General features: G+C 42.7%; 1 protein-coding gene across 1 annotated transcript; it reads right to left on the reverse strand.

Annotated features, from left to right (window-relative positions):
* Positions 1–105,179: 105,179 nt before the first annotated feature.
* Positions 105,180–228,862, reverse strand: LOC124802814 (astakine-like). The gene is made up of 3 exons (XM_047263819.1): positions 228,739–228,862; positions 128,080–128,234; positions 105,180–106,494 (listed from the first exon to the last, which is right to left on the reverse strand). Exons 2-3 carry the CDS (start codon positions 128,228–128,230, stop codon positions 106,259–106,261), a joined length of 387 nt encoding a protein of 128 aa, XP_047119775.1. The 5' UTR covers positions 128,231–128,234; positions 228,739–228,862; the 3' UTR covers positions 105,180–106,258.
* Positions 228,863–288,358: the final 59,496 nt, after the last annotated feature.

Below are 288,358 nucleotides of genomic sequence, written 5' to 3' on the forward strand. Positions count from 1 at the left end.
CAAACCACTTCCTAGAACGCCTCAAATCCATTCCCACTCCTCTCCCACCTGAAACCTTTCTTGTCACCATAGATGCTACATCCCTTTACACAAACATCCCACATACCCATGGTCTCTCTGCCCTTGAGCACTACCTCTCCCAACGCCCACCCGAAGATCTTCCAAAAACCTCGTTCCTTATCACACTTACCAACTTCATCCTCACCCATAATTACATCACTTTTGAAGGCCAGACCTACAAACAAACCAGGGGAGCGGCCATGGGAACCAGGATGGCTCCCTCCTATGCCAACCTCTTCATGGGCCGCATGGAGGAGGCTTTCCTGAAGACCCAACAGCTGCTTCCCCTGGCCTGGTATAGGTTTATAGATGACATCTTTGTGGTCTGGACTCATGGTGAAGAAACACTCCTTAATTTCCTCCATAACCTCAACTCCTTTTCGAATCTGAATTTCACCTGGTCCTTCTACAAAACCCAAGCCACCTTCCTGGATGTTGACCTTCATCTTGTTGAAGCTCACATCCACACCTCTGTCCATATCAAACCCACAAACAAACAACAGTACCTTCACTTTGATAGCTGCCATCCTTTCCACATCAAACGCTCCCTTCCCTACAGCCTAGGTATTCGTGGCAAACGTATCTGCTCCAGTGACGAATCCCTCAACAACTACACCAATAACCTGACCAGTGCTTTCCTCTCCCGCAACTATCCTGCAGACCTTGTCCACAAACAGATTTCCCGAGCAATACATTCCTCCCCGTCCAACAACAATGTTCCTACCCCCGGACCACACAGAAGCATCCCCCTTGTCACCCAATATTATCCTGGCCTCGAAAACATCAACAAATTACTCCGCCAGGGATATGACTTTCTCAAGTCAACCCCTGAAATGAGATCATCCCTTGACAAAATTCTCCCCACTCCACCCAGAGTTGCCTTTCGTCGCCCCCCTAACCTCCGTAACATCCTTGTTAAACCCTACAATATTCCCAGACTACCTTCTCTACCCAGCGGTTCCTACCCTTGTAACCGACCCCGCTGCAAAACCTGCCCCATGCATCCCCCCACAACCACCTATTCCAGCCCCGCTACTGGTAAAACATACACAATTCAAGGCAGGGCTACGTGTGAAACTACACGTCATTTATCAACTGACATGCCTGCACTGCACAGCCTTTTACATCGGCATGACAACAACCAAACTGGCTGAGCGCATGAACGGACACAGACGAACTGTCCGCCTAGGAGATGCCCAATACCCAGTAGCGGAGCATGCCCTCCAGCATAATTCTAGGGACCTAGGAACCTGCTACACCGTATGTGCCATTTGGCTTCTCCCACCCAACACCAGTCCCTCTGAACTGCGGAGATGAGAACTTGCACTCCAACACATCCTTTCATCCCGCCATCCCCCTGGACTGAACCTACGTTAAACAACCTCACTCCCATTCACTCTTCAGTCTTCTCCTCTTTCCCTTTCCTCTTTAGCCATTCACGCATCTTTTCATCCTACATAGTTGTGTTTATCTTTATACTATATACCTCTTTACTTCTGTATGCATCCTCTTTGGTTTGAAGCTGGTACAGTACTTACAGTAGAATATCTTTGGCTTCCCTCTGACAACCATACCTCCATCCTTGCTACCCTCCCTGTTTACCTTTCCCTGTTGCTTCATAACCTGGGTTGTGAGTAACTGAATCCACTTTCCCTTCTTCCCTTTTTTCCCCTCTCTCCTCCCTGATGAAGGAACAAAGTTCCGAAAGCTAGGAATGTAAATTTTCAGTTCTGTTTTATGTGTATCTATCGGCTGTACTGAGCTGAGGTAAGTACTGGCCAGCCCCTCTATCTCTTTGTTAGTATTTGTTTCACATCTTATATGAGATTTTCCATTAATCATTTGGAATACTTTTTTGCACACACATGTATAAATGCTTAACTGCAATTGTATATTAATTACATATGTTTACGTATTAATTATCAACATTCATAGTTTACAGTTACTTACAGCTACATGAAGCTCAGATAATAGTATACATATTTACAAGTATATAAATGCATAATTTTAATTATATGATTGTTAGGTACCATTTTACTGCCAAGTCCAGCTACTCAAAACACAACTACTCAAATCACTCTTCATGAATTTGTGGAAGCTATCAACATTGAACCTAACTTTGATAAAGGAATGGAAGACCTTTAATTTTATTTTGCTTTGGATCTTTTCTGTACACAAGTGTGCTTGCTTGTAGTGTGTGTGAGATAAAAATATATAATTGAGTTACATCAACTAGTTGGGTTTGTGTGTCTATCCAAATCTACATCTGTACTCTGCAAATCACCATGAGATGCTTGGCAGAGGTTACAACCCACTGTACCAGGTATTAGGGTTTCTTCCATTCCATTCACATATGGAGCTTGGGAAGAAAGATTGTTCAAGTGCCTCTGTGCAGTAATTATTGTAATCTTATTTTCATGATCCGTATGTGAGCAATTTGAAGGGGATTGGTGTATATTTCTAGTTATCAATTAAAGCCACTTCTTGAAGCTTTGTCAAAAGACTTCCTCAAGAGTGTTCCAGGTCAGTTCCTTCAGTATCTCTGGGGCACTCTCCCATGGATTAAACAAACCTGTGACCATTTATGCTGCCCTTCTCTGCATATGTTCAATATCCCATGCTAGTCCCATTTGATATTGACCCCACATGCCTGAGCAGTATTCAAGAGCCAGTCGCAAGAGTGATTTACATCCAAAATCTACCACCCGCCTTACCCACAATTGACCCTATGTGATTATTCCTTTTCATATCCCTACAAAGTGTCAGGTATTTGTATGAGTTGGCTGATTACAAGAGTGACTCACTGATATTACAGTCATAGGATATTACATTATCTTCATTTTGTAAAGTGTACAGTTTTACATACCTGAACATTTAACGCAAGTTGGCAATCTTTGCACCACTTTGAAATCTTATCCAGATCTGAGTGAATATTTATGCAGCATCTTTCAGATAGTACTTCATTGCAGATAACTTCATCATCTGTGAAAAGCCTGATGTTACTATTAATATTGTGTGCAAGAGCATGAATGTACAATATGTACAGCGAGGATCCCAACACATTTCTCTGGGGCACATATGAAGTTACTTCTACATCTGATGATGACTCTCCATCCAAGATAAAATGCTGTGTCCTCCCTATCAAAAAGTCCTCAATCCAGTCACAAGATTCAACTGATATAGTATATGTTCATACTTTTGACTATAAGTGTAGGTACACAATTGAGTCAAATGCTTTTTGAAAATCAAGAAATACTGCATCTACCAGACTTCCTTCATCCAAATCTTTCAGTGTGTAATGTGGGAAAAGTGCAGCTGGGCTTCACATGATCGATATTTGCAGAATCCATGCTGGCTGCCGCTGAGGAGGTTATTCTGCTCAAGGTACCTCATTATGTTTCAGCCCAAAATATGTTCTAGGATTCTACAACAAATCAAAAACAAGGGTATTAGATGGAAGTGTTGTGGATCTTTCTTGTAGAAGGATATGACTTGCACCTTTTTCCAAGAACAGGGCACAGTTTTTTGTTCATGGGATCTCCAGTAGATGATTGTAGTTAGAAGAGCAGCTAACTCAGCCGCAAATTCGGTATAGGATCTGACAGGGATTGCATCGAACCCTGGAGCTTTGTTCAGTTTTAACAGTTGCAGGCGTTTCTCAACACTGCTGGCACTAATACTTATTTCTTTCATCTTTTCATTGGTACGAGGATTAAATTGGGACAATTCTGCTGAGTTTTCCTACATAAAGGAACATTTGAAAATGGAGTTCAGCATTTTAGCTAGGGACTGGACAGTAACTTTGGTGCCACTAACAATCTTAACAGATGACCAGAATTTATTTGGGTTTAGTGAAAGGTCATTTGACAATATTCTGCTAAGGCTGCTGTCAATGAAGGCATAATTCTGTTGACAGCCAAACAAATTTTATTCAGGATATCTCTCTCTCTCTCTCTCTCTCTCTCTCTCTCTCTCTCTCTCTCTCTCTCTCTCTGTCTCTGTCTCTGTCTCTCTCTAGCCCGACACTTTTTTTACACCTTTTACGCAGTAATCTCTGTTTTTTCAGAAGCTTCTTTACGGTGACTGTATACCAAGGGGGATCCCTTCCATTATAAATTGTTATACTGGGTACATATCTATCCAGTGCATGGTGGCTCATGCTCCCACTGTGTGCCAAAAGTTTCAAGTTCCTCAGTGTAGATATGCCACTAGTTTACTGAACATATCTTTCTGCTTGTTTTGTTTGGACTTTATATGCTTTGGTAATCACTGTTGCCACACTCACATCATGGTCATTTATACAAGTACCGAGCGAGGTGGCGCAGTGGTTAGACACTGGACTCGCATTCGGGAGGGCGACGGCTGAATCCCGCGTCCGGCCATCCTGATTTGGGTTTTCCGTGATTTCCCTAAATCGCTCCAGGCAAATGCCGGGATGGTTCCTTTGAAAGGGCACGGCCGACTTCCTTCCCCGTCCTTCCTTAATCCCATGAGACCGATGACCTCGCTGTCTGGTCTCCTTCCCCAAAGTACCCCCCTACTTATACAAGTTTCAATGTGGACATCCTCAAAGAGGTCAGGTCTATTCGTTGTCATTAGATTCAATATATTTCTACAATGAGTGGGGTTCCCAAGTATCTGTTCTAGGTAGACTCCAGAGAAGGCTTTTCGCAATGTTTCATAGGATGTCTTATTATGCTCAGTGCTAACAAAACTGTAATTTTACCAACTGACTGTTGGATGATTAAAGTCTCCATCAATGATTACAGTATGATTGAGGAATTTGCATACAAGTGAACTGAGGTTTTCTCTAAAGTTTTCGGTTATGTCAGGAGATGATTCTGGTGGAAAACAAGATGATCAATTATTATTTTATGCCCACCCCTAAACTAAATCTTACCCAAACAATCTTACATATAGCTTCAATTTCTATTTCAGTGGATTTGAATTTCAAAAATGGTTCAAATGGCTCTGAGCACTATGGGACTTAACTTCTGTGGTCATCACTACCCTAGAACTTAGAACTACTTAAACCTAAAGACATCACACACATCCATGCCCGAGGCAGGATTCGAACCTGCGACCACAGTGGTCGCGCAGTTCCAGACTGTAGCGCCTAGAACCGCTCGGCCACCCTGGCTGGCGGATTTGAATTTATCGTCTATTGTGACAAATATACCACCTCCATTTCCCATTTCCCTATTCTTTTGATATACAATTAAATTTTTCCAAAAATGTCACTGCTATTAATTTCAAGTTTCAACCAGCTTTCTGTACCTAGTACTCTGTGAGCTGCTCTGGTTTTCATGACCACTTCAAACTCTTGCAATTTGTTGCGAATGCTTTGGCAGTTTACCACTAGGATTTTAATACTCTCGCCTATGGCAGGCGTTTCTTTTGATCTTACATTGAGACTTCTGGGTTTCCTACAGCTATTGTTATCTGGATTAGATGGAAGTCACCTAATCTAAAAAACCCTTGTGTTCACTACCTGAGTAGCAACCTCTGATGTGTGGTACACACCTGACCCATTTAGGGGGACCCTGTAGCTCTCAACCCTCTGGCACAGGTCCAGGAAATTGCATCCTAGCTTGTCACAGAACTTTCAAACTCTCTGGCTCAGTCCTTTTACTCGACTCAGAACCAAAGCACCTCAATCGGTACTGGGGACAATGCTGCAAATTGTGAGCTCTGTAGAAACTCTACGTGCAAGGCTGGTCTTCTCAACATTCTCTGCCAGTCGCTGCGAAGACCAAACAACAGACATCATTTATTGTAATGTGTGAAGAAGACTCCCAGGCATACACACTGAGTGAACCTGTTGTCCTTTCCTGTAACTTGTTGTCATATCTTTAGTATGTACCTTCATTCGCCGTATGTTTGAACTGCCGATGATTAATAGACCCCCCCCTATCCTTCTGTGTTTTCTTAACACCGGACAAAAGAGGATTCCCCAAAACAGGTGAAGCGAGTCTCACTGGTTCAGTTTCAGTTCCAGTTAATTGTTGGATAGGGGGATTGGTACAATACCCCGAGTCCTTCCTGGCCCCATCCACCCTGTACAGGATGCCTATATCTGCCATTGACACACCACTCGCAGTCAAGTGAACTAGTAGGGACAGATATTGGACTCCACAGTTACACGGCTTTCACAGTGGGGCTGCATTTGGCAGGTGCAGTGTATTACAAGGCCGTGAACAAACAGCTTTAAGTTAAGCCCAGTGATTATCTTTTAATCTGTTCAGTTAAAATGTTGCAAATTTCCCATAAGAATTGAAGCAAATACACTAAACATGATTTCTGTTAAGGCAACACAAAAACCTCTGGTAAAAATCACTAGTTTCCTAAAACATTTTGACGTTAAATCTAGTTGTTAGCAAACTAAAAAACAGTTAACTTATGATAAATGCAGATAATATATAGGGCTAATCCTCTTCAAGGAAAAAACTAGATTTAACACAGTATGTTAGAATATCTACTACAGTAGCTAAATCAGAACACCGATTTACTATGAATTGTTTGTAAATTGTGCAATGGACAATGATAGCTTCCAAAAATTCTCAAAAATGCATGTTTATTTGCATTGAATTACAGTGAAATTCAGGGTTGATGTATTCTTTGGTAGAACTGTGAACCACAAATGCTAATTTTCTATGAAATAAATTACGTATCCAAAGCACTTGTACTGGTAACTTACGGCAACATAGTTTCGTAAGCATCTGAAAATTCTCAAAAAGAATCTGTTTCTCACGTAACTGTACAATGAAATGATTGTTTTGAATGAGGATAGGCCTAGTGTTCTAAAAAATTTTAAAAGAGTGCTGTGTTTAGTAGCTGACACCCACATTGGTCACCCCGAGTCTTTTTCATCCTCGATTTATCAGTTCTGTGTGTTGTTCAGTGTTCATCAATGGAAACAATGGATCACCTACTATGGGGTGTATCGAACTCTGTGCTCCCTGCATATTCACACAGGTGCCATCAACGATTCAAGTGGCTGTTGCAAGTAAACAACTACTTTTGTATTCTATCAGGCCATACCTGGCCGGCCTAACCTCCACCAGAGATGCAATGGTGGGAAATTCATGGACATACACACATGCGCGTGCGTGTGCCCTCTCCCCCTTGCCCCCTCCCCCCCACCCACCCACCCACCCATGCACACAGAAAAAAAGGGTGCATCAGCCTCCAAGTTTCACCAGCTGCACCAGATTGCGGATTACTCCCTTCAAAGCTAGATATCACCTCATTACACCTCACCACCATGCCACCCAACCTCTGTTGGTTATTAACCCTCAGCAGACAGTTATTCTCTGAATGTGTTGCTGTGCTCTGTTAAGCCACCCATTTCATATTTTGCACCTTGATCACCTCGCTATTTGACAACCACAGTCACCTCACCCACATATGTCGACTTTGTGGCCATGTTTCTCACACCTTGCATAACCTATAGCCACCATTTGCACCCTCCTCCCACAGTGACCTCTGGTGACACAGCACATCAACTCCTGCTCCACATGGCATTTTCATTCCAGATCTTGCTCCTGCCAATGGGGAAACATTATTGGCATCCCTCTACATTGTTGCCTAAATCTTACTGTATGTTGTCTCAGCACAATGTGGTGGGCAGATTCCTCAACTTACCTCATTCATAAGAGTACAGCCCCAAAATGTAATTCACACTGGTAAACACTCTACTTGACATATATGGCATTCTCAATGACGAAGCTAGATTCATCTGCCTTGTCAGCAATCTCCATAATTCCACTGACCACATCAGTGACTTATTTCTGTGCCCCCAGTCACACCATAAACATACCACAGTGATCTGTCATCATTGAGCACCTGTCATGTCCACCAGCTGAAGCAATCCACCACATTATTCATGAGGAAAATCTTGCTTCAAGATCTGTGCCATCTATGTGCACAAGTGCATCTAGAGGTCATGGACACTTTGATTAGAGAAATTTCCATATAAACTACAATTCCAGCTTCTCTAGAATTTATCAGCTGCATTGGAAACCAAACTTTGGCTTGAAGACCAGGCCCACAGAATTGTTTACCGTAGACAGGTACTCTTGATTTACAAGTACGCTGGCAGATGACAAAGTTGGCAGCAGTGTACAACCACCACCTCTGATAAGTGTGATGTCCAGTGATGGAATGCATGGTTGCAATGGCTAACATCATAATAAAACAGACACTAAAAAAAGTGAAATATTTATTTACTTAAACTGCAGTGAAGTGCATATGTGCATTTAGTAGCATTTTTGGTATCTTTAATAGCATTCCCCCCCCTCCCGCAAGAACCATGGACCTTGCCATTGGTGGGGAGGCTTGCGTGCCTCAGCGATACAGATAGCCATACCGTAGGTGCAACCACAACAGAGGGATATCTGTTGAGAGGCCAGACAAACGTGTGGTTCCTGAAGAGGGGCAGCAGCCTTTTCAGTAGCTGCAGGGGCAACAGTCTGGATGATTGACTGATCTGGCCTTGTAACACTAACCAAAACGGCCTTGCTGTGCTGGTACTGCGAATGGCTGAAAGCAAGGGGAAACTACAGCCGTAATTTTTCCCGAGGGCATGCAGCTTTACTGTATGATTAAATGATGATGGCGTCCTCTTGGGTAAAACATTCCGGAGGTAAAATAGTCCCCCATTCGCATCTCCGGGCGGTGACTACTCAAGAGCATGTCGTTATCAGGAGAAAGAAAACTGGTGTTCTATGGATCGGAGCGTGGAATGTCAGATCCCTTAATCGAGCAGGTAGGTTAGAAAATTTAAAAAGGGAAATGGGTAGGTTGAAGTTAGATGTAGTAGGAATTAGTGAAGTTCAGTGGCAGGAGGAACAAGACTTTTGGTCATGCGAATACAGTGTTATAAATACAAAATCAAATAGGGGTAATGCAGGAGTCAATTTAATAATGAATAAAAAAAATAGGAGTGTGGAGAAGCTGTTATGAACAGCATAGTGAATGCATTATTGTAGCAAAGATAGACACAAAGCCCATACTTACCACAGTACTAAAAGTTCATATGCCAACTAGCTCTGCAGATGACGAAGAAATTGAAGAAATGTATGATGAAATAAAAGAAATTATTCAGATAGTGAAGGGAGACGAAAATTTAATAGTCATGGGTGACTGGAATTCAGTAGTAGGAAAAGAGAGAGAGGGGAAACATAGTAGGTGAATATGGATTGGGGCTAAGAAATGAAAGAGGAAGCCGCCTGGTAGAATTTTTCACAGAGCACAACTTAATCATAGCTAACACTTGGTTCAAGAATCATAAAAGAAGGCTGTATACATGGAAGAAGCCTGGAGATACTGATAGGTTTCAGATAGATTATATAATGGTAAGACAGAGATTTGGGAACCAGGTTTTAAATTGTAAGACATTTCCAGGGGCAGATGTGGACTCTGACCACAATCTATTGATTATGAACTGTAGATTAAAACTGAAGAAACTGAAAAAAGGTGAGAATTTAAGGCAATGGAACCTGGATAAACTGACTAAACCAGAGGTTGTACAGTGTTTCACGGAGAGCATAAGGGAACAATTGACAGGAATGGGGGAAAGAAATACTGTAGAAGAAGAATGGGTAGCTTTGAGAGATGAAGTAGTGAAGGCAGCAGAGGATCAAGTAGGTAAAAAGACGATGCTAGTAGAAATCCTTGGGTAACAGAAGAAATATTGAATTTAACTGATGAAAGGAGAAAATATAAAAATGCAGTAAATAAAGCAGGCAAAACGGAATACAAACGTCTCAAAAATGAGATCGACAGGAAGTGCAAAATGGCTAAGCAGGGCTGGCTAGAGGACAAATGTAAGGATGTAGAGGCTTATCTCACTAGGGGTAAGATAGATACTGCCTACAGGAAAATTAAAGAGACCTTTGGAGGAAAGAGAACCACTTGTATGAATATCAAGAGCTCAGATGGAAACCCAGTTCTAAGCAAAGAAGGGAAAGTAGAAAGGTGGAATGAGTATATAGAGGGTCTATACAAGGGCGATGTACTTGAGGACAATATTATGGAAATGGAAGAGGATGTAGATCAAGATGAAGTGGGAGATACAATACTGCGTGAAGAGTTTGACAGAGCACTGAAACACCTGAGTCGAAACAAGGCCCCGGGAGTAGACAACATTCCATTAGAGCTACTGACGGTTTTGGGAGAGCCAGTCCTGACAAAACGCTACCATCTGGTGAGCAAGATGTATGAGAAAGGCGAAATACCCTCAGACTTCAAGAAGAATATAATAATTCCAATCCCAAAGAAAGCAGGTGTTGACAGATGTGAAAATTACCGAACTATCAGTTTAATAAGTCACAGCTGCAAAATACTAACGCGAATTCTGTACAGACGAATGGAAAAACTGGTAGAAGCGGACCTCGGGGAAGATCAGTTTGGATTCCGTAGAAATATTGGAACATGTGAGGCAATACTGACCCTACGACTTATCTAAGAAGCTAGATTAAGGAATGGAAAACCTACGTTTCTAGCAGTTGTAGACTTGGAGAAAGCTTTTGGCAATGTTGACTGGAATACTCTGTTTCAAATTCTGAAGGTGGCAGGGGTAACATACAGGGAACGAAAGGCTATTTACAATTTGCACAGAAACCAGATGGCAGTTATAAGAGTCGAGGGGCATAAAAGGGAAGCAGTGGTTGGGAAGAGAGTGAGACAGGGTTGTAGCCTCTCCCCGATGTTATTCAATCTGTATATTGGACAAGTAGTGAAGGAAACAAAAGAAAAATTCAGAGTAGGTATTAAAATCCATGGAGAAGAAATAAAAACTTTGACATTCGCCAATGACATTGTAATTGTGTCAGAGACAGGAAAGGACTTAGAAGAACAGTTGAACGGAATGGATAGTGTCTTGAAAGGAGGATATAAGATGAACATCAACAAAAACAAAACGAGGATAATGGAATGTAGTCAAACTAAGTTGGGTGATGCTGAGGGAATTAGATTAGGAAATGAGACACTTAAAATATCAAAGGAGTTTTGTTATTTGGGGAGCAAAGTAACTGATGATGGTCGAAGTAGGGAGGATATAAAATGTAGACAGGCAATGGCAAGGAAAGCATTTCTGAAGAAGAGAAATTTGTTAACATCGAGTACAGATTTAAGCGTCAGGAGGTCGTTTCTGAAAGTATTTGTATGGAGTGTAGCCATGTATGGAAGTGAAACATGGACGATAACTAGTTTGGACAAGAAGAGAATAGAAGCTTTCAAAATGTGGTGCTACAGAAGAATGCTGAAGATTAGATGGGTAGATCATATACCTAATGAGGAGGTATTGAATAGGATTGGGGAGAAGAGAAGTTTGTGGCACAATTGACTGAGGCATCAAGGGATCACCAATTTAGTATTAGAGGGCAGCGTGGATGGTAAAAATCGTAGAGGGAGACCAAGAGATGAATACACTAAACAGATACAGAAGGCTGTAGGTTGCAGTAAGTACTGGGAAATGAAGAAGCTTGCGCAGGATAGAGTAGCATGGAGAGCTGCATCAAACCAGTCTCAGGACTGAAGACCACCACAACAACAACAACAACAACAATAGCATTCCACTTAAACAAGGTAATGGAAGAGTACCATCCATTTCAGAAGTGATTTTATATAAGTATCCTAATACTGGGAGGGAAATTTTTCAGCAAATTTCTTTTTTATTATTTATTTATTCATCCAAGGATCATCTTAGATTGACATCAGATTTCTCATATTAATAGATTGAATAACAATAGCTCAAAAAATATACAAACAATGTAAACTCCAGGTTGGAAAGATGACCCACTGAGTTGTAGACAGGCACGACAAAAAGACAGTCACATATTACAGGTTTTTGCCAAAGCTTTATTCTGCAAAGAAAAAAAAAACAAACAAACACACACACACACACACACACACACACACACACACACACACACACACACATATTCTGGTGAAAAGTTAGTAGAAATTCATATGTTTGTAAAAAGATTGATGCACGAAGGATACAACAACTACAATCACATACCTCAGCAAAAGATCTTGCCGAGGAACCCAAGAAAATTCTGGTCCTACCTAAAATCACTAAGCTGGTTCAAGGCTTATATCCAGTCAGCAACCTGGTGTGGCAATAGAAGACAGCTAAATGAAAGCCGAAGTTTGAAATTCCACATTTAAGAAATCATTCATGCAGAGGGACATACCACTGTCTGACCATGCACAGACGCTCTTACTGAGGATATAGTAATAGGGATCCCAGGTGCAGAAAAGCAATGAAAAGTGTTAAAAAAAATAAGTCACTGATTCAGTTTTACAAAGAATTCTCTATGGCATTGGCCCCCTACTTAGCTTGTATTTATCACAAATCTCTCACCCAGTATAAAGTACCAAGTGACTGGAAAAAGGTGCAGGTAAAATGGTACAAGAAAAGACCCGTAAAATTACAGACCAATATCTTTAATGTTGGTTTGATGCAAAATTCTTGAACAGATTGTCAGTTCAAATATAATAAATTTCCTTGAGATGGAAAAGTTTCTGTTCACAAATCAGCATGAATTTAGAAAGCATAATTTTTGCAAACCTCAGCTTGCCATTTCTTGCATATCCTGCAACCCATGGATGAAAGACAACAGGCATATTCCTATTCCTAGATTTACAGAAAGCATTTGACATGGTACCCCATTGCAGACTATTGATGAAGGTACGAGCATGAGGAATAGGTTCCCAGATATGCGAGTTGATCAAAGACTTCTTAAGTAACAGAACCCTATAGGTTGTACTCAATGGCAAGTATGCATCAGAGAGAAGTGTATTGTCAGGAGTGCTCCAGGGAAGTGGGGTAGGACTGCTCGTATTCTCTATATACATAAATGATCTGATGAACAGAGTGAGTAGCAATTTGCAGATGTTTGCTGATGACAGAGTGTTGTACGGGACGATGTTGTCATTGAGTAATTGCAAGAGGATGCAAAATGACACACAAAATTCCTAGTTGGTGTGATGAATTTCAGCTTCTTCTACATATAGAAAAATGTATGTTCATGTGGATGAATAGGGAACACAATTCCGTTGTTGTTGTTGTCTTCAGTCGAGAGACTGGTTTGATGCAGCTCTCCATGCAATCCCATAATGTTTAAATACAGCACTAGTAATGTGCTGCTTAACACAGTTATGCCAATTAAATATCAAGGTGTACTGATACACAGTGATATGAAATGGAATATGCATATGATAGTAGCAGGGATGGCGAATGGTTGACTTCCATTTATTTGGAATAGTTTTAGTAAAAGAGACGGCAAATAGAACCCTAGTGCAAGCAATTCCTGAGTGCTGATTGAGTATTTGGGATCCCCACCAGATCGGAATAAAGGAAAACATCAAGACAATTCAGAGGCAGGCTGCTATATATTTTACCAGTATCTTCAATCAACATGCGAATATTAAGCCTAGCAATACCAATGCATTTTTCATAATGTGTAATACCAAGGGAGGATGGGGGTACTTTATGCCCACCATAAAAATAAATAAATAAACTACATTAACTGTTGTTAACTTTTATTAAAAATGTGGTTTTTAAATAGTCACTGACATGTAAGTAGGGTCCATGACTTGTAACTGACTTTTACCACAATTTTAGCAATATCAGCATATTTTCTGTAATCTGTACTCTGAACTAGGGGCATCTTATGACTGCCACCAAAAATTAAAAATACAAATTTCAATAGTTGTTATTGATTTTCATTCACAAAAGACTTGTTAAATATGAATAGCTGTGTAAGAAGAGCCCTGAAACTGAAAATATGAATATGACATTTGTTGCAAAAATTCACAGTCACTAGTCTACTAAGACTTAAATTTTTGGGTTGTATTTTACTCAAAAATTTAAAATAGTAGGGTATCTGGTATGAGAAATCATCAAAATCAATAAAAATTATTTTCAAAATTTTAAAATATGAAGCGTATGACTAGATTACAATATTTTCAAAAGGTACCCCTATCCTCCCTTTGGTATTGCGAGGGTTGAGATGCTTCATGAACTCAGATGGGAATCCCCTGCGGAGAAAACGACATTCTTTTCCCAAAACACTATGAATAAAATTTAGGAAACTGGCATTTAAAGTTGGCTGCAGAATGATTCTACTGCCAGCAATGCACATTTTGTGTAAGGGCTGTGATGCAGATGTAAATGAATTGAATGTACATACGAATAGTATGGCACCACAAGATACTGACTGTTACAAGCTGATGACAGAACTATAACAACAAAACGTGGTGATGACATTCTCTTTCCTAGTATCTTTGGGTGTTCATTCTATGTTAACTGACAACAGTATTCACCCCTAAACACTTTTGTGTTTTTTATACAATCTATAAATGTAATATCTGGATTTAATGCAATAGAATTGTGTTTCCTCTATGTGCTGAAGTGCCTACTTTTTTCCTTCTCCTTTATGCTCAAACCTAATTTATTACATACTACGAAACATAAATACTGATGAGAGTTTCAATTGCTTTTTTCCATCATGACTTTTGGCATTTTGTCAGTGACACTGATATTTCCAACAACCTCAACAAGGATAAAGATAATTTTTATCCATATCTTATACTGTCTGGAAAGCCAGTGATATATACACCTGTGGCAACAAGATTTTTCACTTGCGATATATAGTCACTGATTCAGACAGTGCATATCTTTGAATTTTGTAACTTACCTTTTGTTCTCTTTGGCACCGGCCTGCATTTAGACACTATAATGGCATGAAGCAGTTATCAATGTATATTTTATAAATATTTAATACAAATTAATTTTTCACTGGCCTCATTATATGAATATCTTTTATTGTGGTTAACATTCTCAAAGACTCGCTACGCTATCCCAAGGAAGACCCACCAGTACATTTCTCATCTTATAATTGTTTTACTACAAATTTATCATCAGCAGATGTGTGAATGATCACTACCTTCTGCACTGATTCCCAACTAAGACTGGAACCAACTGTTAGCTATTCCTATTACACATTGTTGTCCTTTTTTAGATTTTATTACGCAAATCCAGATTTGCGCTTAGTAGCTACTAGCCACAAATCTGGATTTGCGTATAAAATCTAAGAAAGGATGACTGACTGCTGCACTTTATAATTTATAAACCTAAAAATATGCCTGTAACACAATCATCTTCATCATGACATTCAGGTACCACTTTTGGGGAGTCAGTAACGGCTGATACAGTACACTGGCCTGTCATGACTCACTGGAACTGGGAGAATCATGACTGGTTGTGATAGTTGCACAAATGAATCCTTAAACAAAATGACTGAGTTGATTATGCACAACTTTGTCTTCAGAAGATTGAGTTACTCAACTGTCTCTTTGCTTTACTACCAACACAACAGTTGTTAACAGTGCTATTTTCAGGAGAAGCTAGTTGTCCTCGAAGCTTACTGGTAAGTGAATAAGTTCCATATTTTTACCAAGACTGATGTGTCCCTAAAAGAATATATTATTACTATTTGAGTAACTTGAAAATTGGCCAACATTACAATACCTTACATCACATTTCTATTTCATGAATATATCTTTTGTATGCTGTACTGCAGCTACAAATTGTATAAAATGCATTGTAATGATACGCTCGCCATACAAAGAAATTAGTCAGCCCTAGAGAAATCATTACAAGCATCATTTAATACCATTTAATTCTGCCTCTGGACTTCATAAGCATCTGGATTTGCTTAGGAAATGAAGCCACAAGTTTGTGCACGTATATCACATCCAGATTAAGCCATTCACTGAGGATTTGGCTGCACAATTCCACCAAATTGGTGTTTTACCTGTTGTTCCAACATAACCCACAAATTTTATATGGGGTCAAAGCACGTGATTTTGCAGGCGAGTTGAGTGATGGGGGAGTGTTCAGAAATCGAGTTGCATATTCTTCCAGTCTGATGAACTTTCCTGTTACAGTCTTGAAAAATAGGGACGAGCACGGGCCTCATTCGTAGTGTTTGTGCATGTAGTTCCTGGCTGACCTTTATTCCCTACCTGCAGCAGTTACTGTATGCTTTGGAAGCGATTTTGACTCACAGGCCATGAAATGCGTCTCTAGTTCCTCTCAGTCAGGATCTTTTTCTAACCAAGATTCTGAGGTCGTGTTTTGTGGTCAAGTGTGTTACACCACTGCTTAAAGGCACACTGGACAGTACACCACGAAACACAGACATACACAGCAACTTCACACCATGTAAGGTCATGCGGAATGACCAAATAAGGTTGCCCATTTTTGCCACTCTGTCACGTCCTTACATTTCGCTTGAAACATTGATGTCTCACTGATTGCTACTGGTCAAATGCCTTCTGCTCACATAAATGCAGTGTGCAAGCAGTTGAAATATGGCTCTACCGCTGTACCAACTGGTAAAAACTTAACAGTTCATCTGGTTGTCTGCAATGGGGTAAATCATTTTTTGTGCAATGATCTTAATACACCAGAACTGCTTCTTTTAATCATGCTATTATCATTACATATTTACCCAGTTACGATCCTAGCAAACAAAGCTGTAACAGAAGAAAACCATTTTGTTACAGTGACCACTGAAGATGCTTTAGAACAAAGCGAAACGTGTTTGATCTTAATAAAATTTTCATTACAGCTGTAAAAGACGGCATTTAACCGTACAAGAAACAAGGACCCCCCCCCCCCCCCCCCCCCACACACACACACAACACACACACACAGTATACCCGTCCTTTTTTCCCCCTAAGGTAAGTCTTTCCGCTCCCGGCCCTTAAAACCCACATCCTTTTGTCTTTCCCTCTCCTTCCCTCTTTCCTGATGAGGCAACAGTTTGTTGCGAAAGAGATATATATATATATATATATATATATATATATATATATGACCCCAGAAGGTGAGGCCATAGGTAATAGCAGAATGTATATAAGCAAAGTAAACAGTTCTGCTACATTCCCTACTACATACAAAGCTAATAACACGTAATCCAAAGCAAGCAGAGCTTAACTTATGAGAGAGATACAGGATGTGGGATTTCCAGTCTAAATTTTTGTCTATATGTACACCCAAGAATTTTGTGGCAGCAACTCTCACTATTTCTTTATTTTGTATTCTGAGATCCAGATCAGAGTGTGACTTTGTTTTCCTGTAATGGATATAATTAGTTTTAGAGATATTTATGGTTAATTTGTTCATTTAAAACCAATTTTGCAAATATTCTATAACTCTGGTTGCAGATGTTGGCAATACCCGGTTTATGTCAGTTACTACAATGTTTGTGTCATCCACAAACAGGGTTGTGTGAATACCATTTACTGGAATCTTGATATCATTTATGTAAAGAAGAAATAGGAGAGGTCCTAGAACACTTCCCTGCACTACCCCAATTGACACAGTCTGAATATCCGATCTGTAAACAATACTTCGGTTTTTACTGTTTGTTTTTGCAATTTCTACTACCTGTTTCCAATATTCTAATCTGTCTAGCAGGATATCATGTTGGACAGTGTCACTACTTCATGTTTACACTTCATCATTGCTTGTAAGGTAAGAATTTTACATATTCTTATAAAATCTCCTTTGCTTGTGGAAGTGTGAAGAATTGCAGGTGGCTGAAACATAAAATTTTAACTACCATTTATTACGGATGCTAAGTGTAATAAATGGTAGTTTTAAATTTTATGTTCCAACCAACTGCAATTCTTTTGCTCGTTTACCAAATAGGGAACTGATTTTCTTCATGTGACGAGGAGCTGGAAAAGTGTTACATCTTACCAAAGGGCAAAAGCACGAAAATTATTTAGTGAATTTGGTGCCACAGTATAGCGACACAGAATGCACGCAACATTTTCGTATGCGGCGCCTTGTGGCAGATTAATTCAAAGAAAAATTTGGGAATTCTAGTCATTATAAGTATCAGGCAGTGGGAAATGGGAAGCTGCTTCCACAACAACATATTCTGATCATCTTGTAGTTTGCTGGCAAGTTTAAGAAACTTGGCAAACAGATTTAACACCTGTATTTGTTCTTTGCATCCTGTCATAGAAAGAGTGACTTCCTTCCTTGAGCGTTACGAGTCGACGTTAGCAAGCGACCTTCTGCCGAGAAAAGTGCACGAAGTGAGGCCAATTTCCGAGGAAATAGGATGCCTGGTGAGACTAGGGCAATCGACGGGACACAAATTAGAACAGACAGTTCTCTAAAGTGTATCCAGTCGTATTTGAGCCGGCAGACTATTTTTCCACGTAACTACAAACAGGCTTATAAAATCAATCGTCGGATTCGGGACTTATTTGTCGATTATTCGGGTTCTGTCCATAAAGAGAGAGTGGTCATGACCTCAACACTTAATAAAAACCCTCGAGAAAAATTGCGATGATTTTCATCTTTTGACAGTGCTATCCCTACATTAGAAATTTGTGAACCTCTTCTCAAAAAGACTTCAACATGACCCACTCTTGAAAAGCAAGTGTGTTGTTGAGAATGAGAACTGGTTTGGATCGTTCAAACAGCGTTTTGGACAGCTGTAACATCTAAGATTGAAGAAAGTCGAAGACAACTCACTTCATTCGAGCCTGCTACGTTCTGCGCAGTCTCGCTGCGGAAGGTAATTTGGTATTCGAAGAAGACGGAGGTACAAGATGCAATAGCTGTATTACTGTTTCGTAGACTGTTTCACAAAATTCCAGATTTTTAAAACCTATTGATATAAGCTACACACATCACCACTAAGAGGTGGAGTCCAACCAGAAACGGGACAAGAAGCGTTCAAGCAGAGAAAACACCAACGATGGGTTTGAAACACTAGGTTCGTTTGAGCAGTTACCAGAAAGCGCCAGAGAACAGGCTGTACTGCGCATGCGCAGCAACGATGACGTAGGCAGCCCGTGCTTGGTGCTTGCTCTGCTCATACGCTTTTCGTCGTATTTCTGGTGGGGCATCACGTGACCATGTGTAGCCGTGCCGCCCGTGTGGCATGTTGTTGGGAGGACAACTGAGTTGTACTTAGAGCAATTGTTTTATCATATCCCGCACAGATAAAGGATGCAAATAAGGAAGCAGTTCTTGGCAAAACATCATTTCAAAATTAGACTCCACAGCTCGAAGCACGATAAAATTTTGCTAAGAGGTGACTGACAGATATATATATATATTTTTTAATTCGTACTCTCCAATATTGTTATGCAGCATTTCCAACAGGTTTACATCTACACAGCACTGCAAAAAGCTACTAGTATGGAATACAAGTTACTTGCAACAAAAAAAGAGACAGTTTCTTGTGTAGCTTATACCGGAATAAAGGACAATAAATTTCATGACTATTTCAAAATGTGAAAAAATTAACATGGTTGTCTGTGAGGCAAAGAAACTGTACAACTGACAGTTTATATTCTACCCTAGGAATAAATATGAAGCCATGTGGGGAGTTAGAACGATAAAACATGGTATGCTGCCAGTCTAAAATTTAGCATAGAATGGCATTCTATAAATTTAAGACGTAAACACAAATTAAGAAATAACTTCAGGCCCAGAGGAAGTACTAGACAAGTGCCTTGTGATCGAAAAACACTTTCACAGAAGGCAGATCTATAAAATTCTGCTACAGCTGTCATTATATTTGAAACAAAATATTTAGTTCAAAAATACTGACCAAATTTGCCTACTTAGCTTCAAGTCAATGTTTATGTATGTTCGTACGTATATAGCATTAAGAGATCTTACAGTGTCATAAAAGTAACAGGACATCAGAGACTACTCCAGCAGCATCGGAATTTCATAAACCATTCTAAAATACTTCATTCCGCTCTAATTGCACGTTTCTATGTCCAGATGGACTCTGAAGTACCTGATATTCAGCTTTTCATGTAGTTCTCGTGATACCAATTTTCTTGGAGGTCCCGTACTGTATTCTCATGTTTGGTTCTTTGTTATGGTATAACGTCATTCGTCCCAGAAAATGAAAATTTGCACTTTAAACTGAACGAGGTTGAAAGTAGCCAATAGCGCGGAATGAAACACTTCGTTTCAAATAAACTAACTGCCTCAGCGCAAAAAAAATTAACTGAAGCAAATTTCTCTGTAAAACAGAGAGAAATAGCTTCATTAAGACATTAATGGTTGATTGCTAATAACGTGGAAATAATATAAAATCAGAAAATTGAAACTTCTAACTTATTTTGGTCTTTCATGGTTATGAGAATGTATATTAATTCACTTGATGGCTACCGGCCACAGAAATCTGTTTTGTTTTCATTTGACGTGGGAGCTGTAAACGAAGACACGAAACATATACACGGGTACGGGTCACGTGGGGAAGGACCCCCCACTATAACTCAGCTTGCTCTGCGCATGCGCGAATCTGGCAGCTTGGGCGCGCCAGGAAAATTTTTCCGGGTAGCTTCTGGCTACTTGCTGCTACTGCTCATACACCAAACAACCACGCTCCAAGTAGCCAGAAGCGGGAGGAAGGCACTGCTCATACACGAATTCGGCTCTGCGCATGCGCACGAGCCCGCTGGCAACTGCTCGTACGAAGCTACTTTCTACACTATAGTAGCTGCGCATGCGCAATAACGCCTGCTGTTAAGCGCTAGGAAGTAGCGCTCTGGCAATTGCTTGAAATCACGAACGATTGTAACCACCTGCCTCAATTGCGCATGCGTGACTCCACGACAGTTGCAACCATCAGAACGCATATTTCACTTGCTTCGTTCATTCGTTGTTTCATCTTTGGCCACATGTCGGCAGCAGTAATTGACACATTTGCTGGCTTTACATTGTTCAAACATTTCCGATTTCCGTCGTGCAACACTACACCTGGCACATATTTTTATCATGCTTAGCACTACTCGTTTCGAGAATATATTCTCATTGTGAAGTGCAAATATTTACTTATGTATTATGCCTGACGTTGGTGTGTGTTGTGTTCTCTTGCACTGTACTGTCATATTTTTGAGGTTATAAGGTACTGTGTCTCCTCCATTATACAGGAAACCACCCAAAATGTGAAATCTCATGGACTGTGTCAGTGATGGTTTGCGTGTATGTGTGCTTTTCTGCTTAATGGAGGAGACATAGTACCTTAAAACCTCTTCAAGACGACCACAGCGCAAGAGGGCAGCACAACACGCAAAATATTAATATAGGTAGATAGAAATTTTCGAAGCGCGTCGTGCTTAGCAAGAATAAAGTACTTAAGTGGCACACTGTTTCATTACTTAAATAAAGAATGACACAATTGCAGCCTTTCCAAAAATCATAGATTGTGACGACTGTCGAACGTTTCTGCGCCTCACTTATTGGGGGAACAGTGATACAAAATGTTAACTGAAGGGTCATTCCATGTCAAATCAACCAATTGTACTACATGATTTGAACCGTTACCTCTCAGATTTGGATGAATTTTTTTTTCAGGTAATGTACCCACTAACACTAGTTTAAATTTAAAATTTTTCTGACCTTTTGTTTTTGAGTTTCAAGGGTTTAAAAATAAAAAAAAACCTCTGTTTTGGATCAATCGATGATTGTTTTTTAAAATGCAGTAGCTCAAAAACTATACAACCTAGAGAGCTCAAACTTGCTCCATTGTTTTCCTCTAAGAATTCCCTTATATTTGATATGTAACATGACTATGCTACCTAAATCTGAAAATTTTAAACTATTCCAAAAAACATTTTTTTTTTAAAATTTCCAAAATACGTACCCTCGGATTTTTTTATAGAAACTATATATGTTGTCCAGTCTAACTGACTACATGCATGCAAAATTTCAAGATGGGATCCCAATGGGTATATAAATAATATTTTACTACCGCAATACGCACTAGTGAGGTGAAAAGCAGACTATTTCTAGGCTATGAATACCAAGGTAGGCCTATGTAATTCTAACAAACTTTAATTATTATGTTAGCCTTTTTATGCAACATTACCCTCTTATTGTTTGTTAATTCATTAAATGATGTAGTGTTGTTTTAATTTAATGTTCATGATTCTTTTAACTGTGCATCAGAAGGAAGTGAACACATTTTAAGTGGTAATATATGTGCTACAAGTTAAAATTTTGAATAAAGCCACTCACCTTCATCCTTAGTTGTAAATGGCAGAGATCATCTTTTTCTTGGTTTTCCAGTGTTATTTGTAATCATTTAAAAGTTCCTTATATCAGAAATTGGCATATAAGTAATTTCACTTGGGAAAAAGATTAACTTGTTGATATTTGCATGGATATAACTGTATTTATAATACTAGTTGGTATTTGTAAATTTTATACACATGGTATTCATACAACTTAGTGTTTAGTGACGGTAGGTGCAACATAATTTAAACGTGCTTCTTTTATAATCTTTTAAGATTTTTTTCCAAAGCAAGAGAAGACAACTTTATTTCTTTAGCACTTAAAGTGTAGGTTCTTCCCATAGCTGTTGTTGGATTCGCTGTTTGTAAAAGAGTATTTCCTGGGACATCTAGTATATCTCTTGTTTGTGGATAGTAAAAGACTGGGCTGGACCCTTTGGGTGTAAAAAATTTATTCGGTGCATGTTATTGTATTTTTCTTCAATGCATCCTAGCCACTAAGAGTCATCATATGCTACTGTCAAAAAACTAGCAGCAATATTTTCCATATGTGACCGTATTATTTGGTTCAGTGTTGTCACATATTCAAGAGACTCATCCAGACTAAAATGATAAGGCTTGACAGTAATTTGACACTTTGTGCAGGGATTATATGAGTGAAACGTTTGTGTTCCCACAATCGCTTTTGATTCACTAAACCGAGGAAGTAAGTATTCTTTGGTCAGTTGATAGTCCTCTGTTGTGCAATATTCAAAGTCAACGTTTTATATGTTTTCCATGGCAAATACCCAGATATCTTCTGGTAAACCTTGCGGGATGTAAGGTCGTGGTCCATGAAACTCTTCAGCTCCTAACGTTTCCCAGATAGCACAGTAAGCCGGTTTCAAACTTGTTTCCAGATGTAAAGTTCAAGTATATAAGCTTGATCAAAGCTGGAATATTCAGGCCTGTTAGTTGGATTCAAGCTTGAAACAAACATCAAAGTTGGCAGAGTTCAAGCTATATTTCAAGCTTGACTTATCAAATTTGGCTCCAGATGTATCTACACACGTGGAATACAGCCTGGTATTTACAGCTTGTTTTAAGCTACATAATTATTAATCTGAATTTATTGAACCTAATTAATTAAATAAATATCAGAATGGAAATGGTGTGAAAAAAATTTTCAAGACATGCATGCTTAAAAAAATTATTTTCAAAGTGTTTAAAATTGTTTTATTTTAAAATTTAATTATTCTGAAGCCTCTCCAGCCCCAGCACACAGACCAGAGCAGGATCAAATATTGCTGACTTCTGCTGGTATAATGATCCTGTAACAGGTAAAAGAAAATGTTAGCCACACCTAAACATAAAAAATGTAAAAAGTTGAAACTAATCAACCTAAATATAATTTATGCCTCAGATTAGCAAAATAAATTCAAACTCACTGATGTAGTAAGAATCATTAACTAGTGTAAACATCACTGAGTAAGCAGCTGCTTCTGGTGACTTCATTCCAAAGAGTTTTTAAAGTAATTTGAAATAACTTTTTCTTTGAAATTTTGAAAGTAAAGATGACATTTGGGTAATTTTGCAATGACTTCATGAACAAGCCACACATCACTATTTCTAACAGTTTCAGGGCCATTTAATCTGAATTATAAAGAAACAATTACTTGAAATCATATACACCTCATACTGTAAGCTTATAAGGAAACTACCGTTTGGAAAAATGTAGACATTTTATTCTATCAACAATTATATTTTGGTGAGTAAAACTGAATCAAAATGAAATAAAAGATGAAATCGAAATGAATTTAAGAAATTACCAGTTCAGTGGAACTGAAATGTAAAAGAACAAAAAATGTTCTCCTTGTCATATTTTAATATTGCCTTTTATAAGATTTCAGCCACATTACAAATAACAATAAAAGTAAGAAGTACCAGTAGGCCTTGCAGTATTATTTCACCTAGGGAACAACAAAATTAAGAGCAATTGAAGACCAGTCAAAGCTACGTAAATAAAAAAGACTGACACCTATGTAGTGACTGGTTCTTGATGCACTTTTCCCGTTCACCATGTCATTACTATTTGTATTAGCAAAGAAACTTTTCATACTTCACGATTATTCATTCATGGTGTGACACGCGCGAGTATTTACTAGTAAACAAATGTAATAGGGAGATATATATAAAAAGGCGAGATTTTAAAAAGGGAAAATAACATTAAGTTTTAATTTATTGGTGCCACGTACTAGAGAGCTAGTTTAAAATGACCTCTTTTTGCTGAACAACTTGTAATATGTTTTCTTAGCTGGTAATCCATTTCACTTTCATCCAGATTCAATTTTTCTACGTAAAAGAATATGATATTTTTTTACGTTACGTAATAATATTTAACATTTGTAATATTAACGTACCACTAGAGAAAAAATGCACCAGCGTACCTGTAATACACTATATATCTTGTTCAGACCCGATGTAGCAGTAAGGCAGGGGACGCCACACACTTTCTGAACTGTTTTCCAGTATAAAACAAACTTCACAACAGTCAACAATCATTAACGCACGTCACAAAAATAAAATGGCCGTAAACCTAGCAGAGTCAGTGCAACTGCAAGGCTTATAAACGCTTGTGGCGCTTCCCGTGGACGTCTATGGAAGCTATGCTGCGCGCGCATCTGCTGTACAGCCTTCCAGGGAAATTACAGTTTATTTCAAGCTTGGGAAAATTATTTTAATTCAAGCCAAATTTTTACAGCTTGACGAAAACTGTGTAACAGGTTGATTTTTCAATCTTGAATTTTCAACTGAACTTAAACTCAATATCCACCTTGAAATAAGCTGTGTAACAGGTTGATTTTTCAATCTTGAATTTTCAACCGGACCTAAACTCAATATCCACCTTGAAATAAGCTTGAGTGCTAGCTGGGTACATAAAGTGATGTTGGTGTTAAGATTTGTTTGTCATACGGCCTTTGTAAGCTGGCTTCAGCAGCTAGCTGCTTAACAGTTCCGCCAAGGCCATCGCATGCACTCTTGCCATGGAATGTTGCAAAGAACTCCCACTCTGCCTCAACTTCAAAATCAGTTTTATGCAAACACAAATTACGGAAGTTTTTCTTATTTTTATATTGTGCAGCACTGCCATCAGCAAAGTAAGTAATCTTTTTAAGTGCAAAAGGCAAAGTTTGCTTTATGATTTCTAGCAGTTTTTTCTGGAATACATAGAAAGCGACTGTATTATGTTTCAGGCAATCTGATATGAAGACATACTGCAGATGTTTTAGTTTTCCCTCCCATTTATAATATATGATGAAAGGATGCAGTGTGGCTGAGGTGGTAGTCCAGTAGAATGATTGTATTTCATCTTGTGCTACGAAAGAGCAGTTTTCTGCAAAATCACAGTTGACTACTACATGGCCTTCAGTTAAATTGTCCTTGATTTCACTGTAGTATTCTTCCTGCTGACCAGCTATAAATGAATGATTTTTTACCTTCATTAGTGTGTCCAAAAACTCATCAATAAAGTCATCAGTACTTTTAAAATTGCTTACAATTGCACCCGTTACATCAAGGTGGCCATAAGTGGGGTAGTGGCCAAAACTAGAGCCTTGACCCTATACGAACATCTCACGTTTTTTAAAAATAAATAGTGAATGTCATATAAAATCGTAAGATTCTTAAGTTATTATTTTTTAATATATTTTATTCTCGCATTAAAATATTATTTAATGAATTAACAAACAATTAGAGGGCAATGTTGCATAAAAAGGCTAACTTAATTTAAGTTTGTTAGAATTACATAGGCCTACCTTAGTATTCATAGCCAAGAAATAGTCTGCTTTTCACCTCACTAGTGTGTTTTGCGGTAGTAAAATATTATTTTATACAAGAACTCATTGAGATCCCATCTTGAAATTTTGCATGCATGTAGTCAGTTAGACTGGACAACACATACAATTTTTATAAAAAAATCCGAGGGTACGTATTTTGGAAATTTCAAAAAAATGTTTTTTGGAATAGTTTAAAATTTTCAGATTTAGGTAGCATAGTCATGTTACATATCAAATTGAAGGGGATTTTTAGAGGAAAACAATTGTGCAAGTTTGAGCTCTCTAGGTTGTATAGTTTTTGAGCTACAGCATTTTAAAACAATCGTCACTTGATCAAAAACAGAGGTTTTTTTGATATTTTAACCCTTGAAACTCAAAAACCAAAGGTTAGAAAAATTTGAAATTTCAAACTTAAACTAGTGTTCGTGGGTACATTACCTGAGAAAAAAATTCATCCAAATCTGAGATATGAAGGTTCAGACTGTTACTTGATTTGAGATGGAATGACCCTGAAGTAGTTCGGACATATTCCTGACACCACTTTCCCTGATCAACATCCTGTTTTGTTTTACAAATTTTGATTATAATGACAAATTTGATAGCTTCTGTCATTGATTTTGACAAATTTTGCTGCTGACTGACAATATATAGCAGATAATTAGCGCCAATATCAATAAAATAAATGTAGGAAATGCCGATACATTTCAAATGTTGGAAATTACATTTAGGTACCACTTGAAAATGAACCATGCTCATTACCGGTAGCAATAAATAAAAAAACGTAAAAAGGCAGCTCTGGTGGAATATAGGATTTTATACATTTCTGTTTAAGTTGTTTAAATTGCTGGTGATATTTTCAGCTCACATAGCCACTATAGATACTTTTATTTCGTTAGTAATACACATTTGTTCCTACAGAAGTATCCAGATACACTGTTATAAGGATGTGTGCTTGTGCAATTTGCGGTCCGCAAAGTGTCCTTGAAGCGCGTGTTACATTGCTTTTACAACTATGACCATCATAAAAAACAAAACAAAATACAAATTTCGTTAACTGTCGACTTATGTTTACAACATAAGTACTTTTTAAAGTTATGTACTAATTTGTTAAGTACAGTACAGGACCTGCAAAATATTGAATGAGATGCTCATTGTGAAAAGTCACATCTGTTAGTAAGACTTAAATGTTTGGTTAAGTTTAACTGAAAAACTTGGAACAGTAGTGGAACCTGGTAAAAAAATTCATGAATAACATTAAAGTAGTAAGAGATTTTTCAGAATTTTGAAATGTAAGATAGAGGAATAGGTTACAATACCGGTATGTTAAAAAGGTGGGCATAAGGAACACAGAGCACACCCCTCCATTGGTAATAATATGGCTAATGTTTGTTGCTAACGATCATTTGTCGTCGAGTAGGGTACTTTCAAAAGAAAAGGTAACATTATTCTATGAGGACTGCATAGACAGCTACTTGTACACAAAACTATTACTGCAAGTCAGAATTTGGTGCAGCTGAATCCCTGTTCTTTGTGTTTCAAATCTTTTTACATATTTCCAAGTGGATTAGTTTGTCATCCTGTTGTCGATGCAGTAGAAGGCGTTTCTTGTTAGTGTTACTATGCGTATGAAATGTAGCAGTAATAATTTTTAAGTGCTTGCTTTTGGTTACATTTTATGAGAAACTGTGGAATTTAAATTCACCCATATATCCTATTCTGAAATAGCTGATATCATAAAGTCCTTGAAGAATTTAGGCTTAAATTCTGTAGGCTGGGATGAAATTCCTACAAAAATAATAAAGCCAGTCACCCATAGTATTGCACATCCTCATTGTCCCTTACAATGAATCAATCTTTCGAGGAAGGATGTTTTTCCGATATTATCCAGAACAATCAGCATGGTTTCCAAAGAGTACACTGCACTGTGTAAGCTGGTAATGAACTTGTTACAAAAATTAGTAGTAGTCTACATAAAAATATGAATGTATTGGGCATCTTTTGTGACCTAAGTAAAGCCTTTGACACAGTAGATCACAAACTACTACTTCACAAGCTACAAGCATATGATTTTTGCTGAGAAGGATGTCATTTTACCTATTAAACAGGAACAAAGAATAGTAATAGAAGAAACTGCTAAGAGATTCTTCTCAAGTTGGAAAAAAAAGACAGAACAAGATGTGCCACAAGGATCTATCCTTGGGCCAATATTGTTCTTGTATTATATAAATGACCTGCCGACTAACATAAATTCAGACACTATTCTTTATGCAGGTGACTACAGCAATAGTCTGTTGCAAGAAAAGTGAAAATTTAATTAGTCATTTTCATCAGTCTCTGGCTGAAATTGAGGCTTGGTTGAGAGATAATGGTCTGAAATTAAATCTAACAAAGATAAAAATCATTCACTTTACCACAAAAGAAGCTGTACAGGATATACTAGAAATATCATATGAGAGACACCTTGCCACCACGAACTGTACCAAATTTCTGGGTATAATGCTGCACAAGAATTTATCATGGACAGACCATGTAAATGCCATGTGTCACCGTCTAAATAGTCTAATATTTGCAATGAATGTTATAAGCAGTATAATAGAAGCACCAGTCAAAAATCTTGTATATCATGCATATTTTGTATCTGTGATTAGATATGGTACAATTTTTTGGGGATCAGAGAAAACAAACTTACAGAGAGTCTTTAGGCTACAGAAAAAAATCATTAGAGCCATGGCAGGTGCAGAAAACAGACAATCGTGCAAACCTCTGTTTCAGGCCCTTGATCTTATGATTGTTCCTGGCCTCGATATATATGAGACAATTCAGTTTTCTAAACAAAACCCACAACTTTTCGAGGATAAGCTGTTTAAGCATGATTATGAAACAAGAAACAAATATCAGTATAAGTTACCAACTCATAGGCTAAAACTGCTGGAGAAGACACTTTACCATATGGGTATGAGGCTGGGAAATAAAAGTCTGTTAAAAATTTAAAAATTTTGAACCAGAAGAATTTGCACATTTAAAAAAATACCTAGCAAGTAAATAATATTACAGTGTAGAATTTATGACTGACTGTCACAAACAACTATGCTTGATGTTACATTTTATTCTATCATGCTAAAAAAGCATTTTAAGTAAATACTTATTCTTAATTTTATTTTATTTTCAATTTGACTATTTTAAATAATTTTGTGGTACTTAAAATTACAAAATACCTGTAATTATTCTGTATGCTTACAATTAGAAGTAGCTTTAAACTGACAAGTCACCTGCCGGCCACGGTGGCTGAGCGGTTCTAGGCGTTGTAGTCCGGAACCGCGCGACTGCTACGGTCGCAGGTTCAAATCCTGCCTCGGGCATGGATGTGTGTGATGTCCTTAGGTTAGTTAGGTTTAAGTAGTTCTAAGTTCTAGGGGACTGATGACCTCGGATGTTAAGTCCCATAGTGCTCAGAGCCATTTGACAAGTCACCTATGTCCCAATCATCTGATTGTACAAGACATGTTATATGACAATAAAGTTTCTGTTCTATTCTATTCTAAACATTTTTATAGGCCCTAATACTGAATCACACTTTAACTCACTTCTTTTAAGCATGTTGTTACTTTTTTATGCCACAGTCATCGGTTAATGTTTTCATTTGCAAGTGGGGATAGTAAAACATTGCAGGTAACGCATGTTGTGATTTATCATAGTTGCATGTAATCAGATATCTTGGTTAACTGATAGTTGCATCTAAGCTCCATATAGTCAACTGAGGTAAATTGGCACCAGTCGTACAAAGTTCGAAATGTGTGTATTATTTCACATGTACCTGATAAACTCGTGTTTGATAATTTTGAATCGTTGAATTATATTTTTGCTCCCATCATCAAACAGTTTTGTAAGCTTCATTTCCATAGCTGTGGAGGTACCTGCCCTATATTACATTATGTAGCTTCCGTAGAACTATTACTGACAAAAACATGTATCATACTTTGCTTGGATTACATAAAATATACCTAGTTGAAGGTATTTAGTGCATTTTTTGAACAATCATGCATTCATTAACATTTTGTCATTCAGCCTCATCTTTATAAAGGATTCTCAGTCTCTTTTTTTTATTTATTTTTATCATAGCCCACTGTCAGATTGAGAAAGTGGTAGTATTTTTCTTTAATCAGGCACTGTTGTACATTTATTGTTTTTGTATGGTGGAACTTGATGTTTTTGGCTACCATTCCAAACAGTAGGAGAAAAAAAAGTTTCCACTGGAAAGCATTTTGGCAGCGTATGATTCCTTATCAATTAGATTGTGCTCTTTAAGTGCTTACAAATGCCATAGGTATTTTTCAGCTGAGTTGACTGTACCAATGACAAATTGTACAAACTCCATTGTAGGAACACAGAAATAACAACACAGTTCACAAATAATCATGTTTTCCACTCAATACAGCTACACATAGTGCAGTGGTTGGGGAAACAAAGTGATAGATCAGATCTACGAGGAATGCAGTCCAGTTTATTTTGCACTGGAGCTAACGACCGAGTGAGGTGGTGTGTTTGGGAGGATGGTGGTTCAAACGTGGGTCTGGCCACCCTGATTTAGGTTTTCCATGATTTCTCAAAATCGCTTCAGGCAAATGACGGGATGGTTCTCTTGAAAGGGCACAGCTGACTTCCTTCCCTATCCTTCCCTAATCCAAGGAGACCGATGACCTTGCTGTTCGGTCCCCTCCCCCTAATCAGCCAACAACCTACAGGTCATTAATGAATGTAAACTGTACCATTGATCAGAAACTAAAAGACTAGCAATTTTGTGTATGTAGTTAAATTTAGTTCTCTTATTACTATCGTTGATCTCACCCCATTGCATTGATAAGTATTCATTAACACTATTTTATACTTGTGCTTTGTGAATGAAAGATATCATTGCACTTCTGCCTGAAAAACTTTAGGCGTGCTATAGTGCTGCAAAATTCAGGGCAGATGATAAATCCAGAAACATAAATTCTTATATACAGTGCCATCAGCTTATTTGTTGATTGTAAGAGTAGATGTTACAAGTGAAATGTGAAAACTCTGAGACTGATGTTAATAATCTAACAGACTTGTGCCAAAATCGTGACAAGTAACATTTAAAATGAATTTAAGAGTTTCAGTCCTTAGACAGTATTAATACCTTTACAGATAAAATGAACTTCATGGTACCAACCAAACATGAAACAATAATAATTGAGAAATAAAAAACCATTTACAACTTAAGACCTGTATTGTTATATGCACTTACATTGTGGTGACAAGTTGTGGGATACCTCCTGATATTTTTGCCTGGCATAGTGTGGCATCTCAACATGGCACGGACTTAACAGATTGCTGGGAGTTCCCTGCAGAAATATTGAGCCATGATGGATGTGTAGCTATTGACAATAGTGAAAATGTTGCTGGTGTAGGACTTTTGGGCATGAACTGACCTCTCGATTATGTCCCATAAATGTCCGAAGAGATTTGTGTCAGGTGATCTGGGTGGCCAAATCATTAACTTGAATTGTTCAAAATTTCTTCAAACCAGTCATAAATAGTTGTAGCCCAATGACATGGCACACTGTAATCACAAAATTACATCATTGTTAGGGAACATGAAGTTGATGAATGGCTCCAAATCGTTTTGATACGTAGCTGAACATAACCAGTGCCAATCAGTGACTGGTTCAGTCGGCCCAGAGGACCCAGTCCATTCCATGTAAACACAGCCCACACCTTTAAGCTTGCACAGTGCCCCTTGTTGACAATTTCTGGCTGTGGCTTCGTGGGGTCTGCGCCACACTCGAACCCTATCATCAGCTCTTACCAAGTGAAACGGGGACGTAGCTGGCCAGATCACAGTTTTCCAATCATCTAGTGTCCAACCGATACAGCCAGGAGAGGTGCTGCAGGTGTTGTTGTCTCTCAGCAAAGGCACTTATGCCTCTCATCTGCTGCCAGAGCCCATTAATGGCAAATTCCACAGCACTGTGCTAATGGATACATTTGCCGTATGCCTCTCATTGGTTATTTGACACAATGTTGCTGTCTATTAGCACAGACAACTCTACACAAATGCTGCTGCTCACATTTGTTAAGTGAAACTGTCACCCTCTGTGTTGCCTGTGGTGAGAGGTAATGCCTTGAAATTTGGTATTCTCACACACACTATTGACACTGTGGGTCTCTGAATATTGACTTCCCTAACAATTTCTGAAACAGAATGTCCTGTGCTTCTAGCTCCAACTACAATTCTACATTCAAATTCTGTTAACTCCCATTGTGCAGCCATAACCACTTTGAAAACCTTTTCACAAAAATCACCTGAGTAAAAGTGAAAACTCCGCCAATGCATTGCCCTTTAAACGTTGTGTACACAATACTACCAACATTTGTATATAAGCGTATCTCTACCCCATAACTTTTGTCACCTCAATGTAATACAAATAGCTAAAATGACTGCCACATAACCACCAAAGAACAGTATTTACAAAGAAACAAAATAACATGCCAGTTTTATAAATCCGCATTATGGTATTATTTTGCACCCAATTAGCCCGTCTAGGGTCAGAATGTGGTAATTTCTACATATGGTATCATGAACTTCAATTTTTTTATGTATAGGGACAATAATGCGCCCACAAATTGTGTCTGATGTCAGTTTGCAACAAGCACTCACAGGTGACAGAAGGCAGCACTAGCAGTGGAGAGTGTATAAGGTGCGTTGGAGGGATGCGAGAATGGATCGATTTATCTGGTGTCCAAAAGAGCATCACCATTGGCTTTTGGGCCAAGGGAGCAACCATTTCAGAAAAGGCTAATTTTGTAAACTGTCTGAATGCTGCCATGGTCAAAATATACCATGCTATCTAAAACTGGTGCTGCGAAAACTGCGATGCACTACGAGGCACAGATGACAGGGGTGAACACCTGTGGAGATGTGTATTAGCAAATAGATGTGCAACTTTTGAGCAACTGATTGCTCAGATCTATATGTACATCTACATCTATACACTGCAAACCAACGTGAAGTGAATGGCGGAGGGCACATCTTATTGTAACGGTTTTGCAGTTTCTTCCTGTTCCATTCATGTGTGGACCATGGAAAGAATGATTGTTTGATTGCCTCTGTGTGCTGTAATTATTCTAATTTTATCCTCATGATTCGAATGTGAGGGATACATAGGAAATTGTAGTGTATTCCTAGAGTCATCATTTAAAGCTGGTTCTTGAAACTTTGTTAGCAACCTTTCTCGGTATAGTTTACGTCTGTCTTCAAGAGTCTGACAATTCAGTTTTTTCAGTATCTCTGTGACACTGTACCAAGGTTCAGATAAACCTTTGACTATTCAGGCTGACCTTCTCTGTATGCATTCAATATCTGCTGTTAGTCCTGTTTGGTGCAGGTCACACACACTGGAGCTATATTCTATAACCAGTTGCACGGATAATTTGTAAGTGATATCCTTTGTAGACTGATATACCTTCCTCAGTGTTCTATAAATAAATTGAAGTTGACAACCTGCTTTACCCATGAATTTGCCTATATGATCATTGAATTTCATATCCCTACAAAGTGTTTGACCCAGGTATTTATGTGAGTAGGCCGATTCCAACAGTGACTCATTGATGTTATAGCCATAGGATACCACATATTTTTCATTTTTTGAAGGGCACAATTTTAATTTTTGGATATTTATAGCAAGTTGGCAGTCTTTGCACCACTTTGAAGCCTTATCAAGATTGACTGAATTTTTTTGCAGCTTCTTTCAGACCTGGTACTTCATTACAGGTAACTGCATCATTGCTAAAAAGCCTGAGGTTACTATTAATATTGTCTGCAAGGTCATTAATATACAACATAAACAACAAGGGTGCCCACACTCTTCACTAGGGCGCACCTGAAGTTACTTCTACATCTGATAACGACTTCCATCCACAGTAACATGCTGTGTCCTCCCTTCCAAAAAGCCCTGAATGAAGTCTCAAGTTTCACTTGATACCCCATGTAATCGTACTTTTGACAGTAAGTGTAGGCATGGTACTGAGTCAAATGATTTCCAGAAATCAAGAAATACTACATCTACTTGTGTGCCTTGATCCAAATCTTCCAGTATGTCATCTGAGAAAAGTGCAAGTTTGTTTCACATGATTGATGTTTTCAGAAACTTTGCTGGTTCGAATGGAGGAAGTCATTCTGTTTGAGATATCTCACTTATGATTGAGCTCAGTATATGTTCTAAGATTCTACGACAAATCAATGTCAAGGTTATTGGATGGCATTCTTGGGGATCACTTCTATTACCTTTCTTGTACGCTGTTGTGACCTGTGCTTTTTTCCAGGGGGGGGGGGGGGGGCACAGTTTTTGTTCAAGTGATCTGTGATAGATTATAGTTAGAAGAGGGGCAACCTCTGCCTCAGATTCAGTATAGAATTTCACAGAGAGTCCACCTGTCCCAGGAGCTTTGTTCAGTTTTAACGATTTGAACTGTTTCTGAACACCATTGACACTAATACTTATTTCATTCGTCTTTTCAGTGGTATGAGGATTTAATTGGGGAGTGTTCTCCTGGTTTTCCCTTTGTAAGGGAACATTTGAAATTGGAATTAAGCATTTCAGCTTTTGCTTTGATGCTCTCAGTTTCAGTTCCTGTTTCATTTGCTAGGGGCTGGACACCAACTTTGGTGCCACTAACAGCCTTTATATGTGATCAGAATTTTTTGTCTTCTGTGGAAGATCATTTGACAGTATTCTGCTGCGGTAGTCATTGAAGCCATCACGCAACTCTCTCTTGACAGCCAAACACATTTCATTCAACATCTCTTTATCTATAGCCCTACACTTTGTTTTACAGCTATTATGCAGTAATCTCTGTTTCTTCAGAAGTTTCTTTATGGTGACTGTATACCATGGAGGTTCTCTCTCATTATGAACTGTTCTACTGGGTACATATCCATTCATTGTATGGTCAACTATTCTTTTAAACTGGAGCCATAGCTCCTCTACATGCTCCTGCCCTGTGCTGAAAGTTTCAATTTCCTCATTGAGATATGATACTACTGATTTTTTACCTAGTTTACTGATAAAAATCATACCCATTATTGCCACAACCGCATCATGGTCACTGATACCATTTTCGACTTGGGCATTCTCAAAGAGGTCAGGTCTATTTTTTTGCCATTAGATCCATTTCCCCCAAAAATCTCACTGCTGTCAATTTCAGGTTTCAACCCACTTTCTGTACCTAGTATTATGCAACCTTCACTGCTTTTCATGAGCTCTTCAAACTCTGGCACTTTGTTGTGAATGCTTTTGGCAGTCAACCATTAGGATGTTAATATTCTCACCTGTGGGGGGTACTTCTTCTGACCTTACACTGATACAAGGTCTGTTCAAAAAATTCCTAAACATTCATAATTTCATGCAGTGGCGTGTTTGGAATGACATCGGTTGGCACCTCTGCACACATCTGTGTTTAAATATATAGCTGTTGGAAGTTTCATTGTTGTAGAGCAATTTGCAGATGATGATTGCATATTTCAACATGATCGAGCACCTGTTCATAATGCACGGCCTGTGGCGCAGTGGTTACACGATAATAACATCCCTGTAATGGACTGGTCTGCAAAGAGTCCTGACCTGAATCCTACAGAACACCTCTCGGATGTTTTGGAGCACAGACTTCGTGCCAGGCCACACTGACCAACATCAATACCTGTCCTCAGTGCAGCACTCCATGAAGAAAGGGCTGCCATTTCCCAAGTAATCTTCCAGCACCTATTGAACGTATGCCTGTGAGAGTGGAATCTGTCATCAAGGCCAAGGGTGGGCCAACACCATATTGAATTCTATCATTACTGATGGAGGGCACCACGAGCTTATAAATCATTTTCAGCCAGGTGTTCGGATACTTTTGATCACATAGGGTATATACACACTTAAAGTACCAGGAACGAGCGTCGTTTTTTAAAGCTACTGGCCAGTGTGCACTCTACCTGCTTAAGCGCTGATGGGTCAGTATGCCCACAGACTTGTGACCAGAAGGTTCCCCCGAACATCAAAGGGAGAAACGTCAAAGGTCATGTCGGTACTGGTTACAGAAACAACTTTGCAAAGTACAAGTGAAGGCTAGTTCACAAGATAAAGAAACTGAAAGTGACTGTTCAACAGACAACTTCCAAGTTATAAAACTTGTAACAACAAAAACAGAGAGGTTTGGAGGAATGTGTGGGATATTTGATTCTGACTGACTGATAACTGGACTAAAAAGAGGATGTGCCAGCCACTTTGCAACCCACTAAAGCCACCAGCCTGAAAACTTAAGGTGCAGCCCCATACACAAAATTTTAAAAGTTTTACTACGTTGTGGCGGTTCCACCTGCTTTTTATTTATTCGTCGATTGATGATTGTCCTCGATGTCGACGTACTGCGTTGCTACACTGGCTGAAAAATATGGGTTGTGGATTCTGACACAGACTACTGTAAATTATGTAGCTGACACAGTTGTGTGTCGCAGTACTTTAATTTCACTATTCACAACCCACCAATAATACACAGTTATATCGCCAGCGCACTGTTGTTTAATCTTCGATAAGCCTCATTAATAGTTTGCAGGAGGAACTCCACATAGTCCTATGATAGCTTACTGTTGAACAGCTACGAGCAGTAAAACCTAATCACAAAGTTCACAGTTCTTGAAGAATAATCAGGTACGTATGGAGCAGACACTGTCACTGTTTTTGTCTCGTGACCCAAAATAGGGCCCTTATATATCATCACAATGATAGGTGCTGAAACTACACATTGTTCGAAGTTTAACTCACAGAAATTACAATTAAAACTTAACTCATTCAATTAACTGAATACATCAAAAAATTGCGTCTTTTTAACAGTTTCTTCTACTACGAGGTGTAGGCCGAATTATGTGTTTAAATCATGAAATTAACAAATATAGTTAAGCAAACAATAATTTTGACAAAAATGTTAATTACTTTGGAATTAATGAAGGGCTGGTTTTGCTAACATGTTTTTGAATAGAGCTAAATAGATATTTTAAGATTACTAGTAATTTGTCTTCCAAATATTTACAATTATTACAGAATTCATACTTGTTTATATGTCAACAATAGAATTTAAGTTACGATACAATCACTGATTTCGCCCTATAACAAACGATACTAACTAGGAATAGTCAAAATAAATTAGAAAATCAATTACATACATAAAACTAAGCACAAAATAAGGTCTGGTGTTATTTACTTTAAAACTGAGGGCCAAGCTTTTTCTTTTATGGAAATGCAGATTATATTCACGCATGTTAATGATAATTAGTTAAAAGTAACAAAACGAATTTGAGGAGGCTGATGGCAATACAAGAGGGGAATTAAAATTATCCCAGCTTGCTTCGTCGCAATGTATGTATCATCGTGAGCTGTAGAGGCCGGATACACGCTTAAATTTTCTTCCCTCCCTTCATAATACAGCACATAGTCAGTTACAATGTGATGAACAGTGATTTGTAGGCCACATGCATCACAGATCAAGGGCCCTCTCCCAGGATTATGAAGCCACGAGCTGCTGAACTGGGCTCCATTCAGAGGAGGGTCAGGATGATTTCAGCACATCAGAGTGTGAGGTACGCCACGGCCAGCTGGCTGCTTCTTCAACTGCAGCTTGTTGCTCATTGCCAGCCACTCCTCCCAGGGTCACGGCTCTCTGACTCAACAGCGAGGAAACTGCCGGCAGGGGAGTGGCATGTTGTGTCTCATCACGTTCCTTGCAGGCCTCCTTGGCTGCTTGGTCTGCAACCTCGTTTCCCCAGATTCCCACATGCCCTGGTACCCAGCAGAACGATGCATATTTTCTTCCATGTTGAAGAAGGAGCAGTTTGTCCTGTACTGTCGCTAACATTCCTTTCGCTGGGCACATTTGCTGCAATGCTTGTAGGGTACTAACAGAATTGGAGCAGATGAGAGTCTTTGATAATATCTCATTGGGATCGCATGTAATTCTATGGTAAACATAGTGTTGTGATTGGGAAGATGAATCTGGGGGATGTGGAAGGAAGAAGCGGATGAACAGCTAAGGAGTTTCCGTGCTTTTAACCTTCAGTGTGTACTATATTAAAACCGCGGGGGCTTTCTAGAATGCTACAAAACAAGGACTTCAATACAGCACGATTCCTTCTCAAAGTCTGTCTAATCTGAAGTACCCCTAGGCCTCTGTAGCAGCTAATAGAGATCAGCTCCAGTCCTTCCAAATGTCGCCGACTACAGGCCGGAGCACCGTTCATAGAGCATGCAGCTTAGCGCCACCTGACAACTGGAACTGAATTCAGAAAGCGACATCGGGCCTCCCTCAGGACATTTTGTAGAGTACAGTGGCAGTACCTCAGCAGCACCTCTTGAGGGTCTCGCCTATGGGGCCGAACATCACCTGATCTGATCCCAGTTTTAATAGCAACGTGTCATACTCACTATGCACCGTTGCCATTCCTTTAGACCTATTCATTTACACAACTGGCCATTAAAATTGCTACACCACGAAGATGACGTGCTACAGACGCGTAATTTTACCAACAGGAAGGAGATGCTGTGATATGCAAATGATTAGCTTTTCAGAGCATTCACACAAGGTTGGCGCCGGTGGCGACACCTACAACGTGTTGACATGAGGAAAGTTTCCAACCGATTTCTCATACACAAACAGCAGTTGATCGGCGTTGCCTGGTGAAACGTCATTGTGATGCCTTGTGTAAGGAGGAGAAATGCGTACCATCACGTTTCCGACTTTGATAAAGGTCGGATTGTAGCCTATCGCGATTGTGATTTATCGTATCACGACATTGTTGCTCGCGTTGGTCGAGATCCAATGACTATTAGCAGAATATGGAATCGGTGGGTTCAGGAGGGTAATACGGAACGCCGTGCTGGATCCCAACGGCCTCGTATCTCTAGCAGTCGAGATGACAGGCATCTTATCCGAATGGCTGTAACGGATCTTTCAGCCACGTCTCGATCCCTGAGTCAACAGATGGGCTCGTTTGCAAGACGACAACCATCTGCACAAACAGTTCGACGACGTTTGCAGCAGCATGGACTATCAGCTCGGAGACCATGGCTGCGGTTACCCTTGACGCTGCATCACAGACAGGAGCGTCTGCGATGGTGTACTCAACGACGAACCTGGGTGCACGAATGGCAAAATGTCATTTTTTCGGATGAATCCAGGTTCTGTTTACAGAATCATAATGGTCGCATCCGAGTTTGGCGACATCGCGGTGAAAGCACATTGGAAGTGTGCATTCGTCATCGCCATACTGGCGTATCACCCGGCATGATGGCATTGGATGCCATTGGTTACACGTCTATTGTTCGCATTGACGGCACGTTGAACAATGGACGTTACATTTCAGATTTGTTACGACCCGTGACTCTACCCTTCATTCGATCCCTGCGAAACCGTACATCTCAGCAGGATAATGCACAACCACATGTTGCAGGTTCTGTACGGGCCTTTCTGGATACAGGAAATGTTCGACTGCTGCTCTGGCCAGCACATTCTCCAGATCTCTCACCAATTGAAAACGTCTGGTCAATGGGTAGCCGAACAACTGGCTCGTCACAATACGCCAGTCACTACTCTTGATGAACTGTGGTATCGTGTTGAAGCTGCATGGGCAGCTGTACCTGTAAACGCCATCCAAGCTCTGTTTGACTCAATGTCCAGGCGTATCAAGGCCGTTGGTACGACCAGAGGTGGTTGTTCTGGGTTCTAATTTCTCAGGATCTATGCACCCAAATTGCGTGAAAATGTAATCACATGTCAGTTCTAGTATAATATATTTATCCAATGAATACCCGTTTATCATCTGCATTTCTTCTTGGTGTAGCAATTTTAATGGCCAATAGTGTACTTGCTGTATTCTTTCACCTTCTAGTCTTGCAGTTTATAATCCTCCTTCGGTTTTTCTTTGTCAGTTTACGTGCTTAACTAGCTTTCCAGTCTCCAGAGTTGTTCTTCCCCCTGTTTTATTCTCATAGACGAACCAGCTGCTCAAGCAGACTTGGTAGACATGTTTAGCTGTTAAATTAATCATAGCCGCAAGATCTATTTATTTCTTTCCTTAATGTTCTTATATGAGGGTCAGTCAGAAAGCAATGCCTCATTTATTTTCTCTTTATATTAAGTTTGTTTAATGAGTGCCAGTATTGCAGTCGCTTGCAAAATGGCTGACATCGATGGTTGTATTAGAGGGGATCTGAGCACTATGGGACTTAACATCTATGGTCATCAGTCCCCTAGAACTTAGAACTACTTAAACCTAGCTAACCTAAGGACAGCACACAACACCCAGCCATCACGAGGCAGAGAAAATCTCTGACCCCGCCGGGAATCGAACCCGGGAACCCGGGCGTGGGAAGCGAGAACGCTACCGCACGACCGCGAGATGCGGGCGTTGTATTAGACAGCGTGCTGTGACAGATTTCTTGACTTGAGAAAATTAAACGCCCATTCGTATTCAAGAAAGACTGAAAACTGTGTATGGTGATGGACCAGTGGGCATCAGCACTTTTAGGCAATGGCTTCGTCGTTGTAACGAAGCTGAAGGCCAAACACCGTTGGCTGACGAAACGCGGAATGGGGGGTGGGCCAGTGACGGCACTGACTCCAATGGGTTTGATTATGATTGATTTTTTTTTTTGAGCAGGGACGGGCAGTAAATTCTGTACAATTCATCAGAACCCTCAAACAGCTTAAAGCACGTCTTCAGCGAGCTCGCCCAATAAAAGCTACGTCAGATGTTCTTTTGCATGACACTGCAAGACCACACACCAGTCGTCACGCCATTAAGGTGCATTAATGGTTTGGAAAGTAGGACCATGCATTGTACCAAACTGGAATGCACTCTCTTGTTAAAAGATGGACAAAAGCTGTGGAAAAGGATGGAGATTACATTGAAAGGTCATACATTAATTGTCAGTGTTGTGGTTTTCAACCTGATTAGTAGTAGGCATTGCTTTTTGACTGACCCTTGTATCTGTAGGAAAATATTCTTTCCTGATAATATCCGAGGCCCTTCTTGACATTTTTCTTCCTCTTCTACTTTTGCAAGACCTTAGCTTGCACTGCAAATATTCAGGCTCCTTTCAAGCTTTTAAAAAAGAAAACCACAATCCTCAGGTAATTAAGTTCAGACATTCTCTACTCTCTCACTTCAAAACCCATCAACTAAGGCTCCAAGGGTTCCCTGGGCTCTGGCCACACAAATCTTGTATAATCATATATGACGCAGAAACATACAGTTGTACGCCCACAACTTCGCCATTTGCTACAATAAAAACACTGCAAGATACCTGGATTCTCATTTCACATCGAAAGAGAGGCAAATTTCAACTACGACCAGTTCGAACAAAATTAGTGAGCCTCTGCACTAACTGAGTCATTCCCAGTGAAACTCGATCATAAATAATGTTTGACCTCTAAAAAGAAAAAGTACTTTTGAATATCCGCCGAAGACCACTTTCCTTCAACATTCACAAGTCACTCACTCATCTGACAACCTTAGTCCACCTATACCTGCAATAACTTAATTAACGTCTTCTGGTTTCAAAGGAAACGAGCTCCATAGAGCCTAGGTATTGGACAAGATATCACACTTAAAGGAGAAGACTTGACGTAGAGTCAACAACAATGACATTACAGACACCTTCAGAGTACACAAGGAAACAACACATTACGCATTACACAGTGAATCATGAGTACACTTAAGAGAAATTTTCTAATCTTAAAGACAAACTATAATTACTATAGGGGATCCACGTGCTCAGTCTTCAGCAGAAACTTATTGTTCAAATGGCTTAATATTTGAAACATGAAGAATTGCACACGACTTCCTTACCTTCAACATCTCGACTTCCACCGCATTTGTGTGGGAGAATCGTTTTAATCTCAAAGGACACGAGTTGACGAATATACACTACTGGCAGACTGCCTTCACTCTACAAGAAGAGATAGGTGGCGCCACAAGGAGAAAAACTATGAAGCTTATCACTAACCTAGCTTGTGGAACGTTTTTCAGTCGGAAAGTTAGAGTAGAAAGCAGCGTGAATGTGTGTAACTCCCCAAACGCTGCTTACATATTTACCACCGGTAAAATTTTGAGCTACTGAAACGTTATGGCTTGATTGCCGTACAGAGACAATAGTTATAATTCGGCGTAAGTTGATCCCTGACAGTTGCAGTGGGCTGGGCACGGCAGCTTCGCGCGCCTACCTCAACCAAAAACATAACGTGATTTTGTAACACTCTACGGCAACGCCTCAGAGTTGTCACAGGTCTGTAGGCGGCTTCTGTTTTCGCCTGCAGCCTTGAGTGCTTCGCAGTTGAAAGCTCGCAACAGTACTGCGAACTGTCAGGGATCTTCTTACGCTGCCTCGACTATAGGTTTGGTACCTGCTGAAAGCTATAAACTATTCCTGGCAACGACTCACCATCGGCTGCATATCGTCAAATGACCAAGAGACCGTGAACGCCGCCTGTTCAGTCACTCAGGAACGCACACTATGTTGCTCACGTTCACAGCTGCTTATAAATTTACGTTAAAAGGACATTATTTAACTAGTTTTTCTTAGTACCCCACATATTGGAATGAGCAGCTCCGATACTAGTCGCTTCCCGACCTTACAAACATTACGATAAATGTTAATAAAAACGTGACATGGGGCCATCCTGCACAGTTGTTGAAAATAGGAAACACAAATTACATTTTAATGTACATAAGTTTTGTACATCAAATCAGAGCATACTTTCCTGCTGGTTTACATTCTCATTTTGAAATGTATTACTCAAGGAAAGAAGTTCTTGAAATAAGGATTTTCAGAAAATTAATGTTAGGAAGTAGACTTACCCTTCTCTGATGCTATTTGATTTTAATGGCAATAGATGTATTCGAATGAGCGTGGTATTCCAGCAAACTTATGAAAATAAAGAAATCTGAGATTGAACATCTGCAGAAAAAATTTGATGAGGCGTATACTCCCGAACGAGAATTATCTACTGAAAGAGTCCCTTTTTAGTGTGGAAAGGGCGGCACTCTAAACAACCTATACCAATGAAACGTGCTCGTTTTGGGATAGAATCATTCTATTTGTGCGAATCAAACAGTCGCTACTTATGTTGCTTTATAATATACACGGGAAAAGACACTGCATTAGAACCATAGTATATTGAATGTGCTCTTGTAGCTAAATTTGTGTTGTCTTTGCTTGAAGGATATTTTGACAAAGGGTATACCATTTTTACCGACAGATTTCATGTAAATCCCAGTTACTTCATTTCCTTATCTCTGAAAACAGACTGTATTGGCACAGTTATGAGTAACTGGAAGGAAATACCGGCTCCTTTGAGGGAAACAAAACTCTAGAATTTTTACAGAAGTTGATGGTGATTTCATAGTGGCGATTTCATAAATTTTAGAATATAAAAAATTAGCGGGAAGTTGCATCTTAGTTAAAATTCTAGAAATTGAAATTGGCTGAAAATTGCTTTTAAGTGACATCGACTTCAACACTGCCCATCAACTCAGAATGCTTCCGGCTTGTTCAGATGATTGGCAGCGGCAGGAGTGACTCTTAGAAGTGCCTTCCTGCTCGGCACTTAGGCGTAGAATTGGAGTTTGTCGTTGGTCGCCCAGTCTTCACCAAAGTCTTCACCAAAGCTTTTCGACGTCTCCGAGTTTGGCTTCTGAAAGTTCTACACCTGCTGTGATTGGTGTTGAGCCGTTTCCTTTGCTGAAATCCCCTCCCCCCCCCCTCTCCCCCCTTTCAGGCTGCTCTTCCAGCCTCCAGCTTCAAAGTTACAGAAGGGCTCTCCACGAACTAGACAAATCTTCTTGATTTTGCTTTTCGTGAGCACAATTTTTTAGGTTTTTTGAATCTGGAAATGCCAGTTGCCAATATCTTTCAATAATTCTTCCAGTTAGTGTCAATACTGTATTGATTGCATAACACTGCGTTAATAATACTTTTCATGTTCTTACCTTTCTGTTTTGGAAACATTTCTTTTCCACTGATCAGGACACCTCTTGCTTTTCCGGGAAGGACTTTCGCTCTAAGTTTCGTTCTGGTCATCGCCAACTAGAACGATGGGTTCGACTTCTTGCAGAATTCGTGCTATTTCAATTACTCCCACTTTTTACCATCTTCTGCATTTAAACCGTCCACAAAATCATTTATTTTCTACAAAACACTCACGAAAATACGTCAATGTCAACAAACATCCTGATCAGTTGAACTGTACTTACCGGGGTATATTTCGACAACGCATCGGCAGCGAGAGCTTAATTGTTGCGTACGCGTTCGCTACAGCGCAACCATCCTAACTCTCAATAAGAAAAATAACCCTTCGAATCGTAACAAACTTAAAGGTAGCTTTGAATGTCTAGATTGGTAAGTCTGATTCCAGTTGGCATACTTTGCATCCGGAGATGGCACGGCAACTGCCATGACGTTGAACTTGGCGGGTTTTGCAAAAGTTGGATATCTAGCGTGCTTTGCACCCGGAGGCAACGTGCAATTAGCGGCTGTTTCAACCGAACACGATATTCGACAGCCAATTTCAACGGTTTTGCACTCTGAAACATGTCATCGTGTCGGCACTGAAAAAATTATTACGGTATTGTTCTCAACTAAAAGTCGACAAAGAATGTATTTAGCTGCTTTTGTATCTGGGCTACTCAAATATGCAAAGGTACCCTCCTCAACAATAAACAGGGAAACTTATGACTATTAAATGAGATACAAATTACAATTACTTTGATTTATTCCGATAAAATGATCCTTAAACCAATGGAAACCCGTTACAACATTAATCTTCACAGAACAAAATTATAGGTAAATAATTGGCAACCTGTGGCATTATTAATCTAATAAAAGCCTTGGCGTATCTGACTCGGGGGGGGGGGGGGGGGAGGGGGAGGGAGGAGAGATACTAATAATCGTGCAAGTAAATTATTTACAATCGTAAAGTTCCCAGCGATTGTCATAATGTTAACAGAAAATCGATTGTATTACAGGAGGGAATATGTCACACATGTGGTTGGAGTTGAAAGCAACTATTCATGTTGGTAAAAATGGGAGTCTTCAGAGTGAAGCTTGGAACCAACGACCTTCATTAGCGGCTAAGTTCCTAACACATCAGTTCAGGTGACTAGGCAGCCGGCGACAGCTTTCAACATACCTGTAGAAGTCGGCCGGCGGAGACTCCCGAAGATGCTGTCAGTGGCTGGAGATGAAGTGAAAGTTCAATTTCTGATGGAGTGTCAATTAAAAGGAAACTTCACATTGCCGCGTCTTGCCTCTCTCATTGACTTTTGTTTGGCTCGGCTCTGAATCTTCCGAGCACTGACCGATCAAACCGCTTCTTACAAAACACGTATCCTCTTTCTCTGGCTGGTTTACCAATAACTTGCGTCCTACCATCCTCTACAGAAAAAAGCCGTGTAACTTTCTCTGTCTTTTTCTTTGACCAATGAGGTTCTTGCGTCGTCTCCATCCAGCGTCTCTTTCTGACTTACAATTTATTTGCGTGAAACAATGCTGACACACCTTACATTGTGTAAATATTTTATTTTTATTTTTTTAAATTTTTATTTTTATTTTTTTTACAGAGTCAAAACGCTCGGCGATATCTCACACTTTCGAAGGTTGAGGACTGTGGGTCCTCTATCTGTCTTCGAGATATCTTCTTCTAGCTTTCAGTGCTTTCTGGGGAGACGGCCAGCTTTGTGCATTTCGGATACATTGCTTGTGCTAAAAAGGGCGATCGTTCTCCCTCCATTTCCAGGTGGCAAATGTTTTCGACATCAGTTTGCTCCAAGAAGAATGCTATCTGTGGTTTTATGCAAAGTCAGACGTCCTGCAGCTGTGCTCCAACGCAGTAACCATTAGCCGGTGGGCCATTGAGCCTTGGCCTCCCGAAGAACTGGCGCGGAGAGGTAGCTGACTTCCCTGCTTCTGGCGATCTGCATGCCTTTTCACAGTTCGCTTGCTTTCAACGCTTTCACACTTCTGCAGGGTATGAAAAATATTAATTAAGAGTAAAAGAATAGTAAGGCTGCATTAGTTATTTACCAAAAATCATTTACACTGCTGTCTACCATATCCTACGGTGTCAATTATTTATTCCAATCAACACAACACTATTTCTGGAAATACAGTCACGTAATATTGTACTTGCTAAGAAATCTGATAGCTTTAATAATTTAATAGCTATAAAGCCTATTTCATTCCATGGTAGGCTGTTTGGTACAGAAACTGGTTTTCACAATTATATGACAGTCTCAGTTGCATAGTAATTTTTTATTACAAATAACGCATTTCTACATTTACATCTACATCCATACTCCGCAAGCCACCTGAAGGTGTGTGGCGGAGGGTATCTTGAGTACCTCTATCGGTTCTCCCTTCTATTCCAGTCTCGTATTGTTCGTGGAAAGAAGGATTGTCGATATGCTTCTGTGTGGGCGCTAATCTCTTTGATCTTATCCTACTGGTCTCTTCGCGAGATATACGTAGGAGGGAGCAATATATTGCTTGACTCTTCGGTGAAGGTATGTTCTCGAAACTTTAACAAAAGCCCGTACCGAGCTACTGAGCGTCTCTCCTGCAGAGTCTTCTACTGGAGTTTATCTATCATCTCCGTAACGCTTTCGCGATTACTAAATGATCCTGTAACGAAGCCCGCTGATCTCCGTTGCATCTTCTTTATCTCTTCTATCAACCCTATCTGGTACGGATCCCACACTGCTGAGCAGTATTCAAGCAGTGGGCGAACAAGCGTACTGTAACCTACTTCCTTTGTTTTCGGATTGCATTTCTTTAGGATTCTTCCAATGAATCTCAGTCTGGCATCTGCTTTACCGACGATCAACTTTATATGATCATTCCATTTTAAATCACTCCTAATGCGTACTCCCAGATAATTTATGGAATTAACTGCTTCCAGTTGCTGATCTGCTATTTTGTAGCTAAATGATAAGGGATCTATCTTTCTGTGTATTCGCAGCACATTACACTTGTCTACATTGAGATTCAATTGCCATTCCCTGCACCATGCGTCAATTCGCTGCCGGTCCTCCTGCATTTCAGTACAATTTTCCATTGTTACAACCTCTCGATATACCACAGCATCATCTGCAAAAAGCCTCAGTGAACTTCCGATGTCATCCACAAGGTCATTTATGTATATTGTGAATAGCAACGGTCCTATGACACTCCCCTGTGGCACACCTGAAATCACTCTTACTTCGGAAGACTTCTCTCGATTTAGAATGACATGCTGCGTTCTGTTATCTAGGAACTCTTCAATCCAATCACACAATTGGTCACCTGGTTAAGGCTTCCTGAGATTTCCTAAAAGAAAAGGAAAAGGATGCTACTATACAAAATTAGAAGTTAAGGGGCATTCTTCTAAACTACGCTAAACTTCTAAAAATAGTTTAAACATTTAAAAAAGCAAATTAACACTTACGAAAGGCTATTGCATTTCACCAGCTGGTAGGGCAATTAGTCAGAACGATAGTAACAAATCATCTAAAGGAAAAACCGTCGAACAAAATACGCTGGAACAAAACGAAGTGTGCAAACGTAAAAGGATAAAAATCGGGGATAAATGTGGGTAGGTAAACATAAAGGGGAGGAAAGGGCAGAGACAAATAAAGTACCGGAAAATATCTTAAAATAGTCAGAGCCGCCAGATCAAACGCAAGTGCATCGGGTGACCTGGATATCAGGTGACTAGACGGTCTAATAAGCGACCACATCGAATCTGCAAAACAAATGTTTGAATCATTGCATTCAACCAAATTAGATAGAAGACTTACTGCATCCCTTACAGTGGACTTGAAAACATCCATCAACGCTTGTCCAAATCTAAAAATGTTTATCATTTTGCATTAAAAACTATTAATGATAAGTTAAAATCGGAGAAGACTGTTATAGCACGAGCTGTTATAGGAAGTACTTCCATAGTCTTGTACAAAACCGACTTCTTTGCCAAAACGCTACAGGTCTTCAATGTGAATAACATTCAGGAGATTGGAACTCACCCAACAAAACAATTTTCGAAAAAGCTAAATTCTTGTTTAGGTAAGTGTACATACTCTGACTGCAAAATTGAAAATAATAAACCCTAAAGCCCCACCGTTGCGTACCCAAATAGAGAGTCGTAAGGAGAATCATGTGATCCACCCCACGTCTAATGTTATCAATAACCCGGGTGAACTAATCTCAAAATACGTCTCGAGACTTTTGCAGGAAAGTTTTCTGTTCGAGGAGAGCTTCCCAATATGTAACCGGAATGAGTTAGTTGATTCATTCTCTAATAATGTCTTCCCACCTAATTGTCTTCTACTCTTACTGAATATAAAAAGCTTTACACCAATATTCCAGTCAATGAATAGATCGCCCTTATACGAGAAAACTTTATGCAATACAGCCGATTTACATCAGGTGGAAACAAGGAGATTTGTTCTACCCCTTCGCTACTGACGGCTTATAATTACTTTTCGTTTGCCGACAAATACTATAGGCAAACCGACGGCTTGGTTGTTAGCTCCTTAGAAGGTTTCATAGCCTACGTTTTTGTTAACAATCTTGAATGCAGCTACTTTAATAATAAAAAACAGAATACCGAACAAGTCCTTTTTTATCGTCGATATGTCGATGGCATTTTCATCATCTTTAGTGGACCGAGGGAAGAGATCAAAGTGCTAGTAGAATGCTTCAAAAAACTGCATCCCAAATCGGGATTCACCCACGGCTTGATGGACAAATATAATGTACTTAACTACTTAGGTCTGCAGCTGCAACTCAATGGACGTAGTATACAGTTTGATATTTACTGGAAACCTGCTACGAGAGACATTCGTGAACCATTAAAATACGACATTACCAACTTACTTCCTCTAAGGCTATGATTCAACGGATTTGTGAGCAGCCATTATCTCCAGCCTCCACAGAAAAAGAGCTGTCTAATGTTAGGTACATTACCATTCATAACGGCTGTAATCCGATGGTAGTTTGAGACGGATCAAAATAATTTTGATCGATTTTCGCGTCGTCAAGACATAGTTTCAACGTTTCAGTCTACTGTAATAGCAACCAAGAAGTAAGATAAGCCAAGCAAAAAGGATGTGATATTTCTCATTTCATTGTAAATAAAGTCTATGTTGATGCATATGTTCTAAAAACTCCGTACTGTGTACAGCCATGCAACTAATCGTACAGAGAAGACAAAGATAATCCGTGCGTCGTTGGCCGACAGCAGAGCTTGGGTGCGCCAGAGATCATCCTGGGTGAGCTGGCCTGTAGAGGAACAACCGGCGGCCACAAGATTCTTTTTTTTTTAATTGTTGAGAAATAATGGTAGCGGCCTACATTCGTTTGAGCTAATGTTTCAGCTGTGATATTGAAGGGGCTTTCAGTTAGTCACCATAGAGGAGTTGCGAAGAGAGAGAGAGAGAGAGAGCTTGGATCGGTAAGACAACATATTAGTTACTACACGTGAGTTAAGACAAGTTTACATGTGTCGTCGCCGACCTGGTGCAGATTATATCGATCATTCTGTCAATGTGGGATTTTCCGCGATTTTACTGAAAGAGTTCAGGAAGCTGTTTTGTGGATGAATTGTGTTTAAAACACAAGTTTTGAAGAGTGCAGTAGGCCTAACTGCTCTAGGACACGAAAAGTGTGATTATTTTCTGAATTTTGTGAACGGGGGTCTCACATTGCGTAACATTTGATGAAAAGTCAAGTGATTTTAACTTGTTATGGGCTTAGTCAAGAGTAGCTTGTACAGTGTTTGACATTCGTGAGCCCTTAAAATACGACGATACTAAAGTTTAGACCTTAGTAATTTTGTCTGAAGTGGTCTGTGTTGTGTTGTCTGTGATACTAATTGGTGCATAGGCCAATGGATTTTGGTCTTGCAAATGGTTATGGGACGTTTATGAAGGCACTTTCTAAGATAGCTGAGTGTGAGCCACGAGCGTATTTTTTTTTTTTTTTTAATATTGAATCGCACTACGGAGTAATAAAGTTGTTGCGTATGTGAAGTAATTGCTTACCGAGCATTATACTTGAAGTTTTTCTGGATCGGCGATTCAAGCACAGGAAAACACGAATCGAAGGTGAGTTATCATAGACAGCGTATTTTGCCCGTACGTATTGTTAGTGCCGTAACCATTGAGACTACGGTGCCCTAGTTGAACCCCTTAGAATCGTAAATTTCAACTGCTACCATTATTAAGGAATTGCTAATGGATACACGAGAGTCGAACACCTAAAGAGGCTTATGTCCTGAAGGTCTGGAAGTTAAGTTGAGATATAAAGTGGTGGTGGTACCTAGGTTTTATTTTGTGTTTTTTTGTATTTTTCATTTGTTAGTGTGGTGCTGCCAGATTTTTTGCAGTCACTAGTTCACATTTGGTCATTGTAAAGCACTTACATTTCAAAGGAAAAAATAAACTTTCATTAGTAAAAAATAAATTTTAGTCCCTGAATTATCATTTACCCACGACTAAAATAAAAGATCTACCAATAATTGATTTTGGAAAGGAAGGAATTTAAAAGGAAAGCAAAAGTTACAGATCCGATATTTAACAAGTAGCGTAAGTGCACTCAAGTCAGTGATTAGATCTGAACAATTGAATCGAGAACAATTAGACTAAAGAGGGAAATTTTTAAAGACTTGCGCCCTCTGGCTTAAGACATTTAAGAAATTCCATAAGAGGTTTGCCCTGAAATGCTACGGTTAATTAACTACTGGAATTGGCGAAGATATTTCTAAAAGGTTTACCAATGAAATGAACTGATATGTATCTAATGATTAGGCTGAATATTTATTAGTAGCACAACAAATAACCTGAGATAGTCCCTAAAGAAGTTTATTTACGTTGTCTTAATAATAACTTGTATCTCTGGAATTGGATGTCAGCATATGTTACGAAAATAATTTGATTTTGAAACTTTTGAACACTTACGAATTTGTAACTAATTGATGGTATGTAAAGGTTAAAGTCTTAACTATCATGGTACTGAAGGTCGTATTTTAGTATTATTTGGTGGAATAGCGCTACGTGGTAGCTTATGTATCCATATGACACATGTCTTGAGTGAATTCTTCACAAAAGCTGAATAGATACTCAAGAGTCTGCATACACCTGAGGAGTAATGCAAAGTATAATCAAACATCACTGATGAAAATTATAATGAAGCAGACACTTCATTAGTAGTGAGTTAGTTTGTGCAAGCTCTGCATTGTACATTATTTTTTCTTTTTTTGTGAATAAGCTTAAACTAAATAAGATCCATTTAACTGAACGTATGATACAGTGCTGTGAGGAAGAATTACCAATTCGATAAAATATGTGATAATCTATTGGTCATATCATTGTTCATGCACTGTTTCTAGGAATCTGTGTTCGTATGAGATGCTGGATAGAATTCTATTGCGCCTCCCCACAAGTAATTATCAATTTTATTTAACTTATATTTTTTTCTCAGTTTCCTCGTGGACTGAGATGGCGTAGTGCCTGAACGTTTCAACAGGTGTTAGTTACATAAACACTTGTCGGCTGCAATTCTGGCACAGTGTTAGTTGACAATCTGTACAGAAAGCAGACTACGCCAAATGAGGAAATCCCCCTTACATCCCCAGGTGCTGTCTCCAAATTCGTGAGAATCCCCTACACAGAAAATCGTTTGTATGACTTAGCAAATCTCTTTCAAGAATACGATAATAATGTTGTATATGCCTCGATTAACAAATTACAATATCGATATATTCATAACGAAAAACCATATAAAGCCAGATTTAACGGTTCTGGGCTATGCATGATTAACTGGAAGGAATGTGACGCATCATACATGGGGCAAACAGGTAGGATGTTCAACACAAAATTCCATGGACATTTATTGCACAAAATAGGTCATGCCACACATCGCTCAGCATTTGACGACCACTTGAAAGTCAACCTTCACCTTCATCCAACCTTAAACAATTTAAGTATACTTCATTAAAGACAAGAGGAAAAATTGAACTTACTCGAAGCGATGAAATTTTCTCTACGTTTAACTACCAGCAGTGGTGGACTTCTGAATGATTAGTTAGTCAGTTAGAAACAGACTGTTTATGAAATGATGATACCTGTTCTAAAAGCTAAAAGCTGTTTAATTTTTTTTCTAGTTTTCTCCTTATATTGTACAGTCTGCTATTACAAGTTTAGTACTGTGATTACTTTCATGCTTTTAGTTACTTTGATAATATTTTATATTTCGTATTTTACGTACAAATATGTATAACCTCTTTCGATCCCTTATTTTTAAGGCAATATTGGTTTTATTATGTTTCTTAATCTTAGATTCTTTTAATTTCCAAAAATTTTGAATTTTTTATCATACAAGCTATCAAATACTTTAGTTATGGTGCTATCACTTTTACTTATTGCCTATACCCACTTTTCTTCTACAAACATCAAAAAAAGTTTTGCATCACCTCGGTTTCGAGAGTTCCCGAACCTGTAAGGAAAACTGGAATAGACATCTACATAAACATCATTTCCAACCTTTTTACTGCTCATGAAAACCACAGGGTGGTCGGTAGGTCATGTCGTCCATAAACAGTCATTTTCAATCTATCCCAGGCATGATCGATAGAGTTCATGTCTAGTCAAGCGATGTCGTTGTCCTGAAGGAAGTCATTCACAAGACGTGCACGATGGAGGCGCGAATTGTCGTCCATGAAGACGAATGCCTCGCCAATATGCTGCCGATATATTTGCAGTATCGGTCGGAGGATGGCATTCACGTATCGTCCAGCCATTATAGCGCCGTCCATGACCACTAGCGGCGAACGTCGGCCCCACATAGTGCCACCCCAAAATAGCAGAGATCCTCCACCTTGCTGCACTCGCTGGACAGTATGTATAAGTCGTTCAGCTTGACCGGGTTGCCTCCAAACGCGTCTCGGACGATTGTCTGGTTGAAGGAATATGCGTCACTCATCAGTGAAGAGAACGTGATGCAATCCTGAGTAGTCCATTTGGTATGTTGTTGGACCTATCTGTACCGCAATGCATGGTGTCGTGGTTGGAAAGATGGACATCGCCATGGACGTCGGGAGTGAAGTTGCGCATTATGCAGTCTATTGTGCACAGTTTGAGTCATAACACGACTCCTGTGTCTGCACGAAAAGCATTATTCAACACGGTGGCGTTGTTGTCTGAGTTCCTCCGAGCCATAATCCGTAGGTAACGGTCATCCACTGCAGTAGTAGCCCTTGGGCGGCCTGAGCGAGGCCTGTCATCCACAGTTACTGTCTCTCTGTGTCTCCTCCGCTTCCGAACAACATCGCTTTGGTTCACTCCTAGATGCCTGGACATTTCCCTTGTTGAGAGCCCTTCCCGGCACAAAGTAACAAAGCAGGCACGATCGAACCGCAGTATTGACCATCTAGACATGGTTGAACTACAGACAAGACGTGGACCTCCTTCTTGGTGGAATGACTGGAACTAATCAGCTATCGGACCCCCTCCGTCTAATAGGCGCTGCTCATGTGCGGTTGCTTACATCTTTGGGCGGATTTAGTGACATCTCTGAACAGTTAAAGGGACTGTGTCTGTGATACAATATCCACAGTCAACGACAATCTTCAGGATTTCTGGGAACCAGGGTGATGCAAAACTTTTTTTGATGTGTGTAGTTTTACACTTTGGTGAGTTTAAGTTTGACGAACACTAGCTCTTTCTGTTGTACCACTCTACTAGTGTGGGGAACACAGTTTTTCTCTGATTCTAGTTTCAATGAGGTCATGTATTAGACCGTTTAGTCACTTTATATCCAAGTCATTTGATGTGCCTGTGGCTCTATGCTGCAGTTCCCCTGGCAGCTCTGACTATATTGTGATATTTTCTGTTACTTTGTCTGTTCTCTTTCATCTCCTTTATGTTTGCCTACATAAATTTATCCAATGTTTTTATCTTTTTAAGTTTATATATTTGGTTTTGTTACAGTGTATTTTGTTTGATGGTTCTTCTTTTAGATGGTTTATTACCATCTTTCTAAGTAACCTTGCTACCAGTCAGTGATATGTATAGCTTTTTATGAGTGTTAATTTGCGTATTTAAATTTTTAAAATAATTTTTAAAAGTTCAGTGCAGCTTACAACCATGCTCTTGAGCATGTAATTTGTATAATTATATCCATGCTTTTCCTTTTCTTTTCGAAAATCTGAGGAAGCTTTAACCAAGTGAAACTCGTTATTTGTAATAAAAATAACTTTGCAACCAAGATTATCTCTTTATATACTGTACTTTAATAGTTATTACAGATCTTGCTAATATTACTTGTACTACATAGTGTAACATTCTACTGAAAAACTTTTAAAGTGCGTGCACTTTGCACCCAATTGACTTTACACAACATTGTTAAGACAACTTTGTAGTTAATATGTTGTTGAAAATTGTAGAAGGTGAAGTATTGCAATAGGTAACCAAAATTTTTATGTTGTCATCTCTTATTCAGGATTTGAAAAAGCGCTCTTGTATAAGTTCTGGTCAGAAACAAAACAGACCAGAACAACAAGTAAATTTTTGAGTGGACCAAATTATAGGGAGGGTCATGGTAGCATGGAAGAATTTTGTAAGGATCAGATAAAGAAGTTGGCAGACTTAAACAAGCCATTTGATGAATTAACGCTGAAACATGCTTTGAAAAGAGGTTGCCAGCTGAAATACAATGGGACTTAGTGTATGGGCCAGATGACTATAGATAACTTTGAAAATATGTGGATAAACTATGTAGAATTATTGAAAAGATGGGGAGACAACACCATAACAATCCCAGTTATAAACAAAGCCCAAAGTTGGGGAAATACTAATTATCACAGGAAGGAACACAATAATTACAACAGTGATTGCTTCATTCAAGGAACCATAATAACTATAACAATAATAATTTTCATTCAAGGGGACACTATAGAAATGGTTGGAAGAAAAATAGGAATAGGGACTTTGACAACAGAAGTAGGAGCTGGCACAATGACACAACAAGACAAGATAATGCTAACTATTCAGGAAATAAAGAAACAACATGTGCTCCATTATCAGTCCATGAGGTTGGAGCAAATGAAGTAAATAATAAATGAATCAACTGTAATAGTAAATAACACAAAGATTCATGTGAAGTAATTATTAATTAGTATAAAGATGTGTACTTCCAATCAATATAATGTCTGTTGAAAAAGTGGTGTATTGTTAAGTTAAACTGAAGGATGGAGGAAAGGAACATTGATATGTTGGTGAACAGAATTTTTAATTAATTAGAAACTAGTCAAATGTCAGAAAATGAGCAGGTTATTGATTTGAATGATGATTTAGGAACTGAAAAGCTGATGAAAGAACCAGGTAAGGAAGACTTTAACACTGTTTAATTGAAAATTATTTAGATGTAACTTGGTGTGCGAGCGATCTTCAAAAAGTAGGATGATGTTCGTGATAGCAGTAGGGATTAGAAGCACTAGGAATTGATGAGGATATTGATGCCTGAAAGAATGTTGTCGAGATATCCATGAATGTTGTTGAGATACCTATATACATTATTAAAGAACTGTATAATATTAATGACAGTGCAACAGCTAATGAGTTTCTTCATTTGATTTCTTGTGAAAGAGCATGTGTGGATTACGCAAATATTTCAGTTATCAAACAAAGCAGGGAAGGAAGGGTACCTGCTGAAATAGGAAAAGGTGAATAATTTCTTTACGATTTTTGGCTAAATAGTGATGGTATTAGAAAAGATCAAAACTTCAGGAAAATGATTATCAGTGTGTATGTAGCTTTATATCCAGACTGGTCACATAATATTAAGTACACTATTGCCGATGTACTGAAAGATAACTACCACAGTGAAAAACAGTATCAAACAAATGAGTGTAGTTGGATTAATAACATTATTAATGAAAATAGTAATAATGATGTTTGTGTTAGTATAATGAAAGTGTGTCATACAAAGACAGTAAAAATAACAGTAAATCTGGAGGAAATAGTTTTCAATAAATTGAAGGTGACTTATTACATGCAGATTGTAGTGTCCTGCGGTCAGAAGGAAAGAACTAACGATCAAGTTTGAACACACTTTATTGAACTAAAACGCCTTCTTGACGTGCACTAATTTCCAGACACAAGAACAACAAGAAATAAAATCATTCTTGTGATGGCCAAAGCCAGATAAAAGTTACATGACAATGAAAAGAAATAATAACAACCAAAATACACTCCTGGAAATGGAAAAAAGAACACATTGACACCGGTGTGTCAGACCCGCCATACTTGCTCCGGACACTGCGAGAGGGCTGTACAAGCAATGATCACACGCACGGCACAGCGGACACACCAGGAACCGCGGTGTTGGCCGTCGAATGGCGCTAGCTGCGCAGCATTTGTGCACCGCCGCCGTCAGTGTCAGCCAGTTTGCCGTGGCATACGGAGCTCCATCGCAGTCTTTAACACTGGTAGCATGCCGCGACAGCGTGGACGTGAACCGTATGTGCAGTTGACGGACTTTGAGCGAGGGCGTATAGTGGGCATGCGGGAGGCCGGGTGGACGTACCGCCGAATTGCTCAACACGTGGGGCGTGAGGTCTCCACAGTACATCGATGTTGTCGCCAGTGGTCGGCGGAAGGTGCACGTGCCCGTCGACCTGGGACCGGACCGCAGCGACGCACGGATGCACGCCAAGACCGTAGGATCCTACGCAGTGCCGTAGGGGACCGCACCGCCACTTCCCAGCAAATTAGGGACACTGTTGCTCCTGGGGTATCGGCGAGGACCATTCGCAACCGTCTCCATGAAGCTGGGCTACGGTCCCGCACACCGTTAGGCCGTCTTCCGCTCACGCCCCAACATCGTGCAGCCCGCCTCCAGTGGTGTCGCGACAGGCGTGAATGAAGGGACGAATGGAGACGTGTCGTCTTCAGCGATGAGAGTCGCTTCTGCCTTGGTGCCAATGATGGTCGTATGCGTGTTTGGCGCCGTGCAGGTGAGCGTCACAATCAGGACTGCATACGACCGAGGCACACAGGGCCAACACCCGGCATCATGGTGTGGGGAGCGATCTCCTACACTGGCCGTACACCACTGGTGATCGTCGAGGGGACACTGAATAGTGCACGGTACATCCAAACCGTCATCGAACCTATCGTTCTACCATTCCTAGACCGGCAAGGGAACTTGCTGTTCCAACAGGACAATGCACGTCCGCATGTATCCCGTGCCACCCAACGTGCTCTAGAAGGTGTAAGTCAACTACCCTGGCCAGCAAGATCTCCGGATCTGTCCCCCATTGAGCATGTTTGGGACTGGATGAAGCGTCGTCTCACGTCCAGCACGAACGCTGGTCCAACTGAGGCGCCAGGTGGAAATGGCATGGCAAGCCGTTCCACAGGACTACATCCAGTATCTCTACGATCGTCTCCATGGGAGAATAGCAGCCTGCATTGCTGCGAAAGGTGGATATACACTGTACTAGTGTCGACATTGTGCATGCTCTGTTGCCTGTGTCTATGTGCCTGTGGTTCTGTCAGTGTGATCATGTGATGTATCTGACCCCAGGAATGTGTCAATAAAGTTTCCCCTTCCTGGGACAATGAATTCACGGTGTTCTTATTTCAATTTCCAGGAGTGTACTATGCTACATAATTCCAAAGTGGCATTATGCCCACCAAGATACAAATTTCTACAGAGGAGTACGGCGAGTGTCTACTGTACTAGAGCTGGCATAGGTATTGGCCAGAGCTGTCCTACTTGTAGGCACACACTGCTGGTCTGACTGCTGGCATGCTTATAACACCGATTCTGCAGAATGCTTCACATAGTCACATTAGTTCCAATTGGTGGATCCCTGCCACATGGCTTTTCATGAAGAAGTGCCATGTTTATGCAGAAGGTCTGTTGATGTTTACATTCACTGGCGGTGTTTTGATATGAGCTCTTGAAGGGAGGTTGGCACCCCACTTTGCTTTTCTGTTGTGTGGGCCCTCTAACTGATAAGGGGCCACTATGACATTTTTCCCTCTGGAAAAAGAATGCACAGCACCACAAACGTCCATAGAAGTGGTCGATGTCCATAGGTTTGTGGTCTTCAGGGGCTCAAGGTGGCAACACAGCAGGGGCACCTGGTGGTGGAGGCAGCAGGTGAGGTGGAGGCAGAAGCAAAGTTTCCACCACAGGGCAGCCGTCAGCAGGCACCGTCAGCTCCCCTGGAAGTTGTGGTCCACCAAACGGGAGCAGAGCTGTTTGAGGTGCTGGTGGGTAGAAGAACCATCAGCCCTCCAGAGAGATGCCATTGCCTAGCAACAGAGCTTGGTGAAGACGGCAGGCGCCCAGTGCACCCATGGATGAGAGAAGATCTGCACACATGCACCCAGACCTCCTGCCCAACGTGGAAGGAGTGCGCCGTAGTGCAGGCAGGATGGTGAGAAGTCTTGGGAACAAGGACAGATAAGGGAGAGCAGAATGGTCGACCATGAAGAATCTCCACTCTACTTTTACCAGCATGCAAGTCAGTGTGGTATGTAGCCAAAAAAAGAAGCATGGCCTCCTTCAGTGGTTGATGGCTCAGCAGCTTAACGAGTTGGGTCTTGAACGTCCACACAAAACGTTCTGCCTGGCCGTTTGACACACGGTGAAACTGGGACAGTGTGGATGATGGAAATCCCATTAGCAGCACAGAATTGCTTAAACTAGGTCAAAGTAAACTGTGGACCATTATCGGTAACGATCGTTTTGGGGAGTCCCTCGACAGCAAAGAGGCACCAGAGAATTTTGATAGTCTCAGCAGAAATGGCATTTCATCGTGCGGGATATGTAAGGGTATCCTAACCTGGAGTCGATCAGAATGAGCCACTAGGATCCATGAAATGGCTCTGTGTAATCCAAGTGAAGATGTTCCCACAGAGCAGCTGCATCTGCCCATGGAAATTACTGGCGCGGGGGTGCTGCCTGACGTGTTTGGCGTGTGGTGAGGGCTGACATGAGGGAGGCAATGTCTTTATCCAATCCGCGCCAGTAAAAGTGTCAATGGGTCAGCTGTTTGGTGTGGACGATTCACCAGTGGCCAGCATGTAGGAGGTAGAGGACACTGCACAATGCATGCGGTATGACCACCCAGGGAACGCCCGAATCAGTATGCAAAAGGATGACGCCACTGCGGAAAAAGAGACTGCCGATGATCCCAAAAATGCTGGACTTCCGCATCACGGACGCTACGACTGCTATTCGGACAACCTGCAGTGATTTGGCGGCAGAGAGCTGGCAGTGCCTGATCCTGAGCGGTGGCCCACTGGACCGCAATGGCACCCAACGGAAGCGCGTCAAGAGCTGCGTCCGTGTTAGTTTCCACATGGAAACAAATCAAGGGGGAGGTGTCAAATTCATGGTCTGCTCCGTGAGGCAGCCGGGAAAAGGAAATCGACGTTTGCGTGCCTTGCAGAGGTGCGATAGACAATACCAAGGTCGAACATCGCCAAAAAGAGCGCCCAACACTGGAGGCAGCGTGCTGTCCAGGTAGGCACTGCGGCACCCGTCTGAAACAAAGAAACCAAAGTTTTGTAGTCGGTCTGCAGAGTGAAATGATATCCATACACGAAATCGTAGAATTCTGTTAGGGCGAAAACCAACGCCAAAGCTTCCTTTTCAATTAGATTATATTTGATTTGAGTGTCAGTCAATTTTTTGGATGCAAATGACACTGGCCTCTCAACGACGTTTACCACTTGTGCGAGAACTGCATCCAGGCCATAATCCGATGCACTGGCAGCAACGATGGGCAGGGAAGGATCATAAGCGGCTAGACAAGGAGTTCAGGAGAGAGCCGACTTGAGACTTGTAAAAGCCTGCTCACATGCCACATCCCAAACCCTTGTGCAACAACCCAGTCAGGGGCACCAGAATCTCGGCGGCGTGGTGTATAAAACGTTGATAATAGTTAATTTGACCAAAGATGGGTTACAGTTACTTCTCGTTGGTGGGAGGAGGCAGGTTTTGTATCACCTTGACATACTCCTTAGAGGCGTGTAGGCTGCGGGCATCGAGAACTGACCTCGCTTGCAAAAAAGTCACACTTTCCTTTCTGGCAATGTAGGTCAGCTTTAGAAAAAACCTGAAACAGCCTATCCAGCTTGTCCGCGAGGTTCACCGCTGACGAGACCAACGACGATGACATCGTCCAGATAATTTGCCGCACTGGGCACCTGACTTGTGAGGTGTTCCAAATAACGTTGGAAAATGGCGAGGGCGCTGCCAATGCCAAATGGGAGGCGGTTGTACCGGAAAAGGCCACACGGGATATTGGTGACTAGGACCTGCTGCAGTTCCTTGTCCAACGGCAGTTATAAATAAGCATTGCACTAATTAATTTTGGCGAAAACGGTTGGGCCTGCAAGACTTGTGAGTGTGTCATCCACCGATGGGACAGGATATGCATCGATGACGGACTGAGAATTTACCGTGACCTTAAAATCGCCACAGATGCGTAAAGCACCGTTCAGATTCTCGACTAACGCGACAGGCGTCGCCCAGTGACTGTGTGAGTCAGGAGAAAGGATGCCTTCGTCTTGTAAGCGGCGAGGTTCCACTTAGAGCCTGTCTTGGAAATCAAAGGGGACTAGGCGGGGAGGGGATCGAAACCGCCTGTACGTCGTCCTGCACCAACAAACCCAGACGACCAAAAATGTCCAAACCCAGAAGGTTAGTAGCGCTGAGGGAGCAGACTACCAAAAACTGAGCAGTGAAGGAACGACCGTTGTAGGAGATTTGTATTGAAAAAATGCTGTCGACTAAGATATGGTGATTACTAAAACTAGGCAAGTCGCAAGTGTACGGAGACAAAGCTGGCGAGCCCAATCTTGGTATGTAGCACCATCCACAATAGAAACGGAAGATATCACGTCAATTTGGAAGACCACAGGAATATGCACGCCCTCCAAGGTAAGGAGGAAACGGGGTCCCGACTGGGGAACGATGGAGAATACGTGTCCGTCAATGGAATGTGAGGCGTCCAGGTCCTGTGGTGACGATTCGTGACGAGCCTGTGCGTCCGCAGTAAGCGTGTTTCCGCGAAGCCTGACACACAACGGCGATATAGCCCATTCGGCTGCAAGCCGTGCACCTTGCTCGCCGGTGGGGGCACTCCGGCCGTTGGTGAGTCCAGAAACAGTCTGGACATGATGGAAAACGTGCAAAGGACTTTCCGTCGCGGAGTGTACTAACGGGCCGACAAGACTCCCGCTCGGCGCTAGGCAACTGGCGACCCACGAAAACAGCCGGATCAAAACGCGGTGGTTGTAGCTGGTGGGACTGTTCAAATGCTCGAATGATCGACAGACAGGCATCAAGGGACGGTTCCTGTAACTTCAAAATATCAGTCCGAAGACCGTCTGGTGCGTGAAACACCAACACATCGCAAATCAACGAAGAGGCAAAAGACTGCTTGCAGGCAACGTTGGCCCACCGGAATTTGCAATCGCGGGAGAGACCCTGGAGCGTCGTAATCCACTCCTAATATATCTGACCTGGCGCTTTCGACAAGAAAAGAAAGTCTGGGTGGACGTGACGTGTATTTGTGCATCAAAGTACTCAAAAAGGTAACCCTTAATATGGGTAAACGAGAGATCTCGAGGTGACTGCTCAGGGTTCAATTGTTGAATTAAACGATACACCTGTGGACCGACTGTTGCTAAATAAAAAGCCCGACTCCGATTTTCGTCGTGGATCCCATGTGCTAGTAAATGTCGTTCTGACAATTCGACGTAATTTGACCTTGGTTCGACAGACCTATCGAAAGCCGGAAACGTCGGTGGAGCCACGTGCAAAGTGTTCAATTTACCCGCGATGTAATCAACTCTATGAGCTACATCTTGCAAAGCTGGGGAGTGAGGGCGATGTTCTGACTTTGTGAGCGCTGCCTGAATCTGCTGTAGAGTTTTCGTCAAGGACTGAAGAAATTCCTCTAAGGTAGCCATTTTGAGCGAAAATGGAAGTTTTAGCCTCGTCGCCAATAACTGTAGTGTCCTGCGGCAGCAGGAAAGAACTAACGATCAAGTTTGAACACACTTTACTTAAGTAAAATGCCTTCTTGGAGTGCACTAATTTCCAAACTCAAGAACAACGAGAAACACAATAATACTTGTGAAGGCCAATGTCAGATAAAAGTTACAAGACAATTAAAAGAAATAATAACAACCAAAATACTACGCTACACAATTGCAAAGTGGCGTTACGCCCAACAAGATACAAATTTCTGCAGAAGATTACGGCAAGTATCAACTGGGCTAGAGCGGGTGTAGGTACTGGCCGGAGATATACTACCTGTGAGTACACACTGCCAGTCTGACTCTGCTGGCGTGCTTAAAACACCGATTCCGCAGAGTGCTGCACTTACATTAGTTCCGATTGGTGGATCTTTGTCACACGGCTTTTCACGAAGTAGCGCCGTGTTTATGTCGAAGGACTGTTGACGTTTACATTCACTGGCGATATTTTGATATGAGTTCTTGAAGGGAAGTCGGCAGCCCACCTTGCTTGTCTGTTGTGTGGGCCCTCTAACTGATAAGAGGCCGCTACGATACAGATTATAAATTCTGATAAAAGCTACGAAATTCGTAGCCTTTTTAGTAAAGTGAAGATTGGTTTTTGAGAAGGCAGATGCCTTAGAGACAAGACAGTCAGGTTCCTGGAATATCAGAGGCATTAAATAGAAAATTGAAACATGGAAAGGATTATATTAGGTTGTCTGTAATTAGTGTAAAAATAAAAGGTGTAACATGAATTCATAGTTAGCAAGTAAAAAAATCAGATTTTATTAGGTTTTACTATTGAAGGTGTAACTTTTACACATGGATGTTTAATTATACCTGACCCCAATGAGGACTTTATTTGGGTAAGACCTGGATAGGAAGTGTGAGCGCGGGTTTTGACTATAGAGAACAAAAGCTGTGCATAACAACGCCAGATGGGAAATATAATTGCACTAATTTTATCAAATCAGATATACCTTGTAATGACGAAATTAATAGCATAAAAGTTTTATAAGAGGGAGGACTTGTAGACAAAGATATACCAGGATTAGATGCAGATGAACTGGAGTTTAAAAGAATTTAACACAAAGTTTTCTGGAGGAGGTGGACTTGTTGACAATCAAAACCATGAGTTGTAATCTTTACTGAGTGAATGCTTTACAGTTACGACCACATCGGCCATTTTTTCATAAAACCATATGGGGTACCATTAGCCAAGCGAACATCAGTTGAAAAGGAGCTACAGAAAATGGAAGTTTTTTTTTTGAGATTATTGAGAGAAGTGTTACTCCATATAACAATCTACTTTTCATTGTTCCAAAAAGTGATGGAAAAATGAGTTTAGTTTTGGACTCTAGACATATGAATAAATTTTAGTACAGAGAAAGAGACCATTCTGAGAACATTGATGAAATTGTACATAAATTTAAAAATCTTCAGACTGTATCAAGCTTAGAGTTAACATCAGGCTTTAGCCTGGTTTCTTTAACACCAGAATCCAAAAAGTAAACTGCTTTTCTTTACAGTGAACGATGTTATAAATATTTTGAGCTACATATACTTAGCTTTAAAAAGTACACATAATTTGAACTATATTTGTTCCATGTTTATTGAACGTTAGAGGGGAATGTACGTCAACTGTTTTCTTCCATCCTTTATTTACCAAACTCTTCAACACTTCTGCTGGAAAGTTATCGATTCTACACACCTTCCAATCCTTCAACTCCATCAGCACATTTTCTACTTCTGCTTCCAAGATGCTGTACGTCTTTCCATTTTCTGGCACACAATCCCGTCATCAACCTTGATTTCACTTCGTATTTGATCCATCTTGTACAGACATTCTGTATATTCTTGCCACCTGCTAGAAACCTCCTGTGGCTCTTCGATTAACGTGCTGTCCAGTGTTTGGTATTTTCGTTTTAGTTTCCCTTCATTTACTTTCATAACCTATCCCACTAGACAATCTGTACAGCATTTCATACATTCCCTCTCTCCATTGTCTCTATTTCCTCGAACTTCTTCACTTTTTCTTCTTAGTCCATTGTTCAGTTTACTGTATCTCTTTTTCCCTTCTTCATTCTCCACATTTTTCCAGTTTCTCTCGATCCTTCATGTTTTTCAACATGGTTTTCGCTATCCACCCTTTCCTGCTACTTATGGACTCTCTAATTCCTAGTACTTCTTTGGCAGAGTCCATGACTCGTTCTTGCATTTTTTTTTCTATTTGTTATCTATGCATTCTTCAACTCTACCTCTTTCCCATTTTTCCATAATCCTCTCTTCCAACTCTGAACCCTTACCCACCTCTTTGAGTGTCTCCAAGTTTAACCTTTCTTTTGCTTTACCTTTCCACACTTTCTTTCGCTTCACTTGTATTTCTCCCACTAGAAGGTTGCGGTCTGAATTTACTTCTGCTTCTGATTAAACTTTGGCGTTATTCAGACAGTTCCTAAATCTTTTCTCCATCAAGATATAGTCCAATGGATACCTTCCTCCATTCAAATTTGAGATCCAAGTATGATTTTTGTAGTTTTCAAATAGTATCTTGCCTAACACTAGCGAGTTTTCTTTGCAAAAGCTAGCCATTCATTTTTCTGGCTCTTATACCTAACTAATTTCCCTACTGTATTTTCTTCTCTTCCTTCGTCCACCACTGCATTCCAGTTCCTATAATGATAATGCAGGCATTTCTATTTTCTTTCTCGATGAGTTATTGAATCTTCTCATAATATTCTTCCGCCTCCTCTTCTCAGTGCTGGCTGGTTGCCACGTATACCTCTACTAATACCACATCTTTCGAACTACCCTCTACTCACGTCATCATCAATTTTCCGTCAATGTACTGCACCTTATTTGGTGTATGCAGGGCTGCCCACTGCATATTTCGGCCATCACAATTATTTGTACGTTTCGTGGGGCCAGGTACTGACTGTGTCTCACCTGGGAGGTTGCTTGTAAGTAGAGCCTCCTGCAGCCACCACATCGTTCGGGGGCTGCAATCGCGCCTCTAGATGGGTACAGATCGCTGTGTACAGCATATCATCGCAGGACCCTACTTACGTCCTCACAATCACGTGTCCTCTTGACACGCTGATGTATCCCTCCGCCAGTTACTTAGATCAGCGATCCACCTCTGAAGCTAATCACTTTGCTGGCTGCAGAGGATCAAGAGCTCCAGGTCTCCACGACGGACCCCGCCTGCCACGGCCATTGCCGCTGCTCGCTAAGTAGTCGTGCTGCCTTGGCCTTGAGCCTCATCCACGGCTGCTCCACAGGGCACGCTTCCCCTTGGTTACCATTGGCTGCCACAATCATATAGTTCTCCCCTCCCCGCTCCTCGAGGCATTGTCCAGCACAGAGAATTTTCTATTATCAATTTTTGAAGTTATTCACTCTCAGAAGTGTACTCTGTTGAGTGTCTGTAATAAACAGTTCGTATTTCGACGAGTGCATTTCGCTACATCCAGCCACACCACCCAGTGAAGGACAGAACACCTTCATTGCTTTATTTTTCACTTTATGCCCTGCAAATATTCCCACTAAGTTTTCATCGTTTTGATTTTCCCTGGATGGAAGAGTTCATAATCTCTACTTTCTACCTCCCAGTTCCCACCTCGTATCACTTCACAGTCTTCTTTCTTATGTCCTGTTTTGCAAAGGAAGCAAGACAGGAGATATTAGGCCCTGTAGGTAGACAAGGAAATCGCTGGCTCGAGAGGTCAAGAGGCTTTGGTTGCGAAGTTCGCATGGAGTTACGTGTTTTGTGGTGATCGTTGAGAACTGGCGAACTGTGGGCACAGGTGAGAAAGCTGCAGAGAGAAAGAACGGAGACAATCTCTGGTTCTGGGCTGGTCAGGGCAACACGAGCTAGGTAAGTTGTGCTGATGCGCTGCGCTTCATAACAGTTGGGATGGGCAAGGTGTATTTGACGGCTTTCTAGTCACTTCAGCGTTCACATTGTTTAATTAGTGCTTTAAATTATTCTTCTGACATTCCACTGTTATATTTGTTCTTATTCTTTAACTTACTTGATGTATCTTTATGATTACGACCACATGTGGCTATCGGGCCTTTGTGAGGTATTGTGGTCTCGGAAAGACTTCTACAAATGGTTCAAATGGCTCTCAGCACTATGGGACTTAACAACTGAGGTCATCAGTCCCCTAGAACTTAAAACTACTTAAACCTAACTAACCTAAGGACATCACACACATCGATGCCCGAGGCAGGATTCGAACCTGCGACCGTAGCGTCGCGCGGTTCAATACTGAAGCGCCTAGAACCGCTCGGCCACCGCGGCCGGCAGACTTTTACAATGGTGTATCAGCTGAAATAATGTTTTCCCATATTCTCTGATAATTCGTGCACTTAATTTTTCGTAATTATGCACGCTTTCTTTGTGACTGATTCCACGTGGTACGAGACAGTGCTTCAGGCAGATAATGATTTCAGTAAACCCCCGCGGTGTCTCTTCTTTTTCATTAATTGTATCAATTGTGTTTTCTAACAGTTGCCTTGAGTCACGTATGTGAGTTTTAGTAATGCAGCAAGCTTTCTCTGTGATTAAATCCACCTGGTGCTTGACAGTGCTTGTTGTAGCTTGTGAATTTCTTCTGTTCTTAAATTATACTCTGATCTGATTTTACTCCATCATTTTTGCCTGTGTCATTTCTTAAATTTTACCGAGTTTTCTTTGTTAACCAACACACGTGTTGCGAGGTAGACTTGAGAATACCACGTGGCTTGTGGATGGGGTTTCACTGTGCACCTTTTTTGTAACCTTTTTCAATAGTTCTAGAAAATCATTTCCGATCTTCCGAAAGCTGAACTGACGCGATTTAACTATCGTTCCTTTATGAAAGCCGCACGGTATGCATGCACGTCGCTGGCCAAACTTGTGGTACATACCTCCTGCGGGTTTCTATTATACGTATAGTATGAGCAGATCGGTCATTTCTCCACGAATACCTCAGACTACTATATAACCAAAGATCCTTTTATCAACCGTGTCCTCCAGTCCCAAACAGGGGAAATCAGCTGAATTATTTTTTCATTCATTTCATGACGTTGCATAACCCATTACGATATTTGGAATGCTACATGTTTGGACACCAAGGTACTTAAAGAACAAGTTTAGTTGTAACGAGTTACAATAGTATGTATGAAAAACATTCACAATGAAAACTTCTCTAAGACTGATATAAGGTTTTCATGCAGAATATGACGAAAAGTATGCTATTAATTATATTCACAACAGTAAAATTCTGTATGATCGATACAAGATTTTCAGGTAGATCATTTTGTAAAACTATTTGTAACGTAATTCGTCATATTCAGTTGAAGTATTGTAAATAAAAGTATGTTCCCTTGTGACAACATGTGTAGGGCATCACTATTTTAATTTTGTGAATGAGATTAATTTGTGCATGAAAAGCTATGTGTAACGTAAAAGGAAATGGTAGCTCAGGGTTGAGCTGAGAGTGAGGGTACTTTTCAAATTCTTATTTAACATAATGGCAGATATTTTACATTACGAGCAATGTTTAAAAAAAGCCTTAAGAGCAATACGTTAAAATTCAGCAAGTGGCTGAATAACAACAAATATTTGGTAATTATATATTTTTAAAAAAAGCTTGTACAATGTGTTAAAATTCAACAAGTGGCTGAACAACTAAAATGGAAGAACCACTACAAGTAATTAAAATCTAGTACTAGGTAACAGGCCCCGAAGATAATAACCGTAATAGCAAAAGCAAATAGCGTAATAAAATTAAACTGGAACAACCTGCAGAACGACAATAATTTAAAAATACATATCACGTGCCCACTGGTCTCGCCAAATAAGTTACTGATAAGAAATTAGAAATATAATGAGGAGAATGGAATTTCAATTCCTAATTACAGCAGGAGGAGAGAACATTTACAAATAACCTTCCATAAACATATTTATGCCTTGTACTCAAAACAGGTGTTATGGGCAACAACAGTAACAAGAATATACAATATTCGTAACTCACTCATTTCAAAGGGAACCACAGCGGTAATTACCACAACACTAAATCGAAGGCACCAAAATATGCCAAGGATTTGCTATACTTAGACGTGCTTTCATCACCTGGCAAAAGGCACAATAACAGAACCCGGTGTTTCACTCAGTACCAGTGCACAACTGACTGAAATGATTATGACACTAGCTCTCAGAATCAGGGATAATCTGTTACAAAAATGCTTAACAGCCACGGAATAATAAACAGTCACTCTTGCACAGACTAAGAACCTGTGTACACAAACCAATAACACTGACTGTTCTTTCCTATGAGCACGATACCAGTCGTATAAGGGAGAGAGTTAACAACTTCTCCCGGAAATGGGGATGGTGCTGTATGAAAACACACATGCTCAAAACGCTGCCCCCAATTCGTTGCATGACTGATGTTCACTGTAGTTTTCTACAGACGTCTCTCTAACGCTTCCCTACTGATGCTTTACTTTCAACTGAAATGCTGCAATCCAGTCGAGAGCGGCGTTCTGCGCGTAGGAAGCACTCAATGGTACCTGTGTGTATGTTAGCAAACGTCAGTGGTGACCTTCCGATAGGTACGGGAACAGACAGAACAGCTACGCACCAGCAGGACATGTAGGGGTGATGCAATACTTTTGATGATGCGTACATAACTGCCGGAAGTTGTGCTTTCATAAAGCAGCCTGGTCTTCGATCCATGAAATTTTACTGGATCATTTAGTGGATTATTCTTTAAATATCTTGTTAATACTGTGTTTCGCTGTAAAATACGACATGTTAGTTTCGCCAAGATGTTCAGTTTTTGCGCCCTTTTTGTGCTAGAAAATCTTCTTTGTCATTATAATCTGTGTCACAGTGGGATGGTCCCACTGAATTGCATTTGTCATATTCTTCTGTTGTAGTAATTTAATTACTTATCAGACTACTCTAACTTCGATGATCTTTGGATCTTGTGTGTTGATAACTGCTGACATTGCTGCTGCTCTGGAATCGCAAAAAGTACTGATTTGTCGAGGATGTGTAAAAGTTATTTATCTGACTTATTGCTATTCTGATGCCTTTAGTTTCACCTTCAAAACTCGAGCGATGTGTCCCCAAAGTTTGATAGAAGAAGAGCAGTCTGTGTACATGTGGAGTAGCTGATACTCAGGGTATGCCAGCTGTATTACTTCTAGTGCTCTTGTTCTGATGGCTAATTGATCTGTTTCCCTTTTTTATGTTATCCATTATGTCTAGTATGTATTGCAAGTAAGGAAGCATAAACTGGAGCGAGTGCCAAAGTGAAGTCTTCAATATCAACTTTCATTAGCTTCAGTTGAGATCTTATGTCTTCTGTTTCTTGCCTAGAGCCAACCTGTATTTTCAGGTGTCTACTGTTTCTGTTATAAGATTTTTACATTTCACTCATTTAATACGATCGAGTAGACGAATCAGTTTCTCATTCAGAAGCATTGCCCTTTTATTACTTATTTCAGTAGGTTCTAATTGAACCAGAATTATCACAGAACATTCAAGATGTTATTCTGTGCATCTCACACACCGAGTAGAGCTGCACAGTGAATATTACGTTCTCAAGATGTAAAGTCAAATAATTCACATGTCACTTCCCCTTTGCATTCCAATGTGGTTTGCCCAAAATGTTGGAATTTAAAATGAAACACGTCCGCCAAATCTTGGCTGACTCATTTCATACTTCTAAAGATTAAAATCTTCAACTTGTCTAAAAGAGAGCAAAAGTATGAAAAATACTCGAAATAACTGGTATCTACTAGCCGATAGCACCTTCATCCCACCCGCTTTCTGTTTTGCAGTATCCAACCTCTTAACAATGGGTGTAAGGACATGACAGATCTTTTGTTAGCTATCACTGAAGAGAGGGATCGCGCGCCTTTTCTCTGGAGAGCAGAGGTTGACGGGGGTCACGTGTTTTGCGATGACGGATAGGAAACTGGCGCGTTGTCGCTATGGGAGAGCGATCAGCGAGGAAAAATGAGCAGGCACTCTCGCTTCAGGCTTGCTTGAGATCGAAACAAGTAGGCAAGTTATTGCTTCATCAAAGTTGAGATTGTTAGGATGTGAGGTTAGGCAGGAGTAGTTAACGATTTGACAGTCTTCTCTGCTTTAAATTTCCTTTCTCAGTGCTTCTGCGTAATTTTTCGGTATTTCGCGATTATAATTCTCTACTTTTTGTCATTCTATGTGACTGCAGCCGCATGTTGTCAAATGGCTTTGTAACGTCTGGTTGTTTCAAACAAGATTTTGGAGTACTTCACACTCGACATGTTCATTTAATTAATCCTGAACAATTTTTCTGATATTTCGTGATCTAAATTTTTGGCTTTTAAACTAAGGTTCCCTTTCGTATGAGTGCACATAGTGCCAGCTAGTGTCTCTCACAGTTCAGGTCGACCATCCCACCGATTTCATACCTCAATTTAAATGATTTCAGTGGTGCTTTCCAACTTTCCCAGACATTTCTGCTCTTAAAGTTTTGCAATGAGGTTTCCTTCCTTATGAGTTACATGGCATTAGATAGTATTTCAATTGACTTATACCATACAGACCCGCATTGTTCTTTTGCTTACTTAAATTGATTAAAAAATCTAAATTGTTTCTAAGTACCTTTTCCTGCACTATTTTAAATTTTACTGAATGTCTTCTGTCAAACAGGCTATGCAGTCTGCAATTAATTTTTTTGGGTATAACTCTAATCCCTCCCCCTCCCCTCCTTGCAGAATGAGCAGAACAGTTATTGCAATATAAATGTTGAATAGCTGTGCAGAGTGGCTGCATGGCTAGAGATGCCATGTCATGGATTGCGCGGCTTCTCCCCCTGGAGGTTCGAGTCCTTCATCGGGCATGGGTGTGTGTGTGTGTGTTGTTCTTAGCGTCAGTTAGTTTAACTTAGTTTATGTAGTGTGTAAATGTAGGGACTGATGACCTCAGCAGTCTGCTCCCTTAGGATTTCACACAATAACGTAACATAAACGTTGAATAATCGAAGGGTATAGCGAAATTTCCGTAATCTGTGATCCTTTGTCTCACATGTGAACGATTAGTAGCTTTATTGTGTTAAGCCTCGTGTTACCTTGCTTAGTGAATAGGGAGAATGGAGATTATTATATCAAAAATGAGGTGTAGGGCATGTAACCCGGATAAGTGTTGAATTATTTGGATTTATACATTTTCATTAAATTACAGACATATACGCTTGATTTGATGAGTAAATTGAATGTGTATTAAAGCGGAACTAAGAATAACACATATACACCACATACGCCCATGTCCGAGGGAGGACTCGAACGGGGCCGCGCAGTCCGTGACGTTGCGCCTCAAACCACGCTGCCATTCCGTGCGGCATCGCACGAAGTGTTGAGTGCTATTGACAAGAGATTTCAAATTAATTCCGTATTTCTGAATTTCCAGAAGGCTTTTGACATTGTACCACACAAGCGGCTCGTGGTGAAATTGTGTGCATATGGAATATCGCTTCAATTACGTGACTGAATTCATGATTTCCTGTCAGATAGGTCACAGTTCGTAGTAATTGACGGAAGGTCATCGAGTAAAACAGAGGTGATTTCTGGCGTTCCCCAAGGTAGTGTTATAGACCCTTTGCTGTTCCTTATATATATAAACGATTTGGGAGACAATCTGAGCAGCCGTCTTAGGTTGTTTGCAGATGGTTCAAAAATGGCTCTGAGCACTATGGGACTTAACTTCTGAGGTCAGCAGTCCCCTAGAGCTTAGAACTACTTAAACCTAACTAACCTAAGGACGTCACACACATCCATGCCCGAGGCAGGATTCGAACCTGCGACCGTAACGGTCGCGCAGTTACAGACTGAAATCATTCTGGCATAATAGGGTCTATGTGGTTACAAAGATTGTTAGTAGTTTTATAGTTGAATTGTTGTTTCTGACTTCTTGGACATTTAGGTGGCTAGTAATAATAGAGTTAATTAGAACACTCTCAACAAGTAATACTTTATTAATCACAACAAAACTTAGCTCGCCAGGCTGGGCTGCAGCTACGAAACTACACACGTAGACTTGCGGCTCAGAACAGACTAAATGAGCTACAATTACTGAGTGGCGAATTGGTACCAGTTCAGAATCGCTATACTGTGGCTTCACTACACTCACTAGAAAACGCATGTTCGTAGACACTTGCTGACACAGTTCTGACTGCGTAGGTGTGTACCCACAGTTCACAGGAGACGGAATTTTCTTCACTCCCCGACGGTTGACACAGGCTGTGTCATCGCGAGTAGACAGCACAGCGACGTTGCTAGGACAGGAACTTCCTGGAAATGTGCGGGATCCGATCTCAAACAGTCCTGCACTCCTGACCTCTGGCGGCGCAGAGGCGCGGCGGTGGCGGCACGGAACTACGGGAGGCATGCCTCCTTCCCAGCATCTCATTGGTGCCTCGTGATACCGCTTTGCTGTGCTGTATCTCTGCGGTGGACGATACTTCTCGCGCCGCTCTCGATACTCGACGACACCGCAGTAATAGTGAGGACCATGCTTTTTATTGCTCAATTCAACCAGCATCATGCACGAAATGGCAAAGCTCAACCAATCTCTTGCATAATATCTGTCTAACCTTGAGGCAGATGAAACATGCTGCAATGCGCTTTCCTAATTTAGGAACATTAGCTGTTGAGTAACGGCAGCCGTCTTTTTTAGCTCACCGTTAACTCTTTCGATAACTTACACTACTGGCCATTAAAATTGCTACACCAAGAACAAATGCAGATGATAAACAGGTATTCATTGGACAAATATATTATTCTAAAAGTGACATGTGATTACATTTTCACGCAATTTGGGTGCATAGAGCCTGAGAAATCAGTACCCAGAACAACCACCTCTGGCCGTAATAACGGCCTTGATACGCCTGGCATTGAGTCAAACAGAGCTTGGATGGCGTGTACAGGTACAGCGGCCCATGCAGCTTCAACACGATACCACATTTCATCATGAGTAGTGACTGGCGTATTGTGACGAGCCAGTTGCTCGGCCACCATTGACCGGACGTTTTCAGTTGGTGAGAGATCTGGAGAATGTGATGGCCAGGGCAGCAGTCGAACATTTTCTGTATCCAGAAAGGCCCGTACAGGACCTGCAACATGCGGTTGTGCATTATCCTGCTGAAATGTAGGGTTTCGCAGGGATCGTATGAAGGGTAGAGCCAAGGGTCGTAACACATCTCAAATGTAACGTCCACTGTTCAAAGTGCCGTCAATGCGAACAAGAGGTGATCGAGACGTGTAACCGATGGCACCCCATACTATCACGCCGGGTGATATGCCAGTATGGCGATGACGAATACACGCTTCCAATGTGCGTTCACCGTGATGACACCAAACACGGATGCGACCATCATGATGGTGTAAACAGAACCTGGATTCATCCGAAAAAATGGCGTTTTGCCATTCGTGCACCCACGTTCGTCGTTGAGTACACCATCGCAGGCGCTCCTGTCTGTGATGCAGCGTCAAGGCTAACCGCAGCTATGGTCTCCGAGCTGATAGTCCATGCTGGTGCAAACGTCGTCGAACTGTTCGTGCAGATGGTTATTGTCTTGCAAACGTCCCCGTCTGTTGACTCAGGGATCGAGACGTGGCTGCACTATCCGTTACAGCCGTGCGGATAAGATGCTTATCATCTAGACTGCTTGTGATACGAGGCCGTTGGGATCCAGCACGGCGTTCCGAATTACCCTCCTGAACCCACCGATTCCATATTCTTCTAACAGTCATTGGATCTCGACCAACGCGAGCAGCAATGTCGCGACACGATAAACTGCAATCGCGATAGGCTACAATCCGACCTTTATCGAAGTCGGAAACGTCATGGTACGCATTTCTCCACCTTACACGAGGCATCACAACAATGATTCACCAAGCAACGCCGCTCAACTGCTGTTTGTGTGTGAGAAATCGGTTGGAAACTTTCCTCATGTCAGCACGTTGTAGGTGTCGCCACCGGCGCCAACCTTGTGTGAATGCTCTGAAAAGTTAATCATTTGCCTATCACAGCATCTTCTTCTTGTCGGTTAATTGTCGCGTCTGTAGCACGTCATCTTCGTAGTGTAGCAATTCTAATGGCCGGTAGTGTATATGAAGATGGTATCTGTTCTTTCGGACATCTTCATATAATGAAGGCTTACCGGCCAACGATCTTCTTCAGTGCAGATGCACTCACATTGCTCAAACTCTTACGGGAATCGTTAGATTGACTGCTGCGAGTAATAAGTATAGTAGGCAGGGGCATTACAAATGTAGTGTGTGGACAGTAAGTTGGAAGTGTGGGTCTCATGGGTACAGTGCCATAGATAAGTCCCTGCAGTCGCACTATCTTCTGTGTCCTCGATGGCTCAGTCGGATAGAGCGTCTGCCATGTAAGCGGGAGATCCCGGTCGTGGCACACATTTTCAACTGTCCCCGTTGATATTTATCAACGTCTGTAAGCAGCCAAAGGCCTGGATTTCAATGTAATTTCACTTTCCATAACGTTTCTTACTTCAGTCACATCTTCATTGACTATTGTACGAGGGTTGACTGAAAAGTAATGCCTCCACCTTTTATTTCTTCAACAGTTGGCAGCATTGCTATGGGGCAGGCACTGGCTTGTTCCGTAGCCTCTTCTCTACAGCTCCAGTTGGTGGGAAGCCTTAGCATTGAACGGTTGTGTTGTTACAATGTAAAGTATGGAACCATACACAGACCGTCGGTCAATGCGAATTAAGCAAAGTGCAGTCATTGAATTCTTGACAGCAGAAGGTGTCATCTCAAAGGAGATTCGTTAGAGAATGAAAGCAGTTTATGGTGATTGTGTTGATGTGGGTACTGTGCGTCGTTGGGCGAGTAAGTTTGAAGATGTTGAGGCGGGAACATCTGTCCTGCGTGACAAACAAAGAGTTGGACGTCCTGTGGCAGCAACCACCGAGTTTCACAAGCATAATGTTGACAGATTGATTCAGGACGATCGTCGTATCATTCAGGGAGGAATTGCAAGCACAATCGACATTTCACAAGCACATGTGGGTCGCGTTATTGCTTTGTTTGGCTATCGGAAGGTCTGTGCACTATGGGTACTCCGGATGCTGACTCCTGAAATGAAAGCGTACAGACCTGAAATTTGCCAGGAACTAATCTAGAATTACGAGAATGAAGGTGACGCCTTTCTGCATTAAATTGTGACAAGAGACGAAACATAGGTACACCATTACGATCCGGAGACGAAACGTCAGTCTATGGATTATCGACACAAAGAAATTCAAGACGCAGCCCTCAGCTGGAAAAGTCATGACAACAATAAATTCAGAGAGTTACATCACAACGCTGCGAGCTCTGAACCGACGGCTAACAAGGGTCGGAAAGAAAAAGGGAAAATGTTTTCCTGCAGTAAAATGCCAGACCACACCCTTCACGTGCCACCACAGCAGAACTTCAGAGACAATCTCACTACCGTACGGCATCCTCCATGCAGTCCAGATTTAGCACCGTATGACTTCTTTCTGTTCCCGACAGTAAAAGACGATCTGTGAGGACATCGTTATGCTTCTGATACTCTGAGACTGTTGTTGCGGAAAAAGAGTGTCGACTTCTTCCGTGACGGCTTCAGAAAACGTGTTCATCGTTGTTAGAAATGTATCCAATTGGTTGGTAATTATGTGGAAAAGTGAATACTGGTAATTAAAGGTCACACTGTAAAGATTATTTCTGCGTTTTATTTATTAAAATATTCCAAGCCAAACCCTATTAACGAAACTGGATGCATTACTTTTATTACTGGTGTCGAGGAGCATGTCTCCTCAGTTGTCTCAACAATTGTTACAGTTTAGGGATGTGTGTTAGCATTTAGATCTTGGGATCAACAAGAAATAACTTACTTTAAGTTTGGCTCAGCATTTAATTTACGACATAATTGCGGAGGTGTCGAGAGTAAACAATTAATTGATTAGTGGAATGTGGATGATACAGGTAAGTATTAGCATCCTTTTTATTTATGTTGAGATGGTTCACGAACGATACTGTTGTATATGGCAAAGCTGCAATGGCGGAAAACAATACCTAAAAACAAAAACAAAAAAGCTGGAGAGGATCAATGCTTGATACAGGTTTGGTTCAAAAATGGTTCAAATGGCTCTGAGCACTATGGGACTCAACATCTGAGGTCATAAGTCACCTAGAACTTAGAACTACTTAAACCTAACCTAAGGACATTACACACATCCATGCCCGAGGCAGGATTCGAACCTGCGACCGTAGCGGTCGCGCGGCTCCAGACTGTAGCGCCAGAACCGCTCGGCCACTCCGGCCGGTTACAGGTTTGGCATTTGATCTTCCATGTCAGTAAACATAACTAATTGTGCATAAATAAACAGAGAGAGTACTATTATTCGATAACACAGTTAACTATAAATCACCGGAAATGGTAAAGGGTAAAGGTACAGCCAATCCTAAGGGTGGTTTGATTACAGCAGAGCTTCGCTGGGCATAGTCCTAAATGTCATACCCTGGCGTCGGGCAATCTTAGAGTTGGCTTACCCAGCCAATTCTGGGGGAACCTACAGTGTAACATGGATTCAGAACATGTGTGCAACTTGTTTCAGAAAGGTCGCGACTGTCAAGTACCCTGGTCTATGCGTCATGATTGACCTAAAGCGAAACGGATTCGTAAAAATACATGCATGATAGAAGATACCAGAACGAGATCCATTGAAAGAATCCGAAGGAAGCGTAATTTATCCACGAAAGTGACTAACAAAATAATTGTTCGGCCGATTATTCACCATTAACTTGTTTGCTTGAGCAGCTCTTGCCGTTTCGCCTATGTGAGGGCTGTTTGACAGCTTCTTAATACATATTGGAGACCCTACGAGCCCCTATAATCCTTGTTTATGTAGAAAGTTGACATTTTTAGAAGCTCCTTTCACTCTCTGAATAACAATAAATACCTTGCCACTGAACTTGGTAAGTTACTTAAGTTATTTACACTTGCTTTCAAATACTTCTCTGGTAATCTATCAACACTTGGGCTTACTGCCCAATGGACCACGGTAGGGTATATTGTTATTTCAGGTTTCAGTGACATCCCATGCGCAGCGTGGAAACTAGAAGTCTACCCAATTGCTGCGTAAGCCTTGTACACTGCCCGGTCACATTAATATGACCACCTGGCAAGAGCCTAAATAACCACCTTTTGCAGCGCGAACCACTCCGTAACGCGCAGAAAGAGTGTCAATGAGGTTCCGGAAGGTTGCCAGCTGCGCTAGGTTTTCCATGGTGCGAAAAGCCCGATCGAAGTGGTCCCACAGATTCTCGATTGACTTTAAATCCCGGGAGTCTGGTGGCCAGTTGAGTACAATAAACTCATGCTGGTGTTCTTAGAATCATGCATTGTCGCTCCGAGCCGTGTGAACTGAAACATGTGAATTGGGAGTTTGTCATTTGCAATTTTGGAATTTGCACATACAATAGATGTCTCAGGCGCTAAGCGACAATTTTGAATCGCTTATTATTCGTGCGCAGTCGTTGGTCAGAGTAGATGTGTCGCTGGAAGATGTGTTTGTTTTGTCATCGCTGCTTGGCAGCGAGGAGCGCGGGAGTTCTATCGTTAGAGGAATAGTGAGAAAGACGCCGAGCAGAAGTCGCGTGGCAATGTAGAAGTTAAGTGCGTCTGTGTTTAAGTAACATGATGTGTGTTTTACTATTGTGAAACGGAGGAGAAAGATTTGTTTAGTGATTTAGAGTGAAAAGAGTATGAAGGCAATATTTTTTATTTAGTGGCACTGCAGTCGCGCGTAGTTAGGATTCATTGTTGAATGAGACATCCATATCAGGGAACTTAAGATTTTTGATTAAAGATTGTGTAATTTTCAGTGTAAGGTATTTTTCATATTCGTTAATGATTTGTCTAACATTTGAGAGAGTAAGAGTTTGGTATCGGCGTTGCCCTTTGTCAGTATTAATGAGTGTTGTAACATGAATTGCACGCAGGTAATCATGTACCAGATAATTAAAAAACAGTTTGTTATAGAAGTAGTAGCCAGCTATGGTGGCCGAGAAGGTCTAGTCGCTTCAGTCTGGAACCACGTGGCTGCTGCGGTCGCAGGTTCGAATCCTGCCTCGGGCATGGATGTGTGTGATGTCCTTAGGTTAGTTTGGTTTAAGTAGTTCTAAGTCTAGGGGTCTGATGTCTTCAGATGTTAAATCCCGTAGTGCTCAGAGCCATTTGAACCATTTGAACAGCGTCATAACGCAGCAAATTCTGCATTTCCGTCAAGTCATGCGGAACTCATCGTGATGCAATTTTTCACATGCCCAGGCGTTCCTTCAGGATGTGAAGCACAGTCGTATGCGCTAATCCGGTTTCGTGGGTGAGTTCACGAATCGTATGGCGTCGATCACTGTCCACTAACGCAGCAACAGCATACACTACTTCTTCAGGGACGTTAGGACGACCTGCCCGATGCATATCTGCCACAGTGTGCCGACCTTCGTTAAAGGTTTTTGTCCAACGTGCTTCTGTTCTCTACGGCAATGCCGATTCCCCGCACGCCTCTTGAAGACCTTGATCACACTGTCGCGCTGTGCGACCTCTGGCACATTCAATCTTGATCCAACTCCTTTGTTCCTGTTTCGGAAACATAGTGACACCGTTACGTTAGACTGCATGCTCACAAGTGGCTGTGTTTCCCTCGACTGCGCGCACGCCGGTGACGTGGGAGGGGCGAGTCCATTTGCTCGGAGGTAAGGTAGGTATGTCAACAACGTGTGCGATCAGCGACAATAGTAGATTCCATTGCATAGTGTCTCCACTACAGTGTTGCCATTATTTGAGTTCCTACCTACGTATATCTCTTCAGCCGTCGTTTACCCCTGTCATCTATGGCCATTGATGCATCGCAGTTGCATTGGCGCCTCTTTTGGACAGCGCTATTTCGCCATGCTCGGTATACTTTAACTTCGGCGGCAGGCGAACAGTTTAAAGACCTAGCCGTTTCGGGGAAACTTCCACCATTGGCCCGGAAGCCACTGATCGCGTTTTGGGCACTCCGTTCCCACACTGCAGCAACGACTGCTCTGTTTCTGTATCCCCGCCCCGGTTTATATATCCTCCACTGCTAGTGCTGCCACCTGACTTCTGTGAGAGTGGTGTTGCTCTTTGACGTCAAACGTAGGTGGCGGTCACATGAATCTGACTGGACCACGTGGAACCGAGGTGAGGCAGGTGCCATAGAGTTTTCACGCTAACGACTGAGCTACTGGCCATTAAAATTGCTACACCAAGAAGAAATGGAGACGATAAACGAGTATTCATTGGACAAATACATTATACTAGAACTGACATGTGATTACATTATCTCGCAATTTGGGTGCATGGAACCTGTGAAATCAGTACCCAGAACAGCCACCTCTGGCCGTAATAACGGCCTTGATACGCCTGGACATTGAGTCAAACAGAGCTTGGATGGCGTGTACAGGTACAGCGGCCCATGCAGCTTCAACACGATACCACATTTCATCATGAGTAGTGACTGGCGTATTGTGACGAGCCAGTTGCTCGGCCACCATTGACCGGACGTTTTCAGTTGGTGAGAGATCTGGAGAATGTGCTGGCCAGGGCAGCAGTCGAACATTTTCTACGCAGAAAGGCCCGTACAGGACCTGCGACGTGCTGTCGTGCATTATCCTGCTGAAATGTAGGGTTTCGCAGGGATCGAATGAAGGATAGAGCCACGGGTCGTAACACATCTGAAATGTAACGTCCACTGTTCAAAGTGCCGTCAATGCGAACAAGAGGTGATCGAGACGTGTAACCGATGGCACCCCATACTATCACGCCGGGTGATACGCCAGTATGGCGATGACGAATACACGCTTCCAATGTGCGTTCACCGTGATGACACCAAACACGGATGCGACCATCATGATGGTGTAAACAGAACCTGGATTCATCCGAAAAAATGGCGTTTTGCCATTCGTGCACCCAGGTTCGTCGTTGAGTACACCATCGCAGGCGCTCCTGTCTGTGATGCAGCGTGAAGGCTAACCGCAGCTATGGTCTCCGAGCTGATAGTCCATGCTGGTGCAAACGTCGTCGAACTGTTCGTGCAGATGGTTATTGTCTTGCAAACGTCCCCGTCTATTGACTCAGGGATCGAGACGCGGCTGCACTATCCGTTACAGCCGTGCGGATAAGATGCTTGTCATCTAGACTGCTTGTGATACGAGGCCGTTGGGATCCAGCACGGCGTTCCGAATTACCCTCCTGAACCCACCGATTCCATATTCTTCTAACAGTCATTGGATCTCGACCAACGCGAGCAGCAATGTCGCGACACGATAAACTGCAATCGCGATAGGCTACAATCCGACCTTTATCAAAGTCGGAAACGTGACGGTACGCATTTCTCCTCCTTACACGAGGCATCACAGCAACGTTTCACCAAGCAACGTCGTTCAACTGCTGTTTGTGTATGTGAAATCAGTTGGAAACTTTCCTCATGTCAGCAGGTTGTAGGTGTCGCCATCGGCGGCAACCTTGTGTGAATGCCCTGAAAAGCAAATCATTTGCATATCACAGCATCTTCTTCCTGTCGGTTAAATTTCGCATCTGTAGCACGTCATCTTCGTAGTATAGCAATTTTAATGGCCAGTAGTGTATTTTGCCTCAACAGGCAGCCAAGCAATCGACACACAGCTACCACGGGGCAGTCATTTATAGAGATTTTTACAATTTTCGTCGTTCAGTCCAGATCACCGTTCCGTGTGACGCAATGTTTGTCCCCCGCACTGTGCGGGGGTCACTGAAACATGCGCAGAACTTAGGACTGGCGGCGCTCAACTGTGCCCAGCTTAAGAAACCTGGGTTCGCTGAAGCCGAGCTTAGCCACCGAGGAGTGGACTCGCAGGTGTGCTTGCTATTTGGAAATACCCCGGAGGCACACGTGGCTCTTCGAATGCCACGAACGTTGAGAGCGTTTCTCTTCTTCAGCATTTTCCAGGGCGTGCAGAGCTCCGCTGTTGGTAGGCAGGTAGACGCCAGTGATTTGGTAACTACTTAGCTTTACACGTGTAGTCGTATCTCCTTCCTGTCACTGCATGTCACCAGTTGCTGCAAGGGAGAAAATCTATGCACAGCTTTTCCTTGTAACCGATGTAGACAATTTGTTTTGGGTGCTGATATTTTGTTTTGTGTATTACGCGTAGCTGCGACAGTCATTTCTCCGTTTTCGTTATGACTGTCGCAAATTCCCCAGTAGATAAATTCACAAGGGGAGGCCGCCAATTGTGAAATTCAGATTCGATTCACACTACGCATAATAAAAGCTCATGGCCAGAGGTGTAATGTGGCAAAGCACCGAGATGCACTTCTCAGCCGTTGTCGAGGAAATCGATTGTCGAAAAAATCGACAGTTAAAAGTAACCGTTGCGGTGAAATACTCTCTACGATTAATAACTTTTACAGCGTCGTGGCGCAGCGGTAAGCGCTCGGGTTCGTAATCCGAACGTCGCCGGATCGAATCTCGCGCCATGCAACTTTTTTTATTATTATTTTTTTGTAATTATATATATATATATATATATATATATATATATTTTAATAATTGCTTATGCAACTTGTTTTTTTTTTTAATCTTATTTTGTTCTATATTGTTCGTTGGATTTGTTCGTGGCGGATGTTTTCCGCAAGCAAAGTTGTATTTCACAAATGTTATTAATTGTCTTCATAGTGTTAAACACGTATAGTTAACGGAAGACGTAGAAACGATATTCCGAAACGAATACGTATAGCGTAAGTCAAACGTTCGAATTAGAACAGAGACCCCACGAACACAAATTTGCTGTGGCAGGTATGAAATATTAACTCCGTTACTCGCTCGTTACACTTGAAGGACAGATGTTGAATGGGCCGAAACGAGCCGCCGCATAACAACGTAGTTGCCTGCTAACTTCGAAAGAAGGTAGATGCGGTCCCTAGCGCAACTTATAACATCGTCGAAAATCAGTGCGGATGTGAGAGCTTTGGTACACCCTGTTAAACAAACGGAAAAATGGTGGCGGTACAATTGGAGAGCGATCCGCCTTCACCAACGTGCATAAGCAATTCATTAATGTTTGAATTACAAAAAAAGTAATAATAAAAAAAATTTTGCATGGCGCGAGATTCGATCCGGCGACCTTCGGATTACGAACCCAAGGGCTTACCGCTGCGCCACGACGCTATAGAAAATTATTAATCGTAGAGATTATTTCACCGCAACGGTTTCTTTTAACTGTCGATTTTCTCGACAACGGCTGAGAAGTGCATCTTGGTGCTTTGCGACATTACACCTCTGGCCATGAGCTTTTATTATGCGCAGTATGAATCGAATCTGAATTTCACAATTGGCGGCCTCCCCTTGTCAGTGTGATAGGTGTACCACACACGAGGTTGTAAATATGGTGCGCAGACTGGAACACTCTTTATACGTTCACTCAGTGCAAGCCTTACATAATAATACGTCGCCTATTGGTATTTTTTATGATCTCTTCAAGGCCTTCGATTGTGTAGATCATGACACTCTCTTAGAAAAACTCAAGTTTCAAGGAATCGATGTCTTTTCACACAGCTGGTTTAAATCATACTTGACAAACAGAATGCAAAATGTTGCGCTGAATCATTCACACAATGGCGGAGAGGGAGAAAATTTTGGTGACTCGGGTAAAGTTACTGAGGGATTCTCTTACTTGAATCTTGAGCACAGTAATATGATCAATGTAGTGTTGTAAATTTCTCTCTGTAGCTAAAATAGTCTAAGAGTGGTCTAAGAGCTATCTCTTACTTGAACCTTCAGTACCGTATTGTGGCAAATGTAGTGTTATAAGACTGAATACCCCAATGTCCAGATTCACCAAACATAAACCAAAATGCCTGTATAAAAATGCAGATAAGAATCCTCTCGATGCATTCCTAAGAGGGTGGCCTCCACCCCTTCCACACTAACTATGTAAGAGTAGACAATATGCAAAGTTTTTTTTAAAAATTACCACTACCAGTCATAAACTTTGTCAACTACTGTATTACTTATTTATTTAGCGACATGTTTCGAGGGTTATACCTTATCTTCAGGCTAAATGGCATTACAAAAACAACTTTACAATAAGGTCATATTGATGTTACATAGTCTTTTCGTAAATGTTGTGGTCATCCTGTGGAAGAAGAGAAAACTTAGTAGGAGGCGATTCCACATCGTTTCAGTTGTGTGGCTGGATTTGTGATTTACTGTCCGAAAGGTCACAGTTCGTAGTAATTGATGGGAAGAATTTGAGTAAAACAAGAGTAACAAGTCATTTGGTATGAGGGGTAACCACAGCTGTGATGATGCATCTCAAATGATGAAAATCACTACAGTTGCAGCAAAATGATTTATTAATCATGACTAATTTCTTGACATTATAGTCACAACTTCAGGTAACAAACTTGACCTAAAGAAGATACAAGAGGCGTAATTAGAGCTATCGTAATTAATACAATATTGATTAGCAAATGACGTACACGGATCTTTCGCTACATAATGTCCTTAAAATCTTTGTAAGGGTACATAACAGACATCCCCTATTTTTCTGCACAAAATTGGCATCAAAAGTATGCAAATGTCATGAATAAAGTAGCCAGTGGAAACAGAAAAAAACCGCAATCCTTGAAACAACAAAAATTTTGAGTGGGAATCAGCACCATAAAGCATGTAAAAGACCCACCAACCAATGTGCGAAAACCATATCGTTAAACATAAAAAATATGCTACTATTAAATTTGTTGAACAACTGAAGAGAGTGCTAAAAGACACTAAGTTTTTTTAGTAAATTCCTACCTATGAATCTTAGTGCACCAGTACCAGGAGTTACCTTAAACATTCATAAACCAAAAACACCAGCGAGGTCCATTGTTAATGCACCATCGTGGAGTGGGATAGGTTACTGAAAAAATTTTGGGTCAATACAGTAAACTTTCGATTACCCGTGGTAATCTGGGACTTGAAATTTGCGGATAATCGAATTTCGCTGACAATCTGCAATAAAGTAGACAGTAACGTATCAGACTTGTTAAAAAACAAGATCATAGTTAAAATCATTAATGTTTACAATAAATTATACTTTACTCACATAATACATGTGAAAATTCGGTTCTTCCAACGAATACAGTACAATCGTATTTCAAAGCACCTTACACTACTTTGAAACAAACTGAGCGAAGTGGTGCAGCGATTAGCACCCTGGACTCTTATTCGGGGCGACGGCGTTTCAAACCCGCGTCTGACCATACAGATTTAGGTTTTTCGTGATTTCACCATGTCGCTCTAGACAGATGCCGGGATGGATCTTTTGGAAGGGCATGGTTGATTTCCTTCCTCGTCCTTGCCACAATCGGAGCTTGTGCTCCGTCTCTAATGACTTCGAAGACGATGGAGCGTTAAACCCAAATTTCCTTCCTCCTTCCTTTTGAAACAGAATACAGACCAGCTCCTTTAGTGTTCAAGCAACGCGTTGTTTACTACACTCGTATTGTAAAATGAGACTACTGCTCACCTGCGACCACACCGAAATAAATGGAAACTTTTCAGCAGAAAAAACGGGAGAAATAGGCCGTAGCTAATCGGAAAAGTGGATAATCCGCTCGTGGATAAACGAGAGTTTATTGTATTTGATTCGACGTTACTTATGTCCCATTTATCATAATTGCAAGAAAAGGGACCGTCTTATCCCATATTGTGTCTCTTGACATTAAGAATGTGTGTACCAGTATCCCCAAAGGTGAAGTGTTTAACATGGTTGCACTGAATCTTCACACGCACAGTGGTATACCAAGCGATAAAATAAAAGATGATGTACTACAATTACTTGAGGAATTCCTGGATCACCATTATTTTAGATTTGGTGACCTGTATTACTGGCAGCAGGAGGGTGTTTGTAACACCTCCGTTTTATTATCCCGACCTGATCTGATCGAATAGGAGCCCAATATTTATTATTAACATGACCGTGAACCTAATGGGGCTGGTAATCGGAATTGACTGCTACGGAAGTTGTTACTTTCCAGTTCGTCCTGTTCAATACTATAATACTGAATGTCTAGTAATAAGGAACACCAACACAGCTTTACTAATTACGAACTTATATTCTTCTCAAAACACAAAAAAGGAGACAGCCACTGCCTTCATCATATATATCTAATTACGGCTAATCTCAGCACAGGCTTTCTTCATTTTCCATTATCGTCACACGCTAATCCATCACTGCATCCCACACTGCAATCCAAGGTTAGGCCGGCGCGGTAGACGCGAAACCAAATATCGGCACTAGTAACGTCACTGATCACTTTCATAATGACACTTTTTCACTTTCCCGGTATTAACCTATTACATAGGGGTCTAACCACGGCGATGGCGACATCCTTCTCCGTCAAAGACCCTATTTCAACAATGGCCTTCACACACACATATACCCGCCAACCACACTGGCGCATCTCGACACTCGCTCTCTCAACACGTCACAATCGATTGTTCGCCCTATCGACCTGTGCCAAGTGCAAAGTTATAGTAAGGGCCTATGGACTCCCTACATGTTGCTGTGGGATCGCCGCTAGCGTATTCTGCGGCTAATATTTTTATCAGATTAAGACAAGGCTTCCTCAATATTCCAAAATATAGTAAGCTGGAACTGCTACATGGTTAACCTATTATTGCTCTACTGGGTTCCCAAGGAAGATTGTATGCGTGTAGTAGATGCTTTAAAAATCCAACACTCCTGTATTCAGTTCCCGGTGCAAAATACTAATCAAGGGAAAATCCCTTATTTAGATTTGCTTGTTAAATTAAACAGGAACCAAATTAGATACTATACCGAAAAGAGACTACTACTGACTATGTCATCCACAATGATTCGAACCATCCCCACACGAGCTAGAGCATACGAGATACCATAGCGCCCCATGTACCGCCAAAATATCGGTAAGGGATGGCAAAGTATTAGGTGCTAATAATGTTATATCTGCTTTTTTTCGTACCCAAGTGTTTTGCCCCTCTATTAGACCTGAAGAGATGTCGGGATCAGACCCCTTTAATGATCTGGCTGTTGATAGTATTTGTTGTGATTGTTGTCAAGTAAAATGTGTTGGTCAGACAGGGAAAAGTTCTAATGTTGGGTTTAAAGAACGTACTTACAAGACAAAATAGAAAACGGCACTCAGTGCACACCTTCACGCCAAGGGGTTCTCCACTATTAATGTTTTCAAAAATCGAAAAACTGAGTAAACTGCGTAGGGGATATTTGCTTAACATTTTAGAAGAGGTAGAAATATTGAGATGTACCCTAAAACTATTCCTGAGTTTACCCTCAATCGGAAAGTAAGATTAGTCACCATACCTTTTCCGCAAATCGAGTTTGGCAATTCAAAACACGCAAGGGGCCTGTGAGGAGGAAGGCGAGGGGGCGTGGCGCATAATAAATAAGTTACCCCTATTCCTATGCCTTTTGTGACATTATTTCCATCCTCCTTCTCTGGTTAAGATTTTCACGTCACTGTAATATCTGAGCCGTGTGCAGCTCGCGTTAGTGCCGTTGGTAGGTTGGCATCGGGTAATAGGGATTGTTGCCTCTCGTTTTCTTCTTGTATTTACTGGCGCCACTACGTTTGCTAGCGTTGTCTCTCCAGCAGCGTTTATCGATATCAGTGCCGAACTTAAACAATGTGAGGCATTGGCCGTCTTGTTCGCGCTGGAGAAGTATCGCTTTGATCTCGAGCATAAAGTATTTCAGCTAGAAACCGACAATCAAGCAATAAGCTGGGTGCTAGCAGGCTGCGTAAAACTGGCCGTATCGCCAGGTGGGTAGTACGCACTTCAGCGTTTCAGTTCGAGGGTAAACACGTTAAAGGGTCTGAGAATGTGCTCGTGGACGTCCTCAGCCGTATGTTCAGTCAACATCCATCTAGTGAGCGCGTCCAAGAAATGGAAGAAGGCAATGTTAGTTGTGTCGTGTTAGGCGGTATTCCTCATTTGTTTAGTGACGTTGCTGACCATAAGGATCAGGACCCCACTTGGGGACCGGTTAAGGAACGGCTGTCGGAGGGGGAACCTTTGGATGGATACGTCATCAGGAAAGGCATTTTGTGTAAAAGGGTGGGACGTGCCAAGGAGTCTAAGATCTGTCTACCAGCCACCCTGGTATGCCCCGTTTTCCATTACTTTCCCAACTCGTTGATTGGCGGGCATTTGGGAAACTATAAGAAAAAATGGCTCTGAACCCTATGGGACTTAATATCTGAGGTCATCAGTCCCCTAGAACTTAGAACTACTTAAACCTAACGAACCTAAGGACATCACACACATCCATGCCTGAGGCAGGATTCGAACCTTCGACAGGATTTTTGGAAGGATGTCACGTGTTTTCCGGGTCGGGTGTGTCGGCAGTTCTGTTGGGACAGAGCAACAGAGAGGTCCGGCAGCGCTAGGACAGCCCGGGACTGCTGGCGGCACTCGGGCATTGCTGGATTGCGGGGCTGTAGTTGCGAGGACCACAACCTCATTGTCCACCCACCCAGGACGTTGAGTTGAGTGAACATTAACCCAGTAGTGAAACCTCCACTATTTTGAGATCATTCCGTTTGTTCGTGCGTTGCTGCCTGCAGGGTCGCTGTGACGAAGAGCAATGAGTGGAGTGTTTGGAGTTGGCAAAACTAATTAGCAATCCTCCACTTCTTATTATTAATCATTGAATTCCTTGTGTTTATTCATCAAGTTCAATCAGTGGTATTTTTCTGCCTAGTGGCCACTAACGCTCCACTTCCATGCCCTGGAGGTTAGCGTATTTTCGCGGCAGTGTACTTTTCTTCACCTTGCTGCTGCTGTCTGGTAATGCGTGTAGTTCGACAGCCTCCTTGAATGTGGTTCGGAATTTTTGTTCTTTTGGACTACCTTGGTCATAGTGGTTCCTTCTGCTTCTGAATGTTCTAAACACCGGATTCTGAAGACGCAGTGTTGTCCGCCGGTTCCGCCTTGCCTGGGTTATTCCATTGTTGTGTTGGTTACCAGACGTTAGGTAGATTTTGCAAGAGTGTTGGTCTGTGTTTAAACTGTCACTAGTTTGAGCTGCCATCCGGGTAAGTGAATACAACTCTTGGCTGCCTGTCTCGTCAGTTATGATGTTAGGTGACTTTTCCCAGGCCAATCCTTCAAGCAGTGTCTGAGACCTACTTCTCTCTTGTTTGATCAGATTGTGACGATTGTGTTTTTCTTTTTTAAAAATTTTTTTTACTGTGTCTTGGAGAAGTAAACTGTTCTTAAAAATATGTTATCCAGGCCTTCAGCCCTTAAATTGTTTTTGAATTATTACTATTGGGGCCTTCAGCCAACAAATAATTTGAATTTCTGGTCAATAAGGCCTTCAGCCGTGAGTGCAACTTGTTTACGAATTTCTTATTAGACATTGTGTCTTAACACTCAGATCTGATGCTTGTTCCTTATTGTTAACCTTATTTGCAATTGGTTCCAAATAAAGTGTAAGTAAAAATAAAAATAAAAATAAAAACTGAGCAAACAACGGTAACTGAGTAAGACCCCATCCATACCGAATCCTCCCTTCCCTAAGTCCCATGTATCAATATCGAACCCATGGGGAAAATGGTTTAGACAAGCTATCTATATGATGTGAAAAGTGGCAATTTCTTCCAAAAAATGAGTGGTGTGAAGTCGTCCACATGAGTATTTAAAGGAAACCGCTAAGTTTCGGTTACACGATAAATCGCACAAATCTCGGGAGTGTCAACTGAATTGCAACGATCGGATAGATAATGTCGTGGGAAAGCGAACCAGAGACTTCATTTTATTGGGAGAACACTTAACATAGAATGAAGGCTTTCACGACCGGATGACATATCTTCTGGTAAACCTTCCGGGATGTAAGGTCGTGGTCCATGAAACTCTTCACTCCTAACGTTTCGTCCAGAGCTGCGCTGGACATCTTCAGAGGGGTGTTTCTCCTCCGGTGAGTCTTGCCGACTGACGGGTCGGACGTCTGAGAGCGGCTTATATATCATAGAAAGTGGGCGTGACCGTGACGAGATTACGATCGATAGTTAAGTTTATCTCTGACAAAGATTATCTCTGCATATCACGTGTAACTCTGGTCACGCCCACTTTCTACGATATATAAGTCGCTCTCAGACGTCCGACCCGTCAGTCGGCAAGATTCACCGGAGGAGAAACACCCCTCTGAAGATGTCCAGCGCAGCTCTGGATGAAACGTTAGGAGCTGAAGAGTTTCATGGACCACGACCTTACTTACATCCCGGAAGGTTTACCAGAAGATAGAACACTTAACAGTTGCAGCAGGTCTATTAAAGAGACTGCATACATTACGCTTGCCCGTGCTCTTCTAGAGTATTGCTGCGCCTATATGAGATCCACATCTGACGGAGGACATAGAAAAATTTCAAAGAAGTGCAGTTAGTTTTGTATTATTGCGATATAGGAAAGTATCACTGGTATGATACTCGCGTTGAGTGTGCCAAGTATTAAAAAAAAAAAAGGCGTTTTTGGTTGCGGCGGCATAGTTTTACGGAATTCCAATCTCCAGCATTCATTCCTGTACACGAAAATATTTTTTAACGTCCGCTTTCAGAGGGAGTAACGCTTATCGTAATGAAATAAGAAAGATCAAAAGATTTAAGTGTTCGTTTCTGCCGCGCGCTGTTCTAGAGTGGAACGGTAGAGAAAGAGCTTGAAGGAGGTTCGATGAATCCTCTGCCGGCAACTTAAGTGTGAATTGCAGAATAGTCATGCAGATGTAAAATGGTTCAAATGACTCTGAGCTCTATGGGACTTAACATCTGGGGTCATCAGTCCCCTAGAACTTAGAACTACTTAAACCTAACTAACCTAAGGACATCACACACATCCATGTCCGAGGCAGGATTCGAACCTGCGACCGTAGCGGTCGCACGGTTCCGGACTGAAGCGCCTAGAACCGCTCGGTCATACCGGCCGGCCATGCAGATGGAGATGAATTCCGTTAACGATACCACGGCACCTACAAAAGTGTCACATTAGAACTAGATGATCTGAGTAAAAGGGGCTTGGTAGCAAAGTAATTGGAGATTTGTGGTAAGGTCTTATGTGACCAAACTACTGAGGACATCGGTCCCTAAGCTTACTTAATCTAACTTAAACTTACTTACGCCTAAGACCGCAAGGCTACCCCGCGCGGCGACTTGGGAGCATGGATCGAAGTGCAGCGTGCTATTTTCCGAGACATGTGTGGCCGCGAGTGTGGTTTTTGTTTTTCAAGCTCTTCTACGCTATTACTTGGCTAGTACCCAATCTCCACCTCAGAAAATGTAAAACACCAGCAGATAAAAATACGATAACATACAGAACAAAGTGCCGACTGGAATACATGCTTTGAAAACATGAAGGTAACAGGGTAAAATACCACTTGTCAGAAAAGAAACTCCACTCGTACGTGTAAAGAAATCAGTAGATGGAAAAGGATTGTAGCCCCTCCTCGACGTTATGGCTCAAATGGCTCTGAGCACTATGGGACTTAACAGCTGTGGTCATCAGTCCCCTAGAACTTAGAACTACTTAAACCTAACTAACCTAAGGACATCACACACATCCATGCCCGAGGCAGGATTCGAACCTGCGACCGTAGCAGTCGCGCGGTTCCGAACTGCGCGCCTAGAACCGCGAGACCACCGCGGCCGGCTCCTCGACGTTACTTAACCTGTACATTGAGCAAACAGTAAAGGAAACCAAGGGAAAATTTGGAAGGAGTATTTGCAGTTTAAGGAGAAGATACAAAAACTTAGAGTTTTGCCGATGGCATTTCAGTTCTGTCAGAGACGGCAAAGTACACAGAAGACAGTTGAACGGAACAGACAGTATCTTGAAAAGAGTTTATAAGGTGAACATCAACAAAAGTAAAACAGGGGTAATATAATGTATTCGAATTCAAACAGCGGATACTGATAGATCAGGAAAAGAGACGCCAAAATTAGTAGATGAGCTTTCGTGTTTGAGCTACTAAATAACTGATGACGATGGAAGCAGAGAGGATGTAAAATTTAAACTAACAACAGCAATAAAAGCGTTTATGAAAAAGGGAAGTCTGTTAATATTGAATATAAATTTAAATATCGGGAAATATTTTCTGATGGTATTTACATGGGCTGTTGCCTTTCTTTTATTTTCTATTATCAGAGTGACTTGGTATTATCATAAAACTTCAGAATACCGTAGCCAAATCAACGTGTAATATAAGCTGCAAATGTGATAAAAGATTAATTATGACAACAGAATAATAAATAAAAGGAGAAAGGAAAAACAAAAACCTCGAGAATATACCTGAAAAACCACTGCACAGTTCTCATGCTACGTATCAACATAATTTTAGATTTAATTTTTATATTTTATTACTTTTTTAAAATTTTCATTTATTTTGTACTTTTTATATCTATTTTTTTACAGAGAATTTAAAAGCAGGAAGACAGCGAAATAAGATTATAGTCTAAGCCGCAAACTAAGCCTTCAGTCTAGAGAAAAATTTCAAATTTATTGCAAGGATTATACACGCTCATGTGTGTATGTACTTCATCTACACCCGTAACACAACAGAATTGGAGCGATGCTGAGGCAAAACACGAAACAAAACGACAGGGAAACTAGGAGAGAACAAGCCGAAGCAAAACAGATAGGAGCATACATAACAAGGCAAATATCTATAATCAAGAAGACGAAATTAATCAACACATTGGCGACGAAACACAAGATTCAACATGTTGGTTAAGAGGTCTCGATATCTAGGCAGATGCAAGCGTGTCCAATAAGCCGTGATCATGTATGCGCCTAAAGGACATGTGATCTTCCCCCATGCCTTCTACGACGTATTGAGCGAAGTGTTCTGGCAACCGCATTTTGGTATGGCTTTTCGACCGTGGAAAGAAGGAAGAATCTGGGCGCAATATGATGTCCGTAGTGTATACAGTCTCAGATGATCGAGTAAGAAAGGCCAATTGTGTCCTCATCCAAGACCAGTTTACCATATGATCTCGACAAGTAAAACGATGTTGTATCGTGTCTGTACACGTTTAACGACTGCATGAATCTGAGTCGCTAAGCCCAATACTGAAAAGTCGCTCGATATCACGAGGACGCTACGCATATAGGCAAAATCGGAAGGCTGATATTGGTCCAAATTGTCATCCAGTTTGTTTTCGGCGATCCTCTTTCAACGAGATTCGGGCAATAAACTCCTTCTCAATGAGTCTCTATGAGTTTCATGGTAAGGACGGGTCTCCATGAAATGTCAGCCCCTAAATAGCTCGCCGCAATATAGTATTCACGAATGTGTTTTAACTTGAAATTTATGCGACCAACATCAATAAGGGGGAGGGGGGTCACAACTAGCAGAACGATAACAGAGAAATGAACGGGACATGAATGTGTAAGTTTCTTGAGTTATCGTCAAAACATACGTACCACATATAGCATCGGGGTCTTCCTTCGTATATCAGACAGGCACAACTCCCCCCCCCCCCCCCCCCCCCCCTACTGGAGCGAGGCTTCGACACCACCTCATACCATAAGCGAAAGATATGACGTTTCCATAAGAAACGACCAGACATTTGTTGTAATTTCTTCGCTATCATCGAGGAAAACGGATAAATTTGGGCTACGTAATAAGCTTTGCATAAGGCATATGTATCCAGTATTCGGACTTTGTGGAGCAGAAGAATGCCTTTCATGTTCTAGTATCGCTTCCAGAATTTTGTGCGTAACAGACTTCAAGCTGACGCGTCGCCATTTTGAATGGACAATGATCAATGATGATTCCGAGAGACGTATGCCAATCCATTGCAGTAGCCCATGGAACAGCCACGTCATAAAGGATGGAACTGAAACATGGACGATAAACAGCACAAACAAGAAGAGTATAGAATCAACTGAAATGTGTTGCTGCAGAAGAATACTAAAGTCTAGACTGGTATATTGAATAACTAGTAATTAGGTACTTAATCGAATTGCGGAAAAAAGAAATTTGTGGCATAACTTGACCAAAAGAAGGGTAGGTTCACAGGACGCATCTTGTGTCACCAAGGAATCGTCAATTTGCTAATGGAAGGAAGTATGAAGGAGGGAAAGGAAGATAAAAGTTGTATGGGGAGACTGCGGCTTCACTGCAGTAAACGCCTAGAAATGGACATAGCTTGCAATAGTTCTGCAGAGATGAAGAGGTTTACACAGAACGGACCATTGTGGAGGTGGACAGCTAAAACGAACCTGTCTTCAGACTGAAGACCACAACTATAACAACAACAACATAAACAGATATCCGCAATAACAATGACTATGAGGATAAATGTTAAAGGACGGTGTCATTATTACGATTTTCGTGAATTTGTGCATTACAAGCGACCAATAACAATTATTATTGTGTGAGTCATCATTATTACACATTCGGGACGGAATGCCTATATACTGGCATGAATGCGCAGTATCCTGGAGACGGTAGTTGTGTAGTTGAAATCTGCAAAGGCGATCTTCCTGATTTTGCACAAAATGCGAAAAATCAGCAGGACTACCGTGTCGCCATCCCGCTTCAGTCGTACTAGCAGCAGTCTTACGACTGATTCATTCCTGTTTCATCAACATTAACAGCGGTCACATTCATAATTATTGAAAGGCGCCACAAAGTAACATGAAGGATGTTCTAGGATACTTAATCCATTGAAATCTTCGCTTAATGGTGTGACTTCCGTTTGTGTATCACAAAATAATGTTCGGTATAAAATCAGTGACACTATCATCGTTTCTCTTAAAAGTATTCACAAGCACACGTTGCAGGGTTTATTATATTGAGAAGTTTCTCATGTCAACATGATTAATACTACAGACAGCTGACCGAGCGAGGTGGCGTAGTGGTTAGACACTGGACCCGCATTCGGGAGGACGACGGTTCAATCTCGCGTCCGGCCATCCTGTTTTAGGTTTTCCGTGATTTCCCTAAATCGCTCCAGGCAAATGCTGGGATGGTTCCTTTGAAAGGGCACGGCCGACTTCCTTCCCCATCCTTCCCTAATCCGATGAGACCGATGACCTCGCTGTCTGGTCTCCTTCCCCAAAACAACCAACCAACCAACAGATAGCTGATCTATGTTTGATTCAGCAACTATGTAGCAGTGTGCTAGATGTGGTCACAGCTTGTAACAGGATTAAATTTTAGATCGGAGTGATGAGGAAATATCTCGAGAAAATCTCCAAAATATGTTATAGTTATTATAAATAGAAATCTGTAACTTAATAAACGTATCATTAGTATCTGTTAAAATTCTATTAATACGTGGTCATGAGCGGCCTATGAAATGTGTATCACAAGGTCAGACTTCAGCAGACAAAATTCGGGCCAGGCGCAATCCTGCCGTCACTACTCCAGTACATCCATTACATTATCGTAATTTCCGCGGATGCTGTTAAAAGACATGTGGATACGGTATGGATACGGATAGCATTTTTCTTCTCTGCAAACCTCTTCCTACAGCAATTGCAGACATTGTAAATCAAATTCAGGCGAACTCTGAACAGCAACTGGCCTCTGCTGTTTCCCGCAATGCCCAATCTCTGAGCCGCAGTGCAAGTAATTCGGTTTACTACCAGCGAGGGTACTGTTCATTGCTTACGTTGGTAGAACACTTCTGGGAAGCCGGCCAGATTAGAGTTCAAAGCCCTGTATCACTCCGCATTAATCAGGTAGACGGAAGAGCCTTATCGGCTTAGGAGACTTCTGGCCGCACAGGGAATATCTTAGCCCCTTACGAGCCTCGCTGTGTTCATGAAACTTAACTCCTGTGTAAGCCTTCGCTGTTGTGTGTGGAGCCTGGTAATGGAAGCTTACTCAGTTATTGCCTGTGAGAAAATCTCTTGCTTTGACTCCTACCTAGCTCTTTCTACCGCGTTTCCCTGCATATAGACTGTTCCGATCTATAAGATTCACCGAATTTCAGGCTAAAAATTTGAGCATTTGAAATGCCACATTTCTTAAATGACGTAGCAACAATCTCAACCTTGATATTATACAGATACATGCTTCTCCAGTAGCTCGTTTGTTCACTCTACCTATTTGTGTCATATTGTGCTCTCAAGGCACTATCCATTGGTTCCCCTCGTCCCTCATGGCAACTTTGAAGGATCTGTTAATGTGTAATCTCCCCCCTCACTTATCGACCTTAATGACAGTGAAAAATTAAACCGCGTGTACCTAATGGAAATTTGGGAAAAGCAATCGTCACCGAAGTTAATCTGTCGGCAAAGAGGGAGGAAAGGGTTACATCTAAATGAAAGGAAAAATGCAAATGAAACTGGTGGAAATTAATTTTGAAAAGGGGTAAAGTTAATAAAGAAAGTAAATGTGCGGCCGTTACGTTAACAATTAACTAGCGGTAATTAGATATTTGAGATTTGGAAGAAATTACGCTCGCCAGTCCTATGGACAATTACTATAGTAACTGAAAAAGAAAGGTTATTACACATATAATTAGCACTAGAAGCGTGGCAACTGAAGGTTGACACGTGTAGTGTGAAAACTGAAAGTTTGTCAGAAGTAATAAATTTCGCTATACTCTGACTTAATTTAGCAAAAGAATGAATAAAACCGGAAAATTGAAAGTTAATTTAGTGACTGAAATTAATAGTGAGCTTTGTTTCTGAAGCACATCGAAATTCAGTAAAATACGGTTAGTCTTGGGCTACCTCAACAATCATTTCAAAAGCTACTTGAACCTACGCAATTTAGAAATAAGAGATTTAACTTTGAACTTGAATTAAATGATTCTGAACAATTAACAATAGTAAAATTTAGTACGTACCAAGCTGAGCTGCAGTCACAGGTAAGCTAAAATACGGTAACAAAACTCGCACTCTTAATTTGTGCTTGTGTAATCTAAATATTGTAGTCAGCTTTGAATACCTTAACTGAACTTTGAAATTAAAGCAGTGAAATCGAATGATATTACTTTAATGCTGGCGTTTGAATTTCAACGACACTCGGGTTCATTCCGGAAAAGAAAGGGACCCTGCTAGGTAATGCAATTGGGACAATGAGCAACAAAGGTTCGTGCTACATTGCTGTAATTTAGTGAGAAAAATTTAACAGTTTGAAAAGCTGAGGTCTGCCATACAGTTCTAAAACTTTACGTGCTACCAGTCTTCCTTGTTGGTTGATTGAAGGTTTGAAGTCGTCGATCGAAGAGGTGGCGACAGTAACCCATTGTCGGCCGTCACTGTTGCAGAAGCTGGATGTTGGCGCGCCTTCTTCTCGACACGGTCTCCAGCCGAAATGGGCTCTTGATGTGTGCCAGCTAACGCTTCCCGTCCGCGACACCATGTCAGACACTAACATAGCAAGTCGAGCGCAATTACATGCTGCCAAACCCCGAAAGCGCGGCAACTTGCGGGAGCGTCACACAACACACCTGCTCCACTGCACTGCTCCAGCCAGTCCCTCTCTGTCCGCGCTCCACGCGGCAGAGTTAACACTACCAAAGATCCTAAACACTTTGGTTCTCCACACGACCTATCGATGCATTCGTTCGATAGCATAGTTTTCCCTAGGCAAGACCCAGCGTAAAAATACAAATAATATTCACAAAACAAACCAATTATACATCGACATAAATACATATATATACAAATAGTAGAACAATTACAATATACACTCCTGGAAATGGAAAAAAGAACACATTGACACCGGTGTGTCAGACCCACCATACTTGCTCCGGACACTGCGAGAGGGCTGTACAAGCAATGATCACACGCACGGCACAGCGGACACACCAGGAACCGCGGTGTTGGCCGTCGAATGGCGCTAGCTGCGCAGTATTTGTGCACCGCCGCCGTCAGTGTCAGCCAGTTTGCCGTGGCATACGGAGCTCCATCGCAGTCTTTAACACTGGCAGCATGCCGCGACAGCGTGGACGTGAACCGTATGTGCAGTTGACGGACTTTGAGCGTGGGCGTATAGTGGGCATGCGGGAGGCCGGGTGGACGTACCGCCGAATTGCTCAACACGTGGGGCGTGAGGTCTCCACAGCACATCGATGTTGTCGCCAGTGGTCGGCGGAAGGTGCACGTGCTCGTCGACCTGGGACCGGACCGCAGCGACGCACGGATGCACGCCAAGACCGTAGGATCCTACGCAGTGCCGTAGGGGACCGCACCGCCACTTCACAGCAAATTAGGGACACTGTTGCTCCTGGGGTGTCGGCGAGGACCATTCGCAACCGTCTCCATGAAGCTGGGCTACGGTCCCGCACACCGTTAGGCCGTCTTCCGCTCACGCCCCAACATCGTGCAGCCCGCCTCCAGTGGTGTCGCGACAGGCGTGAATGGAGGGACGAATGGAGACGTGTCGTCTTCAGCGATGAGAGTCGCTTCTGTCTTGGTGCCAATGATGGTCGTATGCGTGTTTGGCGCCGTGCAGGTGAGCGCCACAATCAGGACTGCATACGACCGAGGCACACAGGGCCAACACCCGGCATCATGGTGTGGGGAGCGATCTCCTACACTGGCCGTACACCACTGGTGATCGTCGAGGGGACACTGAATAGTGCACGGTACATCCAAACCGTCATCGAACCCATCGTTCTACCATTCCTAGACCGGCAAGGGAACTTGCTGTTCCAACAGGACAATGCACGTCCACATGTATCCCGTGCCACCCAACGTGCTCTAGAAAGTGTAAGTCAACTACCCTGGCCAGCAAGATCTCCGGATCTGTCCCCCATTGAGCATGTTTGGGACTGGATGAAGCGGCGTCTCACGCGGTCTGCACGTCCAGCACGAACGCTGGTCCAACTGAGGCGCCAGGTGGAAATGGCATGGCAAGCCGTTCCACAGGACTACATCCAGCATCTCTACGATCGTCTCCATGGGAGAATAGCAGCCTGCATTGCTGTGAATGGTGGATATACACTGTACTAGTGCCGACATTGCGCATGCTCTGTTGCCTGTGTCTATGTGCCTGTGGTTCTGTCAGTGTGATCATGTGATGTATCTGACCCCAGGAATGTGTCAATAAAGTTTCCCCTTCCTGGGACAATGAATTCACGGTGTTCTTATTTCAATTTCCAGGAGTGTACAAAGACACAGAAACGTTATATCTTCAGGTAACAAAATAAGGAAAAAAATTTGCAGTGCAATAGATGGAAATAGGAGGATATGCATTTCCAGCGTTACAAATGCCGACATCAAATCATTTGAGCTGAGATATCAAGACTCGAGGTATACTTCATTATGCTCCCAACTGATGAATAATGTACGTTTGCGTGAGATTCTACCTGGTCTCCCCTTCAAACTGTCTTAAACCAAGTCTTCATCCGATCTTGCCCAATCAGTCCATGCATGAACGGTGATAAACTTTCCTCGCATTTTCCTTTTTCTTTTTTTTTTTTTATTTCTCGCATTGGAAAACTAGCTCAGCAGGAATCTTGATTTCGTCTGAAAATCAAGTTAGTTAATCTGTGAATTAAAATTCAAGACTGCGTGCCTGTACAATCACAATTTTCACTCCCCTTCTTATCAACAGCTCAGTTACTTGGGACATCTGGTTGTAATATATTGTCCATATTTTTAATGTGTCTCACGTCAAACTGACTTGTTTTCCGTCACTGAACAGCAAGACGATGAAATTTAAGGAAATTCTGTCCACAGTTTTAGGCATCTTTGGACATGTCTTATATTCATTTACAAGTTACATTCCATTTTATGTACTTGAACGGCCAGTTATATATTTTCTTTGAAATCATTACGTTCTTTTCTACATCTGTATCATTACTCTGCAATTCACAGTTAAGTGCCTGGCGAAGGGTTCATCGAACCACATTCAAGCTATATCTTTCACTCTTGAAAGGCGCGCGAGAAAAACGAGCACTTAAATGTTTGTGTGTGAACTTAATTTGTCTTATTTTATCGTGATGATCATTTCTCCCTATATGGGTGGGCACCAACAAAATATTTTCGCAAACTCAGGAGAAAGTTGGTGATTGAAATTTCACGAGAAGATACGCCGCAATGAAAAACGCTTATGTTTTAATAATTGTCAGACCCAGTCACTTACCATGTCCATGGCACTCTCTCCTCTATTTCGCGATAATACGAAATGAGGTACCCATCTTTGGACGTTTTTGCCGTCAGATGCGGATCCCTCACTGCACTGTAGTAATCCAGAGGAGGCCAGACAAGCTCTTTAATGGGCCCACTGCATTTTCTAAGCGTTCTGCTAATAAATCGCAGTCTTTGGTTTACTTTCCCCACAACGTAATCTACGTGACTGTTCCAAATTAACGTATTCACAATTGTAATCCCAAAGTACCTAGTTGAATTTACAGCCTTTACATTAGTGTGATTTATCATGTAACCGAAATTTAGCGAATTCCTTTCGGTACTCATGTGGATGACTTCACACTTTTCATTATTTAGAGACAATTGTTACTTTTCTCACCATACAGATATCTTGTCTAAATTGTTTTTGCAATTTGTTTCGATTTTCCGATGTCTTTTTTAGATGATAAGTGACAGCGTCATCTGCATACCATCAATGAGGGGTGCGCAAATTGTCTTCTATGTCATTTAGACCATGAACAGCAGAGGTCGATAACACTTCCTTGGGGAAAGCCAGATATTACTGCGAGGTGCCGGGGCTAGCAGTGTATTTAACACTAAATTCTAGAATCTACATATGTAAATGATGCTCTAAGCCCCCCTATTCTAACTCCGACTTTTGCTGTTGCACAAGGATTCAAAAATATACGCGAACTGCATGTAATCAACCCCGCAAGTGGAGTAGAAAAGAGTTTGGCACCTGCAATAATTTAATTTGATAAATAAGTTAAATAAAGGAAGGTTTCATTAACGAAGTGAGAAATGATGGGTTGCTCTACCGATTAACAGAATGAAAGTTCTGTCCAAAATAACAATATGATTTATTAAGACTAAACACAAAATAATAAACAAAAACACATGAAACATTTATAATACATCAAATTGGCTCAAACTGGATATACAAACAAACGCTGTGAAGGTGAAGTTGTCCCTACTCTAGATTGTGAGGTTTATGACGAAGTGGTATGTGGAGCCAATTCCTTGCCACTCAAATCTTAAGAGAGACACACAGCTAACCCAACATTAATTGCTGCTACTCAAGACAGAACAAAGTTAGAAAAAAACGAACAGGCGCGCTCTGCTGAGCTCTGATTATCACCTAGGAAAATCCCTATCTGCCGGTGCTGCGGACATACATTACCAAACTGTCTTCTTAACTGCCAGAACACGATCTGGCGTACCGGAGGCGATGACTGGTTGCTTCGACGTCCTCGACCGAAAGGCGAGAGCCGACTCCCAGAGCACCCGTACAGGCCGAACACCGAACATTCCCGCCCCCACCACAGTGGCCATGGTTAAACGTTCCAATCAGCAACTCGAAAACTGGCGGAAAATTCCACTCCATTGCCGGAGCACTACCATTCCACCAATGGAGATTCTTGGCGCCAATTTCTGCGCTGATTTTGCTACGTCACGGAGCTATGCCCTGAGCAAGCCAATCACAATTACTATTTTGCAGAAAGCGCGGGAATTTTCCCGCCACAACTGCCTGGGTACAAAAGTCATTCCCACGCCTCGCTGGTAGCCCGCCAGAAAGTGTTTTCGCTAAGATTCTGCGAAGTAACGGAACCTCTAGCCCAGCCGCTACTCCAGAACCCTCCGGGCGTGTCTTTTGACAATGTCGGCGTCTGCAAAGCATTCACTCGACTTCCTCACGCCTGTCGGCTTAACCCTCTCCAGATCAGCTTAGCCCGCCTGTCACCGGACCACCCGGGTGACGAGAGACGCTGCGTGGGAAGTCCGCGTGTGAAGGAATAGCAACTTCTCACCGCATGCAATTAGAGACGAAAATCGTAAGATAGAAATATCAGAGGGGGCTCATACCACCTCTCATTACTTCTGTTTTACTCGATGACGTTCCGTCAATTACTACGAACTGTGACAGCAGTTCTTATTTTGTCTTTTTGAACCATCAGCTCTTACCAACTGACATCGGAATTCATCTGACCAGGTCACTGTTATCTAGTCGTCTATGATCCAACATTTATGCTCACGAGCGTAGGAGAGGCGCTGCAGGCGATGTCGTGCTGTTAACAAAGACACTCGCGTCGGTCGTCTGCTGCCATAGCCCATAGATGCCAAATTTCGCAGCACTGTCCTAAGGGATACATTCTTCGTACGTCCCACATTGATATCTGTGGTTATTTCAAGCAGCGTTGCATGTCTGTTAGCACTCACAACTTGTAGCATTACATGGGTAATCGTCCGAGTAGCCCACGAAATCTTTAAGCAATAATCTTGTCGGGATGTACATTAAAGTGAGATATACGAGGGTAATTCCAAAAGTAAGGTCTCCTATTTTTTTATAGGTACAGAACTCTGTTTGTGTCGCAGTTGGTCGCACTGTTATGAAGAGTGCTTCACGCGCTGTGAGTAAACATGCGCACGCCGCGCTGAGGCGCTCAGTCTTGGCTTCGCAGCCGTTGAGAATGGAGCTCTCGTTGGATGCAGCCGCCAAGTGCGAATTGCGCGCAGTTATTCGGTTTTTAAATGCAAAGGGCACTGCGATGATTGAAATCCATCGCCAATTGACGGAAGTGTATGGTGAGTCGTGCATGGATGCCAAAAATGTTCGTAAGTGGTGTAGAGACTTTGCAACTGATCGGACCGAAATTTACGACGAACAAAGGAACGGGAGACCGTCAATTTCTGAGGAGACCGTGTTGAAGGTTGAGCAAAGCATGCGTGAAGATCGGCGGATCACCCCGAATGATCTCTGCAAGTTGGTTCCTGAGGTTTCCCGAAGCACCGCTCACAGAATTTTAACGGAAACATTGAACTACCGGAAGGTGTGAGCAACATGGGTGCCACGCATGCTGACTGAGGACCACATGCGGCAACGAGTTGATGCTTCCCGCGCATTTCTTCAACGTCTTTCAGCCGAACAGGACAAATTTCTTGACTCAATTGTCATGGGTGACGAAACCTGGGCATACCACTTTACACCTGAGACCAAGCAACAATCACGCCAGTTCATAACTTTCTGAACAGCATGGCGGCGAGCTGGTATGACTTGGGGCATACAAAAACTGCCACAGCGTCTACAAAAATGCATCGAAAGAAATGGTGATTATGTCAAAAATAGCTAAATGTTCAAGGTGTAAACTGATGTAAACCATTGTATAAATAAACAGGTCTATGTACTTATAAAAAAATAGGAGACCTTACTTTTGGGATTACACTCGTACTTTGAGTCACGTGAGAGGAGGAGAGTGAAAACAAGTAGTAACGCGTGACGTCATCTCTAGTCGAGATTTTTTTGTAGTGAAATATTTGCTGGGCGATTGACACCGTATAAGAATCAATAGGTATTTTTTTTTTAGACATAGCAGATAACAATGCTGCGTTATGAGTGATTTATTTTTTCTTTGAAAAAGATAATAATTTCTGAGTTGCTCAAGTGCGTGGACAAGTTGTAATCGAGTGCGGGTCCTCTTTAATTTTAAAGAATTGACCTAAAACTGATAATCCATAATCCGGAGTTGGTTTGGAAAACATTCTAGAGAGCCACGGGCAAACTTGGTTATAAACAGATCGCGCGCGGACTTTGAAATAACGGCGCGAAGTTCGAGATACGCGGTAGGCTATCGCGCGTTATAGTCGCGTGAAGGGTTAACTGATACTCCCCGTAATTTCTTGACATTAACTTGGTAATAATTGTTAAAGAATTATTAGAGGTTATAGTAATCTTTCTTGGTGCTTACAGTAAATGGGGTTTGATTTACTGTTTCAATACGACATATATTAATCACGGAATAGTCTATTGGTCGATACGTTGGTTAGCAACCAATAAACAGATTGTAATGGAATTGCCGGAACGATAATTTCAAACATTGGTGACTACTACTACGCACACTCCATAAAACTAACTACTCCCGTTGTGAATGACATTTGGAACGGATGAGTTTTGTTTCAGCTCCTTGGGATCAATAAACTTCATCCGAAGTTGGAATTTTATAAACTGTGTCGTGTCCCTTTAATTTAGTAGATCGATAAACATTGTAGTCTACACTACAATTTTCACCTTTTGAAAAAGAGAGCTGTTGTGTCTAGACAAGACAGCCTAGACACAATGAGAGGAAGCCGAAAGGCACGCGCTAAGTTAAAAGGATGGCATGAGGTCTGAAACAGGATACGTAATGAATGCTATAATGAAAAGTACGTAGCTTCTGGAATACTTAACTTTAATCCATCCTTTTGGTACATCTGGAGATTGTGGCATACCAGTGAGACTCTTTAGATACATGCAATGTTACTAATGGCGCCTTGCTAGGTCGTAGCCATTGACTTAGCTGAAGGCTATTCTAACTATCTGCTCTGCAAATGAGCGAGACTTCGTCAGTGTGCATCGCTAGCTACGTCGTCCGTACAACTGGGGCGAGTGCTAGTCCGTATCTCGAGACCTACATGTGGTGGCGCTCGGTCTGCGATCACACAGTGGCGACACGCGGGTCCGACATGTACTAATGGACCGCGGCCGATTTAAAGCTACCATCTAGCAAGTGTGGTGTCTGGCGGTGACACCACAAGAGCACTTACCTTTTTAGAGAAATGTTTCAGCTTTAGTCATCAATCTTCCCAAAACGGAGATAAGGGTGACACTCACACACAGCACTACGTCAGCGTGATCAACCACATATGTGGCCCCTTCTCCCACCCTTTTGTCGAAAACCCTGAGATATAGCCGCGGTACGACGAAGGAAGAGGGTTTGGACAGCCGATGAGAAAGGAAGAAAATGACGACGACGGAGCAAGAGAGAGAAAGAAAGAGAGAGGAGGTCACAAAACCTACATAAACGCCACTTCTCTCGGTCGTTAAGTGAAGACCGTCGGCCACTGCGTGTTCAGTGGTGAAGGTAATGCCGGAAATATGGTATTTTCAGCACAGTCTTGGCAATGTGGACCTCGGAATATTGAATTCGCTAACGGTTTCAGAAACGGCATGTCCCAAGCGTCTAGCTCCAACTACCATTCCGCGTTCAGAGTCCCGTCGTGCGGCCATAATCACGGTGGAAACCTTTTCACGTGGATCATCTGCTCACAAATGACAGCTCCGCTAGTGTACTGCCCTTTCAAAACTTGTGTGCGCGATGCCACTGCTTTCTGCGTATGTGCGTATCAGTATCCGATGACTTTGGTCACCCCATTGTAAAGTGCCTGTATCAATATCTTTGGTGACTCATAAGCAGATTTTGTCAATAGTTTTCATCTTTATTTTGTAAGAAAGTAAGTTTCGTTTCATATATCCCTCGCTTTACCATCACAGTACTAAGAATTGTCCTCTATCCTACCCCCACCACTTCCCCTTTAGAGCAAGGATAGAATTTTAATTGGTGCCCTCTGCCTGAACCAATGGGATAAACTAAGAATGTTGTATGATTATTGGCACTGACCTGGTCTCATCTCCTTGAATGACCAAGTGTACAGAAACCATTCAAATCTGAGGTGAACAGCGACAGAAAACATTCGTCGTCTTTAGGGCAACAGATAACTGCGCAAAATACGATAAAAATTTTATACCTGAAGTATGTCACTCCTTGTTGAAACACTCCTTGTTAGGTATGTACTAAAACAGTGTAGAACGAATTGAAGTAAAACTTAAACCCTTGCGTATCACTCCGCAGCTGCGCACAGGAATGTTAATAAGAGATAGGGAAACAATATAGGTTCTTTCATCTTAAATGAAATCAGGAAGAACATAGCCCCCTTCTGTAACTTGCCTCCACAAGCGCGCGCGCGCGCGCACACACACACACACACACACACACACACACACACACACACACACACACATTTTTGATAAGCAGAGAAAAGTACTGAAGTAGGATGTAGCAAATAATTCCAAACTACGTGTAACTCATCATTTCTATTTGTAGAGTCCAACTACAAAAGTACATAAAAAGTACATGACATATTTACAATAAAATAATATCAATATTAAGCAGAACTATATAAGAAAAAATGGACTTATAATTCGTTACGTTACATATTATGTATGTTCATTAGTGAACGAGCAATGGACGTTGTCAAATAGACATCCATCATGGAATTAGAAGTGTATGGTGAGGAGACAAGTTTAATATTTTCGCGAGATTACTTTGAGTGTAAAAATCTGTATACATTCAGCATACCGAATAGAGATATTTCTTAGTCAGCGATACATTCGCTTTATAGATATCAGAAGCAGCGAAAAATTTACAAGCAGTAGGAGAAGTTTCAACGATAGTGAATAAGGTAACTAGAGAATTTATAAAAAAAGAGATGCATAAATCCTTTCATTTGCAAAATAAAATCACAAAAGATAAGTATAGAGAAACGAAGCACAAAATCAGCGACTGAATAGAAACCTAGGATCAAACATAGAATAAAACAGAGATTGAATGTTGTGGATCTTGGAATGTGGCTACATTTCAAAAAAGGGTAGTTGACGGAGAAAGGAGAACTAGAGTGATTTAGTCTTTTTTGTGGTATAAAATTGCTGAATTAGGTTAGTTACGAAGTAGGATTCAGGAGAAGTTAAAGAAGAAGTTTTTTTAATCATTTACACGAAAGATAAAAGTTTTGATATCAACGGGATCATTATAAACAGTAACATAGGAAACATTAGAGATCAGTGTCAAAGAAAAAAGTGAGAATGCACATTAATGTCAAGAGTGTGTTATAATATCAAGGATACAACATGAAATACAAGAATGAGGTTTTGAGGACATCTAATGTCAGGAATGTGTTATTATGTCACGGATACAACATGAAATTTAACAATGAGATTCACGTGAAATTAGTCGAAGGATACGGCCCAGAGTTTCTTTAAACAACTCTCAAAGGCTTGTGCGGTACTGTATCAAGCGAATAAAAAGCCAAGGCCTTTTTTCTTTCAGACGTATTATGAAATCGTAGACTCTGTGTCGACAACTGTCCAAGGAGCATCAATCGTCGAGTTCGTTGAGAGACTGCTTGGCGACCGGGTCGGCGCACGTGGCTGAGTCCGGACTGCACAGCAGCCCCGGCGCGCATGCGCAGACGACGCTGTACACGTCGACCAGTTGGACGACGCTCCCGTCCAGGTAGCTGACGGACATGTTGCGCGGCTGGCTGATGGGGCTGCACGGGTCGCCGACCTCGCCGCGGATCTGGCACGAGGGGATGCTGAAGCGCGCAGTGCCTGCGACAGAAAAGCGAGCCCTGTGGAGGAACGGCCGGGTAAAATGTCAGTCCGTCAAGGCGGGTGGAGACGACCTCAGCAGCATTTCTACCGAGTTGCATTTATTTTTGAAGGCAGAGTTGGGAGGGGGAGGGGGGGGGGGTGTGAGGTTCGTCATGCTTCTGAGGTGTTTCACGTGGCACGCCACGATTTCTGGTATTGTATTCAGTGCGAGACAAATGGTCTCCCGCTAGCAACTGACGAAAATTACAAGGCCGTTCTACAACTCAAATGGTTCAAATGGCTCTGAGCACTATGCGGCTTAGATTCTGAGGTCATCAGTCGCCTAGAACATAGAACTAATTAAACCTAACTAACCTAGGCACATCACACACATCCATGCCCGAGGCAGGATTCGAACCTGCGACCGTAGCGGTCGCTCGGCTCCAGACTGTAGCGCCTAGAACCGCATGGTCACTCCAGCCGGCTGTTCTACAACTATTGTGTTTATATGTTTCCATGGGAATCTTACTTCACACTACACACCACGCATGAGGAAGTTCATCTGTAATTACACTCCTGGAAATGGAAAAAAGAACACATTGACACCGGTCTGTCAGACCCACCATACTTGCTCCGGACACTGCGAGAGGGCTGTACAAGCAATGATCACACGCACGGCACAGCGGACACACCAGGAACCGCGGTGTTGGCCGTCGAATGGCGCTAGCTGCGCAGCATTTGTGCACCGCCGCCGTCAGTGTGAGCCAGATTGCCGTGGCATACGGAGCTCCATCGCAGTCTTTAACACTGGTAGCATGCCGCGACAGCGTGGACGTGAACCGTATGTGCAGTTGACGGACTTTGAGCGAGGGCGTATAGTGGGCATGCGGGAGGCCGGGTGGACGTACCGCCGAATTGCTCAACACGTGGGGCGTGAGGTCTCCACAGTACATCGATGTTGTCGCCAGTGGTCGGCGGAAGGTGCACGTGCCCGTCGACCTGGGACCGGACCGCAGCGACGCACGGATGCACGCCAAGACCGTAGGATCCTACGCAGTGCCGTAGGGGACCGCACCGCCACTTCCCAGCAAATTAGGGACACTGTTGCTCCTGGGGTATCGGCGAGGACCATTCGCAACCGTCTCCATGAAGCTGGGCCACGGTCCCGGACACCTTTAGGCCGTCTTCCGCTCACGCCCCAACATCGTGCAGCCCGCCTCCAGTGGTGTCGCGACAGGCGTGAATGGAGGGACGAATGGAGACGTGTCGTCTTCAGCGATGAGAGTCGCTTCTGCCTTGGTGCCAATGATGGTCATATGCGTGTTTGGCGCCGTGCAGGTGAGCGCCACAATCAGGACTGCATACGACCGAGGCACACAGGGCCAACACAATCGGGATCATGGTGTGGGGAGCGATCTCCTACACTGGCCGTACACCACTGGTGATCGTCGAGGGGACACTGAATAGTGCACGGTACATCCAAACCGTCATCGAACCCATCGTTCTACCATTCCTAGACCGGCAAGGGAACTTGCTGTTCCAACAGGACAATGCACGTCCGCATGTATCCCGTGCCACCCAACGTGCTCTAGAAGGTGTAAGTCAACTACCCTGGCCAGCAAGATCTCCGGATCTGTCCCCCATTGAGCATGTTTGGGACTGGATGAAGCATCGTCCCACGCGGTCTGCACGTCCAGCACGAACGCTGGTCCAACTGAGGCGCCAGGTGGAAATGGCATGCCAAGCCGTTCCACAGGACTACATCCAGCATCTCTACGATCGTCTCCATGGGAGAATAGCAGCCTGCATTGCTGCGAAAGGTGGATATACACTGTACTAGTGCCGACATTGTGCATGCTCTGTTGCCTGTGTCTATGTGCCTGTGGTTCTGTCAGTGTGATCATGTGATGTATCTGACCCCAGGAATGTGTCAATAAAGTTTCCCCTTCCTGGGACAATGAATTCACGGTGTTCTTATTTCAATTTCCAGGAGTGTATATATGTGTACATAGAGGAGTGTTGAATGTCCACAACTACTTGTGAAAATATCTGACTTGGTTCTTCTGGTCGTGTCTTCTCGGCTCTGATAAAGCTAATCTAAAATTCAGTTGTATTCGACCGCGACTCGGACACAAGCACTTTTCAGCCTGAGGTGAGGTAGCAAGGAATATGTAGGGTGCGTGTATACAGTTCGTCGACTAGTGGTTCAAATGCATCTGAGCGCAATGGGACTTAACATCTGATGTCATCAGTCCCCTAGAACTTAGAACTACTTAAACCTAACTAACCTAAGGACATCACACACATCCATGCCCGAGGCAGGATTCGAACTTGCGACCGTAGCGCCTAGAACCGCTCGGCCACTCCGGCCGGCGTCGACTAGTGGATAAGATGTGTCAAAAACTGTGTTGTAATTAAGTGGAAGTTAAGTCGGATATTATTGTCTTCCACATGAAATGGGTAAGCAGTTATGGGTCCTGTCTCTCATCCAGCTAATTGTCGATCCTTCCGATTTGACAACAAGCCAATGTATGTAATGCCGTAATATTGATTATATAATGAGGACACGAACACACATCTTTTATAAATCATCTCTTCTCAAAAAGAGTACCACAGGTTCCTAAAACCTTTATTGTAACTTCGGTGATTATTCTGTCCATTTACGAACTCCTTTCTACACTTCCATAAATCAATGTAAGATGGTGCATGTGTAACAACTACCGATAACTGCAGTGCCCAGCATTGCCCGGGATGTTTAATATCTGTTACACAAGGTGATTGGCCCTGTGCCTTCTTGATATTAACTGGTGTTTGAGCCGTGTATCGACTCGTGCTACACCTTGTGTTTAGATTCCATTGGTTTTCCTTTTCTTCCCCTGACATATTTGTTTGATATGTTGTCTGTCATTAAGTGGCTGCTTTGTTGTCTTTTCCCTCTGCTATCGATATCTGCGTTTTTGCTTCCGGGAAACTGCTACGGAGGAAGTGAGATCTTTGACCGGTTGTAACCTCGTGTGGTGGCGCGGAAGTAGGGGGTTGCGCGCAAAGAGAGTGTGGTGGACGTGGTAGGGCAGTGTGGCTCTCCAGCGCGAAGCAGGCGTGGTCGGTTGTACCGAGTCGCCACGTGATGTATGTCGGTTGTGTGTAACGAGCGGGTCGAGTTGATGGAAGAGCTCCCCGCGTGTCGTTTGTATACAGAATCGCCCCACGAGCAGTTGCTGTTCATTTCGCCTTGGTGGGACGTTAACAAGCTTCTTTAAATCCTCCGTTTCAACACTGGAGTTCAAAAGGAGACACGCAACATGAAGGAGCGGTCACTACCCGTCAACGTTGCAGAGAAGACGTGAACTGCGGTGACAGAGCGTGTTGTCGCGTGACCGTGGCGTGTTGGGTACGCTGGCGACGCGTGCGCGGTCGGATGTGTGGATCCTTGCCATCGGAGGTCGCGTACTGCCTGTTCTAGCATAATCGCAAGTTAAGTTCGTGGGAGGTTTAATCATTAAGTAATAATTTTGTGTAACCAGCGTCTCTTCTGCCTTGTGGCCTCCGGCGCCCGTGTTTCCTGTCCCTGGCACCGGTGTAATTGAAGACAGTGATCTTTCCTCCTCCTCTCGTTACTGTCCGATGGGAGGTGTAGTTTTGGCAGTTTAATTGTTTCGCTATTCTGTCGTGGGTTATGAGTAAATTCATGCTTCTTGTTGGTTGATCATGTGGTCGCTCTTTCAGGACTGTGTGGCGTAACGTTTCCTTGCTAAAGGTTAGCTCTAATTCTGTCAGCAAGTTAAGCTATCTTATAACAAGTTTTCTCTGGCTAAAAATCGGTGCAGTGACCAGCCTGAGAGTGGCAATTGTGTTTACGGGCGTATTTAAATTGGTCAGTATTCTGTCTAGTCCGAGCATCCCTGAGTGGGTGATTTGTGGCTGTCTTACACGGTCCGTCATATCTGTTATGTTCTAATTATATTCCAGGACACATTTGTTTAAAATTTTTTTAAATTCCTCCAAGTTTTTAAATTCTTTTCATTGCTGAGACCTGTTTAATTTTTTTAATGGCGGTGTTGGTAGCTTCACTACCTCACCGTATTTTATTAACAAAGTTTTGTATTTATTTTAGTAGCCTGTTTACTAATGTTCTTTAAATTTTTTAAAATTGTTGTATTGCTATAAATTATTTTGATTGGCGTTAGCGGCGTGTTTTAAAAGGTAGTTTATAGCCGTACTGCTAGCGTCTGTGTTGTTTTAATTTTTTTAAACTGTTGTATTGCTATAAATTACTTGATTGCCGTTAGCGGCGTGTTTTAAAATGTTATTTATTGCCGTAATTTGTTTTTAAATTTTTTTTATTGTTGTATTGCTATAAATTACTTGATTGCCGTTAGCGGCGTGTTTAAAAGGCTGTTTATTGCCGTATTGCTAGTTTCTGTAAGATATGAATAAAAGATTTGTGAAAATCTCAACTCGACAGTAAACTACTAGAAATTCGGCCCCGTTTCCCAACTTGTGGTGTGGCTTGTAGTAACCGTAACCACATAGAGGAGTTTAAAAGTTTATTGTCTGTAAGCATACAGTATCTATCGTTGTTTATCATCAGAGGTCGCTACAGACGCCTGCTCAAAAATCACCATGGAGCCCAGGTAACCGAAGCCAATACACATTACCACAACTGATGGAAAAAATGCGTCACAGTTCTAATCACACTTCGAAACTGTCGTGAAAAACCGATTGGTCACAATGAACGAGTCATAATGCAACACACGTAATGGGGAAAATCATCGTTCTTAAGACTGCAGAGGGGGCGGTAGTTGAACGTGCGTTCTCCTCTATGTACAACCACAAACTGCCGAAAATCGAGGCCCTCTCACCTCCCCCATGTCCTACCCCACTCCGTGCCTCCATCCACCTACAGGGAGGACACACACGTTTTTAAACGGCCAGCTGTTCCGCCAAACGCCTCGCAGCAGGTGCTGGCCGCTGTCCGTACTAGGCTTTCCGCCCTATGCCGCTTTTCTGAGCCCCCACTGTCACTCTTCTGCGCAGGCTAGCCTCACCAACGCCCTCCCCCATCTTCCGCAGTATGCGGCATGCCTTGGCGTGATGGTTTTAGTCAGCAAAGAAGGAAATTTTAGCATACCCACACTGCCCCTCCAGAGAATGCTTGAGATGGCTTTTTCAAAGTCAGCTGCTTGTAAAGCAGGAAGCCTTCCGCCTAAAGCAACCGCAGCCACACACTGCAGTGTCTTCAGTACAATGCGCTCTAGCAAGTATGCTGCTGGGTGGTTAGTGTTATTGACGCTGACAAAAGCTGCACATACAATAGAGCACGACGCCGGCATCCCTCAGAGCAAAACCGTGATCAGTGAGGGCTATCCTGACTGCGGGCTGTATGTCTAAAGGGGCAGCCACGGTCTCTTAAGGAACTCGGCCAACACAGCGTTCTGAGCACTGGACTGTAACATTTGTATTTACCATCAATGCGACTCGTATAATAAAGCAACCATCAAAAAAGGAAAATACAATCGTGATGATAATAAATGTCCACTTTCCACAAAAATAGGCACATTCCTTTTTCTTTTAGGTTTATAAGCAAAATCAGTATAGTTTTTACGTTCGACTGCAGGATACAATTCGCATCTCATTATTTTGTGACGTCCAACGAAGTGCACCGTCAACAATCACAAACGATCAGCAGAGACATGTCCACCCTGCGTAAAATTAGTAAAAAAGCTTCAACTATTTTGCTGCGAAAATTACCGATCACCGCAGGCTGTCCTTATTATCCCGAAACCGTCATTGGAGTAAAGCAAAAGCGAGAATTTAAACTCTAAAGAAAACAAAAGATCTATATTGAGCAATTTCTTTCAGCTTGATGAACAAATTACATGACCTCAGAGCACCTCTTGTGTCCAGTGTCTGTAAATAAACTGTCATGCACGTGTGTATTACAAACATTTCAGACACATGAAATAACATTAGCGAATACAATCTTTCATACCATTGGCTCACATCTTGGAAAAAAACAGAGTCATTTTATGTTCGACAACAAGAAGCTATAAGTCAAGAGGAGATAGCTGTTATGTACACTACAGCCGGTCCCATTTTAGATACTATATCATACTAGCATTTACGAAACAAATGATGAGAGCCTATCTCGCCCTGTGTAGGTGGGATATCTGAAATTTCGTTAAAAGATATCACCGCAGTGAAAAAAAAAGAAAAAAGAAATGATTGTCAAGAATTATTCCGTGGTGCCCTAGTCATCTCCTCCACCCACCAGGCAGCACGTTATTGATATCAATTTGATAGGCTATAGTTAAATTGATCATGAGAGTCAGTTTGCATGACGAGTAATTTTCTTTTTTCAGTAGTCAGATTACACTCACCAGGTAGGTCAAATGGGAATCCGTGGAGGGAAGACAATGTTCTTTTCGAGGAACACTATTGAGAACTGACCTATGTATCTGGCCACAGAGGGATTCTACACCTCACACCATACATTTCGCGTAAGGATCGCGCCATTAAAAACAAGATCGTAGTGACTATGTTATGCATAAAGAGCGGTCTTGAGTCTGCAGACATGCACACGAGGCACTGATAGCGTTAAGCTTTCTGTTAGAACTGCTGCCTGTGATTTGGAATCAAGTCTGTCCATTCTACCACATACTTGCATTGGATCCTGTAGAGACGTCTTCTAATGATTGCAGCCACTGGAGCCGCGCGGGACTAGCCGAGCGGTCTGAGGCGCTGCAGTCATGGACTGTGCGGCTGATTCCGGCGGAGGTTCGAGTCCTCCCTCGGGAATGGGTGTGTGTGTTTGTCCTTACGATAATTTAGGTTAAATAGTGTGTAAGATTAGGGAGTGATGACTTTAGCATTTAAGTCCCATAAGATTTTACACACATTTGAACATTTTTAAGCCGGCCGGGGTGGCCGAGCGGTTCTAGGCGCTACAGTCTGGAACCGCGCGACCGCTATGGTCGCAGGTTCGAATCCTGCCACGGGCATGGATATGTGTGATGTCCTTAGGTTAGTTAGGTTTAAGTAGTTCTAAGTTCTGGGGACTTATGACCTCAGAAGTTAAGTCCCATAGTGCTCAGAGACATTTGAACCATTTGAACAGCCACTGGTGAATCATATTCGTGCCAATCTCATATCTGGAAATGAGTCACCTTTTTCGAATCTATCTGCTAAGTATCCCATACAGCAAGAACTCCAGCGCTGTTTTTTGGACAGTCCCTCTGCATCTTTTAACTGCTCCTCAGTCTCTGCCCCACCCTCCCTGCAGCTTCGTCCATGTGATCGTCCCAATTTAAGTCGGACCTGAATGGAAGTCGAAGAGTGCTATATCTAGGAGATTCTGCATCTCGTGGAGAAACAGGACGAGCTGAGTTAATTTGACAGGAGCACGTTTTCACCACTCGGTGGAAATGGGAACATGTAGTCGTAGCTCCGCCAACCTTGTACATTCTGTAAAAATGGCTCTGAGCACTATGGGACTTAACATCTGAGATCATCAGTCCCCTTGAACTTAGAACTACGCAAACCCAACTAACATAAGGACATCACACACATCCTTGCCTGAGGCAGGATTCGAACCTGCGACCGTGGCGGTCACGCGGTTCCGGACTGAAGCGCCTAGTACATTCTGTAAGGCCAGTGGTAAACGAAGCTTTCCCCTGCAGCACAGGGTAGTCAAAAAGATAGTTTGAGCGTCTACAGCGGTGTCTCTTGTTGGGAGAACTAGGAAAACTCCACGACTCTAGGACGAGGATTTTGCTACTACATTGCAACACATCTCCAAATTACATACAGATACTGCAGTTCGAAGGAGATCTGCATCTCTTAGGGTGCATTCATGTTTATCACCTAAACATTCTCTCCTACCTTGATATTTTGTACCATCCAACTGAGGAAACCTACTATCTATAAAAACTCAGCTAACGTCGTCCGTTAGAGAACTCGATAAGACATTACTATGTCCCTGTCCTCTGATATATCTGAAACAAATACAGTCTGCTTTCCGGCACTGACCATATGTGGCGATCCTATTAAATATATAGGTATTGGTTCATTGGAACAGGTGGCTTCTTGATCGAACTTGCTTCCACAGACCGTGTAAAGCCTCATCATCTGTACTGTAGGAGGACAGTATGCAACAGACTATCAGTTTCATGAGAGGGTTCCTGTATTGCTCCTTCATAAGCAGTTTAATACATTGTTTTTGTTGTTTGTAGCACATCCAATCAGTGTACACCGCCAAATGTTTTGTTTTTTCTACCTTGACTTACAGGCCCATGTCAGCTGCTGCTAAACCGACATTAATACATTTCGATCCTTTGACTTTCACAGAAAACTGAACATCGCATGATGTAAACTATACAGCTACCACAACACATACTGGTAGAAATAAATCACAGAGGCGATGTATTTCATTGATAAAAATGTGGAAGATATCGCAACATATGGAAACTGGAAGAGTTTGCGGTATTGTAGAGCGCTTCCAACAGCTATTCGAAGGTCATGACCTGTACAGTTAATCTTATCTTCCCCATCGACAGGGTAGCGGACGTCTCGGTGGGATTTCGAATATCATTGTTCCTTCATTTTGCAGTCATGTACATGATTACTGTTCTGGTGTTGACCTTCGCTGGAAGGTGCTGTTCGCAACATGCGTGAGGTAGTGCAAATAAAAAGGGGTACTTTTACCTTGTTGGTAAAAAAGTAAAAATAAAAGCATGAGAAGGGCATCGTAGCATATGGAAATAGGACGAGTCTGCAGTATTGAGGAACGCTTCCAAAAAAACTGAATGAAGGTGATGGCCTCTACATTTAATCCCATGCTCCACAGCGACAAGTAACAGATATCCAGTGTTCCGCCAAGGCTCCTTCCATCTCAATCGAGTGGTGTCAGTCATTCATTATGGAGTAATCAACAGCGTAGCCAGTGGACAGTCGGGATGGGAGAGACACCACTGATATGAGACGATGTACTGTAATACACACTGCAGTTGATGGCGAGATAAATTTTAGCAATTTTACCTGTGGTTCCGTAATTTCAACTTAAGTCAATGACATCGCTAAATCACCACTCCACTACTCTGCAAGTACCTTATACTAGATTGTGAATGCATCTAGATGACTGTGCAGTACATCCAGTCGACCATATACACTAAAGTATATCAGACAGTGACCTACATATTTCCAGCACATCGATCATAGTGCAGAGTTTACGACTACGACTGGTCATTTTTCCCTGTGTGGATGGACGCCACAGTCTATCGTCCCATTCGTAGGATAAAATCGGAGATTGACAGGTTCCTCCAACATTGTCCTTGACCGATCCTTCCTGCAACACTAATCTTACCCATGACACTCATCCGAAAGCACAAGATCTCCACAGATGCGAGCGTGTCGAGGAGGGTAGCACCTTGTAACGGTTTCCTGTTCCAGTCGCGTATGGTTCGCGGGAAGAACGACTGCCGGAAAGCCTCCGTGCGCGCTCGAGTCTCTCTAATTTTGCATTCGTGATCTCCTTGGGAGGTATAAGTAGGGGGAAGCAATATATTCGATACCTCATCCAGAAACGCACTCTCTCGAAACCTGGACAGCAAGCTACACCACGATGCAGAGCGCCTCTCTTGCAGAGTCTGCCACTTGAGTTTGCTAAACATCTCCGTAACGCTATCACGCTTACCAAATAACCCTGTGACGAAACGCGCCGCTCTTCTTTGGATCTTCTTTATCTCCTCTGTCAACCCGACCTGGTACGGATCCCACACTGATGAGCAATACTGAAGTATAGGTCGAACGAATGTTTTGTAAGCCACCTCCTTTTTTGATTGACTACATTTTCTAAGGACTCTTCCAATGATCCTCAACCTGGCACCCGCCTTACCAGCAATTAATTTTATATGATCATTCCACTTTAAATCGTTCCGCGCGCATACTCCCAGACATTTTACAGAAGTAACTGCTACCAGTGTTTGTTCCGCTATCATATAATCATACAATAAAGGATCCTTCTTTCTATGTACTCGCAATACATTACATTTGTCTACGTTAAGGGTCAGTTGCCACTCCCTGCACCAAGAACCTATCCGCTGCAGATCTTCCTGCATTTCGCTGCAGTTTTCTAATGCTGCAACTTCTCTGTATACTACAGCATCATCCGCGAAAAGCCGCATGGAACTTGCGACACTATCTACTAGGTCATTTACATACAGGGTTTTACAAAAAGGTACGGCCAAACTTTCAGGAAACATTCCTCACACACAAATAAAGAAAAGATGTTATGTTGACATGTGTCCGGAAACGCATAATTTCCATGTTAGAGCTCATTTTAATTTCGTCAGTATGTTCTTCCACCTACGCTCAATGGAGCACGTTATCATGATTTCATACGGGATACTCTACCTGTGCTGCTAGAACGTGTGCCTTTACAAGTACGACACAACATGTGGTTCATGCACGATGGAGCTCCTGCACATTTCAGTCGAAGTGTTAGTACGCTTCTCAACAACAGATTCGGTGACCGATGGATTGGTAAGGCGGATCAATTCTATGGCCTCCACGCTCTCCTGACCTCAACCCTCTTGACTTTCATTTATCGGGGCATTTGAAAGCTCTTGTCTACGCAACCCCGGTACCAAATGTAGAGACTCTTCGTGCTCGTATTGTGGACGGCTGTGATACAATACGCCATTCTCCAGGGCTGCGTCAGCGCATCAGGGATTCCATGCGACGGAGGGTGGATGCATGTATCCTCGCTAACGGAGGACATTTTGATCATTTCCTGTAACAAAGTGTTTGAAGTCACGCTGGTACATTCTGTTGCTGTGTGTTTCCATTCCATGATTAATGTGATTTGAAGAGAAGTAATAAAATGCGCTCTAACATGGAAAGTAAGCGTTTCCGGACACATGTCTACATAACATATTTTATTTCTTTGTGTGTGAGGAATGTTTCCTGAAAGTTTGGCCGTACCTTTTTGTAACACCCTGTATATTGTGAAAAGCAATGGTTCCATGACACTCCCCTGTGGCACGCCAGAGCTTACTTTAACGTCTGTAGAGGTTCAGACTTATGGAGTTTGAAACATTTCACGTACATCAACTGTGCAATCAAGTCTGAAACATTATTCCACTGTCCAGAGTCAGTACCAGGAAGGTACCGGCATGAGAGAAATGATCGTAGAGCATAAACGCACACTCTGATTATTACACAGTTCTGCACCTAAAAATGCTACACTGTTAAAGCCATACGGTTTTCGAAATTATAGTCGTGCGAAACGCAACGCTCTTAATACAACATCAGACATACAACCACCCCGCAAGTATGTTACCCCAATTACTATGGTGACAAATTTTAAAATGGTAAAACTACTTCCTTCTACACTATTCTGGTGTCCTAGGAAGGCATCGTCAGTGTGTATCCACAGTTCGAGCTGCTTATAAATCAACTAGAACGAAGTCTAGAAACTGCTCCTACGAAATTAATGTATTTTATACGTCTTTTGAAGTCGGAAATGTACGTACCCTCAATAAAACATTCAATGTTAGTCGTGCATATCATTAGTAATAGTAGTAGTATCGATTTTGACGGATGCGGATATGTCTCTCTAGGAAATAGAGCGAAGAGAAACCGACTTGAATATTTTCGATATTTTCGGTAGCTGATACATTGAGGTACCACATACACGTTTCTGCAGGAAAATGCACACGAAGGAGAGCAACTTCTTACGAGGGAGCAAGCACCACGGTCAATAGACAAAGGAGATTTAACAGTCTTATTATTGTTTACAGTAGCTTCACCGAAGTTTTGGTATTATTCCTCTTGCACAAAGTCGTCCTGGTCTCATGTTAGATAGCTTTGATCATGTTTAGGATAATACAGCAACTTCGTTCTAACACCACATCTCTCTAGTACACCCCCCTCACACTGTTAAAGGTGATATATATGACATCGATCCAATGTCCTGCAGAACACTCTAGGGAAAGATTTAAGTCCGACAAACGCAATGATTCTTCTGTTTAATACTTTAGGAATAACACTGTTTGTGTGAACCTGCCGTAATTCGGATATATATATATATATATATATATATATATATATATATATATATATATATATATATATATATATATTCGACTGCATGTGTGAGAACGCAGTTATGGATCGGGACGCATATGATTTGCCTTGTTTAATATGACGCCTCTGTGTAATACATATGTCGTCTTAGTTCGAGTGTGTGTTACGAAAACCCACGTAGTTTACAAGGGGAAGGGAGATAGTTAAAAGTGAATGCAGCCAGAGCATAATTTTTAAGCTTTTCTTGGTCTTGAGTGACCAGGTACCCCCCAACCCTCCACAGTTCCCCGCATTTCGTGGTACTTTTTTCTCTAATTTTATGTATTCTCAGTCAATTTAAGTAATTTTGCAAGTTTTTTTTAGCAGTTTTAAATATTTCGTCTTATTTCCCTCAATTTTACGTATTTATCATCATTTTGTACTAATTGTACCAGGTTTTCCTCGATTTTTATGGATTTTATATCTTTTTTCATGATTTTTTAAATATTTTACCGTAGGTATTGGTAATATTATAGGCATGTCCATGTGTTGTTTTATTTTATACGAGGATATTTGCCTGTCCTACACACATGCCATTTTAAAAAATCTAAGAATTCCCCTCTTCCTGATGATTTACATGCATGCATTTTGCGTAGAAAGTTCATGAAACATATAGTAACGCTCGCCTCATACCTTAATGAGACTCAGCGAGCGGTGCTGATTGGAACCACATAGTCTGGAAACAAATCAGTGTACTGCTATGGTGCATCAGAGAGCTTGTCTGCAGACTCACGTAGCCATGCACTTGATGGAAACTCAAAGTGTGTCACAGTTCTACTTGTTCATCTGGCTTCCACTCTACCGTGTAGGCATCTGCAACAGGGAGTTCACATGTGTACAGAAGTGATTTCTGCTGCTGCTGCTTTGATATTCTTTTCCCCCCGTAAGTAAGTGCTCTCATCGCTTACCATATGAGCTTCCCTACTTTTGGTTACATCACCCAACTCTGATAGGCCCCCGCAACCACGTCAGGACATCTGAAAGCTGTAGGTTTCAGGTTTTTTTTATCCTAGTAATACGTTATTCGGTAGTTGACTGTGTGTCGACTGCACATAGAATCCTGGACCATGAGGAATTATCCTTCCCCATACTTACAGAGTGCGCACCACCGGCAGCGTAATTTGTAAACGAGCAGTTAGCAAGTTATGCATTCTAACCACAACTGTCCATCGCTGACAGCACTATACACATACATATAGAAATTACGCATGCATATTACCAATCACGACGTCTCGATTTCAACCGCTTTTACGTTATTTTCGACAGTGCTACAGCCCTTCAAATAGAGAGAAACTCTTCGGAAATCGATTCTGTAGGGGATGTAAGCACATTTAAACATCCTGATAAAGAGCATAACATCTTTGATGCATGTCATATTACCGATATTTCGTAACAATATTGTGCAACAATATGCAGCTGAATTAAGATATGCTCTATCTATTGTATGTCGACCTAATGGCAACTCAGGCTCTGGACTCACACATCGATATCGACACAGCTCACAGCATGTTAAGTGGTACCCTCAACTACGACGCGCAGCCACTCTATGGAGGCCCGCATCGCTCGTGTTAGAGTATTTCAGATAACCAAACAGCTAATGACATCACTTGAACCAAAAGAGAAAACCTGCCATTGCCTGTGCAGTTAGATATATACTGGATTCCTACACTGAAGGACTTTGCTAATGTATACAGCTATTTGGACTTGGATCTCTGGACATTCTGGTAAAACTATCTTGTTCAGTTTTGGGCTGTGCTGTGTGACATTACAGGCTGCAAGTCCGCTACGCAACTGCTTTAAAAAAGAGAGTATTTGGTTGAGCAACATGGCTGGCAAGTTGCCGTGTAGTGAGTGGTTGGGCAAGCTAGATGGGCAAGCGCTGATCAGCGTTCTGAGCCCTGCAGCGAGCTGTGAAAAGAGATGGGGTGGCTGTTTGGCTGTCTGGCACTAGTGTGCTCGCTATTTGGAAATCACGTGGCAGTTTGGATAAACTATACCTCCACGTGCTAAAGGACGCAAAGCAAAATGGCAAGGTTCTGAGTGTGCTAAAACTGTAGCATCGAATATTCACTAAAAACACAAAAACAAATTCCAAACGTGCTACGAAAAATCAACGAATGGTATTGAAATCCCAAAAATTATACCATGTACAGTCGTGGACAAAACAAGCGAGACCCCTTGCCTTTTCATTATGCTGATCCGCACAGCTTTAAAATTTGCTACACAGAATAACAGGCAAGGCGACGAAGTGCTACCAACATACTGTGAACAGGAGTGAAATTGAAAACCGTCCGAACTTTGTCAGACTGTTCTCAATCATGCGTAAGACAATATTAATGCTGATTAGTGTGTTAAACACAACACGTAAATATAAGATATAAATGAAAGAAGAAACGCTAATTAATATGAACTGTACTAATAAAAATGAATTTCAGCTTATCGAGATAACATAACTGTTTTGGTAAGACAAAGTAACCCAGATCGTTACGAATTAGCAAAATATTATGCACATTCGGTCGCGAAACGATCTGTGTCAACGTTCAGACCAGTTATATTGGATTACTGTTGCTGACCTTCAATGAAAGTGTGCAATTTGTGTTGCAAAGAGCTTTCTGGACTCAAAAACATGAATTTTCTACCTTTATGTCACCGCTTATGTGACAATCATTCGGGATGTTTATCTAAATAAAAAAAAATCATGTTTTTGAGTCCAGAAAGCTCTATGCAACACAAACTGCAGTAAACTGCAGAACATTTAACCATTTTCATTGCGAAATTGCTGACTTAATCATGTCTGGGGTAATAATAGAGGGCTGTTTGCCTGGGTTTTCTGCTAGCGTAGTGAAAGGTGTTTGCTACTGCAAACTGGCGCTTTTCATTTATTATAATGTTGCTCTACCAAGAACCGACGGAAGATTCTGTTAATATGAGATCTGGTTTGTTTTCGGTTCTAATCTCGATGGAGGCAGATAGAATATCAGTAAAGCAGTTTTAAGAAATTCTCGCGACCCCAATACGTTTTATTGCTACCCTTATTCTGTACCGGCGTCCTGTGGATGTCAATATGAAACTCTTGTAGAATTTTATACTTGTTACTGCCTACTTTTTCCGCTTGTCAATAATTGAATTGACTTCAGTGTGGTGCTGAATGATTTTTAACTGAATTTCGTGTGAATCTTCACATATTGCTAAATTTGCACACTTTCATGGAAGGTCAGCAACAGTAATCCAATATGACTGGTATGAACGTTGACACAGACCGTTTCGCGGCCGAATGTGCATAATATTTTGCTAATTCGTAACGATCTGGGGTATTTTGTCTTACTAAAACAGTTATGTTACCTGGATAAGCTGAAATTCATTTTTATTAGTACAGTTCATATTAATTAGCGTTTCGTCATTCATACATACACTCCTGGAAATTGAAATAAGAACATCGTGAATTCATTGTCCCAGGAAGGGGAAACTTTATTGACACATTCCTGGGGTCAGATACATCACATGATCACACTGACAGAACCACAGGCACATAGACACAGGCAACAGAGCATGCACAATGTCGGCACTAGTACAGTGTATACCCACCTTTCGCAGCAATGCAGGCTGCTATTCTCCCATGGAGACGATCGTAGAGATGCTGGATGTAGTCCTGTGGAACGGCTTGCCAAGCCATTTCCACCTGGCGCCTCAGTTGGACCAGCGTTCGTGCTGGACGTGCAGACCGCGTGAGACGACGCTTCATCCAGTCCCAAACATGCTCAATGTGGGACAGATCCGGAGATCTTGCTGGCCAGGGTAGTTGACTTACACCTTCTAGAGCACGTTGGGTGGCACGGGATACGTGGGGACGTGCATTGTCCTGTTGGAACAGCAAGTTCCCTTGCCGGTCTAGGAATGGTAGAACGATGGGTTCGATGACGGTTTGGATGTACCGTGCACTATTCAGTGTCCCCTCGACGATCACCAGTGGTGTACGGCCAGTGTAGGAGATCGCTCCCCACACCATGATGCCGGATGTTGGCCCTGTGTGCCGCAGTTGTATGCAGTCCTGATTGTGGCGCTCACCTGCACGGCGCCAAACACGCATACGACCATCATTGGCACCAAGGCAGAAGCGACTCTCATCGCTGAAGACGACACGTCTCCATTCGTCCCTCCATTCACGCCTGTCGCGACACCACTGGAGGCGGGCTGCACGATGTTGGGGCGTGAGCGGAAGACGGCCTAACGGTGTGCGGGACCGTAGCCCAGCTTCATGGAGACGGTTGCGAATGGTCCTCGCCGATACCCCAGGAGCAACAGTGTCCCTAATTTGCTGGGAAGTGGCGGTGCGGTCCCCTACGGCACTGCGTAGGATCCTACGGTCTTGGCGTGCATCCGTGCGTCGCTGCGGTCCGGTCCCAGGTCGACGGGCACGTGTACCTTCCGCCGACCACTGGCGACAACATCGATGTACTGTGGAGACCTCACGCCCCACGTGTTGAGCAATTCGGCGGTACGTCCACCCGGCCTCCCGCATACCTACTATACGCCCTCGCTCAAAGTCCGTCAACTGCACATACGGTTCACGTCCACGCTGTCGCGGCATGCTACCAGTGTTAAAGACTGCGATGGAGCTCCGTATGCCACGGCAAACTGGCTGACACTGACGGCGGCGGTGCACAAATGCTGCGCAGCTAGCGCCATTCGACGGCCAACACCGCAGTTCCTGGTGTGTCCGCTGTGCCGTGCGTGTGATCATTGCTTGTACAGCCCTCTCGCAGTGTCCGGAGCAAGTATGGTGGGTCTGACACACCGGTGTCAATGTGTTCTTTTTTCCATTTCCAGGAGTGTATCTTATATTTACGTGTTGTGTTTAACACACTAATCAGCATTAATATTGTCTTACACATGACTGAAAACAGTCTGACAAAGTTCGGGCGGTTTTCAATTTCACGCCTGTGCGTAGTATATTGGTAGCACTTCGTCGCCTTGCCTATTATGCTGTGTAGCAAACTTTAAAGCTGTGCGGATCAGCATAATGAAAAGGCAAGGGGTCTCGCTCGTTTTGCCCACGACTGTACATAAAACAATTATTAACGAAGTTATTGACATTAATAGTGAAAATAGTCAATAAGTTAAGGAAAGATGGTACACATATGCATGCCAACGACCTTGCTGCAGTGGTAACATCGGTTCCCGTCAGATCACCGAAGTTAAGCGCTAGCGGGATTGGCCTGCACTTGGATGGGTGATAGTTGGGGTCTGCGAGCGCTGTTGGCAAGCGGGGTGCACTCAGCCCTTGTGAGGCCAAATGAGGAGGTACGTGACTGAGGAATAGCGGCCCCGGTCACCAAAACGACAACGGCCAGGAGAGTGGTGTGCTGACCACGAGCCACTGCATATCCGCATACAGTGACGCCTATCGGCTGAGAATGACAACGGCAGTCCATAGCTATCATTAGGCCTTCCCAAGCCTGTTGGGGCGGAATTTAGTTTTAGTACATATACACACAGTACCAAAGCCAGGATTTCCCTCCTTATGTACACTGAAGATTAGCGTCAGCATGAGTGATTTGTCGTACACTACTGGCCATTAAAATTGCTACACCAAGAAGAAATCCAGATGATAAACGGGTATTCATTGGACAAATATATTATACTAGAACTGACATGTGATTACATTTTCACGCAATTTGGGTTAATAGATCCTGAGAAATCAGTACCCAGAACAACCACCTTTGGCCTTAATAACGGCCTTGATACGCCTGGGCATTGAGTCAAACAGAGCTTGGATGGCGTGTACAGGTACAACTGCCTATGCAGCTTCAACACGATACCACAGTTCATCAAGAGTAGTGACTGGCGTATTGTGACGAGCCAGTTGCTGGGCCACCATTGACCAGATGTTTTCAGTTGGTGAGAGATCTGGAGAATGTGCTGGCCAGGGCAGCAGTCGAACATTTTCTGTATTCAGAAAGGCCCGTACAGGACCTGCAACGTGCGGTCGTGCATTATCCTGCTGAAATGTAGGGTTTCACAGAGATCGAATGATAGGTAGAGCCACGGGTCGTAACACATCTGAAATGTAACGTCCACTGTTCAAAGTGCCGTCAATGCGAACAAGAGGTGTCCGAGACGTGTAACCAATGACATTTCATACCATCACGCCGGGTGATACGCCAGTATGGCGATGACGAATACACGCTTCCAGTGTGCGTTCACCGCGATGTCGCCAAACACGGATGCAACCATCATGATGCTGTAAACAGAACCTGGATTCATCCGAAAAAATGACGTTGCAAACGTCGTCCAACTGCTCGTGCAGATGGTTATTGTCTTGCAAACGTCCCCATCTGTTGACTCAGGGATAGAGACGTAGCTGCACGATCAGTTACCGCCATGCGATAAGATGCCTGTCATCTCGACCGCTAGTGATACGAGGCCGTTGGGATCCAGCACGGCGTTCCGTTTTACCCTCCTGAACCCACCGATTCCATATTCTGCTAACAGTCATTGGATCTCGACTAACACGAGCAGCAATGTCGCGATGCGATAAACCGCAATCGAGATAGGCTACAATCCGACCTTTATCAAAGTCGGCAAGGTGATGGTACGCATTTGTCCTCCTTACACGAGGCATCACAACAACTTTTCACCAGGCAACGCCGCTCAACTGCTGTTTGTGTATGGGAAATCGATTGGAAACTTTCCTCATGCCAGCACGTTGTAGGTGTCGCCACCGGCGCCAATCTTGTGTGAATGCTCTGAAAAGCTAATCATTTGCATATCACAGCATCTTCTTCCTGTCGGTTAAATTTCGCGTCTGTAGCACGTCATCTTCGTTGTGTAGCAATTTTAATGGCCATTAGTGTATTATCAAATGGTTCAAATGGCTCTAAGCACTATGGGACTTAACTTCTGAGGTCATCAGTCCCCTAGAACTTAGAACTACTTAAACCTAACCAACCTAAGGACAACACATACATCCATGCCCGAGGCAGGATTCGAACCTGCGACCGTAGCGATCGCGCGGTTCCAGACTGTAGCGCGCGTCGTATTATCCTAGAGAATGTGTTAAGTTAATGGTTGTAAGATGATCATACGTGTAACACAATAGTGGAGCAGTAAACTGGATAAAGATATGCTTAATTAGTTTTTCACCATTCCGTTTGTGGTTTATGGTGCATAAAGTTAAAATAAAAGATGATCATTCAGCGATTTTGAGCATTTATTAATGTAACATCGGACGGCAAATTAACTACGTAGGTTGGAACTTAAATAGTGGCAACACTGCTGTGGAGACAGTATGCAATGGAATCTACTATTGTCGCTGATTGCACACGTTGCTGACATACTTATCTTACCTCCGAGCAAATGGACTCGCCCGCCCCACGGCACCGGCGTGCACACAATCGAGGGAAAAACAGTCACTTGTAAGCGAGCGGTTAAACGTAACGGTGTCACTATGTTTTCGAAACAGGAACAAATGAGTTGGATCACGACTGAATGTGCCAGAGGTCGTACAGCACGACAGTGTCATCAACATCTTCAAGAGGCGTGCGGGGAATCGGCATTGCCTTACAGAACAGTGGCTGGCTGGGTAAAAGCCTTCAACGAAGGTCGGCAAACTGTAGCAGGTCGTCCTAGCGTCTCTGATGAAGAAGCGCATGCGACCAGCTTTGTGAAAGAAGCGGCGACACTTTCTGCGCAACCCACCCACCATACAGCGCAAGCTGTGGCTGCTCTGTTCGGTCTATGGGACTGGGAAGTACTGTACCGTCCACAATACTCCCCGGACTTAAGTCGTTGTGACTTTGATTTGATTCCGAAGATGAAGGAACCACTTCGTGGCATTCGCTTCAGAGCTGTTCCAGAGATTCGACAGGCAGTAGATCGCTCCATTCACACCATCAACAGAACAGGCTCTCCTAACAGCATACTACGCCCTCCACATCGCTGGCAACGCTTCTGACTGCTTTGAAGGACAGCTACAGGTGCAAGCATGTAGGTCTCTTGTATCGATTGTGAAAAAATAGTTGCCACTATTTAAGTTCTAGCCCTCGTAAATATACGTATAATGTACGTCGTGAATTCATAAAACTTGTAATATCGATGATCGTTGCAATGGTGGTCCAGTTAGAAGTTGCTCCTTGACCTCTAGTAGAGCGCCACATGGCCAAGTCCCTAAATACGCTGGCAGAGCAGGTTGCGGGGTCTTTTGATGTTCACGTCGTGGCTTGTAAGGTTGTTTGGTAAGGTTTGCGCTACAGGTGAATTGCCTGAGCTCAACTGTTGGTTGGAACTTTGAATTATTTCGATGTGTACGCATTCAGGACTTTCGAATATTTTGGTGTGCACCAGTTCGGGACTCAGAAATATTTTGAATCCCTTGCGTTAGTACAGCTATCAGTGAACTTTTAGTAAGATTAATTTATTATTGTATAAAGTCTGAACTTAAGCATTTAATTCAATTTAAGTGATTTGGTGGACAACTCAGAGCCTTTGGTTTACATTTCGTTACTGTCTGTGAATGCTCTGCTTGTTCTGCTGAGTCAATAATTTGATTTCTATGTTTCTGTACTGTGCTGAAATAAAAGTCTGTGTGAGGCCACCATTCGAAGTAACTTCGTGTCTGGTTTCAATCAACTGATAGTGAACATCAGTTCTGTGGTTCTAGGCTTCCTAAGGGATCATACCTTTAATGTCAGCTTTATTTTATTAATCCATTCATTAACTTCTATTGTTAAAAATTTCACGTATTTGTCTTTACTACATTAATGCATCTCGTGATAGATCGACGCTTCAGTAAGGACTTACAAGAGCAATGCATGACTCACCGTTTATCTAATGTTACGCGATCCCAGTAGCGTTGCAACTGGACATCGACGTGGCGTGGACATGCTACGAACTCATTCTCTTGTTGTGCTGCGATTGTTCAGATTGGTTCAAATGGCTCTGAGCACTATGGGACTTAACTTCTTAGGTCATCAATCCCATAGAACTCAGAACTAGTTAAACCTAACTAACCTAAGGACATCACTAACATCCATGCCCGAGGCAGGATTCGCACCTGCGACCGTAGCGGTCGCTCGGTTCCAGACTGTAGCGCCTAGAACCGCACGGCCACCCCGACCGGCGCTGCGACTGATATTTCAGTGCGTGAATAAATCAGAGCTTTCGACAAAGCCCATGTCGAATACTTGAATACCTGATTATCCCTTTACCTAGCAAGTTTTCCCCTATATTTTTTTCCCCTATATTTCTTTCCTCATTTCTTATCATATTAGTCAACTTGATTCTTTTGTTGCGCCACAAACGATTCCGTACTTTTCTCTATTCAGCGATTCTGGACACCAAACATACCTTATCAGGTTCAGTGGCCTATCCTCTGTTGGTTCGGACGCTATCAGGTGACCCTAACATTGTGACTCCAGGGTCTGGACCTTAGGAGAAGGGTGGGAAACACATAATGCGACGATATGCTGCGACTATATTTACCGAGGACGCAGCACTCTGTCGTGCCACAGTCGTTGGAGCTGACGCAGTCGATGTAGCCTGGGATGACGACCTTCTTCACCAGACCTGCCGACGTCGCCAGGATCAGGGCGGCGCTGGCAGCCAGCAGCAGAGACAGGGATGCCTGATGCATCGTCCTGAAACACAACGCATCCCACGAGAGCTTATAAACGTGCGGGAAAGTAAACATATCTGGTGTCCGAGGATACTGCTTTCACACAGGGCTCTTTAATATCAGTGGTGATGGCAGTCAGGATGTAAACAAAGACTGAGGATCTGTTACATGACGAGTTTGGCTTTACGAAAAGTAAAAGACTAGAGAGACATTTCTGGCTTTATGCTTGATAATCGAAGTAAGGATTAAGAAAAATCGAGGCATGTCCATACGAAATGTTGACACATAAAATGCGTTCGACAGTGTAGCATAGTTCGAAATTCTCAGGGAAATACATATAAGCTATAGGACAGACGCGCCATGTACAGTATGTACACTCACCAGGGGTGAAAAATAAAAATGGCAGACGAAGAGCGAACTGTTCCGATTACAAACGGTTTATGACAGGGATGTAGTCTGTGTTCAATCTGTGCATCGAAATAGCAGTGACGGAAATAAGAGAAAAGTTCAGGAGTGAGATTAAAATTCTGGGTGAAACGATATCAGTGACAAGATTCGCTGATGACATTGCTATCCTCAATGAAATTCATGGACAATTGCATGATATGTTAAGTGGCATGAACTGTTTAACGAGTAAAGAGTATGGATTGAGATTAGGTAGAAAAAGACGCAACAGTGATGTGTAGCAAAAACTAGATTAGCTATAAACGTAACATCAAACCTGAGGACCACGAAATAGATGAAGTGAGGGATTTCTGATACCTTGGAACCAAAACAGTGCACGACGGGTGAAGCAAGGAGTACATAAAATAGACTAGCCCAGACAAAGGGGGCACTCCTGGACGAACTAAAAGTGTCTGTAAGTACCTAACATCGGTGTTAATTTCAGGAAGAAATTTCTGAGAATGCACGGTTCGAGCTCAGCATTGTATGGTCGTGAAACACTGACTGTGGGAAAGAAGAGAAGAGAATACAAACGTTTGAGATGTGTTGCTAGAAGAGTGTTGAAAATTAGGCAGATTGATTAGAAAGGAATGGGCGAAGACAGAAACCTATGGGAACATTGGCCGTAAGAAGGTACAGTATTGTGGGACGTGTATTAAAACATGAGGGAACAACTTCCATTGCACTAGAGGGAGTTAGAGAGGGCAAAAACTGTTGCAGGGTGTATACGTGGACGACGAAAAAAAATTCCCGGATTTTTCCCGGAATTCCCGGTTAAAAGTACACTTCCTCCTGGGTGAAAATACACTTTTTCCGTGTTAAGTGAGAGTATACTTTTCCTCGAAACTGTGGAAGTTATGCCTTTTGAATGGTTATGGTTTTATACACAGGCGTAGAATTTCCCAGCATTTTATTAAAATAAACTCAGGGAACAAAACACATTTTGGGAAGATGTCTGACGTGCAGCAACATGTACACTGTATTTTCATATTATGAAAGTATAAATTCGAATTCTACCAAACACCGTATGTTACTTCCCGAAGCATTGAAATCGAGATTGCGTGGCGCTTTTGTTAGCCAGCCATAGCTCACGTCACGTGATCTCGCCAGCCGACAACAGCGGATATTCAGAACATATGACACGTGGTGTAGTCAGCCAATAGCAACACCACTGTTAAGTAGCGAGAACACACAAATAGGAAAAGTTAATGGTGTAAATTAATATACATAGTGTTGCTACAAGAAAAGAAAAGCTTTCACATACAATGTTGCTCCTTTTTGCACCTGTTACACTTTAAGATACATCACACAAATGTACCAGTAAAATTTTTAAGAACAACATAAATGTAAGATCGTCACTGCGCCATCCTACCACTAAATCTGAGGGTGGTGCGATGGGGACTTACCCTTGTGAGACGATGAAGTTGTGGAGAGGTGCATCAAACCAGTCGGAACACTGATGGAAAAAGTACGTAAGCATTTTGAGGAAGCATGCAAGCAGCATAAATGCTCTTTGCTGCCCTTTCGTTATTCGTATTTACATGATATCTTTTGTCAACAACATATTACGTCCAGAACGTCCGAATACATTCATGCGTATTACCAGGTTTAATGGAGGCTACCAGTATCAAACATCGGCCTTTATTCGAGGAAGATATTTCTGAGAATGTACGTTTGGAGCACACTATGTGATTAATGGACTGTGAGAAAACCAGATTGTAAGAGAATCGAAGCATTTGAGATGTGGTGCTGCAGAGGAATGTTGAAAATTAGGTGGACTCATAAGGGAAGGAATCGGTAAAGAGAGGAAGAAGTTCGTGTAGAATCTATAAGGAGAGAACATGTGGTAAATACTGACAGGAAAAAGGGACAAGATGGTAGGACATGTGTTAAGAAATGAAAATTTCCGCGGTGCTTGACGGAACACCAGAGGGTAAAGACTGTATGGCAAGACCGAGAATGGAATGTGGCAAACAAATAATTGAGGATATTGGCTGCAAGTGTTACTCTGAAGTGAAGAGTGTGACACAGTAGAGGGATTCGTGGCCGGCGGCATCGAAACAGATGACTAATGATCCAAAAAAAGACAAAAAATTGATGACACAAAAGTTACTTCTATCAAGACATTCCGGGATCGATGTTCGTCACTACGCTTTGCTACAAGTCAAAATAGTTACCCCTGACTTCGAACAGTGTAGTAGAAAGACCAAGATGCAGTAGTTTCTGATTACTCTGATACTGATCTGTTGGAGGCTTTCGTGCTAAAACATCATATACAAACACTAGAATTGTAATAAATGATTTCGATTAGTAACATTATACGAGAGAGTACAGATTAATATTTCTTGTCAAACCGCTGTGTAACAACGTTTTTCGTATTCATCGACACAGAAATCGCACTACCGATGAAGGACTGCAAGTGGATCAATTGATATATGGAGCACAGAGATGAATAGTAAATTAATCGGTTGTTGAACGTAATATGAAAAACTGCTGCAATCAACCAGTCAGCTGTCTCTCTTATATGTAAGTGACCGAAATAGGATTTGAAGCGAAATAGAGCTACACTATGTGATCAAAAGTATCTGGACACCCCAAACAACACACGTTTTTCATATTAGTTGCATTGTACTGCCAACTGTTGTCAGGTACTCCATGTCAATGACTTCAGTAGTCATTAGACATCGTGAGAGAGCAGAATGGGGCGTTCCGCGGAACTCACAGACTTTGAACGTGGTCAGGTGATCGCGTGTCACTTGTGTCATACGTCTGTACGCGAGATTTCCACACTCCTAAACATCCCTAGGTCCACTGCTTCCGATGTGATAGTGAAGTGGAAATGTGAATGGACACATACAGCACAAAAGCGTACAGGCCGACCGCGTCTGTTGACTGACAGAGTTCGCCGACAGTTGAAGATGGTCGTAATGTGTAATAGGCAGCATCTATCCAGACCATCACACAGCAATTCCAAACTGCATCAGGATCCACCGCAAACTATGAAAGTTAGGCGAGAGGTGAGAAAACTTGGATTTCATGGTCGAGCGGCTGCTCATAAGCCACACATCACGCCAGTAAACGCCAAACGACGCCTGGCTTGGTGTAAGGAGCGTAAACTTTGGACGATTGAATAGTGGGAAAACGTTGTTTGGAGTGAGGGATCACGGTAAACAATGTGGCGATCCGATGACAGGGTGTGGGTATGACGAATGCCCGGTGAACGTCGTCTGCCAGCGTGTATAACGCGAACAGTAAAATGCAGAGGCGGTGGTGTTATGGTGTGGTCGTGTTTTTCATGGAGGGGATTGTACCCCTTGTTGTTTTGCGTGGCAGTATCAGAACACAGGCCTACATTGATGTTTTAAGCACCTTCTTGCTTTTCACTGTTGAAGAGCAATTTGGGGATGGCGACTGCATCTTTCAACACGATCGAGCACCTGTTCATAATGCACGGCCTATGGCGGAGTGGTTGAAACATCCCCTACGAAAAATTTATGAATTACTGTGCTGCTAAACCTCTACGTTATTTGATTTTCAAACAGCTGAGCAAAACTGAACGTACTCAGACATTTCTCTCTTTACTTATTTTGAACAACACTAAACTGACTCACAATATTTCTTTTAGCGCAACGCAATCTGACTTTCAATAATCCCTGCTAAAGAATGGCCCTGACTAACAATAACCTATACCTTTCATGAATCACTTACCTCACACTACGGTCGCAGGTTCGAATCCTGCCTCGGGCATGGATGTTTGTGATGTCCTTAGGTTAGTTAGGTTTAACTAGTTCTAAGTTCTAGGGGACTAATGACCTCAGCAGTTGAGTCCCATAGTGCTCAGAGCCTTTTGAACCATTTGAACTTACCTCACAAAAATCTTCGTTACTGAAACTACTGTATTACAGAGAGCGCCAATATTGCCGGCTAAATAAAAGATTCTAACTACTGAAGGCACTAACTACTGATAGGCATAGTTAGCAAATGAAAGATTTTGAAAGTGAATAAACAATGTATTTACCTCAATAGTGTTCGAAAGTCATAATATATATATCAGTTTATGACATCCAGTCTTACAAATTTCTTTTGTCAACCGGTTGCATAGAGTCTTCTGATGAAGTCGCCCTTAGAGGTGACGAAACCCGGTCAAGGTATATAGAAAATCTATGCAACCGGTTGGCAGATTTTTACATATTTTTCAAATTTGTGTATACGGTTGCTGCAAGCGTCAGCCATGTTCAAAGTCTTACAAATTTCGTTTTTCTGACGGACACAAGTCCAGATCGTCCGCTCTCAAAACTCTGCCATCTCTCTTCCCACATCCACCACTGCTGGCGGCTCACATTCAACAGCACAACGCTACGCACTGTTCACATCCAACTGCCCAACACTAAAATAGCAAATATTCCAACAATTCCAACCAGCCACAGATTGCACACAGCATAGTCAGTGATTTTCATACAGAGCGCTACTTGGCGTTACCAACATGAAAACCTAAACAGCCTACTTACATGGTTACACGACAATAACATCCCTGTAATGGATTGGCCTGCACAGAGTCCTGACCTGAATCCTGTAGAAGACCTTTGGGATGTATTGGAACGCCGACTTTGTGGCAAGGCTCACCGACCGACGTCGATACCTCTCTTCAGTGCAGCACGCCGTGAAGCATGGACTGCCGTTCCCCAAGAAACCTTCCAGCACCTGATTAAACGTATGCCAGCAAGAGTGGAAGCTGTCATCAAGGCTAAGGGTGGGCCAACACCATATTGAATTCCAGCATTACCGATGGAGGGCGCCACGAACTGGTAAGTCATTTTCAGCCAGGTGTCCGGACACTTTTGATCACATAGGGTAACATGGGCCAGGACATCAGCAATTAGCAGAAGAGTGCATCGGGAACGACAGTCAGAAGGAAGAAAGGGAGATTAGATTTAACGTCCAGTCGATAGCGAACGACATCCAGAGCCGACTATAGTCACTGGTGTATGGCGAGTTACAGTTCAGAGCATAATGAAACGTATCTGGGGTTTGTCGAGGATACTAAACACTGCAGGATACTTCAAGCTCATCAGTCTAGCCGTGCTATTCCGTTGCTGCATCAAGAAGATGTGATTTTCTTTGAAACAGTGCTAGTCCTGTGCAATATGTTCGTCAACTATTGGTTGGTACAGTCGCCAAATGTACTGTTGTCCCCTCTTGGCATTGAGAAATGGTTCAAGTGGCTCTGAGCGCTATGGGACTTGACTGCTGTGGTCATCAGTCCCCTAGAACTTAGAACTACTTAAACCTAACTAACCTAAGGACATCACACACATCCATGCCCGAGGCAGGATTCGAACCTGCGACCGGGCATTGAGAACTTGCGGGTTTTAGCGTCGTGTTGGCTGTCACTAGAGACGGCGTTGCCGCTCGGACCATAGAAGAAAGGAAAAAGGAAGGAAGATTAGGGTTTAACGTCCCACTGAGGTCATTAGTGCTATTGCACAAGCTCAGATTGTTTCATGGATGGGGAGAGAAATCGGCCGTGCCCTTTCAGAAGAACCATTCCGGCATCTGTCTGGAGCGATTTAAGGAAATCACAGAAGACTTAAACCAGGATGGTTGGACGTAAATTTGAACCGTCGTCCTCCCGAATACAGTACCTTACCAATGCGCCACGTTGCGCGTTTCTGTTGCTACAGCAAATGGAAATAGCATTGAACACTTATTCGCAAGATGACACTCAATGTCTGTATGCACGTCTATAAGACACTGAAGTTGTTGCACTAGAGAAGCTATTATCATGCGGTTATGCATCTCGTGGTCGTGCGGTAGCGTTCTCGCTTCCCACGCCCGGGTTCGATTCCCGGCGGGGCCAGGGATTTTCTCTGCCTCGTGATGGCTGGGTGTTGTGTGCTGTCCTTAGGTTAGTTAGGTTTAAGTAGTTCTAAGTTCTAGGGGACTGATGACCATAGATGTTAAGTCCCATAGTGCTCAGAGCCATTTGAACCAGCCATGCAGTTATGATAAGTTATATACTTTGTGAATAAAACTTCCATATTTTGAGACTGTCTTTCAGGGTGGTTTATTTTGTAGCAGCGTCGTGTAGCTAATTCAGGTGAACTATACTGCTCGAAAAAAGAATTCTGTTGCGCAATAAGGGCCTGTGCCATAGATTTGTCGTGAAAACGGCAGGGTGAAATCGTAAGAAGTGTTTGGTATTAATATGTAACAATCTCTTTCATTTTTATACGTAACAATCTCTTTTATACAATGGATTCAAAATTTAGTGTAATGTTGACAGAATAGATAAATCAAAGGCTTGGGCAGCCGCTGCTCACTGTATGCCCACGGGAAAGCTAAGTAATCGCCTTGCGCTGTTTTTTCATTTCATTTTCGATGCTGCTTTAGCTCTCGCAATCGCTGATACTGGACTTAAAAGGCTTTTTGTAGTCCTTGGGGTTTCCATAATTCCAAGCATATTTACGCCTCATATGAGACTATCTTTCATTATTTTGTATTTTGAAATTTAATATTGTTTTCTACTTATATTCCGGAGAATATTTTTTCATCTCGTTTTAAATCCCATTAGGGGTCCGGAAGCTGCTCGCAATGACGCCCGAATCTGTGTCCCACATAAGGCGTTTCCACGCTACACTAATTCACGACTTTATAGAAAGAACTAATTCGTAACAATCACGAGCATGCGCGTACGCTGATACGATGACGTCACAGGCAAAAGAAATAATTTGTGACAAATACCTACAGGGAAGACCCATCTCTGTTTACTCATTATTGGTCTCCCAGTTACCAGTGATTCAAATCTGACGGTATTTTGCTATACAAAAAAATTCGAGCAACGAGAGAGTAGGTGTTTTCACGTCAAAAAAGTGAAGAACCTAAGAGACAAGGTCGGATGTCTGTGTAACTTCACACACGCACCACCTCTAGCCTTGATGCATGCATCTACATCTACATACATACTCCGCAATCCACCATACGGTGCGTGGCGGAGGGTACCTCATACCACAACTAGCATCTTCTCTCCCTGTTACACTCCCAAACAGAACGAGGGAACAATGACTGCCTATATGCCTCTGTACGAGCGCTAATCTCTCTTATCTTTGTGATCTTTCAGCGAAATAGAAGTTGGCGGCAGTAATATTGTACTGCAGTCAGCCTCAAATGCTGGTTCTCTAAATTTCCTCAGTAGCGATTCACGAAAAGAACGCCTCCTTTTCTCCAGAGACTCCCACCCGAGTTTCGGAAGCATTTCCGTAACTCTCGCGTGATGATCTAACCTACCAGTAACAAATCTAGCAGCCCGCCTCTGATTTGCTTCTATGTCCTCCCTCAATCCGACCTGACAGGGATCCCAAACGCTCGAGCAGTACTCAAGAATAGGTCGTATTAGTGTTTTATAAGCGGTCTCATTTACAGATGAACCACATCTTCCCAAAATTCTACCAGTGAACCGAAGACGACTATCCGCCTTCCCCACAACTGCCATTACATGCTTGTCCCACTTCATATCGCTCTGCAATGTTACGCCCAAATACTTAATCGACGTGACTGTATCAAGCGCTACACTACTAATGGAGTATTCAAACATTACGGGATTCTTTTTCCTATTCATCTGCATTAATTTACATTTATGTATATTTAGAGTTAGCTACCATTCTTTACACCAATCACAAATCCTGTCCAAGTCATCTTGTATCCTCCTACAGTCACTCAACGACGACATCTTCTCGTACACCACAGCATCATCAGCAAACAGCCGCACATTGCTAGCCACCCTATCCAAAAGATCATTTATGTAGATAGAAAACAACAGCGGGCACTCCACATGATACCCTCACCTCCGATGAACACTCACCATCGAGGACAACGAACTGGGTTCTATTACTTGAGAAGCCTTCGAGCCACTCACATATTTGGGAACCAATTCCATATGCTCGTACCTTAGTTAGGAGTTTGCACTGGGGCACCGAGTCAAACGCTTCCCGGGAGTCAAGGAATATGGCATCCGCCTGATACCCTTCATCCATGGCTCGCTAGATATCATGTGAAAAAAGGGCGAGTTGCGTTTCGGAGGAGCGATGCTTTCTAAAGCCGTGCTCATGCATGAACAGCAACTTCTCTGTCCCAAGGACAATCATTATATTCGAACTGAGAATATGTTCGAGAATCCTGCAACAAAACGATGTGAAGGATATTGGTCTGTAATTTTGAGGATCCGTCCTTCTACCCTGTACAGGCGACACCTGCGCTTTTATCCAATCGCTCGGGACTTTACGTTGGGCAAGAGATTGGCGATAAATGCAAGCTAAGTAAGGAGCCAATGCAGTAGAGTACTCTCTGTAAAACGGAATTGGAATCCCATCAGGACCTGGCGATTTATTTATTTTCAACCCATTCAGCTGCTTCACAACCCCAGGGATGTCTATCACTATGTCCTCCATACGGGAATCTGTACGAGACTCAAACGGCCGTATGTTTGTACGATCCTCCTGCGTGAAAGATTTCTCAAATGCTAAATTTAAAATTTCAGCTTTCGTTTTGCTGTCTTCCGTTGCCAGGCCAGACTGATCAGTGAGTGACTGGTTGGAAGCCTGACTCGTTTGGGGAAGGTGGCATAAAGCGGGTATGAAAATTAATAAGAATTGCAGTTCTCTGTGACAGGTAACCATCAGGGTGCATTCGTGTTGTTATGATGCCTGGTAGGGTACATAAGGCGCGTGAACAGCGTCAGATGTTGACTGCCACAGTGCGGCGGACAGGGAGACGCCGCGTACGCGTATGAGACAGCGTTATCAGACCTTATCAGACTTTGATGTCTGATGAGGATTAGTGGTGTAGAGCGCTAAACGGCGAGGTCATCAATGTCAATAAGAGTTCAGAAGGGACCTTAAAGTACATCTACATTTGGCCGGCTGGTCGAATCGTGCAATATTCAGATTTGTGGGGCATTCTGATGGACGGTGGTCCGATGTTGGACTGCGCAGGAACGTGAGGGCTGGCATAATGGTCGTCAAGGTTCCGGTCAAGCACGTCTGACCAACACAAGGGAGGATCGCCGCACTGTGCTCCAAGCACACCGTAACGCCTTCACGTAACGCCTGCCACTCGAGAACACGTAGAGGACTCTCCGCTGCATTCTGTGTTATCTTGTACTATTGATAGGAAACTAACAGCAGCCGCACTAGGGAATTACCGTCGCATTCGTAGCATGCCGTGAACACCGCAACACAGACGGCTGATTTTGAAGTGGTTCCGCTCATGAATGATGTCGGACTGTGTTCAGCAAGGAATCGAGCTTCTCCACTACCTTGGATTGAGGCTGTTGATAGGTGTCCTTAAGGCCTTAGTGCATAGGGCGTACTGTGTATCAGATAAAGATAATTTTCAAGAAGAGCTCACATATCTCAAGAGCATTTTTAAATCGAATGGATCAGCAACAAATAGAGCATTCAGTGCAAAACATAGAATGCAGGTATGTGATGGGGAAAAAGACAGTAATTCCATCAGATTTAGTGCGTTTATGCCCTATGTGGGTGCCCTTTCCTCGAAGATAGGCCACATTCCTGAGAAACACTGTGTTAAGGTGATCTTCCCCCCCCCCCCCCCCCCCCTCCCCGCGAAGATTGCAGCTTTACTCGGCTCTGTGAAGGACGGTTTACAGCTTCGTAAAGCGGGTGTGTATCAGATTCTCAGATTCCTTTCGGAAATTGTGAGAAGTCGTACATAGGTCAATCAACACGCACCGTTCATGAGAGATGTGTGGAACATCGAAGATACAGACGCTTATTACAGCCAGACAAGTCAGCTGTGGCCGAACATTGTATTGACACAGGGCATTCCATGAATTACAGTGATGTGAAAATTTTAACATCCACCTCTTCCTTTTGGGAATCTGTCTTCAAGGAAGTGATAGAGATTAGATTAGCTAATAATTTAAAAAATAGAGATGATGGTTTTAATTTGGACAAAGTATGAAATCCGGCTCTTGGGGTAATTAAACTGCAGAGAAGTCGTCATGGTGTCACCGCCGCCGATCATACATCGATAACCGAATCGAGTGTCTGTACGCCTTCGCCACAGGTGGCATGTGTAAGCGTATGTCTCTGCCGCCGACCGGCATGTGCAGTACCACTGCGATGGAGCATATAAGGCCGCGCTTGGCATCTTGTCGTCAGTCTTGTGACTCACTCTGAGGATGGCCGGACGATGCGCGGACGAAGTATCAGTGGAGGAAGTTTTATTTTATTGGCTGCGTGTCCCAAATTTAATGGATTATTTGAAGTTGTTCTTTTGAAATTGTAGAACATAATTTTACTTTCACTGTGTGAAGCAGTCTTACTACTTTTTCAGTTTTCGTCAAGTTCAATCTTTCTCCTGGACTGTATGAAGCAAGTATATGTGGCACAAAAGATTCAGTTCGATTGTATTGACAGTTGGCGGTGTGAATGCAGAAACCAGATTTCCGATGTGAAGAAATAGCTCACCAGTTGCGTTAAAACACAATTTTGAACGCAACTAGTGTGCTATTTCTCCACGTCAGCTTCCTTCAGAAACAGCTGCTGAAAGTGACGAACAAAAATGTAAATGAAAAGATTGGCATCTGCAGTGGGCGGATACCTGCGAGGGGAAATTCTGACGTAATCGGCGCTCGGCGCTAGCAACAGAAACTGCAACGTTTAACTTCACCACGCAATTTTGACACTACAAGTACTAGGTCACTGGCGTTTGCAGAAATGAAAAAAACAAGGAAGTCAATGTGACGTGTTCCAGACAAATCCATTACGCGACGAAACCGAACGACCGACGCATCTGCCACCTTTCATTGTGCCACTTACATGCAGTTACCATTATTAGCAAAGCGGTTATCGCAAAAAACGTGCACGTGCATCGTTTTTGATGTGTCGGCAGAAGTGCCGACACAGTGTGGTTTGAGGGGACCGCAATGCACGCTATAAGCTCACGAAGGATGGAGTGGGGTCTGAAACAGGATACGTAATGAATGCTATAAAGAAAAGTACGTAGCTTCTGGAATACTTAACTTTAATCCATCCTTGTTGTACATCTGGAGATTGTGGCGATACAAGTGAGACTCTTTAGATACAAGCTATCTAAGGCTAATGGCGCCTTGCTAGGTCGTAGCCATTGACTTAGCTGAAGGCTATTCTAACTATCTGCTCTGCAGATGAGCGAGGCTGCGTCAGTGTGCATCGCTATTAAGTCGTCCGTACAACTGCGGCGAGTGCTAGTAAGTCTCTCGAGACCTGCGGTGTGGTGGCGCTCGGTCTGCGATCACTGACAGTGGCGACACGCGGGTCCGACATGTACTAATGGACCGCGGCCGATTTAAAGCTACCACCTAGCAAGTGTGGTGTCTGGCGGTGACACCACAGTTTTCCTTTCAATTCTTGCTCTAAGAAGGATAAGCAGGTTGCTAGAATATCTAATAATAAATCAATACTTGAATATACAGCTTTAAAACCGGCACTATATTTGCAATTGCAGCCGATATTTTTATGGGCCAGAGCGTGGATATTTTTTCCGTCGATATATCAATCTCTTCTTTTCGATGTAGCGACGGCTGATAATGACAATTTTTAAAAATTTGGATGTTTTAAAAAATATCAACTGTCCTACCCTGGATGACCATCGCCCGTGAGAATGGCGGCGACCCGGGAAGACGTCGCATTATTCCAATGTTTCGCATAGGAACAACGGTGTTCCTCGTGCCGTCATAGTGTGAGGAGGCATTGAATGTATCTTCAGGTCACGGCAGGTAGTGACTGAGGAATCTCTGACGGCACAACTGTACGACACGGCCATAATCCGTCCTCTTGAGAAGCCTCTTATGGGACAGTATCGTTCTGCCATTTTTCAACAGGACAATGCTCGTCCACCCATAGCACGTGTCTTTTTGAAATTTTATTTGTGATATTGTAGTACTCCTGTTGCCAACAAAATCCCCATATCTTTCTCTGATAGAACACGTGTGGGAACAGTTCGCACGTCAATTTCGGTCCAATACAGGATGTCTGTACCTGCTTGACTCACGAGAGGATACAATGGTTTTATCACACCCTACCCAACCACATAAGTGCCAGCATCCACACCAAAGGGAGTGCAACGTCATACTGGGCCCATACAGACAAGTTATTTGTATATTTTCGTCGATATTATTATTCACCCTCTCAGGCCGTGAAGTTTCATTTCCTTGTCTCCCCCGTTTCTTGGTGCTTCATGTTTTTTTGTCAGGCAGTTAATCATTCGAGATTATTCGGAAGGACGCCAGTTCCAAGCCCCGTCCGATCGTCTAATTTTAGGTTTTCCATGTTTTCCCTGAATCGCTCCAGGAAATGCCGGGATGGTTCTTTTGAAAGACATTGTGCAATTTCATTTCCCGTACGTCCAGAAACTGTACATATGCTCCGCCCCTAATGACCTCGATGTAGACGGGGCGATAAAACTTTAACCTTTCTACCTGCTCTTCTGGCAATAATGTTCTCACGAATCTTCTGGTCTGAGAATAACTTACGTAGGAGTTAGGTTAGCATTTATCGACAAGCTAGACATTGATGTCATCACTGAAGCACAAACTCGATCCTGGGCGGGCTAGGGAATTGGCAACAGCGTTCATCAACGTACCGTAACTGCACGCGTCTGGAGTAGAATAACAGCAAACCTTAAACAAACTGGAATCTATACCTCACTCTTTTAATGTGTACTTCAAATAAAACGATTCGTTTGGAAACTATTCTGATACTGTGGTCAAGCTCCTTTATCCTTTCTTTCTCTATCTCTCTCTCGACCATCTCGTCGCAAGGTGACATTTTTTTCCAGACAACGTGTTATGTACTATGTTTTCAGTTATCGTCTTTGTTGAGAGGCGACCATGCAACGCTTACTGCTCACTGTTTCGAAAAACTGACGGTCTATCAGATTTCTAACCACTTACGTTTTAAGATGTCCAAAGTTTTAGCAGATACAGCACACGCTTTAGAACGCGTTCTACTCTTTATCCTCCGTAGCATTCTTGCGAAGGAGATTCGATGTATTCGAACATGAATGCCCGTCATCTTAAAAACTTTTACCGAGTGGTGTGTTAAAAGGGGGGGGGGGAGTCGCTCTAATTGTTACTTTCGTCTCGTCATTAAGGTTTTTTTTTTCCTTTACCTAGCGTTGTTGGCCCACCGTCATTAGTCCTTATAGTGTCATCCACCTACAAATGTCGTTGAGAATGGAAACACTGATAGAAGCCGACCTCGGGGAAGATGAGTTTCAGTTACAGAGAAATGTAGGCAATATTCAACCTATGACTTATCTTACTAGATAGGTTGAAGAATGACAAACAAACCTTGGTTAAAGCGGATCCCCGACGTTATTAAAACTGTACAATGAATAAGAAATAAAGAAAATCGAAGAAAAATTTGCAAAATGATTTAAAATCCAAGGAGAAGAAATAGAAACTTCGAGGTTTGCAATGACGTAGTAATTCTGTCAGAGACAGCAAGGACGTGGAAAAACAGTTGAACGGAATGCACCGTGTCTTGAAAGGAGGATGTAAGATGAACAGCAATAAAAGCAAAACAGGCATAATGAAATGTAGTCGAATTAAGACAGGTGATGCTGAGGGAACCAGATTAGGGAACGAGGTGCTTCAAGTAGTAGATGTGTTTTGTTAGATCCCGCGCCCGGGTTCCCGGGTTCGATTCCCTGCCGGGCCAGGGATTTTCTTTGCCTCGTGATGGCTGGGTGTTGTGTGATGTCCTTAGGATAGTTAGGTTTAAGTAGTTCTAAGTTCTAGGGGACTGATGACCATAGATGTTAAGTCCCATAGTGCTCAGAGCCATTTTTTTGTTTTGTTAGATGGGCAGCAGAACAGCTGTTGATGGCCGAAGTAGAGGGGATATAAAATGTAGACTGGCAATGAAACGGAAAGTTTTGCTGAAGAAGAGAAATTTGATAATATCGAATATAAATGTGTTAAGGAGTCGTTTCTGAAGGCATTTATCTGGACTGCAGCCTCAGTAAGAAAGTGAAAGGGAGATGATAATCAGTTCAGACAAGTCATACAATGAAGGCTTTCACGACCGGATGTTTCAGCTGCCGAGAATTCTTCCGGGTTGTATGGCCGTGGTCCATGGAACTCTTCTATCCCTGACGTTTCGTCCAGAACTACGTTGGACATCTTCGGAGGTGCTCCTGGTTATGCTGAGTCTTGCCGACGCAGTGTGTACTGAATAGAATAGGAGAGAAAAATTTTTGGCATGTTCACGAACGATGGCGGTCGAGTTTAGGCTTGTTCTGCGCACCTACGTCACGTATGCTTTAACAGCCAATGAGCGTTCATTATGTTCTGAGCGCTCTGCTGTGAATGCCGTAGTTAATGCGAGCATTAAACATGATTGCAGTGAGTTGTTGAGTGAATTTCGATTCCATTTGTTGCGAGTTGTCATCTCTGATAGTGGTGGTAAGTGATAAGTTCTGCATAAGCAACCACGCCCGGGTTCCCGGGTTCGATTCCCGGCGGGGTCAGGGATTTTCTCTGCCTCGTGATGGCTGGGTGTTGTGTGCTGTCCTTAGGTTAGTTAGGTTTAGGTAGTTCTAAGTTCTAGGGGACTGATGACCATAGCTGTTAAGTCACATAGTGCTCAGAGCCATTTGAACCATTTTTTGCATAAGCAAGCGAGAGACATAACTTGCAGGGTATATGCTTTCTTCAAGCGGAAAGGACGCGCATATGCGGACCGCGACAGTCGGTTGGAATCGTCAACAATGCAATCCTTGTCCGTGTCTCGATATGCACGAAGCGCCATCGTTCGTGGATCGGACTATAAAAGAAAGGTACTGACTGGTTGATAGGACACATTCTGAGACATCAAGGAGTCGTCAGTTTAAGACTGGAGAGAAGCACGCGGGTAAAACTTGTAGAGGAAGAAAATGGTTCAAATGGCTCTGAGCACTATGGGACTCAACTGCTGAGGTCATTAGTCCCCTATAACTTACAACTAGTTAAACCTAACTAACCTAAGGACAGCACAAACATCCATGCCCGAGGCAGGATTCGAACCTGCGACCGTAGCGGTCTTGCGGTTCCAGACTGCAGCGCCTTTAACCGCACGGCCACATCGGCCGGCCCTTGTAGAGGAAGACCAAGAGACCGAGTACAGTAAGCCGGTTCAAATGGATGTAGGTAGCAATAGTTATTTGAAGACGATTATTTTGTGGCAGTTGACTAATACACAGCGTCACCGGTTCAGATCCGGTCCAACTGTCTCGGTGGACAAGTGAGAGGAGACTCAAAGCAACAGCTGAATAACAGCCGAGCATATCACGTTGAAGGTGTGGCGGTGGAACTTTATAAGTTCCGTGCCACTTTCAGACGGTGGAAGTACAGAGGAGGGGTGCAGTAATGCGCCAACTCTACTGTCAAAGAAGAAAGTGGCTGGACGAGAACAGGCCACTGCTAGTGACTGCACGAAAACGGACAGAAAAACATGGTCATATTGGGCCTATCGTCAGTCATAGCCCGAATCCGAGTCCTCCAGGATGGTGAGAGGAGCGGGATGGCGGTGCCGGCGCCGTGGATGAAGATGAAGCGGGGCACACAGTATAGAGTAGCATGAAAAACTGGAGAGAATAGAGAACACCATTTCGCGTCGAGTATCAGCCTACGAGTTGTTTCGAGTTGTGTGGGGTACGCCATCTTCGGCATTCGTAAAGCGCGATTGTGAGGGCCGTCGTCCACTGTGCGTTGTTGGTAGGTGCCACGTGCCCTTAACTCAGTGGTCCGTGACGCAGGGACGCGCGCTGCTGCAGGCAACGGCCTTTCCCACGCGACCTGCCGTCACCTCTGCCCCGGCAAGTGGCGCCATTATAGCCCAGACGGCGCCACTCTCGGTGGTGAATCTACGTCTCATTTCAAATTCTGCTTCTACATCTCCGCGCGTGTCCGTCCCCGGTAGCTGAGTGGTCAGAGCCACAGAATATCACTCCTGTGTCCTCGGTAGCTGAGTGGTCAGAGCCACAGAATATCACTCCTGTGGGACCAGGTTCGATTCCCGGCTGGGTCGGAGATTTTCTCTGCTCAGGGACTGGATGTTGTGTTGTCCCAAGGCCTGTATTACACTATCAAATATATTTGTCAAAGATATTTGATGGTGCAATAGGGAACTTTGTCAAATGTCGTCCAATATTTGATCAAATCTAGGGCCTCGTTGTAGATTTGATCAAAGAAGTCGCTTGTCTTCTGTTCACTGCAATGTGACACGTTACCACATGGAGCGCTAGCATCGCTGCAGCGTTCTGTCGTCTGTAATGTTTTTATAAACATTGCCGGTAAATACAATTGGTGTGTGCCGTCAACTACAAAATTAATAGAGATGTATGAAGCTGATGAGGCGCTTTACAACGTGAGGCACCCTGAATACAAAAATACAGGGCTATTACAAATGATTGAAGCGATTTCATAAATTCACTGTAGCTCCATTCATTGACATATGGTCACGACACACTACAGGTACGTAGAAAAACTCAAAGTTTTGTTCGGCTGAAGCCGCACTTCAGGTTTCTGCCGCCAGAGCGCTCGAGAGCGCAGTGAGACAAAATGGCGACAGCAGCCGAGAAAGCGTATGTCGTGCTTGAAATGCACTCACATCAGTCAGTCGTAACAGTGCAACGACACTTCAGGACGAAGTTCAACAAAGATCCACCAACTGCCAACTCCATTCGGCGATGGTATGCGCAGTTTAAAGCTTCTGGATGCCTCTGTAAGGGGAAATCAACGGGTCGGCCTGCAGTGAGCGAAGAAACGGTTGAACGCATGCGGGCAAGTTTCACGTGTAGCCCACGGAAGTCGACGAATAAAGCAAGCAGGGAGCTAAACGTACCACAGCCGACGGTTTGGAAAATCTCACGGAAAAGGCTAAAGCAGAAGCCTTACCGTTTACAATTGCTACAAGCCCTGACACCCGATGACAAAGTCAAACGCTTTGAATTTTCGGCGCGGTTGCAACAGCTCATGGAAGAGGATGCGTTCAGTGCGAAACTTGTTTTCAGTGATGAAGCAACATTTTTTCTTAATGGTGAAATGAACAGACACAATGTGCGAATCTGGGCGGTAGAGAATCCTCACGCATTCGTGCAGCAAATTCGCAATTCACCAAAAGTTAACGTGTTTTGTGCAATCTCACGGTTTAAAGTTTACGGCCCCTCTTTCTTCTGCGAAAAAAAGGTTACAGGACACGTGTATCTGGACATGCTGGAAAATTGGCTCATGCCACAACTGGAGACCGACAGCGCCGACTTCATCTTTCAACAGGATGGTGCTCCACCGCACTTCACTCATGATGTTCGGCATTTCTTAAACAGGAGATTGGAAAACCGATGGATCGGTCGTGGTGGAGATCATGATCAGCAATTCGTGTCATGGCCTCCACGCTCTCCCGACTTAACCCCATGCGATTTCTTTCTGTGGGGTTATGTGACAGATTCAGTGTTTAAATCTCCTCTACCAAGAAACGTGCCAGAACTGTGAGCTCGCATCAACGATGCTTTCGAACTCATTGATGGGGACATGCTGCGCCGAGTGTGGGAGGAACTTGATTATCGGCTTGATGTCTGCCGAATCACTAAAGGGCACATATCGAACATTTGTGAATGCCTAAAAAAACTTTTTGAGTTTTTGTATGTCTGTGCAAGGCATTGTGAAAATATCTCAAATAATAAAGTTATTGTAAAGCTGTGAAATCGCTTCAATCATTTGTAATAACCCTGTAGATTAAGAAGATTGGAGACCTGACCTGACCTAACATAACCTAACCTAACCTAACCTAACCTAACCTAACCTAACCAAACCCTCTCCTGTAGCAAGGAATCGGAGTGTTACAGTGAGCCTGTCTTCTGCAGATGTAGCTGTTCTTAAGTGAACATTGTGCTTTCTGATGTGAGGATACACTTCACTGGGCACATACAGAAATGTATCCTCATCCATTCTTTAGTAATTGATGTACGACTTGGCGTCCTCCGCTATACGCTCACGTAACAAGTTTTGTTGAATGCTTTTATCGTGTCGTCGTAAAACCCACGGCTTCACCGAGATATGTTTCCTTTTTTTCCCCCCACTTCTCTTCCGCATATGCACACAGTGCAATTGTGGTACATGCAACCGCCGCGGTTAATAACAAGCTGTTGTTGTCAGCCATCTTGAACTTTGCCGAAAAATATGACAGTGTAATACCCCTTCTAGAGCAACATCAAAGAACTTTGTCAAATATATTTGACAGAATATTTGATCACATCTTTGATCAAATCTTTGACAAAGAAATTTGATAGTGTAATACTGGCCTAATCATCATCATTTCATCCTCATCGACGCGCAAATCGCCGAAGTGGCATCGAACTGAAAGACTTGCACCTGGATAACGGTCTACCCAACTGGAGGCCCTAGTCAGACGACATTTACATTTTATTTATTTCCACGCGTAAAAGAAGAGAGTGTCCGCAAATCTGGCTTTGTTTCATTCTCGTATAACACCAGTAACCATTAATTCATCTTACTTGGTCACTACCTCAACCGTCTATTCCAGTAACTCTGTGCACACTGACTCGAAGCGAGGTGGTTTCAGCGCTCGGCCACTATTTTATATCTCGTAGGATGCCTTACAAATCTCGATGCTGGAGACAACTGGTGTATCACAACTGTCTATAACGAGTTCATTTTTATTGTTATTATGTGTAAATAATCCGTTCATGTATAGAACACAACCACAGGTCGTGTATTACTTCATTTATTTTGACCGGTTTCACCCGTCAGACACAAGCATCCCTAGTGGCGACACGTCACAAGTAAGAAGGAGAGCCTAGCACCATCTTTGATGACTTCGTGTTGACGATGGTGCACAGCGGTGCTTTAAATTTCCGAAGTGATGCCACCAGCGCAAACAGCATCTGACGATGCTCGCGTCTGACGACCGAAATCGATCAAAACAAATGATGTAAAACACCACCTGTGGATGTTATTTATTTACACGTCAAGTTCCGTAGGACCAAATTGAGGAGCAAATCTCCAAGCTCATGGAACGTGTCAGTACATGAAATTACAACATAAAAGTAATAACAGATAAAAGTAAAATGTCTGTGAACCTGAAAAAAGTCAAGCCATAAGCTTAAGTAAATACAATCAACAATACATCAAGAATCAGCTTAATTTTTCAAGGAACTCCTCGACAGAATAGAAGGAGTGACCCACGAGGAAACTCTTCAGTTTCGATTTGAAAGCTCGTGGATTACTGCTAAGATTTTTGGATTCTAGTGGTAGCTTATTGAAAATGGATGCAGCAGTATACTGCACACCTTTCTGCACAAGAGTTAAGGAAGGCCGATCCAAATGCGGGTTTGATTTCTGCCGAGTATTAATTGAGTGGAAGCTGCTTATTCTTGGAAATAAGCTAATATTGTTAACAAGAAATGACAGGAGTGTATATATTGAGATTTCAGTGTCAAAATACCCAGACTCGTGAACAGGGGTCGTGAAGAGGTTCGTGAACTTACACCACTTATTGTCCGAGCCGCCCGTTCCTGACCCAAAAATATTCTCTTAGAATGGGAAGATTACCCCAAAATACAATACCATGCGACATAAGCGAATGAAAATAAGCAAAGTAGACTAATTTTCCTGTCGAGCGATCACTCACTTCAAATACCGTTCGAATAGTAAAAATAGCAGCATTATGTCTTTGAACAAGATCCTGAACGTGGGCTTTTCACGACAGTTTACTATGTATCTGAAGACCTAGAAATTTTAACTGTCCAGTTTCACTAATCATATGCCCATTCTGCGAAATTACTCGTAAAACATCAGGTTTTGTTGAAATCTGTGTTAGGAACTGTAAAAACTGAGTCTTATTGTGATTCAGCGGATTAGCCGAGCGGTCTGAGGCGCTGCAGTCATGGACTGTACGGCTGATCCCGGCGGAGGTTCGAGTCCTCCCTCGGGCATGGATGTGTGTGTTTGTCCTTATGATAATTTAGGATAAGTAGTGTGTAAGCTTAGGGACTGATGACCTTAGCAGTTAAGTCCCATAAGATTTCACGCACATTTGAACATTTTTTATGATTTAGCGTTAGTTTATTTTCTACAAGCCATGAAGTTATGTCATGTACTGCACTATTTGAAACCGAGCCAAGGTTGCACACAACATCCTTTACTACCAAGCTAGTGTCATCAGCAAACATAAATAATTTATAATTACCCGTAGTACTAGAGGGCATATCATTTATATAAATAAGGAACAGGAGTGGCCTCAACACTGATCTCTGGAGCACCACCCACTTGACTGTACCCCACTCAAACCCCACATCACAGCCATTTTCAGCACTGGAAATAATGACCTTTTGCTTCTGTTGTTAATGTAAGAGGTGAACCAATTGTGAGCTACGCCCGGATTCCGTAATGGTCCAACTACTGGAGCAATATTTTGTAATCAACACAATCAAACGCCTTAGTTAAATAAAAAAATATCACTGGCGTTCGAAACCTTTTGTTTGCATTAATTACAAAGTGGCTGCGTCCTCTACAGATAGCGGCTACGACTGCTAAACTTTTATTCTGTATTACAAAATTCAGACTAAGTCTTTTTGTCGATGATGTAAGGCATTTAATTACTCGATGATGTGAAGAGAATGTTCATGAAGACAACTGACTGTTTCTAAACAAAACAAAGATTTTGGAAAAGCACACTGACAAGAATCTAAACTCTAAATTGCAATTTCTGTATTACAGATCTAAGGCGTATAGTTTGTTCAACGTTTGAATTGTGGATAGTTACTCACTTAGGAGATATATACATAAAAACTACCTTATTTTCTTTCTTCTTTACTAATTGAGGAATTAAACTATATTATTCGCTGAAAATCATCAGTAATGAAAATAGCGTTCGTTGCTCAGAAATGTGTAAAGCCCCTAAATTACACTTCTACACTGTAACCTCTCGTATACAGTTCATTAGATGGTTCAAATGGCTCTGAGCACTATGGGACTTAACATCTGAGGTCATTAGTCCCCTAGACTTAGAACTACTTAAACCTAACTAACCTAAGGACTTCACACACATCCATGCCCGAGGCAGGATTCGAACTTGCGACCGTAGCAGCAGCGCGGTTCCGGACTGAAGCGCCTAGAACAGCTGGACCACAGCGGCCGGCAGCTCATTAGAGACCCGAGCGTATCGACAGCAGGTGCAATGTACATTTAGACCACTCTTATTCAGGAGGTTTCTAAGCGAGCACGAACGCACACACTCTCTCGTTGCTTGGGTACTGAGGCCTCGCGGTAAAATGGAATGGTCGGACATCATTATATAGCGCGGCAGATGTGCAAATTCTGCGCTGTCTTCATAGCAATGACGGTCTGTTAAGTTCACCGTACCCTTACGCATAAGCGTATATACACTACTGGCCTTAAAATTGCTACACCAAGAAGAAATGCAGATGATAAACGGGTAGTCATTGGACAAATATATTATACTACAACTGACATGTGATTACATTTCCACGCAGTTTGGGTGCATAGATCCTGGGAAATCAGTACTCAGAACAACCACCTATGGCCTTGATACGCCTGGGCATTGAGTCAAACAGAGCTTGGATGGCGTGTACAGGTACAGCTGCCCATGCAGCTTCAATACGATACCACAGTTCATCAAGAGTAGTGACTGCCGTATTGTGACGAGCCAGTTCCTCGGCCACCATGGACCAGACGTTTTCAATTGGTGAGAGATCTCGAGAATGTGCTGGCCAGGGCAGCAGTCGAACATTTTCTGTATCCAGAAAGGCCCGTACAGAACCTGCAACATACGGTCGTGCATTATCCCGCTGAAATGTAGGGTTTCGCAGGGATCGAATGAAGGGTAGAGCCACGGGTCGTAACACATTTGAAATGTAACGTCCACTGTTCAAAGTGCCGTCATTGCGAACAAGAGGTGACCGAGACGCGTAACCAATGGCACCCCATACCACGACGCCGGATGATACGCCAGTATGGTGATGACGAATACATGCTTCCAATGTGCGTTCACCACGATGTCGTCAAACACTGATGCGACCATCGTGATGCTGTAAACAGAACCTGGATTCACCCGAAAAAATGACGTTTTGCCACTCGTGGACCCAAGTTCCTCGTTGAGTGCACCATCGCAGGCGCTCCAGTCTGTGATGCAGCGTCAAGGGTAACCGCAGCCATGGTCTCCGAGCTGATAGTCCATGCTGCGGCAAACGTCGTCGAACTGTTCGTGCCGATGGTTATTGTCTTGCAAACGTCCCCATCTGTTGACTCAGGGATCGAGACGTGGCTGCACGATCCGTTACAGCCATGCGGATAAGATGCCTGTCATCTCGACTGCTAGTGATACGAGGTCGTTGGGATCCAGCACGGCGTTCCGTATTTCCCTCCTGAACCCACCGATTCCATATTGCGCTAACAGTCATTGGATCTCGACCAACGCGAGCAGCAATGTCGCGTTACGGTAAACCGCAATCGCGATAGGCTACAATCCGACCTTTATCAAAGTCGGAAACGTGATGGCACGCATCTCTCCTCCTTACACGAGGCATCACAACAACGTTTCACCAGGCAACGCCGGTCAACTGCTGTTTGTGTATGAGAAATCGGTTGGAAACTTTACTCATGTCAGCACGTTGTAGGTGTCGCCACCGGGCAATCTTGTGTGAATGCTCTGAAAAGCTGATCATTTGCATATCACATCTCATCTTCTTCCTGTCAGTTAAATTTCGCTTCTGTAGCACGTCACCTTCGTGGTGTTGCAATTTTAATGGCCAGTATTGTAGTTACTGGCACATTGATAAGAGTGGAGTAGATCTTCATAAATCGATGAAAAGCAGCATTATGGCCGAGTTAGGAAGTAGGGGTGGGAAAAACAAACCGCTCTGAATAACCGGTGTTTTTCGGTACACCGGGTAGAAAAGCCAACATATCAGTTCGCCACAAATTTTTGGATTTTAAATAAAAATTTAAAAAACGAGTAATGCTATTTTCACAAAATCTAGGTTATTATAGAAAGTGGGAAATGCGATCAGTGTTATTTTAAGTACAGCGTCGGCAGTTACGAACTACCAACAAACACATCACTTAAGAACCAGTACCTTATTTCTGAGACAATAATCTGCCTGTTACTGAGTGACGTGGCCTATTAGACTGCATGTACGCACGAACATGTAGTGTGTCAGCCTAGCGCACACCTGGTCTACACCGTAGTTTTTCGCTGTTATCCTCGGATATCGGTTGTATTCCAGGATTGCACCTCTCTAGTTTGGGAGCATTTTACAAAGTATGGTATCAGTCAGGTACAGTGTTCCATTTGCTTTAAGGATTAAAAACGGGAACAGCCACAACGGATTTGCGAAATAATACAAGGAGAAAACGTCAACAATGTTTCTTGGAAGAGAAGGCAAATTTGATTGATATATCTATAATTTACCTGCAATTTTACTGAAATGCTCCAACCTTGGGGTAGTACGTAACTCTTAATTTTGTTGTTGCTTCAAGCTGAAAAATCCCGAAGTGCTGATGCAGAGGAGTCATCAACTTGTGGTCTTTCCCTCACGCCGATACCGCGCCCATCTGCTTTACATTCACCATCTTTGCTGGTAACAATGAATCCAATTTCTGTCACAGCCTCAACCCCGTAATGATCGAGATGTCGTACTCCCTCTCCTTCATTAGAATTTTTCAATCTTCGTTCGAAATTACTTTTATTATTGGAAATAACATTAAAAAAAAACAGAAAATAAATTCAGAAACCAGTTATTTTGAACAATTTAAAAAAATGGCTCTGAGCACTATGGGCCTTAACTTCTGAGGTCATCAGTCTCCTACAACTGAGAACTACTTAAACCTAACTAGCCTAAGGACATCACACACATTCATGCCCGAGGCAGGATTCGAACCTGCGACCGTAGCGGTCGCGTGGTTCCAGGTTGTAGCGCCTAGAACCGCTCGGCCACTGCGGCCGGCAGCGATTTTAAAAGACAGGTTAAATTGGAGACGACAAAAACCGGTATAATCGAAGACCGGCTGTTTCAGCTGGAATTCCTATTATGAACTTCAAACAGAAAAGCAAACACACCAGCATCAATGTACGAGTACAAGGTGTCAGTGCGGGATGCGAGTAGATTTCCCCACCATGGAAATCTCTGGGTGGAGATTTTAATTTGCGGGATCTAGACTGGGGGACTCAAAAGTTCATAACGGGTGGCAGGGACAAAGAATCCAGTGAAATTTTTTAAAGTGCTTTATCTGAAAACTACCTTGAGCAGTTAAACAGAGAACCGACTCTTGGCGATAACATATCTGACCTTCTTGTGACAAACAGACCCGAACTATTTGAAAACGTTAACGCAGAACAGGGAATCAGCGATCATAAAGCGGTTACTGCATCGATGATTTCATCCGTAAATAGAAATATTAAAAAAGGTAGGAAGATTTTTCTGTTTAGGAAAAGTGACAAAAAGCAGATTTCAGAGTATCTGATGGCTCAACACACAAGTTTTGACTCAAGTACAGATAGTGTTGAAGATCAGTGGACAAAGTTCAAAACCATCGTACAATATGCGTTAGATGAGTATGTGCCAAGCAAGATCGTAAGAGATGGAAAAGAGCCACCGTGGTACAACAACCGAGTTAGAAAACTTCTGCGGAAGCAAAGGGAACTTCACAGCAAACATAAACGTAGCCAAAGCCTTGCAGACAAACAAAAATTACTCGAAGCGAAATGTAGTGTGAGGTGGGCTATGCGAGAGGCGTTCAATGAATACGAAAGTAAAGTTCTATATACTGACTTGGCAGAAAATCCTAAGAAATTTTGGTCTTATGTCAAAGCGGTAGGTGGATCAAAACAAAATGTCCAGACACTCTGTGACCAAAATGGTACTGAAACAGAGGATGACAGACTAAAGGCCGAAATACTAAATGTCTTTTTCCAAAGCTGTTTCACAGAGGAAGACTGCACTGTAGTTCCTTCTCTAGATTGTCGCACAGATGACAAAATGGTAGATATCGAAATAGACGACAGGGGGATAGAGAAACAAGTAAAATCGCTCAAAAGAGGAAAGGCCTCTGGACCTGATGGGATACCAGTTCAATTCTACACAGAGTACGCGAAGGAACTTGCCCCCCTTCTTGCAGCGGTGTACCGTGGGTCTCTAGAAGAGCGTAGCGTTCCAAAGGATTGGAAAAGGGCACAGGTCATCCCCGTCTTCAAGAAGGGATGTCGGACAGATGTGCAGAACTATAGACCTATATCTCTAACGTCGATCAGTTGTAGAATTTTGGAACACGTATTATGTTCGAGTATAATGACCTTTCTTGAGACTAGAGATCTACTCTGTAGGAATCAGCATGGGTTTCGAAAAAGACGGTCGTGTGAAACCCAGCTCGCGCTATTCGTCCACGAGACTCAGAGGGCCATAGACACAGGTTCACAGGTAGATGCCGTGTTTCTTGACTTCCGCAAGGCGTTCAATACAGTTCCCCACAGTCGTTTAATGAACAAAGTAAGAGCATATGGACTATCAGACCAATTGCGTGATTGGATTGAAGAGTTCCTAGATAACAGAACGCAGCATGTCATTCTCAATGGAGAGAGGTCTTCCGAAGTAAGAGTGATTTCAGGTGAGCCGTAATGCAGTGTCATAGGACCGTTGCTATTCACAATATACATAAATGACCTTGTGGATACCATCGGAAGTTCACTGAGGCTTTTTGCAGATGATGCTGTGGTGTATCGAGAGGTTGTAACAATGGAAAATTGTACTGAAATGCAGGAGGATCTGCAGAGAATTGACGCATGGTGCAGGGAATGGCAATTGAATCTCAATCTACATTGAGTGTAATGTGCTGCGAATACATAGAAAGATAGATCCCTTATCATTTAGCTACAAAATAGCAGGTCAGCAACTGGAAGCAGTTAATTCCATAAATTATCTGGGAGTACGCATTTGGAGTGATTTAAAATTGAATGATCATATAAAGTTGATCGTTGGTAAAGCAGATGCCAGACAGATTCATTGGAAGAATCCTAAGGAAATGCAATCCGAAAACAAAGGAAGTAGGTTACAGTACGCTTGTTCGCCCACTGCCTGAATACTGCTCAGCAGTGTGGGATCCGTACCAGATAGGGTTGATAGAAGAGATAGAGAAGATCCAACGGAGAGCAGCGCGCTTCGTTACAGGATCATTTAGTAATCGCGATAACGTTACGGGGATGATAGATAAACTCCAGTGGAAGACTGCAGGAGAGAGGTTCAGTAGCTCGGTACGGGCTTTTGTTAAAGTTTCGAGAACATACCTTCACCGAAGAGTCAAGCAGTATATTGCTCCCTGCTACGTATATCTCGCGAAGAGACCATGAGGATAAAATCAGAGAGATTAGAGCCCACACAGAGGCATACCGACAATCCTTCTTCCCACGAACGATACGAGACTGGAATAGAAGGGAGAACCGGTAGAGGTACTCAGGGTATCCACTGCCACACACCTTCGGGTGGCTTGCGGCGTATGGATGTAGATGTAGATGCCTAGCTAGCTACTGTTAGAACTTACAGCGCCGTCACGGCCAGTAGCCTGATACGTTTCGAAAGAAAATAAGTGTTTTAGAGAAGTATAAAAATTTTCCTCAACATAAATTTCGACGACTTACTACGTCTGCAGCTACGATTTTGTCGGTGTCTGGGCCTGCATACTTGTGGGAGGAACTACACTGAAGCACAAAAGAAACTGGTATAGGCATGCATATTCAAATACAGTGATATGTAAACAGCCAGAATACGACGCTGCGGTCGGGAACGCCTATAGAAGACAACAGGTGTCGGAGTTGTTAGATCGGTTGCTGCTGCTACAATGGTAAGTTATCAAGATTTAAGTGAGTTTGAACTTGGTGTTATGTCGGCGCACGAGCGGTGGGGCGCAGCATCTCCGAGGTAGCAATCAAGTGAGGATTTTCCCGTACTACCTTTTCACGAGTGTACCGTAAATATACGAATCTGGTAAAACATCAAATCTCCGACATCGCTACGGCCGGAAAAAGATTCTGCAAGAACGGGACCAACGACGACCGAAGAGAGTCGTTCAACGTAACGGAAGTGCAACACTTCCGCAAATTACTGCACATTTCTATGCTGGGCCATCAACATGTGTCAGCGTGTGAACCATTCAACGAAACATCATCTATATGGGCTTTCTAAGCCGGAGGCCTACTAGTATACCATTGATGACTGCACGACACAAAGCTTTACGCCTCTCGTAGGGCCGTCAACACCGACATTGGACTGTGGATGACTGGAAAGAAGTTGCCTGGTCGGACGAGTCTCGTTTCAAATTGTATCGAGTGGATGGAAGTGTGCCGGTATGGAGACAACCTCATGAATCCATGAACCTTGTATGTCAGCAGAGGTTCGTTCAAGCTGGTGGGGGCTCTGTAATGGTGTGGGGCGTGTGCAGCTGGAGTGATATGGGACCCCGGATATGCGTATATACGATTCTGACAGGTGACTTGTACGTAAGCATCGTGTCTGATCACTTGCATCCTCTCTTGTCCATTGTGCATTCCGGCGGACGTTCCAGCGGAACAGTGCGACACCCCACGCGTCCAGAATTGTTACAGAGTAGCTCCAGGAAAACTCTTCTGAGTTTAGACACTTCCGCTGGCCACCAAACTCCCCAGAGTTGCACATTGGTTCAAATGGCTCTGAGCACTATGGGACTCAACTGAGGAGGTCATTAGTCCCCTAGAACTTAGAACTAGTTAAACCTAACTAACCTAAGGACATCACAAACATCCATGGCCGAGGCAGGATTCGAACCTGCGGCCGTAGCGGTCTTGCGGTTCTAGACTGCAGCGTCTTTAACCGCACGGCCACTTCGGCCGGCCGATGCACATTATTAAGCATATGTGGGATACCTTGCAACGTGCTGTTCAGAAGAGATCTCCACCGCCTCGTGGTCTTACCGATTTGTGGACAGCTCTGCAGCATTCATGGTGTCAATTCCCTCCAGCGCTACTTCAGACTTTAGTCGAGTCCATGCCACGTCGTGTTGCGGCACTTCTGCGTGCTCGCGGGGGCCCTACACGATATTTGGCATATGTACCAGTTTCTTTGGATCCATTTTCGGCAATGAAGAGAACAAAGTCTACCCACAGAAGATCACTCACAGACTGCAACTTTGGAGCTTACCTTCGAATTAGTAGGCTCCAGAAAGTGGTACCAGACATTGATGCTTTAGTGAAAGGGAAAATTAACAGAATTCTTTGAGACCCAGTGTTTTTATGTTTAATGTGTATATAAAATAGTCACGAAGTACAATTCAAACTTCGTTCGAAAACGAACGGCTACTCTCATGTTTCGCCGGCCGATGTGGCCGAGTGGTTCTAGGCACTTCAGTCTGGAACCGCGCTGCCGCTACGGTCGCACGTTCGAATCCTGCCTCGGGCATGGATGTGTGTGATGTTCTTAGGTTAGTTAGGTTTAAGTAGTTCTAAGCCTAGGGGACTGATGACCTCAGATGTTAAGTCCCATAGTGCTTAGAGCCATTTGAATCATTTTTTGGACTCTCATATTTCGTACTTGGCTGTCAGTGTTCTTTGGCTCATCAGTTTCAAAATATATAAATTTCATTTCATTGTCATATGTCATCAGTGCGTCAATCTTTGGAAATAAATTTGTCACAAACGTCATTACTTAAGTCACCATGAAGCGATATAGCTCCATAGAGCTAACATTAGCGATCTAAATAATAATAATAATGTCGTGTGAGAGGGCCTCCCGTCGGGTAGACCGTTCGCCTGGTGCAAGTCTTTCGATTTGACGCCACTTCAGCGACTTGCGCGTCGATGGGGATGAAATGATGACGATTAGGACAACACAACACCCAGTCCCTGAGCGGAGAAAATCTCCGACCCAGCCGGGAATCGAACCCGAGCCCTTTGGATTGACATTCTGTCGCGCTGACCACTCAGCTACCGGGGGCGGACAGCGACCTAAAATACGGTCGTTGGCACTAGTTTATCTGTAACAGCTACCTCTTCCTGATTCGCCCTTCTCCCCCATCCACCATTACACGCCGTGAGCCGGCAAGTTGCCCACTGCACAGGCGTGAACTGGCCTGATTTAGAGCATTTACCAATTTTGTTTTCAGCCCAGTTGTAATTAAAATTAACATTAGCTTACATAAACACTAGAAAGGAAAATGTAGACCCATTAATACTTATTTTACACGGGCATAAATCGACGAAAGATACACAGTAACTACTCATGTTGTTGTGGTCTTCAGTTCAAAGACTGGCTTGATGCAGCTCTCCTTGCTAGCCTATCCTGTGCAAGCCTCCCCATCTCAGAATAACTACTGCAACCTATACCCATTTGAACCTACTTACTGTATTCATCTCTTTCGTCTCCCTCGACGATTTTTACCTTCCACACTTCCGTCCAGTTCTAAACTGACGAATCTTTGATGTCTCAGAATGTGTCAACCGGTCCCTTCTTTTAGTCAATTAGTACCAGAAGTTTCTTTTATTTCGAATTCTGTTCAGTACCTTCCCATTAGTTACGCGATCTACGAGGGTTGGAACTTTAATAGTGGCAAATATTTAATTACAGCTCGTACAAACTAAATAAGTGTTTCAAAGTTTTACTGACTTTCAGAGTAGTCACCAGCATTGTTTACAACCCGTTGCCAGCGATGTGGAAGTCGTAGGATACTCTTAGCAGTGCCAGTTGTGTTGACAGTTCGAGCGGCGCCGTCTATTGCCCGACGAATTTGTAGCAATTCTGAAGCGAATGACGTGAAGTGCTTCCTTCAGTTTAGAAACAGAACTGAACTCATGAGGGCTTAAGTCAGGGGAGTGCAGTAGGTGGTATAGCACTTAGCAGCCCCATCAGTGAAACAAATAAGTAACAGTTTGCACTGTACGTGCTTGAGCATTGTCCTGCAAAATGATGGTCAGGTTCTGCAGAAAGTGTCATTACTTCTGTCTCTACGCTGTTCATTTTTGGAACACAACCTACGACCAGCTTAGAGACAGAAGTGATGACACTTTCTGCAGAACCTAAGTATCATTTTGCAGGACAGTGTTCAAGCACGTACAGTGCAAGCTGTTATTGATTTGTTTGACTGATGGGGCTGCTAAGTGCTATAGCGCCTACTGCACTCCTCTGCCTTAAACCCTCGCAAGTTCAACTCGATTTCTAAATTGAAGGAAACACTTCGCGGCATTTGCTGAAGAACTGCTACAAAATCGGCGGACAATAGACCGAGCCGCTCGAACTGTCAACACAACTGGCACTGCTAAGAGTATCCTACCACTTCCACATCGCTGGTAACGGGCTATACACAATGCTGGTGACTACTTTGAAGGTCAGTAAAACTTTGAAACAAGTATCTATTATGTACGAGCTGTGAATAAATAGCTGCCACTATTAAAGTTCCAACCTCGTATGTATCCGGTCTTTTGCATCCTTGTATAGCTTCATATTCAAAAGCTTCTATTCTCTCCTTGTCTGAATTACTTATCGTCCACGTTTTACTTCCACACAAGACTAAACTCCAGACAAATGCTTTCAGAAAGACTTCATAACACTAAACTGACATAGTTTTTAGAGTCACTATAGCTATTATTTATTGGACTTCAGCAAGAAACATATTGCGGTTGAATCGAAGTTGTACATTTCTTCATGTGACGAGTATTGACTTCTTGATATGTATTGAGTAGATTATGTATAAAAGGCATCACTTTTTGTATCATGTGCATACGAAATGAAATGATTGTATAGCATTAGTGGCCGAGAGACCCGCCGTGTGTGTTTCCCTGTTTAATAATGCTCTTTGGCGACTTGCACGTCTATGAAGGTAAGATAGAATGATTAGGACAATACGAACACCCAGTTTCGAACCGAAGAAAATCGGCCCATCCCAAAATGGTACCCGGGACCCAGCGATCTAGAGGCATCAACGCCTACCACTAGACAACGAGATGCGGACGTAATCTTCGTTCCTCGCTGTAGATAACACGGTAGAGCTCCCCCTTGCCCATCCCTCCCCATCATAAGTTAATTGTGTACTGCTTAATAGAAGTCACGTTATATTTCTAGTGCCGTTCATTATACGTAAGCAGTGACACCGTATGGGTGTATTTACATGTGCATTGTTTCTCGGGAATGCTTTCCAGTCTGTCGTGATATTGGTGGTAGAAGCTTAGAACAGCTCTTGCAAATTAAAACTGTAAAAAAGTTATATTTTCTTACGTTTATTGGTGTACAATATGAGGATTATTTTTTAGTCTTTATTTAGTAAGTACCAGTTATCTGTTCCTTCTCTCGTGGACGTGTCCTATCACTATCAGAGTGCAAGCTAATGAGGGGGGGCAGGGGGCAGGGGGGGGGGGCGAGGCTAGAGGACATTTAACTGTGTTATCAACAGGGAGTGTTACGAGCCAGTGGAAACGTTTTCGTCGCAAATTGGACAGATGCTCTCATGAGTAACTGAATTGGAGATACGGCCGCGTTACAGAAAAAGAACTTCTGTCTCCTTAGTGTACACGTACGCGAGACGTGATCAAGAGTTGATACATTAATAGTATGGTTGCCGTTTGCGAAAACAGATTCAAAATTACGGTTACATTAAAACCTAACGAGCTGGCACAGCATTTAACAAAAGGGTTGTTATAAGGGAGGTTCAAATGGTTCAAATGGCTCTGAGCACTATGGGACTTGACTTCTGAGGTTATCAGTCCCCTAGTAGAACTTATAACTACTTAAACCTAACTAACCTAAGGACAACACACACATCCATGCCTGAAGCAGGATTCGAACCTGCGATCGTAGCGGTCGCGCGGTTCCAGACTGTAGCGCCTAGAAGCCACTCCGGCCGGCTATACGGGAGGATCGAGGTTCAATGCAAGCATAATATTTCAGTGACGGTTACTCCTTCTCTGTAAGTACGAATTATTATCAAGAACACAACTCCGAATTGTCCATCTTGATAGCAAAAGCGTTGGATAAAGAACGAAACACCTCACAACGTAGGTCGTAGTCGCTGCAAGAGACATAGAAATCAGTATTGCCTCTATCTGATAAATCTTTAACGTATGTTAAGCGTATTGATGGTCTTATTACTTCTTGGTGCACACGCGATGTTATTTTCGTTTCCATTGAGCATTTAGGTCCAATATAATGTTCTAGTTTCTTTGAGCCAACCACGTATCATTATGATGGTATCTTATTACCCGACAGATGTAGTACAAAGTCGAAAACCTTTGGGAAGTCTGGGAAGATGAAATCTGTTCATCTGCATCGACTGTTTGTAAGATACAGTATGAAGAAAGCAAACTGTGGTGTTTTTTCCTGGACCCTTGTTGATTCTTTGGCAACAGATTCTAATCGTCCAACACATCTTAAACTACACTCCAGAGTCCTGCAGGTTGAACAAAAATAAGGAAAGATTGCGATAAATGCACGCATGAACATAAATGTAGATGACAGCCAAGTCTGATGGTGGCGCTGTTGCACAGGGTGGCTATAATTCAGCTTTCGCTACTTTAGCCAATGTAGACGGAAAACTACGCTGAAGCGCCAGAGACACTGGTATACGAATGCTTATTCAAATACTGAGATATGTAAACTGGCCGAATATGGCGCTGTGGTCGGCAACCCCTATTCCTTTAATAGTTTCCACAATGAAACATTGTCTCAAAATATGGTAGAAAACCCAAAGAGATTCTGGTCGTATGTAAAGTACACCAGTGGCAAAAAACAGTCAATACCGTCACTGCGCAATAGCGATGGAAATGTTACCGATGATGGTGCCACTAAAGCAGGGTTACTAAATACAGTTTTCCGTAATTCCTTCACGAAAGAAGACGAAGTAAATATTCCAGAATTCGAAACCAGAACAGCTGTTAGCATGAGTGACATAAAAGTAGATATATTAGGTGTTGCGAAACAACTCAAATCACTTAAGTAAGGCAAGTCTTCCGGTCCAGATGGTATACCAGTCAGGTTCCTTTCAGAGTATGCATACAGAATAATGCCTTTCTTAGCAATCATATACAACCACTCACTTGACGAAAGGTCTGTTCCTAAAGACTGGAAAGTAGCACAGGTCACACCAATATTCAAGAAAGGGAATAGGAGTAACCCATTTAATTACAGACCCATATCACTGACCTCAATTTGCAGTAGGATTTTGGAGCATATACTGTACTCGAACATTATGAATCACCTTGAAGAAAACGACTTACTGATGCATAACCAACACGGACTGAGAAAATGTCGTTCTTGTGCAACACAGCTAGCTCTTTACTCCCATGAATTAACGAGTGCTGTCGACAAGGGATCTCAGATCCATACCACATTCCTAGATTTCCAGAAGGCTTTTGATACCATTCCTCACAAGCGACTATTAATCAAATTGCGTGCATATGGTGTACCGTCTCAGTTGTGTGACTGGATTCGTGATTTCCTCTCAGAGGAGTCACAGTTCGTAGTGATAGACGGTAAATCATCGAGTAAAACAGAAGTGATATCTGGCGTTCCGCAAAGTAGTGTCATAGGCCCTCTGTTGTTTCTGATTTACATAAATGATCTAGGTGATAATCTGAGCAACCCCCTTAGATTGTTTGCAGATGATGCTGTAATTTACCATCAGACGATCAATTCCAATTAAAAAATGATCTAGAGAGAATTTTTGTATGGTGTGAAAAGTGGCAATTGGCAATAAACAAAGAAAAGTGCGAGGTCATCCACATGGGTACTGCAAGAAATCCGATAAATTTTTGGTATACGATAAATCTCACAAATCTAAAGGCTGTCAATTCGACTAAATACCTAGGAATTACAATTACGAGTAACTTAAATTGGAAAGACCACATATATAATATTGTGAGGAAGGCGAAACAAAGACAGCGATTTGTTGGCAGAACACTTAGAAGATGCGACAAACTCACTAAAGAGACAGCCTACATTACCCTTGTCCGTCCTCTGCTGGAATTTTGCTGCACTGTGTGGGATCCTTACCAGGTAGGATTGACGGAGGACATCGAGGGGGTGCAAAGGAGGGCAGCCCGGTTTGTGTTATCGCACAATAGGAGCGAGATTGTCACTGATATGATACGCGAGTTGGGGTGGCAGTCACTGAAACAAAAGGCGGTTTTCTTTTCGGCGAGATCTGTTTACGAAATTTCAGTCACCAACTTTCTCTTCCGAATGCGAAAATATTTTGTGGACACCCACTTACGTAGGGGGAAGTTATCATCATAATAAAATAAGAGAAAATAGAGCTCGAACGGAAAGATTTAGGTGTTCCTTTTTCCCGATCGCCATTCGAGAGTGGAATGGTAGAGAAGTAGTATGAAAATGGTTCGATGAACCCTCTGCCAGGCACATAAGTGTGAATTGCAGGGTAGCCATGGAGATGTAGATGTAGAGTCTATATCTGCACCTGTGTACACCTTACAATCAAGTGTAAGTTTTCGGAATCTCTGCTTGTCGATGTAATCTAACTAGAATCTTCCCGGCGTTTTACAAGCATACCTCCTCCTGCTGTGATTCCAGAACAGAATAAGCCCTTATTCTCCTGTAACCATTTCTTCTACTCTTTCCTCTACAACTGCATACCAATCTCCCCATAACTATTACATTTTCAATACTGTTTAGGTACTGAATTACCCGTTCATTACTCTCATATACTTTCTCTAACTCTTCGTCTTCTGCTTTGGACGTCGGCATGTGTACCTGCATATTAGCATGTTGGTGCTGCTTTGCTGTTGATCTGATGAGAACAAATATATTAGTGAATTGTTCACAGTAATTCACTCTCCGCCCTACCTTCCTGTTCATAACGAACCCTAGTGTCATGTGAAGTAATGTTAATTAATGACTACGCAACCGCATTTTAACCATTACATTTGCGATACTGGTTAATCACGTACCCTAGCAATAGTGTCCTCTGCTGGCCTCAGTTTCACTGTATAAATACCAGACACATTCAGATCATCACCAGCACTTACTATGTATCTACATGTTTAGTTTGACGTTCATGCTACATCAGAATATTTTATGGTATGTATGGCTGGTATACATGGCTGTTAATCATGTAAACACTTTTTATCTTGCCTATGTAGCACCAGGCGTTTTATAGATTTAGCGTCAGAAAACTGAACTTAGTTGGTTTTGTTTGTAACAGATGTGAAGATGGCAGTAGCTGAAACCGGTAATAATGAAATGTAAGAGTTTGTGTGATCAAGACGGACCAGTAAAATAAAGTGCCAAAATATGATCACGGACTCAGTTTCAGACTTTATTTCTTCAATTGATATATGGAAATGTCACCTGGTCGGATGAATCGGGTTTCTTTTTACACCAAGTCAACTGTGGTGAACGGATACCCCATTCCAGGCAGATGACTGCTCAACGTAACATTCACCTGGACTGGAACCTGTGGTAGTAATCGAAGGCACATTGACTGCTATGGGCTACGTGATCAGTATTTCAGACCACTCGCATTACTTCGTGCTTGATGGTGTACCGACGAAGACGACATCTTCCAGCAGTATAACTGTCCGTCCCAGAAGGGCTGCAATGTCTTGAGGAGTGTGATAGCGAACTCACGTTGATGGCTCGGCTACTAAATCTAGACTAGATAGAACACATATGGGATGCTATCGGTTGCAGTCTTCGTGGCCACAAACCATCACCCCCAGTTTAGAAATACTGCGTGATTGTGCATAGACAGCGGGTGCCAATACCTCCGGAAGCCTACCAATGGCCTGTCGAATCCATTCCATCCAGAACCGCTGCTGTTTTGCATTCCAAAGTTGGATCTATGCTGGCCTCAGTTTCTTTGTATAAATACCAGACGAATTCTGATCATCACCACGTAAAGCTGAAATACTAAACAGCTTTTTCCAAACATGTTTAACAGAGGAAGACCGCACTGCAGTTCCGTCTCTAAATCCTCATACGAACGAAAAAATGGCTGACATCGAAATAAGTGTCCAAGGAATAGAAAAGCAACTGAAATCACTCAACAAAAAATGTGTGTGAAATCTTAAGGGACTTAACTTCTAAGTTCATCAGTTCCTAAGCTTACACATTGCTTAACCTAAATTATCCTAAGGACAAACAAACATACCCATGCCCGAGGGAGGACTCGAACCTCCGCCGGGACCAGCCGCCCAGTCCCTGACTGCAAATCACTCAGCAGAGCAAAGACCACTGGACCTGACGGGATACCAGTTCGATTCTACACAGAGTACGCGAAAGAACTTGCCCCCCTTCTAACAGCCGTGTACCGCAAGTCTCTAGAGGAACGGAATGTTCTAAATGATTGGATAAGAGCACAGGTAGTTCCAGTTTTCAACAAGGGTCGTCGAGCAGATGCGCAAAAGTATAGGCCTATATCTCTGACATCGATCTGTTGTAGAATTTTAGAACATGTTTTTTGCTCGTGTATCATGTCATTTCTGGAAACCCAGAATCTACTCTGTAGGAATCAACATGGATTCCGGAAACAGCGATCGTGTGAGACCCAACTCGCTTTATTTGTTCATGAGACCCAGAAAATATTAGATACAGGCTCCCAGGTAGATGCCATTTTCCTTGACTTCCGGAAGGCGTTCTATGCAGTTCCGTACTGTCACCTGATAAACAAAGTAAGAGCCTACGGAATATCAGACCAGCTGTGTGGCTGGATTGAAGAGTTTTTAGCAAACAGAACACAGCATGTTGTTCTCAATGGAGAGACGTCTACAGACGTTAAAGTAACCTCTGGCGTGCCACAGGAGAGTGTTATGGGACCATTGCTTTTCACAATATATATATAAATGACCTAGTAGATAGTGTCGGAAGTTTCATGCGGCTTTTCGTGGATGATGCTGTAGTACAGAGAGAAGTTGCAGCATTAGAAAATTGCAGCGAAATGCAGGAAGATCTGCAGCGGAAAGGCACTTGGTGCAGGGAGTGGCGACTGACCCTTAACATAGACAAATGTAATGTATTGCGACTACATAAGGAGAAGTATCCTTTATTGTATGATTATATGATAGCGGAACAAAAACTGGTAGCAGTTACTTGTGTAAAATATCTGGGAGTACGGATACGGAACGATTTGAAGTGGAATGATCATAAAAAAATTAATTGTTGGTAAGGCTGGTGCCAGATTGAGATTCGTTGGGAGAGTCCATCAACAAAGGAGGTGGCTTACAAAACACTCGTTCGACCTATACTTGAGTATTGCTCATCAGTGTGGGATCCGTACCAGGTCGGGTTGACAGAGGAGATAGAGAAGATCCAAAGAAGAGCGGCGCGTTTCGTCACCGGGTTATTTGGTAAGCGTGACAGCGTTACGGAGATGTTTAGCAAACTAAAGTGGCAGACTCTGCAAGAGAGGCGCTCTGCATCGCGGTGTAGCTTGCTGTCCAGGTTTCGAGAGGGTGCGTTTCTGGATGAGGTATCGAATATATTGCTTCCCCTTACTTATACCTCCCGAGGAGATCACGAATGTAAAATTAGAGAGATTCGAGCGCACACGGAGGCTTTCCGGCAGTCGTTCTTCCCGCGAACCATACGCGACTGGAACAGGAAAGGGACGTAATGACAGTGCGCTTGCGGAGTATAAATGTAGATGTACTCGGTATGTGATCGTAATGCTATGGCTCGTCAGTCTAAGTATTATCTGGCGTTTTATTTCTGTTCCACCCATTATTCTATTTGTGTACAGCAAATGTTTACACGTACCAGTGTCACTATGATTCATATGTTTTCCTTGTGCCTGCGAATGTGTTACGCAACTGCGATATAATTAATCGCCAAATCACGCAGCAAATTTCTAGAGTTTCATCACAGACGCGATTAGCCGTCAGAAAAGAGACAGGAATGTGCTATGCTGGGTGAGAGCGGTCCGCAGTGACCCGCGCGCCAGCCTGTTATCTACTGAGCGCCCCGGACACGCCCGTAGACCAGCAACCCAGGGCTCCTTGAGAAGAGTTGTGGTTCGCGTAACCGCCAGCAAATTCATGATAGCCTAGGAGGGACTGCGACGCCGGTTCTCGCATATGATACGAGGTGAATTTTTTTAAAGTAAGTACCGTTTTGAAATTTAAAAAAAAGACGTGCTAAGATATCTCAATTAATTTATTTTTACATGAAAGCCTGTACCTTAATCTACTTTTCTACATAATTTCCGTCAATATTGAGGCTCTTGTCATAACGTTGTACCAGTTTTTGAATACCCTCCTCATAGAAGTCTGCCGCCTGACTTGTTAACCACTGCATCACCACTGTTTTGACATCGTCTTGAAGACGCTGACCGCCCAGGTGTTTCTTCAAGTACAGGAACAGATGGTAATCACTGGGAGCAAGATCGGGGCTGTACGGAGGATGATCTAGAATTTCCCATCGAAAAGATGTGATGAGATGTTTGGTCTGATTCGCCACATGCGGACGGGCGTTGTCTTGCAGCAAAACGATGCCCTCGCTCAACTTCCATGGACTGTTGCTTTGATTCTGGTGTGACGTAGGCCACCCATGTTTCATCGCCCGTAACAATCCGGCTTAAGAAATCATCACCGTCGTTGTGGTACCGCTCAAGGAAAGTCAATGCACTGTCTAAACATTTGGTTTTGTGCACATCCGTCAACATTTTCGGTACCCAACGTGTGCACAATTTTCGGTAATTGAAGTGCTCCGTCACAATGCCATACAAAACACTACGAGAAACATTAGGAAAGTCATCCCACAAGCAAGGAAATCGTAAAGCGTCTGTTTTCTCTCACCTTATTGTCCACTTCCTGCACCAAACTTTCATTAACGACCGAAGGACGCCCACTCCGTTGCTCATCATGCACATTTGTGCGGCCACCTTTAAATGCTCTCACCCACTTTCTTACCATTCCATCACTCATAATGTTTTCTCCGTAAACTGCACAGATCTCACGATGAATATCGATCGCTTTTAGGTCTTTAGCACTAAGAAATCTTATAACAGCTCGTACCTCACAGTCGGCGGGACTCACGATTATCGGAGGCATCTCAAACACTCAGTTCACAACGTAAACAAGGAAGGATCAGACTGTAATGGCGTCAGTGCGTAGACTAAGGTACAAGCTTTCATGTAAGATTAAAATTATTGAGATATCTTAGCACGTCTTTTTTTTAATTTCAAAACGGTACTTACTCAAAATACACGCCTCGTATCTTTTTGTAACACCTCTGCTGCTATCCTCTTTTCTAACTTCCAATACTTACGCTACACTGTTGCAAAGAAACACAGCGCAGCGGTCAGTCTAGATTCTAATTTTCACCATACAGAATGTCCTTCCTCCTTCGCAGCAAACCTATACAACCTACAAACAATCTTGCCAATGGAACATCCGCAACTGATCGTTATAGTAGAGGTTGAAAATACCGCTTTAGTTGTAAGGTTCTTTTTATTTGAAACATGACCGGTTTCGGGCTTTTGCATGGTCATCATCTGGTGTTACAACTTGGTGCTGTGATCCCGAGCGCCGATGTGTACGAGTACACCAGCGGTGATACACCACGTTTTGTTCTTGCCCACCGTGGCGCTCGGGATCACAGCACCAAGTTACAACACCTGATGATGACCATGTAAGAGCGCGAAACCGGTCGGGTTTCAAATAAAAAGAACCTTATAAGTTAAGCGGTATTTTCAACTTCTTTTATACAATCTAAATAACAGCCACATTTACGCCGGTTGTTATCGTGAGCTGTTCTCCCTTTCCTGAAAACTAGCAAAATGTCTGGTGTGACACATCCCTATTGACCTATCAGTATAACTTCAGTCTTCAGAGCGAGCGAGGTGGCACTGTGGTTAGTAAAATTGATTCGCTTTAGTGAGGACGACATCCGTCCTCATCCGGATTTAGGTTTTCCCCCCATATTTGACAGTGTAAAATAATATTCATTCAAACATTTAAAACTGAATTAATATGAATTAAAATTTAAAAAAAATCACTTCTAGAATGAGTCGCTGCGACTTATATTCCCTATGAAGTCAACTCGAAGAGGTTATTTGCGCACGTTTACTTTCTTCAACCGCATTTTTCATCGCAGTTGGTACTAAACAGACTTCCAGATTAGCCAAGCTTCAGAGAATGTGTCAAGGGCAAACAGTAAGAAACTTTCAGACACGTTTTCAAATATAAAGCAAGGCACCTACTTTTGTACGATTATACTCATGTAAACTTTTAATTGGTAACAGTCTCTACGTACACATGGAGCTCCCAAAACCGGATTTCGTAAACGGATTTGCCACTACCGCTTCTAGTTGGTGATGTAAATACTCCTGCATCTGCAGGACGGTTGTAATTAAACTTCCACTACTTGACAGGGCATCCACGAAAAGCGAGTGATAGTGCTACAGTGAAACTTTGTGGAAACACCTGTAAGGAAATGCGGGAGAGAAATAACGAATAAAACATTGAGAGAAATTTCCATATGACGGGGTAACATTTGTTAATTGCGTTGCAGGTTACGAATGTTGCTCCATGTGACGACCACCTGCATCCACGATAGCCTGGAAACGCACTTGAGATACCATTTCACAATTGTTAACAGCACTTTTCGAATGATGGACCGTGCAATATTCAGCTGTCCTGACACAGCTCGTGCAGTGCTTGAAGATGGCACATTGCGTCTAGCATTCTCAGCCACGGCAACATTCTGCGGTGCAATTGGCCGTCGTCCTCTTTTAGGAGCAATTCCCAAATCGCCAGTTACCTGTATGTCGAACTTCTGAATCATGTTCTTCAACCAAGGTACAGAAAGAGGTCCTCTCCGTACCGCGAGTAGCAGCAGCACTATCGCTGTTGCTTTACGAGCGAAACCTTGTCCACCTTGTCCAGATGTTGACTGTCTGCAACTGCAATGCACACTGATGCTTATGCCTCAACCCTACATCGCCCTACCAGTACGGGCACCTATCGGCAATTCATGATACTAGCACAACTAACACCCCAAAACCCTGCAGTGCACAGTCTGGAAATCATCCCTCTAAAATTTGGGACACATACGGTAAACTGTTTTCCGTCTACACTGGTTCAAGTACCGGAAGTTTAATTACAACCACCCCATATCCTGGAATCGTTGTTCTCGTGACAAGATTTCTTCTTCCATAACAAATTTTCGCTCCCATGTAAAAACACAATCACTTATGAAAAGTACCTGGGTCATCAAGTAACGTCTTGTTTTTAAAAATTTTCATCTGATATTGAAGGCACCCATATCTCCTGCCAATGTGATATGACATACGTAGGTCAGACGGTGAGCACTGTGGAAGATCGTTACCGTGAATGTAAACGGCACACCAAACTGCTGCAGTGTAACAAGTCGGCAGCCGCGGAACACTGTCTATAGGGATTACACCGGATGGGTAATGATCTTACTATGGTTCTGACTTCCATTCTGAAACACGCAACTGATTATACACTACTGGCCATTAAAATTGCTACACCAAGAAGAAATGCAGATATTCACTGGACAAATATATTATACTAGAACTGACATGTGATTGCATTTTCACGCAATTTGGGTGCATAGATCCTGAGAAATCAGTACCCAGAACAACCACCTCTGGCCATAATAACGACCTTGATACGCCTGTGCATTTACTCAAACAGAGCTTGGATGGCGTGTACAGGTACCGCTGCCCATGCAGATTCAACACGATACCACAGTTCATCAAGAGTAGTATCTGACGTATTGTGGCGAGCTAGTTCCTCGGCCACCATTGACCAGACGTTTTCAATTTGTGAGAGATCTGGAGAATGTGCTGGTCACGGCAGCAGTCGAACATTTTCTGTATCCAGAAGGGCCCGTACAGGACCTGCAACATGCGGTCGTGCATTATCCTGCTGAATTATATGGTTTCGCAGAGGTCGAATGAAGGGTAGAGCCACGGGTCGTAACACATTTGAAATGTAACGTCCACTGTTCAAAGTGCCGTCAATGCGATCAAGAGGTGACCGAGACGTGTAACCAATTGCACCCCATACCATCATGCCGGGTGATACGGCAGTATGGCGATGACGAATACACGCTTCCAATGTGCGTTCACCGCGATGTCACCAAACACGGATGTGACCATCATGATGCTGTAAACAGAAATTGTATTCATCCGAAAAAATGACGTTTCGCCATTCGTGCACCCAATTTCGTCGTTAAGTACACCATCGCAGGCGCACCTGTCTGTGATGCAGCGTCAAGGGTAACCGCAGCCATGGTCTCCGAGCCGATAGTCCATGCTGCTGCAAACGTCATCGAACTGTTCGTGCAAATGGTTGTTGTCTTGCAAACGTCCCCATCTGTTGACACAGGGATCGAGACGTAGCTGCACTATCCGTTTCAGCCATGCGGATAAGATGCCTGTCATCTCGATTGCTAGTGATACGAGGCCGTTGGGATCCAGCACGGCGTTCCGTATTACCCTACTGAACCCACCGATTCCATATTCTGCTAACGGTCATTGGATCTCGATCAACGCGAGCAGCAATGTCGCGATACGATAAACCGCAATCCCGATAGGGTACAATCCGACCTTTATCAGAGTCGGAAACGTGATGGTACGCATTTCTCCTACTTATACGAGGCATCACAACGACGTTTCACCAGGCAACGCCGGTCAACTGCTGTTTGTGTATGAGAAATCGGTTGGAAATTTTGCTCATGTCAGCACGTTGTAGGCGTCGCCACCGGCGCCAACCTTGTGTGAATGCTCTGAAAAGGTAATCATTTTCATATCACAGCATCTTCTTCCTGTCGGTTAAATTTCCCGTCTGTAGCACGTCATCTTCGTGGTGTAGTAATTTTAATGGCCAGTAGTGTATGTGTGTGTTGTAACGTACCAAGAAAATATCATATAAAACTCGCCATTAATTTTGCGCGAGTTGTTACTAACTAGGGAGTTATTGCATCTCTGGATTGTTGCTACCTTTGATAACAAACCCAATATTAATGCCAAAGTCTCTGCTTTTCGTAACGTTCGTTCTATAAAATTATAAAGGGAAGATCTAATTACTGTTTCATATTAATATGAAAGTTAGAAACCAATCAGTTGGACAAGACAAAGTTTCTATTATTTATACAATTAGAAGCAAATGTGATATTATCGATGATTTTGATGCAAAAATTACATTTTGTGAACTGGCAAAGATGTTTGATCTACCGCAATCAACAGTCAGAATACTTATAAAAGGGGAAGAAAAAATCGTCCAAGCTTTGAAAAATGCTCAGTTTGCCACCGAATACAACCACCTTGCTTCAACCGATGGACCAGGGACTCATTCTAACATTTAAGCCTTCCTACACGATTGTTTACGCATCTACACGAAGTTATGAGACAATACAAAGACTTATGGAAGCAAGTCAATGTTTTAGATGCTGTGAGAATTATTGGACAGTCTTGGAATGGAACTTCACAAAAAACTTTAAATGACATGTGGGAAAAACTGTGTACATTTCTTTTTCTCGCCGCTAAAACCCAGGGGGAATCAGCACCAGATCCTGATCAAATTGATGGCGTGACTGAAGAACTGGTCGATCTTGCCGAATAATTAAATTTAGAGGTGTATGGTGATGATTTTTAATAGCTGCTGGATTCATTCTATTAGGAACTGACAGTTGATGAGCTTATAGATATTCGCAAGCAAGAGCAAAACACTGAGCAACTTGATTCTGTAGACCCAGTTCAATCAGAAGAACAAATGACGGTAGCAAACTTCACAGAAGGCCTCAGTTCAATTGAAAAGTGGTTATAGATTTTAGAAAACAAGGACTACAATGAAATGCTCATTTCTGTTACAGAAGAGGAATAAAAAATTTGTTAGCTCATTGTAGTAACCCATAATACTGTGATATAATTTGTTGTACCGTTAAACTTCTTATTAAATATTTTTCTTCTACAGTACGTTCTTTTCTTCAGTCTCTGGTCAAATGAACATAATTAATATGTACTTATATGCAAAACTGATCCCCGACTCACACGAATTCGGCTTACAAGATTATCGCCCGGTCCCATCTATCACGTAAGCCCGGTGTATTACTGTATTAATACATGTAGAGATAGTAATTTCATGATGTAGAATCAGGTCATTGTACAGTAAAAAGTGTAAGCAGTCTTAAGTTACACGGAAAATGGCAAGGACGCATGTTTTATCCTACCACCTACACGAAGTCTGTTCAAAAAAATCCGGAACTTCGTCCACAAAATTTTTCTACTGTTACCTTTTACTTATTGAGTATTGTATTCTTCGAAGTAATATCCTTCACAATTGATACACCACTTTCAACGCCGTTTCCACTTCCGGGAGCAGTCTTCGAACGCCTCTCGTTGATTGCGCGAAGCGCCATCTGCGAATTTTCTTTTATCTCTTCTAGCGTTGCAAATCTTCGTCCTTTAAATGGGGCTTTCGACTTTGGAATTTCAAAAAAAAGTCCGCAGGGGGCCAGGTCTGGAGAGTGTTACGATTCTCTTAAGGAAAATCTCGTTTTCATTTACTCGATCCAAAAGCTCTTCAACGACTGCGAGGTGATGGTCTTTCTGGTTTTGACTCATGAGCCGAGGGATAAAATTGTTGGCATCATGATGCATTCCAAGATGCTGTGTCAGAATTTTAGGCATGATCCAACTGAAATGTTGCGTTCTTCTCTAATCTCTCGGACAGTCAGTCTTCGAATGGAAAGCATAATTTCGTTGACGTTGCTAACATGAGCATCGTCGGTAGACGCCGAAGGGCATCCTGAACATGAGTCATTTTTAAACCGCGCGAACCATTGGTAACACCGAGTATGGCTTTTAAGCACTCATCACTGTAGGCTTTCTGCATCTCTTGGTGTGTCTCTGTAAAGGTTTTCCTAGTTTCACGAAAATGGAACGTAGACGCGTTGCCCGCCTAACTCTGCCATCTAGAAATTCTCAACCTGTGCGACACAACGTTCTACTCAGTACAGCACTGAACAATAACTAACAGACATACAACGATGAAACTTCCCGCAGTTACACATCAAATACAGGCGTGTGCAGGGATGCCAACCGCACTTCACATCAGCACACCATTAGCGCGAAATTACGAATGTCTCGAAATTTTTTGAACAATCCTCGTATTGCTCCAAAAAAGTAGAAACGAAATAGGGAAGCGCCAGAACATCTTTTAGGATAGTACATAAAGTTGGAGCCTTTTTCTGTCACTATTAATAGAAACATAAAAGTGGCTCCCGCAGCTGCCAGAATTGTACTGGAGTTAATCTCCTGACACATACATAAAATAGTCGATAGGAGGTATTGTTTCCCATAGTGGCTTGAAGATTAAATTCACTCCTGAAAATTGAAATAAGAAGACCGTGAATTCATTGTCCCAGGAAGGGGAAACTTTATTGACACATTCCTGGGGTCAGATACATCACATGATCACACTGACAGAACCACAGGCACATAGACACAGGCAACAGAGCATGCACAATGTCGGCACTAGTACAGTGTATATCCACCTTTCGCAGCAATGCAGGCTGCTATTCTCCCATGGAGACGATCGTAGAGATGCTGGATGTAGTCCTGTGGAACGGATTGCCATGCCATTTCCACCTGGCGCCTCAGTTGGACCAGCGTTCGTGCTGGACGTGCAGACCGCGTGAGACGACGCTTCATCCAGTCCCAAACATGCTCAATGGGGGACAGATCCCGAGATCTTGCTGGCCAGGGTAGTTGACTTACATCTTCTAGAGCACGTTGGGTGGCACGGGATACATGCGGACGCGCATTGTCCTGTTGGAACAGCAAGTTCCCTTGCCGGTCTAGGAATGGTAGAACGATGGGTTCGATGACGGTTTGGATGTACCGTGCACTATTCAGTGTCCCCTCGACGATCACCAGTGGTGTACGGCCAGTGTAGGAGATCGCTCCCCACACCATGATGCCGGGTGTTGGCCCTGTGTGCCTCGGTCGTATGCAGTCCTGATTGTGGCGCTCACCTGCACGGCGCCAAACACGCATACGACCATCATTGGCACCAAGGCAGAAATGACTCTCATCGCTGAAGACGACACGTTTCCATTCGTCCCTCCATTCACGCCTGTCGCGACACCACTGGAGGCGGGCTGCACGATGTTGGGGCGTGAGCTGAAGACGGCCTAACGGTGTGCGGGACCGTAGCCCAGCTTCATGGAGACGGTTGCGAATGGTCCTCGCCGATACCCCAGGAGCAACAGTGTCCCTAATTTGCTGGGAAGTGGCGGTGCGGCCCCCTACGGCACTGCGTAGGATCCTACGGTCTTGGCGTGCATCCGTGCGTCGCTGCGGTCTGGTCCCAGGTCGACGGGCACGTGCACCTTCCGCCGACCACTGGCGACAACATCGATGTACTGTGGAGACCTCACGCCCCACGTGTTGAGCAATTCGGCGGTACGTCCACCCGGCCTCCCGCATGCCCACTATACGCCCTCGCTCAAAGTCCGTCAACTGCACATACGGTTCACGTCCACGCTGTCGCGGCATGCTACCAGTGTTAAAGACTGCGATGGAGCTCCGTATGCCACGGCAAACTGGCTGACACTGACGGTGGCGGTGCACAAATGCTGCGCAGCTAGCGCCATTCGACGGCCAACACCGCGGTTCCTGATGTGTCCGCAGTGCCGTGCGTGTGATCATTGCTTGTACAGCCCTCTCGCAGTGTCCGGAGCAAGTATGGTGGGTCTGACACACCGGTGTCAATGTGTTCTTTTTTCCATTTCCAGGAGTGTAGTTTGTTTCCCATAGTGGCTTGAATATTATATAATTTTGATAAAAGACTGTAATTATTAGTATAAGCGGATTTGTTTCAAGTGGATGTTACGAATTAACATAGGTGATAAGTAACTGTACAGGGACAAGTTATCTGAGTGAATTGGGACGATGGGAGCCAACCAGAGTCGCCAAATACTGCCGCACTAGAGGAAACCAATACGAGCTTTCAAGACTTGGAATTGTCCCAACAGAGAAGCTGCTACTAGACTTCTCTTCGTGGGTGCAGTCATTGCTTTGAGTGGCAGAGACATGTGACAGCGAAAAACTATTTTCTTTGCCGTAGTTAATTGACAGAAGTTGATTTGCTGAGACAATAGAAGAATTTTCGCTGTTATGCTGTAGACTGGTAACTGATAATAGACAAATTATAATAAAAGCAGATGTCAGTAAGAGAACTGTGATGGCAAAACACTGGATGGGTAGTGCTGAACAGAGACTAAAGCTCATCATTGGTTATCAACAATTATTATTGGGCTTGCGTCAATTAACAAAATGGATGTAGGTATAAGACAGAGATTAGGACAGCTTATCTCTGGGCACTAAGATTCAGACTTTAAAAAAGGATCTGGAGGAGGCTACAGATTAAGGCCGAGTTAAGTATAAATTATGAGGTGGTTATGATAAGACAGTAGCGTTGGAAGACGAAGTACAAGAACTGAGCTCACTTCGTGTGAAAATTGCAGAACTATGTGTCCATAGGCTTGTTATTAAAAATGTTACCGAGGATGTAGATGAAAAAAAAAAGTAAGATATTAGATAATACTATTAAGACACATATAAATGACACCAGAGAAAAGTTCTCTTACGTAGATGGAAGTCATAAACAGGTGCAAAAGTCATACTAAAACTCTAGGCTGTGTTGTTAATTCGAGAACAGAGAACGCAAGAATGGTGGTCGAGAAGGCAAAGCAAGCAGGCAGTCCTGCAGAGGAAGTTACTTTTTACAGTAAAGATGGAAAGTTTGATTTAGAACTTGACTGGGGAAGAACGGGTAGCTTCCACTCCAAGTAGTAAGCAGGAAATCATTAACGGTGACTGTTGTGGTCAAGGGCGCCGACTTATAAAAAATATTGAGGAGGCCATACTGGGGGTCTTGCCCCGGGAAATTTTCTTAATTTTAGATGAAAAATAGTGAGTTTTAAAGTTTTTTAAAAGCATTTTAGTGTCATATGATCAACATTAGAACCTGGAAAACTGGACTCGATAAACCGACACTCCGGGAAACTCGACAAGCCTCACATACTTTTTGGCTTTGATAAAAGAAACAAAACGTAAAAACGCACGGTATTTTCGTAGAAAGCTAATTTAATTTACAGTAATAATCATGCTTATATGACTACTACAGAGCAATTAAGATATAGCTCTGAAAGGACTGAAATTATATTTCAATAAATCCTAAACTATCATTAAAAGAATAAAACATGAAATATTGTTGTCGCACAGTAATAGCACTTTGATTAATAAGTGAAATAGCTAATTTAAGCTTATTTTGAATAAGGCTCAGGGTTCATAAAATAAAAACAATATCCTAAAGTTAATGCTTAAATACGGTTAATAAATTTAATACAGTATGCCTAATACTTCCAGTCAAAAAGTATGTAAATATCGGGTTTTAATTGGATCTTACACCCTAAAAATATTTAAGCATTTGAAAATAACTAATACAGTACTATAGATATATAGTAATACAGTACTAAACTAGTATTGAAAATTTGACATTATGTATGTATTTAATTCTCTGTTTTATAAAGATTTTTAATATTGCTCTAAATGCCATTATTAAGGCTAGAGTGTCTTTAGAAAGGTGCAAATGTCGTCCGTCTGAATGGATTACTGAATATGAAGTCGTTGATGACTGGTCAAATATCTAATTCATCCAACACATCTTGGTGGGCATGAAGAACAGCCAAGTCGTTTTATCGCTTCTGTCCCATTGTTGATCGGAGATATGACTTCAGACGTCTAAGGGCGCTAAATGACCATTCTGCTGTTGCTGTCGTGATTGTAACTACATGGAGAAGCTTAATGCACTTCACTAAATTCACATAACATTTCTCCAACTGCAGGCTCTTGTGTAATGTACTTTCTTACATCACGCATGTTTTTTTACGACCAGTTGTTTTTCATTAGCGATATCGGCTAACACATTCAAGTGTAAGCGCAGTCTCTCAATGTCTAGGTCATTTTTGAAAATCTCAGTTGATTTTTCCAAATTTGTTTCACCTCTGTTTACTAAAAGCAAGCACTCTTGTTCAGCTGCAATGACCTGTGTGGGTCCAGTTGAAGCAAACTGCTCAGTAATGCAAGATTGCACCGTTTCGCAAACTTCAGTGTAAATAGCTTTGTAGAATCTTTTGGGGTTTTGAAATTGTGCGGTGAGCTGGATTTGTAGATTTGATACTTCTATGGTATACTTTCATTCCGAGGAAGCGAAGGATCATGTGAAGGTTTTTCTTTTAAACACAATTCCCAAAAATGTTCAAAACTATCACGCCTTCTATTCAATATACGAATCAAGCCCTCATATATTTGTTCCAGATCAGCAACACTTAGATGAGGGCACTGAATTTTTTCATTGACATCCTATATTGGGTCCTTGCATGCGTCCACGTATACCCTGAACGCCCTAACCAATCTTTAAACTCAGGTATGTCATTCTTTCGGAGTTCCAGCAATTGAAAAAAAAATTGAGTTTACATCTTTGTGCCCTCTACTTGCTAGTCCTTGTCGGTATAGAAATTGAACGGTAGTAAAAATTGTCTCAAGAGCTAAACGGCCTTTCTTCATAACACTATCTAAGGCCACACTTCGGTTAGTGATAGAATTTAGTTTTTTTTTTTTTTTTTTTTTTTTTTTGAAGAAAATTGTAGTAGATTTTTAGCATCTGCCTCTTTGCGGGTTTTGTAAAAAACTTTTTCGGTAGATGCTTCATATTCTAGCCATGTATATTTTATCAACCAAGACTTCTGAAATGATCTCTCTTACCTGATTGTCCAGGTTTTGGCTGTGAACACTTCTCGCCTGAAGGCGACGAAGCAATTGATGACACAATAATTGTTGCTGGTTGACTTGCAGTATCATCAACTTCCAAGCGCGCCTGCTTGGTAACAAATTTATCCATTGCAAACTTAGTTCACAATACACTAAGAGACTACAGTAAACAAACAAAATATAGTCATATAAAATAGTTCCTACACACTAAAGTTGGGACAGTAAATGCGTCTGCAGCATGCACTGAGCGAAACTATCCACACTGAATGACTGCGACAGTAGGATGCGCTTTATACAGGGTGTCCCAGCTATCTTGTCCACCCAAAATATCTCTGGAACAATAACAGCTATTGGAAAACGACTTTCACCGGTATCAATGTAGGGCTGGGGCCCATGAATGTACATATTTGGAAACATTCTAAAACGAAAACTTATGTTTTTTTTAAATGGACCTCCTATATTTTTCTTCAGCAATCCATAGCATGACAAAGCACATACGCAATGGCGTTGATTGCATCGCAATATTCTCATTACATCCCGAGATATTGAGACGCGAAGTTGACGCTTGAAACACCCGACATGCGCTGCTAGCGCACGTCCTGAGGCTCAGGCGTGAACCCCATGCTGCCCGCAGTCGCGATGTGATTGACATGCGTAATCACACTTCCACACTTATCAAGAGGTCCGAAACGAATAATACGGTCTGCTGCCATCCTGCATTAACGTCGTACATTCCAGCAGGTATTTATCCCATAGGCTAGGGATGATGCGGTTCTGTAACATATCTGTATTCCGCAACGTTAGTCACAAAGTTAACTTCGCTTATCGTTAATCCGTTACTAAAAAGGTAATGCCGTTCAACGTTAAAACTTTACTTTACTGTGGATATAGCGCAAGTGACAGTTAATCATTCACTCGTTATAGTAAAATTCATGTTGATGGTTCTAGTGAAACGAGCAAGTGGACTAAAAGTTTTACCGTTGTTTAGGTAAAAATGCTTTGATTTGGGAAGTTCAGGTAGGACATAGAAGATGAATGTAAACATGTTTAACCAATTAGTTTTATTATAACTAATTATCAATGTTATGTTTATCTAATGCGTTAAATGACAAATTGTTGCAAACAAATGTTTCTTAACATCACTGGGTAAAATGGCCCTTTGTAGAACCTTCCACTGTGATACCAGCACTACATACTAAACATAGCGTTCACATCTCATGCTCAAAGTGATGCCCATTGGCTTGCATACATAGGGTCGCTCTGCGGATGAAGGATGCCCTACTTCGTGCTACTGTTTCCTCTTTGATGGCTGTACAAGCATCAATAATGCGTTGCTTCATGTCCTCTGGTGTTGTTGGTTCAGGTTGGTAAACAGCATCCTTCACTGCTCCCCAAAGAAAATAATCCAGCGGTGTAAGGTCCGGAGATCGGGCAGGCCACCTAACTGGGCCACGTCGTCCAATCCACCTACCAGGGAACTTACGGTTCAGAAGTCGTCGTGCTCGTAAGGCGATATGTGCAGGGCATCCGTCATGCTGATACCACATGACCATTCTCCGGTTCAGAGGTACGGTGTCCAAGAGAACAGAAAGATTGTCTCGTATAAATCTGGAGTATTGTCTGCCATTTTGGATGCCATTTAGAAAGAAAGGTCCGATAATGGTATCTCCAATAATCCCACATCAAACATCCACGGACGTTGATGCTCTACCTGAAGGAGCCATTTTGGATTGTCTGCGGACCAATAATGCATATTCCTCATACTGACAATTCCTTTGTTGGAGAATGATGCCTCGTCGGTAAAGAGAACATCTGCAAAAAACTTTGGATTAGTCAGAAGTTTTTGCTGAGCCCACCGACAAAATGTTACCCTATTGCGGAAGTCTTTTCCATGAAGATCCTGGTGTAAATGAACATGGTAAGGATGAAATTTATGACGTTTAAGAATACGCTGTGCACTTGATTTCGACACACCAACTTCACGTTCAATTTGACGTGTGCTGATTTGAGGCTTCGCAGCTATGGTAGCGAGCACAGCAACTTCAGCACGTTCATCTGTGCGTGTTCTAGGACGACGTCGAGGTCTTGGATTTAAGCTTCCCGTTTCACGTAGACGAAATGTGAGACGACCAAACATCCGGCGCGAAGGCGATGGCTTGTCAGGGAATCGTCTTCTGTACAGTCGTTCTGCCTGAACAGCATTTCGTCCACCTACAACAGGGTGTACAGGTATGCAGAAAACAGACATATTAACTTAATAATCATAATATTCGCTAACAGTACTATCAACAAACAAGCAATCTCCTAACTTATTTCCCGTCAACGTACATTCTCCATAAATCAGCAGCATTTCTACCATATCTTCATGTGTGTACATTATACTGTACAGTATAAGTTCCACAACACAATGTTTATTTACAATGTGTACTACCTCCGTGCCGTCACTAGATTACTCTGATGCACGACTACACTGACAAGCGGTGTACTGCACGCCAAAGCAACAACAAATGGGATGCTCGGAGGGTGGTGGAGTACAGGAGTTTGCATGGGTCGCAAATCATAAACAAAGCGAAGTGGTAACTGTGACAGTAGTGCGAACTACGTTGGACACTTGACTAGATAGAGCCAGGCCCTGCGCGACAGGCACAATAGGTCATATAACGCCATAGATAAACCTTATTTTGGGTGTGCAGGATAAATAAGACAACCTGACGGGTGTACACCGATCGGTACTGGTTCATATTGTGTACGTAGATACGTAAAACGTGCAAGAGGGAAACCATTATGTGCTTATGAGAGTTGATGGCAGCAGACCGTATTATTCGTTTCGGACCTCTTGATAAGTATGGAGGTGTGATTACACATGTCAATCACATCGCGATTACGGGCAGCATGGGGTTCACGCCTGAGCCTCAGGACGTGGCGCTAGCAGCGCATGTCGGGTGTTTCAAGCGTCAACTTCGCGTCTCAATATCTCGGGATGTAATGGGAATATTGCGATGCAATCAACGCCACTGTGTATGTGCTTTGTCATGCTATGGATTGCTGAAGAAAAAATATAGGAGGTCCATTTAAAAAAAAAAAGTTTGTGTTAAAAACACATATGCTTTCGTTTTAGAATGTTTCCAAATATGTACATTCATGGGCCCCAGCCCTACATTGATACCGGTGAAACTCGTTTTCCAATAGCTGTTATTGTTCCAGAGATATTTTGGGTGGACAAGATAGCTGGGACACCCTGTATAGCCGGGGCGTCGTAAAGTGTCAAAGCGTTGTAATATTAGTAATTTTCGACTCACAAACATTAATATACGCTCAATAGTAAAGTCCTGATGGCCTAAAGTTATCGAACAATTGTAAAGTAAAAGAAATGAACCATCGCATAGCAGCGACAGAATCTATTATTCTTTATCTTTGCCGTTCTTGCGCGGTGCCAGTAAATCTCTATGTACATGTATCGATTAATGGTATAAAAAAGAATTCTGTTGTTTTCAAGACATATGAGGCTTTTGGCGCCTCACCTTTTACTTTTTGTATTCCATGAGAGGCGGACGCGGACGTGCTGCGTTCCGCAACTGTATTTTATATTTTATGTGAAAATATTGAGTGAATATGCTAATTGTTATTTTTTTCCAATCAGAAAACATGTAGTTTCTTGTAAATGATATCAAACAGACAGCGTCAAGAGGACATTTTGACTGTTATGTATAAAGTATTTAACCACAATGGTCATCTATTGTAATTTAATATGAAAAGGTACGTAGCATTAAAAAAAAGATAAGTGTGCTTATTTTCGTAAATTAACCTTGATGATTCCATCTCCTTATTTAACTGAATGATAATTATTGTTTGTGTTACTTCATCATCAGAAATTACGATCACGCTGATGGGCCGAACGCAGCATGAGGCAGAAGGAACATTATCGTTTTCCTATTATTTCTGAACCAACTTTTTTTTAATTGTGTAGTGTTGCATTTCTTTTAAAGTCTATAAATCTTCTGGTCCCTTAGTGTTGTTCCGGGTATGACTACATCGCGACTATAAAAATGCACAGAAATGATAATGTTTCTTCTGAGCGATCTCAAATATATATATCAATATGCTGCTCTTATTCGGGTATTTAATGGTCAACGTATGTTATTATAATAGCGTAATAAATCCCTGATTCTGTTGCCAAGTGGCCCACCAAAAATATTTACTTTTTCGACATTTAAAAAAAAAGTAACAATTCTTTTTATTTTCGTCCCCCAAGCGCAACGCTACACTTGGCGCCCGAACAGGGACTTGATCAAAAATCATTTCATGTATGTGTTTAAAAATTTTTCAGTGCTTGTTCTAGTAATTGTTTCATTTTTTCATGTTGATTCAATTCAACCGAGAAAGAGAAGTGGGAAAACCTTTTAATTAATTCAGAAGAACGATTGATGAAATTACCAAAAAACGCGAGTATTCATCCGTATCACCATCAAGACAGCCAAAGTAAGTCAAATTTTTATACGCAGTAGCCAAGCTTTCGTAGTGACGTTGCATCTTTCGAGTTGATCAAAACGTAAACCTGTCTTTCCTTGCCCTGAAACAGCTTTATTTCAATTTGTCCATAGTCCATTCTTATGTAGTTAAATTCAGTGAAAGTGTACCATTGTTGTCAGTGCATACAAAAATTACGATTTGGCGGATAACTACGCTCAAAACTGGTAAAACGTGTGATATTTCATTTGTTTGTAATTAGTAGGAACCATCTTGTCTTCTTGGCGTACATGAACGTCAGTCGTTACCCAGAGTTAAAATTTCATCTTAGGTCCCAGTAAGCCATAGCCCTACGTCACAGACAAACGACTGACGGCAGTGACAATATCTGTAGCATTTTGACGTTTGACCAATCATTCATGAACATGGCTGACGGTAAACAGCGGACACAAACAAAAGCAGACGACAGCGGTGATGCGATTGGACCTCACTATCCATTACGATCACGCGCGATAGGTACACGAGCGGAGGCAGAAGCAGCCTCGACCGAAGTTTTAGAAGCCGGTCCTAGTGTGCAAACTATTCCCGCTTTTGAAAAAAATGACTTGGCCGCAATGATCGAAGCAATGATGGAACGCAAGTTCGAAATTCAAAGACAGAGAGAAACGCAAAGACAGGAACGTGAAAAGCAGGAAAAATGAGATGAAAAGGCCCGCGAAGAAAAAGAGAAGGGCGAAAGACGGCATAATAAAAATCAGGTCCTTACAAATCTGTGCAACTCAGTAAAAGCAGACATAAATTCAGTAAAAACAGTAATAAATTCAGTAAAAACAGAAATAAATTCGGTAAAAATAGACATAAATTCGGTAAAAACAGATCTGCAAACGGAGATAAATGACCTAAATACACGGTTAAATTCGGTAAAGGCCGAATTAAAGGCAGACAGCTGATTTTAAATACCCTGTTGGGTAATGTCCAAAGCCAAATCAGTAGTCAGATCACGACCATGAGGCTAGAAATTGACACACAAGTAGAGTCAAAAATAGAGGATATTTCAAAACGGTTAGATGAAAAAATCGAAGCAGCCAAGAGAGAAATAAATTCAAAAGTGATGGAATATCAAAAACAAGCTGCGACCTTAAAAGAAGATTATACTGCAATCTCTGATGAGGTCAAAGGAGTTAAAACCGCAGTAGACACGATAGAGAATGTTGCTGATGATCTTTCCAAACAGATTGAGACTCTTAATGTAGAGGATCAAATAAAGAATACTGTTAAGGCACATGCTGAAGCATTGTCCGACCACTACCAAGAGTGGATTAAAAACAAAAACGGATTCATAGAAAACAAGGTCAAGAACGAACTCAGGGAAACGGTCAAAAACGTGACCTTTGAAATATTGGCAGCCCCTGGAAAAACAGGAGACACGGTAATGTCAGAATTAGGCCAGATAAGACGAACGTTAGCTCAAGATTTACCTGAATGGCGTCAACAGATAGTTGATGAAGTTCGTACACTAAAATGTCACGTTGAAAATTCCCCACCTCCCGTGTCAGGAGACTGGAATAATTCACCACGAAGTAATGAACAACAGCAGGTACATTACCGTTCACCATTTGATAACGCTCAAACTCATAGTTCTATAGAAGCACAATTTAACCAGAGTACCAGCCCACCCACTTTTGTCAGTTTGATGCAGGAGGAAAGCGTGATCATACATCGTATTTTTCCGACCTTTCACCCACAGAAAAGAGAAATTCATCCTATAGTGTTCCTCTGAAATTTTTCAGGAATTTTCCCGAATAGCTGGAGTGACCGCCAGCGAATTCAATTCGTTAGTGGATTTATCGTAGGCGATACTGCCTTATGGGGAACCGAAATGGTCGACTCTTGTAAAAGTTACAAAGAGTTTGAACGGATGTTTTTAGCTAAATTCTGGAGTTCTGGTGTGCAGCAGCGCCTGAGAAAAGAGGTTTACAACGCCGAAGTGTTTAACAGTAAGCGCGGTAGTTTGAGAAGATATTTAGAAAAGTATTTAGCGAAAATCAAGTTCTGGGATTCGCCGATCACCGCCAAAGACGTTATTATGATTTTAAAAACTAAGCTACCGATTGCGATCAGAGAAAAGTTAGTAAACGTGTCTGAGGACGATACGGACACTTTCCTATCTGTGTTAGACTCGTTAGATCTGATTACGAGGACGCTAGAGTTGATGTTGGCAACGCCCACTTCAGTGCAGGCGGCCAGCACAATACAGAATACGCAGGCAACAATGGTGGCCAAGCGAAAGCGCGTCACAGCGACTGCCAGTACCAACCCCACAACGGTTTCAAAAATAAACACACTACGTACTCCAACAGCAAATTCAAAAATAAGTACAATAACGGCCAGAGATACAATCCAATATATAATTCGTCACCACCTCAGTACGAAAATGCACATTATAACACACAGCCCCAGCAATATGGAAACACGCAACCGATCAACGGTAATTATCAAAACGATCAGTCTTACGATTCAAATCGTCAGTGGAAAAGAAATAAATGGCATAATCAAGGTGGAGACCAATGTACATCTTTCACTAACGGTTACAATCAACACAAGCCACAGCAAAATACCTTTCAGCCGCAAAATATACACTTCACGCAACAAGCGAATGGACCTTCGGGAAGTCTGAAGCCTAAATGCCCGCATAATACGCAAATCTATTATGCGCAAGCGAATACGCCAGGACAACAAGATCCATTTCCAACCGAGTTCGTACCACAAAACCAACACCAGTTCCAGACGGAAGAAACATTAAGAAATATAAATCAGCAGGAAAGTAAGCGTCGAGCGGAAAATTAAAAGCAGCACCTTTGAGCCTCCTAGAGGATGCTGCAGGTTTGAATGGGGGCACCCTGTCCCTTAGTCCACACGAAATTAAAGCAATTAGGTATGACAAAGAGACAAACTTACGGGATGATCTAGTAGCAGATACTGAGACGAAAGACAATGATGACGTATGGGACGAACAAGTTCAAGCTTCCATAAGAGTATCAATTGCCAACATACCAGTAACAGCCATTGTAGATACAGGAGCTAATATAAATGTCTTATCTTTATGTTTATTTAAGCAAATATCCTCTGTATGCAAAGTTTTATCACTTCCAATTCAAGGTTGCACCGTATCGGGAGCAATTGGTCCACTAACGTGTAAATCTTCAGACTCAGCTTCAAATCCAGATAGATTCTATTTCAGTAACGTGCATTTTTCTTATTGTTAAAAACCTATCAGTGCCATGTATCCTGAGTATGGAATTCTTGAGGCAGACGAAAGCTAAAATTGACATCGAGTGTGGAATCTGTACTCTAGTGGCGAGCCAGCAACAAGTAACTGTAAATTTGTTAAGAAGTAAGGTGAAGACAAACCTTGGGGTGCTTCAAATAGCAGTACGGCCATGGACTAAAAGACAACAGTACAGTCAGACAGAAGACGTGACAGATCCTGAAAGTGTTAATGACGATGAGTATAAAGACCTAATTCCCGGTCAGAATGAATTATACTGTAAAGCTAGTGAGTCCACTGAATTATCCAGACAACAGAAGAATGAGCTTTACAATTTGTTAACAGATTACGTTCAAGTATTTTCTAAGAAACCTGGACTAATAAAAGGCTTTGAATATCGAATGGATGTCCTGCCCCATTCAGCCTTCTGTAGAACAAGCTATTCCAATCCACATGCGAGACGCGAAGCTGTCAAGTGCGAGATCAGGAAAATGTTACGCTGGAATGTGATAGAAGTATCTCATTCACTTTATTCGAGTCCTTTATTGTCTGTACTAAAATTAGATGGTAGCGTAAGGCTAGTCTTAGAAGAAAGATTATTTCATATCATTGACAACGTATGCTAACCTCCGAAAAACGGCATTTGATAAGAAGGTAAACAGAGTTATAGATTTCAAAGAAGGAGAAAAGGCATTAGTCAGGACTCACTTTAAACCATCCCTGTTGTTAAAGAAGAATCGTAAGTGGCAACACATTTATGAAGGTCCCTTTGTGATAATGAGGAAACCACACATTGGTTGCTATTTGTTATCTGACCCAGCCACGAATAAAATCAAAGGATTGTTCCATCATGATTTAAGAAAATTTTATAACGCCACGAATTAAGTTAATTTAAGCTGTAAGAAAATTCTAAGGTATTGGAGAACAGGATTAACCAATGAGTAACAAGAACGGAACTGAACTGACTACGGATGTTAACCGGTGCTAAAAGGAAACCTTATGTATTAAAACAACGCGTCTGGAAAATAAAATACAGAATAAGTTGTAGACAAGTATTTACATGAATAATCTTTATGTAAACAGGAGGACATGTCCTAGAGGCGATTTTCAATTTTAGTTATAAGTTAGTATGTAAGAAAAATGATGTACTCGAGAGGTATTAATTAGCCCCGAGGTACTAAAATGAGGAAAGAGGAAGGAGCGAATAATGCACTTCTCTCGCTAAATAGTAATTTGAGAATGAGCAGGAAGGAGCGAATAATGCACTTCTCTCACTAAATAGTAATATGAAAATGATGATTATATGTGCTTAGTATTAGTAAGTGAAATTTAATCGAGGACAAATTAATGGCCTGTTTTAAAAGGAAATACTTAAACGTCCAGACAAAAGAAGATTCGATTCCATGAGGTTATTCCCTATTTTCAAATATGACGTAAATAAGGCACCACCTGTTAGCGCAGAACAGTCGGTAGATTTAACTTGTAAGTTCCAGCACAGTGCTGTGCCAGCGATGAAATAACATCTCTTTGAAGTAAACAGATATCTAGGATTAAGCATGAACAGATTGATAACGCAGTGCAATTGTTCTAAAAATGCCTGACGTTAACCTTAAGTAAAAGCGTGATGGAATAAAAAGGAAGTTTATTATATAACGCAAAGTAAGATGAGTCCAGACTATAAACAAGCTGAGTAAAAGAACATATGAGTAACATGGTTTATTATGGCAACTTCACGGTACTATTGAGCATTAGCGAAACTGCAAATTCACAAGCTAGCAGCAAATAGAATAAGGATCTCGCCCAAGCTTCACAGGTCACGACAGCAGCAAACAACAACACTCTAGTGACAGGCTTATATATACAAATGATAATTAATACCCAAATGCGTAATGCATAAACTTGACTTAGTCTAAGAAATGAGCAAAGAGTAGTAAGCAAGCTGCAGCAAGATCATATTAGATATACATGCTTGAAGTGATAGATTTTATTTTAAGTGCGCACTGCAATATTTATTGTTTTCTCTGTGATTATTGAATCCCTTTCCTAAGTGCAAATCCTTTAAGATCCTTGATCCTATCCACTCCTCAGGATCAACTTGTAAAGATGCACGTCTGCTTGGGAAGTGAGGCACTACATATAAAAATGAGTAGGTTCGCGACGCGCATATTGCTTTTGTAATGCGCAATGTAAATTAAATTTTCGACCTGGTTGAGGAGTAATTTAAATTCTGTCGACGATCCGCGAGTAGGCCCGCTTTTCCCACCTTTTCTTTTTCGACTGTTTGTATTTCTACACGAAATTCAGAGGCGGAATTGCTATTTTCAAATCTGTCCTCGAACTTTCTTTAAAGACAAGCACATACGAGAAAAAGTTTTGACATAAATGAAGCTCCCCTCACAAGTCACTAAATAAGACGTGCACTAAAAAAAAAAAAAAAAAAAAAAATAGTATTGGGCCTACAAAATGAATAAGCAAGCGTGATAAAGATTACTATGAATGAAATTTATTTGTAAAGGAGATTGGAAGGGATTTGGTCAAAGAAAATGGACTTATAATAGCCTACCTGTGACCGTAGGCATAAATAAAAAAAAGACTAATTAAGAAATAATTGTTTTGATTCAAAGTGGTCAATTAGATTATTTCTCGATTTAAATGAACTCTTGTAAATATTAGTATGTAAATCAACTTGTAAACACCGTGTGATGTTATGAAGCGAGAATTTCTTTTAATACACCGTTCACGCAGACGCTCACCACAGTGCAAGTGAAGTTCTAAAGTTCGACGATTTTCAGTGGCAGTATTCTACTGCACCATATGTGTGAAAAATTCGTTGATGTGTGCAGTGTGTAATAATCAGTCATTCCACACATGCAGTTGCAGCGGTAGCTACCACTTACCTGTGAATCCGTAACTCGATAGTAGACAGGAAGTGATGTGAGGCAGTTTCGGTGGCAGAAGCTCCCTCCAGCAATTTAAAAAGCACAAAGCCACGATCCGCCGAACAAAAGCGACGCACGGCACCTCAAGCGCGAAATCAACGCTCTGCAAGAAAGCTCCGGTCACGTGCGCGCGCACAGACTGAATTTCAAGATTGCTTGCAACAGTGGAGGCGGACAGCCACCACGTGACGAAATAATGTAAACGTTCAACCGCCAGCACAGTTGCTGTGCGGTACATTCTGTAGCAAAAACATTCACGCCCAGTACTGAAAACATTTTGTATGTATCATAAACCTTCTGAGAGACAATAAGATAGAGAAGTTAACGTAATTATTATAATGACTGATTGTACACAGAGACAAGTCACAAGGTCACCTCTGAACACTGTTGAAATGTAAACTTTAATGAGAGGTCACGATACGAATGAAAATAAGCACACGAAAATACGTCAAAGGATCCGATCCTTCCTATATCCCATCCCAAATGTATATAAAATTAGTTTTGTAAGCTATTCTAATATAAGATATTTTATCTGTTTCATATGTGAAATAATTCCGAGAGCCACACTCGAGCCCTGAAAGTGAAAGATATGGACTTCCTTGTCGAAGCCATCACCAGTGGCCGCTCTACAATCCAAGTCTATCACAAATAGTGTATGTGCGACGAAAATAAATGTATAATTAAGTGCGACAACGGACAACGCAATCAATCGACAAGACGATGACAATATAATGAGTACTGTCAAAACAGAAAGTTGTGTACCAGTTGTTATAGTCAAATTACTTTTGCAACGATGAAAAATGAAGTGTGACCCTATTTCCTTATAAATTTTGTAAATATGTGTACTTATAGCCTTAATTTTAAGAATCATCAAAAAAGACTGAATCCATGCAAACACTGACAGAAAAACAGAACAAATTCAGAATGATCCACCGTCAGTAATTACAAATTGAAACGTTAATTCTTTTATTATGGAATGAATATGAAACGAAACTTTTAATAACCTATATGTTACAGCCGAAAATTACAAATATTCCAATGGGCATAAGGATGAAAGTAATACCTTCGGTATTCCTTCCCTCCTCATGGGAGGCAGTGTAAAATTAGTAATTTTCGCCTCACAAACATTAATATACGCTCAATAGTAAACGCCTGATGGCCTAAAGTAAAAGAAATGAACCATCGCATAGCAGCGACAGAATCTATTATTCTTTATCTTTGCCGTTCTTGCGCGGTGCCAGTAAATCTCTATGTACATGTATCGATTAATGGTATAAAAAAGAATTCTGTTATTTTCAAGACAAATGAGGCTTTTGGCGCCTCACCTTTTACTTTTTGTATTCCATGAGAGGCGGACGCGGACGTGCTGCGTTCCGCAACTGTATTTTATATTTTATGTGAAAATATTGAGTGAATATGTTAATTGTTATTTTTTTCCAATCAGAAAACATGTAGTTTCTTGTAAATGATATCAAACAGACAGCGTCAAGAGGACATTTTGACTGTTATGTATAAAGTATTTAACCACAATGGTCATCTGTTGTAATTTAATATGAAAAGGTACGTAGCATTAAAAAAAACTTGTGTTAAAGATAAGTGTGCTTATTTTCGTAAATTAACCTTGATGATTCCATCTCCTTATTTAACTGAATGATAATTATTGTTTGTGTTACTTCATCATCAGAAATTACGATCACGCTGATGGGTCGAACGCAGCATGAGGCAGAAGGAACATTATCGTTTTCCTATTATTTCTGAACCAACTTTTTTTTTAATTGTGTAGTGTTGCATTTCTTTTAAAGTCTATAAATCTTCTGGTCCCTTAGTGTTGTTCCGGGTATGACTACATCGCGACTATAAAAATGCACAGAAATGATAATGTTACTTCTGAGCGATCTCAAATATATATATCAATATGCTGCTCTTATTCAGGTATTTAATGGTAAACGTATGTTATTATAATAGCGTAATAAATCCCTGATTCTGTTGCCAAGTGGCCCACCAAAAATATTTACTTTTTCGACATTTAAAAAAAAAGTAACAATTCTTTTTATATTCGTCCCCCAAGAGCAACGCTACAGCGTCAAGGCGACGCGAGGCGGAGGGTTCCAGGCGCTTCTGCTCCAGTCCGTTTGATGTCACTGCGGCCGCAGCGCTGGCCCGCCGGCGCCAGACTTTACCTGAAGTTTCGCGCACTGGGACGAATTCTAAGTGTGCCCGCAGCACCGTAACACTATCATGATTCACACCACTCGTTTTTAATTAACCTGCTTACTACTGTAATAATCATTTGTTTTAACTCATTACTGAACGCATTTTAAAAGGCAACTATCGCCAAACAAGGAAAATAAAAAAATCCAACATAATTTTGTGATTTTACAAAGCATAGTGTAACTAATAATTAAAGTATTGGGGGGATGCCCCCCCCCATCCCCGCAAACGAATTTTTGAGGGAGCTCGGGCCGCCTCAGGCCCAATGGTGTCGGCACCTGTGGTTGTGGTGCTAATTCAGCTGAGGTCCAAAGGCCAGAGAGTTCAGGTAGCAGCAGTAACAGTTAAAATATGTCTGGTGAAAATAAATGGGACTGGATGGAAGAATTAATACCAGGAATGAAGGATGGTGATAATCACTTCCCAAGTTTCAACCCAAACTGTATAATCTAGCTTTACCCACACCATGAAACAATAATAGTAGTATTAGGTTTACAATTAGTAATCTAGAAGAATATGCTTTTGCCATTGTAGGAGACTTTTACCCCACTCTCCCCACATTTTAAGGCAAAGTATTGTTTGGAAAATTGAAACGGGACAGTAGTTTCCGCTCCATAAGCATCAGGTCTCGCTGCTCGCTCGCACCGGGAAATACTAACGGAGGCGGCTCCACCGTCAATTTTATTGCACGACGCGGCCGGCCGCGGGTGCAACAGAACCCATGTGTACGGGTGGAAAGAAATGTGTCAGGCTTCATAATACGTATTTATATGTGTCGTTATTGTGCATTTCTTGTACGTGAATGTGAATCTGCACATGAACTTTCCCAATCCTCCTCACACCTTTCCATAAAGCGTGGCCAAATCTTAGTTGGGAAGTAGTTCTGTAGTATAGTAGTGCCAAACTTACTCCTGTGTGGGGGATCAGAGAGACAGCACAGGCAGGTCAAAGTCAGAGACGTTCCAGCGTCACAAGATTTGGGGTGGAGAGCTTGGTTACGGCCAAGTGGTTCGACCATCCCCTCCACCCGGGCCCAGGAAGACCACCGGGTGCCCGCGATATTCTGAGAGTGTTACAGAAGACGGGTAAGTGAGTAGACATACCCTCAGTGCGTCTGTCTCGATGTTCACGCGTGGAAGAGAGGTATTTGAATATTTGCACTAATTCTTTTATTTCCACCTTCTGGTTGTCCAAATGTTCAAATGTGTGTGAAATCTTATGGGACTTAACTGCTAAGATCATCCGTCCCTAAGCTTACACATTACTTAACCTAAATTATCCTAAGGACAAACACAGACACCCATGCCTGAGGGAGGGCTCGAACCTCCGCCGGGACCAGCCGCACAGTCCATGACTGAAGCGCCGCAGACGCTCGGCTAATCCCGCGCTGCCTTCGGATTGTGTAAGGAAATGAATGTTCTCGTTTAATTTCGGAAATTTGACCCCTATGTTAATGTATCTGGTCCCCAGTTTGCCCGTTACCCTCCTCACATAGTGGATGTCCCATGTAAAATATTGGGAGGCTCTGGTGGTATACATTTGGCCGACGCAGTTCCGCCTTGCCCGTAGAAATGTGAATGCAGATTAGTACCCGAGCTACTAGTTGTAAAATTCTAATATCTGTAAACTGGAACAATTGCTGCAATCGCTGTAAAGTCGAGTGATAATGTTTAAAATAAATAGGTAATCAATTGTCATTAATCTTTAACATACCCCAAAAATCAAATAGGAGTCAAGTTAAAGGAATTCATTTAAAATAAATGATATAGAATGCATCAGCGTGTGAGCCCTCCAGCCCCTTGCTTAGTATGGTACAGAAATGGCACGCTCTCTAGGTAGCGCTCTCAAGCTCCCCTCTCCAGTTATCCACTGCGCAATTTTCATTCAGGGCTTGATGACATCAACTTTCATCTGGCGTCCCTAGACAAGGAGGTTTGACGGTAATCCAAAATACTCAGTGAAAACTGAGACTGGCATTGTTTGGTTCTCAGAGTTTTTGTGGAATATCATCTCAAGCGCTACATCTAGATGAACCATTTAGTGAATTATATCTTACTGAGGTTTTAATCGCAAGGTAACCTAAAACTCTACAAGCATGTTTAGTGGGTGAAAGGTGGACCAAGCCCAACCTTAATTAGATTTGTTAGACTAGTTGCACTACATAAAAAACTCAGAGATACAACAGAGACCAACGTAGTAAAATGAGTAGACGTGAATGAAAATGAATGTATGGTAAATAGAGCAAAAAGTAGATTTCGAAAGAAAAGTACGAGTAATTACTACAGTTGTTAGACTTTCAGTTACCAGATTCGAGGTAGGAGAAAAGTAGTATATGGGGACATAAAAATAACTAAGAAAATAATATAGCAGTAATCAAAGAAACAGACAAATAATTATACAAGAACTTTAGGAGAGTAAGATCCCTATCTGCATGTTCAGTACATCTCAGGACCAAAGTAGGTTGAAGAGTGCTTTTTTGAGGTATCAAGGACAGCAGGCCCTAGAGGAAGAATTGCTTACGGTAAGGGAGGTATCTGAAAGAGAAGTTTGAACCCTCTAGGTACAAGGCTATAAAGAAAAGAAGTTCACAAAAGTTTTGCTTTTTACACCTTGCAATAATGGAAATTCTTCAAGGAAATAGAAGGAGTTGTCAAGGAGAAAGCTTTTCAGCTTGTTTCCAAATTTTACTTTGCTGTCCGTCGGACATTTTATATCACTATGTAAGTGATCAAAAATTTTTGTTGCAGTATTGTGAACCCTTATTGTGCTAAAGCACACGTTAATGTGTAATAATGAATGCCATTTTTCCTTTTCATATTGTAATTGTATACATCATTGTTTCTTTTGAACTGTAGTGGACTGTTTACAACAAACTTCATGAAGGAATAAATATACTGTGAAGCAGTACTCAGAATGCCCAACTCTGCAAGATGATCGTTGGTTAGCACCAGATATTATTATTAGGTTTTTGAGCGATGAAGACTCTCTTAAAGACGAGTTCCCCTGAACATTATTCCATATGACATTGTGTATGAAGATAAGCAAAATGTGTCAGATAACTGATTTTTCTCACCCCAAGATTTGCAATGATTCTAAGTATAAATGTGGCTGAACTAAAGTCATTTTAGCAGCTCCAAAAAGTCTTACAAAGAAAGTGCATATTTGTGGGACATTCATCCAGTAAACCAACTCTTAGTTCTTAGGAATAATTAATGGAACTAATGCCCTTTAAGCGATTCGTAATTCATAGTCTTTTGGGTTACCGAATTTTGAAATTCAGAATCTCCGTGAATCTGTACAGTCGTTGGGTAACGTGTGATATAGTTTATGTTACAGTGAGTGAGGTTAAACAATTATTCAAGTTATGCGTACTGTAAAAACTATTATACATCTTGTATCGAAATATTCATTGGTTTCTTTGTGCTAGTTAGTGATGAACAGGCACGTGTCCCTCAGACAATGCACCGGCATCTACAGTACTTTTAATGAAATAGAATCCTCTCTCGTGTTTATCAATCCGTCGTGTGCAATATTAAGAGATGTTTAAATTCGCAGTTTTGTGACACATAATACCAGAATCGTGCAGTATGACACAACGTCATATGATACTATATATTGTTTACTATAGCTGGTGAACTATCTGGATTTTGCGTACAGGATCAGAGTGTTTAGCCTATAAATTGCAAAATGCAGTTGTGCCAACATTTTGAAGCTGAGAGAGCTTAACTCGTGAAAAGAATTGGCCTAATTGTGCATATGGACAGTTCATACATCCCAGGAATCAGGAATCTCAACAATTTTTACCCATTATCGACATTTATACTGGCAGATATCAGTCCAGGGAATTCCGAAACTTTCGAGAATGTTTCATTTTAAGTTTGAAGTCGGATTACAAATGACAGAAGAAATATTTTTGTGTGCTCTATAGTTAAAAATTAACAAATTCTGATTTTTTCCCCTTTACTTACATTCTAAAACCTCGCTTCCTGCCAAACTTATGATTCTAGGTCAATAGGAAGTACCCTATAGGTTTCAGTAAGCACGATTGCGATTATCAAAATATGTTACATAAATGGTCGTATATTTTGACTGCACTGACTTAGAAGCTTAACTTTTTACACTACCAAGAGACCATAGACTTTAGTATTTCACACAAATTTTAACTTGATGTATCTATCCGTCCCTGAGAAAAACGGGTCTTAACAGACGGACAGCCAGGCGAACAGTCAAATAACCAATGACAAAAATGACTTTTTGGCCGGACAGTTCATAAATAGTAAGTTCATAAAGACTGAATATGAATATCATACTGTTGAATATTAAAGGAGTAGAAATATATGTGTATCTTTTCTATATTAAAGCAGTGGAAGAAGGATTCTGTATGATGGGTCATACGTGAATATGAGACGTCGCGAGAGCAATAGTCCCATCACATTAGACACAGGTAAACTTTAAAAGAAAATATGATGAAATCGATGGTTATCAGTCTGTTGTCATTTTTATGTATGTTGTTATTTAAAACGTATAATTTCTTGCTCATTTTTTGGAGAAAGGCGAGGAAGAGTCAGCTTCGTAAATGCAGACATTGATGAAAGGAGTGCAAGAAGTGCATACTCTCCACGGTGGATATTTGACGCTCTCTGCACGGAAGCTGGTCACTATATGAAGCATCGACAGTCAAGATCTACATTATGATTATTGTTTAAATTGATAATATTGCTATTAATTTGCTCCTTTTACGTTTCTAAAGCTGGTTTAGAGTGGTTTTTAGCATAATTTAAACTTGCATTGAGAATGGACTGGATTTGTGAGTCAGCCACGTAAAGTACTGTGAGTTGCATTGAGGAAGTAAATTGATAAAGAACAACTGAGCACATTCAGCAGCAGCTTTAGCACGGTTCCAACAATATAGGTTTTCCGTTCAGTTCCTAATTTGTCACGAGGCAGGAACCGCCTGTTACCATTACGCATGAGATAGTAGAGCAAAGGAACTATAAGTTGAGAAAATTTGGAGGCATCTTATACTATATATATGAATGACCTTCCAATTAACATTCAATAAACCGAATTGCTACTTTTTGCGGACGGTAATACTGTTTCAATACATCCCATTAGAGACAAAATAACAGAAGAGTTGGTAAATGATATTTTACAAAGAGTTATTAAGTGGTTTCCTGAAAATAAACTATCCCCAGATTTTGAGAAATTGCACTACAGTCAGTTCTGTAGAATGAACAGAGTCATACCAACAGGTTATGTATCACACGAACAAGATTTAGTAAATAGGGTAGAATGCTCAAAATTTTCGGGTATACGTATTGAAGAAAATTTGAAATGAAAGAAGCATATTACTGAGCTTCTCAAACAATTAAGTTCAGCTATTTTCGCTCTTCGTGTAATTGCTAGTCGTAGAAACAAACGAATCAGCATATTCCTCTCAGTCATGGAATAATTATCTAGGATAACTTATGTCTTAGAAAGAAAGTACTTATTAGATAAAAGTGGGCAGAAAGAATAATATGTGATGTTCACTCACAGTCATCATGTACGTACCTCTTCAAGGAATTAGGTATTTTAGCTGCACCATTACAATAGGTATATTCGCCAATGAAATTCGCCAATACATAATCCATCACAATTTGAGAAGAATAAAGATATCCATACCTACAACACTATTTCTTACCCTTTATTAAAGCTGTCAGTGGCTCAGAAAGGAGTTCAATATGCAACAACGAAAATTTTTGATCATTTACCAGGACCACAAAATGTCTAACAGGTAGCAAAGCATGTTTTAAGTCTAATATAAAATCGTTTCTCCTGGACAACTGATTCTACTCCATGGACGAAATTATGTCCAGTAATCTGACGCTTTCCACATAACTTCGGTTGAAGAATCGTTCAAATGATCTACAGAACACGTAACTAAAAAATTACACAGAAAGAGAGAAACGTAATTACTCATGTTTATGTTGTAGATTATCAAAAAAGCAGCTTCGTAAATTGACCATTAATTTAGGGTGCGTTATTTCTGACTAAGGACTTACTGCACTTTCAGTTATTGCTATTTTTGATGACAAAGAAAAGGTTTATCACGAAAGTTCTGCTTTTAGTAACGTTTGTATTGTAAAATAATAAAGGAAAGAATTAATTACAATTCCTTATTAGTATGGTTGTTAGAAAGCCATCAACTGGGTATGCAAAGGTTGCATTACCTATATAACTACAGAAGTAGCAAAATAGAGATTACTCTTAAATTGCAGTAAATACGTCCCTTTGCATTTCTTCAGTAGAGCACACAGAAATATTTGTGGGCGTAATATCATTCTTTTATAAAGAGTTTCTTTATAATAATACGTAAAGGTAGTAATTACATAAGCTAAAATATGGTCACTTTACTTTAAAAAAGTGTAAGCAGTGTAAAGTTGAAAATAAAGTTGCATTGTCGTATGTTTTGACTTGCCATCTACCACAGAGAGGCCACTTATAGCGATAAATATTAACTGTATTACTCCCGAAGGACAGAAACTAAATACGGAAACGCCAGGGCTTATTTAGGGTTCGGATAAGGAATGTATGTTAATATACGGAAACGCCAGGGCATATTTAGGGTTCGGATAAGGAATGTATGTTAATATTCGTCGTCTTCGTTTTTTGGATCAAACTGAACTATGTGCCTCAAAAAAAAAAAAAAAAAAAAAAAAGCACTCCGTCTTCAGGCCACGTGTGGCCTACCGGGACCATCCGACCGCCGTGTCATCCTCAGGGGAGGATGCGGATAGGAGGCCACCGCTCTCCCGGTCATTATGGTGGTATTCTTGACCGAAACCGCTTCTATTCGGTCGTGTAGCTCGTCAATTGGCATCAAGAGGCTGGGCGAGGTTCTTAAATTTCAACAACGGTTGTAAGAACTTGACTAGAACAAGTTTGAAAATTCGCCTGAAAATCAATTGCAATAAGATTAAAACAATAAACAACTAACACAGCAAAAAGAAAATAAAACAACGAAGACAACAGATGCAGAGCATGATTTTTTCTAAATAGGCCAGTTGAAGACAAGCAATGGATGGACAGAAAAAGAAATAAACGGAAGTTATTTTGGAAGTGAGATAAGGCTTTCAAAACCTTTAATGTGAAAATCATTCAAAAACTCAGACTTGTGCCAGCGGTCAGTGGTGTGATGAATGTAAGTAATTACTAGAAACATAAGAGAAAAAAAGAATAAAAGGGCTACGAACGTGACTGGATCGTAGGGCGCAACTGTTAGTACACTATCTTACCAATAATATCGGAGCACCTGTTACTGGATATTAATATGAGGTATGTCACCCTTCGCCTTTATGACTGTTTGAACTCTGTTGAGACGCTTTCAATGAGATGTCTCAATACCTGTGAAGGAATGGCAGCCCAGTCTTCCTCAAGAACCGAGACCAGAGGAGGAAGTGATGGACGCTGGGGTCAGGAGCAAAGCTGATGTTTTAACTCATTCCACAGATGTTCCAATGGATTCAAATCTGGACTTCTGTCAGACCAGTCCATTTCAGGAATATTATTGTCCACAAATCATTGCCCCACAGATGCTACTTTATGTAAGGGTGCATTGTGACTTGCGTACAATCATCATCTTCAAACTGTTCCCCTACAGCACGCAATACACGACGCTGTAAAGTTTATACACAAATCAAAGAAAGTTTTGCATCGCCTCGGTTCCGAGAGTTCCGGAACCTGTACAGGAAACTGGAATAGAGATCAACATAAACATCATTTCCGCCCTTTTTATTACACATGAAAATCACACATTGCATGTTGTATCATCACACAGCGAGACCTTCAGAGGTGGTGCTCCAGATTGCTGTACACATCGATACCTCTAATACCCAGTAGCACGTCCTCTTGCATTGATGCACGCCTGTATTCGTCGTGGCATACTATCCACAAGTTCATCAAGGCACTGTTGGTCCAGATTGTCTCACTCCTCAGCGGCGATTCGGAGCAGATCCCTCAGAGTGGTTGGTGGGTCACGTCGTCCATAAACAGCCCATTACAATCTATCCCAGGCATGTTCGATAGGGTTCATGTCTGGAGAACATGCTGACCACTCTAGTCGTGCAACGTCGTTATCCTGAAAGAAATCATTCACAAGATGTGCGCGATGAAGCCGCGAATTGTCGTCCATGAAGACGAATGCCTCGCCAATATGCTGCCGGTATAGTTGCACTATCGGTCGGAGGATGGCATTCACGTATCGTACAGCCGTAACGGCGCCTTCCATGACCACCAGCGGCGTACGTCGGCCCCACATAATGCCACGCCAAAACAGCAGGGAACCCCTACCTTGCTACACCAGCCTGGACAGTGTGTCCAAAGCGTTCAGCGTGACCTGGTTGCCTCGAAACACGTCTCCGACGATTGTCTGATTGAAGACATATGCCACCCTCATCGGTGAAGAATGGATGATGCCAATCCTGAGTGGTCCATTCGACATGTTGTTGGGCCCATCTGTACCGCGCTGCATGGTGTCGTGGTTGCAAAGAGGGACCTCGCCATGGACGTCGGGAGTGAAGTTGCGCATCATGCAGTCTATTGATCACAGTTTGAGTCATAACGCGACTCTTGTGGCTGTACGGAAAGCATTATTCAACATGGTGGCGTTGTTGTCAAGGTTCCTTCGAGCCATAATCCGTAGATAGCGGTCATACACTGCAGTAGTAGCCTTGGGCGGCTTGGGCGAGGCATGTCATCGACGGTTTCTGTCTCTCTGTATCTCCACCATTTCCGAACAACATCGCTTTGGTTCACTCCAAGACGCCTGGACATTTCCCTTGTTGAGCGCCCTTCCCGGCACAAAGTAACAATGCGGACGCGATCGAACCGCAGTATTGAGCGTCTAGGCATGTTTGAACTACAGACAAGACGAGCCGTGTACCTCCTTTCTGATGGAATGACTGGGACTGATCGGCTGTCGGACCCCCTCTGTTTGATAGGCTCTGCTCATGCATGGTTGTTTACATCTCTGGGAGAGTTTAGTGACATTTCTGAACAGTCAAAGGGACTGTGTCTGTGATACAATATCCACATTCAATGTCTATCTTCTGGTCTTCTGGGAACCGGGGTGATGCAAAACTTTTTTTATGTGTGTACATATCATTCGTCTATTACCGTTTTCTTAAGCGCAAAAAGGAGTGTACACCCTAAGTACGCACCTCCTGCATTCTTCACTGTTGGCACTAAACCTGATGGCCGATAACGTTCTCCAGGCATTCACAAAGACTCTGAAATCGAATTACCAAAGGGTACAGAGTGATGCGCCACTCCAAATCATTCGTTTCCCCACAGTCCAGTGGCGTCGCTGTTTACACCGCCCTAGCGCCGCTTAGCATGAACATGTTAAAAAATACATGAGAAGTTCCTCGACCATTGTAACCCGTTCTTCTTAACTCCCTACGCACAGTCTCTGTACTAACTGGACAACTGGAAACCACAACTGATCCTTCCACTGATTTCGAGGGAGTCTTTACAACCATCCCACACAATGCTCGAGGATCCTCTGTACTAACTGGACTACTGGAAACCACGAATAATCCTTCCACTGATTTCATGCGAGTCTTTACAACCATTCCACGCAATGCTTGAGGATCCCTGCTCATCAGTACATGAGGTCTCCCTGGCCTTGTTTCAGCGATGGTCGTTCTTTCGCTTTTTCACTTCACAATCACATCACAAACACCTTGGGCAGCTTTTGAGAGGTTGAAATGTCTTAGATGGACTACTAACTCAGGTAGTATCAGATGACTAGTTCACGTTCGAAGTCAGGTAGTTCTCCTAACTGATCCATCCTACTGTTACTGGCTCTCTACTGACAACACGACACTCCTCGCCTCCTTTTCTACTGGCGGATCCGTTTCTCGTGACATCTAGCGGTGATCTCGATAGGCCAACTGCTTAGTGATGTCTGGACGGTCTTGATCGGATAGTACACAGGTAGGCATGGCATGCAGCCACCCGAATGGATGGCAGATGGACCAAGGACACAATAGATATTGTAAGAGATCCACGACTAGGGAATTTATTGCTAGCGCACTCGAGCAGATGTAACTTCGATTGGCTGCTCACGCCCTGCCTGCGATATGTAAGCTACAATAGAATCGCAGACCAGAGAGCAATGTCGGCAGCAGCAGTAGTAGTAGTAGTAGCTCGCAGTCGGGCGGTTGGGTCAGGTCGCTCGTAGAGAGCAGTTGTCGAGTTGTATAGCTCACAGAGAGCACTTGTGCCCTGGACAGTGCTGTCCAGTAGTGGTCTTTTGCACCCCGAGAAGAGAGTAGAGTTATGGTATTACCAAGGCCGGTCGTGGAGAACGATGGCCGTGCCTGAGCGATGTAGTATAAGGAAAAGCAAAATATTATTGTTCTTTATTGCCGCGCGCATATATTAATTGCTACAACTGATTTCTGTACTATAGTTGTATCAAAGTCCCATGTAAATGTTTTCAAAAAATCCTTAAATAATAATATTTCTTATAAAGCTAACTTTTCCCAGTCATTCATCTGAATTTAAAGTTTTTACTAATTTCTCCTATCCATAGTCATGCTGATTATCTTTAAAAAAAAATCAGTTAGAAAAATTTCTTATAGGAGCAGATATATATGCGTTATCCAGCGACATCATTGAGGTAAGAATTTTCAGTTTATTCAGAATGACTTTTCAGGGCCATGACGCAGCGCTGCTGACGTCCAGATTTACCAGTTTAGATTCACAGTCAGTTAATTATTGAAAGGTTACATTACGAGATTTCTTTTGAAAGCTTATATATAAGTCCCATTTTTATTGGGAGGTTAGTCACTTTTTATTGCGAGGTTCCGGAATTTATCTGTTTGGAGATTACAACATGTTTAGATGACATCAGAAGCCATGCAGCAGCAATATGAATGCATTTAATGAAGATTATAATGCATGCAGGAGTCTAATGGAGGCCGTTTCCCGACTGTTGTCAAATGGCTGGTGATGCGAAGGTAGTGGTGGTGGTGATAATGATGATGATGAAGATGATGATGATGATAATAATAATACGGTGACTGATATTTACATTTGTCTCTAAATCTGTAAACTAAATTCCAAGAGACTGGTGCCAATGCAAGCATCGAGAGATTTCTCAGTGGAAAGCTTAGCTGATCAAATGCAATATTATTGCGCCGAGAACATGCATGCAACGTTACCAGCGTTCGAAAATAAACATTCTCGAGACTGGATGAGTGGACTGAGAGCTTTCGGTGTGAGCCCACGTTGCGACGTTCCTGTTGTCAGGGGCGGCGGTCGTCCCTGGGACTGCGCTATCGCAGGACTGGCGTGAACCCTGCAGATACTGGCTGTCCGAGGGCCCCTGACCGCTGGGGAATCTTTCGCCGAGTAGCTGTGTGAAAGTACATTCCGATGAGCTAGCAGCACCGTATCTAAACGACGTCTGAGTCGTACGCTGCTCTTGAGGCTTTTTCATGGAATATGAAACATATAACCCAGTAGTAACTTTTGCGCTAGGTATATTTCAAATTAAAATATTATTTCTCGTACCTTGCATGTGTTCATTCTCTAATGTTTGTAGCCTCGATTGAAAGAACAATGAATGATGCTTCGAGAATCCTGAGGTGCCTGACTTTCAATTAGCATTAGGCACCATGTCAGTAGCATGACTAGTTGATGAAAAACATTTAGTTGTAATTTAATGGTGTATCCGTTGTTATTCGACGGTGAGTGTTTGTTAAAATTAATTAACAGGTTTTTAGATACGACTGCCACTCACAAGTTCTTTGTTAACGTATGTGAACTATTTTAATATTCCAACATGTTTCGAGGGGTGATCTCATCCTCAGGAAAAATTGGCAATATTATAACATTCAATATCAATATAATTAGCTAGTTTTCGGTCTCGGGACTGCTGTCGATTTCTTTGAACACAGTAGTTCATAACATACTCCGAGACAGAAACATACTACATTAAGCTTTAGGTATATTCATATTAAATGTTTTTGCATCGTCATTTTCTCCTGATAATAAGATTATAGCTCGAAACATGCTGAAATATTAAATAAAATGGTTCAAATGGCTCTGAGCACTATGGGACTTAACTTCTGAGGTCATCAGTCACCTAGAACAGAGAACTACTTAAACCTAACTAACCAAAGGACATTACACACATCCATGCCCGTGGCAGGATTCGAACCTGCGACCGTAGCGGCCGCGCGGTTCCAGTCTGAAGCGCCAAAACCGCTCGACCACTCCATTAAATAATTTCATCAATTTCCATTAACATGTTATAAAGTTTATCAACCAGTTTTCCGTTCAAATAGGCCTTCTTTTTAGAAGCGAATGTTGAAAGAAAAGTGTTTTATTCTGTAGCATTGGCTGATTGTAGAGAAACTTTTGACCACTTGGAACCAGTAGCGTCCAGAGACGGTCTGTTACAAGAACCCCCGGTAATGTTGCGAATGCACTACATATTTCCTTTGCAAAGGAGGCACATAAAACAGCCACGAGCCATTGAAGCAACTTGTAACTGTGCGTTTAGCCCCCATCATTATTCGGTTGACTTTGCTTAGCTTGTTGAGCTGTTAGCATGTTGACCACCGCGAGCGTGAAACAGTCTTCAGTGTGTGGCAGGGTAACCCAGGTACCTTCAGACATGTCACTTAAAGTCATCACTGCAGCGCTGTGATCTTGTTCAGATCCAGTCTAGCTTCTGCACCGCTCCCACAAATATTGATGAAGTATCTTTTATTTTTGACCACTTCTTGCAGACAAAATAAACCTATCTCAATCTTTGAGTATGTCCAGTTAGTATTCTGAGATCTACAGCGCATTATGTTAGTTCAAACATAAATTATTGTTATTAGTAAAACTATCTGTGCCACTGGTTACGGTTGCATGCTTAATAGCGACATTTATATGAAGGGCTTATTTCAATAATGGCACAAGTCCATGACCTCCACTTTTCTGCCTATAATGCTTCTGAAATTAATGATCCATACAAACAGAAAGAAATGTTCATCTCTAGCAAGAAGCCATATGCTTGAATATTTCTAGCATCTCAATTGCAAATTTTTCAGCGCTGATTTAACTTTAGGACTCAGTATCTCAAAATGAACAAAAATGGACTTGTACCAATATTGAAATAAGCCCTTGACATGTACTCATAACTGCGTTTTGTTTAAAATACATTGACTTAAATGTACAGGTCCTATTCTTCATGTGATTGGCGCTCCATCTGCTTTCTTGCTCAGGGCAGATGGATAAAAAGCCAAGCCCATGGGTGAATGACACTTGTAACGGTAGGGAAGATGAGACGTGCCACATGTGCATTGGCCCACTACAGTGAAGGCGACGTACTAGCTGAAGCTGTGATACTAATGTTAATGATACAAGGGTTTTTGGGCGCTCTACCTATGAGGCCTATTAAAACACTGAGTCCTGTGTTTGCTTAAAATCATAAAATACCAAAATTCCCATCAAAACAATATAAAGTTCGTCGGCCGTGGTGGTCGAGAGGTTCTAGGCGCTTCAGTCCGGAACCGCGCGACGGCTACGGTCGGAGGTTCGAATCCTGCCTCGGGCATGGATGTGTGTGATGTCCTCAGGTTAGTTAGATTTAAGTAGTTCTAAGTCTAGGGGGCTGATGACCTCAGATATTAAGTCCCATAGTGCTCAGAGCCATTTGAACCATTTGTGCCAATAGTTCTCTCTGCACTGATCACCCAGAGCATAATGACCACCGACCTACTATCGATATAAACCCGTCCAGGTGATTGCAGCATCACCTGGCGAGGAATCACTGCTATCAGACACACGCACGGTGCTTGTAGTATCAGCGAGCGTGCTGTATATATGTAGAACGATGAAGGCGTGCTATCTGCCTGAGTTTGACAGAGGACAGATTGTGATGGTTCGGAGACTCGGCGCGAACATTTCTGAAACTGCACGGCTTGTCGGGTGTGTTATGGTGAGTGTCTTCAACACGTGGTCAAACCACGTCCAGACGTCGAAGGGGTTGGGCGGCCACCTCTCATTACGGATGTCGGATGTCGTAGGCTGGGAGGTCTGATAAAACAGAACAGGAGGTGAACTTTGGCGGAACTGACATCAGACTTTAATACTGGATAGAGTACAGATGTTTCTGAACACACAGTGCACCGAACACTCTTAACGATGAGTCTCCGCAGCCGACAACCGACATGACAATGGTAACTACGATTGAAATGAGCACGTGACCATCGGCACTGGACGTCGGTGCAGTGGCAGAGCATTGCATTGTCTGATGAACCCCGATACCTTTATCATGCCACTGGGAGGGCGCGATTCCGTCGTCTTCCAGGGGAACAGCTCCTTGACACCTGTACCGCAGGACAGAGACAAGCTGGCGGCTCCTCCACTTTTCCCTAGGGAACTTTCACGTGGGCTTCCATGGGTCCAGTGGAAAGAGTGCAAGGCACCATGACGGCCAAGGAGCATCGTACACTGGTTGCAGACCACATACAGTCCTACCTGACGATCATATTCCCCACGGCAGTGGCATTTTTCCACAAGCTGTCACAAGGCCAGCAGTGTAATGGAGTGGTTCGAGGAGCACAGTGGCGAGTTCGAATCGATGTACTGGCCCCCGAACTCGCCAGATCTGAACCAGATCGAACACATCTGAGATGTGATTGAACGTGGCGTGAGAGCTCATAGTCCCACTTTCCGGAATTTATGGAATTAGGTGACTTATGTGTGCGGATGTGGTGCCAGCTCCCTCCAGCTGCCTACCAAGTCCTCACTGGTTCCATGCCACGACGCGTCGCCACTGTTATCCGTGCCGAATGTGGACGTAACGACTATTAGGTGGTGGTCGTCATGTTCTGCCTGATCAGTGTATAATACACCTACATATACATCTACATGATTACTCTGCAAATCACACTTAAGTGCCTGGCAGAGCGTCCATCGAACCATTTTCATACTACTTCTCTACCACTCCACTCGCGAATTGCGCGTGGGTAAAAGGAACACCTAAATCTTTCCGTTCGAGCTCTGGTTTCTCTTATTTTATTATGATGATCACTTCTCCCTACTTAGGTGGGAGACAACAAAATATTTTCGCATTCGGAAGAGAAAGTTGGTCATTGAAATTTCATATATAGATCTCGCCGCAAAGAAAACCGCCTTTCTTTCAGTGACTGCCACCCCAATTCGCGTATCATGTCAGTGACACTCTCACCCCTATTGCGCGATAATACGAAACGAGCTGCCCTTCTTTGCACTTTCTCGATGTCCTCCGTCAATCCCACCTGGTAAGGATCCCATACCGCGCAGCAATATTCCAGCAGGGGACGGACAAGTGTAATGTAGGCTGTCTCTTTAGTGGGTTTGTCGCATCTTCTAAGTGTTCTGCCAACAAAGCGCAGTCTTTGTTTCGCCTTGCCCACAATAATAGTGGCTCCTCCTTCACGCTCATCTATGTGGACACACACGTCCATAAACGAACACAAACAAAAACGAAATACTAGTGCGTAAACACATTACAAACTTCCACTATGTCCGTTCATAAAACATTAGCGCAGTCCAAGTGGTCAGAAAGTTTCACACAGGCGGCAACGCTACAGCCTGAAGACGACCATCAAACACCATTCTTTCAGTATGCATCCGCTTCTAAGGGGGAGACCTACTTGAACGGAAACCTGTTATGTTAGAGTAATTGTTTACAAACAGCGTGTACAGAAAATTCCACTAGCAGTCCCAGTTCTTTGTCAAGTGCAGCAACCGATGGAGAATGAAATACTATAGCAGAATTCTAATTGCAGCTGAATCTCTGAAAAGATGCTAATAATTTCAACCCAAGAGTGACTAATTAAAATATGCACACATAATACGATGTAAAACTATCGAAGGAAATAATGCCACATGAAAATCAAATCTAAAACTAAAAATCACTGACGATATATATGTCAGGAAGTAAAGCAAAATGTAAAATCATGATGAGATAGAATCCTACCGCTGAAGCTGATGAAAAACTGGGAATTCTGTTGAATAAGTTTCGCGAAAGAAGTGAAACCTCCTCAAATAGTTCAAACGGCTGTAAGCAGTATGGTACTGAAACTCTGAGGTCATCAGTCCCATAGACTTAGAACTAATTAAACCTAACTAACCAAAGGACATCGCACATAACCTTGCCCGAGGCAGGATTCGAACCTGCGACCGTAGCAGCAGCGCGGTTCCAGACTGAAGCGTCTAGAACCGCTCGGCCACAGCGGTCAGCGAAACCTTCTCACAAGAATGAATATACCAATTATGAAAACGGATTTTGATATTACTGGGTCTTTACTTACAACTTAGCCTAAGGTTTATTTCTATACAAAACAACAGAAAAATTACAAATGATTTCCACGTATCGTCGTACACTGCTCGCCATTAAAAATGCAACATGATTTGTCGAACTGGAAACCCGCATTTCATGTCTGCGCACTCAAATAAAATATTGTTCTAAGTCTTCACCGCCTGGCATTACAACATATGCCATCTATAATAACCACAGAGTAGAAATATCTCGGGAGTGAGCATTGTGTTCTGCGGATGTTGTTAACGTAAAACTGGAGCTCTGACGTGATGGCGGGACGACGTTGCTTGTTTCAGGCCAATTTATGTTGCCCGTCACGTTACGTTACGTCACATCACATCAATTCACGTCACAACAAAATATTTTACAGTGCATTTCAAATGGTGGCTTTCACACAGACCGTCAACGGAACGTCAACTCACATCACGGCACGTCGAGCTTTCTCGGGAAGAAAGTTTTGACGGTATAGTCGTCTGCTAACAACGTAAGTTAACCTATTTCCGACGCATTCATTTATGTTATAGAAGTGGACTTCATGTTTTTATGTCTTCTTAATCTTCATTTTGTTATTACGCATTGTTTCTGTGGCAAAGTGCAAATGTTGCTTGACGACTTGGTAATTTTTTCCGTTCACTGTTCTTACTCAAGCGAGGCTAGATAATCTGAAAGCGAAAAATTGTTTAGGTTTTACAATAACAGAACGGAGTTTAGGCACACAATGTGTATAAATAAGAAGATAAGTTAACGGATCAGTTTTGATAAAATAACGTTCTAAGTGGAAAGGTCAGCTTTAATGAAGGAGGGAGAATACAGTTGTTTACGGCGTTATTAGTTACGTAATTATAAAACATAGTGGTTAAGATAAACAGTCTGCTAATATTTTGGGATATTTAAGATGGCGCTGGCCCCGCACACACTGGTTCCAAAACAACGCACAGCTTTAAGTCTACACTGCCATCTCCCTTCTTTTTTCACCTTCATGCTTGTTACCAACAGTACTGCCTTTGACGCACGCGTGTTTACTGGACAGTGTAAGGTGCGTTAAAAATTTTGCAAGCAACTCACCTTGAAAATTGCTGAACAGTTGTCAGCCGAAGTATCGGCGCACGTGTTAATAATATCCCGAATGCACTACCGAAAAATGGTGGAATATTCGATCCGCAGGGGAAACTTCAAGAAACAAATCTATAAATGTAATCACGTATTCTTCCTGCTATACTGTAGACGCACAATAAGTAATTTTTAAAAAAAAAATTTCCTGGTGTTCTAATTTTCATGACCAAAAGTGTACTTTTTGAGTATCTAATACACAACAAACAATTTTAATCTTACATATGCGTTTCGAGAGTAAAGTCGTCATCTGGCTGTGTGTGTTTAAACCATTAAACGTACGCACCTGAACATTCAATCGGACGAAATGCCTTAGTCTTCGTTTAAAATCGCTAACTCGTATCCTTCTGTTCTGTCACATTACAATCACCAGAATGTCTTCACTTCATCAGTGCCTCCCATCGCGCACTCCCATTGTCAGACCCTTGATTTCTAGTTCGATTGGTCAACTGTTATTCCCCACGCCAAAGACAATAAGCTATGCTTATACTGAAGCATATATTGATATTAGCTATTAGACGTGTTTATGTTAATGTCATGAAGACACAAGTAGCCGTTGTGGAATCCATTCTATCCCCTTTTCGTCTATGAAGCTCGTTATCAAATCTACGGTGGTGAATTGTTTTTCGAGTCAAACGTTTTTCTATCTTCTTCTCTGTGCGCAATACCTCTAAATTCCCTTCAATTCCTTCTAGTGGATGCCTTTCTCATACACGTTCTTCAGGCGTAATGATATATTCCGTAAGTGCGTAGCCTACAAGGGTCTCTGTATTCTTTATATCTCGTCGAGAACGTTTTTCCCATCTGTCTGTTACATCTCGTGTCTCATTTAATTTCTGTGTAAGACTCTGTAAGTTTAATATGTTGCTTGTTGCTGTGTCTTTCTTAGCGTCAGACATTCAGCTGAACAAAAGCGTACGCGTACATTTACAAAAATTTAAAAATACCATACTTGATTGCACATTTAGTTAAACTAAAAATATTGCTTTAAATTTTTTGAACTTTCATCGTACTGTGTGATGAAATATCACTCAGAATCTGTCGTAGGTGGGTAAAAAGCCAATACAGGAACTTAACAGTATGGACTGAATCTTTACCTTTTGCGGGCGACACACTACCAACAGATCAACTCCTCATTCAGTTATTCCCTCTACCAGTACATGTCTCCTCTTTCTCCAAACTCTACATATCTCCTGCGTACCTTGGTGAAGTAGACTCATGGAAGTAAATAAATGTCGTAGAAACGCCTTATCACAGCAGAGAATTTCGTCGCCATACATTTCGCCGTACTTTCGATACGAGAAATACCCTTCTGGACGATTACGCCGATTCCCGTCGCTATTAGCAGCTCGGTCTCACAGCAAAAAAAAAAAAAAAAAAAATCATCATCATCATCACCATCATCATCATCATTTAAGACTGATTATGCCTTTCAGCGTTCAGTCTGGAGCATAGCCCCCCTCATACAGTTCCTCCATGATCCCCTATTCAGTGCTAACATTGGTGCCTCTTCTGATGTTAAACCTATTACTTCAAAATCATTCTTAACCGAATCCAGGTACCTTCTCCTCGGTCTGCCCTCTACTGCTGAATCCATGAGTCTCTTGGGTAACCTTGCTTCTCCCATGCGTGTAACATGACCCCACCATCTAAGCCTGTTCGCCCTGACTGCTACATCTATAGAGTTCATTCCCAGTTTTTCTTTGATTTCCTCATTGTGGACACCCTCCTGCCATTGTTCCCATCTACTAGTACCTGCAATCATCCTAGCTACTTTCATATCCGTAACCTCAACCTTGTTGATAAGGTAACCTGAATCCACCCAGCTTTCGCTCCCATACAACAAAGTTGGTCGAAAGATTGAACGGTGCACAGATAACTTAGTCTTGGTACTGACTTCCTTCTTGCAGAAGAGAGTAGATCGTAGCTGAGCGCTCACTGCATTAGCTTTGCTACACCTCGCTTCCAGTTCCTTCACTATGTTGCCATCCTGTGAGAATATGCATCCTAAGTACTTGAAACCGTCCATCTGTTCTAACTTTGTTCCTCCTATTTGGCACTCAATCCGTTTATATTTCTTTCCCACTGACATTACTTTCGTTTTGGAGATGCTAATCTTTGTACCATAGTCCTTACATTTCTGATCTAGCTCTGAAATATTACTTTGCAAACTTTCAATCGAATCTGCCATCACAACTAAGTCATCTGCATATGCAAGACTGCTTATTTTGTGTTCACATATCTTAATCTCACCCAGCCAGTCTATTGTTTTCAACATATGATCCATAAATAATATGAACAACAGTGGAGACAGGTTGCAGCCTTGTCTTACCCCTGAAACTACTCTGAACCATGAACTCAATTTACCGTCAACTCTAACTGCTGCCTGACTATCCATGTAAAGACCTTTAATTGCTTGCAAAAGTTGGTTCATGGTGTGGGTTCCTGTAGTCATGTCCTAGTTCATGAACCACGGGCAACGTATGAGTGGCCAAGTAAGTGGTCCCGACAGTCGGGATACCAGTTACTTTGGAATAAGGCTGGGCATCTCGGGCATATTCTGAGTCGTGGTCACCTTTGTGCACATACGGCAAAGACTACCAAATCCACCGGTTAGTCCCTCAGCCGTTAGGGGTAAAACCCAATGGGACTCGGGGCAAGTAAGGCTAGCAACCTGCTTCCCTGGTACTTTAAATATGATGCTGGCAACAATCAGAGCAAAAAAAAAAAAAAAAAAAAAAAAAAAAAAAAAAAAAAAAAAAAAAAAAAGGGGGGGGGCCAATATGTTGGCAGTGAAAGTTTGTAAGGAGTGTGTCAGAACTCTCCATTACATTGAAAAACAATATACCCAACTTAAAGCTATTCTTTGCGTTGTGTAAGCACTCTGATATCGATAGTAACAATGTGAGGGCGAAACATGGGAGCGACATTATATGCATTGTTGTGAGACGAGGTCTGTCTGCGAGAGTGGAAGTAGTATAGTGTCAGTCGAAGGTAGGAGACAGAAGACGTGTCACGCTGCCGTCACGTCGTTGATGGTATAGCTTACCGCACTCAAAGCGTGATTTTTTTTTTATATTGCCGGGAGAGATTTAGATGGCTTAACTACGCTTGAAGATGAATTCAAGGTAAAATTCGCAACCTTAGCGCAAAAGAAATTGCAGGGTTAGGCTCGTGATTGTTAGTCCGAGTTTGCGATAATCCCGTGTTTTGCTTGTCAGTTAAAGAAGCCTCCTTATCCTCCAAATAATAATAATTATTCTCCACATCTAATTAATAAATAATAATATTATCAAATGTTAGTGTAACTTTGAAATCGAAGTACTTTGTTAATCTAGCACACGGTCATTATTGATACTTACGTCATTGTTACTGTCATTGTCTGTTATTGGTTTCTGAAGACTTAATTTATGAAATCGCTTCTCACAAGTTATTTATTAGTTAACAGGACCTAAAAAAACTCCCTTTCGATAAATTAATTCTTAGTAACAACAAGCTTTAGCCGTTGCTGCTGCATGCTGCTGCGCATTGCTGTAAACCACATGGAAAAAGGCAGTCATCTAAAGAGGTGAGTGCAAAACTTAGGGCCAAAACAGAGACACTGACACCACAACATGTCATGTACTCCAATCCAGTAAATCCCGCTGCGCAAGCCAGATTCTGTATCACTTGCAAATTCTTATTAAAAAACGCAGTCATATACCTTATCCAAATGATAGTTTTAAGTTTTTCATGCAACGATCTGTTGAGGACTTAAAGGACAGTGAAACTGACACTCATACAACACGCATACAGTGTTACGCAGGTTAGATTCCGTTTACTGATAACTCAGGTTGCTTATCGAGTCCATTTTCACACATGAACATAGGCATATTTGTTGTGTATACGTTACAAGTATCATCCACCATACATAACTTGGCGGAGCATAGATGTAGACGTAGCCTAATCAGATGCTATTCTGTTCCTTGTTCTCCTACGGGTTTTCATACACTTTTTCCTTTTTTTTTTAATACTCACTTTCGTTCTCTATGTGTCCGTTTAATTTTAAACTATTTCCGACAGCTCTACACTTTCAGTGCTTCAAGTTTCGTCTCACCGTTTCCGATGGTTGACATTGAGTGCGAATCTTTAAGTCCGGCGACAAGAAATTACGACTGTGTCGGTAAGGGACTGTGCATGGTTAGGTAAATCCGTAAAAGACATTATAGCAAAAGATAGTCAAGAACACTACAGGAGCCCCTACACCAACCTAAGCAATATACTCAGAAGGAAACAGAGGACGAGACTGAATGACGATGGAAAAATACGGTTGCTGACTACAGCCATCACAAGAAAATACCTATTTAAGTACCTCAAGAAGAGGAATACTGAAACAAGACTGTGTAGAACAACTAGTTGGCTGAAGTTAAACCACGGCCGTTTTGGGAAAAACCTATGCAAAACTTGCGGAAAAGACACTCCCAATTCTGACCACATGAACATGGAGAACATTACTCATTTCATTTCTGGGTGCCCACTGAAGGAAACGGGTTCTCCTTGAAGCAGCCATACTGTTTGGATGCGAAGAGCCTCTGAAAGATCGCCACTCTTTTAGTGAGTAAAATTTCAGAATATTCAAAGTAAGTGAACAGTTTCTCAGCGATATTGCTGTATAACACCAGACAGATTAGATTCATGAGACCATCTGTGGAGTACAGTTTTACAGAAGAACCCAGCAGCGAAAAACACGCCTATGACAAAACATTCAATGCATGCAATAGTGACAAGTGAATTCCTGCAGATGACTTAAGACTCTTTAGTATGGAACGGGCAGAACAAGCTACTTGTCATATTGAAACGTTTCTGTCGATCGCCCTCCAAGATGAAGTCTCACGCACTTCTGTGACAGGAGTTATGCTCACTGCATTGTGCCGCGGGCGAGAAAAATTATGCGACGTATTTCACCACTGGTTATCAAGGAAACTTTTATCAGCTGAACCCGAATATATTCTTGGCACCGCTACACTTCTAAAACTGTCTTAATAATGGTCACTGGCCTCGTTTTGAGACGAACTAGTGAGTGATGCCGACAGTGGATTTCAAGTTGATTCCATATTTGTAGATTTTCAGAACGCTTTTGATGCTCGCAACTTTCAATCAAATTGCGTACCAATAGAGTATCGTCTCAGTTGTGCGTCTGGATTCATGATTTCCTATAAGAAAGGTAGCAGTTCGTAGTAACTGACGGGAAGTCACCGAGTGAAATAGAAATGATATCTGGCGTTACCCAGGGAAGAAACTCTGCTGTTCCTGATCTGTATAAACGATTTAGAAACACTCTACGAGCCCCTCTTACATTCTCTGCAGATGATGCCGTCGTTTACCGTCTAGTAAAGTCATCAGTAGACCAAAACGAAATACTAAATGGTTTACACAGGACATCTGCATGGTGCGAAAAGAAGAAACTGGCCCTGGACAATGAAAGTGTGAGGTCCTCCACACGAGTGGTAAAAATATTCCCGTAAATTTCGATTACGCGATAAATAACATGAATTTAAGGGAGTAACATAAATTTAAAGGGTTAACATAAATTTAAAGGTTGTTGATTAAACTAAATACATAGGCATTGCAATTACGAACAACTTAAACTGGAATGTTCACATACAAAGTGTTATCGGGAAGATGAATCAAAGACTACGTTTTATTGGAAGAAACCTTAGCAGATGTAAAAATTCTGTTACACTAACAGCGCTTGGCCGTACTCTTCAGGTGTATTGCTGCGCCACATGGGATCCTTATAAGATAGTGTTGATGGAGAACATCCACACTGTTCAGACAAGGGCAGCTCGTTTTCTGTTATCACAAAATAGGGGAGAGAGTGTTGCAGATACGCTGAGAGAGTTATGGGTGACAATAATTAAAACAAGGCGTTTCTCCTTGTGACGAAATCTTATCACGAAATTTCAACCACCAGCTTTTTCTTTCGGATACCACAACATTTTGTTGATCCAACCTGCACAGGGAAGAATGAGCATTGTAATAAAATGAGAGAAATCAGAAATTTCTCGGCAAAATATAAATATCCATTTTTGCCAATTGCTATTCGAGAGGCGAACGGTGGTGAAATAATCTGAAAGTGGTTTCATCAGCCCTCTCCCAAACACGTAAATGTGAACTGCAGTGGGGTCATCAGTCTGCTGATTGATTTTAATGGGGCCCCCACAAATTTCTTGTGCCAACCTCTTCATCTCGGAGTAGCACTCGCATCAGCGTCCTCAATTACTCGTTGGATGTATTCCAATCTCTGTCTTCCCTACAGTTTGTACTCTATACAGCTCCCTAAGTACCATGAACTTTACGCCCCCTGTGTGTTGACACATATTGTATCCTTTCCCTCTTCTTGTCAATGATTTTCACATGTTACTGTCCTTCCACATGTTCTTCTCCTTTTGCAGAGAACATCCACATTTCGTGTGTTATCAGTCCATATAATTTTAACATGCTTGTATTGCAACACATCTCAAATATTTTGATTGATTTCTTTTCAGTTTTTCACGTAATACATTAGCGAAATGATACGTGATTCACATCATAGAATGCTGTGAACTAAACGCACATTCTCAGAATTTTTTCCATAACTTAAGGACGATATTTCATACAAATAGACTTCTTTGCCCGGAAATTTCTTCGTTACTGTGGTAGTCTGCTTTTTCTGCCCTTCTTGCTGCGTCCGTCATGTTTATTTCGCTTCCAAGATAACAGAATTCCTTTACTTCGTCTACTTCATAGCTCCCAATTTTGATGTTGAGTTTGTCACTAATCTCATCTCTCCTGTTCCTCGACACACATGTCTTCCTTCGGTTTACTCTCAATCCTTAGGTTATGCTTATTCGACTGCTCACTCCATTCAACAGGTCGTGCTTTTCTTCCTCAAATTCATTGAGCATAGCGATGTCATTAGTGAATCTTATCATTGATATCCTCTTCCACTATCCCAGTTTTAAATCTTTTACTTCAGTCATTATATCTTCGATGTACAGATTTCACCGTAGGCACGAAAGACTACATACCGTCTAATACCCTTTCTATCCCAAGCTTTTTGTTCTTGGTCTTGAAGTCTTATCTTTTCTCTGTTCTTGTACATATTGTATATTAGCCATTTTTTCCGAAACTTACATCTATTTTCCTTCGAATTTCGAACATCGTAGACTAGTTTGCTCATTCCAGGTTGACAAATCCTATGAACGCTCACATGATTTTTCTTAACTCTTGCTTCCTGCGTCAAGCGCAACATCAGAACAGCCACTCTGGTTCCTTTACCATTCCTAAAGCAAACTAATCGTCATTTAACAGATCATCAATTTTCTTTTCCATTCTTCTGTGTATTATTCTTGTGTGTAATTTGAGTGCATGAGATGTTAAGCTGATTGTACAATAGTTCTTGCATTTACTTGGTCTTGGTATCTTCGGGTGGTGTTAGTGATATTCTTCGGAAAATCTGATGGTAAGTATCATAAATTCTACCAGCCAGTCTTTGGACTCCCACGTCGTTCAACGATTTTTGAAATTACGAAGGAATGTTAGCTATCCCTTCTGCTTTATCTGATAACATTTCTTCCAAAACTCTGTTAAACTGACTCCAATATTGGATCCCCTTTATCTTCTATATCGACTCCTATTTCTTCTTCTATCACGTCATCAAACAGTTAATTCTGCATGTAGAGGATTCCAATATACTCTTTCCATCCACCCGCTCTCTCCTTTGCATGTAACAGTGGAGTTGCGTTTGCATTCTTAACGTTGACGCTTTTTCTTTTAATTTCATCAAAGTTTGTGTTGACTTTTCTACATCTGAATCATTCCTTCCGACGATCATTTCTTTTTCGATGTCTTCGCCTTTTTCCCGCAGCCATTCCGCCTCGGTTTTCCTGCACTTCTTATTTATTTGCGATGTTGCAGCACCTGAATTGTTAAGATCTATATAAAACACATCATATTTACGCCAGTGACTGTAACATTTTCTTTATTTCACGATTGCAATTTCGGCCTTAGGCGATTAACTACATCTACATCTACATCTACATACATACTCCACAATCCACCATACGGTGCGTGGCGGAATGTACCTCGTACCACAACTAGCATCTTCTCTCCCTGTTCCACTCCCCAACAGAACGAGGGAAAAATGACTGCCTATATGCCTCTGTACGAGCCCTAATCTCTCTTATCTTATCTTTGTGGACTTTTCGCGAAATGTAAGTTGGCGGCAGTAAAATTGTACTGCAGTCAGCCTCAAATGCTGGTTCTCTAAATTTCCTCAGTAGCAATTCACGAAAAGAACGCCTCCTTTCCTCCATAGACTCCCACCCGAGTTCCTGAAGCATTTCCGTAACACTCGCGTGATGATCAAATCTACCAGTAACAAATCTAGCAGCCCGCCTGTGAATTGCTTCTATGTCCTCCTTCAATCCGACCTGATAGGGATCCCAAACGCTCGAGCGGTACTCAAGAATAGGTCGTATTAGTGTTTTATTAGCGGTCTCCTTTACAGATAAACCACATCTTCCCAAAATTCTACCAATGAACCGAATACGTTTATCCGCCTTCCCCACAACTGCCATTACATGCTTGTCCCACTTCATATCGCTCTGCAATGTTACGCCCAAATATTTAATCGACGTGACTGTGTCAAGCGTTACACTACTAATGGAGTATTCAAACATTACGGGATTCTCTTTCCTATTCTTCTGCATTAATTTACATTTATCTATATTTAGAGTTAGCTGCCATTCTTTACACCAATCACAAATCCTGTCCAAGTCATCGGTTCTAGGCGCTTCAGTCCGGAACAGCGCGACTGCTACGGTCGCAGGGTCGAATCCTGCCTCGGACATGGATGTGTGTGATGTCCTTAGGTTAATTAGGTTTAAGTATTCTACGTTCTAGGGGACTAATGACCTCAGATGTTAAGTCCCATAGTGCTCAGAGCCATTTGAACCATTTGAATCCAAGTCATCTTGTATCCTCCTACAGTCACTCAAGTGAAGGTGTTTGGCTATTAGGCCATGTCAACCTACAATGAGCTGACACATTTATATTTCGTTGTCATTACTAGTAACAGTCATTACTATTAATTGTAGTGACGACGAGATATAAATGTGACAGCTCATTGTAGGTTGACATGGCCTAATAGCCATAACATCTTCATTGATAATGGCCTAAGGTTGAAATTGCAATCGTGAAATAAAGAAAATGTTACAGTCACTGGCGTAAATATGATGTCTTTTATAAAGTTCTACATGACTGTGGATCCCAGGTATAAAAAGTCAGGGAAGAAGTATGATGTTAAGTTCCTTCGGACGTGTATGCGAGTATTGCGGCGACTACAGCCGTCACGAAATACGTGAAATGTATTCGAAGTTGCAAACACGGGCAATCAGCAGCTCTGTAATGGAATGAAACCAAGGAAAATTTGTGTCCGACCGGAACTCGAATCTGGATTTCCCGATTTACGCGGGCGGTCGAATTACTCGCTTTGGCTATCCGTGCACGACACCGATGGCCAAACACAAACTTCCACATGTAGCCGTTCATGCCTCACAACCTGCACTCGTACACTCACTTTAATCCCCGTACAGCGGCGGCGGGGGTGGGAGTAGAGGGTGGGGGGGGGGATTCGACGGAAAAATACGATATTGCAGAGCCTGCGCCATTAAGAAGTACCATACAACTTTCCTTCGGGCATATCAGACATCGGCTTTCAATTAAAATGTCGCGTCCTGTACAGTAAGTGTACGACTGCAGATTGTCACGCAGGAAAGACGAGATATGGAAGTTTTGTGTCCAGCCGTGGGTCGGGCACTGATAGCCAAAGCAATTAAGGCGAATAATTTTCACGTATCTTATTTATTGAATTTCTAAGTAACGTACAGTGCTCCATTCCTATCTTTTCATCAACATTTCAACATTTTTGTACTTCCTTCTTCCTCGATAAACTGAAGTATTTCTTCTATTGCGTAAAATTCTTTCGTAGTTACTTTCCTTGGACCTGCATTTGTCCACCCCTGTGACTACCATTTCTTTACATAAATCCGTTCCTCCGGAATTTTATTGCCTATTGCATTCATCATTGCAGTTTCCACAACTTTGTAAACTTGAAACTCATTCAGACACTTCTCAGTATTTTAGTATCCTACTTCTTTCCAGTGTGATTCTTCCGAAAGATTCTTTTAATCTTCAGTTTACTCTCCTTCATTACTATAATTGTCATATATGTGTTCCTGGACACACCTCACAACCCAGACAACCAGTATCTGGTTTCGGTGTCTGTGATGCACCACAATATAATCCATTTGGAATTTTCTCATACTCTAGGGCTTTACCAAGAATACCTCCTCTTTTGATTTTGGAGAAGTATATTCGTTATTACTACCTGAAATTTATTGCAGAACTCAGTCTTTCTCGTCTCTCACGTTCAGTGCTAAACCGATATCTCGGACTCAGTTTCAGTTTGCATATCAAACGTCTTGCGGGCACTACGAAAATTTTATTTCCTTTATGTCAAGTAATTAATGACCGCATTTAAAAATTTTAAATTAAGACGTATAATCTTATGCTAAAAGTTTAACACAATAAGAGAAGTATTACAGTCAGTAGCTGTGTGTTTGTCTTGAAGAAGCTTAATTGAAGAAGCGTAACTTGCGGTGACTTTATTCATCCGGTATTTGGGAATGAGAGCACTTAGCACCTTCCAGCAGACTATACACATAATCTGAATCCTATATTACACTTTTTCTCGCTGGCTCTTGAACAAAATGATGAAAGGGAAGAAGTTTATCGCCTACTACATGCTCGATGTTCATGCATTCAGACTTCAGCATCAAGCAAGACGTTTTAATTTATTACTTCTTTACTACTGGCTCTATTGGTAACACAGTTTGCAGACAGCATCCACATGTACCGCAGAATTTACCTGCAAAATTATGCCGTTGTACGACACATAGTTGAGGAAATATGACGTCATAAACATTTAGATGCGTCAAAAGCTAAATAGTGCTAAAATTCGAACGCATATTACCTAGACCATATTCATCCAGTGTTTCATAATGAGAGCACTTGGCGACTTCCAACAAACTTTAATCATAATTTCAAACATTTCCTAAACTTTTTCTTGCTAACATGCTTATAGTTAAATATTTAGCATATTAACTCATTTGCAAAGTAATCAGACGTTTGAAGCTCTTTTGCAGATGGGAGTTCGATGGTTCAAAGAATCGTGAGTTTACTAGTTCCCACTACCAAGCCCATATTGTCCCGTGAGTTCTCTATTCCTTCACCTACTACTGCTTTGCAATCATTATTAGATTTTCAACTCCAGCAATATATTGAATTTCACTCTCAATATCGTCACATACATTTTCTGCCTTTACAACTTCTGCTTGTGACATTGGCAGGTGTAACTGAAATGTTGTTTGCTGTCGGTTCCGTTGAGAATCACCGAGCGGTCTGAGGCGCTGCAGTCATGGACTGTGAGGCTGGTCCCGACAGAGGTTCGAGTCCTCCCTCGGGCATCGGTGTGTGTGTGTGTGTTTGTCCTTAGGATAATGTAGGTTAAGTAGTGTGTAAGTTTAGGGACTGATAACCTTAGCAGTTAAGTCCTATAAGATTTCACACATTATTTTCCGTTGAGAATCATCCTCTCACTGAATTGCTCACAGCAACCTCCCTGCCTTCCTAGTGACGAATCCTGCTCCCGTTACACCATTATCTTGTGCTGTTTACGACCCTATATTCACGTCTTTTTTCAGTTTCACTTCACTGCCACCCCCTCCCCCCCCCACCCCCCCCACCATCTAGACCGAGACTCTGCAGTTTCCTTTTCAGATTTTCTAGCTTCCCTACCGCATTCAGACTTCTGATGTTCTACAGTCTGACTTGTAGATTCTTACTCTTACGTTGGTTATTCGTTATTATTCTTATGGTCACCTCCCGCTTCACTGTCTCCTCCAGGAGATCCGAAAAAGTGTGCCCGTAAACCAAACCCTTTTCGGCTCATATGGCTAGAAACCCTCTTTGAGAACGCCGTTGGGAGAACAAGGGTGACTCCTATCGACCGAAGTCTTCGACCGCCATTGTTGATGATTTGTATTCTCTGTTACTCGCATGTACAACATTATTTTTGCCTAAGTACTCCAGTAAGATGTCAGAAGATAAAAACCTATGAGTGGACAGCAGAGCAACAAGATGATTACAAATTTATCCGAAACAAAGAACAGCAGGAAGGTAATATAAATTACCGTTTACTTGATGCGAATGCTGGTATTCCTTACAATTAGAGGACAGATTTCTTCTTATGTGCCTAAGTGTCATACATCAAAAAGAAAGTAGCTACAACGTATGTTTGACGTGAAAAGATATTTACATTTTGAAACACAGAAGTCTAGCACTTTCATAGCACCTTGTGGTTTCTTTTTTCTTTTTTTTTTTTTAGCTATCCCACTTTTCTGTTGAACCCAGCAATGAGATTGGCTTATGACAGCACACTATAGCCTGTGTTGAATACGAAATTATCACCTTTCTGATTATATGGTATTTATATGGTATTTATTCACTACAAGAATCACGACTGCAGTGCAGTGGGGTGGAAACAGGTACAATCTGTAATTCTCTGTATTACACTTCTACTTTCTGGTTGCGAGATCACGCATATGGAAAAGGCAATCAAAAGAAATTTACTGCGACACCGGCCGCTGTGGCCGAGCGGTTCTAGGAGCTTCAGTCCGGAACCGCGCGACTGCTACGGTCGCAGGTTCGAATCCTGCCTCGGGCATGGATGTGTGTGATGTCCTTAGGTTAGTTAGGTTTAAGTAGTTTTAAGTTCTAGGGGACTGATTACCTCAGATGTTTAGTACCATAGTGCTCAGAGCCATTTGAACCGATTTTTTACTGCGACAGTAGTTTAAAGCTCGTACGGCTTCAACGGGAAGTAATTTTTGTGTTTGCTAGTAAAATACACACAATTCCGAAATTACATTAATAAACGTTCCGGTGTAAACTGCAGAAAGCTTGTAAATATTGTTTCGAGATTAAGCATCACAATCAGATTTCGTTCCATGTTAAAAAAAGAAGTGAAATAAAATTCGTGTGACCATGCAAACGTTATGAAATTGGCTGGTACTGAAAGTACTGCAAACAACAGTGTACCTTGCATGAGTCAGTGCAGAGCTCTTGTGTCGGCAAACGTAGTGTCGGATGACCTGAACAATTCTGTGCTTACATTTATTAAAAAATATGCTGGCATGAAAATTCCTGTCGACTCGATATGAAGAAAGAACTGATTTGGTTCACTTTATTCAGAGCTGAGTGCACAAATAAAATGTATAGAATATCCGGTATACATCCGTTAGCAAATAAATAAATAAATAAAATATAATAAAGTAAAAAATAAGAACAAAAAACTGAATTATACCTTGAGCTGCGTTTAAATAAATTTGCAGCCTCCCATCTAAAATCACATGAAGTACAAACAAACTTTTCGCACTTGAAATTTATCTATTTCCTCAAAAACCAATGAATTTATTACAAAAAATCTGAAATTTTTTTTCTTGATACAGAGAATCGCACGAGGAAAGATTAGTATTCAGGGAAATGGTAGGAATGAGCATTCGATGCAAAAAAACACGGGGTAAACATGGGCTCTAAAATGCACACCTTAAGTGCTAAGAGCACTTGTTTATCTTCGCTACTGTGAAACACGTCTGTTTTACTGAACAAGTGATCACAGCTGTTAAGGCATGCATTTTAGAGCCGTGGTTTACTTGATAAAGTTTTCTTGTTTTGGTCCATACTACTATCTCCCAAAATACAGAGAGTAAGGAACATGGGATGGAAGAGATTTACTTCACAGTATCGAAGATGATGAAGTGCTCATGGCTCTTGAAGTATGCATTTTAGCATTCATGTTCACTATCATTTTTGCTACGAATTGTCGTTCCTGTCATAGCCCTGAATATTTCCCATTCTTCCTGAGACACTCCGTACCTCATAACAGATACGCTAGTAGTAAGATGAAATGTGCTTGCGACTCTGTAAGGAATTCCCATTTTATACTCGTTCGTTACTTTCAGTTGTCTAGCTGTTAAATTTTTTGTGCTTATATTTTCCAAATCTATATATATTATAAATTAAAGCTTCCTCCCCCCCCCCTCATTCCCCCCTCCCCCCCTCCTCCGCGTTTTTCTGTCTGTATGTGAAGGCTAATCTCAGTAAGTCTGAAGAGATTTCGATAAGGTTTACCGAGCGAGGTGGCGCAGTGGTTAGTACACTGGACTCGCATTCGGGAGGACGACGGTTCAATCCCGTCTCCGGCCATCCTGATTTAGGATTTCCGTGATTTCCCTAAATCGTTTCAGGCAAATGCCGGGATGGTTCCTTTGAAAGCGCACGGCCGATTTCCTTCCCAATCCTTCCCTAACCCGAGCTTGCGCTTCGTCTCTAATGACCTCGTTGTCGACGGGACGTTAAACACTAACCACCACCACCACCACCGATAAGGTTTCCACTAATTGATAGACTGATTCAAATGGAAGATTTGCTTATGTATAATTTATATCGTAACCGCTACGGCAGACAAGTTGTCCGGCTGTTAGTTATTTAATAATACGCTGCGAGTCCGCTGCTCGTGGTCTCGCGGTAGCGTTCTCGCATCCCGAGCACAGGGTCCCGGGTTCGCTTCCCGGCGGGGTCGGGGATTTTTCCTGCCTCGAGATGACTGGGTGTTGTTGTGTCGTCTTCATCATCATCATTCATCCCCATCACGGTCGGAGGAAGGCAATGGCAAACCACCTCCACTAGGACCTTGCCTAGTAAAGCGGTGCGGGTCTCCCGCATCGTCCCCCTACGCTCTGTAAAGAAGCATGGGACTGCATTTCCATTTCAATTCCCTGCGAAGCTGGGGCAGGCCTCCAATTGTATTATTGTATATTTATGGAATTTTAGTGTTTATTTTTGCGCATAAATGCAAGCATATTTCACTGGTGTGTAAAACATAAGGAGAAAAGTAACCTTCGCATGATGTGGCACTGAAAAGTAACGTAACTCTATGAAACTGGTACCATACATGGAAATGACTGCTATAGTACAGTGCAGTGCAGTACAGTACAATGCAGAAGGTAACTGAAAGAAACACGCAATGAGACGAACAGAAACGACATTTTTATTCAGATAAAATAATTGCGCTGGAGTCGTCGCGTTTCAGTATGGTCTCTGGGGCATTACAAAACAATTTTCAGGTCACACGAATCTATTAGCTGTTAAATACGCCATACTGTCTGTTAATGGTTTCTCATTGTGCACAATGTCAGCCATATCATGTATATTCGATATGTACCCGTATCCTTTCATACGACAAGTGGTCCGTAAGACCAGAAATATGTTCTTTCGACCATGACATGTCACAGAAAGGTCAGACGTATTTTAACATTTCAACATGCACTTGATAATGGCCCCAAAGCCGAAATCATGATTGTGCAAAATAAGTGAACAATTAACAGTCAAATGGAGGAAATTTCTTTCAATCAATTGCATATGACTGAGGTCCCCCATGGAGGAAAGATTATTATGCGAAAGTTACTTTCGTCCTTAAGTTTTGCACTCCAGCATATATCTTTTTCTTCCAGTATATGTCAATCCGCCATCTAGTTATAACATAGTTAGGCTCTCAATCAGAGCACTTGTAGCATTTCCTATAGCTCTTACATATTCAAATAAAGCAATGACTGTTTTGTAGAGTTAGTTAACATTGTCAGTTAGCGTCGCAGGATATTAATTCGATGTTATCGAATGCAAAAGATGAAAAAAATGCAATTATACTTGCAATGCTACAGCGAATTGTTCGCGAAGGAAGGGTGGAAGGAAGCAAAATTAGTTTAATAACATCAATTATTTCCAAGCTGTTATTCAAATTAAATATGTTTATGGGCGGTGTGCCACTTTACCGACCCCAGTATTATTACGTTACGGTAGCAGCCTTATGCGCCCCGTGCACCGTTTATGCTTTGCTACATCCTATTGTTACAATCTGGATGAAGGAGCAGTATGTATTATCTTGGCTTTTTATTTATGTGAAGCCATCGAGAATGGATGTATAGTTGAGCATAGGGAGCTATTTTAGTTTCACGTACAGTCGACGACGAGTCATTGGAGATGAAGGGTAAGCTCTGATTGTGAAAGGAAATCGTCCTCGTTGTTTATCAAATGGACTATAGCGGCAATCGCCTTAAGTCATTTAGGGAAGGCACGAGGAGACTGAATCTGGAATGGTGCGACGGGGATTTGAAGCGCTATTCTCCTGAAAGCGAGCGCAGTGTCTCACCAATGTGCCGCCTCGCTCAGTTTAACAGATCGCCACAGCATTTACGGAGATTTTGCAACCTTAATCATTGAGGCGAGTTTTTAGACGAAACAAGAAAATTTCATAGTAGGTTCAGTTTTCTGACTACAGTCGTGTAAAGTGCTCTAAGACGAGACGAGTCGAATGTTTCGGTTCGCGATGTTCTGTTTCTTTGTACAGCACTGTACGACGTCACAAACACAAAAATAAGGAGTCAGTAACTATTTACATCATTTCAGCGGCGGAGATCGATTTGAAAATGGTTCAAATGGCTCTCAGCACTAATGGGACTTAACATCTAAGGTCATCAGTCCCCTAGAACTTAGAACTACTTGAACCTAACTAACCTAAGGACATCATACACATCCATGCGCGAGGCAGGATTCGGACCTGCGACCGTAGCAGTCGCGTGGTTCCGGACTGAAGCGCCTTGAACCGCTCTGCCGCAACGGCCGGCGATCGATTTGAAACTCCCCGAAGTCAGTCTCGCATTGTCGATGGGTACTGTGCCTTTGGTCCACGTGTAGAGTGTCTCAAGTAGTGTACAATATTTTTAGAGACTTCGGAATCGCAGCCTTCAAACACTAAGCATTCTTCATTGACATAACTTTCACACGTATTCACGTGATTTCTTGTTTGTCCGTGGTTCCATGTAATGAAAGGTAAGCAGTATGTTAATGACGGAAAATAAATACGCGACAGAAGGCGACATGTGTGTTTATTACACGGAGAAGTGATGCGGATATGTCACAAGATGTCCACTTCTGATTTATTTGGAGGAAACAGTCGAAGAGGAAAACTGAAATGTATGTTAAAGAGTGCTAAGGTCGTTGATTGCAGCATGCATGTGAACATGAAAACATTGGCTTAGGGTAGATTATGTGGGACAAAAGCTTCGGAGGGGTCGGAAGATTTACGGTACGAGAAGAAGGTGGTATGTATATATTAATTTTATCTTTCCATAAAATGCTTCTTACCTTGCCGTGTCTCTCGACGTTCTTCAGTCATGATAAGGTGCCTTCCGTATGAGACACTTTGATAGCTGTATTGGTTTTCGTTCCGTTTTTCTCACACGGAATTTTTTGGTATAGGCCATCTTCCAACGACAGATATTGAAATAAAACACCGACAAATGTTGTTATGAACAGAGATTATGGAAAACAAGGTCCAACCTAGGAGAAGAGATAGCCGTTGCTTAGCACGTAACAAATGGTTCAAATGGCCCTGAGCACTATGCGACTTAAGTTCTGAGGTCATCAGTCGCCTAGAATTTAGAACTAATTAAACCTAACTAACCTAGGGACATCACACATGTTCATGCCCGAGGCTGGATTAGAACCTGCGACCGTAGCGGTCACTCGGTTCCAGACTGTAGCGCCTAGAACCGCATGGCCACTCCGGCCTGCTAGCAGCAACCATTTTTATTCCTGAAGATAGCCTGAATAGAATTTCCCACTTTTGTTGTGTGTCCTTATGTCGAAATATTCCACCTGCCAAATCTGACTTCTTTTCATCAGTTCTTTGACTGGTACGATGCTGCCCCCCATTTCTTCTATTGTTGTGCTAAACTTTTGCTCTATATTTCTACTTCACTCAAAATTCTCCGTATTCTCAAATAGATATTCTAATCTTTGTCTGCTTCAACATTTTGCGTCTACTGTTTGTTCTGGCAGCAGGTTAAATATTCCTAAATACCAGGAATTTTGCTAATGGTTTTCCATAGAATTTTTTCTGTGCCACAATTTTAGTGTTAGGTCACATAAAGCACAAACACAGACCTAGATTATTTTTGTTATCATTTACATTCTCACATATACAAAAAGACTGCACTTCTCGTTTAAGAGCTTCACGCTCGGCTTTTTTTTATGTATCCTTCTACAGTTTCTCCATTGTAATCTCACCGAGCGAGGTGGCGCTGTGTTTAGCAGGCTGGACTCGTATTCGGGGGCACGGGGATTCAAATCCCTGTCTAGCAATACAAATTTAGGTTTCCGGTGATTTTCTAAAATCGGGTATGTCGATAACCGGGATGGTTCCATGGAAGAACAAGGCCGACATCCTTTCCCACGTTCGTGATCCGTCTCAGTTTGTCTCGTCTGCGACGGGACTTCAGATCCTAATCTCCCTTTCTTTTGCCTTAGTGATGAGTGATTGTTAATGTTTGTTTATTGTTCAAGGAATATCTCCATTTCGAAGAAATGCTGAATGCAGGAGGATGAATTTCGTTCCTTATTACATAACGAAATCGATTTCTTATTAATTACATGTGTTATGAAATACGCATATTGCACATACACAATAAGTATAATATTAATTGACCTAAAATTCCTGGTATTTGTAAGTTAGCGTACGAGGATTCGTATCTAATCTCAAGCTGCAGCTGTAATAAGGTGTTTTGTTTGCCAAGAGAGGTGCTAAGTGAATACATAGAACTGAAGTCACAGCAGTCTGCAGTTCTAATTTGACGTTCTGTTGCATTACTACCAACGCTCGCCAATTGCATGTCACAAATACACCTGTTCAAAAATGGTTCAGATGGCTCCGAGCACTATGGGACTTAACATCTGAGGTCATCAGTCCCCTAGAACTTAGAACTACTTAAACCTAACTAACCTAAGGACATCACACACACCCAAACCCGAGGCAGGATTCGAACCTGCGACCGTAGCTGTCGCGCGGTTCCAGACTGAAGCGCCTAGAACCGCTCGGCCACAAAATACACCTGTCGATGACGATTTGTTCTGTGTAGCATTAAATCGAATTTACTGCTATACCTTACACCACAGTACTGAAGACACTGCCTCTATATGTTTTTTTTTCATTTTTCCAATTTATTTGCTAATACAAAATTTGTATATGTTATCCTCAAATCACTTCGTAGGAGCACTACTATTGTTATATTATCAATTGTCATGTGTGCGTGTTCCTTCACTCAGGTACTATTTGAAATGTAGAAATTTAAATAAACCTTTTTTCCTGTTTTCTTTTTCTTCCGGTGATATGAAATACCTGTATGTAGCAAATAACGCGGGACGCTGTAATCCACAGTATATAAACTAGAGAGCATTGTCATCGTGTGACGAAAGGATAACTAACTGAAAGAACAATTAAATTCTCTCATCGGAGATATTGACATATCGTGTTATTTTATTCTGTCATTGAAAAAAAAAAAACACAAGAACGTTTCATCCATACAGTGATCATCTATAGGCAATAACTATTGCACATGCCACATAGTGACACCAGTACACAGTAACAGTAGAACAAGTATTGTGTTCGCCTGATGTCACTGAACGTGGGGAGTGCATTTTATGTGTTTGAAACGCATAAGTGGAATGGTGACTGTATGTTATAGTATCGGACTAAGATTACAACCTTTCTAGGCGTGTCATCCAAGAGATGAATAACGAGGTGAAATTATTGATACCTTAATAGGCGAATGAACGATGAGAAGTACCTAGCTTTGCGCCCCTTATACACAGAAGCGAGCAGGCGGCAGTGTGCGGTCTGTTTACCTGGTTTGGTGCAGAGTGAGAGAGAGATTCGCCTCAGGACCCCGCCTGCGCCTGCCCAGGACACGCCTGCCGGACTGTGGCCGCTCTTAAGCCTCGCCATGCGACACGCTCTAGTTCCAGCCCCAGTCGCAGATGGCTCTGAGGTCACCGGCCATTCGTCACCAGTGACCCGTGACCTGCCCATTTCTGAACGTCGCTCCCGTTGCCCCTCGGCGCTCGGTGACAAATGGATAAGGTTTCGCCATCCTCTATCGATTACTCAGCGTCATGCTCCTAAAAACCAGACTATTTTTCACGAAAATACTAAGCACAGCCATAATTTGAGCAAAATGTGTGTATTCTACAGAAAATCACTTAAATTTGGCCCAGCAACAGAATTCCTGAATTGTAAAGGGTGCTCGTCACTTCACAACAGGCGTGGAGTATTTTCGGGTGGATATTCATTCGAATACCGTTCCCACTTATTAGAAGGCATCGTCTTAAATGTATTGGTATCTAATACACCTGGACTTTTCGATTCAATTTTCGTAGAACTGGGAATCGGGTATCACAAACGTGTTTTAGCACCAATGACTACCGGTGTCAGCAGGAATGTTAACAAAGTTAAGAAACTTTTCTTTCACACCAAGTGTCCCAGGAAGCAAACTGTTAAGTCCTGCCTAGTCGTCAAAGATGGAGTGTCTAGGAAACCTGCTTTCTAGGATCGCTAGACAACAATTCAGGTAAATCGTTTTACTGAGTTTTATTACAAAATGAGCACATACACTACGGGCTATTAAAACTGCTACACCACGAAGATGACGTGCTACAGACGCGAAATTTAACCGACAGGAAGAAGATGCTTTGATATGTAAATGATTAGTTTTTCAGAGCATTCACACAAGGTTGGCGCCGGTGGCGACACCTACAACGTGCTGACATGAGGAAAGTTTCCAACCGATTTCTCGTACACAAACAGCAGTTGACCGGCGTTGCCTGGTTAGACGTTGTTGTGATGCCTCGTGTAAGGAGGAGAAATGTGTACCATCACATTTCCGACTTTGATGAAGGTCGGATTGTAGCCTATTGCGATTGCAGTTTGTCGTATCGCGACATTGCTGCTCGCGTTGATCGAGATCCAATGTCTGTTAGCAGAATATGGAATCGTTGGGTTCAGGAGGGTAATACGGAACACCGTGCTGCATCCCAACGGCCTCGTATCACTAGCAGTCGAGATGACAGGCATCTTATCCTCATGGCTGTAACGGATCGTGCAGCCACGTCTCGATCCCTGAGTCAACAGGTGGGGACGTTTGCAAGACGACAACCATCTGCACAAACAGTTCGACGACGTTCGCAACAGCATGGACTATCAGCTTGGAGACCATGGCTGCCGTCACCGTTGACGCTGCATCACAGACAGGAGCGTCTGCGATGGTGTACTCAACGACGAACCTGGGTGCGCGAATGTCAAAACGTAATTTTTTCGGATGAATCCAGGTTCTGTTTACAGCATCATGATGGTTGCATCCGTGTTTGGCGACATCGCGGTGGACGCACATTGGAAGCGTGTATTTGTTATCGCCATACTGTCGTATCACCCGGCGTGATGGTATGGGGTGCTATTGGTTACACGTATCGGTCACCTCTTGTTCGCGTTGACGGCATTTTGAACAGTGGACGTTACATTTAAGATGTGTTACGACCCATGGCTCTACCCTAATTCGATCCGTGCGAAACCCTACATTTCAGCAGGATAATGCAAAGCAGCTCCTGTACGGGCCTTTCTGGATACAGAAAATGTTCGACTGCTGCCCTGGCCAGCACAATCTCCAGATCTATCACCAACTGAAAACGTCTGGTCAATGGTGGCCGAGCAACTGGCTCGTCACAATACGCCAGTCACTACTCTTGATGAACTGTGGTAATGTGATGAAGCTAGTTGGCCAGCTGTACCTGTACACGCCATCCAAGCTCTGTTTGACTCAATGCCCAGGCGTATTAAGGCCGTTATTACGGCCTGAGGTGGTTGTTCTGGGTACTGATTTCTCAGGATCTATGCACCCAAATTGAGTGAAAATGTAATCACATGTCAGTTATAGTACAATATATTTGTACAATGAATACCCGTTTATCATCTGCATTTCTTCTTGATGTAGCAATTTGAATGGCCAGTAGTGTACAATACTTAACTTTGTGTTATATGGATGTGTCGCAAGCAAAGGGCGACATGCAAAATAAGCAAGGTTGTTCAATATTAAACAATCCTAATACAAGCGAAGTAATAGAGATGATGCTTGTATTCAGGTCGCTGGTGTTGAAGTTTCTCTTCAACTGGGCTGCGACCAGTCGGATGTGGCGCTTATGTCCTCTTCGCACGGAGACGGCCGCTGTGGCGTTGTCGTCCTGGAGATGGGTCGGTCAGCGTGCAATTGGCTGACGTCACAGCCCTCTCCGCTCTATCGATCCCGACTGGCGTGCCTGCGCTTGGCTTTACGCCGTAACACAAACTGCGCGTAGTACGAGTAGTCGACATACAACAGTTCTTCTCGGGAGACGAAAACGCGGAGCACAAATGGATAAAACTAAAAATTATTGCACAATTGCTTTCGCCCCTGCTTAGCTTTGAAGTATGTGGAAGGGAAAAGAGGGAGGGCCAGGTATGGTTTGTATCCCTACCCATCGTCCGCCGCCCTCATACAGAGCCAGCGATAAAAGTTATGCTGCACGACAGCAAATATGCGATTAGTACTTTCCTTATGACGGAATCAGACTGTCTGATCCTTGGAGCTACTGTGTCTGCAGTCTTACAACTCCAATTAGACTGCACAACACAAAGGATCACTTATCGAAACCCTGTGAAACATCCCCTTAGAAAAATTAATGAATTACTGTGCTGATAAACCTCTTACGTTATTTGATTTTCAAACAACTGAGCAAAACTGAACTTACTCAGACATTTCTCTCTTTACTTATTCTGATCACCACAATATTTTTTTAGCGCAACGCAATCTGACTTTCAGTAATCCCTACAAAAGAATGTCCCTCACTAGCAATAACCTATACCTTTCATGAATCACTTACCTCACAAAAATCTTCGTTACTCAAATTACTGCAATACAACGTGCGCCAATACTGTCTGCTGAATAAAAGATTCTAACTACTGAAGGGACTAACTACTGATAGGCATAGTTAGTGTGGTGCCACCGCCAGACACCACACTTGCTAGGTGGTAGCCTTTAAATCGGCCGCGGTCCGTTAGTATACGTCGGACCCGCGTGTCGCCACTATCAGTGATTGCAGACCGAGCGCCGCTACACGGTAGGTCTAGTCTAGAGAGACTGCATGGGGGCTTAATTATATATAATGAATGCAAATACTTCTAAATTTTTAGTAGCTGACTGTCCGATTACGCAGTCTCGTAAACGATTGGTCCTGACTAATATTTGTACGCAATCTGACTGCATAGAACAACAACAAAGAATGAAACAAAATTTCCGTTAACACAATTAATTAATTAAGTCCCCAGCAACTATAAAACCTAGGAAACAACAAAACACAAGTGTAGCTGTTCTGTGTGTGGAAGTGTGATTCAACGTACACATCTGGCACGGTTCTTCCTCAATAAGACCAGATCTTTTAAACACCATTTATACTGAAGTAATTAAAAAAACCAGAAATACTATAATTGCCCATAGAAACCAGAAATACAGTCTAATACAAGAACACGAGCCAGATGCTTTGTTGACTGAACCTGTGACCAAGAGGCATTATTGTTTAAGACATTGAAATAATAAAAAAAAGGAATTGATTTACCTTCATATATATTGACGAAAAGCACATTACAGCATCCCTAATCCAACAACATCTGGTGTCAAGCCCATCAAAACAATACTACAAGTTCTAAACAAGCACTCTCCATGGCAACTTCTCAACAACGACTCACCACTGCTACATCTCAATAGCACTCTCCACCACGACTTCTCGATAAGAACTGCCAGTGGAGGCGGCTGAATAATACTCTCTGGCGCAATCTCTGGCGCTGTGGCTCAGTGTAGCCACCTTTCATAGTGTAGCCACCTTTCAAGACTCCCTAGCACTCGCCCCAGTTGTACAGCCGACTTTGCTAGCGATGGTTCACTGTCTACATACGCTCTCATTTGCAGAGACGGCAGTTTAGCATAGCCTTCAGCTAAGTCATTTTCTACGACCTAGCAAGGCGCCATTTTCAGTTACTATAATCTGAACAGATAATATTGTGAATCATGTACCGTCAAGAGCGACGTTCATCATTAATGGATTAAAGTTAAGTATGAAACAAATTACGTCCGCTTTCTGAATTCTCATTCCTTGTCATGTTCCAGACCTCATGTCAGTATAGTTCTTCCCTCCTCACGCCAGCCTGCGTGAGCTAAAACGCGTGCATTTCGGCCTCCTCTTGCAACACGGTGTTGGCTCTTCTGCCAACACAACAGTTAGCAAATGAAAGATTTTGATAGAGAACAAACAACGTATTTACCTCAATAATGTTCAAAAGTCATCATATATATATCAGTTAGTGATATCCAATATTACAAATTCACTCTTTGTGATGGACACACGTCCAGATCGTCCGCTCTCAAAATTCTGCCATCTCTCTCCCCACATCCACCACTGCTCGCGGCTCACCTCCTACTGCGCAACGCTACGCGCTGTTCACATCCAACTGCCCAACACTATAATAGCTAATATACCAACAATGCCAACCAGCCACAGACTGGACACAGCACAGCCAGTGATTTTCATACAGAGTGCTACGTGGCGTTACCAACATAAAAACCTAAACAGCCTACTTTCACCTGTAATTGTCTCCCACTGGGATGTATAAGTTTGAAATTTGGCTCAACCTTTCTGCTTAATGGTACAAAAGCGCAGCGCCCTGTGGCGGCGGCGACGCTTCGAAAAGCAAGGTGTCAACACATGGGAAAAATAGGCCTCAGCTCAAAAGTTCGTGTGAGACATCAGGTGGGTTAATGATGTCACTCTGGCACCAAACTTAACCAGAACTCTGCCCATCGCGCTACCGCGGACGTGTGACACCCTCTCTTACTAACGTTTCAGCCCTTCTTTTGATGCCTCTGCGATGGAGGTCTGAAACAGCATTGAAATAACGCAGCTTTCTTATGGATGGCCGAGGAAATGTTTCAGACAGACAGCGGCTCAGAATCGACACGAAAAGGCCTTAGGGAGTGGCATAGAGGGCGTCAATGAAACCACGCCTCTTCTTGCGGCGTTGATTCCCACGAATTTGGCAGTCGGAAACGATATTTCGCAGTGTCTACATCTACATTTATACTCCGCAAGCCACGCAACGGTGTGTGGCGGAGGGCACTTAACGTGCAACTATCATTACCTCCCTTTCCTGTTCCAGTCGCGTATGGTTCGCGGGAGGAACGACTGCCGGAAAGCCTCCGGTGCGCTCGAATCTCTCTAATTTTACATTCGTGATCTCCTCGGGTGGTATATGTAGGGGGAAGCAATATATTCGATACCTCATCCAGAAACGCACCCTCTCGAAACCTGGACAGCAAGCTACACCGCGATGCAGAGCGCCTCTCTTGCAGAGTCGGCCACTTGAGTTTGCTAACCATCTCCGTAACGCTATCATGCTTACCAAACAACTCTGTGACGAAACGCGCCGCTCTTCTTTGGATCTTCTCTATCTCCTCCGTCAAACCTATCTGGTACGGATCCCACACTGATGAGCAATACTCAAGTATAGGTCGAACGAGTGTTTTGTAAGCCACCTCCTTTGTTGATGGACTCTCCCAATGGATCTCAATCTGGCACCCGCCTTACCAACAATTAATTTTATATGATCATTCCACTTGAAACCTTCCGTACGCGTACTCCCAGATATTTTACAGAAGTAACTGCTACCAGTGTTTGTTCCGCTATCATATAATCATACAATAAAGGATCCTTCTTTCTATGTATTCGCAATACATTACATTTGTCTATGTTAAGGGTCACTCGCCACTCCCTGCACCAAGTGCCTATCCGCTGCAGATCTTCCTGCATTTCACTGCAATTTTCTAATGCTGCAACTTCTCTGTATACTACAGCATCATCCGCGAAAATCCGCATCGAACTTCCGATACTATCTACTAGGTCATTTATATATATTGTGAAAAGCAATGGTCCCATAACACTGCCCTGTGGCACGCCAGAGGTTACTTTAACGTCTGTAGACGTCTCTCCATTGAGAACAACATGCTGTGTTCTGTTTGCTAAAAACTCTTCAATCCAGCCACACAGCTGATCTGAGATTCCGTAGGCTCTTACTTTGATTATCAGGCGACAGTGCGGAACTGTATCGAACGCCTTTCGGAAGTGAAGGAAAATGGCATCTACCTGGGAGCCTGTATCTAATATTTTCTGGGTCTCATGAACAAATAAAGCGAATTGGGTCTCACACAATCGCTGTTTCCGGAATCCAATCTGATTGCTGCAGAGTAGATTCTGGGATTCCAGAAATGACATGATACACGAGCGAAAAACATGTTCTAAAATTCTACAACAGATCGATGTCAGAGATATAGGCCTATAGTTTTGCGCATCTGCTCGACGACCCATCTTGAAACCTAGAACTACCTGTCCTCTTTTCCAATCATTCCGTTCCTCTAGAGACTTGCGGTATACGGCTGTTAGAGGGAGGGCAAGTTCTTTCGCGTACTCTGTGTAGAATCGAATTGGCACCCCGTCAGGTCCAGTGGACTTTCCTCTGTTGAGTGATTTCAGTTGCTTTTCTATTCCTTGGACACTTATTTCGATGTCAACCATTTTTTCGTTCGTGCGAGGATTTAGAGAAGGAAATGCAGTGCGGTCTTCCGCATTGACAAGCAACGGGGCGGCGTTCTTGACATCTTTGACACTGCTAACACCCCACGGGCAATTCAAGTCTACTGTAAGGACATCGTTGGCCAGCAACGCCACTGAACGTTATTACACCACTTTGGAATATAGCGAGACTACAGTTTTTGCTATGCTGTGTAGGGTGGAACCACTAGGGACTGTTCAAAACCATTTGGCGAAATTGAACGTGGTCTGAAGCAGCAAAAGGTGTTTATGGTTTTTCAGTCCACCTGTTTCGTGCACTTCTCTGGCATGTTCACGGGCAGGTGGACATTGACACATGTGTGAATATTAATCCAAAGGGCCCGTCTGCCACCCCCAGTTCGCCAACACACTCGGTGCCACTTGGCCACCATTGTTGAGCATGTTAAAAATGTACCTGTACAAAAACAATCTTTGACGAAGTCCTAGGCACTTGCAAAAAGGCAATCCTTCCTCTCCTTCCGCGTCTACCGATTCAACATGCCTACTAACAGGTGCAAGAGCAACAGTGTAGCCTACCTACAGGCGCCTGGGATTCTCGTCACGGGTTTTCCCTTTAGAGGTACATTTTTTAGGTGCTCAAGAAAGATACACAGGTGGCGCCGAGTGTGTTGTCCTACTGGTTGGTCGTAGAGAGACCCTTTGGCGCTGTATTCACGCCATGTGTCAATGGCGCACCTTTCTCCCCCCTGCAAACACATCATAGGAGGACGCAAAGCAGGAAGGCTGCTACGGATCATGTGCAGATTTCGTGGGATGGTTTTGAATGGTCCCTAACGTAACCATCTTGTAGAGCAGAGCAAAAATTGCCGTCACTCTGCGTTCCAAAAGGGTTTCGTGGCGTTCAATGGGGTTGCTAGCCAAAGATGTTCTTAGTGTGTGGCTGAAGCAACCTAGGGGTATTGGTAGTGTCATAAAAAAATAGTTCAAATGGCTCTGAGCACTATGGGACTTAACTACTGTGGTCATCAGTCCCCTAGAACTTAGAACTAATTAAACCTAACTAACCTAAGGACGTCACACACATCCATGCCCGAGGCAGGATTCGAACCTGCGACCGTAGCATTCGCGCGGTTCCTGACTGAGCGCCTAGAACCGCGAGACCACCGCGGCCGGCAGTGGCATAAGGTGTCAAGAATATAGTCCTGTTGCTCATCACACTGCGAACTGTCGTTTTAGATCGCGAAACATGTGGGAATACATGGCAAAGGAGAGTGGCGGTTTCATTGACTCCCTATATGCCACTCCCTAAGACCGTTTAGTGTCGATTCTTACTGTTGGTGCGTCTGAATAGATTTTTCTCGCCATCCATCAGAAAACCGCCATTTCAAAGTGGGCTTTACAGTTGTGACCCCCATCGCAGCGGCTTCAAAAGAAAGTGTGAAGTGTTGGTAAGAGGGGGTGTGACACGACACGGCGTTGGGCTCAACGGTGCTGAAATTTGGTGCCAATCATTAACCCAACTCACATGAACTGCTGAACTCGGCCCTTTTTTTCGTATGTGTGTACACCTTGCTGTTTAGAGCGTCAACGAACTCGAGGGTTACGTCGCAGGGCGCCAGGCATTTGGACTATAACAGAGAACGGTTGTGGTTAACTTTGACCCAAATTTCAAACCCATGCGTCGCAATGGGTTTCACAAAGTGATCCTTTAATTTTGCTGCGTAGTGTACGTGTTGTCCTGTCCTTCTCCATCTCTCATCCTTCGTCCAGTTTTCAGTTTGTACCTCTGAACCCCCAACAAAGATACCTGCTAATAGTCGATAAGTTCTGTCAGTATACACAATTAATTCCAGACACTGCCTTTATGTAAACATCCGAAAAACGGTTGAGAGTTATTGAGCCGGTCGTATAGGCTGAGGTCCCATGCTGTACCCGCAGGAGAGGACAGATAGTTTAGTTTGTGCAAACGGGTCAAAATGAGTGGCTGTCAGTTGCACTCGAACACACTACTTTATTCATTTGGCAAACATTACAAGAGCAAAGAAAACATTAAAAACAGAGCAAGCCAAACATTAATTCCCGGCTAAATGCGCCATTCAATCTCACACCTCAAGGGCAAAACTAATTTAAAATCCGCTGAAGGCCAATAACGTAAGACTCACAAACAGGAATCTGAATTTAAAAGGCAGAAGGCCTTATCCTAAAATTTCTTTAAATCAGACTAAAGGCCTGACGCCTTAAGGGCAAAACAACTTTAATTTAAAATCGTCTAGAAGCCATAAATAAACAAACAACAAGGACAAATAAGAAAAGGCAGCGGCCAAAAGTTTCCAAGGGTCGGCCTGGAATTCAAACACTAACGCTCGCTTAGGTGGGACAGTCAGTCGCCAAAACAATTCTCAATCCGATGGCAACCCAACTGACAGACAGTCAACGGGGGAAGCGCCGGGACAACTTCTGCTCCACCCGACCAGCACACAACAGGGAGTTCAATGGAACATCGCAGAAGGAATCGGCGCCCACAACGAATTACACATTCAGCTGTCAAACTACAAGCCATGCTGGACAGCCACAACATGACGAGGAAAATACATTGCGTGAATTTACGTCAACGACCAGGACAGGTAACAGGAACGTTAAGGGCCACAAGGCAATTAAAAAATAATCAAGTTAACGCCACAGAAAAGCGGCTAGAATTTCGCCAACTTGAAAACACACGTTGTTTCTCGCGGGAAAGTCCCAACAGCCCACAACGAAGTTCAAACAACACAATGCGAACAGTTGGGGCTGGCTGTTAGATCAAGTAAAGACTCAACTTTCGTGTCCGGGATCAGTGAGCCACGGACCTCGTAGCAATGGGAACAGCCCCTCACACGCTGACCGCTCGTGGACGCCTCCAGCGGGCCCGGCCAGACACGCGCCACAGAGACTTCCTCGCTCCTCCACGCCAACCAACCAGCTCCCAGTCCCGGAAACGCTGAAAGGACCAAATATATGTCGGCCGATGAGACGACCAACCGAACAACCAACCAACGGTCGTCCCGTTCCAATCTCCCTCCGTCGGACAGTTCATGTGTGTGGCCAGCGGTCGGCGAGCACTGGCTGTCCGCGCCTCACCGGCTCTCTGTCCCGACTACACTGCAGGTCCGTCCCGTACTGCCTGCCAGACACACAACGAACCGGAAATACTATCGCTCGGTCCAGAGATGGTACGACAGTCTACTTATTGATACGCGCTGCTGCTGCGGCTCACGGAAAAGTAAGGCAGGAAGTTAGTGACGCCAGTAAATGGAATAAGAAAACGAGGCAGCAGTACCGTAATAGAATATGACAAACAATAAATGGCATGAACACGAGCGGTGCACGGCTCATAGGTGAACTATGTAATGGTCGCCTAGCACGTCCAATTATGGGGAACGAGGCTCAAACGTAAAGCGAAAATCCTGGAACATGCACCAAATTGACTTTTCTGTCCCTTTCGGCCACTGCCAAACACATCTCCCCACACTATCTATGTACATGTATGTTTAACTATTCTGCTCAAATTTGAATGTCTAGTTCTCGCTCACGTATAGATGACGACATCGCAAGCAGAAGATGAAGCGACAGAGAAAATTTATGAGGATATTAAACGGGTAATTCGGTATGTGAAGGGAGATGATAATCTAATGATCATGAGGGAATGAAGGATTGCAAGGCTGCTGAATGGGAAGGAACAGAATGAAAGGTTTACCCGAGAATACGAGCTAGGCGTTAGGAATCAGAGAGGAGGGATACTAATTGAGTTCTGCGATAAATTTCAGATGGTAATACCGCATACTGTGTTCAAAAATCACAGGAGGAGGAGGTATACTTGGAAACGACGCAGAAGCACGGGAAGATTCCAGATAGATTGCATCACTGTCAGACAGAGATTACGAAACTACGAGGGTGAGCCAAATGAAAACCTTAAATTTGTAATAACAAATCGAAATTTCGCACAGTTATCCTGTAAGTATGTGTGCCTGTATGTTGCAGCATAGTGCAGATGCACACATACCGTCGCAGTATCAGTGTAAAGATGGCCGCCCCACTTGCGACCTGCACCAGGGAAGAACAGCGTTCTGTTACTCGGTTTTTGCGTAGTGAAGTTGTGAAACCTATTGAAATTCATCAACGAATGTTCAGTATGGTGATGCATGTTTGTCACAGAAGCAAGTCTACGAATGGAGTAGGAAGTTCGCAAATGGTGTAACTTCACTGGAAGATGCTCCTCGTCCAGGTCAGGCGCAACGAGTTGAGACTCCACAGAACATTGCAGCAATTGAAGCCATAGTGAAGGAAAACCGCCGAGTGACACTGAATGACATTGCAGCATGTTTATAGATTAGTCATGGATCAGCACACCACACTGTGCATGAGGTGCTCCAGTTTCACAAAGTGTCTGCAAGATGGGTGCCACGGCAGCTGACTGCTGAAATGAGAGAACGACGTGTTGATGCTTGTGAAGAACTCCCTCGGCGCTTTGAAGGAGAAGGTGATGGCTTCCTTGAAGAATCGTTACTGGGGACGAAACCTGAGCAAGAGCGAGCAAGGAATGGCGCCGTTCCTCATCACCAACACCAAAGAAGTTTCGAACAGAACCATCAGCAGGGAAGGTTATGCTGACTCTCTTTTGGGACGAAAAAGGCGTCATTTTGGAGCATTATGTGCCTAGAGGGACCACTGTCACCAGTGCATCATACACAGATCTCCTAAAAAATCATCTGCGGTTTGCAATCAAATCAAAGCGACGTGGATTGTTGTCAGCAGGTGTCCTTTTGAAACATGACAATGAAAGACCCCACACTGGCCGTGCAACAGTTGCAACAATCACAGACCTTTATTTTGAGTGTCTTCCTCATCCACCATACTCACCAGACCTTGACCCAACTGATTTCCATATGTTTGGACCACTCAAAGACGCAATGGGACGACAGAAGTTCCTTTCTGCTGAAGAGGTACGCCACGCGGTGCATGAGTGGTTGCGGTACATGAGTGGTTGCGCGGACTATCAAAAGATTATTTTTTCTAAAGAAATTTATGCACTTTGTAAGCGCTGGAGGACTTGCATTGAGCGTGGGGGAGATTACGTTGAAAAGTGATACAGCTTTATACCACTTCTGCACAATAAATAATATTTAAAAAAATATTTAAGGTTTACATTTGACTCACCCTCGTAGATATTGGATTGCAAAGCATGCCCAAATGCAGATACAGACTCCGATCATAATTTAATAATGATGAAGAGTAAGCTGAAGTTTAAGAGAATCGTCCAGAAGGATCAGTGTGGAAGGAAGTGGGATAGTGAAGTAGAGAGGAATGATGAAACTGCAATAAGGAACACCACAGTAGGCAGTTCAGTTCACGAGGAGTGGACATCTCTAAAAAGGAAGATATCCCTTTTCTTCAAGTCACATTTTACTTCCTTATTTTCTAGTTGTATAGTTTTGTATCGCGTCTGGAGATACCATGTACCATTCATTGACTAAAGCGGAAATGCAGAACGCACACAGAGGGGAACAAGATTTCAGTTCCCACGCTGACTGAAGGAACCGGTGGACCACACAGCGTGTCAGTGGACGTTGGTGTGAGGTGCGGTGGCTAGACATGGGAACGCCCGTTACGTCAACAGCGAGGTATGAAGGGAAAACACAGTTATTCTGGCGTGAAGCAAGTAATCTTGCTTAATAAATATCGGGTAGTAAAAGTCGCTTTTTCTAAAGTATATATTAGGGGAAGCCTACAGGTCATAAGTAAATTCTTACAACAATATTACATAGCCAGAAATCGATCACCTACATAAATAAATGAATAATTTTAAGCTAGCGAAAATGTACGAACGGCTATGAAATATCACGAGTGTAAGTACGAGGTATAAGCTGCGCACCATAGTCGCCAGTTGCCGATACGTGCCTTCCAATCTAGTTCTGTCGTAGACCATGATCTCAGGCAATTGTTAGTTTTCAGTTAATCATCATTAACTGTGACAATATTATCAGTTTACGATGTTTAGTAAATAAATATATCATAATGGCATCTCTTTTGAACGTTACTCCGAATAATACCTTCCCGTTTCATCATTTATAACGACGAGCTTCTCGGCAAAAAAAGGTAGGAAGAATCCTACGCGACGATTCAGTGAGGTAGTCCAAGGACAGTTTGTCTTAATCTCCTCAAAACTCGGATGGAAAAGCATGACCAATCATACTGTATACCTCTCATGCCATCCTTTACGGAATCACTAACTAAACTGAGACATTTGTGGAGGATTAGTACAAGTGGGGAATTATTGCATTTCGCATACCTTGCGTGGGATGAACTGGTCCCATTTGGGTAAATTGCAGTGGATGTAACAGGCATCTTTTGAGTGTGAAATACGAACGCAGTTGGATAATTTGCGACGTAATAATCTGTTCATTACTCATTTGTGTGAAGAACAGGAAGTGCAGTTCGACAGCAAACGGGTAGTGAACAATAACTGTAAAAAGTGACGAAGATTTGTGATTTTCGGGCAGCAATATTAAAACTGTGCGCAGCGCAAAAACCTAATAGAATCCAAAGATTACGAACCATTGGCGAGTGATACTTAACGAACGATCGTCGAGAAGATGTCGTAGCAGAGAAAAGAGAAGATAGCAGAGAAAAGAGAAGGTAGCTAGCATTGCACGCCGCATAACCAGAGGAAATAACGCGACGCGACGGCATCGCGCGTGAAGCAGTTGAACATGGTTAAGTCAAACACTCAGGCAGTTGTGAGTGCACGACTATAGGAAGTGAAGATAAGAAAAATGAATTCATAGAATTTAGTATGCAGTTGATGAGTGAACTAGAAGCAATTAACAACGAAATAAAAGAAACTGCTACGGATACTAAACAACAGCTAGCTGAGAGTAACCAACAACTAGAACCGACTAACAATAAAATAGAAGAGATTGCCATGGATACTAAACAACCGCTAGTTGAGACTAACCAACAGCTAGAAACGGATGACAATAAAATAGAAGAAACTGCTAGGGACACTAAACGGCAGCTAATGAAAGTCATTCAGGAGACTAACAAAATAACCACTGATGCATCAGAGAAATACATTAGAGAGACTAAAAAAAATTTAAGCTGTAGACGAGGAAATAAAGATTTATCGAAATGAGATGTGACTGGGGAAGCAGCAACAGTAAATCATAGCAGGTGTATAAACGAAATATAACATAATATTAATTATAAAATTTCAGTAAGTTGACTGAAAAATGTGATGTGTCAATCTCCAATGTAAACAAAAATGTCGGTGGAACTGGGTCAGCTATATCTAACAGAATACATTGATTAGAAACTAATACAAAGAGATATTTGACAGTGCAGCTGGCATTCAGCAGGAGCTCAGCGATTTTACTGCGAGTGGCACTGATATCTTTGCTGAAAGAATAGAAGAAAATTCAGAATTAAGAAGTTGTGTTGCAGTATATATCAATCGTGGAAATGATACGAAAGAAGACCACTCTGTGAAATTTGCTACTAAGAGAAAAGTACAGAGTACGTGTAACCATAGGAAGAAGAATGGAAAAGTTGTTAATGAAGGCCAATACATAAATGTAGGGAGGTTACAGAAGATTCTCACAAGAGTAAAGTGCGCCAAATAGGGAATTACAGAAATAAACATGAGAATGAAACTTCCTGGCAGATTAAAACTGTGTGCCGGACCGAGACTCGAACACGAGACCTTTGCCTTTCGCGGGCAAGTGCTCTATCAACTGAGCTACCCAAGCACGACTCACACCCCGTCCTCACAGCTTTACTTCTGCCAGTACCTCGTCTCCTACCTTCCAAACTTTACAGAAGCTCTCCTGCGAACCATGCAGGACTAGCACTGCTGAAAGAAAGGATATTGCGGAGACATGGCTTAGCCACAGCCTAGGGATGTTTCCAGAATGAGATTTTCACTCTGCAGCGGAGTGTGCGCTGATATGAAACTTCCTGGTAGATTAAAACTGTGTGCCCGACCGAGACTCGAACTCGGGACCTTTGCCTTTCGCGGGCAAGTGCTCTACCAACTGAGTTACCCAAGCACGACTCACGCCCAGTCCTCACAGCTTTACTTCCGCCAGTACCTCGTTTCCTAAGCTGTGAGGACGGGGCGTGAGTCGTGCTTCCTAAGCTGTGAGGACGGGGCGTGAGTCGTGCTTGGGTAACTCAGTTGGTAGAGCACTTGCCCGCGAAAGGCAAAGGTCCCGAGTTCGAGTCTAGGTCCGGCACACAGTTTTAATCTGCCAGGAAGTTTCACATCAGCGCACACTCCTCTGCAGAGTGAAAATCTCATTCTGTAAACATGGGAATGTTTTGAAGGCTTCACGTCAGGTGGTTGCTTTGCTAAAGAAAGCAACGAAAGGCAGTGGTTAGACGGTAATAAGATGGAAATCAAAAAATAATGGGAACGAAAATAATAATAAAGTAAGCAATGTTCCCACAAATGATAATGAAAGATACGTTAAAGGTTTCGCCCACGTCCACAACACCCCCCACCCCCCCCCACCCCCCACCCCACAAAAAAAAAAAAAAAAAAAATTAGAGCAGGTGGGAAACGAAGGAGCTCGCGTATCGGTAGCGGTAAACAAAATAATGATTGTGACAGAGAAAACACTGACGACAATTTACATTGTCATAATTGTAGACAAAATGTAGGATGCCATTGTAAAAGAAGGATCGTATGAGCAAATGACAAGTAAAGAGAACGAAGCAGGATTACCAGCGTCGCGATTTGAAGTCGTAGACGCCGGTGGAATAAAGAAACAAATATTGATGAAAATGAGATACAGAGAAAAAATAGTGAGAATCATTGACATAGTGGTAAACAGAACGTATTTTTGAAAAGTACGAAATTAATGGAAGATGACCAAAAATCATTGGTGAAGATTATGAAAGGTCAACGGCCCCGCCGCAGTGGTAACACCGGCTCCCGTCGGATCACCGAAGTTAAGCGCTGTCGGGGTGGTCTAGCACATGTATGGGTAAGCATTCAGTCTGCCGAGCGCTGTCGGCAAGCGGGATGCACTCAGCCCTAATTAGGGAATCTGAGCAGCTACTTGACTGAGAAGTAGCGGCTCCGGTCTCCTAAACTGACATACGGCCGGGAGAGCGGTGTGCTGACCACAAGCCCCTCCATATCCGCATCAAGTGACGCCTAAGGGCTGAAGATGACACGACAGCCGGGCGGTACCGTTGGGCCTTCCAAGGTCCGTTCAGACGAAGTTTATTTTTAAGATGAAGAAAGTCAATAATGTTTGAAAGCCTATATGTGGTGAGCAGAGTACCAAATCCAAACGTAGTAAAAGTGACACATCCTGAGTCCAAAGTAATAAGAGTTATGTGAGCCGTAGCAGCTGGTGCTAGGGTGTTCTACTTGCATTGCTGATATCGATATTCGGCTGTCTCGCTATCTTTGACTGCTCCCTCCCCCCCCCCCCCCCCCCCCGGCGGGTTTTCCGGGTGAACGTGTGACGGGGAATCTCCGGTCGGAGTTCATCGAGCCAACTTGTGTTGAAAACAAGCCGGCGTGCCCAACCGTGGTGCATGGGCCTCGCCGTCCTTGTCTTTTGTCGCGTCGCATGTCCGGCGCCGATCACTGGGCGCCATAACGTATAAAATTGTGGTGGGTTCGTCGTATCACACTGAACAGCTTCCCAGCTCGCAATTTCCAAGCTCCAAGTTATTCTGTGTTTAACTAAGAAGATTGTTGAAACTTATTGCGGCATGGGTAGCTGCCGGAGATGGTTCTGAACTTGGTTCCACAGTGGCTATTTCAAGGAGGCTGATGTTCCACATTTCGTTTCTCATCATTTGTGGAGTGTGTGTTTTAAGTGGTTTTAATGCAAGTTTTAACTTGTTTTAGGGCATATTGACCGCTTGGGGACTGGTTGTCGTTGTGTACGCTCCCAGCAGCCGTATGGTTAATGTTATAATCATTTGTCACGGCAGGATTTGGTATGTTTATTTAATGTTGAAAGTGCCTTAAGGCAACTGCAAGTGATCTCTAAGTTTCCTGCTAATTTACTGGGAGTTGGGTACTGTTAGAGTATTGCTCCATAAGAATTTTGGGACATGCTTATTATATATTCCAGTTTTCATTGCAATCTATTTGCGCTGCAGGCCATTTGTTAAGTCTGCTCGTTTCCTGGCGTCGGTGCCGTTATGGATTCTTGTCAGGACCGCACATTGTGAGACCGGTCGGACTAGATATAAATATATACCGCCTGCTTGTGAGCTTGTGCACAAGCCGTGGGGAGTGAACGCTCGTATTGCCTGCCGGCCGCAGCGTTATTGCTTGCAAATACTGCTGTGGGCCTTAACGCTGTTCTCTAAAGTGAGGCCACGTTGTTAATATTAGCGTTTTTGTAAGTTATTTTACTGGTTATTATTAGCCATTCTTATTCATCAGTTAAGTGAATCATTTGTGTATCTTTAGTGAATGTGCAACTTGTAATTTTTCCTGTGTGCCAGTTTTGCGACCTTGGTTGGCCCACTTTGCAATTTTAGTATAAGCATGTTTCACTGTGGATCTTTATGTGGGCAGTTCAGTTTTATTAAGCTATAAGATCTTTGTTTTTTTTAAAGGAAGTTGTGTTATTATGTGGCTGTGTAACTTCGGGCTGGAAGTGTATAGCCAGCCGATGTGGCCGAGCAGTTCTAGGCGCTTCACTCTGGAACAGCGCGACCGCTACGGCCGCAGGTTCGAATCCTGCCTTCGGCAAGGATGTGTGTGATATCCTTAGGTTGGTTAGGTTTAAGTAGTTTTAAGTTCTAGGGGACTGATGACCTCAGATGTTAAGTCCCATAGTGCTCAGAGCCATTTGAACCATTTGGAAGTGTATAGTGTTACTTGCCTTGTGAGATTTGGTTAAACAAGAACGATTGTTTGACTGATTATTCACCGTTTTTGGTTGCGGATGCAAAATATGATTCTTATTCGTGTTTACGTAATTCAATCAATGTGAAAATTTGTGTACAGCTTCAGTAAGAGGGCAAATGCCCGAACTGAAGTTTATAATAAAGTGATCCCGGGCTTCCTATTTTCTTTAAATAACTGTGGTGAGATTGTAATTTTGATTTTCTAAAGAATTGAGCAGTACCACGGTTCAGTATACACAATGTAGTTGATGTTAAGAGATATCATGATAGTTAAGGGGAAACCTGGAGGCTCTGACAAGTTTGAATACGAGTTACCGAGAGAACATCTCTTTACTAAACAAACGCATGAAACGTACTTAAAAGACCCATGTACGACGCATCTTTCACTGTGTATAGATGCACAGTAAGAACGTAAGAGAATTAAGAGAAACAATAGTTTTAAGAATTTTGAGATAACGGGTCTCCCGCCAGAGGGTCGAGTCCTCCCTCGCACAATGGTGTGTGTGTTGTTCTTAGCATAAGTTAGCTTAAGTAGTGTGTAAGACTAGGGACCGATGACCTCAGCCGTTTGGTCCCTTAGGAGTTCACACAACACACACACACACACACACACACACACACACACACACACTCATGCGCGCGCGCACACACACACGCACAGATAACGGGTGCTCAGTTCCATGTTTGTACATAGTACACAGTGGGAGGTGAATGAGCTCCACAGGAGCACGTGAGACACGTTGTGGCACTGGCAGGGCATCTAAAGGGCCGGAAAGGGCTGGAGAGGTGCTAAGAGCCTCTGGGTGGCATGGCCGGCAGCTGACGCGGCCGGAATACCAGAATTCATGAACGCAGGCGTGACGTAATCAAGGACACATCTCAGTATGCTAGAAAACAGACCAGGTGAAAGGTATTGATCTCAAGGTATACGAGTAAATGAACTTCGTACATATAATTTTGTCCGTTTATGGGATTATATCTATGGTTATGTGTTCAATTAAAGAATAATGTAATAAAATCATTAGTTAATGAAATTATACTTTGAAACAATATTTGAATGAGACAGTGAAAATATTAGTTTCTCATACAATGAGCTAGTTGTTTATTACAGGATAATTAATTAAAGAAATGAATTGAAAAAGAAATATTCATAAGTTAATAAAACTGTCACTTGAAGGGTCTTTTGAGTTGCCACTTGGACAGAATAAGAAAATAATTAAGAAAATATTCAGCATGGCAAATATAAGCAACTGGTATTATCACGCTTCTAAAATATGTGTTTTTGTTTCATGTACTTATACTAAAATTAATGTTAGGTGGAATCATGGGAAATTTCAGAGCACATGTAATCAAATGATGTGCACTAGGAGCCAAATCAGATGAGCAGTCAGTAACAAGAGACGCAGTCGGCCTACACACACACATGATGGCTGTAGTTAGGGAAACACGGAGGAAACACATCGCCTAGGACCAGCAATTTCGGTTGGCGAGTAACAGTGTTTAAAACCAGAATTAATGTGTCAGTACCATGAGTTATCAAAGAACGACCTTGAGTCGTAAGTGCTAGTAAAAAAAACTGTAATGGTAAAGATAGTGCACTATAGTAAAGAAAAATGAAGTTCCTGTAAGTATAATGTACAATGTGTGTAAGTATAATGTATAATGTGTTAATGTGTTCCGTGTATACAGTGTCTGCATAGTCTAAACAGTGAAAAAAATGCTCCGATGGATTTCTTTGGGACGGCCCATTACCCGTTGGCAAATGTGCAAATGTGTGAAATCTTATGGGACCTAACTGCTAAGGTGATCAGACCCTAAGCTTACTCACTACTTAACCTAAATTATCCTAAGGACAAACACACACACCCATGCCTGAGGGAGGACTCGAACCTGCGCCGGGACCAGCCGCACAGTCCATGACTGCAGCGCCTTAGACCGCTTGGCTGGCAAATGTGAGCGAGATTTTTTTTTAAATTTTTATTTCTCCGAAAGTATGTAAAATCAGATAGTACTTTGTTGATTTTCTGAACAAATTTTGTATGGATAATCAGTATTCTAGTTTTCACGTTTACTGTCTTTGTTGTTATATTTGAAGTATTACGTTTGGTATGTTATTGGTGTTCAGTGATTTTCTGTTTGAAAGAGTGACGATATTTTATTTTACGAGAGCATGGAAGGTAAAATTCAAAGGTTCTGTTAATACAATTAATCGGAAAGCTGAGAAAAGCTGTTTATTACCTGCAACTGTAGAGTATCTTACGAACAATTACATTTTGTGTTAGAACACCTCATAACGAAATTCTAACAAGGGGAGCTTCCGGTCTCGCAAATTTAGTTCGGAATGAGACTTCGCAGGTCGGCTGTCAGAGGTGTCCACTCGCAGAAGTCTTAAAGCGCAGTATCGAAAAAATTCCGAGAAAAGAGGCTTCTAAAGGTTTAAGCGTAGCTGATACGCATATCATAAGCGGTCAAAAATAGTATTCGAAGACAGAGGTGAAGTAGCTCAGTAGTTGCTCTGCTCAGTAACGTAAACAGAGATCATAGTATGGTTCGTTCTCAGAAATAATTTAAAAATATGGTTATATTCCTGACAGTTCAACTTCAAGCGCTGTCCACCTTTCGACAAGCAACTGACACAAAAGTTTCGTTTATCTGGAACCAGAATAGAGACTTTTGCGGCCGTCCTGAGCAGATACGTTGTGGTGCTTCAAACACGGCGCTGTTCTGTTTGGATGTCGCGAATTTGTATTGATTCTGTGCGTTACAGTGTTGTGTAAAATTGTGATTGTAGTGATAAAGTCTTTTAGTTTCCTTATTTTCTCCAGCTGTTAACCACTGACAGGCTTTCACGTTTCCCAGGAAGCTTACTCTAAGATTTGGACTTGACAAAGCAACCCGTAATTTTCAGCCAGTTCACTGGAAATTCATGACTGGATTGGCATTACTTCTGATCAGACGCACACTGCCTGTCGACTTAGGGCGATAGTGTTTTTTTGTGAAGCTGCTTTCCCCGTTGGCGCTGGAGCAGAGTTTATAGAAATTTGAAGGGAAAGCTGAATTTCACCATCGCGACATTTCGGTGAGTACAGTTACCATTTCAAATGCTGTTGCTGATTATAGATAAGTCAGAATATTTAATTTGCCTCCTGAAATAGAGAACTGCTGCTTAAAAGACGTGTCATCTAAGTATGGAGACATCCGACAAATTCGTAATGAACGATTGTCAAGCCAACATAGATTTTAATACTTTCATGGTGTTCGTTCTGAGGATATGCATGTCAAACGAAATACGCCATCCCATGTTTTGGTCTGCGGTTATAAGGCCCACGTTACTTACAATGGATAGACTTCGACTTCCCACATGTGTAATAAAGGTGTGCATCACCGGCAAAACTGTCCAGAAAAGGTGTATGCATTGCAGAACGATTTACAACAGCCTAAAACATTAACAATGGCTGATCTTGTGACAGAAAAACGGATGACGTGTGGCGAAAATTCGAGGATTACGGGAAATGTGCAGGAGAGGCCACAAGATACTCTTGAAGCCTTTCTCCCTTTACTTAGGAAAGGCCGCGCTGATTGGCCGCGCGGTTTGAGGCTCCATGTAACGGACTGCGCGGCCACTGCCACCGAAGGTTCGAGTCCTCCCTCGGGAATGGGTGAGTGTGTTGTTCTTAGAATAAGTTAGTTGAAGTTAGTTTCAATAGTGTGTACGCCTAGGGACCGATGACCTCAGCAGTTTGGTCCCATACAAATTCACACACATTTGAACATTTGGACATTTGAACCTAGGAAAGACACTGTAGACAATCCTGTTGCAAAGGGGGGAGGGGGGAGGGGAGAGAACCGGGGTATCTGCCCCGGGCGGCAATTTCAGGGGGCGGCAATTTAATATTCTTGAAGAAGAAAACCTTGTTTCACAACGCACCTAGCATCCAGCGCACATTGGTCTGTCGATTATTCAAATGATTTTGAACTGCATCCCTGTTGGTTTTTGAACATTTTTGAACACATTCTAAGTTGATTTCTGAACGAATCATACGTTGATTTTTGAATGCGTGCATAGTGTACATGATGTCTCTGCCAGGAGAATCCCCTTCGAATCCAGAAATAAAAAACTCCCGCAGACAAAAGGGGACAGGGCTATACGAGCTGAGGCGAATAAACTCAAACGGGTGAATGCCAATCGCTGTTTGTTCGTGTGGTTGATTCGGTGTGCGAATGATCAGCGTTGATACAAACTGGCCATTAAAATTGCTACACCAAGAAGGAATGTAGATGATAAACGGGTATTCATTGGACAAATATATTATACTAGAACTGACATGTGATTACAGTTTCACGCAGTTTGGGTGCATAGATCCTGAGAAATCAGTACCCAGAACAACCACCTCTGGCCGTAATAACGGCCTTGATACGCCTGGGCATTGAGTCAAACAGAGCTTGAATGGCATGTACAGGTACAGCTGCCCATGCAGCTTCAACACGATACCACAGTTCATGACGAGTAGTGAATGGCGTATTCTGACGAGCCAGTTGCTCGGCCACCATTGACCAGATATTTTCTATTGGTGAGAGATCTGGAGAATGTGCTGGCCAGGGCAGCAGTCGAACATTTTCTGTAGCCAGAAAGGCCTGTACAGGAGCAGCAACTTGCGGTCGTGCATTATCCTGCGGAAATGTAGGGTTTCGCAGGGATCGAAGGTAGGTTAGAGCCACGGATCGTAACACATCTGAAATGTAATGTCCACTGTTCAAAGTGCCGTCAATGTGAACAAGAGGTGACCGAGACGTGTAACCAATGGAACCCCATACCATCACGAATACACGCTTCCAATATGCGTCCACCGCGATGTCGCCAATCAGGGATGCAACCATCATGATGCTATAAACAGAACCTGGATTCATCCCAAAAAAGGACGTTTTGTCATTCGTGCACCCAGGTTCGTCGTTGAGTACACCATTGCAGGCGCTGCTGTCTGTGATGCAGCGTCAAGGGTAACCGTAGCCATGATCTCCGAGCTGATAGTCCATGCTGCTGCAAACGTCGTCGAACTGTTCGTGCAGATGGTTGTTGTCCTGCAAACGTCCCCATCTGTTGACTCAGGAATCGAGACGTGGCTGCACGATCCGATACTGCCATGCGGATAAGATGCCTGTCATCTCAACTGCTAGTGATACGAGGCCGTTGGGATCCAGCACAGCATTCCGTATTACCCTCCTGAACCCACCGATTCCATATTGTGCTAACAGTCATTGGACCTCGACCAACGCGAGCAGAAATGTCGCGATACGATAAACCGCAATCGCGATAGGCTCCAATCCGACCTTTGTCAAAGTCGGAAACGTCATGGTACGCATTTCTCCTCCTTACACGGGGGCATCACAACAACAGTTCACCAGGCAACGCCGGTCAACCGCTTTTTGTGTATGAGAAATCGGTTGAAAACTTTCCTCATGTCAGCACGTTGTAGGTGTCGCCACCGGCGCCAACCTTGTGTGAATGCTCTGAAAAGCTAATCATTTGCATATCACAGCATCTTCTTCCTGTCGGTTAAATTTCGCGTCTGTAGCACGTCATCTTCGAGGTGTAGCACTTTTAATGGCCAGTAGTGTAGTAGGTCTTGGATAAAATATGCGTGTTGATGAACTGTATGCTCTGGAACTGATCTATGCTACGTTGACAATCAAAGTTCCTTTGAGTTTCCTTGCTACTTCCTACCAATTTATTACTATCATTTTTAAAAGGCAAGTTGTCAGTACTATTCCAAGAGCCTTGCGTTCACTAACACGGTTCGCCCACTCTGTGTGCAAGTTAGCAAGCCCCTTTATATTCAGAAATTTACTTTTGTTTTCATCTACCACGGTCTTTGTTCCTTGAACGGTAATGTCTGTCAGTCTGTGCTGTAGCTGTCTCAGGAAAGGTTCCAGCGATATAACGAAGAGAAGCATTGATAAGGGGCTTCCTCGAGTAAGGTCCCTTTTTTTTTTCAATTTGTTTTGGCAGTTGACATTTAACGGAGATTTGTGCCGTAACACGCATTGTCATGTTCTTGATGACGTCGATGGTTTTTGGCAAGAAGTCCATTCGGCGCATTGTCCCTGTCAGGTATTTGTGATTAATTTCAACAAATGCCTCATAGAAGCCTATGAAAAGCAGTCCACATTTTATGTTACGTGTCTGTGTCAGCGCAGTGACATTGCGGTACACATTCGCAGTTTTAAAATTGGGAAGGCGCTTCTTCAAAAGGCACAGATCTGTTTTTGGCTTATGATGTCAGCGGTGCACGGTATAAAGCACTTATTAAATACTCGAGCTGTAATTTTATAATTCGAATTTAAAAGCAAGATCGGCAGTAGGTTCTTTATTTTTTTTCAGCATCTGTTCTTCGGAATCAACACAATTTTGCATTCCTTAAACTCTCTAGGCACTGTCTTTCCCCGTAAGACTTCATTCACAATTTCGGCGAACTTGTCTCCTATTAGGTCCAAAATCGTTTATTGAATTCCATGGGCAGTCCGTCAGGTCCTGAAGATTTCCTAGCGGGAGAGCTGCGCATGATTTCCAATACGTCTTCCTTCGTGATGTCCGAAGACATGTTCTCATCGTCATCTCGCAACATTCGTGGAAGATACGTACCAAAGAGCTCATCATATTTTTATTCGTTGTTTCCCCCGATGCATACATGCGATCATTGTACGTGGAGATTTCTTTAGTTATTCCCTTCGTGGTGATGATTATGGTGCCATCATCGATTTGAAGTTCATCCAAGAAAATTCTTCTTCTATTCTTGGCTTGACTGCAGCAAGCAGTCTCATCTTCGATAATATACTTTGCTTTGGATTTTATCTTAAGTTTCAAAATTGTTAACTTTGTTTTTCTTTGCTTGATGACGTTTAATCCCTTAGGAACTGCGTCTGTCTGATCGTAGAGGCCCCTCAACTCACTAAAGTAGAATTCTACAGTCTGTTTCCTTTCTGTGGCTTTATCTATAGCGAAAGATATTAAAACTTACCTTACCTTCGGGTTCACCCATCGGGTCCACCATTCTAGCACAATTGGAAGGTTGTTCAGTGAACGGAGACACATTTCCCAAGCTCTGATTAGGTCAAGTCTTCTTCTGATAATAACGATATAGTTAGATTCCACTGGCTTCTTGCTCTTCGGGTAGGTTGTGGTGTTATTTTACGCAGGTTAACAACGCACTATGGTCGGAAAAACTAACTGGAACTGATTCTGTTTTCAACACTTTGTCAGATAGTTTTTCCAATTCGTAAATTCTGTCAGTCGTACTACAGGAATTCTCAACAGTATGAGCGAAGTTCACCATTGTCGAATATTTTATTTCCCATACATAATACCCAAAAGACCTCTCAAGTCACTTGAATAATTGAAGTTGGGAATGAATTTTTCCTCAGTAAATAAATTATGCTTTCTGTAAAGAATGTGTCTTTGCAGCTCTCTTAGCCGGCCGTGGTGGCCGAGCGGTTTCAGGCGCCTCAGTCCGGAACCGCGCTGCTGCTACGGTCGCAGGTTCGATCCTGCCTCGGGCATGGATGTGTGTGCTGTCCTTAGGTTAGTTAGGTTGAAGTAGTTCTAAGCCTAGGGGACTGATGATCTCAGATGTTAAGTCCCATAGCGCTCACAGCCATTTCTGAAGCTCTCTTAATGCTGCTTGAAGGCGTATATAAATTGGCAATAGTAACTCCTGCTATATTTATTCCAATGCCTCGCCCCGATTCTAATTTATCAACGTTAAGTACGGGGAAAACTTCTAACTAAAATGGCTGTGCCGACATTTTTTTCAGTGGATATATTGTAAAAACCAACATAACTGGGAAAATTTAGTTGTGGGGACACCACTTCCTGAAGGAGAGCAATGTCCGTCCCTGAGTCATACAGAAACTGTTTCAGAGCAGCTGTTTTTACATCCAACTGTATCCTATTAATGTTTAACGCGGTAATCGTATATGACTGTTGCACTGGAGAGAGACTTTTTTTCTTGCCTATAATTTCATGCCATTCCTTGCTGCATCCTTCCTGTGAATCTGACGGGAGACTACCATCCCGGTTTGCGTTCGAATCTTTCTTTTTACTTTTCTTACGGTTTGCATTGACACTGACCTTGACCGAATGTCTGCTCCGCCGAATCCCTGAGTAGTTTTCCATTCAGAGCGATCTATGGCGCTGCAGTCATGGACTGTGCGGCTGGTCCCGGCAGAGGTTCGAGTCCTCCCTCGGGCATGGGTGTGTGTGTTTGTCCTTAGGATAATTTAGGTTAAGTTGTGTGTAAGCTTAGGGACTGATGACCTTAGCAGTTAAGTCCCATAAGATTTCACACACATTTGAACATTTTTTTGTGACTTCCTTTGTCACAGTGTAATTGGCCAAACTCATCTCATAGCAGCTATTGACAGAATTCCTAAACGGAGTGCCTCATTAAACAAGTAATTGGCAATCATAGAGCTCAATAGCTTACGAAAAACCTCATAGTGTCTGTTTGCAGTAACATCAAAGAAGAAATTTCATGTCTATTTTCATACTAGGAAGCTCCTGTTTCGCTAGCTGTCGATAACTCTTAAAAAATTACAGTCACTGGAGTGAAATAAATAAAAAGGGAAGTATAAGTACCGATATATCGCCATAGATAAACGAGTTCCGTGTGTTTAAGAATTTACAAAACACTCTCCTCCTTGTCTGCTGTCATCCGCCAAACTTTCATTTCGATGCCTCGAGCGGTTTAGGAGATATGAGAGATGTTGCGAGCGCTTCATTCCCGCGGGCGTGAGATCGGAAGTGAGCGCGCTACATGGGATCCATTTTCTCCGGATGCAGATAGAGACGTCCTCCCAAATCTAAACAAAAAATCAGCAAGTTACCTAAAATTCATACGCAGCAGCATATGGTGTAATATGCACCAAACGCAAAATCATAGCGACTCCTAATATTCGTTGCAAACTTTTTGAGTTTTGCGTCGTTTCTTACTAAAATGTGTACATCACAATAAAAATAGACATTAGAGAGGTGATGGGCACTTCGTCACGAAGCTGACATATAACGCTACAAGTAAGGTAAAAATCATATATTTTCAGTGAATAGTTTCTGTAAAATCGTTTGAGAAAGATAACAGGTTGCGCGCGCTTCGGTTCTGTCAGCGCAGAGCGTCGCCAGTCGGCGCGTGCGAAGTACACTCCTGGAAATGGAAAAAAGAACACATTGACACCGGTGTGTCAGACCCACCATACTTGCTCTGGACACTGCGAGAGGGCTGTACAAGCAATGATCACACGCACGGCACAGCGGACACACCAGAAACCGCGGTGTTGGCCGTCGAATGGCGCTAGCTGCGCAGCATTTGTGCACCGCCGCCGTCAGTGTCAGCCAGTTTGCCGTGGCATACGGAGCTCCATCGCAGTTTTTAACACTGGTAGCATGCCGCGACAGCGTGGACGTGAACCGTATGTGCAGTTGACGGACTTTGAGCGAGGGCGTATAGTGGGCATGCGGGAGGCCGTGTGGACGTACCGCCGAATTGCTCAACACGTGGGGCGTGAGGTCTCCACAGTACATCGATGTTGTCGCCAGTGGTCGGCGGAAGGTGCACGTGCCCGTCGACCTGGGACCGGACCGCAGCGACGCACGGATGCACGCCAAGACCGTAGGATCCTACGCAGTGCCGTAGGGGACCGCACCGCCACTTCCCAGCAAATTAGGGACACTGTTGCTCCTGGGGTATCGGCGAGGACCATTCGCAACCGTCTCCATGAAGCTGGGCTACGGTCCCGCACACCGTTAGGCCGTCTTCCGCTCACGCCCCAACATCGTGCAGCCCGCCTCCAGTGGTGTCGCGACAGGCGTGAATGGAGGGACGAATGGAGACGTGTCGTCTTCAGCGATGAGAGTCGCTTCTGCCTTGGTGCCAATGATGGTCGTATGCGTGTTTGGCGCCGTGCAGGTGAACGCCACGATCAGGACTGCATACGACCGAGGCACACAGGGCCAACACCCGGCATCATGGTGTGGGGAGCGATCTCCTACACTGGCCGTACACCACTGGTGATCGTCGAGGGGACACTGAATAGTGCACGGTACATCCAAACCGTCATCGAACCCATATTTCTACCATTCCTAGACCGGCAAGGGAACTTGCTGTTCCAACAGGACAATGCACGTCCGCATGTATCCCGTGCCACCCAACGTGCTCTAGAAGGTGTAAGTCAACTACCCTGGCCAGCAAGATCTCCGGATCTGTCCCCCATTGAGCATGTTTGGGACTGGATGAAGCGTCGTCTCACGCGGTCTGCACGTCCAGCACGAACGCTGGTCCAACTGAGGCGCCAGGTGGAAATGGCATGGCAAGCCGTTCCACAGGACTACATCCAGCATCTCTACGATGGTCTCCATGGGAGAATAGCAGCCTGCATTGCTGCGAAAGGTGGATGCCGACATTGTGCATGCTCTGTTGCCTGTGTCTATGTGCCTGTGGTTCTGTCAGTGTGATCATGTGATGTATCTGACCCCAGGAATGTGTCAATAAAGTTTCCCCTTCCTGGGACAATGAATTCACGGTGTTCTTATTTCAATTTCCAGGAGTGTATGATGTACGCGTCGGAATATGCACTGGACCCGCGCGACTCGTGCGGCTCGTGCGTGTCGCGCTATAGTGTCGTGTCACGTCACACGTGCTATACGCGTCTCAATTTGCGTCTAGCCTAATGCTGTCGCAGATCGCTGAGATTTTGACCAAAGCAGCATAAATTTACTCACTCATGACAGTGACGCTAACATGGTGAAATATGTTCGAGAAGCTGAGTATGATTCTGCTAGACGTTTCACCCATTCGCTTCAGAGGGTTGCTACGAAGTCGTTGAAGGACCAGGCTGAAGTAGCAGGAATAATAGCTACTGCTAGATGTCTCGTAACGCACTTCAGTCATTTGAGCTTAGCTTAAGATTTTTTGCCGATTCAAAAGGGCTAAATTTACCAGACGATCATTGGTCCAAGAGATGAAGAAGAGCTGGAAGTCCACCTGTTATGTGCTACAGCGCTTGCTGGAATAGAAAGTGGTTATGTTGCTGCATGTGGCTGGTCACGATACGCTTACGTATTTGACGTCTCATCAGTGGTGTTTTCGAACCAGTGAGTTAAGTGTTTGAAACTCTTCGAAGAAATAACGAACAAAAGTTCTGATCTTTCCTGTATATCCGAAATAATGCTGCATGTTGCTTTATTAAATGAGTATTAGACAAGGCTGAGACACCACAAAGGACCCTTGCTTACCACACATGAGAGTATCGTTGACTTATGAACTAGAGAGTGGTTTCAGCTACTTCGGTGAAGATTCAAACTATTCCCAATTCGCCTCGTAAATTCTCATTTATTACAAGAGCCCTCCTTGAGCAACCTTTGAAATACACTCCTGGAAATGGAAAAAAGAACACATTGACACCGGTGTGTCAGACCCACCATACTTGCTCCGGACACTGCGAGAGGGCTGTACAAGCAATGATCACACGCACGGCACAGCGGACACACCAGGAACCGCGTTGTTGGCCGTCGAATGGCGCTAGCTGCGCAGCATTTGTGCACCGCCGCCGTCAGTGTCAGCCAGTTTGCCGTGGCATACGGAGCTCCATCGCAGTCTTTAACACTGGTAGCATGCCGCGACAGCGTGGACGTGAACCGTATGTGCAGTTGACGGACTTTGAGCGAGGGCGTATAGTGGGCATGCGGGAGGCCGGGTGGACGTACCGCCGAATTGCTCAACACGTGGGGCGTGAGGTCTCCACAGTACATCGATGTTGTCGCCAGTGGTCGGCGGAAGGTGCACGTGCCCGTCGACCTGGGACCGGACCGCAGCGACGCACGGATGCACGCCAAGACCGTAGGATCCTACGCAGTGCCGTAGGGGACCGCACCGCCACTTCCCAGCAAATTAGGGACACTGTTGCTCCTGGGGTATCGGCGAGGACCATTCGCAACCGTCTCCATGAAGCTGGGCTACGGTCCCGCACACCGTTAGACCGTCTTCCGCTCACGCCCCAACATCGTGCAGCCCGCCTCCAGTGGTGTCGCGACAGGCGTGAATGGAGGGACGAATGGAGACGTGTCGTCTTCAGCGATGAGAGTCGCTTCTGCCTTGGTGCCAATGATGGTCGTATGCGTGTTTGGCGCCGTGCAGGTGAGCGCCACAATCAGGACTGCATACGACCGAGGCACACAGGGCCAACACCCGGCATCATGGTGTGGGGAGCGATCTCCTACACTGGCCGTACACCACTGGTGATCGTCGAGGGGACACTGAATATTGCACGGTACATCCAAACCGTCATCGAACCCATCGTTCTACCATTCCTAGACCGGCAAGGGAACTTGCTGTTCCAACAGGACAATGCACGTCCGCATGTATCCCGTGCCACCCAACGTGCTCTAGAAGGTGTAAGTCAACTACCCTGGCCAGCAAGATCTCCGGATCTGTCCCCCATTGAGCATGTTTGGGACTGGATGAAGCGCCGTCTCACGCGGTCTGCACGTCCAGCACGAACGCTGGTCCAACTGAGGCGCCAGGTGGAAATGGCATGGCAAGCCGTTCCACAGGACTACATCCAGCATCTCTACGATGGTCTCCATGGGAGAATAGCAGCCTGCATTGCTGCGAAAGGTGGATATATACTGTACTAGTGCCGACATTGTGCATGCTCTGTTGCCTGTGTCTATGTGCCTGTGGTTCTGTCAGTGTGATCATGTGATGTATCTGACCCCAGGAATGTGTCAATAAAGTTTCCCCTTCCTGGGACAATGAATTCACGGTGTTCTTATTTCAATTTCCGGGAGTGTATGTTAAAAATCTCATTGCAGCCGACTGTACGCTGGTTTTATCTTCGTTTTTATTAATAAAAGACTCACTGCCCTAGAGCAAGATAGGCGCTGGTATTTTTTGCAGAACTTTAATTTTGCGACTTTCCTCTTCTTGTTCTTTAAGGTTTTATTTATAATTCCTTATACATATATTCTGAAATTTATTGATTATATTCTGTAAATTATTATCGTTATTTAAGTCGATATCGCACCCTAAATGTCTGAAACTGTAGACTTGTTCCAGTGCCTTGTCTTCAGTAACAATTTTTGATCGTCCTTGATTTTTTCCGTAGTGAGACGTAACTTCAGTTTGAGCGGTGTATATTTTCAGGCTGTAGCATTGTCTTCCTGGTTCATATTATCTGTTCACCTAATGTTGTAAGTTTGTTTCCTTATTCTGTATTAATACTGCATCATCTGCATACAGCACATATTTCAGACGATAGCTTATTTGCAGTTGTATGCCTACATTTACTTCATTCACTTCATTCTTATATTTTCTTACGCGATCTTCCATAGACTTGTTAAAGAGCATTTGTGACAGGCTACATCCTTGCGTGACGCCTTGACTTATTATCTCTTCTTTTGTTGGGCTGTGTGTGTGCGCGCGCGCGCGCGCGCGCGCGCGCGCGTGTGTGTGTGTGTGAATTGAATTGAAACGATAGGGGCAGCCTCATTGTCGGCGACTGTGGGGCAGATATGCTATGTAAGACAAGAGTGCTTTGATATTTGATTATATTGACATTAATGTGTCACAGAGGCAGCAGTAAATTACAGGTGAAGGTCATTGTTATTGTAAATTAGTAGAGACAATACACTCAGCTCGGCGTACTTTTTTGGCAGTCCACAAGACGAGGGGGTTCCAATATATAAGAAGAGTAAGACAACAGACCCCCAAAATTACAGACCAATATCCCTAACTTCTGTTTGCTGCAGAATCCTTGAACATAGTCTCAGTTCGAATATAACAAATTTTCTTGGGACTGAAAAGCTTATGTCCACGAATCAGCATAGTTTTTGCCCTCTCCTCACATGATATACTACGAACTGTGGATGAAGGGCAACAGGCAGATTCCATATTTCTACATTTCCGGAAACTATTTGACACGGTGCCCCACTGCAGACTGTTAACGAAGGTACAAGGATATGGAAAAAGTTCACAGGTATGTGAGTGACTCGAAGACTTCTTAAACAACAGCAACCGATATGTCGTCCTCGACCACGAGTGTTCATGAGAGAAAAGGGTATCGTGAGGAGCGGCCCAGGCAAGTGTGATAGGATCGCTGTTATTCATATACAAATGATTTGGCGGACAGGGTGGGCACCAGTCTGCGGTTGTTTGCTGATGATGCCGTGGTGTACGGTAAGGTGTTGAAGTTGAGTGGCTGTAGGAAGATACAAGACAGACAATTTCCAGTTGGTGAGATGAGTGATGGCTAGCCCTGAATGTGGAAAAATGAAAGTTAAAGCGGATGAGCAGAAAGATCAAACTTGTAATGTTCGGATGCGGTATTACTAATGTCCTGATTGACACAATCAAGTCGTTTAAATACCTGGGCGTAACACTGCAAAGCGATATGAGATGGAACGAGTATGTGAGAACTGTGGTAGGAAAGGCAAATGGCGGACTTCGATTTATTGGGAGTATTTTAGGAAAGAGTGGTTCACTTGTAAAGGAGATCGCATATAGGACGCTGGTACGACTTATTCTTGGGTAATGCTCGAGTGTTTGGCATCGTTCCGCAAACGGCCTTGTCAAAGAGGGCGGAGGAGCAAAAAATGGCTCTGAGCACTATGCGACTTAACTTCTGAGGTCATCAGTCGCCTAGAACTTAGAACTAATTAAACCTAACTAACCTAAGGACAGCACACACATCCATGCCCGAGGCAAGATTCGAACCTGCGACCGTAGCGGTCGTTCGGCTCCAGACTGTAGCGGCTAGAACCGAATGGCCACACCGGCTGGCAAAAGGCGGAGGAGCGGACAGAGGTTCAGGGCACTCTCTTGTCCTAGGGGTGGGAAACTGCCCCTAAAGACGGAAGAATCAGTACTGATCAACGGCATGAGGATGCAGAAGGCAATGGAAACCACTGCATTAAAGACACGTAACGTGTATCCACAGGACATGTGGCCTGTAATTGAAGAAGTGTCATGATGATCTCTCCATTGGCAAAAGATTCCGGAATAGTCCCCCATTCTGACCTCCGGGAGGGGACTGCCAAGGGGGAGGTTACCATGAGAAAAAGATTGAATAATCAACCGAAGCATAACGTTCTACGAGTCGGGGCGTGGAAAGTCAGAAGCTTGAACATGGTAGGGAAGCTAGGAAAGCTGAAAAGGGAAATACAAAGTTCAATCTAGATATAGTAGGGGTCAGTGAATTGAAGTGGAAAGAATACAAGAATTTCTGGTCAGCTGAGTATAGGGTAATAGCAACAGCAGCAGAAAATGATGTAACAGGAGGTGGATTCGTTGTGAATAGGAAGGTAAGGCAGAGAGTGTGTTTCTGTGAACAGTTCAGTGACAGGGTCGTTCTTATCAGAATCTACAGCAAACCAACACCGACAACGATAGTTCCGGTATACATGCCGACGTCGCAAGCTGAAGATGAAGAGATAGAGAAAGTGTATGTGGATATTGAAACGGTAATACAGTACGTAAAGGGGGATGAAAATCTAAAAGCCGTGGACGACTGGAATGCAGTTGTAGGGGAAGGAGTAGAAGAAAAGGTTACAGGAGACTATGGGCTTGGGACAAGGAGTGGGAGAGGAGAAAGACTAATTGATTTCCGTAACAAGTTTCGGCCACTAATAGCGAATACCCTGTTCAAGAATCACAAGAGGAGGAGGTATACTTGGAAAAGGCCTGGTGATACGGAAGATATCCGTAGATTACATCATGGTCAGACAGAGGTTCATACAGAGATCAGATACTGGATTGTAAGGCGTACCCAGGAGCAGATATAGACTCAGATCACAATATAGTAGTGATGAAGAGTAGGCTGAAGTTTAAGACATTAATCAGGAAGCATCAATACGCAAAGAAGTGGGATACGTAAGTACTAAGCAATGACGAGATATGCTTGAAGCTCTCTAAGGTTATAGATACAGCAATAAGGAATAGCTCAGTAGGCAGTACAGTTGAATAGGAATGGAAATCTCAAGAAAGGGCCATCTCAGAAGTTGGCAAGGAAAATATAGGTACAAAGAAGGTAACTGCGAAGAAACCATGGGTTACAGAAGAAATACTTCAGTTGATTGATGAAAGGAGGAAGCGCAAAAATGTTCCGGGAAGCTCAGGAATACAGAAATACAAGTCGCTGAGGAATGAAGTAAATAGGAAGTACAGGAAGCTAAGACGAAATGGCTGCAGGAAAAATGTGAAGACATCGAAAAAGAAATGACTGTCGGAAGAACAGACTCAGCGTACAGGAAAGTCAAAACAACCTTCGGTGACATTAAAAGCAAGGGTGGTAACATTAAGAGTCCAACGGGAATTCCTCTATTAAATGCAGGCGAGAGAGCGGATAGGTGAAAAGAATACATTGAAAGCCTCTATGAGGGGAAAGATTTGTCTGATGTGATAGAAGAAGAAACAGGAGTCGATTTAGAAGAGATAAGGGATCCAATATTAGAATCAGAATTTAAAAGAGCTTAGGACGACTTAAGGTCTAATAAGGCAGAAGAGATAGATAATTTCTGAAATCATTGGGCGAAGTGCCAAAAAAATGACTATTCACGTTGCTATGCAGAATGTATGAGTCTGGCGACATACCATCGGACTTTCGGAAAAGTATCAGCCACACAATTCCGAAGACGGCAAGAGCTGACAAGTGCGAGAATTATCGCACAATCAGCTTAACAGCTCATGCATTCAAATTGCCTACAAGAATAATAAACAGGAGAATGGAAAAGAAAATTGAAGATCCGCTAGATGACGATCAGTTTGGCTTTAGGAAAAGTGATGGCACAAGAGAGGCAATTCTGACGTTGTCGTTAATAATGGAAGCAAGACTAAAGAAAAATCAAGACGTTCATAGGATTTGTCGACCTGGAAAAAGCGTTCGACAATGTAAAATGGTACAAGATGTTCGAAATTCTGAAAAAAAAGTCGGAGTAAGCTATAGGGAGAGACGGGTCGTATACAATATATACAACAGCCAAGACGGATTAAGAAGAGTGGACGACCAAGAACTAAGTCCTCGTATTAAAAAGGGTGTAAGACAAGTAAGTAGCCTTTCGCCCCTACTGTTTCTACATCGAGGAACCAATGATGGAAATATAAGAAAGGTTCAGGAGCGGAATTCACATTCAAGGTGAAAGGATATCAGTGGTACGACTCACTGATGACATTGCTATCATGAGTGAAAGTGAAGAAGAATTACATGATCTGCTGAATGGAATGAACAGTGTAATGAGTATATAGTATGGACTGAGAGTAAATGGAAGAAAGACGAAGGTAATGAGAAGTAACAGAAATGAGAACAGCCAGAAACTTAACGTCAGGACTGATGGTCACGAAGTAGATGAAGTTAAGGAATACAGCTACCTAGGCAGTAAAATAATCAATGACGGACGGAGCAAGGAGGACATCAAAAGCAGACTAGCTATGGCAAAAAAGGCATTCCTGGCCAAGAGAAGTCTACTAATATCAAATATAGGCCTTAATTTGAGGAAGAAATTTCTGAGAATGTACGTCTGGAGTACAGCATTGTATAGCAGTGAAACATGGACTGTGGGAAAACCGGAACAAGCCGCGCGGGATTAGCCGAGCGGTCTTGGGCGCTGCAGTCATGGACTTTGCGGCTGGTCCCGGCAGAGGTTCGAGTCCTCCCTCGGGCATGGGTGTGTGTGTTTGTCCTTAGGATACTTTAGGTTAAGTAGTGTGTAAGCTTAGGGACTGATGACCTTAGCAGTTAAGTCCCATAAGATTTCACACACATTTGAACATTTGAACAAAACCGGAACAGAAGAGAGTCGAAGCATTTGAGATGTGGTGCTACAGATGAATGTTGAAAATTAGGTGGACTGATAAGGTAAGGAATGAGGAGGTTCTACGCAGAATCGGAAAGGAAAAGGTGGAAAACACCGATAAGGAGAAGGGACAGGATGATAGGACATCTGTTAAGACATGAGGGAATGACTTCCATGGTACTAGAAAGAGCTGTAGGAGGCAAAAAATGTAGAGGAAGACAGAGATTGGAATACATCCAGCTTATAATTTAGGACGTAAACTGTAAGTGCTACTCCGAGATGAAGAGGTTAGCGCAGGAGAGGAATTCGTGGCGGGCCGCATCAAACCAGTCAAAAGAATGATGACCAAAAAAAAAGTTCGAACAACACGTAGGTGTTACGGAGATGCTTCAGGAACTCAAATGATAATTCCTGGAGGGAAAGCGACGTTCTTTTCGAGAAACTCTATTGAGAAAATTTAGAGAACCGGCATCTGAAGCTGACTTTGACGATTCTACTGACGCGAACATACATTACGCGTAACGACCACGAAGATGAGATAAGAGAAATTAAGTCTCATACGGAGGCATATAGATAGTCGTTTTCCCGTCGCTCTATTTGGGCGTGGAACGGGAAAGGAAATGACCAGTATTGGTACAGGGTACCCTCCGCCACGCACCGTACGATGGCTTGCAGAGCATCTATGTAGACGTAGAGGTCCGCCCGTCCCAAAGAATAGCTATATATCTCTAGTAACCATGCTGACGCTGATCTCTTTATGTCCACTACTTGATGGGATTTCTGTTAAGGAGGATCCCACCTATTCTTACACGGGACTGTAGCGCAGGTGCCATTGTCTGGCAGTTACTAAGGGAGTAACGACCTGATATCGTTAAACAATTTATTTTGGTGCACCTAAGTAGATAGGATTCACGCTTGCGCTTCGGGAGTCTCTCCGTTGATGAGCAGATTGTGCTGAAACAGCCACATGACGTGTCAGATTTACAATCTCAGTATCACACGACAAGGTCGTCTCTCAAATCTAGACCGTAAATTGCACTTATCGTTCTGTTTGTAAAAGGATAATCTTGCCTGTCAGAATGAAGTTATCACTGAGCAGACTTAGGAGGAGAACGACGTAAGTGAGTTAGGAATGCCCTGAGCCGCCTGCGGACATCGGGGATAAGTCGGCTGTACCCTACTATAGATGGACTCACAAGTGATGGCGGTCGAGTTTGCGGTCGTTCTGCGCACCTACGTCACGCATTCTCCGACAGCCAGTGAGCGTTGAGTAGTATTCTTAGCGCTCTGCAGTAAAGGTCGTACCCAATGCGAGCGTTAAACGCGATCGTAGCGAGTTACTTAGAGCGTTTTTATCCCCTTCGTTGCGAGTTGTTATGACTGATGGTTGTTGCAAGCTACAAATTCTACAGAAGAAATGAGGCACATAATTGGTAGGATATATGCTTATATCAAGTGCAAAGCATGTGTTAGCGCATACTGCAAATGTCGCTTGGTACCGGCGACCCCCGTGCATATCTCGACCTGCACGAACCACCATCTTTTGTGCATCAGACACGTTCACTGAGACGTGGATATTTGCAGTATTTCATACAAATGCGATTCACGACATTAGAACCTCATAACTGAAGAGCGGCAGTTCGGTCTCAGGTTTTTCGTATGTTTACGAATTGTGTTGCCTTTATGTTTGGAAATACTGAAACAGTTCGCATTTACTGAAGCTAAGCGAAGCCAACTTTACTGCAACTGGAAGTTGTTAAAAACGATGCCGAGTGGTGCAGTGTTTGTCAATACCTGTGATAAAGCTTTTCAGAAGAAAACCAGAGACGAAGTAAAAGGGAAAGTAGAAACAATGGACAACGCTAATCAACTGGAACACATTACTATCGGCAGCTATATAAACACTATTTGTACACTGTAGCACCTTGGTCTAGGGTAGCATCTTTGGTTATTTATCAGACGGTCCTGGCACACGAGTTCGGTGTCATCCGCTGGTTGGATCTTGACTAAAAATAATTACCAGTGGTGGCCTGAATTGTACCTACGGCCTTGTCAAAGAGGGCGGAGGTTCGGTTGGCGGTCGATATACAAATTTGCCCTTGAGGAGAAAAAGTACCTACAAATGCGGGTACATGAGTGGGCATTCGGCTTCGAAAGCCCATATCGATTATGTTTTGTTGAATGGTACACACGCTGACACCTGTTGATGGCCCAGCACTGAAATCTGCAGCAATTTGCAGAAGGGTTACACTTCTGTCGCGTTGAACGATTATCTTCTGTCGTCGTTGGTCCCGTTCTGGCAGGATCTTTTCCCGACCGTAGCAGCGTCAGAGCTTTGGTGTTTCACCGGATTCCTCATATTCACGGCACGTTCTTGAAATGATCGTACGGGAAAATTGTCACTTCATCGCTACCTCGGAGATGCCGTGTCCCATCGCCTGTGCACCGACTATAACTCCACGTTCAAACTCACTTAAATCTTTATAACCTGCCATTGTACATAGGCGTTGCCGACCGCAGCGCCGTATTCAGCGTGTTTATGTGGCTCTGAGTACGCATGCCTGTATCAGTTTCTGTGGCGCTTCAGTGTAGATGGACTGACAGAAAAACGAGTGAGATGGTGATACACACAACAGGAGGGGAGAAAGAAGTAGTGCAAATTAACGGGCGAAAGCAAAGAAAAACTCGTTGGACACTTAATTAGACATGATATTTATGAACGAAACATTTTCGAAGCGAAGATCGTAGGAAAGAAAACGAGGGGACGACCAGGAACATCCTGTTTAAAGAAATATGATCAGTGAGGTGTGATCCAATGGAGGTGAAGAGGACTGTTGGAGGGAGGAAGCTGTGGCTGCAGAGACAAGGCTTAGCGTTACGAAAGAAGACAAATAATGTCCCCCAAACGCAAAATATCTGTATCTCCGCGAGCGGATTTCCAAGGGGAGTTGATTGAGAGAAAACAGTTGAAAACCCAAACGAAGGGTAAGATTCTTAGCATGGGATGTCAGAAGTCGGAATTTCGTACACCAACTAGAAAACCTGAAAAAAGAAATCGAAATAAAGAAGGAAGGAAGATAAATTTCCGTGTTCCGTGGACAACGCTGTCATTAGAGACGAATCATAAGCTTGGATTTTTCAAAGGAAACACGCCGGAGTTTGCCGGGAGCTACACTATGTGATAAAAAGTATCTGGAAACTTGGCTGAAAATGACTTACAAGTTCCCTCCATCGGTAATGGTGGAATTCAGTAAGGTGTTGGTCCACCCTTAGCCTTGATGACAGCTTCCACTCTCGCAGGTGTATGTTCAGTCAGGTTCTGCAAGGTTTCTTGGGGAATGGCAGCCCATTCTTCACAGAGTGCTGCACTGAGGAGAGGTATCGATGTCGGTCGGTGAGGCCTGGCACGAAGTCTGCGTTCCAAAACATCCTAAATGTGTTCTATAGGACTCAGGTCAGGACGCTGTGCAGGACAGGCCGTTACAGGGATGTTAATGTCGTGTAACCACTCCGCCACAGGCCGTGTGTTACGAACAGGTGCCCGATCGTATTGAAAGATGCAATCGCCATCCCCGAATTGCTCTTCAACAGTGGGAAGCAAGAAGATGCTTAAAACATCAATATAGGCCTGTGCTGCGATAGTGCCAAGGAATACAACACGGGGTGCAAGCCTCCTCCATGAAAAACACGACCACACCATAACACCATCGTTCCGAATTTTACTGTTGGCACTATACACGCTGGCAGATGATGTTCACTGGGCATTCGCCATACCCACACCCTGCGATCGGATCGCCACATTGTGTACCATGATTCGTCACTCCACACAACGTTTTTCCGCTGTTTAATCGTCCAATGTTCACGCTCCTTACACTAAGCGAGGCGTCGTTTGGCATTTACGGCGTGATGTGTGGCTTATCAGCAGCCGCTCGACCGTGAAATCGAAGTTTTCTCACCTCCTGCCTAACTGTCGTAGTACTTGCAGTGGATCCTGATGCAGTCTGGAATCCCTGTGTGATGGTCTGGATAGATGTCTGCCTGATACACATTACGACCCTCTTCAACCGTCGGCGGTCTGTCAATCAACAGACGAGGTCGGCCTGTACGCTTTTGTGCTGTACGTGTCTCTTCACGTTTCCACTTCACTATCACATCGGAAACAGTGGACCTAGGGATGTTTAGGAGTGTGGAAATCTCGCGTACAGACGTATGACACAAGTGACACGCAGTCACCTCACCACGTTCGAAGTCTGTGAGTTCCGCGGAACGCCCCATTCTGCTCTCTCAAGATGCCTCATGACTACTGAGGTCGTTGATATGGAGTACCTGGCAATAGTTGGCAGCACAATGCAACTAATATGAAAAACGTATGTTTTTGGGGGTGTCTGGATACTTTTGATCACATAGTATAACTGGGGAATTCGTGGAAAACCTAAATCTGAATGGTAGGATGGGGATTTGAACCATCGTCCCCCGAATGCGAGTTCAGTGCTTTAACCATTGCAACATTTCTCTTAGGGGAAATATAAAGGTTCATTGTAGATGTAGCACGGGGAAATGAATTTGGAAGAGAAGAATTTCTGGGCAGCGAATGTAGATTAACACCAGCAGGAACATAAAATCAACAGGAATAGGATTCATTATGAATGGGAGGGCAGGGCACCAAGTGAGTTACTGTTGAGAGTATAATGATAAGATTATTCTAATCAGAATCAACAGTAAACCAACGCCAAAGGGAAATAAAAATCTAAAACCATGGGGATAGGAACGGGATGGAATGAAGGCAGAGTTAAGGGAGAGTACAGACTCGGTAGTGAGGATAAGAAGAAATGTGCCTTGAGTTTCGCATACATCTTCGCTAGTAATAATAGTAAACACGAGTACACTGTTCAATAATCACAAGAGGAGGAGGTATACTTGAAAAAGACGTAGAGACACGAGATGATGTTGGATTGTAAGGCATACCCAGGGGCTGATCTTGGCTGGGATCAGAGTTTAGTAATGTGGAAGAGTAAACTGAAGGCTTAGAGAATCGTCAAGAGAATCAGTGAGTAAAAAAGTAGGGTATTGAAGTAATGGCGAGTGATGCGAGTCTGAAGTTCTCCCAGACTGTAGATATTGGCATAACGAATAGTACAGTAACCAGTTAAGCAACAAATACTACAGTAAGCAGTTAAGCTGAAGAAAAATGGGCATCTCTGAAAAGGGCAGTCACAGAAGTTGGACAAATGATTATATGTACAATGAAGGTGACTACGACGGAACTTACGTAACATAAGTAATACTTCACCTGTTCACCTGTGTGTAAATTCCTAAGGGACCAAACTGCTGAGGTCATCGGTCCCTAGACTTACTCACTACTTAAACTAACCTATGCTAAGAACTACACAAACACCCATGCCCGAGGGAGGACTCGAACCTCCGGCGGGAGGGGCCGCGCAGTCCGTGACATGGCGCCTAAAACCCCGCGGTCACTGCAGTAATACTTCAAATAGCCAACGAAAGAAGAAGCCACAAAACTATTCAGGAAAATAAAAGAATGCAGCAAAATAAGTTGCTTATACACTCCTGGAAATTGAAATAAGAACACCGTGAATTCATTGTCCCAGGAAGGGGAAACTTTATTGACACATTCCTGGGGTCAGATACATCACATGATCACACTGACAGAACCACAGGCACATAGACACAGGCAACAGAGCATGCACAATGTCGGCACTAGTACAGTGTATATCCACCTTTCGCAGCAATGCAGGCTGCTATTCTCCCATGGAGACCATCGTAGAGATGCTGGATGTAGTCCTGTGGAACGGCTTGCCATGCCATTTCCACCTGGCGCCTCAGTTGGACCAGCGTTCGTGCTGGACGTGCAGACCGCGTGAGACGGCGCTTCATCCAGTCCCAAACATGCTCAATGGGGGACAGATCCGGAGATCTTGCTGGCCAGGGTAGTTGACTTACACCTTCTAGAGCACGTTGGGTGGCACGGGATACATGCGGACGTGCATTGTCCTGTTGGAACAGCAAGTTCCCTTGCCGGTCTAGGAATGGTAGAACGATGGGTTCGATGACGGTTTGGATGTACCGTGCACTATTCAGTGTCCCCTCGACGATCACCAGTGGTGTACGGCCAGTGTAGGAGATCGCTCCCCACACCATGATGCCGGGTGTTGGCCCTGTGTGCCTCGGTCGTATGCAGTCCTGATTGTGGCGCTCACCTGCACGGCGCCAAACACGCATACGACCATCATTGGCACCAAGGCAGAAGCGACTCTCATCGCTGAAGACGACACGTCTCCATTCGTCCCTCCATTCACGTCTGTCGCGACACCACTGGAGGCGGGCTGCACGATGTTGGGGCGTGAGCGGAAGACGGCCTAAGCTTCATGGAGACGGTTGCGAATGGTCCTCGCCGATACCCCAGGAGCAACAGTGTCCCTAATTTGCTGGGAAGTGGCGGTGCGGTCCCCTACGGCACTGCGTAGGATCCTACCGTCTTGGCGTGCATCCGTGCGTCGCTGCGGTCCGGTCCCAGGTCGACGGGCACGTGCACCTTCCGCCGACCACTGGCGACAACATCGATGTACTGTGGAGACCTCACGCCCCACGTGTTGAGCAATTCGGTGGTACGTCCACCCGGTCTCCCGCATGCCCACTATACGCCCTCGCTCAAAGTCCGTCAACTGCACATACGGTTCACGTCCACGCTGTCGCGGCATGCTACCAGTGTTAAAGACTGCGATGGAGCTCCGTATGCCACGGCAAACTGGCTGACACTGACGGCGGCGGTGCACAAATGCTGCGCAGCTAGCGCCATTCGACGGCCAACACCGCGGTTCCTGGTGTGTCCGCTGTGCCGTGCGTGTGATCATTGCTTGTACAGCCCTCTCGCAGTGTCCGGAGCAAGTATGGTGGGTCTGACACACCGGTGTCAATGTGTTCTTTTTTCCATTTCCAGGAGTGTAAATGAAGATTAAAAAGTAGTGCAGGAAAACTAAATGGGAATGCTCGCAATAAACATCTGAAGAATTCTACGAAGAAAGACAGACGCACGGCGTAGAAAAGTAAAAATAACTTTCTGTGTAATTAAAATCAAAGGTGTTAACATTAAGATTTCAAAAGTAATTACACTGTTAAACGCAGAGGAGAGATCGGATGTGTTTAAAGAGTAGGTTGACGGGCAATACGAGGGATAGAAACTGTTTGATAACGTGATATGAGAAGGAATGGGTGTAGATTTGGAAGACACTGGGTGTCCAGTATTAGTGAATGTTTGAAACAGCTTTAGAATACTTCCGATCACACAAGGAAGATGGTAACGGTAACATTCATTAATAATTTCTAAAATCATTGTAGCATGTAGCAACCAAATAGTTATTCCAGTTAAAGGGCAGAATCTGTGAGTCTGAAGACATACCGCCAGTCTTTCAGAGTATTATCCAGACTCTCCCGAACACATCAAAGGCAGATAACTGAGAGAACTACCGCAGAATTAGCTAAAAGTTAATTCAGCCAAGTTACCGACAATAATAATACACAGGTGAATTGAAAAGAAAAATTTGAGCGTGTGTTAATATGACAAGCAGTTTGGCTTTTTGAGAGATGAAGACGATGGATAATTCGTTCTGACTGTTTAGAGATTAGATTAGATTAGTAATTGTTCCATAGAGCATGAATAAGACACTTCGTAATGATGTGGAACGTGTCAGGTTAATATAAAAGGTGTCTATACAAGATATTACATAACACAAAATATTACATGACACTTAATATTTTCAATTTTTTGTGTGGGGGTTGGGTAAATAACCCACTCACTATATCCAAAAATTCATCTAATGAGTAGAAGGAGTTACCATTAAGAAATTCTTTCAATTTCCTTTTAAATGCTATATGGCTATCTGTCAGACTTTTGATGCTATTAGGTAAGTGACCAAAGACTTTTGTGGCAGCATAATTTACGCCCTTCTGAACAAAAGTTAGATTTAACCTTGTGTAGTGAAGATCATCCTTTTTCCTAGTGTTGTGGCCATGTACACTGCTATTACTTTTGAATTCGTTCGGATTGTTAATAACAAATTTCATAAGTGAGTATATTTATTGTAAGGCTACAATGAAGATCCCTAGCTCTTTAAATAAGTGTCTGCAGGATGATCTTGGATGAGCTCCAGCAATTATTCTGATTACACGCTTTTGTGCAATGAACACTCTTTTACTCAATGATGAGTTACCCCAGAATATGATACCATACGAAAGCAGAGAATAAAATAGGCGTGGTAAGCTAATTTACTGAGATAAATATCGCCAAAATTTCCAATGACCCTAATAGCATAAGTGGCTGAACTCAAACGTTTCAGCAGATCTTCCGTGTGTTTTCTCCAGTTCAACCCCTCATCAATGCATACACCTAGAAATTTTGAATATTCTACCTTAGCTACGATTTCTGTTGGAAGTCTATACTTATTAAAGGTGTCATTCCATTTTCTGTGTAGAACTGTATGTACTGTGTTTTTAAAAAAGTTTAATGAGAGCCCATTTGCAGAGAACCACTTAATGATTTTCTGAAAAACCTCGTTTACAATTTCACCAGTTAATTCTTGTCTGTTGGGTGTGATAGCTATACTTGTATCATCGGCATTGTGCTTGGTAATGGAAGTAAGACTTAAGAAAAAGCTTTTGATGACGTAAACCTGAAAAAGCTTTAGATGATGTAAACTTGTACAAGATGTTGAACTTCTGAGGAAAAAAAAAACAGATATAAGCTACAGGGGAGAAATAATTTTTTTTAGGTCATCAGTCTACTGACTGGTTTGATGCGGCCCGCCACAAATTCCTTTCCTGTGCTAACCTCTTCATCTCAGAGTAGCACTTGCAACCTACGTCCTCAATTATTTGCTTGACGTATTCCAATCTCTGTCTTCCTCTACAATTTTTGCCCTCTACAGCTCCCTCTAGTACCATGGAAGTCATTCCCTCATGTCCTAGCAGATGTCATATCATCCTGTCCCTTCTCCTTATCAGTGTTTTCCACATATTCCTTTCCTCTCCGATTCTGCATAGAACCTCCTCATTCCTTACCTTATCAGTCCACCTAATTTTCAACATTCGTCTATAGCACCACATCTCAAATGCTTCGATTCTCTTCTGTTCCGGTTTTCCCACAGTCCATGTTTCACTACTATACAATGCTGTACCCCAGACGTACATCCTCAGAAATTTCTTCCTCAAATTAGGGCCGGTATTTGATATTAGTAGACTTCTCTTGGTCAGAAATGCCTGCTTTGCCATAGCGAGTCTGCTTTTGATGTCCTCCTTGCTCCGTCCGTCATTGGTTATTTTACTGCCTAGGTAGCAGAATTCCTTAACTTCATTGACTTCGTGACCATCAATCCTGATGTTAAGTTTCTCGCTGTTCTCATTTCCACTACTTCTCATTACCTTCGTCTTTCTCCGATTTACTCTCAAACCATACTGTGTACTCATTAGACTGTTCATTCCGTTCAGCAGATGATTTAATTCTTCTTCACTTTCACTCAGGATAGCAATGTCATCAGCGAATCGTATCATTGATATCCTTTCACCTTGTATTTTAATTCCACTCCTGAACCATTCTTTTATTTCCATCATTGCTTTCTCGATGTACAGATTGAAGAGTAGGGGCGAAAGGCTACAGCCTTGTCTTACACCCTTCTTAATACGAGCACTTCGTTCTTGATCGTCCACTCTTATTATTCCCTCTTGGTTGTTGTACATATTGTATATGACCCGTCTCTCCCTATAGCTTACCCCTACTTTTTTCAGAATCTCGAACAGCTTGCACCATTTTATATTGTCGAACGCTTTTTCCAGGTCGACAAATCCTATGAAAGTGTCTTGATTTTTCTTTAGCCTTGCTTCCATTATTAGCCGTAACGTCAGAATTGCCTCTCTCGTCCCTTTACTTTTTCTAAAGCCAAACTGATCGTCACCTTGCGCATTCTCAATTTTCTTTTCCATTCTTCCGTATATTATTCTTGTAAGCAGCTTCGATGCATGAGCTGTTAAGCTGATTGTGCGATAATTCTCGCACTTGTCAGCTCTTGCCGTCTTCGGAATTGTGTGGATGATGCTTTTCCGAAAGTCAGATGCTATATCGCCAGACTCATATATTCTACACACCAACGTGAATAGTCGTTTTGTTGCCACTTTCCCCAATGATTTTTGAAATTCTGATGGAATGTTATCTGCCTTATTAGACCGTAAGTCCTCCAAAGCTCTTTTAAATTCCGATTCTAATACTGGATCCCCTATCTCTTCTAAATCGACTCCTGTTTCTTCTTCTATCACATCAGACAAATCTTCACCCTCACAGAGGCTTTCAATGTATTCTTTCCACCTATCTGCTCTCTCCTCTGCATTTAACAGTGGAATTCCCGTTGCACTCTTAATGTTACCACCGTTGCTTTTAATGTCACCAAAGGTTGTTTTTACTTTCCTGTATGCTGAGTCTGTCCTTCCGACAATCATATCTTTTTCGATGTCTTCACATTTTTCCTGCAGCCATTTCGTCTTAGCTTCCCTGCACTTCCTATTTATTTCATTCCTCAGCGACTTGTATTTCTGTATTCCTCATTTTTCCGGAACATGTTTGTACTTCCTCCTTTCATCAATCAACTGAAGTTTTTCTTTGCAGCTACCTTCTTAGTACCTATGTTTTCCTTCCCAACTTCTGTGATGGCCCTTTTTAGAGATGTCTATTCCTCTTCAACTGTACTGCCTACTGCGCTATTCCTTATTGCTGTATCTATAGCGTTGGAGAACTTCAAACGTATCTCATCATTCCTTAGTACTTCCGTATCCCACTTCTTTGCCTATTGATTCTTCCTGATTAATGTCTTGAACTTCAGCCTACTCTTCATCACTACTATATTGTGATCTGAGTCTATATCTGCTCATGGGTACGCCTTACAGTCCAGTATCTGATTTCGGAATCTCTGTCTGACCATGATGTAATCTAATTGAAATCTTTCCGTATCTCCCGGCCTTTTCCAAGTATACCTTCTCCTCTTGTGATTCTTGAACAGGGTATTCGCTATTACTAGCTGAAACTTGTTACGGAACTCAATTAGTCTTTCCCCTCTTTCATTCCTTGTCCCAAGCCCATATTCTCCTGTAACCTTTTCTTCTACTCCTTCCCCTACAACTGCATTCCAGTCGCCCATGACTATTAGATTTTCGTCCCCCTTTACATACTGCATTACCCTTTCAATATCCTCATACACTTTCTCTATCTGTTCATCTTCAGCTTGCGACGTCGGCACGTATACCTGAACTATCGTTGTCGGTGTTGGTCTGCTGTCGATTCTGATTAGAACAACCCGGTCACTGAACTGTTCACAGTAACACACCCTCTGTCCTACCTTCCTATTCATAACGAATCCTACACCTGTTATACCATTTTGTGCTGTTGATGTTACCCTATACTCATCTGACCAGAAATCCTTGTCTTCCTTCCACTTCACTTCACTGACCCCTGCTATATCTAGATTGAGCCTTTGCATTTCCCTTTTCAGATTTTCTAGTTTCCCTACCACGTTCAAGCTTCTGAAATTCCACGCCCCGACTCGTAGAACGTTATCCTTTCGTATATTATTCAATCTTTTTCTCATGGTAACCTCCCCTTTGGCAGTCCCCTCCCGGAAATCCGAATGGGGGACTATTCCGGAATCTTTTGCCAATGGAGAGATATCATGACACTTCTTCAATTACAGGCCACATGTTCTGTGGATACACGTTACGTAATATACAACATATACTGTGTGACCCAAAAAATCTCCCACGTTTTCTTTCTATCATTGCGTATCTTGTGGAATGGCTGCTACCACAGCTTCGATTCCTCTCTTGAGGTCGGCAAGAGTGTCGGGTCGATGTGTATAAAACTTAGCTTTAAGGTCACGCCAAAGGAAAAAAAATATATATATTTGGAGCGAGGTCTGGCGAACGGAGTGGCCAACCAACATCGCATAACGCCGTAAGTTTTCCAGAGACTAGGTCTCTAAAGCACTCTCAGTGATATCCCATCGATATTTTTTTGCGGGGTAGAGCGTCTTGTTGGAACGAAACATCACTGTTATCCAGTCCTAAGCTCTGAAGTTGAATCCGTAAGAAGTTCTCATGCTTGGCTACGTAATGATCGAACGTGACTGTAGCTGTTTTACCCTCCTATTCAAAAAAATATGTACCAATAATGCCATTTCTGTAAATTGAATAGAAGACTTACTTTATTACAGTGCGACGGACCTTCATTCAGGACGTCTTATTGCTTAGTATGAGGTAATATTGACATATTGACAATAATCGTATTGTCAATATAGTCATTGCCGCACATTAGTACAGAGTATTTCAACTCATGACACAATACATAGTTTACAAACTGTTTTCAGTACCATTTCACATTTTTTAATGAACAAGTTTCTAACTGTAGTTTTTTTAATTGGTCTTTCAAATATAGGCCACTTTGTGTAGGAACAAAGAGGGAATAATACAGGTAAAAGACCAAGGAAGAAGTATTTAGATTATAAAAGATAAAAAAGTGCGTATGGCAGGGTTGCAGTCTTTCTCTTAAATAGTGCAACCTATGCAACGAAGAATCAGTGAGAGGAACGAAAGAAACGATCGGGAGTGGGATTAAATTTCAGGGTGGATATCAGAATTAAAATGAGCTGGTGGAACTGCTGTGTTCAGTGAAGGTGAAGAAGAATTACAGGACCTCTTGAATATAGTGAACATTCTAATGACAACAGAATTTGGATTGATTGTAGCAGAAATGAGGCTAGCGATACGCTTATCATAGAAATTGGGGATCACGTGTAAACGAAGTGGAGATATTCTGCTACCTTGGAAGTAAAATAACACGTTACGGACAATGCGAGGAGGACAAAACAGGAGATCAGCACTGGCAAAAAGGACATTTCGAGCTAAAAGAAGTTAACTGTTCTAAATTTCAGGAAGAAATTTCAAAAAATTTGCTCAGGTGCACAGCATTCTATAGAAGTGAATTACCGACTGTTGTAAACCCGCAAAAGAACAGAATCGATGCGTTCGAAATGTGATGCTACATAAAGATGCTGAAAGCTAACTGGACTGATAAGTAGTTAGCAGACTCTCGACAGAATCGGCTGGAAGGTAATATATGGGACATTCTAAGAAGGGACAGGATGATAAGAGATGTGTTATGACATCGGGGAATAATTTTGCCATTGCACTAGAGGCAGCCGTATAGGGCGAAAATAGTGAGGACAGTGATTCGATTATATTCAGCAAATAATTGAAGACGCTGAATGTAGTAATCTGAAAGTAAGGGCTTCGGACGAGAGAGGAAGTAGTGCATGGTTGCATCAAACCACCAGAAAACTGATGACCCAAAGACAACTGTGTACTTCCATATGGCATATTTTACCGATTTAACGATTTCCGATGAGACATGCTCTGGCGTGACGTTTCTTAACAATCTGTACGACTCCAAATGAATTGTGTAGCTTTATACACAACTAACCTCTGTGGTGTTGTTTATGTGATAGCTTTATCATGCTTCGACATAGTAACTTACACTGTTCTTTTGTTTCACTTTCAGCTGCAGTGACAACGGAGATATAATACTCCGTAATCACTGAAAGTTGACTGTTACATCTGCAACTTTTAATACTCAGTTATTTCGCATATTAATTTCCAGCGATTTATTGCGAAGATTCAGTTCTGTACCTGTACATGGCTTATCCTTCGGCCAGTCTGTACAGTACTGAACACACTTTTGTGTTCTGGCGAGGTTATCGTAGGTCTTGTTCTACAATTTGATGGACCAGTTGGCTTCTCGCAGCACAATGGGGTGGTAAAATGCAGTTTGTCGGTGTTCACAGTGAGCACATTTGTAATATGAATTTGCTAGTCGTTCACAGAAATCGTGTAGTTCAAACCGTATATATATATATATATATATATATATATATATATATATATATATATATATATATATATATATACACTCCTGGAAATGGAAAATAGAACACATTGACACCGGTGTGTCAGACCCACCATACTTGCTCCGGACACTGCGAGAGGGCTGTACAAGCAATGATCACACGCACGGCACAGCGGACACACCAGGAACCGCGGTGTTGGCCGTCGAATGGCGCTAGCTGCGCAGCATTTGTGCACCGCCGCCGTCAGTGTCAGCCAGTTTGCCGTGGCATACGGAGCTCCATCGCAGTCTTCAACACTGGTAGCATGCCGCGACAGCGTGGACGTGAACCGTATGTGCAGTTGACGGACTTTGAGCGAGGGCGTATAGTGGGCATGCGGGAGGCCCGGTGGACGTACCGCCGAATTGCTCAACACGTGGGGCGTGAGGTCTCCACAGTACATCGATGTTGTCGCCAGTGGTCGGCGGAAGGTGCACGTGCCCGTCGACCTGGGACCGGACCGCAGCGACGCACGGATGGACGCCAAGACCGTAGGATCCTACGCAGTGCCGTAGGGGACCGCACCGCCACTTCCCAGCAAATTAGGGACACTGTTGCTCCTGGGGTATCGGCGAGGACCATTCCCAACCGTCTCCATGAAGCTGGGCTACGGTCCCGCACACCGTTAGGCCGTCTTCCGCTCACGCCCCAACATCGTGCAGCCCGCCTCCAGTGGTGTCGCGACAGGCGTGAATGGAGGGACGAATGGAGACGTGTCGTCTTCAGCGATGAGAGTCGCTTCTGCCTTGGTGCCAATGATGGTCGTACGCGTGTTTGGCGCCGTGCAGGTGAGCGCCACAGTCAGGACTGCATACGACCGAGGCACACAGGGCCAACACCCGGCATCATGGTGTGGGGAGCGATCTCCTACACTGGCCGTACACCACTGGTGATCGTCGAGGGGACACTGAATAGTGCACGGTACATCCAAACCGTCATCGAACCCATCGTTCTACCATTCCTAGACCGGCAAGGGAACTTGCTGTTCCAACAGGACAATGCACGTCCGCATGTATCCCGTGCCACCCAACGTGCTCTAGAAGGTGTAAGTCAACTACCCTGGCCAGCAAGATCTCCGGATCTGTCCCCCATTGAGCATGTTTGGGACTGGATGAAGTGTCGTCTCACGCGGTCTGCACGTACAGCACTAACGCTGGTCCAACTGAGGCGCCAGGTGGAAATGGCATGTCAAGCCGTTCCACAGGACTACATCCAGCATCTCTACGATCGTCTCCATGGGAGAATAGCAGCCTGCATTGCTGCGAAAGGTGGATATACACTGTACTAGTGCCGACATTGTGCATGCTCTGTTGCCTGTGTCTATGTGCCTGTGGTTCTGTCAGTGTGATCATGTGATGTATCTGACCCCAGGAATGTGTCAATAAAGTTTCCCCTTCCTGGGACAATGAATTCACGGTGTTCTTATTTCAATTTCCAGGAGTATATATATATATATATATATATATATATATATATATATATATATATATATAATGAATAAATCCACTCTAGTTGTATTTAACAAACCCTTTATTTGGCTATAATCGTACGCAAGACCTGGACTTCAGGATGTATATCCCATCTTCAGGGTAGGACCTAATCTTTTCTCTACACACTTTTTGTTGAATTTTGTTGCGGTACAAGTATTCATTAATTTCTTTCGTATATTAACATATGTATAAAAGTTCCAGTTCCTAATGCCTGAAGATGGGATTTATATCCTGAAACCCGGGTCGTGTTTACGATTTTGTATGTATATTCGCATCACGAAGTCGCAGGTAGAGAATTTCATGACTTGGAAGTAACCGGAGTGCATTTATTCATTGTAAAAAAAAATAGCTATATACATTCGCATCGCGAAGTCGAAGGTAGAGAATTTCATGAATTGGAAGTGTGGCTCCCATGTGGATATCTGGCCTTTGCGCTTTTGTGAAGAGAGCACTTTTTTGGTGCTCAGTGCAGAACCTGTTTGCTATAAATGGCATAACAATTGGTTTTTGTCAATGTCTTGCGAAATGTAAGACTTCGCTTTGTTTGATTTTTTCCCACGCTGGAACTCTGTGTGCCACATGTTTTCTGAACATTAATGCTACACATACTACTACTACTGTTTAACTAGTTTTGCAAACAATTATATGGATTTATATTCAAACATTCTTTTAAACAAATTTTTCCTATTTGACTAGTTTATACTGACGTGCACTAAGCAGTTAGCATGCAATCATTGGGTGTGGAGTGTACTATTTACCTACAGCAGTAGTAAAATTTTTCTAGAGTTCCTACTACAACTAATATCAAAACTGGAAGGAATCACTGTCAGCATTATACTCCGCGTTTCTACGCATAATTTTTCAGCATAAAAGGTAGATTGATACAGATGGCAGAGTCGCAGTTCTTTATTCTATAGAAAGTGTGATTATTATTTAAGGTTACGGACTCTGCACACATTGTCGCTTTCATGCACGAAGTTATCTTCTTCTGTATCCTAGGGCTTACACCGAAATGTCCAGATGTCAGACACTCAGATAGGTACCAATCGTCGTATATCGATAAAGGATAAACCAATACACCGATACAGGTTGTGCTATGTGCTGTCATCTAGGAGAACGTCCGTAAACGGTACATAATAAGTACGATATGACCTACAGAGCACAGGAGAAACATATCTGTTAAGTGTCTGTCGTGTGGAGCTCCAGTGGTGAAGTCGGTAGTGCGTTAGTTCATCGTACCAATGACACTGGGTTCGAGCACTGCTCAGATCGATATTTGAACTGTAGTATACTTGAAACTGTTACATGGGACAACATTTCCGTCATGAAAAATGACTGTTCGTAGTTTATAGATGTACAGCGGTGCTGTCATCTAGCAGTCAATTACTATTCTTATTGCCGGCCGCAGTGGCCGAGCGGTTCTAGGCGCTACAGTCTGGAACCACTTGACCACTACGGTCGCTGGTTTGAATCCTGCCTCGGGCATGGATGGGTGAGATGCCCTTAGGTTAGTTAGGTGTAAGTAGTTCGAAGTTCTAGGGGACTGATGACCTCAGAAGTTAAGTCCCATAGTGCTCAGAGCCATTTGAACGATTCTTATTATTGTCATTGTTATTATTATTACTATCAATGCTTCACCACGTGTGATGCAATTGTTTCTTTATTCTTCTGTTGCGATTCTTTGTGTTTAGTCTGTGAAACTAACCCTATGGGTTTGCTAATTTCAAATAAACGAAGCGCAAGCGGGCTGCCAATAGGACATTGCTATAAGCTTCGAACAGTCCTTTTACATGTGTTGAACATGTTGTGCCATATAATAGTTTCACACGTACTGTAGTACAAAAACTAGGAGTACCAGGGGACCCGTGGTACGATGAACTGTCTTTCTACCGACATCCTCACGTGAACTCCACACAGTAGATGTTCACAACTGTGATTTACCCGTGCGCCGTAGGTCATGTGGTACACTACTTACCGTCTACGCATTTACTCTTAGACGGCAGCACATACCACAAACTATACTGACGCGCAAAAGAAACTGGTACACGGATGCGTATCCAATACAGAGATATGTAAACATGCAGAATACGGTGCTGCGTTCGGCAACGCCTATATGAAGGCTTATTTCAATAGCGGTACGAGTCAATTTTTGCTCATTCTGAGATACAGAGTCCTAAAGTTAAATGAGCGCTGAAAAATGTGCAGTTGAGATACCAGAAATATTCAAGTATATATACTTGAGTATATGTGAATAAATAAAAATGGAATTGTACCACTATTGAAATAATCCCTTCATATAAGACAACAAGTGTCTGGTGCAGTTGTCAGATCGGTTACTGCTGCTTCAATGGCAGGTTATCAAGATGTAAGCGAGTTTGAACGTGGTTTTATAGCAGACACAAGAGAGATGGGAAACAGCATCTTTGAGGAAGCGATGAAGTGACGATTTTCCCGTACGACCATTTCATGAGTGTGCCGTGAATATGAGGAATCCGGTAAAACATCAAAGCTCTGACATTGCTACGCCCGGGAAAAGATCCTGCAAGAACGGGACCAACGACGACTGAAGAGTATCGTTCAACGCGACAGAAGTGCAACCCTTCTGTAAATTGCTGCAGATTTCAATGCTGGGCCATCAACAGGTGTCAGCGTGTGAACCATTCAACGAAACGTCATCGATATGGGCCTTCGAAGCCGAAGGCCCACTCGTGCACCCTTGATGACTGCACGACACACAGCTTTACGCCTCACCTGGGCCCGTCAACACCGACATTGGACTGTTGATGACCAAAACATGTTTAGTAGTCGGACGAGTCTCTTTTCACATTGTTTTGAGCGGATGGGTGTCTACGGGTATGGAGACAATGTCATGAATCCACGGACCCTGCATGTCATCATGGTGCTGTTCAAACTGGTGGAGGCTGTGTAATGGTGTGGGGTGTGTGCAGTTGGGGTGGTATACGACCCCTGATACGTCTAGATACGACTCTGACAACTGACACGTACGTAAGCATCCTGTCTGATCGCCTGCATCCACTCATGTCCATTGTGCATTTCGACGGTCTAGCGCAATTCCAGCAGGACAATGCAACATCCCATACGTCCAGAATTGCTACAGAGTGGCTCCAGGAACACTCTTCTGCGTTTAAACACTTCCGCTGGCCACCAAACTCCCCAGACATGCACATTATTGGGCATATCTGATATGCCTTGGAAAGTGCTGTTCAGAAGAGATCACCACCTCCTCGTACTCTTTAGGACTTACGGACAGCCCTGCAGGATTCATGGTGGCAGTTCCCTCGAGCACTACTTCAGACGTTGAGTCCATGCCACGTCGTGTTGCGACACTTCTGCGTGCTCGCGGGGGCCGTATGTGATGTTAGGCAGGTGTAGCAGTTTCTTTGGCTCTTCAGTTTATATCGGTGTTGTGGTTGATACTCTATCGATATGCAACGTTTGGTACCGACCTGAGGGTCTGACATCTGAAGGTTTGGGTGTTAGGTCCTACGGCAATACAGCCAGTGCTGCCGGGCCGCATACCCAGCAGACTTCAACAGTACGATAATAACATGTTCCCAGTTCTGCTTGACGAAGGCTCTACTCGGATCAGCGGCGCGAAGGTCGGCACAGACGTTGCCAAAGTTATTTAAGTACGACGATCACGTGTTCGCAAAGTGAGTGGGCACGTAACCTTCCCCTCAGCCACATTTAGGAGGCCGTACTGCCCCAGGCCATCCAGTTCCGGGTTACAGCTCCGATATACGAACTGTATTCGCAGCTGCTAATACGGATAACCATCAACTGTATGATGGACTGATGACAATGAAAATTTGTTCTGGACAGGGACTCGAACCCGGATTTCCCGCTTTAGGGGAGCGGTCATCTTAATCGCTTTGACTATCCATGCACGACTCACCACCAGACGCAAATTTACATAGGTCGTCATTCATGCGTCACAACCTGCACTGATACACTTACTGTAATTCCCGTACGGGCGGAGTGCGGGGTGGGGATGGGGGGACATGCATGCGTTCATGTCCGAACGGATATTGCATCAAACTTCAGTATCGTGGTTACATACGAGCTCAGTGTGCAACCAAGCCGTGGTCATCAGGCAGCCATTGATTGAGCATCCAGCTTGCTCGTTATCAAATATTTGTCTTGGACTTTGGATCTAAGAGATCATTTAACTCTCTTAGTTTGGGCTTTGTGTTTAAATGATCCTGTAGCTCATTTGGCTTGGACTTAACGTCAAAAGTTATCATTTGATTCTGCAGTGTGGCCCGTGCATCTACATCAGTGGTTCCCAACCTGGGGGTCATTATCTGCTGAGGGGTAAAATGAAAAATTTTCTGAGTGGTAAAAACTAAATGATTCGATTCTGTTTCAGTCACGAAATTAAATTATTTTCAAAATATCGTCAGTATTATCATCGTTTTTATGACTCTAATACTGAATGGATAAGTTACAACAGTTACTTTTTCACGATTAGTAGCATTACAGGTTCCTGACATAGTCCATCCACTACACACGTATACCGTGATTTGTCCCGTACGTTGTTGATGATAAAAGTGAGACACGTGCGTAATAAATAGTAAATATTTCAAGAAAATGTTTACTCCAATTTGTAGATAGTACCTGCAGTAGTGTAGAAGTTGTTTCATTACTCGCTTCGAAACAGATAAACGAATTAATTGACAGCACGACACAGCAATAACTACATAAGGCCTACTATACTGCTGTACACACATTATTATTAATAGAAATATTGTTGCCGCGCGGGATTAGCCGAGCGGTCTTGGGCGCTGCAGTTACGCACTGTGCGGCTGGTCCCGGCGGAGGTTCGAGTCCTCCCTCGGGCATGGGTGTGTGTGTTTGTCCTTAGGATAATTTAGGTTAAGTAGTGTGTAAGCTTAGGGACTGATGACCTTAGCAGTTAAGTCCCGTAAGATTTCACACACATTTGAACATTTGAGTAATATTGTTACTGTTTACGGCTGTGGTCAGACACAAAGAATTAACAGCCTGGAGTCTTCCAGTTTCTGCCAGTTCAGAAGGAAGAAGTGCATCAGTCCACTGATTTACAAACAGTACGTGTAGTGCACACATTTTAACTTGGTGGATTTTAAAATGGGGTTGCAGTGTGCTGGTGAAGCAAGTGCCGCAATGGAGAGGAGTAATGTGGCAGAAGTATGTTTTGTAACAAGTGTCTAACCCCACTGTGAATAGTTAGCTTTCTTATCTGAGGAGGAGTTGTGGGAAACGCCAGTTTTCAGCGTGCAGTACAGAAGTCGACAACTGCTGTCACACCACCTTCTGAACTGATGTACACCACAGTGACGTCATTCGAACATTCAGTTACTGCCCTAGAGACAAAACATTGAAGAACTGCCTCATAGTGGTCGCCAGTGGACAACAATATGAGCTAATAACCGCTGCATATAAGCTGTTGTTAGAGGGTTCCCCATAACAATGCAAGACTTCACGCTTCAGGCTAACCTTTTGCAAGCGGCCAGGACGGCTCTATCGAACTAGACGGTATGGTATGCGAGCGTTGCAACCCGATCAGTCTGGCATGTATCCGTTTATTATGAAAAGTAGTACAAAGCCCCAGAGGATCGTGGTGCTCGATGAAGGTGAGCGAGGGAACACACGAAAAGCAACCTGGACCAGTGGCGTCGGATTCTCCGTTCACGTGCAAGGTTTATTTCATCCCTGATGTTGCTAGTAAAAGAGTGTATAGATGGCCAATGGCAAACGTGCTGTCTCTCGGGTAAGCTGGGAACTGGGTCAGTCTTATTTGGGCCGGGGTCATGTGCCGATACGAGACGTCTCCCTTCGATCACCAGAGTAACTTGAGAGATGTGCAGTAGCAAAGCAGAATCTCACAACCTATCGTGCGGCCCTACAGCCAATATTTCGTCCATCGGTTCGCCTTTCAAGTCAATAATGAACGAGCATTCGTGAACACCTTCCACCAGGTGGAAGTCTGCGTTATCTGCGGACGTGAACTCGACTCGGAGTGCTTGGGACCAGTTGAAACTTTTTCTCAAACACAAATTTTTCTCAAACACTGGCTGATCTCAGGAGGGCTGGCGTCGAAAAGTGAGATCGATTTGAGCAGCAACGTTTTGTTGTTTTTTTTTTTTTTTGTTTGGGGAAGGAGACCAGACAGCGTGGTCATCGGTCTCATCGGATTAGGGAAGGATGTGGAAGGAAGTCGGCCGTGCCCTTTCAGAGGAACCATCCCGGCATTTGCCTGGAGTGATTTAGGGAAATCACGGAAAACCTAAATCAGGATGGCCGGACGCGGGATTGAAAGCAGCAACGTCTCGAAAACCTGGACAGTATGCCAAACAGGATTGGGGCATGCTAGGACGCAAGGAGAAGGGAATGCTGAATGGTACCCAGCAGCAGCTTCTTATTTCACAGATGTACTAAGATGTGTACTTTCGAGTAGACTTCTTGTGGCTGTTATTATTTCAGAATAATTTTTTTTAGTTTCGTAATGCTTTTTTTTCATTCCCTGCTCGCCTTCAGATACAGCCCCTACACGTCCATACGATGAAAAACACTTTTAGTTGAGGAGTTACATAATAGTAATATTGCTTTACTTGTAACCACAGTGTCATCGCGGAACGTTATCCACATTAATGTGAATGTCAACATTGAACCTAAGTGTGAAAATCCGGTCTATTGTAGAACGCAGCCTAAGATTCATTACACTGCCTAGTCATTGGTACAGTGTATTGGGTCAGTTGCCTCAGAAAACTACTTCATTTAACAATACTGGCCAGTTAAGAACCGACATTTTTCTTAAGATTCATATCCGAGAAACCACAATATAAACGGAGAAATCAATCACTTTCTATGGTACAATGAAAGCGCAGGGTCTCGAATTCTTATTTAATTCTTCTGTCGCTGACACAGTGATTGCTGTTGATTCAACAATCTCAGATTTAAAAAAAATATATATTGCTTTTTTTTCTGTCACACTCGCATTTTTTGTATAATAGTGTGACTAATTTCGATCTCACTCGATCACCTTCACTTATTTGTAGCTGCATAAGAAACCCGTCGTGTTTGTGTCGAAACTGAACATAGTACTGATGTATAGTCCCGGCCCATAATACTGAAGCGTGCAGTTCCGACACAGACACGACGGGTCGCTTACACAACTATACACTACTGCCCATTAAAATTGCTCCACCAAGAAGAAATGAAGATGATAAACGGGTATTTATTGGACAAATATATTATACTAGAACTGACATGTGATTACATTTTCACGCAATTTGGGTGCATAGATCCTGAGAAATCAGTACCCGGAACAACCACTTCTGGCCGTAATAACGGCCTTGATACGCCTGGGCATTGAGTCAAACAGAGCTTTGATGGCGTGTACAGGCACAGCTGCCCATGCAGCTTCAACACGATACCACAATTCATCAAAAGTAGTGACTGGCGTATTGTGACGAGCCAGTTGTCCGGCCACCATTGACCAGTTGTTTTCAATTGGTGAGATATCTGTAGAATGTGCTGGCCAGGGCAGCAGTCGAACATTTTCTGTATCCAGAAAGGCCCGTAGAGGATCTGCAAGCCGCGCGGGATTAGCCGAGCGGTCTAGGCGCTACAATCATGGACTGTGCGGCTGGTCCCGGCGGAGGTTCGAATCCTCCCTCGGGCATGGGTGTGTGTGTTTGTCCATAGGATGATTTAGGTTAAGTAGTGTGTAAGCTTAGGGACTGATGACCTTAGCAGTTAAGTCCCATAAGATTTCACACACATTTGAACTTTTTTTTTTTTTTTTTTTTTTTTTTTTTTTGAATGACCTGCAATATGCGGTCGTGCATTATCCTGTAGGGTTTCGCAGGGATCGAATGAAGGGTAGAAGGGTAGAGCCACGGGTCGTAACACATCTGAAATGTAACGTCCACTGTTCAAAGAGCCGTCAATGCGAACAAGAGGTGACCGAGACGTGTAACCAATGGCACCTCATACCATCATGCCGGGTCATAGGCCAGTATGGCGATGACGAATACACGCTTCCAATGTGCGTTCACCGCGATGTCACCAAACACGGATGCGACCATCATGATGCTGTAAACAGAGCCTGGATTCATCCTAAAAAATGACGTTTTGCCATTCGTGCACCCAGGTTCGTCGTTGAGTACACCATCGCAGGCGCCCCTGTCTATTATGCAGCGTCAAGGGTAATCGCAGCCGTGATCTCCGAGCTGATAGTCCATCAAAGTCGGAAACATGATGGTACGCATTTCTCCTCCTTACACGAGGCATCACAACGTTTCACCAGGCAACGCCGGTCAACTGCTGTTTATGTATGAGAAATCGGTTGGAGACTTTCCTCATGTCAGCACGTTGCAAGTGTCGCCACCAGCGCCAACCTTGTGGGAATGCTCTGAAAAGCTAATCATTTGCATGTCACTGCATCTTCTTCCTGTCGGTTAAATTTCGCGTCTGTAGCACGTCATATTCGTGGTGTAGCAATTTTAATGGCCAGTAGTGAGTTGTGTGAGGTAAACAAAAGTTGGTAGGCATGTTTCTACATTCAAAGGATGACTTGTATT

Source organism: Schistocerca piceifrons, chromosome 6, assembly GCF_021461385.2.
Source record: "Schistocerca piceifrons isolate TAMUIC-IGC-003096 chromosome 6, iqSchPice1.1, whole genome shotgun sequence".
Taxonomy (NCBI): Eukaryota; Metazoa; Arthropoda; class Insecta; order Orthoptera; family Acrididae; genus Schistocerca; species Schistocerca piceifrons.

Bases quoted from the DNA above. Each gene is read 5' to 3' on its own strand.
- LOC124802814 (XM_047263819.1), bottom strand. From the start codon at position 128,230: ATGCATCAGGCATCCCTGTCTCTGCTGCTGGCTGCCAGCGCCGCCCTG. The intron at 106,495-128,079 runs GTAAATATAGTC...TTTCTGTCGCAG, and splicing joins GACAGAGTGCTGCGTCCTCG to GCACTGCGCGCTTCAGCATC.